This window comes from Narcine bancroftii, chromosome 8 (assembly GCF_036971445.1).
Source record: "Narcine bancroftii isolate sNarBan1 chromosome 8, sNarBan1.hap1, whole genome shotgun sequence".
NCBI lineage: Eukaryota > Metazoa > Chordata > Chondrichthyes > Torpediniformes > Narcinidae > Narcine > Narcine bancroftii.
Window position 1 is genome coordinate 99,724,003 of NC_091476.1, and position 262,286 is coordinate 99,986,288.

General features: G+C 41.1%; 3 protein-coding genes across 16 annotated transcripts; 2 read left to right on the forward strand and 1 right to left on the reverse strand.

Annotated features, from left to right (window-relative positions):
• Positions 1 to 21,148: 21,148 nt before the first annotated feature.
• On the forward strand, positions 21,149 to 71,932 carry LOC138741060 (neurogenic locus notch homolog protein 4-like). Its single transcript, XM_069894546.1, has 26 exons — positions 21,149 to 21,216; positions 25,962 to 26,124; positions 27,001 to 27,104; positions 30,317 to 30,496; positions 30,706 to 30,813; positions 31,941 to 32,076; positions 34,326 to 34,459; positions 36,199 to 36,408; positions 36,841 to 37,038; positions 39,190 to 39,291; positions 40,562 to 40,717; positions 45,889 to 46,071; positions 46,608 to 46,769; positions 47,763 to 47,969; positions 48,773 to 48,952; positions 55,420 to 55,569; positions 57,948 to 58,070; positions 60,200 to 60,277; positions 61,648 to 61,839; positions 62,678 to 62,899; positions 64,670 to 64,819; positions 65,335 to 65,438; positions 66,315 to 66,532; positions 66,964 to 67,184; positions 70,532 to 70,678; positions 71,296 to 71,932. The coding sequence occupies exons 1-26, from the start codon at positions 21,198 to 21,200 to the stop codon at positions 71,466 to 71,468; spliced, it is 4,020 nt and encodes a 1,339-aa protein (XP_069750647.1). The 5' UTR covers positions 21,149 to 21,197; the 3' UTR covers positions 71,469 to 71,932.
• A 37,363-nt stretch (positions 71,933 to 109,295) lies between these two features.
• LOC138741062 (uncharacterized) lies at positions 109,296 to 203,528 on the forward strand. Of its 10 annotated transcripts, none has more exons than XR_011343304.1 (31): positions 109,296 to 109,560; positions 114,277 to 114,445; positions 116,418 to 116,526; positions 121,095 to 121,243; positions 131,580 to 131,705; positions 131,969 to 132,148; positions 133,625 to 133,849; positions 137,643 to 137,769; positions 142,862 to 143,061; positions 145,547 to 145,759; positions 148,718 to 148,863; positions 149,966 to 150,093; positions 153,156 to 153,303; positions 162,150 to 162,282; positions 164,216 to 164,389; positions 166,099 to 166,225; positions 167,883 to 168,091; positions 168,603 to 168,765; positions 170,593 to 170,672; positions 175,953 to 176,113; positions 178,125 to 178,242; positions 179,947 to 180,116; positions 181,139 to 181,214; positions 181,835 to 181,951; positions 184,873 to 185,208; positions 186,256 to 186,392; positions 190,730 to 190,848; positions 193,901 to 194,037; positions 197,382 to 197,462; positions 199,301 to 199,341; positions 202,007 to 202,053. XR_011343304.1 is itself a non-coding variant. In XM_069894547.1 (31 exons), the coding sequence occupies exons 3-31, from the start codon at positions 116,468 to 116,470 to the stop codon at positions 203,139 to 203,141; spliced, it is 4,341 nt and encodes a 1,446-aa protein (XP_069750648.1). In that variant the 5' UTR covers positions 109,296 to 109,560; positions 114,277 to 114,445; positions 116,418 to 116,467; the 3' UTR covers positions 203,142 to 203,528. The 10 variants fall into 10 exon arrangements, 9 of the variants coding, with proteins under 9 accessions (XP_069750648.1, XP_069750653.1, XP_069750649.1 ...); XM_069894547.1 differs by lacking the exon at positions 197,382 to 197,462 and adding an exon at positions 202,938 to 203,528 and having other exon boundaries at positions 202,007 to 202,144; XM_069894552.1 differs by lacking the exon at positions 197,382 to 197,462 and adding an exon at positions 202,938 to 203,528 and having other exon boundaries at positions 179,950 to 180,116; positions 202,007 to 202,144.
• LOC138741063 (potassium-transporting ATPase alpha chain 2-like) lies at positions 202,328 to 228,708 on the reverse strand. 5 transcript variants are annotated; one of them, XM_069894559.1, is made up of 6 exons: positions 228,641 to 228,708; positions 223,069 to 223,253; positions 219,532 to 219,636; positions 218,949 to 219,004; positions 212,914 to 213,013; positions 202,328 to 203,958 (listed from the first exon to the last, which is right to left on the reverse strand). In XM_069894559.1, the coding sequence occupies exons 1-3, from the start codon at positions 228,705 to 228,707 to the stop codon at positions 219,616 to 219,618; spliced, it is 273 nt and encodes a 90-aa protein (XP_069750660.1). In that variant the 5' UTR covers position 228,708; the 3' UTR covers positions 202,328 to 203,958; positions 212,914 to 213,013; positions 218,949 to 219,004; positions 219,532 to 219,615. The 5 variants fall into 5 exon arrangements, 4 of the variants coding, with proteins under 4 accessions (XP_069750660.1, XP_069750659.1, XP_069750661.1 ...); XM_069894558.1 differs by lacking the exon at positions 202,328 to 203,958 and having other exon boundaries at positions 208,221 to 213,013; XM_069894560.1 differs by lacking the exons at positions 202,328 to 203,958; positions 218,949 to 219,004 and having other exon boundaries at positions 208,221 to 213,013.
• Positions 228,709 to 262,286: the final 33,578 nt, after the last annotated feature.

The following is a 262,286-nucleotide window of genomic DNA, read 5'->3' on the forward strand; positions in this document are numbered from 1 at the left end:
AGAAAATAAAGTGTTGTTCCTCCAATCTGCAGGTGGTCTCAGCCTCGCAGTGCCATGAGACCAAGGACAGACATGTCAGCAAGGGAATAGGATAGGGGATTGAAATGGAGAGCCACATTATTGTGGCGAATAGAGCTGAGGTGCCCAGTCTCTCAGAAGTTGAGGAGATGATAATGAGAGCTCTGGATGGAGTAAAGGGAATTTCTGCAATGGGGTGAAGTAATGGGGCCATTCAATGGAGAGTTGAGCTCATTGATCTGTGCGATGTTTTGTGAACTCTGCGTGATGTACAGTCTGGCCAACTCTGACATGCCAGAAATGTGATGAATAGCAGGAATAAAGGACCAGGCTGTTTAATGACTAACACACTATTCCAGACATGCTAATTGTTCCACCTATTACCCTGCCTATCTTCTCGACTAACTTATTTTCCCTATTTCTCAGTTTGATGAAAAGTCTTCAACCTGAATCATTAACTGTTATCAATAACTTGCATGTACCTGTATATCTTGTCCTTTTACTCATTGATTCTTCAAGATTCCCCCAACCTGCTGCTTTTTCTTGGATGGAAAATAGAGTATCATATCAATTATTTCCTGTCTTCTGAGAAGTTCAGTGGCTGGCCTATTTGTGGTGTCACAGAAAAAGCTAACTACTGGCTCATCGGTGATAAAACTTTACCAAAGTCTCTATGGGATTATCTACAGTCTGTTTGCCACTTTGCATGTTTACCTGTTTTCCACATGACCCAATATGGGCTGTTAGGTTCACTTTATGTACCTTTCTAGGTCCAAAATAAGTTTCACAAATATTTTTCAATTCCTCACAAGCTTTCAATTCAGCCAAAAAACAAAGCACAATTAAAATAAGGTTGACAAATTAATATATATGTCTCCCATTAACAATTCTGGGAATATGAACAAAATATTGTGGGCCTCTAACAAATGGCGAAGAAGAATGACTGTTCCGTCATGCCGAGTAGATTCTTTCGAAAGGAAAAGTGATGTGCATTGCTAAAACTATCTCAAGGGTCAGGTGAGGGTTAAGGAAATTTAGCCCTACTTTAAATTTTAAGGTATCAATTAATCAGTTGAACAGTCCCACATTTGATGTCTCCTTGCTTTGCTTTTGTCACTTCAAGGAGGACAAGTCAGCAAATATTGTGAAGACCATTTCATTTACATTATGTAGATATAAGCCTTCATCTTCATTGGGTACATTTTCTGAAGTCACTTCTCCATAACTACCCTGGGAGCATCATCTAGTGTTTTCAGGACAAGTCCACATTCTCAGAGCACCATATTAAATGCCAGTCTTAACAGTATCACCTGCCTGCCACTTGAAATTGAAATATGTCAACAGGAATTATTGGTACTACACAAATTGTAACAAGAATCATTCTTTGGGGGTATCTAGGTAACCCAGATGTGTCTCACTGTCGTTTGTGCACTCCTGGATTTTACTGCCCTGGATTTGGAAATATTCATGCCACCAAGGAGTGTCAAGCTGGTTATTACTGTCCAAGGGGCCAATCAGAACGAGCTTCAGCAGGTAAGAAATGCCAACTATGAAGGACTGATATTTTGTGCTCAACTTGCCTGTCTTGAGGTACAAATGAATGGACCAGCCCATTTGTTGTGAAAACAATCAATAGCACCATTGATTTGGTCAAACAGGAACATTTGGTCCATGTTATCTTGCAAATGGAAAGTAATTTACACTCTCCCCAATTGTACAAAGTGTGTTTCATTGAAGATACCTCTGTGGTCATAAAGAGTTAAATCAATAACTTTCCTTCCTCTTCTGACCTGCATCTACACTCTCATCTCATTCCTTACCTCTTTCCTTTTCTATTTCTACTTTTGATTTCTTTCAGTCTGCCCTAATTTTAAATGTAGACAGATCTCTCTCTCTCTCTCTCTCTCTCTCTCTCTCTCTCTCTCTCTCTCTCTCTCTCTCTCTCTCTCTCTCTCTCTCTCTCTCTCTCTCTCTCTCTCTCTCTCTCTCTCTCTCTCTCTCCTTTACTTCCTTTATCTTCCTTTAGATGAGAGTTGAAAGGAGATTTGAGATCTGGTCAGATCTTTTCCACAAGAATAAATTTGTTGATCTGGTCAAGCAGATGATAACCGTTACTTAACACAACCTTCACCTCTCTCTCTCCTATTTTTCACAGGGTTCATTTGTCCAGTTGATCACCATTGTCCTTCTGGCAGTTCAGACCCCAAGCCATGTCCTCCTGGACAGTATCAAGATGAAATGGGACAAATGCATTGCAAGGCATGCCCGTTTGGAAAGTAAGTTTCCACAAAATTAAAATATCTGCTTAAACATTACCTTGTTTCTGTGTTGGGAGAATTGATCTCTTTTCATACTGAAGGGTTTTCAGAAGAATATTAAATGATTATAAAAGTTTTAATCAGAAAATCCCAACCATTGGGCCAAGGGACCACAAACAGGTGGTTACTCAAGAAATGGAGAGCGTTTAGATCAATTGTGATTTTCATTATCAAGAAGATACAGGAAGAGGCAATAGAATGATTGAGAATTCTCATCCGATGTTTATTTTGAACGAAAATGCATCAATCTAGAATATTAACAACAGAATTTAAGCTCGGCTGCTTGAGTGGGAAGATTGAACAGATGAACAGCTGAGGCAGCCATGGAGTATAGAGCTTTGACAAGACAAAAACTTCAATAAAGAATTATGTGACTAAAGTGGATAAAGGCAATAGTAGTGTTTGCTAGGAGATAGATGGTCTTTAGGCTCAAGTTTAAAGGTTGAAAGTTAAATCTGGGGTCAAAAAAGACCATTGAAATAAGTTTGATAAAAGAGCTGTAAAAGTTGATGGAAGTGGGATAAAGCTGTAGAGTTTGTGGAAACATTATGACTAAACTTATGGATTAAGGAGTTGAAGACAGTTCAGGACCAAAGATTCTTTGGCTTAATTAAGCTATTTTGTTTGATGCTGTTCAATTTGTTCTGTTTCTGATATAGTGGGTGCGGTAAATCGAGGGGAACAGGTTGATGTTGTATATTTTGATTTCCAGAAGGTATTTGATAAGGTTCCACACGAGACTTATCAATAAGATGCAGATGAACGGAGTCAGGGGAAGTATATTGGCCTGGATTGAGGATTGGCTAACTGAGAGTAAGCAGAGAATCGGGATAAATGGGTGTTTTTCTGATTGGCAGAGGGTGCTGCAGGGGTTGGTGCTGGGCCCGCAGCTGTTCACCATTTACAATAATGATTTGGGAGAAGGGACAGAGTGTAATGTAGCCAAGTTTGCGGATGATACTAAAATGAGTGGAAAAGCAAATTGTACAGAGGATGTGAAGAGACTGCAGAAGGATATAGTTAAGTTAGGTGAGTGGGCAAAGATCTGGGACATGGAGTACAATATTGTTAAATGGGAGGTCATCCACTTTGGTAGGAAAAATGGAAGAGCAGATTATTATTTAAATGGTGAAAAACTGCAGCATTCTGTAGTGCAGAAGGGCTTGTCCATGAATTGTTAAAAAGCAGGTACAATAGGTTATTAAGAAGACAAATGGAATGTTGACCTTCATCTGTGGAATTCTCTGCCCAGGGAAGCAGCCGAGGCTACTTCAATAAACATATTTAAGGTTTAGTTAGATAGAATTTTACATAAAAATGGAATTAAGGGATATGGGGGGAAAAGGCAGGTCAGTGGAGTTGAGTCAATGATCAAATCAGCAATTATGTTATTGAATGGCAGAGCAGGCTCGATTGGTTGGATGGCCTACTCCTGTTCCTATCTCTTTTGTTCGTTGAAATTTATATTCCAATAATTTCTCAGCCAAGTAGAAAAGGAGTGAAAATACAGCTCATTTTATTTTGATTTAGACATTGTGGTACACTGTATCTGCCTGGACAACACACTGGAAATGAAACCAGCACCGTCCAGCCTGTAGAATGTCGAGCTGGGCATTATTGCATCCAAGGAATCCAGTACCCATGTCCTCAGGGTACTTACAGTAAGCAGACTGGTCAGGTCAGTCCTGAGCAATGTGAGGCATGCCCAGGAGGAAAATATTGTGCAACAAAAGGTAAAATAATTTAATTTCCCCATTTACTCTTCAGTTGGGAATGAAGTCGATAACAATGCTATCCACAATTTTCTTTTTTATATAAAGGCTAGATTAATTATAATTTGATTCCTTCTTGGTGAGACCTTGTATTTTCCAAATCTTTTGGCAAATGTAATTTTTACACGGCTCTGCTTATCTCAAATGACCAAGGTCACTGAGATCTCCCTTTTCTCTATTGACGGCATTTTCTGGGAGACTTGCTTAAATAGGGCACAGAAAATTGTTAAGAATCCTTTCTAGACAACAAGCTGTAGCTTTGAACCACTACCATAAAGAAGGAGGTAAAAGAGCATCAAAATCAGGATTACCAGGCTGGAGAAATAGCTTCCTATAAGCTATGAGATTGATTAAGTGTTCTGCAACAGAGTAAATCATCCCAAGATATTTATTTGTGTTAAATTTAAATGATATCTTTATGTATATATGTGATTATTGTGTGTGCTCTATTTCCCAGAGAAACACTCTTTCATCGGGTTGTGTATGTACAGCCAGATGATAATAGACTCGATCTTGAATTGTTTTCCAGGTCTAAGCAGTTACTCTGGTCTCTGTGACCCAGGTTGTGTTTGCTTGCTGCGGTCCACCTCTCCCTGTCCCTCAGATAACATCACTGGTTACTTGTGTCCACTTGGGCACTACTGCCCCTCAGGATCTGACTATGGAAGAAGGTGCCCAGCTGGAACATTTGGCCCTCAGCGTGGTCTATCATCTGTAACAGAATGCACGCTGTGTACACCAGGATTCTACTGTGCCATGGGAGGTATATGTAAATAAAGCACTATTTTTCTTTAACATGGAAGTCTCACCAACATATGATAGCAAATAATTCAATTTGATTCACATTAAAATGTCCATTTATTGCTTGAAATTATATAATATTCAAAATGTTCTAGCATCAGTGACTAGAATTGGTTTGATCATTTGAGCAAATGGATGAGCGCAGAGTGGAAATAATCACCAAATGAATGGAAACTTATGCTTTGTTGCTGGGCATCAGAAAAAAATAAGCGGGGAGAATATTAAATCCTTCAAGGATGCCAGAAAGAGGTGTGGCCAACAGGAAAGGAAGCAATTGGTGCTATCTCTTTGACTGCAGACGGATAAATAATAATGCAGCCAGGCATTTATATTCAGTTGTACAGCCATAGGGAAGCATTAGAGCAGGCTGTTGGATCAACTGGGTCAAAGATTGAGAAAGACAGAGGGATAGATTTACTTTTGTGACAATCACATAGGGTGTGAGTGACTTTGACACTGGCTACTTCAGAACTGTGACAAATGCAGGAGTTTGAGTGGAGAGATGGCCATGGATTTGGGAGGTGATGGCCTGTTCAGCGTGTTAATGAAGCAGGCATTTCTCAGGGCAGTCCATTTTTAGAAGAGAAATACGAGAACAGATATGAAGGAGAAGGGAACAGTTCCTAAGAAGAGAGGACTATTAAAAATATTACCAAATATGATACCAGTATGTTTTCATTTGATTCAGCTCATGTATTTGTCTATTAATGATCCTGACAGTCACAAGGATTTTCATTTTTTTTCAATCTGCTACCATCATTGTTTTGTTTCCCCAGATACCAGAGAATATTATTTGTAAACTATCTTGATATTCAAGTTGTATGTATCATCTGAAACCATTTTCTGGTTTCACCATGAAGTTATTTTACCTCTACAATGTAAATTTAAATATCAATTACTCTGTGATAGTAAATATTAGAAGTTGATTTTTGGAAACAAATGTTTGATTTGATTTTTCATACTAGATAGACCAGCTTAAATACATCCATCATGCAGTCATGTATAGTTATTATTTTCTCCAATAACTCTGCTTTTGGTGCTCTGATGTTGCAACCCTCTCCTCAGACCCATGTTTCCTCCAAATGGTGCCTATCGGCTGGACAGAATCATGGCATTTAACAAATAGTATATTGCAGTTATTTTTGCACCCTCAAGCAATTGACTCCTTCTCCTTTTGCCTTTTTCCCCCCCCAGGACTTGCTTCTCCATCAGGGCTTTGTTTCCCTGGACATTACTGTGTGCTTGCTGCCAGGATGGGAAATCCTTTTAGGGATCAAACAGGGGATAGATGTCCATCAGGTTACTTCTGTCCTTCTGGGAGTGACAGCCCTAAACCTTGTCCCCCAGGAACTTACCAACCTTTGCCGGGTATGGCTTCCAGAAATGACTGCCTGCCTTGTCCAGGAGGAAAATACTGTGAAGGTCAGGGGCTGAGTAATGTTTCTGGTAAGGATTGGTTTTGTTACTTCAAGAGTATATTAAATATGTCTGTCCATCTACCCATTGCATTCTGTGATAATCTAATATGTACTCGTCAGTAACTTGTTTGATTGAATGCTATTAATTCAGTTAAGTGTGAAAGTATTCAAAATTTAACTTTGAATTGATGTGGTAGCAAATCATGCAAAATATCAATTACAGTCCCTTCCATAATGTACATTTTAATTTCCTTTATTTTCCCCTGTGCTCCACAGTTTTAAAAAGTGCACTTTCCAGGTTTATTCATTTATTTGAGTGCATTTTGGTTTGACCATTTAGAAATACAGCACTTTTTATACATACTCCCCCTCATTTCAGGGCACCATAATGTTTAGGACATTTGGCTTCACAAGTGTTTGTGATTATTCAGGTATGTTTAATTGCTTCATTAATGCTAGTATAAGAGAGCCAGGCTTGCTGATGAGCTCAGTAATTCCTTGGTAGGCCAAAGGAAGGCCTCCACTGCTGGTGACAGAAGAATTCTCATCATAATGAAGAAAAATCCCCAAATGCCTGTCTGACAGATCAGAAATGCACTTCAGGAGGAAGGTGTAGATATGTCAATAAACTACTGACTGCAGAAGACTTCATGAACAGAAGTACAGAGGCTACATTACAAGATGCAAACCCTTGATTAGCCACAGAAAAAGGATGGCCAGATTACAGTTTGCCAAGAAGTATTTAAAAGAGCCTGCAGAATTCTGAAAAAAGGTCTTGTGGACAGATGAGAACAAGATTAAACTGTATCAGAGTGATGGCAAGAGCAAAGTGTGTGGAAGCGAAAAGGAACTGCTCAATATCTAAAACATACCACCTAATCTGTGAAACATGGTGGTGGGGATGTTATGGCCTGAGCATGTATGGCTTCCACAGGGACTGCCGCACTTATCTTCATCTTCATTGTTCTGCTGATGGCAGAACCAAAATGAATTCTGAAGTGTATAGAAGCATCTTATCTGCTCGAGTTTGAGCAAATGTCATCAGATTCATTGGACAGTACTTCATCATACAGCAAGACAGTGATCTCAAACATACTGCTAATGCAGCAAAGGAGCGTTTCAGAGCTTAAAAACTGGAAATTTCTGGAATAGCCAAATTGGTCACTCGATCTGGATCGAATTGAGCAGACCTTCCATATGATGAACAGAAATCTTAAGGGGACAAGTCCCCAAAACAAGCAGAACTTGAAGGTGGCTGTAGTAGAGAGACCTATGGCAGAGCATCACCAGAAAAGATGCTCAGCACCTGGTGACGTCTATGAATCACAGACTTCAAGCAGTCATTGCACAGCAAGGGATAGGCAACAAAGCACTAAACCTACCATTGCCATGTCCCAAATATTGTGGTGTCCTGAAATGAGGGAACTATGTATAAAAAGTGCTGTAATTTTTACATGGTCAAACCAAAATGTATACAAATAACTTTGAATAAAATCTGGAATGTGCCCTTTCATCACATATAAATTGTTTGATTACAAATTTAAAATTATGAAGCACAGGGGCAAATAAAGGAAGAAAATGTCTTTGTCCCAAACATCATGGAGGACAGTAAATATATAAAAGGCAACAAGAGCCAGACCTGGGTAATTGGAGTGTTCCATAAGTTAACTGCTCGAGTAAACCCCTGCATTTAGAAAATCTCGCAATTCCCAGATTCATCAAACCTGTTAACATCACACAATTTATCTGGTTGAATTGATGAAGAGGTCACCAGTTAAATGTTCATCCCAATAAACACAAGAACACAATAATTTGATGCATTAGATCTGGAGTCACTTCCCAGGAAGAGGAAATCTTGTTTTTCTGTGGTCAATTTAATGTGATTGAAGAGAGTGTAGAAATGGAATTTACAATTACAGACGGGAATGTACAGTATTAAGATTTATGAAAATAATTTCTGCTCTGTCAATATTGTTAGCCATTATTTTTCCTACCTGTGAATTAAAATGATCGGGTAAACCAAATTTTAGGATGACGATTCAATCTTTGGTACATCTTGTATATTCGCTGACGATAAGAATTGGCACATGATTGAATTCAGTCTTGCAAAGAACATAACAGAAATACAGAAAATGGGAGCAAGAGGAGGCTGTAATTAAAAACCCTGTTTTAAAGAATCTTTTCTTTATCCTCCACTATCTGTGATGTGCCACCTATATTTCTGTATGTGCAGCTAATCATTCAAAAGGACTAACCAGAATGCATTCTGTTTAAACACAGAATGTAACTTTCCAGAAGGATTTAATAAACAGGGAGGAAATTAAACAGTCAGGTTTTTTTTTTTAAGTTGATCCTTGCTTTGTCACTTTTAATAAAGGAGCATTAAATTGTAGTTCCATGGGAAATGAGGTCAAGTTTATCATAAATTAAAAGCAAGTTCTCCCTTTTTCTTTCAGGAGACTGTTCTGCTAGATTTTACTGCATTTCCGGTTCAAAGAGTGCCTTCCCTCAGGATGGCACCACAGGAGCTCCTTGTCCACTGGCGCACTACTGCCCACCATCCTCCAGCCAACCACTGGCATGTACGAATGGCAAGTAATTCTTTTTCACATGCATTCGGAGCAAAGGGCAGCGCGGTTAGAACAACGTTATTATGGCACCAGCAGACCCAGGTTCAAATCCGGCTGTTGTGTTCAGAATCGGTTTGATGGGTTCAAAGAGAATCAAGGCTAGATATGTGTTGTTAACAAACAGTGGGTTTTATTTCTTTGGCTTGGCTTCGCGGACGAAGATTTATGGAGGGGGTAAATTATTTACACATGTGGGAACTCTCAAAATGCACTCTCAAAATGCACACACTCACATAGACTAACCTGGAATAATACACAAATGAATACACGTTGGGTGCAAATAAATCACTACTAAACATTCTCAACTCCCATTTGGGAATATAAGGGTTAGAAACCCAATACCCATCCATCCATAGGCACAGCACACGAATGAACAGTAAATTAATTTCAACTAACAAGTATATCAAATGAACCTGGTTTCCAGCATCTACTACGGCTCGGGAATCCGGGACGGGCCCATTGGAGTCGGCTGTCTGTGACCGGCAGCCTGGACTTCAGTGCTGGTCTTGAGACAGCAGCAAAAAGAGACCAAACTGGCTCCATGCATGGCTTTTCAATACAGGGCCTATTCACATGATGTGCTCGAACCAATCGTACATCAGCCTCACCTGTGGACAGATCTAACAATTGATTTACACCCAGAGGACTAATCTGCAAGAACCAATCACACACATCAGTCTCAAGGTGGACATATCTAACCCTTGATTCACAGGTGAGGCCACTTCCAAACTCAGACTCACTGGAGAGATCACAGTCTCTCCACAAACCACACTACACCGGCGCTGTCTGTAAGGAATCTGTAGGTTCTACCCGTGTCGATGTGGGTTTCCTCCTGGTGATCCAGTTTCCTCCCACCCTTCAGAAACATATGGGACTTGTAGGTTAATTGGTGTATTTGGGTGGCACGGACACATGGGCCAGAAAGGCCTGTTACCAGGTTGTATGTTTAAATTAAAAATAAAATTAAAGTAATTCTGTCTTGGTGATTATTGAGGTTGCTCAGGGAGTTCTGATTTAATTCAGTGTCATAATTCTGCAAGTTTGATTTGATCCAATGAAATAAAATTAGATTTTTATCCGTGCTGAGTTTAAATAAAATCACATAAATTTGAACCAAGATTTGAAATGTTTTATAAATAGTAGAACAGATTTTTCTAAAGCTGCTGAAGAGTGAGACCTATGGGCCTCAAATTATGGAAGGTAGCATTGGGAAGTTGAATTATATATTGCACTGACCTATAACCTCCAGCACTGGAGCTTGATACCATCTGAGAACTCTTCCCCTTCAACTGTTTAAACCCTAACTTTCTAATTCCTTGATAACGTCAATTTCTCAAGCCTACTAATAATGTCATGTGATTTTTTTACTGAGACAGAACATTTGATAATTGTTTTTTAAAAAAAAAACATCCAAGCCTCCGTGGAAAGAGGATGATATTTGATTTTTTTCTCTCTAGGATATAACACGCAGCCAATTTAACAGTGGAGTTAAACAAAGTAAAAGTTTGCGGACACCGTACTTGTAGTTCAATGCACAGAAGTGTTGGAGGAACTCAGCTGATCACGCAAGGTTTCCTTAGTAGCAGGCAAGCACCTGCCCTTTCCCCACCAGCCTGTTTTTTGCTTATATTGGTGAAGGGCTCAGGACAAAATATCTTTGCAACATAAGGAATGCTGCGAGACCAGCTGAGTTTTTGCATGTGTTGAACTATTTAAGCAGTGGCCTAATTTGCACATTTTGCCCCACAGCTACATTCAAGTTTTTTTTAGGGAACCTGGGCAGCTTGCCAAATCTGCACATCTAAATGAGGGATTAATGTTGAGTGAGTAAGGATGTCTGAGAACTTTTTTTTTAAAAACGATGAGCAACAACCACTCCATTCACGATTCTTCAGATTCTGCAACTGCCAACTGCAGATTAGTTTAAGAATAAAACTTTGTATTTGTTGTATCTGATGCTGGAGTGTGACTTGGATCAGCACTGGTTTCCCCCAGCCTTCCCATTCACCTTTTCCTCCCCCTCTCTGTTCTCCACTTTAGTCTGTCCCTTAGGACCTAAATAAAGGATGTTGTTGAGGCAGCAGAAATACTTGTGTTGATACCTGGCTGCAGAGGTGAGAATGATACCATAGGCTTGCACTGATTTCAGCGGATAAATCCAGAGAACCAAGTTTTGTTGATATCCCCACCCTGTTGGTGTGAGCAGTCGGTGCACAGATAATGGGACCTACACAAATTTCTAGGACCAGTAGATCTCACTGACTGATTTGCAGAAATCTATTTGATAAAGCATCATTTCCTGTATCTCACAGATCCTGACTCAATGTTGCTGCTTTATGGCTTAAATATTATTTGAGGAGAATGCTGAGCATTTAAATCCTCCATGCTTTGAATGATTCTAGAGCAAGCAAAAATTATTTGTAGTATCTTTTTAAAGAAAATAGGTAAATCAAGGTTTTCATTCTGCTCAAAAACTTTATCTTCACAATATTACAGATAAATTGCCTCAAATTTTTGAAACTCTGAATACCCTATTTATTTAATTTTTCCAGAAATAACCATAAAGCAGGGATTAAAGGGGATCATTATTTACTTTCCATAGGAACATACATGCTCTACACACAAGCCGAGGCCTGTGATGTATGCCCTTCAGGCCACTACTGTACCCATGGTAAGAGGATTCAAAAATGCCCTGATGGATATTACTGTCCAGCTCAAACTAGTTTCAACTGGAAGAAGTGTCCAAAAGGTAATTGTAATAAATATACCGATTGTGATAGTGAATTGTAATTCATTCATTACTTCAGAAAAGTTCTCTATAAACCATTCACCTTCCACTGGTTTCACTGGCAAGGGGGTTGATTAAGAAGAAAGGGGAGGATCATAGTTTTTGATGCCATGGCAAGAAATACCAGCTGTGTTTTCCATAGAACTAGTTAGGTTCATCTGTTTGCCCATATACAACCTGGCTATTTAAAAAAATAGTCCTTCCCTTTATTTTCTCAATGGAGTTTCAGAACCTTAACAGAGGAGCCAAGGAGAACTTGGCCTTAACCAATCAGAATTGGAAACTGCCAGGTGGCAATATTGGCAGAGAAAGAGCTAATTTCTAGACAAGTGGGGGGTGTTGCACTTTGGGAGGTGAAGTGTCCGGGTAAAGTGTACAGTTAATGGTAGGACGTTGATGGACTGAATGGTGAAAATGTGAGGTCAAACACATTACTGTAACTCAAAGTGAGAAATGAAGGAGAATGCTGGAAAGGTAACCTCGACGAGAGATAAAACTGAGTTGGCGCTGCACTTTGTTGACAATTTTTGCATTCCATGTTGTATCCTTAGGTCTGTCAAACACCCAATCAGAAGCTAAGATGCTGTTCCTTAAACCTGCTTTGGTTTTCATTGGAATGCCATCAGGGGCTAAAAGGGAAAGGTCCAAGAGGGTTATAGAAGTTCAAGATCCCCCTACCCTGATGCTGCCTGTCACCTTATCTGCATTTAATTTCTCCAGTGTAGACAAGGCCACACCGTGAGCACTGAATTCAGTACATTAAGTTATAAGATGTACAAGTGAGCTGTTGCCTGGATGTGAGATGGGAAGACATTAAAGAGCAGACATTTAATTGCCCACAGCTACGTGAGAAGGAGACTGAGTGTTCTTAATAATGGACTATGGAGGATATGGTCACCAGGAATCTGGAATGGGACCGGGGGGGGGGGGAATTTTGAAAGTGGTGGAAATGATGAACATTGATCCACTGAATGTGAGGGGTGGCTGGGGAGCCCTATTCTTGCTGTGGTTGGGAGGAGAGTGTGGGGGGGGGGGGGGTGAGAACAGGATAAAATAGAAAATGCTGGGAATGTTCAACAGCTTAGCCTGCATCTGTGGGAAGAGAAACTGAGCTAAAATGTCACCAGATGTGGGAAGGGGAGAAGATAAGCTGTGAAGCTACAGGGACGGTGAGAGAGGGGAATGTTGTGAAAGATTAATACTGGGCCAAACAGGGGAATAAGCTATGAACAATGATCAAGCCATTGAGTGACTGACTGGGAAGAGATTTTTTAAAAAGTGAGAAAATAGACAAAAAAATGCAAGCTCTGTGAAATGCTAGTCAGGAAAGATGTCCCCAGCAAGCCAGGCTGGATGGATACATGAAACACAAAAGTCTGCATATGCTGTGACTGGGGGTCAAAGCACAGGGATGCTGGAGGATGTTTTGAATCTGAGCCCTTCCTGGATATGTACTCAACCTCCAGAAGCAGACATAGCTTGGGCCCATGTAAGTGCCCACAACTACAATGCTCACCTTCAGAACATGAGTAAAGTTGAGGGAAGAGTTGTTCACTGTAAGAATGAATTCACTCAGGTGAATGTGTGTGCAAGTGGAACCACAGCACAGTTAGTGTAGTGGTCAGAGCAACTCTATGACAGCACCAGCGACCCACGTTCAGTTAGTGTAGCGGTCAGAGACACTCTATGACAGCGCCAGCGTGACCCACGTTTAAATCTGGAACTGCCTGTAAGGAATTTATATGTCTATGTGGGTTTCTTCCACGTGCTCTAGTTTCCTCCCACCCTTCAAAACATACGGGATGTTTTGGTTAATTGGTATATTGGGACAGCACCTGCTTGTGGGAAGGCCTATTAATGTGGTGTAAGTCTAAATTTAAAATGTAAAATGTGAAGGGTTCTCAGACCCAACTGATGTGGGATAGAGATGTAAAGGGATTGCAAGTTAATGGTACATATTTGATCTTTGACCTTGGAGAACAATATGTGACACCATGAGAAATGAGACCTGTCGAGAGGAAGTGAACAATTCATCACCGTGGTCTATTTACCCAATACATGTTCCCAGCAAATCATCCCGGTGGCACTCACCCTTTAAATCTTTGTTCTTTCATTTGCAACTTTCCATTTCACTTAATTGATCGATTATTGGGTGACAGTATGATTTGTTTCTTAGGATTCTATTGTCCTGAAGGTTCTTCTCATCCAATTCCCTGTGGTCTCGGACTTTACTGTGAGCAGTCTGGTCTGTCAACTCCCTCTGGGCCATGCGTTGCTGGGTTTCTGTGTAATGGCAGTGCAACAGTTCCCAACTCGAAGCCTTGCCCTGTTGGACATTACTGCCCAGAAGGAGCAAGCTATGCCAGACCATGCCCTCCTGGGACCCATTTGGGTAAGAATATTAGCTACATTGACTTTTAATCCCAGCTTTTTTTTTAACAGTACTTGTTCTAAAAGTTGTGATTTTAAATTTTCTCTTTATGAAGGCACAAATGGTTAAGATAGGATACCTGCTCCATCAAACTGATCTCGTACATCCATTATGATTCCTTCTCCCTAGATTGACATTTTACCCATCCATCCACCAACTCTCCACTCCTGTAAAAGATTGAAAACAAGAGGGAACCAAAAACTCCCAACCACTTTGGAGATGAAAAAAAGTCCTTTGGCAAACTCCACATTTTAATTGCTGCTTTTAGAATAATTCTGACCTTTATTCTGGTAGCATATATTAGACTACAGTTATGTCAGTGGTTTCACATCGCTGTGATAAGTAAATGAGGTAAACTAGAAAATCTGCAGGCACTGCAGTGTAGAGGAGCAGGTAACAGTGCAGGAGAAACCCAGGAGGTCGCACAACATCCACACAAAGTCAAAGGCAGTCTGAGTCCTGAAGAAATGAATGGATATACTGCCTGAACTCAGTTTTCTAGACTATTCTTTGCTTGTAGTACAAAGATCAAATATTATAATCACATGGAACAAACTGATTTAATTGCAATTTTGTACTTTTCATGTTAGTACTTTTGTTGTAATAATTTAGACATTCTTTTCAAAATATTTGGGAAATTCAGGTGCACTTCCCGCTGCTGCCAGCAGATGGCAAGCGTGCTCCATCTCTTCATTTCACATCTGCCTGAGGAAGCAGGTTATGCTTTTAAAACATTCCTTATTTTCTACAGTTCACTAATTCCAAGAAGGGTTGGTGCGAGAACACAGCCTTGCTTCACGCCATTGTTAATGGAGAAGGGTTCAGAGAGCTCATTGCTGTATCTGACCCGACCTTGTTGGTTTTCGTGCAGTTGGATAATCATGTTGAGGAACTTTGGGGGACATCCGATGCGCTCTAGTATTTGCCAAAGCCCTTTCCTGCTCACGGTGTCGAAGGCTTTGGTGAGGTCAACAAAGGTGATGTAGAGTCCTTTGTTTTGTTCTCTGCACTTTTCTTGGAGCTGTCTGAGGGCAAAGACCATGTCAGTGGTTCCTCTGTTAGCGCGAAAGCCGCACTGTGATTCTGGGAGAATATTCTCAGCGACACTAGGTATTATTCTATTTAGTAGAATCCTAGCGAAGATTTTGCCTGCAATGGAGAGCAACGTGATTCCCCTGTAGTTTGAGCAGTCTGATTTCTCGCCTTTGTTTTTGTACAGGGTGATGATGGTGGCATCACGAAGATCCTGAGGCAGTTTACCTTGGTCCCAACAAAGCTTGAAAAACTCATGCAGTTTGGCATGCAGAGTTTTGCCGCCAGCCTTCCAGACTTCTGGGGGGATTCCATCCATACCTGCTGCTTTGCCACTTTTCAGTTGTTCGATTGCCTTATATGTCTCATCCAGGGTGGGAACCTCATCCAGCTCTAGCCTTAGGGGCTGTTGAGGGAGCTGGAGCAGGGCGGAATCTTGGACTGAGCGGTTGGTACTGAAAAGAGATTGGAAGTGTTCTGACCATAGGTTGAGGATGGAGATCTTGTCGCTGAGGAGGACTTTGCCATCTGAGCTGCGCAGCGGGCTTTGGACTTGGGGTGAGGGGCCGTACACAGCCTTTAGAGCCTCGTAGAAACCCCTGAAAGACCCCAACAATGAAGACGCTGTTTACATCCGGTACCGCACGGATGGCAGTCTCTTCAATCTGAGGCGCCTGCAAGCTCACACCAAGACACAAGAGAAACTTGTCCGTGAACTACTCTTTGCAGATGATGCCGCTTTAGTTGCCCATTCAGAGCCAGCTCTTCAGCGCTTGACGTCCTGCTTTGCGGAAACTGCCAAAATGTTTGGCCTGGAAGTCAGCCTGAAGAAAACTGAGGTCCTCCATCAGCCAGCTCCCCACCATGACTACCAGCCCCCCCACATCTCCATCGGGCACACAAAACTCAAAACGGTCAACCAGTTTACCTATCTCGGCTGCACCATTTCATCAGATGCAAGGATCGACAATGAGATAGACAACAGACTCGCCAAGGCAAATAGCGCCTTTGGAAGACTACACAAAAGAGTCTGGAAAAACAACCAACTGAAAAACCTCACAAAGATAAGCGTATACAGAGCCGTTGTCATACCCACACTCCTGTTCGGCTCCGAATCATGGGTCCTCTACCGGCACCACCTACGGCTCCTAGAACGCTTCCACCAGCGTTGTCTCCGCTCCATCCTCAACATCCATTGGAGCGCTCACACCCCTAACGTCGAGGTACTCGAGATGGCAGAGGTCGACAGCATCGAGTCCACGCTGCTGAAGATCCAGCTGCGCTGGATGGGTCACGTCTCCAGAATGGAGGACCATCGCCTTCCCAAGATCGTATTATATGGCGAGCTCTCCACTGGCCACCGTGACAGAGGTGCACCAAAGAAAAGGTACAAGGACTGCCTAAAGAAATCTCTTGGTGCCTGCCACATTGACCACCGCCAGTGGGCTGATAACGCCTCAAACCGTGCATCTTGGCGCCTCACAGTTTGGCGGGCAGCAGCCTCCTTTGAAGAAGACCGCAGAGCCCACCTCACTGACAAAAGGCAAAGGAGGAAAAACCCAACACCCAACCCCAACCAACCAATTTTCCCTTGCAACCGCTGCAATCGTGTCTGCCTGTCCCGCATCGGACTGGTCAGCCACAAACGAGCCTGCAGCTGACGTGGACTTTTTACCCCCTCCATAAATCTTCGTCCGCGAAGCCAAGCCAAAGAATTCCAAGAAGAATGATCTGGTTTGGTTTTTCCATTGCTAAGCAAATTCAGCAGAGATCAGAGCAAAAATTCAGGCTGCACAAATAACAATCAGAATCAATTGTCAGGAACATGTCACAAAACTCTAAATAACATTTCAAAAATAAATAAATAATGCAAGAAAAATAGGAGAAAATGAGGCAGTGTCTCTGGTGCATTGTCCATTCAGCAATCTGATGGCAGTGGGGAAGAAGCTGTCCTTGTGCCTCTATGTGCTCGTCTTCAGGTTTCGGTACCTTTTCCCTGATGGTAGCAGAGTGAAGAGGGCATGGCCTGGGTGGAGGGGGTCCTTCAGGATAAAGGCTGCGTCTTGAGACACCACCTCTTGTAGATGTCCTTGAGTGGAGTGGAGTGGAGCCCGTGATGTCGCAGGCCAAGTTAACCCTCTGGAGTTTTTTTTTAATCCCACCCTGTGAATTGGCACTCCCATGCCAGACAGCGATGCAACCAGACAGAATGCTTTCCACAGTACAGCTGTAGAAATTTTCAAGAGACTTTTTAAAATATAATAATCTTTTTGTGTACAGATTGGAGCTGGAGTAAGAGATGCACAAAATCACTACAGAAAAGCTTCTAGTCTTTTGTGAATCTGAAACTTCATTACAGTAGGAATAATATTGAAAAGGAAACATTGCACCAAGTTACAAAAATAGTCCTAGCATCAGTGGGACCAAAAACTATAACAAGACATCCTCGTCCATCAGTCGCCCCCTTAGCACCTACCCCTGTGACCACAGGAAGTGCTGCACTTGCACCCACTCCTCTTCCTCCCTCACCACGATTTGGGGCCCCAAACAGTTCTTCCAAAACTTGTGAATCTGCAGGGGGTGGGGGGGTGTCATCTACTGTATCTGCTGCTCCCATTGTGGACTCCTCCACATTGTAAGGACTGGATGCAGATTGAGCACCTTAGCTCTGTCCGCTGCAACAGCGTGGATCTTGTGCACTGCCAAGCTGAAACTGATTCAAGATTATTTTACATTTAGTCTGCTGTAAGGCAGGCATAGATTCACCATCAGCAGAAATAGCCCACTTCCCCGGCAAGTTGGAGAAAGAACACCTCCTATTCTGCCTGGGCACCCTCCAACCAGATGGCATTAACTGTCTTCTCTTGTTTCTGTTTAGCAATCAGCCCCTCCCAGTCTCTCCCCTTCCCCTACCTCTATGTCTCTCTCCTTTCCCCCACGTTCACAGAGCCACCCTCTTCCACCCCCCCAATCATGTCTCACCTTTCCTCTCCTGTCCAATTATGACCTTTTATCTGATGGCCTGGGCACCTCCTCCTGCCCTTTCTTTCCTCCACCCTGAGCCCTTTTATTCAGATGACTGCCTGCTTTCTCCTCATATCTTGACAAATGGCTGAGGCCTGAAATGTTGCTTAAGTATCTTTGCATCCTATGAACACGGCAAGACCCGCTGAGGCTCTCCAGCACTTTTGTGCTTTTACTATAATCACAGCGTCTGCGGACTTTGGTGCTTCACTGAAAATAAAATTTATGTTCCCTGCACAATGTTTTTGATATAAAGATACAAAGTCTTCATGAACTAAATTTTGATCTTTACCTTCAGGGTGTTTTGTGTTTTCAACTCGTGTTTTCTTTGTCATTCCACACAAGCTGTTCCAGGAGGAGGAACTTTAACTGACTGCAATCCTTGCCCACATGGTCACTACTGTGCAAGTTTTGGCTTGTCAACTCCTTCAGGCTTGTGCAGTGAGGGATATTACTGCCCAGGAGGGCAGAGTGTACAACGACCTTTGGAATACACCTGCACTCCAGGTCATTTCTGCCCCAAGGTCAGTGGAATATAGATATATTTTTCTAAACATGGAAAAAACGCAGTATCAAGTAATTTCGTGGAAGATCGTCATGATGTTTAATTGTATATTATATTTAGTATTCTGGATCTTTTCCCAGCAGGGAGGCAGGGTTAGTGTAACAGTCAGTACAACACTGTTTCAGAGTTCCTGCCCTGTCTGTAAGAAGTTTGTATGTTCTCCCCTTGTTACCATGCTGTATATCAATTTTTAAAAATTGTCCTGAGGATCTATGAATTGCAGTGTGGTGACACAACCACCAGCCTACAGCAGGGGGTGATCTCCGTAACTGCAGGAAGACCACCTAAGGGCTGACTCCACCTGGCCAGCTGTCAATCAGCTGACCTGAATATAGACCTCCTGAGCCAGTCACACGGGAGCCACCGAAGCATGAACTGGTGTTCAGACTTTTACCTGAATAAAGCCTGTTGTACAATCTTTTGAATTTTGTGCTTGCCTTCAGTGCCCCACACGCAGCATTCGTGTTTTTAAGCCTGAGAGATTGTTTAGCTTTAATAATAGCTTAGTGTGTCATTTCAAGCCTGTTTCATCTGATAAGCTTTAACACTTTTCATTTGTAAAATAATTTAAGTCAGTATAAGTTCACATCAAATGTTTAATTCCATTTTAAGTCCACCTTCAAAACCAGTTGCAGGATTCCCTGTGAAACGGAGACAGCAAGATCAGCATTTAACGGACTATGAACAGATACTAGAAACATGCTGTCGGCTTCACAGAATAATGATGCAAACAAATTCCAGTACAATTAGTCTGGTATTCAACAGTGAGCTCTTCAAAACAGTCTTTGATGTTATCCTGGAAGAAGATCAGAACTGACACTAGCTTTTCAATTTCAGCAGGCTGCCAAGAAATGTTAGCGCATTACAAGAGGTCAAATTAAGAGTAGAACCATTTGCAATTTTTCTTCCACCTGTTGGACCCTCCTTCTGTACATTTGAATGAAAGATTCATTGCTTGGAATTTTGAATTGAATCTCAAATCCGATTTTTAAAAACACAGGTGTAGCACTGTTTGTGTGTCTCCTTTGAGTAGTTAGATTGGCTAAACTATACTTCACTAAAGTGATCTCCCACGTAAAGTTTTGATATATCAAATATTCTTTACACATTTCTCATTATTTTTCACAATGAAAGGCTGAATGGTGTTGAGAGTTCACACAAAAGTGCTGGAGAAACTTGGCAAGTCACGCCATGCTCTTTATGTAGCAAAGATAAAGATACATACCAAAATTTCAGGTCTGAGCCCGTCATCAAGGTGTGAGCAAAATGTAGGCGCGTGCTTGAATAAAATGGTGTGTGGGTGGGCAGGGGGAGGAGCACAGGCCCATGGGCAAGAGGTCACAGGTGGAGATAGGTGGGGGCGCACAAGAGAAAAAAGCTGAGGTGATGAGGGAGGAGAGGGGTCCGTGAATGGAGAGGAAAGGAGACAGGGATGGGGAAGAGAGGGAGAGTGGGGAGTGGCCTTGGTTTGGCAGTGCACAAGGCAACAGACAGATGCATTGGGATGGGAGTGGTACGGAGAGTATTTGATTGAAATTTGATTCAGGAGCAAATTTCCAATGTCCAAGTATCTCACTTTTGTGTTTTACTGATTTAATTTGTTCTCCAATATCAAAGAGTTTTCAGTTCAAGTTTTAAAGTAGAATCTGTCGAGATTCATTGGAATTAGAGTAAGAAAAAAAAGTAAATAATTGCACTGGATATCTGTAAACAGATTAAAGTTCCAGTAAGATAACAGAGTTCAGGAAGGTGACGGATATTGTCTGAACAAGTTAAAAATATCACCGCATGTTTTCCAGTTGTCATCTCTCTCGCAATTTCCATAGGGCAGTGCCAATCAAACCAGCTGCCCGGTAGGTCATTTCCAGTCTGAATGGGCATCAGAAGAGTGTGATACTTGTCCATCAGGATTCTACTGTCAAACCCAAGGTAACATAAGAACAAATTTATGCTGATAGAGGTAATGGCATCAAATAATGTTGAGAAAGAAATGTTTAGCTGGCCAGTTCAAACATGCCATTCAACAGTAAAACCTCTGGTGTCTGGAACCTATGGGGATTGGTGGAATCCGGATGTGAATTTTCTGGTTGCTTGAGATTGTGGGTTGCGTGATTGGAAAATTAACGGCAAGATGCGCCAATTTTAAACTATTTATTTTCTGCAATTTTTTGTTGCTTGAATTCTGCATAACAATGTTTGACTGTGCTTATTTTGAGTTTCATTCTCATTATTTATCCGTGCCTTTCTCTCCAAGGAGCTCTTCTACCTGTCATCTGCCCTTTGGGCTCATATTGTCCGCCAGGCACTGAATCTGGCCGTCAGTTCCTCTGTCCTCCTGGTACCTACGGAAATCAAACGGGGTTACGCAGCACATCAGACTGCTTGCCCTGCGATCCTGGAATGTACTGCCAGAGTTCAGGTATGCTACAGACACTTTATTCCAACCTCAGCTTCACAATTTCTAAATTCGCAAATTTTACAATTGAAATAAAAATAGTAGTGTTGTAGTGGGCTGAGCAACCAAGCAGTTAGATGGGCTGAATCACCGCCCCAATTGGCCAACTCAAGATGGTGCGGGACCCCTTCGCTCCCGAGGAGAAGCCAGTGGTTGATGCCACGTGTTGTCCAGGGGAACTCTTCACTTCCGGGTAGTGCATTGCCAGCCAGAGAGAGACGCCTCAATGCATTGACATCACTTCCGGAAGCCGGCGCACACATCACTGGAAGTGGATGTTCCCTTACATGCAGCACAAGGAAGTCAAATATTAAAGTCATCTACTAGTTCACCCTCGCACCTTGTGGATGTCTCTTGTTTCCATAGCACGGCCTTTAGCATATGCTACAAGTGGTGACCCCGACGGTTCAAACGTTTTTGGAACCCACCTTGAATGCGACAGAATGTAGGATGCTGCTACCACTACAGTCACAATGACTGCAACCAACGTGGTGGGCGTGCATTTGCCGCCCATCTGGGCAAACCAGCCCAGGTATTGGCTGCAACTGGCCAAGTCCTCGTTCCACATCAGAGGCATTGTCTCAGAGGACACCAAGTTCTGGCACGTTGTTAGCGCCCTGGATGCTGCCATCGCAGCCAAAGTAAGCTCTTTTGTGGAAAATCCTCCCATGGAACATAAGTAAGAGCAATTGCGGCATTTCCTCCTCAATTCCCTGGAACTCAGCTGGCACGAGCACTCCGTTCACATCCTAAATATGCAAGGCCTTGGCGACAGAAATCCCTCCAAGCTCATGCACGAAATGGTGACCCTAGCGAATAGACACAGACAGTTTCCTTTTCAAGGCCCTGTTCATCTCCAAGCTGCTGGTACACGTCTCCTCAGCAGTTTCCGACATGGATTCCAGCGCCCCACACCTGGTAGACAAGGAAGCAGACAGACTTTTCCACACTCCACAGCAGAGCTCCATCCATGTGTAGCCCATCTACACCATTGGTGCCACTGTCTCTGCAACCCCACCGGGCCCCCGCAGCAGTGGCCGCGGCCCAACAGCAACACGTCGGGCGCCCAGAGAAACAAAACAAATACTGTTTCTATCACCACAGATAGGGATGAAACGCTTGGCAGTGTATCCCCCACCCATGCTCCTACCCCACCGCCAAACCAAACACAGTGACAGGAAATGGGCAGCCGGTAGTGGCCTCAGCAGTTGGTATTCATAAGGCCTACTCAACTTCAGGGTCCAGCGGACAAAGAGGGACTTCCTAGTTGACATGGATGCAAAGATAAGCCTCATCACACTGACATATTTCGAGACCAAACACAACCCCAAGGGCCTCCCATTGCAAACAGCCAATGGCTCTTCCATGTCGAGCACCGAACCTGTCTGGTCATAATCCATGCAGCAGATGGTTTTCCAGTGGAAGTGCACAATCACGGCCATGAGACAGGCCTTATTCGGAGTGAACTTCCTCCGGGCACATGAACTTTTGGTGGATGTGACAAGATGCTGGTTGGTGAATTCTACTACTTTCGGTCATTCCTCCTCACCCTGTGGCAGCGCCCATTTCTGCTGTTAGGAATCCACGCTTTGAACCAAGATGAGTATGCCCATCTACTGGCCAAGTACCCAGCCCTACTTGTGCCCAATTTCCATAACACCAAGCCAACACATGATGTGGAGTACCACACTGAGGCCATCAGGCCTCCAGTGCATGCACAGGCCCAGCGCCTCCCACAAGACAAACTCCAGCAAGCCAAAACTCTGTACACCACCATGAGGAGGAGCTGGTGATCGTCCACCATTCAAACAGCCCCTGGGCTTCTCCCTCTCCACATGGTACAGAAGAGCTCCAGCGGTTGGCACCCATGTGACGACTACAGGCCGCTGAAGGAAGCAATGGTCCCAGAAAAGTAACCTATCCCACACGTCCAGGACTTTGCCTCGAGGCTCTAAGGCGGCCGGATCATTTCCAAGGTGGACCTCGTCAAGGGGTACCACCTGATCCATGTGAACCCCAGCGACATCCCAAAGCAGCCATCGTCAAACTCTTGGGCCTTTCTGAGTTCCTTGGATGCCCATTGGACTGAAGTACGCAACCCAGATGTTCCAGTGACTGATGGACATGGTTGACAGGGACCTCGACTTCATCTTTGTCTACCAAAACGACATCCTCATCACCAGCTCCAACGCCAGTACATTCAGGATGCACCTGACCCCCTTTTTCAATATGCTGCGGCAGTTCAGACTTACGGTGAACCCATCCAAGAGCCAGTTCGGCTTAGAGACAATCAACTTCCTGGGACACCACATCACCACACCACTGCCCGACAAGATAGGGGCTATCTTGAACTTTCCCAAGCCAAGCACGACCAAAGGCCTGCAGGAATTCCTGGGGATGGCAAACTTGTAACATTGCCCCTTCCAGGGAGCAGCCACCCTCATGCACCCACTGTTCAACCTCATCATGCTCAATGACTACAGACACCACAGAAGTATTCCAGACCACGAAAGCGGCACTGGTGTGGGCCACATACCTGGCACATCCAGAAGCAAACTCCCCCCAACCCAGCCCTAACAACAGACCCGTCAGACAGAGCAGTGGGTTCAGTGATGGAGTAATAGGGTCGACGAGCAGTGGCGCCCCCTGGCCTTCTTCAGCAAACATCTCCAGATGCCAGAGCTCAAATACAGCGCATTCGACCACAAGTTGTTGGACCTGTACCTGGCAATATGACACTTCTGGTATATGTTAGAAGGAAGGGTTTTCACCGCTTACACAGACCACAAACCATTCACCTATGCACTCAGCAAGGTCTCAGACCCATGGTTAGTGAGGCAGCTGCATCACCTCTCCTACATCTCGGAGAATACAACAGACATCTTCCATGTCGCAGGCATGTCCAATGTGATGGCTGATGCCTTATCCATACCCATTATTGCCGAAACCTCAGGGGTGCTCGACATCACTCAGCTGGCCAAGGACCAGGCAGAGGACGCAGATGTCCAAGCCTATCGGACTACGATCACCAGCGATTTCTTCCCCCTCACCAGGAGGCCCATATCTACTATGTGACTTATCCACAGGGTTCCCCAGACCCATCCAACCTGCGATCTGTCGATGGCGAGTTTTCGACCAGATCTACAGTTTCTCCCACCCCTCCATAATCCACGGTCCACCTGTTGTCTGACAAGTTTGTATGGCACAGCTTCCACTGAGACGTGACCCTGTGGGCAAAAATCTGTTTGCAGTGCCAACGCACCAAGATGCACAGACACATCAAGGCCCCACTCCAGACTTTCGAACTGGCACAGCGCCGATTTGAGCACATAAACATCGTCGGCCCATTTCCCATGAGCCAAAGTATGCGTATCTGTTCACAACAATTGGCCGTTTTACCCGTTGGCCTGAAACCATACCCCTACACACATGCGACACAGAGACGTGTGCTTTTATCCACCTGTGTCCCGTGTTTCGTAGCCCCAATCCACATTGCCTCAGACTGAGGGGCACAATTCACTTCCTCGCTCTGGGCTAACCTAACCAAGTTCTGCGGCAGCCAGTTCCACCACACCATGGCCTACCACCCTCAGGGAAATGGCCTGGTCAAACATTTCCACCGCCACCTGAAGGCAGTCCTAAAAGCTCAACTACAAGGCCCAAATTGGGTTGATGAGCTCCCGTTGGTGCTCAGGCATCTGCAAAGGAAGACCTACCAGCCTTGTCCACCAAGATGATGCATGGTTTCCCACTTACTATCCGTGATGATATTCACTTCATCCCTCCCCAGCCCACTGCCGAGCGCTTTAGATGTCTTCCAGAGGTTGAGGGTGCAAGCAGGTAAACCACCCAGCCACATCCCTGCGGACCTACAGTCCACCGATTATGTCTTCATGCGGAGAGGACAACAAGAAACACCCCTACAATGCCTCTGCGAAGGCCCATTCAAGGTGCTGCAAAGAGATGGTGTCATGTTTATACTGGACATTGGTGGCAACAGGACGGATTCACAATTGACTGCCTCAAGGCAGCGCACCTGGACTCAGACCTGCTGGCTCCGGACTCCCAGGTCAGGCATGGAGGCCAACCACCCAGAAACTGCACGGTAACCTCCTCAGTGGGTGGCGGCGATTCTGGGGGAGGTGGTGCAGTGGGCCGAGTGACCGCGCAGTTAGATGGGCTGAATTGCTGCCCCAGTTGGCCGACTCAAGATGGCGCAGGTCCCCCTTCACTCCCAAGGAGAAGCCCACGGTTGATGCCACATGTTACCCAGGGGAATTCCCCACTTTCAGGTAGAGCACCACTGGCCAAAGAGTGACTCTATGACATGTTGAGACACTTCTGGAAGCCGGTGCACACGTCACCAGAAGTGGGCATCCGCTTAAGCACAGCTTGAGGAATTCAAATAATAAAGTCAGTTACTGGTTTACCCTTGCACTGTGTAGACGTCTTTTTATTCCATAATGCTGCCGTAGCAGATGCTACAATCTCAAAAATTAGTTGCAACCAGCAGACAGATCCCACTCTGATTCATGTCTCATAGGAAATTTTAGGGCCAGATTTTAACATAATTTTGCAAGAATTTGTGCCCTGAGTTCTAAATTTAAGCCACTTTCAGGTCTACTATTTATCAAAATCATATTAATGGTTTGATTTTTTTCCCCTGAAAAAATTGAACTGTATTAATAAATGTTGTTTTATTTTTCCAGGCAACGTGGAGCCAACAGGACCATGCAGTGCGGGTTACTGGTGCGCCCTGGCCGCTGCAGTACCAACCCCGACTGATGGGATTACAGGAGATCAGTGTTTGCCAGGATCATTCTGTACCAGTGGTAGTATCATGGGGCAGCCTTGCCCAAAGGGGACCTTCAGGTATATTTGACAAGATTTCAGATTTCAGATCTAATTTCAGATTTATTGTCAGAGTACATATATCACATCACATACAACCCTGAGATTCCTTTTTCCTGCAGGCAAGGCAGAATTTACCACTATTTGGTAGTGCAAAAATAAACTGTACACAGCATAAAACATGTAAATAAACAAAGAACTGTAACCGAATTGTGCAATAGAGAGAGAACAGCAAGAAAGATGGAACCCTTCTTGAAACACCGATCTGAGTGATCTTTGTTACTGAAGTGTACAAAGTCTTGTGTAATTATCGACTCAGTATCTAGGTGCCCTGAGGTGTTCCTCATGTCTTCAGTCTTAATGCTGAGGGCTGGTTCTCCACACACAGACTCATTCAAAACCAGATGGAAGCCTTTTGCACACAATTTAGCCCCAGGTTTCAAAGGTTACCCAATGGAGATGTCACTTTTAGCAAACTGCCAGAAGCATCTTTATCCCATATCAGTTTTTCTTCTAAAACTTTGGTGGTGGGGGCAGTGATGGAATGAATCAAACATGATCAAAGGTTTTTGAAAAAGATCACCAGCCTCATCATCATTCATATGGAAATGTTTCCATCATTGTTTGCTGGCTCTTCACTTTATATTGATCTCTTCTAGTTATTCTTTCATGCCCACCATTTGAATTAAGCATTCAAGGTATTGGACATCAGTTTTGCAAACTGCTCAGTTGGAATTGCACAATTCCAAAGCATCAGCGAAGAGGAGGATTGATATTGACTTCGTGGTTTCAAATTACTCATTAATAAATTTATCTCCAGTTTTTTTTTGAGTAATATTAACTCACAGTGGAGTTCCGGTCTGCCTTTTATAACATCTGGTCTTGTTGGCTTTACAGTGGGAAGGTAGGACTGACTGAAGCTGCACACTGCCAAGCCTGTGTCCCTGGCCACTATTGCGATGAGATGGGGATTACTGCCGTTTCAGGGCCTTGCTGGGCAGGTAATGTATCATGTAACATCTCTGTGATCACGTTTAACTGGCGTTCCATGACAGCCAATGACCCACCACTGAGTTAACTGGAAGTAAGCTGTCGATCTTCTGAATCTCCATGCCTACTTTTTCAACAATCTCACTTCAGAGATGACTCTCTCTTACATTCCAGCACTCCTTTCCACTTGGACACTTCTTCCAGCCTTCAACTTTCTCTTGACCTTTTCATTTTAAATTGGCAACTGCGCCTGGGTGCTGGATGGGGGAGGGGAGACGGTGATGTATGAGTTGTTTTTTTCTGGAATCGCATTCTGGCGTCAGGCATTTTAGCGCTGAAATGACTTTTGTAGCCCTTTGGACAGTTTGGCGCTGGCCCGGTATTTCAGCATTTCAGAAACATTTTGGGATTTATTGTTATACTTGCGTTCTTGTTTAACACTGGCCCGGCTCCCCACAGTATTGCAGCACTGCCTGAACCCTAGCGTTTCAGAAACAACGTCCCCCTCAGGAAGCTGCTCCCCTGGCAAATATTTTGGATTTATTGTTATACTTAATAAATAATCATACAATTAATCACTTAGGTTCATGTGATTTATCACGTAAAAATCACTGTTTAAGTGCTAATAGAGTGATATATGAAATTGATGGGCTTATTCCTGTTTTGAGTCATCTGACGGTAACTTTTGTATATTGGATCAATGGTTGGCATTTTAAGTAAAAGAGGCAAAGAGAAATTCACTCATAATGGTTATCTTTATATTTTTGACAAGTGCAGTAAAGCAGATGATTCGATTTTGTTTTGGCGGTGTGAGAATAAGCATACTTGCAAAGGACAAATCCATAGGACAAATGGTGAAATGATCTGTGATATCAATTAGCACAACCATGATTCTTCTGCTGTATCAGTCGAAAAAGCAAAAGTTAACACCAACGTGAAGCACCATGCTCTCAAAACTTTAGAAGCTGCTTTTTTTTTGCTTTTTTTTTAATTTTTCACACTATGAACCATATTGACCAAAATACACATAAACCTTTCCCTCTTGAATATGCACAGTGTCATTTTCTCCCCTTTTCCCCCCCTCCCTTCCCTCCCTCCTTCCCACCCCCCCTCCCCACCCACTCAACGTTCAACATATATGATACATTAAACCCATTAAGTAATGTCATCACACAATGAAAATAAACAAGAAAATTGTGTCATCTACTTTTACACACTGGGTCAGTTCATTTCGTCTTCTTCTCCTTCTGTCATTTTAGGGGGTGGAGGTCTGCGGTAGGACTTCTCTGTTGTGTTCCATGTACAGTTCCCAAATTTGTTCAAATACTGTGACGTTATTTCTTAAATTATATGTTATTTTTTCCAATGGAATACATTTATTCATTTCTATGTACCATTGCTGTATTCTCAGGCTTTCTTCTAATTTCTAGGTTGACATAATACATTTTTTGTTACAGCTCAGGCTATCATAATAAATCTGTTTTGTGCTTCCATGATTCTTGATCAATGTTTGGCAGATGTGCCGCAGGCAGTCCAAGGATCCACTCCGTGTCCTGATCCTTGAAAAGGACCATAAGAAGTAAACGCAATGAAATGTGTCAGGCACCTCCCAATCCAACAAACTTGCTTGACCTAGAAATTCCAGATTGTTTTAAGATCTACAAAACTTGCAACGGAAGTGAACCATTTCTACTCGAAGATAGTGATCCGTCTGAAAGCAGCATTTTGATTTTTTTGTAGAAAAAATGTGGTGTAAGAAATCCTTGCAGATTTTGATGTCTAGTATTCTGATGGAACTTTTAATCTGGCCCCACCAAGTATATGTAATATCGGTCAAAAGCCATGGTGGAGTTTACCCTATGATTTATGCACTGCTTCCTAACAAAGGATAAGGATAACATATATTGGGTTGTTTGAACTCATTAGTGGCTATCTTGCCAACATTGCCCCAAAAAACATAGTGTGTGACTTTGAATAAGCTGTCACATTAGTAGTGAAAGATGTTTTTCCAGGGGTGGAATTAAAAGGCTGCTTCTATCATTTGAGTCATAATTTTCATTATGGAACAAGTCAGTACTATATTGCTGGGGGAGCGGTTTCCTGGGTGGGGGGGGGGGAAGAGTTTCTGCAACGCTGGAGTTTCAGGCAGTGCGGGGCGATGGATTCAGCCAGAAAATGGTGAGTGGGTGTGATAGTACAGACCTATCACCAATGTATATAGTTACAGTATCTAGAGTATGTAATGACTGTGCTTACAGCGATTGGCTGAGAGCTTAGCTACACCTACTGTCTGGGCCTTAAAGGGTTGTGTCCCTAGTCAGGTCAGATCATTCCGGACTGGTCGGCCACCTGTGAAGAGCTCCTGTCTTTTACTAATAAAAGCCTTGGTTTGGATCAACAAGTCTTTGGTTATTTCGACAAGCTCTACAGTGGGGCAGTGGGCCAAAATGTCCAGTGCTAAAATGTCCAGTGCTAAAATGTCCAGCACCAAACTGAGATGGCCAAAATGTCCAGTGCCAAACTGAGATAGCCAAAATTTCCTAGACCCGTATTTTTTCCCACAGGGAGTGGGGGGGGGGGGTGGAGGTGCATGGAATGTACTGCTGGGAACGATGGTGGAGGCAGGTACGATAAGATATTTTACAAACTATTAGATGGGTATACAGAACTGAGATAAAATGGAGTGTCATGCAGTAAGGAAATTCTCGGCAACAATTAGAGTAGGTTATTAAGTCAGTGCAACACTGTGGGCCAAATGACCTGTACATGCTGTAGATTTCTTTGTTCTATTTACTCCAAGGTTTGTGTCTTCCAAGTCTATCCATTTCAGTTTGGTCAACAGTATGCCTCAGGGATAATACAATGGAATGGAACAGTAGCTGACTTAATTATGTAAAGAATTTTGAAAGCCTTTAGCCAGTCAATCACATTATTTTTATATTTCCATTGGCTTTTGTTTGTCATATGGAGAACTGAAGCAGACTTAAAGGAAAGACTCATTCTAAGTGGTAAAACCAAGTGTAGATGTAATCAAAGGATATTCCAACTATCCATGGATTCCATTTCCATGTACAGTACTGACTCCGGGAAATGCCTCATACTTCCTCTGCCAACTCTATATTTGGAAGTTAAACCAGATTAGAGTTCTATGTGAAACCAGAATGTTATTCATTATTCTATTATTGGCATCACTTTTCAATCACTTTGTCTTGATTTATTTTAGGATTTTTCTGCCTTGAAGGCTCCACATTCCCAGCTCCTGTTGCTGCAACATTTGGTGACATCTGTCCTACTGGACACTACTGTCCCAAAGCTGCTGTCCTCCCCATCCCATGCCCACCTGGAACATTCCAACCAACAGCCAGAAGCACAAGTGTGGAAAATTGCACATTGTGTCCTTCAGGTTAGTGTGTGATCAGTGCTACCCTTTGTCACTGACATTTGAATGAATTTGTCAGCGTGGATCCTTATTTGTTTACTCTGCACTAGATCGATGAGTAATGTCCATTTTTCCTGAAAAGGAAGTAATCCTGCCCCTGAAGAAGCCTGATATGGTGAAACCCCTGCCCACGTTTACCCTCTTGACCTGAGCCTGATTTTGCTTTTCTAAAGGTTTCTATTGTTTGGAACCGGGAAAAGACAGTGCTGGAGATTTTTGTGAGCCAGGATTTTATTGCAAGGAGGGAGCAAAGACAGCAAAACCTCGTGACGGCATTACAGGTACCAAAGTTAATTATCAACAACTTTTCTTTTAAAGTACAACTCCAATTATCCATAATGGTCAGGACATGATAAATGTTTTTTTCAGAGAACTGGTCATTTTTTTTATAAACAGCCCAATAGCAACAGCAAATCACTTGTAACAATGTTTAAACAACAAACAACAAAGGAAGGCTTTTTAAGCATTGAGATAATGTTCAATTCTCATTTTTTTAAAAGCTGGCCCCCGCCGATCACCGACACCACCCCACCGAGGCCCCACTGCTGCCAGGACCCCAATGAATCCACTCATGCCCCCAAGAGGCTAAGGTCTGCGCTGCCACTGGGAGTCTGAGGTCCCTGCTCCTGTCAGGAGCTCAAGGTCCCTGATCAGTTCTGATTCAAAAAAATTTCAGATAAATGAGGATTTCTGATTTGTTTCAGAAATTTGGTTCTCCCAACAAATCATTGAGCAGTGAGAACATTAAGTTGTTTTGAAAAGTCAACCAATAAATACATTTTAATTAAGAAGATTTACAGCTCTAATTCATTCTCTGGAATATATGCCAACATACAGTAAAACCCCTGTTATCCAGAATCCAGGCAACCGACAGCCTCATACAACAGTAAAAATAATCTCAGAAAATAGGTAAAGAAGTATGGGTTTAAAATTGGTGCACCTTCACCAATCACACAACACGTGAGCTCAAACAACCAGAAAATTAATTTATCCGCCATCTAATAATCCCCATATGTGCCGGATAGCAGTATTGTCTACACCTGCAATGGTATGGCTAAAGACTATTACGTATCCTGTTGAAAGTAAGAATGTATTGAGTTGGCTGCAAGCTGTGCTGATTAACTAATGAGCAGAAAAATCCTGAAATTATTTGGCTTTAATTTTTTTTGGGACTGGAACTTGCTGGTAGCATTGAGATGCCCTTTCTCACCTAAGCATAATCCCAACTTACATCGAGCAGACACGTCTCAGGAATTTCCTCAATGGAGTTATATGCGAGTATGATTGACTACACAATATACAGTAAGATTAAATAATGGTGGTGGTTAACAAAAGATGGTGAAATTATTTAATGCTGGATCATAATTGTATTCTATCTCTTGACCATAATTGTATTCCATGAATTCAGGTGACATTTGTCCTGTTGGCCATTATTGCCCACTGGGTTCTGCTGCCCCCATACCATGTGAAAATGGGAAATTCATGAACCATACAGGAGCAGAGGAATGTTTCACCTGCCCAGAAAGCTACCACTGTGCACACAGGTAGGGTGCAATGTGCATTGCACTTGATGGAGATCTGTGAGCTGCTCTTATAGGCATGATACTCTTTTAGAAAAGCACCAGATGCTTCAGAACATGACTTATTATGCAGACATGTGATAACTACTGTCTTTGCTTAGAACAGCTGTTCGACACAGTTTGCACATGTCTGATTCGCAGGAAGTAAAGGGGGTACAGGCAGTACTTCACCTTATTGGACAACTCTGTCAAATCACGAGTTACGCAACTGTCAGTCTTGATTACACAATGAAATTGAATCGTAAATGAAGGAAGGAAAGCAGAACACAAATGAAAACATAAACATTTCAAAAAGTAAATCTAAAATGATGTTGGGAACCTAAGATTATTTTGCAAAGGATTGCCTGCTGTACAACTTTATCATCTGATTGTGCAAATGCAACCTGATGAAACAGTGTTCTCTGGTCCTCCATGTAAATCACGATGACACAGTAGCCAGACAAAACACACTTACAGACAAACAATACATACACAGAACAAATGTATAGAAATAAAAATAAATAAATAAATATTGTGTAGTACATAGTAGAGTTAGTGTGAGCAGTTCCTTTGGTCTTTCAGCCTTGTGATGTTGGCTCTGATAATTCGGTATCTCTTTCCCGAAGGATGAAGCAGAAAGATGCTGTGTGTGGGGTGGTAGGAGTCCTCAATGATTTTGTGTACCCTTTTCAGACAATGTTCCTGGTTAACCACATTAATTGGGGGGTGGGGGTGGGGGGAGGAAGACTCCAGTAATCCACTCTGCCACTCTTACGGTCCTGTGAATTGACCTCCAATTCACTGTTCTACAGCAGGGTTTCCCAACCAGGGATGCGAGATAACATTTCAGGTTTTTTTATAAATCCATACTCCTTCAATTTGGATAATATGTCAGATGATGAAGACTGAAGGAAGATCTTATTGAACTGCACACAAATCTTGTTCTTGAAATGCAGCTTGAAAGCAAAACTTTGGAACAATATTGGTGTTCGGCAATGAACATGTTTCCAAGACTTTGTGAAAAAGCACTAACTGTGCTCATCCCATTTGCAATGACATACTTATGCGAGTCTGGATTTAGTGCCGTTTTGTCAATCAAGACAAAATCTAGAAATCGCTTGGGTGCACAGGAAGACACGTGGATTGCTCTCAGCAACAAAGTGCCAGGTTTTGAAAAACTCTTAAGCAATATACAGGAACAAAAGAGTCATTAAATTTAAATTGGCTTATGAACATTTGAACATTAGTTCTTTAATTTTTTTTAAGAAATTTCATACATGGATGAAAATTTAATTTTTATGTAGGGATTATGCAACTTTTAAGTTGTAATATTTTTTCTTTTCCATATGTTTTATTTTTGTTTATATATTATTAAAAATTGATTATACAAATTTGTTTTGGTCACCTTCACCTTTATTCTTAAATAAATTATTACTTTAAGGGATGCAAGAACATGTTAAAAATTTTTAGCGGTGAGGGGCATAAAAAAGGTTGGGAATCACTATTCTACAGCAACCATGCCACACTGATAGAGCTCCTATAAAAGGTTGACATTATGGTGACTGGTAGCCTTGGCCACTTCAGTCTTCTCAAGAAATGTAAACAATTTCACTTCAGAATAAGGTTTATCACATTTATTAAGAATTCAGGACAAAACAGATTGAAATAATTTAATATCTTACAGGATGCATTTTTAACTATAATTTAAATGGAGATACTTGTTAAACATTACAAATGGGTATATCATTAACTGAGCAAGCATCAACTGTAAAATAAAATCTCCAAGTATCTTTTGCAATACATTTAGAGTTTTGAAATCATTTTCAGCTGCATCTCAGGATAAAACCCCCACATAGTGCCACATTGTATTTCAAATTCTAATAAAATGATACAATTCTTGCATGTATCATATTAACTGACAATATTTCCATCTTTACATTCCCACATTCTCACAGAATTGCAAAAGTGCTTGGAAGACCTAATTTTGCCTTTCAGGTATTTTGAAGCTTCTGTGGGCTAATTTATTTCTATTGCTCATGTAAAATTAAACTTTGTGGGGGTTGAAATTATGAAACAAATGAAACAGAGAATTGTATATTTTTTCCCTTGGTCAAATTATAAAAATTATTATTTTTAATTGCATGGCTTTGCTAAAGGTCTAATTTCATCAATATTTCTTTTAAGATCTCAATTAAGTATTTTCACCATTCCCTTGTTCTTCTCCTTCACCACAGAGACCAAGCTGAACCATGCCCCCAAGGTTTTTACTGTCCAAAGGGTAATGGTATATCTCCACAACCTTGTCCTAGTGGGACATTTGGGGCCTCTTGGGGACTGGAGAAGAGATCTGACTGTACTCCATGCCTTGGTGAGAGTTTAAATCTTTTATTTTGCACGTTTTGCTTCTGTTTTCTTCAAGCATCTTCCCTATTTGCGACTGATACTTTTAAGACTTTCACAAACTATGACTGAGCTGACCTGAATCACCAGAGACCTCAGGACATATCAATGCAATCTCTAATCTGCAGCTCACTCTGATCCAGCATGGTCTCAGCCTACAATAGAAGCCTTTAGAAGCAGAAAGGAACACTCACCAAATAACATAAAGCTTCTTCAGATGTCATAGTGGACACTTTCTTTGGCACCATCTTTAAAAGGACATCTCATGCTGATGCATCTTTCATGGGCTATCTGATGAAATTTGGATGCCATCAATTGGACCACTTCTGAAGTTGGGAGATAAATATGTTACTCAGCATTCTTGCAAAGAATAAAGTGTGTGCAACCCATATTTTGATGTAATGTCTGCAATAATTGTTGACACACATGTCTTGTCTGCAATAATTGTTGGCATACATGTCCACAAGTCCTTTTATGCTTAAGCAGGTCTTCCCAAGACTTATGAAGCTTGTTCCATTTACAGGGGACAAGAATTATTTGCTCTGTTGTTAGTCCAACACATATTTACTATTTCTTGAAAATCAAAATAAGGCAAATGGTGAAAATCTGGAATAAAAACTGAAGCAGCTGGAAACGTGTAGCAGGTTCGGCAGCAGGTGAAGAAAGAGAAACAAAGTTAACATTGCTGATCGACCAGTTTTCTCCTCTACTTTCTTATATTGTGGATTCTTAATCTCATTTTGTCCAGGGGCAGACTCAGTCAAAGTATTTGACAACCTTGTGTACTATTAGTGTATAAATACTTAAACTTCCAAGATCAAAATTTATAAATCTAGGGGAAAAAATTGTTTTTTATTTACATCAGGATAGAAGCCTTTTCTGGAAATTCGAACCCATTCTGCCTGCAACCCCATTTGTTTTGGAGGGTGGGAGGAGTCCAGAGAACCCAAAGAAATCCCACGCAGGTCATTGGGAGAATGCACAAATCCCTGACAGACAGCACCAGATTTGAAACCAGGGTGCTGGCACTCTAATAGTGTCATAGTGTAATAGTGTAATTTTCTTTCTTTGGCTTGGCTTCGCGGACGAAGATTTATGGAGGGGTATGTCCATGTCTGCTGCAGGCTCGTTGGTGACTGACAAGTCCGATGCGGGACAGGCAGGCACGGTTGCAGCGGTTGCAAGGGAAAATTGGTTGGTTGGGTGTTGGGTGTTGGGTTTTTCCTCCTTTGTCTTTTGTCAGTGAGGTGGGCTCTGAGGTCTTCTTCAAAGGAGGTTGCTGCCCGCCGAACTGTGAGGCGCCAAGATGCACGGTTGGAGACGAGATCAGCCCACTGGCGGTGGTCAATGGGGCAGGCATCAAGAGATTTCTTTAAGCAGTTCTTGTACCTCTTCTTTGGTGCACCTCTGTCTCGGTGGCCAGTGGAGAGCTTGCCACAGTACACAATCTTGGGAAGGCGATGGTCCTCCATTCTGGAGACGTGACCCACCCAGCACAATTGGGTCTTCAGCAGCATGGATTCGATGCTTGCGGACTCTACCAGCTCGAGTACTTCGATGTTGGTGATGAAGTCATTCCAATGAATGTTGAGGATGGAGCATAATAGAGTCATGCTAACTGTGCCACCCAGATGAATTATAAGAATTAAACTTTGCCATTTCTAAACCAGATGTTGAAAAATCTCAAAAATCTTTTCTCATCCTCAGGTGGTTCCTATTGCAGAAGCCCAGGCCTTACACAAGTTGAAGGCCCCTGCGATCCTGGATTTTATTGTGAATCTGGAGTTGATTCTCCACGCCCTTCCAAGCACTTCAATCACACAGGCCGTGGTGGTGAATGCAGTGCAGGTGCCTACTGTCCCAGCCACTCCATGCATCCCAATCCATGCCCACCTGGAACCTACAACTCTGAAACAGGTATGGAGCCTGCTAGATAAATATGTTGGTGGCACACTAGCTTTGTCTGCGTTCATCCTAAAAATTGGCTTTGTGCCTCTTGAACATAGAATAATGTGGTTCCTTGCATATAATGAATAGAGAAATAATTCTGCTGGAGTACCTGATCAGATTAAGTAGCATTAAAAGGAGAAAAAGAATGGTCAATGTTTTAAGCTGAAACTCTGCATCAATTACAGCTGGAGACATCGACCAATCTTTTTCTCCCACTGATGCTGTTTGGCCCACTGAGTTCCTTCAGCAGATGGCGCCAATGGGCTAAGGACTTGTTTCCATGCTCTCCAACAACGAAAAAAAAGTTTTATGTCCTTAAACGTGTAGCGTTAAATAAAGAATGAAGATAGGCATTTCCTTCAGTGTATTCTTCTACCTAACTGTACTGAAAATTTTCAGGTCAAAGTGTCTGCCATATCTGCTTAGCTGGGCACTTCTGTTTGGGTGGTCTTTCCAACCTCTTTCCACTACAATGTCCATCAGGGCACTACTGTCCGGAACAGACCCGTTTTGCAATGGAATATCCATGTCCCCCTGGGACCTACAGTAGTTTGCCTGGCCAAAAGAGCTCTGCTGGATGTTTGCCTTGCCATCCAGGTAAGAAAAGACTAATGTTGTAAAATATTCGCTGTGACACATTATCATCTGCTTTCCTAAACTTCCTGAATATACTGTCATCGTGTTTTTAAAAACTTCAACTAATTTAAAACCACCAACCATGTGTTTTGATGTTGAATAAATTTACTTGCTAATGTTAGAAATAGAAGTACCTTTAAAGAAATTGCTCGAGACAAAAATTGAGAACAAAGAACATTTATTATACAACAATGCAAAGTTGGGTGCTTCCCCTTACCCTGGGAATACACACATACACTGGGGCTCACCCAACTTTTATACAGTTTATCTCAGTATAGGAATAACCCCCCCCCCCCTACATTCTTCTGCCTCCTGCTGGAGAGGTTTGGCATTAGGCAATCCCGCCTACTTGCTGTTTCTGTGCACTTGGTGGACCAGGGGGTATCCTGTCGGTGTCCCTTCATGTTATTGTCCTTATTCACACCTTCCTGATTCTCGGAGCTACAGTCTCTTGATATGCAGTGTTCGCTAATCCTGTCTAGGGTTAACTAATTTAATATGTATAACTTTGTAAATCTATGTAAGGTTAACTAATTAGATATGTAGAACTTGGTACTTCTGTCTAGGGCTAGGAGACCCTTATCTCATCCAGACTACCTCAACTTCCTACACTCTATTGTTCCTTACTGCTCCTTATCTTATTCATATGGTGGGCTCATTGATCTTGTCACAAAGACTAGAAGATTCTTATCTTAAATGTGCTGACTCTGCTTTCCTGCATCCTAATTCCCAAGCTCATCCTGTTTGTACTGGTTACATTAATTTACTAATGTATGAATTTTAGTTTCCTTCATGTTCATAATTTTAGATCAGTTTTCTCATCTCTCACACTAATTTGAGAGAGAGCATATTCTAGCAGTGAAAGTAATGGAGCCTCACAATTGTCCATGCAATTGGGACTTGTGTCTGGAGTCTATTCACTGCCCTATATCTCACCCGTGAGCTGGTTGTCGGCGCTTGGATCCCATTGAAACCCGCAAGATGCTGGCACCAGCAGGCAGGCTATTAATGACACTAGGAAGCATTGATAACCCTTCAATGTAGTGATACTGAAATGTAACCTTCATTATTAGTAATATAGTTTCAAAGATGCATAGGTTTCCTCCAGGTGCTCCGGTTTCCTCCTACCCTTCATGTTTAAATGGTCAAAATTGGCTTCTACTATGCTGTTAAATTTTTTTTTAAATCACTTAAGTTCCCTGGAAAGTTTGAATTTGTCCAGTGATTTTACTCTGTCATGATGTCATTCATTTTATATTGCAAATATTTGAAGCGTTCCATAGATTGTGTGCAATTCTTGCAGAATTTAGTGAGGAAGAAAACCAACAGAAATTTGGGTAAAAAAGGATGTAGTTATGGATACTCATCACCAAAACTGACCAGATAATTATACAAGTGTATATTATGTTGGAAAACTAATACCAAAGTCATTATGTTTTTACCACTAAGCAGAATTCATAGCATTTTATGAGTACATTTATTATGAAGGTTCTTACTTATGGTATTGGGGTAAAATGTGAAATTAATATTACCACGAAGCCTGTGACACTCTTCCAATTTTCTTGTATTTCACATAAGGCATATCTGTATTGGAAAAGTAACTTGGAAATATAAAATTAATACTTTAAATATCAATGCCACTGTAAATATATGTATTTTGGAATATTTCTCCATATAATGCTGTATGTGACCAAAGAATATTCATTTCTGTATAGTGTATACAGTATGATTGTTCTGTGTACTGGCTTGAACAATCAAGAACTATTACATCAAACAAGATGATTGTTTTCCTGGCATAGCCCAGATGTTGAAGCTGTTTTTAGTACTGAGTGCATTCTTCAGGTTTCTGCAGACATTTTTTCCACACACACAGGGGTGTGGAGCAGTTGCTGACAGGCTGGGCCATCTGCAGAATGGAAACTGTCCCACAGTTCTATCCTGTTAACTCATTTGGTCATGGCAATAACACGAAACCTGAAGAATGTCACCATTTTATCTCAAACATCTCCTGAAGCATTAGCGATATTTCCTCACTGAAGCACTCTCTCTCGTCACAAAATAACGTGTTGATGAACATCTTGAGTTTTCTTTTCTCAAAAAAAAACTTTTTAGGTCAGTTTTGTGAAGGAAGTGGTCTGAGCAAGCCGAGTGGGAACTGCTCTAAAGGCTGGTTTTGTACGGGAGGTTCAACCACAAGCAAACCCCTGTGTCCAGGCAAGTTGCTGCCAAAATAAAATTTAGTATGAACAATGCACCATTGTGAAGCTTGCTGATATTTAACTGTTTGTTTGATAATGGAGGATTGCTTTATTGAGGGAGTGAAAGGAGAGATTTGGATGTCAACAACTTGTTAAATCAAATTTCTATAAATATATAAAAGACACAAATCATTGATTATCGAGGTTTTGAGTTTACCTTAAAGAATGTCCATGACGATAGATTCTGATTCTGAAAACCATATTCATATCTCACACCCACCCTAGTGCTTTGTAGTCATTGATTAAGTATTCACTTTCCACAAGATAGTTAATCTGACCCTTTTTAATCAAACTATTTCCCTGTAAAACTTCTGTCTTGTTCCAGTCATCAATCATGCACCAATCAGCAACCATGATTATTAAGTAAACGTGCAAACTTACGTGTTAGGAGCAGGAATAGCCTTATTATTCATCAAGGTTCTTTCAAGATCTATCTTGAACTGCTTTTCCTTGCATTTTCGTTAGAACCCGAATGCACTGGGTCAAAGAATCTGGGCCCAGGAAGTGAAGGATACCGTATTAACTTCATCTGCTTCACTGTCCGACTATCAAAAAAGAAAAGAAAAATTTGTGTATTATGAACTGTTTTTTTGTAAACTTGAAACATCCTGAGAAATGTTATGATTAATGAAACAATGTTTGAAATTAATAAGAAATGGGGCAGAAAATTTATGCAGAGCAAGGATCTAAATTAAAATGTTCAGATCATCTGGTTCAGTTGTAGTATGAAGAATAATCAGCAAGTTGTGAGAGCTTCTCTGCTTTGCCTTCGTTTATAGCCTCTAAACAGAAGAGGGATTTCTATTACATTAGCCATCTTCCTCAGTTCAATATTAAACTGCAAAGATGAAGTCTGGTTAGGTTTTTGATTTGGGGTTTAAACCTGTTCTCCTCTATCACTGAGCCTTAGCCAACAATTTATCAAGAAACGATCATCTCCAGCTAACAGACTTAACTCCATAACTGGGATTCCTTCATCACTGAATGAACAAACTGAACCTCCCAACAGTGAGCGAGCACCACAACACAAGGTTTTTAGCAACATAAGGAAAAGTTGAGCTGTCTCTTCTCAGGGAAACAAATATGAGTTTGTCAAAACCAACTATGTTCTCGGACAAATGTATAAAATAAAACAGACAGTGGTGCATTTCCACTGGGACCGATCTCAAATGTATCTCTGAGGTTATAATCTACATTTTGTTCTGAAATTGGATTTTTTTTTTCAGGTGAATTCTCAAACAGTTCTGAATGTTCCAACCCAGAGATCGTTTCTCCAGGAAATCGTTGTTCTCCAGGATCGTTCTGCCCAGAGGGGTCATCTCTCCCATTGATATGTACAGCAGGGTACTACTGCGGTCAATACGAGCTTGCTGAACCAACAGGTTTGATTTCCCTGCCATCTACTCAGAGCTGTCACTAAGTTCAGAACATTTAATTTCAGGCATCAGCCACATGCAGCAGGAAACCTACATTTTCCATCATGGAATGCACAACATCAAGGACTAATACCATTGAATAAACTTTTTTTATGCATTGTTCATTAACACATTAGGGGATGAACTTTACACTTCCCCAGGTCAGGTCAGTAAGTTGCAGTATAAAACTATTCACAGGTGGGTCAGAGACAATATCTGCAGATCACCATAGAGAACATCTCTCTGAATAAATTTTTGCCTAAATCATGAAGGAAACAGATGACTAAATTTATTAGGCATTTCTGTGGCACAGTGTGCATAATGGTTAGTGCAGAGATAATATAAAGCCGATGACTCGGATTTATATCCAGTGTTGTCTATAAGGAGCTTGGTCTTTCTCCTTTTTCCTCTCACCTTCCAAAAATGTGCAGGGTTGGTAGGTTAATTGGGTTTAATTGGGCAATGTGGATTTCATTAGCCAGAAGGGCCTTCTACAGTGTTGTATCATTAAAAAGTGTTAAAGCAACAGCAGGATTATCAACAAATTTTAGATAACGTGCCCAATAACTGTGTGGTGGTATACCACCAGCCTACTGCAGGGGGCAACCTCTGTACCTGCAGGAGTGTAAGGGGACAGGACAACACCTGGCCGGCTGCCAATCAGTGGGCCTGAATGGATCAAGCCCCACCCAGTGTCAATCACCCTCCGGGATATAAGCCTGCGCCGGCCTCCCGAGGCCTCACACTGAGTTGCTGCAGCCACAGCCAGCCTGGCTCTGTGGAGGTTTTTGTGGATTAAAGCCTGTTGTTCAGTCTTTACCTTGTGTGTGTCTGATTCTGTCTAACAGCGCACCACAAGCTGTCAAACTATCTATCTTGGACTGAAATTGATTAGCAATACATTTGGAAAATAAATTGCAGTCAGTTTTCTGACATCCATTTTGTGATTGGCAGTCAAGTCCATGGGTTACCTCCACCCTTGATGCTTTCATGTGTAACAGACATTGGGAGCAAAACAAGAAAGTCTGCAGACACTGTGATACATAAACATGCTGGAGAAACTCAGTAGGTCATGCAGAATTCCTTCTGTAGCAAAGATATACTGCCCAAAGTTTCAAGTCTGAACCCTTCATGAAGGTATGAGCAAAAACCTGCTAACATTTATTTTAATGAATTGTGTTATAGGATTAATGGAATAACACCCAGAAGCCCAGAAAATCTGCACCCATATCAGCAGAGTTGCAAGTTTACTGAATTAATGGTTTCACTGAGCCCAGTTTGTTCCATTACGTACTCAATTTACCAATATCATAAACCTGTCTTTATCTTCTGTTAGATTTTCAAGATCTCTCAAAACTCTTCCTGGCCCAGAATAAGATCACCATCATTCTATCCATTCTCCCAAATGACATTGTAATTTCTTGTGAATTGTTGCAAAATTCAGTCCCTCAAAATTGCAACATTTTACATGCAATGTGCACATGTAAATTAAACATTTTACTTGACATGTCTGTCTATGATCTTGTACATTGCCAAACCTGAGACTACCCACAAATTAGAAAATAACACCTCCTATACGTCTCGGCACCTTCCACCAGGTGGCATTGACATCTTCTCTGGTTTCTGTTAGTACACCCCACCCCACCCCCTTCCCCATTGCTGTCTCTCTCTTCCCTGTCCTATGGCTCCCTCCCCCTCCCCCTCTCCCCATTGCTGTCTCTCTCTCTCTCTCCTCCCCATCCCTATGGCTCCTTTCCTCTAGCTTTCCCTCTCTCCTTCCCTCTCTTCCCCTCCACCCCATGCATTTTGCATAGGCTAAGTAGCAGATCCAGGCATCTGATCACTATTTATAGTATGTATATTGGGACACGGACAGGCAAAGGTGAAACACAAGTATTCATCAACTGCTATAAGTAGATATGGGTTGCGTGAAGCTGTGGGCAAGGGTCCCTTGAAATCAATACTAAGCCGTTCCATAGGTTTTGTTGCTTTGATAAGAGTCCCTCCTGGTGGGCAGTAGAACTGATGCTTTAGTTCAGCACAGACTCTGCATGAAGCACAAGTCTCGACATCTTCTGTAGAAAAGGGGAGATTCTTTGTTCCAATAAATTGCAGCAGCCCAATTATTTCTGGATGACAAAGTTTGTTGTGAATGTCAGCGAGTATGAAGATAGTGAAGGCTGAACAAGTGTGCGCCTGACTCAATGCATCAGGGCCACATTCTCTTTCCCAGGACAGTACTTTATTGTGTAACTAAATGCTGCAAGTTTCAGCCGCCATTCTTGAATCTTTGCATTCTTTATCTTTGTACACTTTTTACTGTCAAACATAAAGACCACTGATCTCTGATCAGTAACCAAACTAAAGTGGTGCCATGTCAGGTAGTGGCTCCATTTGCACACTACCTCACTGATGGCTGTCACTTCTTTCACTACAATGCGGTAGTGCAAATCACTTCCTTGTAGTGTCTTTGACATGAATGCAACAGGTCATCCTCCTTGGTTAAGGATAATAGAAATAGCCACATCTGATGCATCACACTCTACTCAAAAGGTAAGTTTTCATTCACTGAGTGCAGGGTGGCTTCCTCTAACTCTGTCTTTAGTAAGTTAAAGGTGTTCAGGGCCTTTTCCTCCATTGGAAATTTCTCTGTATTTACCATCATTTGAATCTTGTTAAAAACCCATGAATCCATTTGGCTTTAATGAGCAAACATCCTGAGGGCCCTTTCTAAGGATCTCAAATTTTCAGGTGGAGGAGGCTCTTGTCGTGGGTGAAGTCTCTCAGGATCTTCCTTAATGATCCCGTTCCCCACACAGTTTCCAAGGACATTTATGGAATTCACAGACTCCAAAGTCTTTGAATCATTAAGTGTTTGGTGCCTCTGACTGATGGTCTTTAGAAATTTCTTTACATTTTGATCATGACCCTCTTGTGTATGTCCAGCAATAGTGTTATTATCAAAGTAAGGGAAGGCACCTTGCATATTTTCTTCTCTAACTAACTTGTCCATAGCTCTCTGGAAGGTGGCTACCCCATTTGTGACTCCAAACGGAATCCTACAAATTTGGTATAAACGTCCATTGACTTCAAAAGCCGTATACTTCTTATCTGACTCCTTCAGTGACACTTGGTGGTTGGCACTTTTCATGTCAAAGGTAGAGAACACATTATATTTTGCAAGTTAGTTCTCCATTTCATCAATTCTTGGCAAAGGATAAACATCCATTTCCATGTATTGATCAATTGTGAATAATCCATACACATTCACTTCTTGTGTCGGTGGGTAGGATCCTTCACCCCTACCACTTGGGCTCACCATGGTGATATGCACGCCTCAATAATACCTTCTGAAAGTAATTAGCAAATTTCCGCTGCAATGAAGACTTGATCATCTTTGCTAAAGCATTTTGATTTGGTAGCAATTGGGTGATAAATTTGGAAAAAGTGTTGACTCTTCTATTTTTGCTGTTGTCAGTGCGCAGTAATAATGAGCACCATTCACAGATGGCTCAGACAAGGATCCTCCATATTCAAATTTCACACTCAAATGCTGGCCCTGGAAATCCTGGCCAAGATTTAAGTCAGAACATAGGTCCTTCAATACACCAAGTCATGTGGCAGCGTATGACTGGCTATTAAAACTAAAAGTTAGGTCAACAACAACATTTCCTTGGGAACTAGTGTGATTAAAGTTTTCTAAGCCATGGTAATGTCTTTACTGGATGGGTGAATCTTTAATTTTAGTTCCCACATGACTTTCTCACTAATATAACTATCAGTGCTTCATGAATCCTACAGAGCACTTAACCTTTTACCATTCACAGTCACAAAGGTTGTGGCTTGAGCGAGTCCTTGTGGCACATTACTTTGTGTAGCCAGTACCTGAAAATTGACCACTGTTGCCACTGAGCTTGGTGAGGACTCGGATTTGCACACATGGGGTTAATGTCCCTTCTTGGCACATTTATAACAAGTAGCCTCATGTGCTGGACAGTTAATCCCTGAATGGTAAGAGAAACCACAGAAGAAACATTTCCGTTTTGTATTATAAGTGGCAGCCACAGCTGGTTTCTCAAGAGCAACTGCAAGGTTATCGGGCAGCCCTGCTAAAGAATCCCTCTCATGTACCTGCGGTACCTGTGATGGTTCAGGGTTCATTACTGCAGCTGTATGGGCCGCTGCGGTAGCGTATGCATCTTTATTGCCTTGACCTATGTCTAACACAGAAGGTTGGTTATAAGCAGTCTGTAAGTCCAGTGTTTTGTTTTCTAAGATGCTGGTGTATTGCAGGTGAGGCAATACCAATGATTAACGCATAACACATTGCCTCATTTCCATGCTGCTCCATACGATGATCTCAAAAATTACAGTTTCTCTTCATCCAATGATTCTCCTGGCTTCTGCAGTAAATATCTGGCAAAAACCTCATTGGGAGTCTTCACGTATAAACTGTTCAACTTAGAGATAGCTGAGTCAAAATTTTCACATCCTTCCATATATTTGAAAACATTGCAACTCACACAGCCTAACAGTGTTCTGTACTTGTTTGGAATCTTGTCCCCATAGTTATTGATGTAGTTCATGAAAATCATACTCCTTGACAGCTGTCAGTGAGATGGAGTCAATGTCTAAGTACTTGGGCCTCCATGACATCTTCTTGTTTGACAATTAAGTTTGAGTAATAGAATGAAAAAACTTGGTGGCTGCTTTCCAAACTTAACTTAATTGTACATTTGCAGTTACAGTTAGAATTTAAAATAAAGACGCGTTCTAAATTCCTAAAGAGCAACGGCGGCAGCCAGGACCAACTAAATATGAAATGCAAGCTCATTAACAATTAAGAATAACTTTGTAATATAACACTAGGTATAAATACTCTGCGCTTCATTTACTGGAATTACAAACTTGTTCATAAACAACATGGTTAAAACATTCATTTCACACGAAATATATCTGCCTTATGTGTGAGCTTAAATTGTACAAGTTAATCAGTGCTTCAGTTTAACAAGCTCAATGTACTATTGTACCCAATTAACAAATGGTTCCCAGAATTACTGCAATACAGTCAAGTGATAATGTTAAGTACATTCTGATCCAAAACATTGATATTGACTATGTTCTCCATCATATTCTAGGTCTCTGTGATGCAGGGTATTACTGCCCGATTGGCAGTACTGAACAAGCACCTGACCAATTTAAATGTATTGCTGGACATTACTGTCCTGAGGGCTCTGCTTTCCCCAGACCATGTCCTGAAGGGACATACTCCAGAACTGCAATGAACAAGGCTTTAGACAACTGCTTGCCATGCACACAAGGTAAAGCAATGGTCTTCACTCAAGATACTGCATGGTATTATCTGAAGTCCTCTTCAAAATAGTTCATGCACTTGTAAAAGGTGTTCCTATTTGACAACATATTGGTAATTATTGTTGGTACTGGTAAAAAGTACAGTAAAACCCCAGCATCCGGCACCTATGGAGATTGGTAGATTTCGGATAAGTGTATTTTCTGGGGGGGTTGAGATTTTGTCTTGCGTGATTGGTGAACTAACCACTAGGGAGCACCAATTTTAAACTTCCATATTTTTAATCTATTTATTTTCCATGATATTTTTGCCAGTTGCTTGAATTCTGGATAATGGGGAGTTAACTGTATCTGCTTAACTTACAAATCAATTCAAAGTAAATTTTTGAAGATGTCTAATCATGTTTGAAAATCAAAATAAAAATGCATATGTTGGAAGACTGAATGTAAAACATGTTCTGCAAGACTCAGCAAGTGTGGAGAGAGAGAGAGAGAGAGAGAGACTCTGGTCAGTGACCCTTCATCAGAACTGGTTTTATTTCCTTAGGGTTCTTCTGCGAAGGGACTGGGCTACTTCACCCAACTGGTGTCTGCTTATCTGGTTACTACTGCCCAGGAGGACAGAACTCTTCAACCCCAGCAGGCTTTTTGTGTCCTGCTGGGTCGAGGTGTCCAGCAGGAAGTTCCAGTCCTCACCCTTGTCCAAGAGGTAATATCATTAAAAGCATGTCAGTATAAACAATTTAAACTGATTTATTTCTTCTCATTTTTGCATTTTCTTTTTGTAGTTATCGACGACACCCTTTCTTGCCTTCCTCTAGTGCTTAATGTTAGCAAGGTCTTCAATCCGAGCTTGAAGGAAGTCGTGTTTCCTCTTTGTTAATTCAGGAGGTCTAGTGTGTCTTGTCTAGATGTGATCAGTCTCATCCTGATTAATTGAAGAAGTCAGTCTTTCTCCTCTGTCAACAAGAAAGATTTTCCTGGTTCTGCATCCATTTGCCTTGAGATCACATGGGTAGAAGGAGACAGAACAGTTAAATAAAGAAGAATGCATATCTGTATTTAGTTGCAATCATCAGTCATTAATGAAAGGAACATCAACCTGATTCCTGCCCAATTATTTTCTCTTGACTGAGACCAATGCGTTTGGGATCAGACCATTTAGCCCCTGGAGCATTTTCTGCCATACCATTCTGATTTTTCAATGTTTGGATTGATCTGATTGGCCTAAAAAAGGGTTCTGGAAAGACATGCCTTATGTGGTCGTTACTTACCATGAGAAGCATTCTTGTATCTGCAAACCTCACCAATTTAGGTTGAAAGTATTAAACTTGAACCCTATGTTACCAATTCACTTCATCTAGGTTATGCAGTTGATGTGGCAGCAGTTGATGTGGCAACAGTATCCTGAGATGATATTGGCTAGGAAATTCAAGGGCTTTGCCCCATTGACAGACAGTGCAGGGACATATGTGCGGGTCCAATCAGTTTTTTTTGTGTGATGATTGAGGTGTTTGTGGCGCACTTGAATATCAGATGTTTTTGGAAGGTACAGTCCATGATGACTTTATCACCTTCATTCCCTCTGTGGGAATGAGCTCTCAGCAATGACAGGCTGGATGTTTGTAGAGAACACACAGTGAAGGCTCCTACCATTTTATTTTCTCTCCAGCAATATTACAATGTCCTTTGTGATCAACAGGGTTCTATCAAGCTCGAGCAGGCCAGCCTGACTGTAAGCCTTGCCCCACTGGAGCCTACTGTGATTCTAGTGAACTGGAGAACCGAGGTGTAGAAATTCCTCAGCACTGCCCACCCGGACATTTCTGCCCAGCCAGGACAGAGTTTGCAACCCAGCACAAATGTCCCCGTGGGACTTTTAGCAACAAAGAAGGTCAAACATCAGCAGGTAAATGCTTAATCCCTCAGAGGAAATAACTGGGTTTATTCACAGGCAGGTAACTTCAGTCTTTCAGAATTTATTGTCATGAACATGTCACGGAGTTCATTGTTTTGAGACAGCGTCATAGTGTAAAATTGCCATAAAACTGCATTTAAAAATAAATAAATTAGTGCAAGTGTCTGTGGTTCATTGTCCATTCAGAAATCTGATGGCAGAAGGGCCTTGTTCCACTAGGTGTTCATCTTGTGCCTCCTGATTCTCCTTTCTGATTCTAGCAGTGAGAAGAGGGAATGGCCTGGGGGGTATCCTTGTAGAAAGAAGCTGCTTTCTTAAGACACCACCTCTTGTTGATGTCCTCGAAGGAAAGAAGTCTGATGCTTGTGATGGCACTGGCCAAGTTTACAAGTCTAGTTTTTTTCTTGTCCTGTGCATTAGCACCTTCATACCAGACAGTGATGCAACCAGTCAAAATGCTCTCTGTGGTGCACCTAGAGAAATTTACAAGAGTCTTTGGGGACATATCAAATCTCGTCAATCTCCTCACTATGTATGACCACTGGAGATGGAGGCCCAGAATTGGTGACACCCAGAAACTTGCTCTTAACCCTTTCACTGCTGACTCCTTAATGAGGATAGGTTCATGTTCTCTGATTTCCCCTTCCTTCCAGTTCATGCATTATCATATTTTCAACAATAAAAATAACAACTAATAACAATAAATTGCTGTGTCTAAACTAAATTAATCTTTATCTCTTTCTATTTTTTACTTCCTCATTCTTCTAATTCACTGTTCCATTTTTTCATTTTAGATCAATGTGAAACTTGCCCACCTGGCCAGTTCTGCAGCCAAGAAGGTCTGGTTAAACCCACAGGTTCCTGTTGGAAGGGCTTCTATTGCTTTGGAGGAGCAACATCTCCCAATCCAATCGATGGCATCACGGGTGACATTTGCCCAGTGGGCAGGTATTGTGAGGCAGGCTCCAGCACAGGTAAGAAACTTTCCTGTTTAAGATTTTTGTGGAAAATGCGATTGGCTATGTATTGGAAATAAACTTGTTTTTATTTGTTTTGGGGATGTTGGTATCACTGACATAACCAGAATTCAGAGCCCATCCTTAAAGCCAGTGAGATATCTTCTGAGACTTTTTCAGACCTTGTGGAGAAAGTAGTGTTACATGAGACCTAAGATTTAAATAAAAGTTTAAAGTTCAAATTTATTGCCAGAGTACATACATGACATCACATACCACCCTGAGATTCTTTATCCTGCAGGCCAGGTAGAATTTCTACATGTCAGTAACTGTAAGCTGTACTCAACAAAAAGAAACAAACAGCCCCATTTTAATACATACCAATAAAATTTGGCATGAGACTTGTGAGAGTATTGGGAAAAAGTGGAAATAAAACCAAAACCACCAAATTCATGGGCAAATGAACTATTGCCCATGAATTTGAATAATCGAATTCTAAATATTTGGTATGAAAAAGGAATTAGACATATTGAAGACTGCCATGAAGAAGGATTACTTATATGCTTTGAACAATTAAAACAGAAATATGATTTCTTAATGGAACCTTCCACTTCTTTCTTCAGTTAAGTTCTTTTCTGCAAGAGAGGTGGGGTCCCACATTTGTCCCACCCTCAAGCAATGAAGTGGAGGGAATGTTTCAACTGGGAAATATGTCTAAATTTATAACTAGGATGTATTCTATTCTCCAAAGTGAAAGCACTAAGCGTGGCCTATAAAGATCAAAGGAGAGGTGGGAGTCAGATCTAGATGTTATAATACCAGAGGAATGTTGGTCTGATTAGTATCTGGGTAGTATGACATCAACAATAAATGTGAGATATGGAGTGGTTCAATATAATTTATTACATCAACTATATATCACGCCACAAAAAATACACAAATCAAAATCTAAAATGTGCTTTAGGTGTGACATCGAAATTGGAACCTACCTACATTCTACATGGTTGTGTGTGAAGGTAAGATCGTTCTGGCATGATATCACTGAAACATTAACAGGAGTGACCTTCACATATAACCCAGAGCTACACCTTCTGGGTTACTTTATGGAGATGAGCAATAAACTGACTAAATTTCAATTTTTTTTTGTTAAAGTAGCCCTGGCTGTGGCCAAGAAGTCTATAGCAATCACTTAGAAGTCCGACTCTCCCCTACTTATTGCTTGATGAGTAGCTGTATACCCATGAACAAAAAATAAATATGATACATTCATTAAGATATGGCAACCATACATGGATTATATAGGGGTTCAATTATAAATTTAGCTCTTCAATGTAAAGATGTAATATTCCAGAAAGAGGAGAGAAAATGAGAGCTCTGATGATGTGTGGTTATATTTTTGTGTTTGTGGGAGAGGGAGGAGGGATGGAAAAAGGAGGGAGTGGGATTTTTTGGTTTGTTTTGTAAAAATTTAATACATTTTATATGTATAAAAGTTTAAAGATCATATGAATATATTTATGGAAAATGGAAAAATAAAATATTTTAAAATAAAAAAACTATATTCAAGAGAAAAGATAACTATAAAAGAGAGAAATGAAGGCAAACTGACTGTGCCATACAGAAAAAAAAAATCACTAATAAATAATGTGCAAAGTTAAATGAGACTGAGTTTGCTGTTTCGGAATGTGATGGGGTGGAAGGATAATGACTGTTCCTGAACCTGGTGGTGCGAGTCATGTGGCACCTATACCTTTCCTGATGGCAGCAGCAAGAACAAAGCGTATCCTGGGTGGTGTGATCCTTCATGATTACTGCTGCTATCCGATAGCACTGTTCCATGTAGATTTTCTCAATGATTTCTTGTAAATTTTCTCAATGGTGGGGAGAGTTTTTCCTGCAATGTTCTGGGCTGTGTCCACGACCTTTTGCAGGGCGTTCCTCTCAAAGGAATTGTTTTCCCCATACCTGACCATGAATGCAGCTGGTTAGCACACTTTCCACTACACATATATTCAAATTTGCCAAGGTTTCTGATGGCATATCTGCAAACTCCTTAGCAAGTAGAGCCACTGATAAATTTTCTTCATAATGACATTAGTGTGTTGCATCCAGCAGCGATGAAAGAACAGTGATATATTTCAAAGTCAGGTTGTGTGAGATTTGTTGGGGAATTTTCTCATGATGTGCCAATTGTTCTTGTTTTTGATTTAATTCCAGATGTGGGATAAATGCATTATGAACACTTTCCAAAACATGTTCATAGAGTATTTATTTCAATCTTGAAATCAAAAATCAAGAGCAATGGATGTGCCATTGAAATATGTCTGTCAGGATGGATTGGTATACCAGTCTCATCTTCTCCATAACCTATTTTAAAACTAATGGAGTTATGGTCACTGGCCCCAAAGTGTATCCCCTCTGTCACTTCAATCACCTACCCAATCTCATTCCCAAATAAATCATCCAGTGTTGTGGACTCTCTAGTTGGCCTCTCTGCATTATTTGAGGAAGATTTCATGGACATACTTAACAAATTCCTCCCCATCCAACCCTTTGTTCTATGATTGTCCCAGTCAATATTAGGAAAGTTAAAATCTCGCAGTAACACCACACTATTATTCTTTAAAATATCTACAATTTCCTGACCCATCTGCTCCTCCACTTTCCATTGATTATCTTGGAGCCTATAACACAGCCCCAAACAAAATGATCATTCCCTTCTAACGTTAAGTTGTGGAGGTTTATAATTTGGTGGAGTCTTTCTCTTAGGGCGAGATAGGTGAAAGACAAGAAATTTAAAGGAGATCTGAGAAATAGAGATTGGTCCACACACAGGGCAGTGGTTATATTGCCAGAGGAAGTGGTAGAGGCAGATACAATTTCATCATTAAAAAAAACACTTGGACAGGGATAGGAAAGAAGTAGAGGGATAGGGGCCTAATGAGGGCAAATGAGTGTGGCCTGGATATGCATTAGGGTCAGAATTCGACTGTCAACTCAGACTCTGTAACCTATTTTTGAAATTATGTTTGCTTCAAGTTATGGGTGAATTTTTATTGCCTTCTTAGGGAAGAGTGTAGGAAATTGATACTTTGCTGCATGTTTCCTTCTTGTGAATCTTTGAGGAAGAATGTCGTATTCCTACCCAAAATCACATTGATACAATGAAAGAAAGAACAAAAACATTTTCTTGACGTAAGTCAGTCCTTCCCCAAATAAAGAATTGAAATAAATATATCAACCTTTATTACTTTTGCTTGGATTAAATACATCACTGAGGCTTTCCTTTGGCAACACACCTGATTCCTCATGTTATCTTCTTGGTGCTCCATTCCTCAATCTATTTATTCCTGGGATATGGGTGTTGCTAGTCTAACATTTATTGCCAAGCACCCTTGAATTTTCTGGAACATTTCAGAAAATAAATAAGAATTAAGCAGTTAAATCTTGAATACAGTAAAAATCCCCATTATTTGGCACCTATGGGGATTGCAGATTTTCTGGTTGACTGAGACTTACTCTTCCAATGCCTAAGACATCTGCAATAAGAATACACTGCTTCAAAGACAAAAGACTGCAAACTGTAAAGTAATTTGAAAAAAAGTCAGTATGTACTCTTTAATTATGTAAAGGTCACTTTAATCAGCTAATTCCCTTAACTTGAAAAATTTAAATACAAGCCCTGTCACTGTAACAGCATTAAACTAGCCACTACACTAACCGTGCCTCTGCATTATAACCTCCCGCCTTTCCCTAATTTACAGGTAAAGCCTTATCAACATACTTAATAGTATACTTTTCTTCTAAAAATATTTTTATTGATTTTAATAAAAAACATACAAAAAAATGCAATTCAATAAAATGATATGGATAGTGTTAGGTCTGCTTTGTTCATGAATGAGTGAGACAAACACCAGACTGAGTCGAAATCAGGGTTCTTTGTTCTTTATTACCGGATTGTAACACTTGCGACTAACAATGTTAGTCGGAGAATGCATTCTGCCGTTATCAGCAAAATGGTGATTTTTTATACCCTTGGATACATGCTTAGAACATCATCATATCATTACTTGTCCAATGACTAAAACTGTTGCTATCCTTTCCCTGCTAGCTTCCTGCCTCTCAATCCATCAATGTCTCTCTTATCTTGTAAGTACAAGGATGCATTCACATCTTGTTACAGCCCTGTACAGGGTAACTCCTTACACATTCCCATCTCATGATGTTTTACCTTACAATAGTTACACAAACTTAATAAAACATTCACTGAATCAAAAGCATACATAAATTGTAAATCTTGTCCATAATTCATATTCCAAATGGCATTTTTTTTTAAAGTAACAAAAAATAGGAAAATAATTGGAAGGAAAACTCAAAACCCCATCTAACAGCATTGCAGATGCTAGATATGATTAATATTAAAAGAAAAATGAAGATAAAAATATGTTATATATATATATATATATATATATATATATATATAAAGGACATGGAAAAGATATGAGTCAGACAATTTAATTACATTGAAGTGAAATTATAAAGTAAGAAAATGGCTCATAAATGACCCCCATAATGTCTGAAATCTTTTATCTGAATTATTTACTGAATAACAAATCTTTTCTGTCCTAGTAAATCTTCTCTGCATTCTCTTTATCTTATTGATATCCTTCCTGTCATTAGGCAATCAGAACTAAACATAATACTCACTCCTCTACTCCTCCATCTGTTCTGGCACTCTAGTTCCCCTTCCCCTGCAGATTGAGTTTAAACCCATCAGATGGAGCAGCATTAGCAAATCTACCCACAAAAATATTTGTCCCCCCTCCAGTTTAGATGCAAACCATCCCATCAGATCATGTTCCACCTTCCCTGGAAGAGATCCCAATGATCCAGACACCTGAAGCCCTCCCTCCAACACCATGTCTTTAGCCACATGTTAAGCTGCATTATCCTCCTATTTCTAACCTCACCAGCACAGGGCACGGGTAGCCATCATGATATCACTACCCTGGAGGTCCTTTCCTTCAACATAGTTTTTAACTCCCTGAACTCTCCTTTCAGGACCTCCTCACCCTTCCTATCCACATCATTGGTCCTGATATGGACCACAAAATCTGGCTGCTCACTCTCCCATCTGAGAATCACATGAAATCAATCTGAGTTATCTCAGAACTTGGCACCAGGGAAGCAACATACCATACGGGATATTAGAGCTCTTCCACAGAACTTAATCTGTCCCCCTAAATATGGAATCTAGATAAGACTCTAGATAAAACTCTAGTGGGCTAAGGAGTTAAGGATTATGCGGTTAAGGCTGGAAAGGGGTACTGATGGTAGTGATCAGCCATGATCTGTAAAATGGCGGTGCTGGCTCGACGGGCCGAAAGGCCTACTCCAGCTCCTATTGTCTATTGTCTATTGACTACAGCTCACCCCTTTTCCTCCCTTCCCTTCTTAGCCACAGGTCCAGACTCCATGCCAGAGACCTAATCACTATAGCTTGTGCCTGGTAGGTCATCCCCATCAACATCATCAAAAATGGTATACTTGTTATTCAGGGGAATGCCCACAGGGATTCCCTGCACTGCCTCCCTGTTCCCGTTCCCTCTCCTGTCACCCATTTATCCTCCTCCTGCCTCATAGGTATAGTAATGTCCCTGTAACATGTCAATCACGCCCTCTGCCTCCCAAATGATCTGGAGTTCATCCAACACCAGCTTCAATTCTTAAACTTGGGTTTTCAGGGGCTCCAGATGGATGCACCTCACAGAAGAAGTCATCAGGAATACTGCTGGCTTCCCTGACAACCCATATCCTGCAAGAGGAGCATTCCCCTGCCTTGGCTGCCATATCTTCTCTCTCTCTCTTTCACTCACTCACTCACTCTCTCTCTCTATTTCTCTCTATCTATTGCCACTGCTTCTTTTGGATTGCTACCACTCTATTCCCTAATATGCTGGTATTTGGCTGCTGGGGGAGGCGAAAAATCAAAGAAAAAACCTGTGGCCAATTTCAGGAAAAACTGAAATTTGATATATATTACCAGATAGACATTCTAATTTGTATTCCAATTGCTAAAAGATCAAAAAATGAGATTTCCTTCGGCGTTCCTCCAACCGGATATCACCGGGACTTGCCATGTTCTTGTCAAGCTCCTCACTGCTGCTCCTACCGGGCCTCACCTCCCTGAATCTGGCTTCTCACTGCTACTCCCAAGTGGTTCTGCAGAAGGAATGGGAGTATTGGTCAGAAAGCATAATGATTGACCCTTTGAAATTCCATTTGGTAAAATAAGTTACCAGAAAATTATAAGAACTACCATCAGGTATTAGCAGCAGATGTTGACGCAACTATTAATTTGCTGAACTGTGTTCCTGCCAGCAGAACTTACAGATTTTTACCATTAATAAAACTGTTAAGAACAAATTTTTGATCTGAGTTGGCAAAATAATTGACAATTTTAAATTTATTTTTTTGTAAATTAGGTGTTGATTGCCCACTTGGCTATTACAGCAATAAAACTGGGTTGACCTCTCCAAGTGATTGCACAGTTTGTGACCCTGGGCTATATTGTAATCAGCCTGGCAATTCATCCCCTCAAGGTCCATGTGCAGCAGGACACTACTGTAAACTGGGTAAGAGCAGTTTTTACATTTTGTTTTCTTGCAAAGTGAATAAATTTTGCAAGACCACATATAGTACTGACTCCAGGTTAGACAAGAACAATGTTTACCAAGTAATTTGGCAAGCACCACTTGGAACATTTAATATTAAAGCACAAAGTGTGGATTGGAGTTCTGTGTTGGCCAGATCAGTTAGAAATCAACCTTTTCTGTAGAATACTTCAACTTAGTAATTTTCCAAAATGGATTGGATAGCAGAACCAATATCTATCACTGTTACAGATATGACAGATTTATAGATATGTTTTGGGAAGGTTTTTTAGTGTAGGTCACATACAAATACTTCAAACAGATCTCATTTAAAATACTGGAGCTCTGCTCAAGCTGGACAGGTGGCACCAAGAGCCTTTGCAAAAGCTTTGGAGAGTGCCCAGGAGACTTCACTAATGGATTGCTGTTTTGAAAAGCAACAGATGAAAGAACTCGGAGGAGTAGGTTCAGAGTCGCAGGCTGTCTGGGAGAGCTGTATACTGTTCTAAGAGGGTTATGTGGTTTTGCAAGTAAAGAGGGAGGCTTTTCTCTGAGTGATCAGCAACAGCTTGAACTGGAACAGGACAAGCTGACAAGCTTGTGGAAAAGCCCCATTTGGAAGATGGGTTGTGAGTGCTTACTTCAGCCTGGTCAAAGCCCTTGTGGTTCATACAAGAGGAGAGGACTGGCTGCCAAATGTTTCTCTTGAAATAAGAGAATCTGTGGTGACCTGAAAGAAAGAGTTTATCTGGAAAACCCTGATGGGGTAGGTTTCTTCGGTAAGACACTGAAGTGGCTAATTAAAAGGAATCAGTTGTGGGTGTCCAGCGAACAACAAATCTCTCTCTGAAAAATGACAAGAACCTTTCTTTCAAGCACCAAAACCTGATGAACTTCAAAAATGTTAAATTCTGTGCACAGTATAAGAATTGCCTGCAACCAGTAAACTTGGAGGAATAAGAATCAAAGAACTTTTCTGAACTTACACACACATTACATGTGTGCTTAGCTTTCGAAGGGGGTTAAGTTAGATTAGTTAAGTTAATAGTGATAAGTTAATGTATGATGCTATTTTCATATTTAAAGATCATTAAAAGCAACTTTTGTTAAGTAACCATTTGTCTTTGTGAATATCTAATGCAGCTGGATTTTGGGGTCCTCTGGGCTCGTAACCCTTTCTTCAATACTAGATTTATTCATTTAGCTAATTTTCAATGTTGTAAAGGTTGAATATTTCATGGGGATATTGATGAAGAAGAGAATGTGGAACCAAATGATCAGTTACGATTTTAAACAGTTTGGTTTTGAGTTTAAGCGTATTTTAAATCTATTTTAACAAATATAAATTGACTGGTAACAGCAAAGCAACATTTTACCAGTGGTAGATATTAATTATTTACTCTTAAACGTGAAAGTAAATGTATATAGTTGCCAATTTATTATTAACAGCAGAAATTATTATTCCATATTAATGATCTTTCTGTCAGATGATGTAAATATTGTGCATGAAAGTAAGAAAATAATCAGTTTTTAAAAGTTTTAATTTTAAATTCAGACATACAGGCTCTTTCAGCACACGAGGCCGTATTGCCCAAATACCCCAATTAACTGACAGCCCCGGTACATTTTGAAGGGTGTGAGGAAACGAGAGCTCCCAGAGGAAAACCACACAGACACAGGGAGAATATACAAACTCCTTACTACAACATGGGATTCGAACCCCCGTCACTGGTGTTGAAATAACATTGCACGAAGCACAATGCTAACCGTTCATGTAACATTTTCCAGCACATGAAAACAAGCACAGAAATTTAATTGTGTGTAGCTATCTTGAGCAGAAATTCAAGTGCAATGGTATAGGTGTGACTGCAGTGGTTGTCACACACTCTGTGAGCTTCTGTCTGCCCTGGTGTCTATTGTCAAAGCATTGAAAACTATAAATGTTTCGGTTTAGATATTTCTTGCTTAGAATGTCTGCCCAACTATGTTAGTAAAGCCAATCGTTTCTCACTCGAATAAAGGGGGATTCTTTGATTCCAATCAATTCCAAAGGGCTTAGCAAAAGCCATCAGCCTGACATCAACAGAAAGACTATAAAATCATTATCAAAAGTACCATGTAGCACAAATGAGAAAGTACAATGCATATTGCCTACAATCTAGTGGAATATTTAGGTATATTACTTAGAGCAGAGACAAAATCATAAATTATAACATTTAATTGTTATAATTAAATTGCAGCAGTCACTTTGATTAGATGGTTCTAAGATGTACATTTAATCATGATCCAGTATGGATCAGTCAGTGAATCTAAAATATGTTGATAAATTAGGATTATAATGAATTGTTCATTGTTCACAGGTGCTCAAACACCCAATCCAACCAATGGGGTTGAAGGATTCCTCTGCCCTGCTGGTTATTATTGTACAAGTGGAACAACAAGTCCAGCTCCCTGTCCAGTTGGGACCTACAACCCTTTAAAAGGTGTAAATTCTACTTAGTGCACAAATTTATCTTGGATACCTAAAACATCAGGGAGAATTTCACCCATGTGCAATAAGGCTGGAGTTATTTGGTTTCAAGACACAATGCACGTAGCGTCAAGAAATTATTAAGCTGTAATTGGCCACCTGTGATTATATATTTTCTAGATCTACATAGAAACATCCTAAAGAGAATCACAACTGCAATATCAAGAAAATAAAACTTGTACTAATGTTTTATTTACTATAAAATATAACTTTTTAAAATGAAGTTATTATTTTTGCTGTCAGAGAAAATCAAGTTAAAAATAATGTTCAAATGAACTAACATTCTAAAGGCAAAAATTGGCAGTACCACTTCTGTTCAGCATAAGAAGCTCTAAAATAGATATCCATTGTCACATCATGGCATTTATTAGTCAAAGGCCAGACTTTGGCTGCCAGAGTTTCCCTTCTGTAACTCTTAGAAAGTATCTGGTTGTGTGAACATACAGGGGCTGAATTAATTCAGACATGCTCACCAACAACATCCAACTGTAATTTGATAGTGGACTGCTCATGGGGTCTAGTCAGATGGACCTGGCATGCATTGAGCAATTCTATCCATTCCAATAGAGGGTGAGGTGGACAGAAGTTTTTGTTTATTTGTATTTACAAGATTAAATTACAATTTATTGTGAAGTTCTTTAGTGTATTTGATGGCAAGAAAGATGTTAAGAGCAAAAGGGTAAGAGTCTGTTGATCATTTATATTATGACTTTGTACTTCATTGGAGAGAAAACAAATGTTTCATCTCATGCACAATGTTTCACTTTTCCATAATCCTGGCTTTGGTAAACTTCCAAATCAAAGTGGTACTGTGATTAAGTGAATTGGAATGAGAGCAAGAGAACAAGTACATTCTCAGAGCCTTTAAATATACCAGCTGTCTCAAAATGGGTAATTGGTTAGTCCATTGAAGTACAAATTCAGAATCAGAATATATTGTCAAGAACATCTCATAAAATCAGTTGTTTTGTGACAGCATTGCAGCTGCAAAATTTGATATAAATTACATTTTTAAACAATATAAATAAAAAGTGGTAAAGAAGAAAAAGAGAGGTAGTATCTGTGGTATGGCCCATTCAGAAATGGCAGAGGGCAATAAGCTGATTTTTTGTACCATTTGGTGTTCGTCTTCAGGCTCCTGTACCTCCTTCCTGATGGTAGCGATGAGAAGATGGTATGGCCTGGGTGGTGAGTGTCCTTGAGGATAGAGGTTGCTTTACAGAGGGAACACCTCTTGGAGGTGGCCTTAATGGAGCAAAGGTTGGTGCCCATGATGGCAGTAGCTGAGTTCACAACTCCCTGTAGTCTTCCCCAGTCCTGTACATTGCTATCTCCACACAGGGACAGTGATGCAACCAGTCAGAATCCCCTCCACTGTACCCCTGTAGAAATTTGCAAGTGTCTTTGGTGACGTTAAAAATATCCTCAAACTCCTCATGATGCATAGCCATTAGCAAGCCTCCTTCATCATTGCATCGACATGGAAGCCCCAGGTTAGTTTTTCAAAATTTGGTCCTTTATTCTTTCCGCTGCTAACCCCTCAGTAATGACTAGTTTGTGTTCTCCTGACTTCCCTCTCCTGAATTCCACAATCAGTTCCTTACTTTTGTTAACATTGTTGTCATCACACCATTCATCCAGCTGATCTATTTCACTCCTGTACACTTCATCATTGCCATCTGCGATTCTGCCGACAACCATGGTATCTTCAGAAAATTTGTAGATGGCCTTTGAATTGTGCCCAGTCACACAGTTACAGAGAGTAGAGCAATGGCCTAAGCATGCATCTTTGAGATGTGGCTGTGAATGATTGTCAGTGAAGAGGAGAAATGAAGGTCTGCTAGATCCCAGGCCCCATAAATAGTGCAAAATCAAGGAAATTCCTGGGAAGGTGGCCATTAGATTGCTCCCGGGTCTGAGCTCCAACCTTCCTGCTTTTCCAGTTAGACTACTCTCCAGGAAACTAAGCATGTGTTCAAAGAAAATGAATTACCTGACCTCATTTGTGACTGAAATGTCATTATTTTACATACCCACTCTGATCATTTCTAACATTAAGAAATTTTTTGTTTTTTTTTGCAGGAAAAGGGTCATTGACTGACTGCTTACCATGTGATCCTGGACATTACTGTTCCAATGTTGGTCAGGCCCAACCCAGTGGTTTGTATTTTGAGAGTTTTTATCTTGTTGTTTGTAAATCTGAAGTCAGATTTCTGTTTTCTCTCTGTTCTGCTTTGCTTTCCTGGTTCAACTATTGTAAGTGTTGTTACAAGCCCAAAGGACCCCAAAACCCAGCAGCAATAGATATTCACCATGACAAATAGTTACTTAAACAAAAGTTGTTTTTAATTATCTTTAAACATGAAAACAGAATCAAACTAACATCTCTACTAACTTAACTAACCCAAATTAACCCCCTTCTAATTCTAAGCACAAGTGTGTGATGTGCGTGTAAATTTAAGAAAAGTTCTTTGGTTCACAGTTCAATCTCACTTCTCATTCTTCCAAGTTCACTGGTTGCAGGCACTTCTTAAACTGTGCACAGAATTTAACATGTATAAAGTTCACCAGGCTTTGGTGCTCGAAAGGTAAATATTTACTGCTCAGGAAGGTTCTTAAAGGGTTTGGAGAGAGAGATAGATTTGTTGTTCCAGGATTTCCACAACCAAGGTACCTCCATTAGTCACCTCAATGTCTCGCTGATGAAACTTGCCCCATCAGGATTCTCCAGGTGATAATCTTTTTCTTTCAGGCTATCACAGATTTCCTTTCTGTTTCCCTTATTCCAAGGAAAACATCAGACAAATAACACTTCCAGCCATCCGCCACTCTGGATCTTTCTGTTTCCAACCAGCTCTTCCTGGCTCGCACTGTTCAGCTACTTTCAGTGTCACACACACTAGCTGAGAGAGCTTGTTTCACCTCCCTCTCTCTCTCCAACTGAGACTGCAAGAAAGCCCATGTGACTTTCTCACTTGCCACAAAACCCCCACCTTCTTCAGCAAACCACAGGAGTTATCCTTCTTGGTCAAGCTATTGTCTTTAGGTAAACAAAACCCAGGAGTGACCTTTCTGTGAGCACTAAAGATACTTGCAAACAGCCAGAGTGCCTCCATTCCAAGGCAATAGTCTATTCATTTTATGACATTATTTCAATTAGCACCTACTTGTGAAATGTGCATAGCATTCTCCATAGTTTCTGTAAGTTCACTGAATATGAACTCTGCAGTATTTCAAATAAGATCTGTTTTAAAATGTGTGTACATATGTAACCTACTCTAATTTTACTAAATTCTCCCAATATTTATCTACTCCATCACAGTATATTTTTAATGTCTAATAACTTTTTGTTAAAATGTCACACCCATTTTAACATTACACTGATGGTTGTTAAGATTATTGCTTTCTGTATTCCTGCAGAGATGCCCTAGTTTATTGTGGAAATGTTACATTTCTGTACCAACAGACAAATGATGATCCTTGATTTAATCCTTGATGTCTTGTTTCAATATTTCTTCTGCTTGTCGTAGGAGGGTGTTACGCAGGATTTTACTGCAATGCTGCATCCACGCAGCCTGACCGACATGTTTGTCCGGCTGGATTTTACTGCCCAAATAGCACAGTGACTCCTCACCCTTGTCCATCTGGTACCTACAGCAATGACACTGGAAACAAAAAGGAATCAAACTGCCAGCCTTGTCTCAGTGGACAGTTCTGTGATGGTAAAGAGGTCCAAACACTTGCATTCATTGAACTGGAAATGCATTGACAAACTCACATGGAGGTGTTAAAAGACTATTAAACTTAAAAATACAAATCTTTCTTAAAAAATCTAAACTTAAACATTTGCAATATTGGATGTCTGACACAAATTCCAGGGTAAATATGCTCCAAGCAATTCTAAAGGAAAAATCTGCATGGAAATTACTTCTGAACAATATTTAAATGTCTGCTTCTTCAGTAAAGGCTTATTTCCTGCTCCTTAGTGAGTTAAATTGTCGAGTGAATGTAATAAGAGCCCTTCACTGTGTGGGTAAGGAGCAGTTCATGTCCTCCCTTTGAATCACCCACCTGTCACAGGGTCACACCAGTCCTGCACTCAGCACTTAAGCTCAAATTGGTAGATCCCATTGAAAAGCAACCAAAATCAAGAATACAATGAAGGTTGTGTGAATCGTTCTGGGTCATTGCACAACATGGAACACAAATGCACCCTAACACCAAGTAAAGTAAAATACATAGACAATTATTTTTAAAATTTAAACATGCAGCATGGTTACAAGCCTTTCCAGCTCACAAGCCTGTGCTGGCCAAATACCACAATTAATCTACAATATTTCTATGTTTTTGATTGGTGGGTAGAAACTGGAGCACCTGCAGGATACCTAAGCAGGCATGGGGAGAACATTCAAACTCCTTACAGACAGCACTAGATTCTAACCTGTCTCGCTGGCACTCTAACAGCGCTGCACTATGGTAACCATGCCGTCATATTAGAATTCAAACAAAATATGTTGTTTAAATAGTATTTTTATTTTAAAAATTGTTTTTGTTTTTAAGGGTCAGGCAATGAAGCTCCTGATGGTCCTTGTTTGGCTGGATTTTATTGCCCCCCTGGTCAAAGCTCAGCTAGTCCCATATCATATGTCTGCCCGGTTGGCTACTTTTGTCCCAAAGGAACATCCATACCAGTGAAATGTAAGGGAGGAACCTATCAAGCACAGGAAGGCCAAGACCTCTGCGAACCATGTCCAGCTGGTTTCTTTTGTCCATTTGCTAACGGTAAGAAAGTCAATATACTATCCTGACTGACATCTAATATCTCTACCCCTCTCTGCAACTGGATCCTTGATTTTCACATTGAAAGACCACAGTCAATACAAATTGGAAGCAACAACATTTAATTGATCATCAACACAGGCGCACCCCAAGGATGTGTGCTTAGCCCACTGCTCTACTCATTATACACCCACGACTGTGTAGCCAGGCACATTTCCAATGCAATCTACAAGCTTGCCGATGACACCACAGTTGTCGGCAGAATCACAAATGGCAATGAGAAAGTGCACAGGAAGGAGGTAGATCAGCTCGTTGAATGGTGTAATGACAGCAATCTTGTGCTCAATGTCAGCAAAACCAAGGGGATTATTGTGGACTTCAGGAGGAAGCCAGGGGAACATGGCCCAGTCCTCATCGAGGACTCAGTAGTGGACAGAGTCAAAAATTTCAAATCCCTGGGTGTCAATATCTCCAAGGATCTGTTTTGGAGCCTCCACATTGATGCAATTACAAAGAAGGCTCACCAGCGGCTGTACTTTGTAAAGTGTCTGGCAGTGCGGTATGTCACCGAAGACTCTCATAAATTTTACAAGTGTACTGTGGAGAGCATTCTGGCTAGTTGCATCACTGGAGGCACCATTCTCAGGATAAGAATAATCTCCAGATGGTTGTTAACTCGGTCTGCAACATCACAGGCACCAGACTTCACTCCATCAAGGACATCTACATGAGGCAGTGTCTTAAAAAGCAACCTCTATTGTCAAAGTCCCCCACGACCCATGCCATGCCTTCTTCACTCTGCTGCCATCAGGGACAAGGTTGTGGAGCCTAAAGGCGACCACTCAGCAGCACAAGGACAGCTTCTTCCCCACTGCCATCAGATTTGTGAATAATGAATGAACCAAAGACACTGCCTTACTTTTCACGCACTTTTATTGTTATTATTTTATTTTATTTTTTATCGTAATGTCATAAGATGATTATAATATGAATGTTTGCACTGTGACGCTGCTTCAAAACACCATATTTCATGACTTGTTCATGACAATAAATTCTGATTCTGATTGATAATGGCTAATGCTAGCTTCTAATGCATGTCATTAGGGAAGCTCACAATATTTCTTTCTTGGAATTATGCCCATTTACATCCATTAGTGTGATTCCCATAACCTGCCGAAATCTATCTCTGCTCCAAGTTCTGGCATCTGCTGAAGGTTATGTATATTCCTGTTACCTATTGATGAAGTAAAGTTCGCAAATTATATGCTTGTTAAAACAAAACTTATTTAAGGGGGGGGGAATAATGCTGCAAAGTCTTCTCGTAATCATTAATTGTTAAATTTAGACATATAGCACCCAATTGACCTACAACCCCACCTGTTTTGAAGGGTGGTAGGAAACCCGTGCACTTGGAGGAAACCCGCACAGGCACGGGCAAAACATACCAACATCTTACAGACAGCATGGGATTCAAACCCTGGCTCTGTAATAGTGTTACGCTAACTGCGCTTCCTACTAATCACCGTTAATGTGGTTCAGAAATCACTGTTATCCAAATTACATCACAAATAAGAATGATGAAAATGTAGACTTCTGTGATGGCAATAGGAACCTATTTTTTAAATCTGAGTTTGTCAATGGCTTGTGTAAGTGTAAGAATGAATTTATTTTTAAAAATGTGAATATTATGTGTGGCAAAAACAATAACCATAGCAGAGTACCAGATCATTTGGGTTTAATGTCACATTGTTCCCATTTACCTTCTCACTTCAGATTCTGGTGAAAGGTTCCCTGAACTGTGCCCCAAAGGCTTCTTCTGTCCTATTGGCACCACTTTGGGCACAGAACATCCCTGCGCTGAGGGTACATATGGTCCTTGGCCTGGTGCAGTGAGTGCATTGGGCTGCGTCCCCTGCTTAGCAGGTTAGTAACAACAATTCATGTGTAGCACTAAAGAAGGATGAAATAATGTACACCTCCTTTGACGAAAGCAGCTGTACTTTGATGCAACAATATAATTATATTTACTCTGTCCAGTTGGATTGAAAGGAGTTCAAAGTTTAAGTGACTACCTGTTTTGCCTTATTTCTGATGAAGGGCCCATGCCCAAAACATGGGTTCACTTTAATTCCTATGACGAGTAGCTCCAGCACTTCTGCCAATTTGATTTAAATGGACATTGGTTTTAAGAGCATAATGTCAGCTTTCATTACCTTTTCACTCCATCAGGTTAATTTTACTAATTTCAGAAGCTTCTTTTGTTGGTTTCAGTGCAGCCTTCAAGTTGCGGTTTAAATTGCCAATATGAAGTTGAGCTTAATGTCTGTTGGAAATAAACCCCAAAACTCTGTAGACACGGTTGTGGAAGTAAAAGTAATGTCTGTTTTTTTTTTGCTGCTGAGTGACTTGCTTAAAACTCTTGTGCATCTCCCTGACAGGTATGCATTGTGCTTCCAATGGCCTCTCCAGTCCCACTGGACCTTGCCATGCTGGGTACTACTGTACAGCGAGTGCCATCAACCCAACTCCAATCAAGCATTTGGTATAATCAGAAAGAAACATTCTTAATTAAAATTATGTGAAACAAAATATATTAATCAAATATTTATACTCACTGGGTGAATTAATATTACACTGGTAATGCTCATGGAAATATTGAAATGGAAAAAAAAGCAACAGGTGAAATAGGCTATTCAGCCCCTCCAGCCTACTCTATCATTCAATACAAGTGTATCTAATCATCCATCTCAATGACATATTTTGTATTCTTCCTATATATTTGCAGTCATTTTCTACATAAAAATATCCAGTAATTTGGCATCTAAAGGCCTCTGTGGTGGTGGATTCCATAGGTTCTACCTTCTGGAGGGTATAATCTCCAGCCTAAATATCCCATCTTGTAAACTGAAAGTGTGACCCCGTTCAAGATGCTCAGCCAGAGACAACATCCAGTCTGCCTAGCCCAGTGAAAATTTTGCAACTTTCAATTAGATTCCTCTCTTTCTAAATGCCAGTAAATAGAATCTCTCCTCATGCAAGAGTCCAGCTATCCTGTGAATTACTGGGCTCTCTCTGTGACAAATGTATCTTTCCTTAGTTAAGGAGACTAGAACGAGACACAATATCCAGGTGGATCTCACTAAGGTCCAGTATACTTGTAGCAAGATATCTTGCACCGATATTCTAATCCCTTTGCTATGAAGGACAACATGCTCTTTTCCCCTTTAATTGCTTGCTGCAACTACATGTCCACTTTCAATGACTGGTGTACATTTCAGGAGACCTTTAATGAGTACAGAATGTTTCTGTATAACGTTTTATTCTGATGTTGTCTTGTGACAGGTTGATCCATGGAGGCAGATTTATGTGATATGATCTGCTGCACTAAATTATTTACATTTTTTAATGTTTATTAAAGGTTGATTCTGATAATGGCAGTTTTAGCGGCAATGATGTCTGCCCCATGGGTCATTACTGTCCAGAGGGTAGCAAATATCCACTGCCTTGCCCATTGGGATCATACTCTCCGACTGCAGGGCTGAGGAGTGAAGAACAGTGTCAGCGCTGTCCTATTGGGCACTTTTGCGATCAATTGGGACTGACAGACTTGAGCAAAGCTCAACTCTGTGACCCGGGGTAAGAGGTCATCTAATTTTGTCCCACATTTAATTTGTAAACTTTCATTCTTTGGTGTCACACTTTGTGTGTGTGTGTGTGTGTGTGTGTGTGTGTGTGTGTGTGTGTGTGTGTGTGTGTGTGTGTGTGTGTGTGTGTGTGTGTGTGTGTGTGTGTGTGTGTGTGTGTGTGTGTGTGTGTGTGTTTAAAACCCTTCTAAATATCAAGTCTGACATATTATTTGAGATTTTGATTTTAGCTTGGTTTTATTTTCTATCATTCTAGCTCCAACTAATACACTTTTCTCTGAATTATTCTCTGATCTCATTTTTTATTTTTTTTTTAGCCACACATATTCTGATGATAGACAGCTTCTTGGCTTATAGATGCTTGTTTATAACCTAAAGCTGAATATGTACAGTTCAAGAGATGCATTCGATTTTTTTCCACAGGTACATTTGCTATGCTGGCAGTACGGTACCTTGTCCTTCAGATGGCATTCAGGGTTACATGTGTCCCAGTGGTGTCTGCTGTCCTCCTGGTACAATTAGTGAGATACCCTGTAACCCAGGTACATACAATCCATTGCCTGGAGCTGGAAATTGCTTGCCCTGTCCTGCTGGAACCATTTGCATCAACAGTAGCACAGTTGAACCTGTCATCTGCCCCAGAGGTAAGTTTTTTTGTTTATTCATCACTTAATTGACAAATTCATTCTGACGGTTACATGAACGTCTGGAATATCTAGAGCAATGCACACAATGCATTTTGGCATAAGTGATTTTAAAATATATCCGCACTTGGGCTGGGATCTGTTTCATTCCCATTAGTGTTAAACTCAAAATATTATTAAGAGCATATACATAAATGTCAGGGAATGAAACTTCCTTTGGATTGAATTAGAGTACCCTCCATAATATTTGGGTCAAAGACACTTTTTTTCCTTTATTTGCACCTGTCTTACATTTTGTAATAAAACAATTCATGTGATTAAAGTGCATATTCCAGATTTTATTCAAGGTTATTTGTATATATTTTGTTTGACCATGTAGAAATTACAGCACGTTTTATACATAGTCCCCTCATTTCAAGGCACCATAATATTTGGGACATTTAGCTTCACAGGTGCTTGTGATTAGTCCGGTGACCTTGTATATAAAGCAGTCCAGAGCTACAGTCTAGCCTTCCAGGTTCGTCTTGCAGAGAGACAAGACCTCTTAGTGTACATATTAGTTTATTAAAGCTGTCTTATACCCGCACTGCTGGTGTGATTATTGTCAGTACAAGGGGCATCACCCGAACCTTAAGATTAACAAAATCAACTGTTTGGAACATCATTAAAAAGAAGGAGCGTACTGGTGAGCTCAGTAATCGCAAAGGGATTCCAAGGAAGATCTCCACTGCTGATGACGGAAGAATTCTCATCATAATGAAGAGAAATCCTCAAATGTATGTCCGACAGATCAGAAACACTTTTCAGGAGCCTGTTGTGGATGTACTGTCCACAGAAGATTCATCAAAATAAATACAGAGGCTATGTGGCAAAATGCAAACCACTATTTAGACACGGAAAGGATGGACAGATTCAAGAAGTATTTAAAAGAACCTGCAGAATTCTGTAAAAATGGTCTTGTGGACAGATCTTTGGCTTGGCTTCGCGGACGAAGATTTATGGAGGGGGTAAAATGTCCACGTCAGCTGCAGGCTCGTTTGTGGCTGACAAGTCCGATGCGGGACAGGCAGACACGGTTAACTACCTGGATGCATCCCCGATCCAAACACTGGCACCTCCTGGTCTACGTCCTGGTGCGAGAAAGAGACAAACGAGATGTGCTCCATACCAGGATCATGCCCAGCTCGGAATGCCACACTGACCACCGGCTGGTTCGCTGCATGCTCAACCTGCACTTCAAGCCAAAGTGGACAGATGAGACCACGATTAACCTGTGGAGACTTAAAGGAGATCTTCTATGGACAGAAGTCATTGGCATAGCCACATCTACTCCTGAAGTGTGTTTCTGATCTGTCCGACATCCATTTGTGGATTTTATTCATTATGATGAGAATTCTTCTGTTATCAGCAGTAGAGGTCTTCAAATCAAGTTACCTTTATTTATCGTTCATACATACTCGCACAGTAAAGATGAAATAGCATTTTTCCAGGACCGCGGAGCATATTTACATAAATATAGGTTAGAATAGAGGCTAAAACAATGAAATATTAAAATATTAAGAAGTAAACAGAAAAAATTTCTACGGTACACTATCTACATATGTTCTGAGAATTCAGGAGCTTGATGGCTCGGGGGAAAAAAAAACTGTTGCCCTTTCTGGGCGTAACAATCTGAGTGCTACGGTACTTCCTAGCTGATGGCAGAAGGGAGAACAGAGGGGTGTGTGGAGTCCTATTGACTTTCGGTTGCATCGTGTGGTGTAAATGTCCTTCGCGGTAGGAAGAGAGCCCTCAATTATCTTTTCCGTTGACTTCACTATCCTCAGCAGGGTCTTGCAGACCGAGGAGGTACAGCTTCCAAACCAGGCAGTGATACAGTTGCACAGGATGCTCTCGATATATCCTTGGAATACCAGTCCCTTTTCAATTAATGAGCTCACCAGTACGCTATTTCTTCTTAATGATATTCCAGGCTGTTGATTTTGGTAATCCTAAGATTCGGACGATGTCTCTTACCGTTTTACTTTTGCTTTTCAGCCTGATAATGGATTATTTGATTTTCATTGGGACATCTCTGGTTCTTCTGTTGAAAAATGGCAACTACAGACTCCAAAGGTGATCAAAAGCTTAGAAGCAGGCCTAGATCTCTCTTATACCTGCACCAATTAAGCAATTAAACATACCTGAATACTCACAAACACCTGTGAAACCAACTGTCCCAAACATTATTGTGCCCTGAAATGGAGGAACTATATATAAAAAGTGTTGAAATTTCTATATTGTCAAGCCAAAATGTGTACAAATAAACTTGAATGTGCACTTTAATTACATGTGAATTGTTTGATTACAAATGTAAAACTGTGGAGCACAGGGGAAAATAAAGGAAAAAAAGTGACTTTGTCCAAGACATTATGGAGGGCACTGTATGTAAAAGCATGATCAAAGTAAACGACTTCCCGTGTTCAAGGATGAGATAGGGAACTTTCTTCACTATAGAATTAATACGAGTGAGAACAATCATTTGGGATAAAATTCAACTTCAAAAGCACAGAGCAATTGGTAGCCAATTATCTTCCCAACATGCACACTGGTTGATATTCCTTTACCTCCTGAAGTTGAACCGAACAACCATTGAGAGCACTAATATCAGAATGCTCAAATACCCTTCTCCAGAACATCAACTTCCACATTAATGGGAATCAAGTAATTGTCAGAAATTGTCAGGAGATTTGAACAGCAAAAAGTAGAAGTTAATCAGCATTATTTGTACTCTGGCTCCCAACAGCCAAGGAGGCTGCTTCAAAAGTGCAGAACCTATGAACCAATTACTTTCACAATTTGGTGCTAATTTCATCCTATTTGCCTGAGAAAAAAAATATCGTATAACTAATCTAACAAAGTTATTCCACAGATTTGCATTTGCACCCTTCACGTTTAGAGTAACAGGAGCAGCACTTAAATGCGTAGAAGGTTTGATAGTCCATTGTGTGGCCTGTGAAATAGTTTCGAGGTGTAAGTTTTGTTCACTGAGAATTTATTTTCTTAATAAGATCTGATGGATCAGTCAGTTGCCTTTCTCATTCTCTCTCCTCCAAAGTTGAAGAAGCCATTATCATAGCGGTTAGCGCAATGCCTTTACAGCACCGGCAATTAGTGCCAGGGTTCGAATCTTGCGCTGTCAGTAAGAAGTTTGTATGTTCTCCCTGTTTCTGTGTGTAACCTAAATGTTGGTTAGGTAAATTTATCTTTGCTGTATGAAGTTCGCTGTTTGACCTGCTGAGTTTCTCCAGCACTGGGTTTTTACCTGTACATTATTACAGGTTTTGTCTGACCACTTACTCTTCCAGGCTACTATAGTTTCTCACAATCAAGTCTTCCATTGCCATGCCCAGAAGGGACATATAACGCATTGGAAGGAGCCTCTTTCTCTGATGCGTGTGTAAGCTGTTCAGCTGGCTTCTTCTGCCAAGGTGTGGCAAATTCTGAGCCTGATGGTGAGTGCCGATTCCTAATATAAAAATGTATTTAACATATTTCAAGTCAAAAGACAATACAAGGCAAACAAAAATGCTATTTTGGTAAAAACAAGAGGTAGGTCATTACTTAAGTATGTAAGTGGATTTGTATTGACCTTGTGAGCACCTCATCAACTTGGTCCACCTCTTTGATTTGCTAGTTATGGAAGATTCGGAATTAGTCTGGCTCCTGTTACCAAAATCTCATTGGTTTTTACAAGCTCTTTAATTCTTTCAAAGGCTATCAGTTTGAATAAGTTCTTGCAGCTGAGGGGTGGCACAAAGGTGCAGCTAGTGTCACTATCTCTCAGTTCCAGTTTACTGCCTCAATCCCGACATGTCTGAGTGGAGTTTTTATTTCCTTCCACATGCATGGAAGTTAGTGGGTTAATTGACTACTATAAATTCCCCCTGGCGGGAAAGTGCATGGTAGAATCTAGAAGGAGTTGATTGGAATGTGGCAATAATAAAATAGGATTGGTGAAGGATGTGTGTAAACAGTGCTTAAAGGTCACCATGGAGTCGATGAGTCGAAGGGTCCTTTTCTGGGCTGGATGATTCTATGACTTGAAAAGCAGTATCACTTTCTGTTCTAGGTCCATGCATGGGAGGATATTACTGCCAGGGAGGAGCTAAAGGTCCAGTACCACAGAGTAACCCAGCATTTCCCATAAATGGTCCCTGTGCTGTGGGTTATTATTGTCCTACTGGCACCAAATCACCAGTTCTGTGCCCAGTGGGAACTTTTAAGAATAAAACTGGTGAGTGAAGAGAATTAATATATTGTACAGGGTTTTTTGATCCAACAATTATTTAGCATTTTAAGAATAAATACTGTATCAGAGAAATTTGAAATGATCATATGAAGTCCATATTGACATGGAAGGAATAATTCCACGACTCTACTCTTGGATGTAAATCGCAGGGTATCAGTTGCATGTCAGAAATTGTCAGGAGATTTGAACAGCAAAAAGTAGAAGTTAATCAGCATTATTTGTACTCTGGCTCCCAACAGCCAAGGAGGCTGCTTCAAAAGTGCAGAACCTATGAACCAATTACTTTCACAATTTGGTGCTAATTTCATCCTATTTGCCTGAGAAAAAAAATATCGTATAACTAATCTAACAAAGTTATTCCACAGATTTGCATTTGCACCCTTCACGTTTAGAGTAACAGGAGCAGCACTTAAAAGTATAAAAGGGGCTAATATAAATCTGTATTAGATGTGTAACTATAGAAACAGCATGATACATGATATCAGTTTATCACTTTAAGGATTTACCGTATACAGGTACACGATCCTTTATCCAGAGATCTAAAATCAGGAAAGCTCCAAAATCTGGCAAGTGGGGACCAAAGGTAGGGGGAGGCGGCCGAGGGACCGGTGGTCGGGGGAGACTGCCGGGCAGTCGGGGAAGGCGGCCGGGGGAGACTGCCGGGCGGCCGGGGGAGACTGCTGGGTGGCCGCGGGATTGGCAGTCAGGGGAGACTGCTGTGCAGCCGAGGGACCGGCGATCGGGAGAGGCAGCCGAGGGACCGATGGCTGAGGGAGACTGCCGGACAGTTGAGGGAGATGGCCGGAGGAGACTGCCAGGCGGCCGAGGGACCGGAGGTCGGGAGAGACGTCCGGGCGGCCAAGAGAGACCTCCGGGTGGCCAAGGGATTGCGGTCGGGGGAGACAACCAGATGGCGAGGGACTGCAGTTGGGGGAGGCAGCCAGGCAGCTGTGTGGCCCCGGTTGGGGGAGGCGGCTGAGAGACCATGGTTGGGGGGATGGCCGGGTGACTGGAAGGGGGTTGGGGTAGATAGGGCAGCACAATTTTAGTGGGCTTTCCGAAATCCAGAAAAATCCGAAATTCGGAACTGCACTGTCCCCCAAAGGTTCCGGATAAAGGATCATGTACCTGTACATCTTTATCACTATCTTTCTCTTCTCATCGAACACCACCAATATTCCCCCATGTCACTTTTACTCTGTAGAATGACTAAAGCTGAAATCTTTAAGGTTTGGAATCTGTATAGAATTCAGCTTGTCAGCAGAAGACTATATTAAATTATAGATCAATGAAAAACACCTCTGTGAGTTCATTTAACCCGTAACTATGTATTGGCCGCAAATAATTCACTGCAATCACGTAATAGTCTGAAAACACCTGGGATTATCTGCTCTCGGACTGGAGGGGAGACCACCTAGGAAAACAAGGGGCTGTAGGTTTCTATGAGGTATGCTGGACAAAAGTGGCGACACCCTGTAGGCAAAAGTTAAAGAATTTCATGTATATTATATTCTAAATTTAGTAATACATGATAATAATGGAACTTTTATCTTTACCTTCATCAGGAAAGCAAGTGGGTACCCGCCACCTTTCCAAAAAAACATGAGATACCAATTTTGTCATTTTAAGTAAGATAGTTGCAAAATTACTGCTGATTACAGTACAGAATCACCAACATATCCCCCTGATGGACCCACTTACTGTTGATTACAGTACAGAATCACCAACATGTCCCCCTGTTGGACCCACTTACTGTTGATTACAGTACAGAATCACCAACATGTCCCCCTGATGGACCCACTTACTGTTGATTACAGTACAGAATCACCAACATGTCCCCCTGTTGGACCCACTTACTGTTGATTACAGTACAGAATCACCAACATGTCCCCCTGATGGACCCACTTACTGCTGAATACAGTACAGAATCTCCAACATGTCCCCCTGATGGACCCACTTACTGTTGATTACAGTACAGAATCACCAACATGTCCCCCTGATGGACCCACTTACTGTTGATTACAGTACAGAATCACCAACATGCCCTCCTGATGGACCCACTTACTGTTGATTACAGTACAGAATCACCAACATGTCCCCCTGTTGGAACCACTTACTGTTGATTACAGTACAGAATCACCAACATGTCCCCCTGATGGACCCACTTACTGATGATTACAGTACAGAATCACCAACATGTCCCCCTGATGGACCCACTTACTGATGATTACAGTACAGAATCACCAACATGTCCCCCTGATGGACCCACTTACTGATGATTACAGTACAGAATCACCAACATGTCCCCCTGATGGACCCACTTACTGATGATTACAGTACAGAATCACCAACATGTCCCCCTGATGGACCCACTTACTGATGATTACAGTACAGAATCACCAACATGTCCCCCTGATGGACCCACTTACTGTTGATTACAGTACAGAATCACCAACATGTCCCCCTGATGGACCCACTTACTGCTGATTACAGTACAGAATCACCAACATGTCCCCCTGATGGACCCACTTACTGATGATTACAGTACAGAATCACCAACATGTCCCCCTGATGGACGCACTTACTGATGATGACAGTACAGAATCACCAACATGTCCCCCTGATGGACCCACTTACTGATGATTACAGTACAGAATCACCAACATGTCCCCCTGATGGACGCACTTACTGATGATGACAGTACAGAATCACCAACATGTCCCCCTGATGGACCCACTTACTGCTGATTACAGTACAGAATCACCAACATGTCCCCCTGATGGACGCACTTACTGATGATGACAGTACAGAATCACCAACATGTCCCCCTGATGGACCCACTTACTGCTGATGACAGTACAGAATCACCAACATGTCCCCCTGATGGACCCACTTACTGTTGATTACAGTACAGAATCACCAACATGTCCCCCCTGATGGACCCACTTACTGTTGATTACAGTACAGAATCACCAACATGTCCCCCCTGATGGACCCACTTACTGTTGATTACAGTACAGAATCACCAACATGTCCCCCTGATGGACCCACTTACTGTTGATTACAGTACAGAATCACCAACATGTCCCCCTGATGGACCCACTTACTGTTGATTACAGTACAGAATCACCAACATGTCCCCCCTGATGGACCCACTTACTGTTGATTACAGTACAGAATCACCAACATGTCCCCCTGATGGACCCACTTACTGTTGATTACAGTACAGAATCACCAACATGTCCCCCTGATGGACCCACTTACTGTTGATTACAGTACAGAATCACCAACATGTCCCCCTGATGGACCCACTTACTGCTGAATACAGTACAGAATCACCAACATGTCCCCCTCATGGACCCACTTACTGATGATTACAGTACAGAATCACCAACATGTCCCCCTGATGGACCCACTTACTGCTGATTACAGTACAGAATCACCAACATGCCCCCCTGATGGACCCACTTACTGTTGATTACAGTACAGAATCACCAACATGTCCCCCTGATGGACCCACTTACTGCTGAATACAGTACGGAATCACCAACATGTCCCCCTCATGGACCCACTTACTGATGATTACAGTACAGAATCACCAACATGTCCCCATGATGGACCCACTTACTGCTGATTACAGTACAGAATCACCAACATGCCCCCCTGATGGACCCACTTACTGTTGATTACAGTACAGAATCACCAACATGCCCCCCTGATGGACCCACTTACTGTTGATTACAGTACAGAATCACCAACATGCCCCCCTGATGGACCCACTTACTGTTGATTACAGTACAGAATCACCAACATGCCCCCCTGATGGACCCACTTACTGTTGATTACAGTACAGAATCACCAACATGCCCCCCTGATGGACCCACTTACTGCTGATTACAGTACAGAATCACCAACATGTCCCCCTGATGGACCCACTTACTGTTGATTACAGTACAGAATCACCAACATGCCCCCCTGATGGACCCACTTACTGTTGATTACAGTACAGAATCACCAACATGCCCCCCTGATGGACCCACTTACTGCTGATTACAGTACAGAATCACCAACATGCCACCCTGATGGACCCACTTACTGTTGATTACAGTACAGAATCACCAACATGCCCCCCTGATGGACCCACTTACTGCTGATTACAGTACAGAATCACCAACATGTCCCCCTGATGGACCCACTTACTGTTGATTACAGTACAGAATCACCAACATGTCCCCCTGATGGACCCACTTACTGTTGATTACAGTACAGAATCACCAACATGCCCCCCTGATGGACCCACTTACTGTTGATTACAGTACAGAATCACCAACATGCCCTCCTGATGGACCCACTTACTGTTGATTACAGTACAGAATCACCAACATGCCCCCTGATGGACCCACTTACTGTTGATTACAGTACAGAATCACCAACATGCCCCCCTGATGGACACACTTTCTGCTGATTACAGTACAGAATCACCAACATGCCCCCCTGATGGACCCACTTACTGTTGATTACAGTACAGAATCACCAACATGTCCCCCTGATGGACCCACTTACTGTTGATTACAGTACAGAATCACCAACATGCCCTCCTGATGTACCCACTTTCTGCTGATTACAGTACAGAATCACCAACATGCCCCCCTGATGGACCCACTTACTGTTGATTACAGTACAGAATCACCAACATGCCCCCCTGATGGACCCACTTACTGTTGATTACAGTACAGAATCACCAACATGCCCCCCTGATGGACCCACTTACTGTTGATTACAGTACAGAATCACCAACATGCCCCCTGATGGACCCACTTACTGCTGATTACAGTACAGAATCACCAACATGCCCCCCTGATGGACCCACTTACTGTTGATTACAGTACAGAATCACCAACATGCCCCCCTGATGGACCCACTTACTGCTGATTACAGTACAGAATCACCAACATGCCCCCCTGATGGACCCACTTACTGTTGATTACAGTACAGAATCACCAACATGCCCCCCTGATGGACCCACTTACTGTTGATTACAGTACAGAATCACCAACATGCCCCCCTGATGGACCCACTTACTGCTGATTACAGTACAGAATCACCAACATGCCCCCCTGATGGACCCACTTACTGTTGATTACAGTACAGAATCACCAACATGTCCCCCTGATGGACCCACTTACTGTTGATTACAGTACAGAATCACCATGTCCCCCTGATGGACCCACTTACTGATGATTACAGTACAGAATCACCAACATGCCCCCCTGATGGACCCACTTACTGTTGATTACAGTACAGAATCACCAACATGCCCCCCTGATGGACCCACTTACTGCTGATTACAGTACAGAATCACCAACATGCCACCCTGATGGACCCACTTACTGTTGATTACAGTACAGAATCACCAACATGCCCCCCTGATGGACCCACTTACTGCTGATTACAGTACAGAATCACCAACATGTCCCCCTGATGGACCCACTTACTGTTGATTACAGTACAGAATCACCAACATGTCCCCCTGATGGACCCACTTACTGTTGATTACAGTACAGAATCACCAACATGCCCCCCTGATGGACCCACTTACTGTTGATTACAGTACAGAATCACCAACATGCCCTCCTGATGGACCCACTTACTGTTGATTACAGTACAGAATCACCAACATGCCCCCTGATGGACCCACTTACTGTTGATTACAGTACAGAATCACCAACATGCCCCCCTGATGGACCCACTTTCTGCTGATTACAGTACAGAATCACCAACATGCCCCCCTGATGGACCCACTTACTGTTGATTACAGTACAGAATCACCAACATGTCCCCCTGATGGACCCACTTACTGTTGATTACAGTACTGAATCACCAACATGCCCTCCTGATGTACCCACTTTCTGCTGATTACAGTACAGAATCACCAACATGCCCCCCTGATGGACCCACTTACTGTTGATTACAGTACAGAATCACCAACATGCCCCCCTGATGGACCCACTTACTGTTGATTACAGTACAGAATCACCAACATGCCCCCCTGATGGACCCACTTACTGTTGATTACAGTACAGAATCACCAACATGCCGCCTGATGGACCCACTTACTGCTGATTACAGTACAGAAACACCAACATGCCCCCCTGATGGACCCACTTACTGTTGATTACAGTACAGAATCACCAACATGCCCCCCTGATGGACCCACTTACTGCTGATTACAGTACAGAATCACCAACATGCCCCCCTGATGGACCCACTTACTGTTGATTACAGTACAGAATCACCAACATGCCCCCCTGATGGACCCACTTACTGTTGATTACAGTACAGAATCACCAACATGCCCCCCTGATGGACCCACTTACTGCTGATTACAGTACAGAATCACCAACATGCCCCCCTGATGGACCCACTTACTGTTGATTACAGTACAGAATCACCAACATGTCCCCCTGATAGACCCACTTACTGATGATTACAGTACAGAATCACCATGTCCCCCTGATGGACCCACTTACTGATGATTACAGTACAGAATCACCAACATGCCCCCCTGATGGACCCACTTACTGTTGATTACAGTACAGAATCACCAACATGCCCCCCTGATGGACCCACTTACTGTTGATTACAGTACAGAATCACCAACATGCCCCCCTGATGGACCCACTTACTGTTGATTACAGTACAGAATCACCAACATGCCCCCCTGATGGACCCACTTACTGTTGATTACAGTACAGAATCACCAACATGTCCCCCTGATGGACCCACTTACTGTTGATTACAGTACAGAATCACCAACATGTCCCCCCTGATGGACCCACTTACTGCTGATTACAGTACAGAATCACCAACATGCCCCCCTGATGGACCCACTTACTGATGATTACAGTACAGAATCACCATCATTCCCCCCTGATGGACCCACTTACTGTTGATTACAGTACAGAATCACCAACATGCCCCCCTGATGGACCCACTTACTGTGGATTACAGTACAGAATCACCAACATACCCTCCTGATGTACCCACTTTCTGCTGATTACAGTACAGAATCACCAACATGTCCCCCTGATGGACCCACTTACTGTTGATTACAGTACAGAATCACCAACATGTCCCCCTGATGGACCCACTTACTGATGATTACAGTACAGAATCACCAACATGCCCCCTGATGGACCCACTTACTGCTGAATACAGTACAGAATCACCAACATGCCCCCCTGTTGGACCCACTTACTGTTGATTACAGTACAGAATCACCAACATGTCCCCCTGATGGACCCACTTACTGCTGATTACAGTACAGAATCACCAACATGTCCCCCTGATGGACCCACTTACTGTTGATTACAGTACAGAATCACCAACATGCCCCCCTGATGGACCCACTTACTGTTTATTACAGTACAGAATCACCAACATGTCCCCCTGATGGACCCACTTACTGTTGATTACAGTACAGAATCACCAACATTCCCCCCTGATGGACCCACTTACTGTTGATTACAGTACAGAATCACCAACATGCCCCCCTGATGGACCCACTTACTGTTGATTACAGTACAGAATCACCAACATTCCCCCCTGATGGACCCACTTCCTGTTGATTACAGTACAGAATCACCAACATGCCCCCCTGATGGACCCACTTACTGTTGATTACAATACAGAATCACCAACATGCCCCCCTGATGGACCCACTTACTGTTGTTTACAGTACAGAATCACCAACATGCCCCCCTGATGGACCCACTTACTGTTGATTACAGTACAGAATCACCAACATGTCCCCCTGATGGACCCACTTACTGTTGATTACAGTACAGAATCACCAACATGCCCTCCTGATGTACCCACTTTCTGCTGATTACAGTACAGAATCACCAACATGCCCCCTGATGGACCCACTTACTGTTGATTACAGTACAGAATCACCAACATGTCCCCCTGATGGACCCACTTACTGTTGATTACAGTACAGAATCACCAACATGTCCCCCTGATGGACCCACTTACTGCTGATTACAGTACAGAATCACCAACATGCCCCCCTGATGGACCCACTTACTGATGATTACAGTACAGAATCACCATCATTCCCCCCTGATGGACCCACTTACTGTTGATTACAGTACAGAATCACCAACATGCCCCCCTGATGGACCCACTTACTGTTGATTACAGTACAGAATCACCAACATACCCTCCTGATGTACCCACTTTCTGCTGATTACAGTACAGAATCACCAACATGTCCCCCTGATGGACCCACTTACTGTTGATTACAGTACAGAATCACCAACATGTCCCCCTGATGGACCCACTTACTGATGATTACAGTACAGAATCACCAACATGCCCCCTGATGGACCCACTTACTGCTGAATACAGTACAGAATCACCAACATGCCCCCCTGTTGGACCCACTTACTGTTGATTACAGTACAGAATCACCAACATGTCCCCCTGATGGACCCACTTACCGCTGATTACAGTACAGAATCACCAACATGTCCCCCTGATGGACCCACTTACTGTTGATTACAGTACAGAATCACCAACATGCCCCCCTGATGGACCCACTTACTGTTGATTACAGTACAGAATCACCAACATGTCCCCCTGATGGACCCACTTACTGTTGATTACAGTACAGAATCACCAACATTCCCCCCTGATGGACCCACTTACTGTTGATTACAGTACAGAATCACCAACATGCCCCCCTGATGGACCCACTTACTGTTGATTACAGTACAGAATCACCAACATTCCCCCCTGATGGACCCACTTACTGTTGATTACAGTACAGAATCACCAACATGCCCCCCTGATGGACCCACTTACTGTTGATTACAATACAGAATCACCAACATGCCCCCCTGATGGACCCACTTACTGTTGATTACAGTACAGAATCACCAACATGCCCCCCTGATGGACCCACTTACTGTTGATTACAGTACAGAATCACCAACATGCCCCCCTGATGGACCCACTTACAGTTGATTACAGTACAGAATCACCAACATGTCCCCCTGATGGACCCACTTACTGCTGATTACAGTACAGAATCACCAACATGCCCCCCTGATGGACCCACTTACTGTTGATTACAGTACAGAATCACCAACATGCCCCCCTGATGGACCCACTTACTGCTGATTACAGTACAGAATCACCAACATGTCCCCCTGATGGACCCACTTACTGTTGATTACAGTACAGAATCACCAACATGTCCCCCTGATGGACCCACTTACTGTTGATTACAGTACAGAATCACCAACATGCCCCCCTGATGGACCCACTTACTGTTGATTACAGTACAGAATCACCAACATGCCCTCCTGATGGACCCACTTACTGTTGATTACAGTACAGAATCACCAACATGCCCCCTGATGGACCAACTTACTGTTGATTACAGTACAGAATCACCAACATGCCCCCCTGATGGACCCACTTTCTGCTGATTACAGTACAGAATCACCAACATGCCCCCCTGATGGACCCACTTACTGTTGATTACAGTACAGAATCACCAACATGTCCCCCTGATGGACCCACTTACTGTTGATTACAGTACAGAATCACCAACATGCCCTCCTGATGTACCCACTTTCTGCTGATTACAGTACAGAATCACCAACATGCCCCCCTGATGGACCCACTTACTGTTGATTACAGTACAGAATCACCAACATGCCCCCCTGATGGACCCACTTACTGTTGATTACAGTACAGAATCACCAACATGCCCCCCTGATGGACCCACTTACTGTTGATTACAGTACAGAATCACCAACATGCCCCCTGATGGACCCACTTACTGCTGATTACAGTACAGAATCACCAACATGCCCCCCTGATGGACCCACTTACTGTTGATTACAGTACAGAATCACCAACATGCCCCCCTGATGGACCCACTTACTGCTGATTACAGTACAGAATCACCAACATGCCCCCCTGATGGACCCACTTACTGTTGATTACAGTACAGAATCACCAACATGCCCCCCTGATGGACCCACTTACTGTTGATTACAGTACAGAATCACCAACATGCCCCCCTGATTGACCCACTTACTGCTGATTACAGGACAGAATCACCAACATGCCCCCCTGATGGACCCACTTACTGTTGATTACAGTACAGAATCACCAACATGTCCCCCTGATGGACCCACTTACTGTTGATTACAGTACAGAATCACCATGTCCCCCTGATGGACCCACTTACTGATGATTACAGTACAGAATCACCAACATGCCCCCCTGATGGACCCACTTACTGTTGATTACAGTACAGAATCACCAACATGCCCCCCTGATGGACCCACTTACTGTTGATTACAGTACAGAATCACCAACATGCCCCCCTGATGGACCCACTTACTGTTGATTACAGTACAGAATCACCAACATGCCCCCCTAATGGACCCACTTACTGTTGATTACAGTACAGAATCACCAACATGTCCCCCTGATGGACCCACTTACTGATGATTACAGTACAGAATCACCAACATGCCCCCCTGATGGACCCACTTACTGTTGATTACAGTACAGAATCACCAACATGCCCCCCTGATGGACCCACTTACTGTTGATTACAGTACAGAATCACCAACATGCCCCCCTGATGGACCCACTTACTGTTGATTACAGTACAGAATCACCAACATGCCCCCCTGATGGACCCACTTACTGCTGATTACAGTACAGAATCACCAACATGTCCCCCTGATGGACCCACTTACTGATGATTACAGTACAGAATCACCAACATGTCCCCCTGATGGACCCACTTACTGCTGAATACAGTACAGAATCACCAACATGTCCCCCTGATGGACCCACTTACTGATGATTACAGTACAGAATCACCATGTCCCCCTGATGGACCCACTTACTGTTGATTACAGTACAGAATCACCAACATGTCCCCCCTGATGGACCCACTTACTGCTGATTACAGTACAGAATCACCAACATGTCCCCCTGATGGACCCACTTACTGATGATTACAGTACAGAATCACCAACATGTCCCCCTGATGGACCCACTTACTGCTGAATACAGTACAGAATCACCAACATGCCCCCTGATGGACCCACGTACTGCTGATTACAGTACAGAATCACCAACATGCCCCCCTGATGGACCCACTTACTGTTGATTACAGTACAAAATCACCAACATGTCCCCCTGATGGACCCACTTACTGATGATTACAGTACAGAATCACCAACATTCCCCCCTGATGGACCCACTTACTGTTGATTACAGTACAGAATCACCAACATGCCCCCCTGATGGACCCACTTACTGTTGATTACAGTACAGAATCACCAACATGCCCCCCTGATGGACCCACTTACTGTTGATTACAGTACAGAATCACCAACATGCCCCCCTGATGGACCCACTTACTGTTGATTACAGTACAGAATCACCAACATGCCCTCCTGATGTACCCACTTTCTGCTGATTACAGTACAGAATCACCAACATGTCCCCCTGATGGACCCACTTACTGTTGATTACAGTACAGAATCACCAACATGCCCCCCTGATGGACCCACTTACTGTTGATTACAGTACAGAATCACCAACATGCCCCCCTGATGGACCCACTTACTGCTGAATACAGTACAGAATCACCAACATGCCCCCCTGATGGACCCACTTACTGTTGATTACAGTACAGAATCACCAACATGCCCCCCTGATGGACCCACTTACTGCTGAATACAGTACAGAATCACCAACATATCCCCCCTGATGGACCCACTTACTGTTGATTACAGTACAGAATCACCAACATGCCCCCCTGATGGACCCACTTACTGTTGATTACAGTACAGAATCACCAACATGCCCCCCTGATGGACCCACTTACTGCTGAATACAGTAGAGAATCACCAACATGTCCCCCCTGATGGACCCACTTACTGTTGATTACAGTACAGAATCACCAACATGCCCCCCTGATGGACCCACTTACTGCTGAATACAGTACAGAATCACCAACATGCCCCCCTGATGGACCCACTTACTGTTGATTACAGTACAGAATCACCAACATGCCCCCCTGATGGACCCACTTACTGTTGATTACAGTACAGAATCACCAACATGTCCCCCCTGATGGACCCACTTACTGCTGATTACAGTACAGAATCACCAACATGCCCCCCTGATGGACCCACTTACTGATGATTACAGTACAGAATCACCATCATTCCCCCCTGATGGACCCACTTACTGTTGATTACAGTACAGAATCACCAACATGCCCCCCTGATGGACCCACTTACTGTTGATTACAGTACAGAATCACCAACATACCCTCCTGATGTACCCACTTTCTGCTGATTACAGTACAGAATCACCAACATGTCCCCCTGATGGACCCACTTACTGTTGATTACAGTACAGAATCACCAACATGTCCCCCTGATGGACCCACTTACTGATGATTACAGTACAGAATCACCAACATGCCCCCTGATGGACCCACTTACTGCTGAATACAGTACAGAATCACCAACTTGCCCCCCTGTTGGACCCACTTACTGTTGATTACAGTACAGAATCACCAACATGTCCCCCTGATGGACCCACTTACTGCTGATTACAGTACAGAATCACCAACATGTCCCCCTGATGGACCCACTTACTGTTGATTACAGTACAGAATCACCAACATGCCCCCCTGATGGACCCACTTACTGTTGATTACAGTACAGAATCACCAACATGTCCCCCTGATGGACCCACTTACTGTTGATTACAGTACAGAATCACCAACATTCCCCCCTGATGGACCCACTTACTGTTGATTACAGTACAGAATCACCAACATGCCCCCCTGATGGACCCACTTACTGTTGATTACAGTACAGAATCACCAACATTCCCCCCTGATGGACCCACTTCCTGTTTATTACAGTACAGAATCACCAACATGCCCCCCTGATGGACCCACTTACTGTTGATTACAATACAGAATCACCAACATGCCCCCCTGATGGACCCACTTACTGTTGTTTACAGTACAGAATCACCAACATGCCCCCCTGATGGACCCACTTACTGTTGATTACAGTACAGAATCACCAACATGTCCCCCTGATGTACCCACTTACTGTTGATTACAGTACAGAATCACCAACATGCCCTCCTGATGTACCCACTTTCTGCTGATTACAGTACAGAATCACCAACATGCCCCCTGATGGACCCACTTACTGTTGATTACAGTACAGAATCACCAACATGTCCCCCTGATGGACCCACTTACTGTTGATTACAGTACAGAATCACCAACATGTCCCCCTGATGGACCCACTTACTGTTGATTACAGTACAGAATCACCAACATGTCCCCCTGATGGACCCACTTACTGATGATTACAGTACAGAATCACCAACATGCCCCCTGATGGACCCACTTACTGCTGAATACAGTACAGAATCACCAACATGCCCCCCTGTTGGACCCACTTACTGTTGATTACAGTACAGAATCACCAACATGTCCCCCTGATGGACCCACTTACTGCTGATTACAGTACAGAATCACCAACATGTCCCCCTGATGGACCCACTTACTGTTGATTACAGTACAGAATCACCAACATGCCCCCCTGATGGACCCACTTACTGTTGATTACAGTACAGAATCACCAACATGTCCCCCTGATGGACCCACTTACTGTTGATTACAGTACAGAATCACCAACATTCCCCCCTGATGGACCCACTTACTGTTGATTACAGTACAGAATCACCAACATGCCCCCCTGATGGACCCACTTACTGTTGATTACAGTACAGAATCACCAACATTCCCCCCTGATGGACCCACTTCCTGTTGATTACAGTACAGAATCACCAACATGCCCCCCTGATGGACCCACTTACTGTTGATTACAATACAGAATCACCAACATGCCCCCCTGATGGACCCACTTACTGTTGTTTACAGTACAGAATCACCAACATGCCCCCCTGATGGACCCACTTACTGTTGATTACAGTGCAGAATCACCAACATGTCCCCCTGATGGACCCACTTACTGTTGATTACAGTACAGAATCACCAACATGCCCTCCTGATGTACCCACTTTCTGCTGATTACAGTACAGAATCACCAACATGCCCCCTGATGGACCCACTTACTGTTGATTACAGTACAGAATCACCAACAAGTCCCCCTGATGGACCCACTTACTGTTTATTACAGTACAGAATCACCAACATGTCCCCCTGATGGACCCACTTACTGCTGATTACAGTACAGAATCACCAACATGTCCCCCTGATGGACCCACTTACTGTTGATTACAGTACAGAATCACCAACATTCCCCCCTGATGGACCCACTTACTGTTGATTACAGTACAGAATCACCAACATGTCCCCCTGATGGACCCACTTACTGCTGATTACAGTACAGAATCACCAACATGCCCCCCTGATGGACCCACTTACTGTTGATTACAGTACAGAATCACCAACATGTCCCCCTGATGGACCCACTTACTGCTGAATACAGTACAGAATCACCAACATGCCCCCCTGATGGACCCACTTACTGTTGATTACAGTACAGAATCACCAACATGTCCCCCTGATGGACCCACTTACTGCTGATTACAGTACAGAATCACCAACATGCCCCCCTGATGGACCCACTTACTGTTGATTACAGTACAGAATCACCAACATGTCCCCCTGATGGACCCACTTACTGCTGATTACAGTACAGAATCACCAACATGCCCCCCTGATGGACCCACTTACTGTTGATTACAGTACAGAATCACCAACATGTCCCTCTGATGGACCCACTTACTGTTGATTACAGTACAGAATCACCAACATGTCCCCCTGATGGACCCACTTACTGCTGATTACAGTACAGAATCACCAACATGTCCCCCTGATGGACCCACTTACTGCTGATTACAGTACAGAATCACCAACATGTCCCCCTGATGGACCCACTTACTGTTGATTACAGTACAGAATCACCAACATGTCCCCCTGATGGACCCACTTACTGCTGATTACAGTACAGAATCACCAACATGTCCCCCTGATGGACCCACTTACTGTTGATTACAGTACAGAATCACCAACATGTCCCCCTGATGGACCCACTTACTGTTGATTACAGTACAGAATCACCAACATGCCCCCCTGATGGACCCACTTACTGTTGATTACAGTACAGAATCACCAACATGCCCTCCTGATGGACCCACTTACTGTTGATTACAGTACAGAATCACCAACATGCCCCCTGATGGACCCACTTACTGTTGATTACAGTACAGAATCACCAACATGCCCCCCTGATGGACACACTTTCTGCTGATTACAGTACAGAATCACCAACATGCCCCCCTGATGGACCCACTTACTGTTGATTACAGTACAGAATCACCAACATGTCCCCCTGATGGACCCACTTACTGTTGATTACAGTACAGAATCACCAACATGCCCTCCTGATGTACCCACTTTCTGCTGATTACAGTACAGAATCACCAACATGCCCCCCTGATGGACCCACTTACTGTTGATTACAGTACAGAATCACCAACATGCCCCCCTGATGGACCCACTTACTGTTGATTACAGTACAGAATCACCAACATGCCCCCCTGATGGACCCACTTACTGTTGATTACAGTACAGAATCACCAACATGCCCCCTGATGGACCCACTTACTGCTGATTACAGTACAGAATCACCAACATGCCCCCCTGATGGACCCACTTACTGTTGATTACAGTACAGAATCACCAACATGCCCCCCTGATGGACCCACTTACTGCTGATTACAGTACAGAATCACCAACATGCCCCCCTGATGGACCCACTTACTGTTGATTACAGTACAGAATCACCAACATGCCCCCCTGATGGACCCACTTACTGTTGATTACAGTACAGAATCACCAACATGCCCCCCTGATGGACCCACTTACTGCTGATTACAGTACAGAATCACCAACATGCCCCCCTGATGGACCCACTTACTGTTGATTACAGTACAGAATCACCAACATGTCCCCCTGATGGACCCACTTACTGTTGATTACAGTACAGAATCACCATGTCCCCCTGATGGACCCACTTACTGATGATTACAGTACAGAATCACCAACATGCCCCCCTGATGGACCCACTTACTGTTGATTACAGTACAGAATCACCAACATGCCCCCCTGATGGACCCACTTACTGCTGATTACAGTACAGAATCACCAACATGCCACCCTGATGGACCCACTTACTGTTGATTACAGTACAGAATCACCAACATGCCCCCCTGATGGACCCACTTACTGCTGATTACAGTACAGAATCACCAACATGTCCCCCTGATGGACCCACTTACTGTTGATTACAGTACAGAATCACCAACATGTCCCCCTGATGGACCCACTTACTGTTGATTACAGTACAGAATCACCAACATGCCCCCCTGATGGACCCACTTACTGTTGATTACAGTACAGAATCACCAACATGCCCTCCTGATGGACCCACTTACTGTTGATTACAGTACAGAATCACCAACATGCCCCCTGATGGACCCACTTACTGTTGATTACAGTACAGAATCACCAACATGCCCCCCTGATGGACCCACTTTCTGCTGATTACAGTACAGAATCACCAACATGCCCCCCTGATGGACCCACTTACTGTTGATTACAGTACAGAATCACCAACATGTCCCCCTGATGGACCCACTTACTGTTGATTACAGTACTGAATCACCAACATGCCCTCCTGATGTACCCACTTTCTGCTGATTACAGTACAGAATCACCAACATGCCCCCCTGATGGACCCACTTACTGTTGATTACAGTACAGAATCACCAACATGCCCCCCTGATGGACCCACTTACTGTTGATTACAGTACAGAATCACCAACATGCCCCCCTGATGGACCCACTTACTGTTGATTACAGTACAGAATCACCAACATGCCGCCTGATGGACCCACTTACTGCTGATTACAGTACAGAAACACCAACATGCCCCCCTGATGGACCCACTTACTGTTGATTACAGTACAGAATCACCAACATGCCCCCCTGATGGACCCACTTACTGCTGATTACAGTACAGAATCACCAACATGCCCCCCTGATGGACCCACTTACTGTTGATTACAGTACAGAATCACCAACATGCCCCCCTGATGGACCCACTTACTGTTGATTACAGTACAGAATCACCAACATGCCCCCCTGATGGACCCACTTACTGCTGATTACAGTACAGAATCACCAACATGCCCCCCTGATGGACCCACTTACTGTTGATTACAGTACAGAATCACCAACATGTCCCCCTGATAGACCCACTTACTGATGATTACAGTACAGAATCACCATGTCCCCCTGATGGACCCACTTACTGATGATTACAGTACAGAATCACCAACATGCCCCCCTGATGGACCCACTTACTGTTGATTACAGTACAGAATCACCAACATGCCCCCCTGATGGACCCACTTACTGTTGATTACAGTACAGAATCACCAACATGCCCCCCTGATGGACCCACTTACTGTTGATTACAGTACAGAATCACCAACATGCCCCCCTGATGGACCCACTTACTGTTGATTACAGTACAGAATCACCAACATGTCCCCCTGATGGACCCACTTACTGTTGATTACAGTACAGAATCACCAACATGTCCCCCCTGATGGACCCACTTACTGCTGATTACAGTACAGAATCACCAACATGCCCCCCTGATGGACCCACTTACTGATGATTACAGTACAGAATCACCATCATTCCCCCCTGATGGACCCACTTACTGTTGATTACAGTACAGAATCACCAACATGCCCCCCTGATGGACCCACTTACTGTGGATTACAGTACAGAATCACCAACATACCCTCCTGATGTACCCACTTTCTGCTGATTACAGTACAGAATCACCAACATGTCCCCCTGATGGACCCACTTACTGTTGATTACAGTACAGAATCACCAACATGTCCCCCTGATGGACCCACTTACTGATGATTACAGTACAGAATCACCAACATGCCCCCTGATGGACCCACTTACTGCTGAATACAGTACAGAATCACCAACATGCCCCCCTGTTGGACCCACTTACTGTTGATTACAGTACAGAATCACCAACATGTCCCCCTGATGGACCCACTTACTGCTGATTACAGTACAGAATCACCAACATGTCCCCCTGATGGACCCACTTACTGTTGATTACAGTACAGAATCACCAACATGCCCCCCTGATGGACCCACTTACTGTTTATTACAGTACAGAATCACCAACATGTCCCCCTGATGGACCCACTTACTGTTGATTACAGTACAGAATCACCAACATTCCCCCCTGATGGACCCACTTACTGTTGATTACAGTACAGAATCACCAACATGCCCCCCTGATGGACCCACTTACTGTTGATTACAGTACAGAATCACCAACATTCCCCCCTGATGGACCCACTTCCTGTTGATTACAGTACAGAATCACCAACATGCCCCCCTGATGGACCCACTTACTGTTGATTACAATACAGAATCACCAACATGCCCCCCTGATGGACCCACTTACTGTTGTTTACAGTACAGAATCACCAACATGCCCCCCTGATGGACCCACTTACTGTTGATTACAGTACAGAATCACCAACATGTCCCCCTGATGGACCCACTTACTGTTGATTACAGTACAGAATCACCAACATGCCCTCCTGATGTACCCACTTTCTGCTGATTACAGTACAGAATCACCAACATGCCCCCTGATGGACCCACTTACTGTTGATTACAGTACAGAATCACCAACATGTCCCCCTGATGGACCCACTTACTGTTGATTACAGTACAGAATCACCAACATGTCCCCCTGATGGACCCACTTACTGCTGATTACAGTACAGAATCACCAACATGCCCCCCTGATGGACCCACTTACTGATGATTACAGTACAGAATCACCATCATTCCCCCCTGATGGACCCACTTACTGTTGATTACAGTACAGAATCACCAACATGCCCCCCTGATGGACCCACTTACTGTTGATTACAGTACAGAATCACCAACATACCCTCCTGATGTACCCACTTTCTGCTGATTACAGTACAGAATCACCAACATGTCCCCCTGATGGACCCACTTACTGTTGATTACAGTACAGAATCACCAACATGTCCCCCTGATGGACCCACTTACTGATGATTACAGTACAGAATCACCAACATGCCCCCTGATGGACCCACTTACTGCTGAATACAGTACAGAATCACCAACATGCCCCCCTGTTGGACCCACTTACTGTTGATTACAGTACAGAATCACCAACATGTCCCCCTGATGGACCCACTTACTGCTGATTACAGTACAGAATCACCAACATGTCCCCCTGATGGACCCACTTACTGTTGATTACAGTACAGAATCACCAACATGCCCCCCTGATGGACCCACTTACTGTTGATTACAGTACAGAATCACCAACATGTCCCCCTGATGGACCCACTTACTGTTGATTACAGTACAGAATCACCAACATTCCCCCCTGATGGACCCACTTACTGTTGATTACAGTACAGAATCACCAACATGCCCCCCTGATGGACCCACTTACTGTTGATTACAGTACAGAATCACCAACATTCCCCCCTGATGGACCCACTTACTGTTGATTACAGTACAGAATCACCAACATGCCCCCCTGATGGACCCACTTACTGTTGATTACAATACAGAATCACCAACATGCCCCCCTGATGGACCCACTTACTGTTGATTACAGTACAGAATCACCAACATGCCCCCCTGATGGACCCACTTACTGTTGATTACAGTACAGAATCACCAACATGCCCCCCTGATGGACCCACTTACTGTTGATTACAGTACAGAATCACCAACATGTCCCCCTGATGGACCCACTTACTGCTGATTACAGTACAGAATCACCAACATGCCCCCCTGATGGACCCACTTACTGTTGATTACAGTACAGAATCACCAACATGCCCCCCTGATGGACCCACTTACTGCTGATTACAGTACAGAATCACCAACATGTCCCCCTGATGGACCCACTTACTGTTGATTACAGTACAGAATCACCAACATGTCCCCCTGATGGACCCACTTACTGTTGATTACAGTACAGAATCACCAACATGCCCCCCTGATGGACCCACTTACTGTTGATTACAGTACAGAATCACCAACATGCCCTCCTGATGGACCCACTTACTGTTGATTACAGTACAGAATCACCAACATGCCCCCTGATGGACCAACTTACTGTTGATTACAGTACAGAATCACCAACATGCCCCCCTGATGGACCCACTTTCTGCTGATTACAGTACAGAATCACCAACATGCCCCCCTGATGGACCCACTTACTGTTGATTACAGTACAGAATCACCAACATGTCCCCCTGATGGACCCACTTACTGTTGATTACAGTACAGAATCACCAACATGCCCTCCTGATGTACCCACTTTCTGCTGATTACAGTACAGAATCACCAACATGCCCCCCTGATGGACCCACTTACTGTTGATTACAGTACAGAATCACCAACATGCCCCCCTGATGGACCCACTTACTGTTGATTACAGTACAGAATCACCAACATGCCCCCCTGATGGACCCACTTACTGTTGATTACAGTACAGAATCACCAACATGCCCCCTGATGGACCCACTTACTGCTGATTACAGTACAGAATCACCAACATGCCCCCCTGATGGACCCACTTACTGTTGATTACAGTACAGAATCACCAACATGCCCCCCTGATGGACCCACTTACTGCTGATTACAGTACAGAATCACCAACATGCCCCCCTGATGGACCCACTTACTGTTGATTACAGTACAGAATCACCAACATGCCCCCCTGATGGACCCACTTACTGTTGATTACAGTACAGAATCACCAACATGCCCCCCTGATTGACCCACTTACTGCTGATTACAGGACAGAATCACCAACATGCCCCCCTGATGGACCCACTTACTGTTGATTACAGTACAGAATCACCAACATGTCCCCCTGATGGACCCACTTACTGTTGATTACAGTACAGAATCACCATGTCCCCCTGATGGACCCACTTACTGATGATTACAGTACAGAATCACCAACATGCCCCCCTGATGGACCCACTTACTGTTGATTACAGTACAGAATCACCAACATGCCCCCCTGATGGACCCACTTACTGTTGATTACAGTACAGAATCACCAACATGCCCCCCTGATGGACCCACTTACTGTTGATTACAGTACAGAATCACCAACATGCCCCCCTAATGGACCCACTTACTGTTGATTACAGTACAGAATCACCAACATGTCCCCCTGATGGACCCACTTACTGATGATTACAGTACAGAATCACCAACATGCCCCCCTGATGGACCCACTTACTGTTGATTACAGTACAGAATCACCAACATGCCCCCCTGATGGACCCACTTACTGTTGATTACAGTACAGAATCACCAACATGCCCCCCTGATGGACCCACTTACTGTTGATTACAGTACAGAATCACCAACATGCCCCCCTGATGGACCCACTTACTGCTGATTACAGTACAGAATCACCAACATGTCCCCCTGATGGACCCACTTACTGATGATTACAGTACAGAATCACCAACATGTCCCCCTGATGGACCCACTTACTGCTGAATACAGTACAGAATCACCAACATGTCCCCCTGATGGACCCACTTACTGATGATTACAGTACAGAATCACCATGTCCCCCTGATGGACCCACTTACTGTTGATTACAGTACAGAATCACCAACATGTCCCCCCTGATGGACCCACTTACTGCTGATTACAGTACAGAATCACCAACATGTCCCCCTGATGGACCCACTTACTGATGATTACAGTACAGAATCACCAACATGTCCCCCTGATGGACCCACTTACTGCTGAATACAGTACAGAATCACCAACATGCCCCCTGATGGACCCACGTACTGCTGATTACAGTACAGAATCACCAACATGCCCCCCTGATGGACCCACTTACTGTTGATTACAGTACAAAATCACCAACATGTCCCCCTGATGGACCCACTTACTGATGATTACAGTACAGAATCACCAACATTCCCCCCTGATGGACCCACTTACTGTTGATTACAGTACAGAATCACCAACATGCCCCCCTGATGGACCCACTTACTGTTGATTACAGTACAGAATCACCAACATGCCCCCCTGATGGACCCACTTACTGTTGATTACAGTACAGAATCACCAACATGCCCCCCTGATGGACCCACTTACTGTTGATTACAGTACAGAATCACCAACATGCCCTCCTGATGTACCCACTTTCTGCTGATTACAGTACAGAATCACCAACATGTCCCCCTGATGGACCCACTTACTGTTGATTACAGTACAGAATCACCAACATGCCCCCCTGATGGACCCACTTACTGTTGATTACAGTACAGAATCACCAACATGCCCCCCTGATGGACCCACTTACTGCTGAATACAGTACAGAATCACCAACATGCCCCCCTGATGGACCCACTTACTGTTGATTACAGTACAGAATCACCAACATGCCCCGCTGATGGACCCACTTACTGCTGAATACAGTACAGAATCACCAACATATCCCCCCTGATGGACCCACTTACTGTTGATTACAGTACAGAATCACCAACATGCCCCCCTGATGGACCCACTTACTGTTGATTACAGTACAGAATCACCAACATGCCCCCCTGATGGACCCACTTACTGCTGAATACAGTAGAGAATCACCAACATGTCCCCCCTGATGGACCCACTTACTGTTGATTACAGTACAGAATCACCAACATGCCCCCCTGATGGACCCACTTACTGCTGAATACAGTACAGAATCACCAACATGCCCCCCTGATGGACCCACTTACTGTTGATTACAGTACAGAATCACCAACATGCCCCCCTGATGGACCCACTTACTGTTGATTACAGTACAGAATCACCAACATGTCCCCCCTGATGGACCCACTTACTGCTGATTACAGTACAGAATCACCAACATGCCCCCCTGATGGACCCACTTACTGATGATTACAGTACAGAATCACCATCATTCCCCCCTGATGGACCCACTTACTGTTGATTACAGTACAGAATCACCAACATGCCCCCCTGATGGACCCACTTACTGTTGATTACAGTACAGAATCACCAACATACCCTCCTGATGTACCCACTTTCTGCTGATTACAGTACAGAATCACCAACATGTCCCCCTGATGGACCCACTTACTGTTGATTACAGTACAGAATCACCAACATGTCCCCCTGATGGACCCACTTACTGATGATTACAGTACAGAATCACCAACATGCCCCCTGATGGACCCACTTACTGCTGAATACAGTACAGAATCACCAACTTGCCCCCCTGTTGGACCCACTTACTGTTGATTACAGTACAGAATCACCAACATGTCCCCCTGATGGACCCACTTACTGCTGATTACAGTACAGAATCACCAACATGTCCCCCTGATGGACCCACTTACTGTTGATTACAGTACAGAATCACCAACATGCCCCCCTGATGGACCCACTTACTGTTGATTACAGTACAGAATCACCAACATGTCCCCCTGATGGACCCACTTACTGTTGATTACAGTACAGAATCACCAACATTCCCCCCTGATGGACCCACTTACTGTTGATTACAGTACAGAATCACCAACATGCCCCCCTGATGGACCCACTTACTGTTGATTACAGTACAGAATCACCAACATTCCCCCCTGATGGACCCACTTCCTGTTGATTACAGTACAGAATCACCAACATGCCCCCCTGATGGACCCACTTACTGTTGATTACAATACAGAATCACCAACATGCCCCCCTGATGGACCCACTTACTGTTGTTTACAGTACAGAATCACCAACATGCCCCCCTGATGGACCCACTTACTGTTGATTACAGTACAGAATCACCAACATGTCCCCCTGATGTACCCACTTACTGTTGATTACAGTACAGAATCACCAACATGCCCTCCTGATGTACCCACTTTCTGCTGATTACAGTACAGAATCACCAACATGCCCCCTGATGGACCCACTTACTGTTGATTACAGTACAGAATCACCAACATGTCCCCCTGATGGACCCACTTACTGTTGATTACAGTACAGAATCACCAACATGTCCCCCTGATGGACCCACTTACTGTTGATTACAGTACAGAATCACCAACATGTCCCCCTGATGGACCCACTTACTGATGATTACAGTACAGAATCACCAACATGCCCCCTGATGGACCCACTTACTGCTGAATACAGTACAGAATCACCAACATGCCCCCCTGTTGGACCCACTTACTGTTGATTACAGTACAGAATCACCAACATGTCCCCCTGATGGACCCACTTACTGCTGATTACAGTACAGAATCACCAACATGTCCCCCTGATGGACCCACTTACTGTTGATTACAGTACAGAATCACCAACATGCCCCCCTGATGGACCCACTTACTGTTGATTACAGTACAGAATCACCAACATGTCCCCCTGATGGACCCACTTACTGTTGATTACAGTACAGAATCACCAACATTCCCCCCTGATGGACCCACTTACTGTTGATTACAGTACAGAATCACCAACATGCCCCCCTGATGGACCCACTTACTGTTGATTACAGTACAGAATCACCAACATTCCCCCCTGATGGACCCACTTCCTGTTGATTACAGTACAGAATCACCAACATGCCCCCCTGATGGACCCACTTACTGTTGATTACAATACAGAATCACCAACATGCCCCCCTGATGGACCCACTTACTGTTGTTTACAGTACAGAATCACCAACATGCCCCCCTGATGGACCCACTTACTGTTGATTACAGTGCAGAATCACCAACATGTCCCCCTGATGGACCCACTTACTGTTGATTACAGTACAGAATCACCAACATGCCCTCCTGATGTACCCACTTTCTGCTGATTACAGTACAGAATCACCAACATGCCCCCTGATGGACCCACTTACTGTTGATTACAGTACAGAATCACCAACAAGTCCCCCTGATGGACCCACTTACTGTTTATTACAGTACAGAATCACCAACATGTCCCCCTGATGGACCCACTTACTGCTGATTACAGTACAGAATCACCAACATGTCCCCCTGATGGACCCACTTACTGTTGATTACAGTACAGAATCACCAACATTCCCCCCTGATGGACCCACTTACTGTTGATTACAGTACAGAATCACCAACATGTCCCCCTGATGGACCCACTTACTGCTGATTACAGTACAGAATCACCAACATGCCCCCCTGATGGACCCACTTACTGTTGATTACAGTACAGAATCACCAACATGTCCCCCTGATGGACCCACTTACTGCTGAATACAGTACAGAATCACCAACATGCCCCCCTGATGGACCCACTTACTGTTGATTACAGTACAGAATCACCAACATGTCCCCCTGATGGACCCACTTACTGCTGATTACAGTACAGAATCACCAACATGCCCCCCTGATGGACCCACTTACTGTTGATTACAGTACAGAATCACCAACATGTCCCCCTGATGGACCCACTTACTGCTGATTACAGTACAGAATCACCAACATGCCCCCCTGATGGACCCACTTACTGTTGATTACAGTACAGAATCACCAACATGTCCCTCTGATGGACCCACTTACTGTTGATTACAGTACAGAATCACCAACATGTCCCCCTGATGGACCCACTTACTGCTGATTACAGTACAGAATCACCAACATGTCCCCCTGATGGACCCACTTACTGCTGATTACAGTACAGAATCACCAACATGTCCCCCTGATGGACCCACTTACTGTTGATTACAGTACAGAATCACCAACATGTCCCCCTGATGGACCCACTTACTGCTGATTACAGTACAGAATCACCAACATGTCCCCCTGATGGACCCACTTACTGTTGATTACAGTACAGAATCACCAACATGTCCCCCTGATGGACCCACTTACTGTTGATTACAGTACAGAATCACCAACATGCCCTCCTGATGGACCCACTTTCTGCTGATTACAGTACAGAATCACCAACATGCCCCCTGATGGACCCACTTACTGTTGATTACAGTACAGAATCACCAACATGTCCCCCTGATGGACCCACTTACTGTTGATTACAGTACAGAATCACCAACATGTCCCCCTGATGGACCCACTTACTGTTGATTACAGTACAGAATCACCAACATGTCCCCCTGATGGACCCACTTACTGATGATTACAGTACAGAATCACCAACATGCCCCCTGATGGACCCACTTACTGCTGAATACAGTACAGAATCACCAACATGCCCCCCTGTTGGACCCACTTACTGTTGATTACAGTACAGAATCACCAACATGTCCCCCTGATGGACCCACTTACTGCTGATTACAGTACAGAATCACCAACATGTCCCCCTGATGGACCCACTTACTGTTGATTACAGTACAGAATCACCAACATGCCCCCCTGATGGACCCACTTACTGTTGATTACAGTACAGATTCACCAACATGTCCCCCTGATGGACCCACTTACTGTTGATTACAGTACAGAATCACCAACATTCCCCCCTGATGGACCCACTTACTGTTGATTACAGTACAGAATCACCAACATGCCCCCCTGATGGACCCACTTACTGTTGATTACAGTACAGAATCACCAACATTCCCCCCTGATGGACCCACTTCCTGTTGATTACAGTACAGAATCACCAACATGCCCCCCTGATGGACCCACTTACTGTTGATTACAATACAGAATCACCAACATGCCCCCCTGATGGACCCACTTACTGTTGTTTACAGTACAGAATCACCAACATGCCCCCCTGATGGACCCACTTACTGTTGATTACAGTACAGAATCACCAACATGTCCCCCTGATGGACCCACTTACTGTTGATTACAGTACAGAATCACCAACATGCCCTCCTGATGTACCCACTTTCTGCTGATTACAGTACAGAATCACCAACATGCCCCCTGATGGACCCACTTACTGTTGATTACAGTACAGAATCACCAACATGTCCCCCTGATGGACCCACTTACTGTTTATTACAGTACAGAATCACCAACATGTCCCCCTGATGGACCCACTTACTGCTGATTACAGTACAGAATCACCAACATGTCCCCCTGATGGACCCACTTACTGTTGATTACAGTACAGAATCACCAACATTCCCCCCTGATGGACCCACTTACTGTTGATTACAGTACAGAATCACCAACATGTCCCCCTGATGGACCCACTTACTGCTGATTACAGTACAGAATCACCAACATGCCCCCCTGATGGACCCACTTACTGTTGATTACAGTACAGAATCACCAACATGTCCCCCTGATGGACCCACTTACTGCTGAATACAGTACAGAATCACCAACATGCCCCCCTGATGGACCCACTTACTGTTGATTACAGTACAGAATCACCAACATGTCCCCCTGATGGACCCACTTACTGCTGATTACAGTACAGAATCACCAACATGCCCCCCTGATGGACCCACTTACTGTTGATTACAGTACAGAATCACCAACATGTCCCCCTGATGGACCCACTTACTGCTGATTACAGTACAGAATCACCAACATGCCCCCCTGATGGACCCACTTACTGTTGATTACAGTACAGAATCACCAACATGTCCCTCTGATGGACCCACTTACTGTTGATTACAGTACAGAATCACCAACATGTCCCCCTGATGGACCCACTTACTGCTGATTACAGTACAGAATCACCAACATGTCCCCCTGATGGACCCACTTACTGCTGATTACAGTACAGAATCACCAACATGTCCCCCTGATGGACCCACTTACTGTTGATTACAGTACAGAATCACCAACATGTCCCCCTGATGGACCCACTTACTGCTGATTACAGTACAGAATCACCAACATGTCCCCCTGATGGACCCACTTACTGTTGATTACAGTACAGAATCACCAAAATGTCCCCCTGATGGACCCACTTACTGTTGATTACAGTACAGAATCACCAACATGTCCGCCTGATGGACCCACTTACTGTTGATTACAGTACAGAATCACCAACATGTCCCCCTGATGGACCCACTTTCTGCTGATTACAGTACAGAATCACCAACATGTCCCCCTGATGGACCCACTTACTGTTGATTACAGTACAGAATCACCAACATGTCCGCCTGATGGACCCACTTACTGCTGATTACAGTACAGAATCACCAACATGTCCCCCTGATGGACCCACTTACTGTTGATTACAGTACAGAATCACCAACATGTCCCCCTGATGGACCCACTTACTGTTGATTACAGTACAGAATCACCAACATGTCCCCCTGATGGACCCACTTACTGCTGATTACAGTACAGAATCACCAACATGTCCCCCTGATGGACCCACTTACTGTTTATTACAGTACAGAATCACCAACATGCCCCCTGATGGACCCACTTACTGTTGATTACAGTACAGAATCACCAACATGCCCCCCTGATGGACCCACTTACTGTTGATTACAGTACAGAATCACCAACATGCCCCCCTGATGGACCCACTTACTGCTGATTACAGTACAGAATCACCAACATGTCCCCCTGATGGACCCACTTACTGTTGATTACAGTACAGAATCACCAACATGCCCTCCTGATGTACCCACTTTCTGCTGATTACAGTACAGAATCACCAACATGCCCCCTGATGGACCCACTTACTCTTGATTACAGTACAGAATCACCAACATGTCCCCCTGATGGACCCACTTACTGTTGATTACAGTACAGAATCACCAACATGCCCTCCTGATGTACCCACTTTCTGTTGATTACAGTACAGAATCACCAACATGTCCCCCTGATGGACCCACTTACTGTTGATTACAGTACAGAATCACCAACATGTCCCCCTGATGGACCCACTTACTGTTGATTACAGTACAGAATCACCAACATGTCCCCCTGATGGACCCACTTACTGCTGAATACAGTACAGAATCACCAACATGCCCCCTGATGGACCCACGTACTGCTGATTACAGTACAGAATCACCAACATGCCCCCCTGATGGACCCACTTACTGTTGATTACAGTACAAAATCACCAACATGTCCCCCTGATGGACCCACTTACTGATGATTACAGTACAGAATCACCAACATTCCCCCCTGATGGACCCACTTACTGTTGATTACAGTACAGAATCACCAACATGCCCCCCTGATGGACCCACTTACTGTTGATTACAGTACAGAATCACCAACATGCCCCCCTGATGGACCCACTTACTGTTGATTACAGTACAGAATCACCAACATGCCCCCCTGATGGACCCACTTACTGTTGATTACAGTACAGAATCACCAACATGCCCTCCTGATGTACCCACTTTCTGCTGATTACAGTACAGAATCACCAACATGTCCCCCTGATGGACCCACTTACTGTTGATTACAGTACAGAATCACCAACATGCCCCCCTGATGGACCCACTTACTGTTGATTACAGTACAGAATCACCAACATGCCCCCCTGATGGACCCACTTACTGCTGAATACAGTACAGAATCACCAACATGCCCCCCTGATGGACCCACTTACTGTTGATTACAGTACAGAATCACCAACATGCCCCCCTGATGGACCCACTTACTGCTGAATACAGTACAGAATCACCAACATATCCCCCCTGATGGACCCACTTACTGTTGATTACAGTACAGAATCACCAACATGCCCCCCTGATGGACCCACTTACTGTTGATTACAGTACAGAATCACCAACATGCCCCCCTGATGGACCCACTTACTGCTGAATACAGTAGAGAATCACCAACATGTCCCCCCTGATGGACCCACTTACTGTTGATTACAGTACAGAATCACCAACATGCCCCCCTGATGGACCCACTTACTGCTGAATACAGTACAGAATCACCAACATGCCCCCCTGATGGACCCACTTACTGTTGATTACAGTACAGAATCACCAACATGCCCCCCTGATGGACCCACTTACTGTTGATTACAGTACAGAATCACCAACATGTCCCCCCTGATGGACCCACTTACTGCTGATTACAGTACAGAATCACCAACATGCCCCCCTGATGGACCCACTTACTGATGATTACAGTACAGAATCACCATCATTCCCCCCTGATGGACCCACTTACTGTTGATTACAGTACAGAATCACCAACATGCCCCCCTGATGGACCCACTTACTGTTGATTACAGTACAGAATCACCAACATACCCTCCTGATGTACCCACTTTCTGCTGATTACAGTACAGAATCACCAACATGTCCCCCTGATGGACCCACTTACTGTTGATTACAGTACAGAATCACCAACATGTCCCCCTGATGGACCCACTTACTGATGATTACAGTACAGAATCACCAACATGCCCCCTGATGGACCCACTTACTGCTGAATACAGTACAGAATCACCAACTTGCCCCCCTGTTGGACCCACTTACTGTTGATTACAGTACAGAATCACCAACATGTCCCCCTGATGGACCCACTTACTGCTGATTACAGTACAGAATCACCAACATGTCCCCCTGATGGACCCACTTACTGTTGATTACAGTACAGAATCACCAACATGCCCCCCTGATGGACCCACTTACTGTTGATTACAGTACAGAATCACCAACATGTCCCCCTGATGGACCCACTTACTGTTGATTACAGTACAGAATCACCAACATTCCCCCCTGATGGACCCACTTACTGTTGATTACAGTACAGAATCACCAACATGCCCCCCTGATGGACCCACTTACTGTTGATTACAGTACAGAATCACCAACATTCCCCCCTGATGGACCCACTTCCTGTTGATTACAGTACAGAATCACCAACATGCCCCCCTGATGGACCCACTTACTGTTGATTACAATACAGAATCACCAACATGCCCCCCTGATGGACCCACTTACTGTTGTTTACAGTACAGAATCACCAACATGCCCCCCTGATGGACCCACTTACTGTTGATTACAGTACAGAATCACCAACATGTCCCCCTGATGTACCCACTTACTGTTGATTACAGTACAGAATCACCAACATGCCCTCCTGATGTACCCACTTTCTGCTGATTACAGTACAGAATCACCAACATGCCCCCTGATGGACCCACTTACTGTTGATTACAGTACAGAATCACCAACATGTCCCCCTGATGGACCCACTTACTGTTGATTACAGTACAGAATCACCAACATGTCCCCCTGATGGACCCACTTACTGTTGATTACAGTACAGAATCACCAACATGTCCCCCTGATGGACCCACTTACTGATGATTACAGTACAGAATCACCAACATGCCCCCTGATGGACCCACTTACTGCTGAATACAGTACAGAATCACCAACATGCCCCCCTGTTGGACCCACTTACTGTTGATTACAGTACAGAATCACCAACATGTCCCCCTGATGGACCCACTTACTGCTGATTACAGTACAGAATCACCAACATGTCCCCCTGATGGACCCACTTACTGTTGATTACAGTACAGAATCACCAACATGCCCCCCTGATGGACCCACTTACTGTTGATTACAGTACAGAATCACCAACATGTCCCCCTGATGGACCCACTTACTGTTGATTACAGTACAGAATCACCAACATTCCCCCCTGATGGACCCACTTACTGTTGATTACAGTACAGAATCACCAACATGCCCCCCTGATGGACCCACTTACTGTTGATTACAGTACAGAATCACCAACATTCCCCCCTGATGGACCCACTTCCTGTTGATTACAGTACAGAATCACCAACATGCCCCCCTGATGGACCCACTCACTGTTGATTACAATACAGAATCACCAACATGCCCCCCTGATGGACCCACTTACTGTTGTTTACAGTACAGAATCACCAACATGCCCCCCTGATGGACCCACTTACTGTTGATTACAGTGCAGAATCACCAACATGTCCCCCTGATGGACCCACTTACTGTTGATTACAGTACAGAATCACCAACATGCCCTCCTGATGTACCCACTTTCTGCTGATTACAGTACAGAATCACCAACATGCCCCCTGATGGACCCACTTACTGTTGATTACAGTACAGAATCACCAACATGTCCCCCTGATGGACCCACTTACTGTTTATTACAGTACAGAATCACCAACATGTCCCCCTGATGGACCCACTTACTGCTGATTACAGTACAGAATCACCAACATGTCCCCCTGATGGACCCACTTACTGTTGATTACAGTACAGAATCACCAACATTCCCCCCTGATGGACCCACTTACTGTTGATTACAGTACAGAATCACCAACATGTCCCCCTGATGGACCCACTTACTGCTGATTACAGTACAGAATCACCAACATGCCCCCCTGATGGACCCACTTACTGTTGATTACAGTACAGAATCACCAACATGTCCCCCTGATGGACCCACTTACTGCTGAATACAGTACAGAATCACCAACATGCCCCCCTGATGGACCCACTTACTGTTGATTACAGTACAGAATCACCAACATGTCCCCCTGATGGACCCACTTACTGCTGATTACAGTACAGAATCACCAACATGCCCCCCTGATGGACCCACTTACTGTTGATTACAGTACAGAATCACCAACATGTCCCCCTGATGGACCCACTTACTGCTGATTACAGTACAGAATCACCAACATGCCCCCCTGATGGACCCACTTACTGTTGATTACAGTACAGAATCACCAACATGTCCCTCTGATGGACCCACTTACTGTTGATTACAGTACAGAATCACCAACATGTCCCCCTGATGGACCCACTTACTGCTGATTACAGTACAGAATCACCAACATGTCCCCCTGATGGACCCACTTACTGCTGATTACAGTACAGAATCACCAACATGTCCCCCTGATGGACCCACTTACTGTTGATTACAGTACAGAATCACCAACATGTCCCCCTGATGGACCCACTTACTGCTGATTACAGTACAGAATCACCAACATGTCCCCCTGATGGACCCACTTACTGTTGATTACAGTACAGAATCACCAACATGTCCCCCTGATGTACCCACTTACTGTTGATTACAGTACAGAATCACCAACATGCCCTCCTGATGTACCCACTTTCTGCTGATTACAGTACAGAATCACCAACATGCCCCCTGATGGACCCACTTACTGTTGATTACAGTACAGAATCACCAACATGTCCCCCTGATGGACCCACTTACTGTTGATTACAGTACAGAATCACCAACATGTCCCCCTGATGGACCCACTTACTGTTGATTACAGTACAGAATCACCAACATGTCCCCCTGATGGACCCACTTACTGATGATTACAGTACAGAATCACCAACATGCCCCCTGATGGACCCACTTACTGCTGAATACAGTACAGAATCACCAACATGCCCCCCTGTTGGACCCACTTACTGTTGATTACAGTACAGAATCACCAACATGTCCCCCTGATGGACCCACTTACTGCTGATTACAGTACAGAATCACCAACATGTCCCCCTGATGGACCCACTTACTGTTGATTACAGTACAGAATCACCAACATGCCCCCCTGATGGACCCACTTACTGTTGATTACAGTACAGAATCACCAACATGTCCCCCTGATGGACCCACTTACTGTTGATTACAGTACAGAATCACCAACATTCCCCCCTGATGGACCCACTTACTGTTGATTACAGTACAGAATCACCAACATGCCCCCCTGATGGACCCACTTACTGTTGATTACAGTACAGAATCACCAACATTCCCCCCTGATGGACCCACTTCCTGTTGATTACAGTACAGAATCACCAACATGCCCCCCTGATGGACCCACTTACTGTTGATTACAATACAGAATCACCAACATGCCCCCCTGATGGACCCACTTACTGTTGTTTACAGTACAGAATCACCAACATGCCCCCCTGATGGACCCACTTACTGTTGATTACAGTACAGAATCACCAACATGTCCCCCTGATGGACCCACTTACTGTTGATTACAGTACAGAATCACCAACATGCCCTCCTGATGTACCCACTTTCTGCTGATTACAGTACAGAATCACCAACATGCCCCCTGATGGACCCACTTACTGTTGATTACAGTACAGAATCACCAACATGTCCCCCTGATGGACCCACTTACTGTTTATTACAGTACAGAATCACCAACATGTCCCCCTGATGGACCCACTTACTGCTGATTACAGTACAGAATCACCAACATGTCCCCCTGATGGACCCACTTACTGTTGATTACAGTACAGAATCACCAACATTCCCCCCTGATGGACCCACTTACTGTTGATTACAGTACAGAATCACCAACATGTCCCCCTGATGGACCCACTTACTGCTGATTACAGTACAGAATCACCAACATGCCCCCCTGATGGACCCACTTACTGTTGATTACAGTACAGAATCACCAACATGTCCCCCTGATGGACCCACTTACTGCTGAATACAGTACAGAATCACCAACATGCCCCCCTGATGGACCCACTTACTGTTGATTACAGTACAGAATCACCAACATGTCCCCCTGATGGACCCACTTACTGCTGATTACAGTTCAGAATCACCAACATGCCCCCCTGATGGACCCACTTACTGTTGATTACAGTACAGAATCACCAACATGTCCCCCTGATGGACCCACTTACTGCTGATTACAGTACAGAATCACCAACATGCCCCCCTGATGGACCCACTTACTGTTGATTACAGTACAGAATCACCAACATGTCCCTCTGATGGACCCACTTACTGTTGATTACAGTACAGAATCACCAACATGTCCCCCTGATGGACCCACTTACTGCTGATTACAGTACAGAATCACCAACATGTCCCCCTGATGGACCCACTTACTGCTGATTACAGTACAGAATCACCAACATGTCCCCCTGATGGACCCACTTACTGTTGATTACAGTACAGAATCACCAACATGTCCCCCTGATGGACCCACTTACTGCTGATTACAGTACAGAATCACCAACATGTCCCCCTGATGGACCCACTTACTGTTGATTACAGTACAGAATCACCAAAATGTCCCCCTGATGGACCCACTTACTGTTGATTACAGTACAGAATCACCAACATGTCCGCCTGATGGACCCACTTACTGTTGATTACAGTACAGAATCACCAACATGTCCCCCTGATGGACCCACTTTCTGCTGATTACAGTACAGAATCACCAACATGTCCCCCTGATGGACCTACTTACTGTTGATTACAGTACAGAATCACCAACATGTCCGCCTGATGGACCCACTTACTGCTGATTACAGTACAGAATCACCAACATGTCCCCCTGATGGACCCACTTACTGTTGATTACAGTACAGAATCACCAACATGTCCCCCTGATGGACCCACTTACTGTTGATTACAGTACAGAATCACCAACATGTCCCCCTGATGGACCCACTTACTGCTGATTACAGTACAGAATCACCAACATGTCCCCCTGATGGACCCACTTACTGTTGATTACAGTACAGAATCACCAACATGCCCCCTGATGGACCCACTTACTGTTGATTACAGTACAGAATCACCAACATGCCCCCCTGATGGACCCACTTACTGTTGATTACAGTACAGAATCACCAACATGCCCCCCTGATGGACCCACTTACTGCTGATTACAGTACAGAATCACCAACATGTCCCCCTGATGGACCCACTTACTGTTGATTACAGTACAGAATCACCAACATGCCCTCCTGATGTACCCACTTTCTGCTGATTACAGTACAGAATCACCAACATGCCCCCTGATGGACCCACTTACTCTTGATTACAGTACAGAATCACCAACATGTCCCCCTGATGGACCCACTTACTGTTGATTACAGTACAGAATCACCAACATGCCCTCCTGATGTACCCACTTTCTGTTGATTACAGTACAGAATCACCAACATGTCCCCCTGATGGACCCACTTACTGTTGATTACAGTACAGAATCACCAACATGTCCCCCTGATGGACCCACTTACTGTTGATTACAGTACAGAATCACCAACATGTCCCCCTGATGGACCCACTTACTGCTGATTACAGTACAGAATCACCAACATGTCCTCCTGATGGACCCACTTACTGTTGATTACAGTACAGAATCACCAACATGCCCCCTGATGGACCCACTTACTGTTGATTACAGTACAGAATCACCAACATGTCCCCCTGATGTACCCACTTACTGCTGATTACAGTACAGAATCACCAACATGTCCCCCTGATGGACCCACTTACTGCTGATTACAGTACAGAATCACCAACATGCCCCCTGATGGACCCACTTACTGTTGATTACAGTACAGAATCACCAACATGCCCCCTGATGGACCCACTTACTGCTGATTACAATATAGAATCACCAACATTCCCCCCTGATGGACCCAATTCCTGATGATTACAATACAGAATCACCAACATGTCCCCCTGATGGACCCAATTCCTCATGATTACAGTACAGAATCACCAACATGCCCTCCTATTGTACCCAATATGATAAAGATTGAAACTTTTAGAATTCTTTTCACGGTTAGAAAGTGCCTCAAACCCAATATAAGAGAACAGATTTTAATTTGCAATCAATTGAAATTGTTTATCAACCTAATGTTAGTGGAATCAGTCAAAATGTTAAAGGACTGGAATTTTGAAATGGCAACATAGGCAAAGCATGTTCAGCCAGGTGTTTGGAAGTTTCCTCCATCCATGATTTTAGCATCAAGCCAGTGATACACATCAACCAATGGATTGTATAAAATAATTATGATTGACATAATATGCACTAATTGAAGAGAGGGCTTTAAATATGTGAAAGTAAATTTTGTAACTTGTTGAATCTATAAATAACAACTAATTTTAATTTCTTCAATTTTCTTGCTCCTTTAACACGGGTACATGGATTGCAAATAGCCATTCTTTATCTGAATTAGCTTTATCTATTAATTTAAGGAATAGGACAAAAAAGGGTAGTTTCTCTATTCTGGTTTCATGGTGCTGCTGTTGCTCAAATTAACATGATTGTGTGTTGTAAATAGGAGGAGCTTCACTAGAATCCTGTACAACATGCTATGCCGGCTATTATTGTGCAGAGGAAGGGCTGAGCCATCCCAGTGGGCTATGCTCTCCTGGATTTTACTGCCCTGCCAATCACAGCTCAGTCACTCCATATGATTTCTCCTGCCCACAGGTATATTTTGGTTTTTGAAGGTAAAGAGTTTTGTTACCTCATAATCTGTCATCTCCGCAACATTACAACCTGTGGTTTAACCTTCCAAATAATATATATATGTTAAAGCTGCTTCTGAGGAAGTTTCCCTTTCCTGCAATGGTAGGAAAAGTCAAACATACAATATGATGTCATGATCGTTTGAGGTGTACAGTTTGTACCATTTATATTTTGTAAAAATCCTAAATGCAAATATTTGTAACGATTCTTTCCAAGAAAGACTCAGCCACCAGATTGAAAGTCATTAATGAGTGTTTTTATTCAGTGTGCGCCCTTTTAAGGGCAGCCTGAGCTCAGTCACCTCGTGCATTGTGACATCATAATTGTTGCCCCAGGCACACGCTGGGCAGGAGACTTGAGGCAGGGAGAATACCCTGACAGCACCATCTTCCCATGGCTGCCCCGCCACGTGGCATTACACACTGGGCCGATTCGCCATGAGAGAATGCGCCGCCACAACATTTTAGCTTTCAAATGTTATAACATTCATTATTGAAGTGAGCTTAATATGCATCATTTTAGGATGTGTTCATGACTGAAATTATGATTGTGAACTTTGCTGGTGATGTATAGGTTGGAAAAGTTTTGAAGCGGGCAAAGAGGTTACAAAGGTGAGGCTCCATCAATAACTCCAAAAGACTGGAAGTTGTGTAAAACTGATAGGCTTTTATTCACAATACATTGGAGCCACGTCCATGCTAGTTGACAGTCCTGAACTGGGGAGGGGCCTGTGGAACAGTCATCTTTATTCAGAAGTCTGTGGGGGGAGCCACAGGTAGAGTCAGCCAATGGCCATTCCCAGAGATTTAAAAATGCAAAAGGAATGTAAATTAATTGACTGAACAAAGATTTGGCAATTTGGATAATCTGGGAAAATGTGAAATGATTCTGGCAAGAAAAGTAAAGAAAGGAACTATCTAAATATCAAAATATTTAAGTAATCTCTGAGATACAGAGGGATCTGTGTCCACTTGTTTGCAACAAAGCTCATTTAAAGGTACAGAAAGTAATTAAGAAAGTTAGCAGAACATTATCATTCATTGTTATGGGAATTGAATGCAAATATAATGTCATGCTTCAGCGTACAGAAAAGTTCAATGGAGAAACTATATCTGGATTTTTGCTTTCTATTTAAGGAAGGATATTAATAAATTGAAAGTAATACAGAGGTGGTTTATAATGTCAATACCTGGAATGGACAAGTTATTTTATTAGTAAAAACACACCAAAATGCTGGAGGAACTCAGCCGGTCTTTCAGCGTCCATAGGAGACAAAGATATTATTGCTGACATTTCGGACCTGAGCCCTTCTTCAAGAAATAAGCAATATGAGCAAAAAACAGGAGATTTGAGAATCCAGACAATGCTGGCTGGGGGAGGAATCCAGACCAACAAAAGGTATTGATTGGATATAATAAGTGGAGCAGTGAAAATTGATTGTTTGTGAGAAAGGAGACAGGAGAGAGATAGAGGTGTGGGAAGGTGACAGCGAAAGAAGTGAGGGGGTTGGGGGGTTAAAAAAAAGCCAGAGAAGTCGATATTAATGCCATCTGGTTGGAGGGTGCCCAGGTGAAAGATGAGGTGTTACTCCTCCAATTTGTGAGTAGTCTCAGCCTGGCAGTGCATGAGACAGTGGACAGACAGATCAGCAAGGAAATGGAATGGGGAAATGAAATAAGTGACCACTGGGAGATCCACACTATTGAGACAGACAGAGCCGAGGTGCTTAAGAAAGTGATCTCCCAGGATGCACTCAGACTCTCCAATTTAGAGGAGACCACAACGGATGTGATAAGTCACCCCTGCAGATTCACAAGTGAAATGTTGCTCCACTTGGAAGGACTGTTTGGGACCCTGAATGGTGGTGAGGGGGTAGGTGTGAGTGCAAGTAGAGCATCTCATGCAGTCATACGGGTAGCCCAAGGGGATGATTGGTGGGGAGGGAAGAGTGGACAAGGGAGTCACAGAGGGTGTGGTCCCTACGGAAGGCAGAAAGGGGAGGAGATGGGAATATGTGTCTAGTGGTGGGATCACACAGAAGATGGCATAAATGGTGCAGAAGAATGCATGAATATGGAAGCTGGTGGGTGGTAGGTGAAGATGAGGAATCCTGTTTTGTTCTACATGGAGAGTGGAGAGGGCCAGGTAATGGAGGATATGTGGGTGAGGGCTGAGGTGATGGTAGTAGAGTGAAAGCTACATTATTTGAAGAAGGACATCTCTGATGATCTAGCATTTAAGTCCTCGACCTGGGTGCAGATACAATGATGACGGCGGAATTGAGAAAATGAAATTGAATCCTTGCAGGGAGTGAAGAGGTGTTGTCAAGGTAGGTGTCAGAAGATGTCAGTCCAGAGTTTGTCTCAAAGATAGAGACCAGAGAGATTGAAGAAACGGAAAGTATTGCTAGAGATAGACCAAGTGAATTTGAGGATGGGTTGGAAGTTGGCAGCAAAGTGGATAAAGTCTACATGAGACAGCACCAAAGTAGTCATCGATGTTGAAGAGGAAGAGTTGAGGGACTCACCTGTGTAGGCCTGTAGCATGGATTGCTCCACATATCCAAAAAAAGGCAGACAAAGCTGGGGCTCATGTGGGTACCCATTCCTACCTCTTTGACCTGGAGAAAGTGGGATGAGTCAAAGGAGAAATTATTGAGGGTGAGGACAACTTGTCCCAGCCAAGGGAGGGTGGTGATGGAGAGGAACTGGTTGGGTCTATTGTCCAGAAAGAATCAAAAGGCTTTGAGGCCTTTATTATGGGGAATGGAGATGTATAGGGATTGGATGTCTATGGTAAACATGAGGTGATTGAGTTCAGGGAACTGGAAGTGTTTGAAGTAATGGAGGACATGTGAAGTATCCTGGATATAGGTGGGGAGGAGCTAGACCAGAGGGGACAAAACAGAGTCAAGGTAAGCGCGGACCAATTTGGTGGGGCAGGAGCACATGGACATGATGGGACAATTTGGAAGTTTGGGAAACAAACAAGATCAGAGGCCATACCAGGAGGTGACTGGAAATGATGAGTTTAGAGATGGTGCGTGATTCAAGGGTTTGATGAGTTTTGGTGGGGTCCTGTTGGAGGGGGTAAATAAGAGGAGGTGTCTGAAAGATGTCATTTGGCTTTGGGCAGATAGAGGTCCATGCACAAGACCACAACAGCTCTACCCTTGTCTGTGGGTTTGATGGTGAGGTTAGGATTGGTGCAGAGTGGAGGGCCAGGTGTACTGAGGGAATGAAATTGGAATGAGTAAGGGGAGTAGTGAAGTTGATGTGGTTGATGTCACATTGGCAGTTGGAAATATAAAGATCCAGAGCAGGCAAAATATCGGACCAAGGTGTCCAGGAGGAGGGAAAAGGTTTAAAGCGAGAGAAAGGATCTGTAGTGAGGGGGTTGAGAATCTACTTGTGGAAGTAGACTTGGAGGTGGAACCAACAGAAAAAGACTTCAGCACTAAAGGGTATGCAGAACACATTGACGTGTGGTGAAGGGGGAAAAAGTTGAGGCCTCTTCTGAGCACAGAGCATTCAGTCTCTGAGAGGGGAAGGTTGAATGGGATGGTGATAACCAGGAAGGGATTAGGGGAAGGTTCAATGGGGTTGAGGGTGTCAGGGAGGGGAGGACGATGGGGTGGATCAGGATGTAGAGGGTAGGAAGGATCCAAGGGAGGGAGAGGAGGATTAGTAGATTAGAGGTCAGAGAATGGCGGGAGAGAGCGCCATGCATTCCTGGAGCCAGGGAGTTCACCACAGAGGATTAGTCCTGTCGGTCACGGGGGCCAAGGTGGAAACCTGCATCCATAGCTCAGCCCTGTAGGTCTGGGATTTAGGCTGAAAGTTCATGGTGGAGCTCAATGCTGCAAGTCGCTGAGGCTGAGATGGATTCCCATGGCTGAAGCCCGGTCCTGTGGGCTGGTGGGTTTAAGGTTATTCATATTGGAGGCTCGGTTCTGTCGGTCACTAAGGCAGAGACATGCATCAAGAGCTCGGTTCTGTAAACCACGATGGCCAAAGTGGAGACCCACCTGGGACATCACAAGATAGGAATCTCCAGGATCACGAGCTTCTGATCCTTGATAGATACTGATGTATGTAGAATCAGTGGTTTAATATATTGATCCAGCAGAGGATGAACTGTAGGAGAGTGAGGTACAGAGCTGTGGTGACAAGAGAGCAAAGGTATTCTGGTACCTGCACATCGTGTTGAGGGTATTCCGAGGCTACGGCAGGAGAAGTGAAGAGAGCAGACAGTCAATAGACAATAGACAATAGACAATAGGAGCTGGAGTAGGCCCTTCAGCCCGTCGAGCCATTTTACAGATCATGGCTGATTACTACCATCAGTACCCCTTTCCAGCCTTATCCCCATAACCCTTAACTCCTTTGCCCACTAGAGACTTATCTAACTGTCAATGCAGACAGGCTTAGGCCTGAAAACTCATCAATATATCTTTGTCTCCTATGGATGCTGAAAGACTGGCTGAGTTCCTCAGTATTTACTGCAATCACTGTGTCTGCAGACTTTTGTGTTTCACTTAAATCATTTTATTAGGAAGACTGGATCAGCTAAGCTTTCACCTACTGGAGCTTGGAAGAATGGGAAGTGATTTGATTGAAACACAAAAAATCCTGAGATGGGATGAATGTGAAGGAAATCGTTCCTTCTGTGTGAGAATCTAGAGCTGGGGGCTGAGTTTTTAAATCAGCAAACACCTATTTAAGACATTTGTTTCTCTGAAGGTTGAGAGTCTTTGGCCCTCCCTCTCTCACAGGACAGTAGAAGATTATTTGAATATTTTTTAGCCAGATCTCAATAGATTCTTGACAAAAAGATTGAAAAAAAAATCATGTTGGTGAATGGAAATGTAGAGTTGAGAGTAATATTAGATCAACCATGAAATTATAAGGTAGCAAACTGATTTGAAGGAACAAATAACCTTTTGCTTACTGATTGTATGTTATCACAGCCAGGATTCAGCAATATTCAGTCATTTTTTGGTAGTAATTATCTTTCCTAAAAACAGTTACATTGTTCAAACAATTAATATCCTAACTTTGTGGCTTCCTTTTCTCTCACTATTCACTTGTCAATTAAAGAGAATGTTCAGTTTGTAGAATGATCACAATTGCCAAAAGAAAATGTGCTCAGCACATGGAGGCTTGATCATCTCTTCCCATCATGCATTGGTGTCAGGATTATCAGGCAGAAACACAAGAGTTCTGTAAAAACAGTAGTTGATCAGCTCTTGTAGACAAATTCTCCAAATTATTTCAACATCTGACACACAGTAAAGTACAATTTTTTTTCTTCTACTTTTTGTCCAGGGACACTTTTGCCCCAAGGGTTCAGGAGCTCCCATCCCATGTCCAGTGGGAAAATATCAACCGAATGCGCATTCCGATGTGTGCATCTCATGTCAGCCAGGTTTTTACTGTGACAAAGTTGCAGCAATAGAGCGCAAACCTTGCCCACCTCATTTTTACTGCCCAGAAGGTGAGTGGTTTCAAGTCTTTTTCATTGCTTTTCTGCTTTGCATTTTGCTGTGGTTTATTTCTCATATCACGTACCATCTTTCAAGAGCTGTTGGTTTCTTCTTGCACTGATCCCTGCTTTCAATGAATTTGAGCATTGTATCCTATTTGAAGAATTGGCATTTTTCAGCTGAGGATGCAAGGTTTGGTAATGTCAAGGTCATTGGAACAGCAGTTCATCAGCTTAGGTTTGGGAGTTCATGTTTCCATATTTTCTTAGAGAATCTATTCATCCCATCAATTCCATGCCAGTTTAAAGAGCTGTCCAATTCACTCACTAACTTCTTGACAATATATCTTCTGCACATTCTCTTCAACTTCCTCCATATTCTAGCAATCACCTACACACTCAGGACAATTTGGATGGCAAGCTAATCAACCAACCAACCACTGAAACGTGAGAGTCAAGTGGGACACCTCAGTTATCACAGGGACAACATGCAAACTCCACACTGATAGCTTTGGAGATCAGGATTAAATCCTGGTTACTGAAACTAGAAAGCACCAGCTCTTCTCTGCATCTCCGCCCTTCTTCTCCATTGAACAATGTGCAGACTCCGTATTCTGAAGCAGGATATTGGAGCATATTATATTTGACCCAATCCATGCCTCATGAAGAATGTTTGCAGCCACACTCTGCTATCAGTGCCAAGTACATCTGCCAAGCAGCATGGAGTGGCATCTGATCCCTGTCATTTTGCATAATTATAATACATAATGTGTGAGCACAGTGGTCCAAAAAGTGGTGTCACGAACACTGCAGCTAACTATTGATTTTGCCTTGAGTGACCAATTAGCCATTAGAGGCTCTCAACCTTTTCTTTCCACTCACATACCACCTTAAGAAATCCCTTACTAACCACAGAGCACCTCTAGCAACCTATGCCATAGGTGCTCTGGGATTTGTAAGGGATTGATTAAGATGGGATATGAGTGGAAAGAAAAAAGTTGAAAACCATTGCATTGACATATTACAACCTATTATAGAAAATCTACAGAACATGGGATGCCTCAGTGATCTTTCTGGTGACATAAAGGCTGTGTAATGGTGGCAGTTTTGTCTGAATGTAATTGAAGATTCGAGTCCCATTCCAGAATGAGTGTTTACTGAACTGTCGAGTTGGATGACAAGAGAGCTTCATTATCAAAAGTGCTGACTGCAGCTGTTGTACTCTAACTCCATTTGATCTCTGAAATAAACATAAAAGATCACAATGTGCTCTTGCTAGAAAAATGGTGACTTCTTCTAGAATCCCAGTCAAAGTTTATTCTTCAGTCAAGATGAGATAAAAAGCAAATGAACTAGTCATTAATCTCACTGTTAATAGGATTTGTAAAACTTAACTGTAAATTCCTCAGAGGGAGTGGGGGAAATCAGTGACTATATTATTAGACTGAAAGCTGAGTATGATTGAGATTGACTCATCTCGAAAGCTAAGCAGGCTCAGGCCTGGTCAGTACTTGGAGGGAAGACCACCTGGGAACACCAGGTGTTGTAGGTTTCTGTGAGGGGTGCAAGACAAAGTGGTGACTCTCTGTCGGCCTTACAGTAGACAAAAGTTAAAGAATGTATGTTACATTCTAAATGTAGTATTATGTGACAATAATGTTGGAGCAATGCAAGAAACCATATTAGTGTTTCCTCACATGAAGAGTCTTTGACCTAAAACAGTAACTGTTTCTTTCTTCACATGTTCATCTGATGTGTTTTTAGTGTTGTCAGTTTTTATTTCATATTTCCAGCATCTGCAGTTTGTTAATTTTCAATCATTATTCTTTTCACTATTCAAGATGCACATAAATTGCTTAGAAAGAATTGTTGCTAGTCACCTCATTTGGGGATGTAATGGGACAAGTAATTCTACCCCATTGTTGTTCTACTTATTGCTCACTTTGTCGTTTATAACAACCTTGTTTGTAACAACCTTTGTTAGGTACCCAGACTCCAATTCCTTGTCGGCTTGGAACATTCACCCCAGTGGAAATGTCAGGTTTGAAGGAAGAAAAGCAATGTCTACCTTGTCCCCCTGGGAAGTACTGCAGGTCAGCTCATTGTTACAGTGGGGTCACAACTTTGCTCCAGTTCTATTCTCATCTGCGTTGAAAAATAATTTAAAATGTATTTTCATTAATAAGTCGTTCAGATCCTTCAGTATGTGGGCAAGGTTGGCATAACAATTGTCAGTGAATGTTTATTTACTTTTTTTCCATTGTGAGCTCCGTATATCCATTCACGGGCCTTGGAGGTAATAGAGAAAGTACATATTGCCAGTCTACTGTTGTTAAAATGATGAAGTCACACAAAGGACACAAATTTTGGTTCCTAGATTCATAGAACAGCTTTGTTGTAACATGGTGCTGAATGTTTGGGCATGGCGCACTGATGTGTTGCTGGCTGTCATAGTGACAGCAGGCAGCTTAAAAGATCTGACCTTAGCATAGTCAAGAACACTCTCCTAGTTACAGGCGATGGTTGTTACTTAATGAATGGATGGTGCTGTGTCCACCCCCCCGCCCCCCCCCCCCCCCCCCACCACCCAGGATGTCAGAGGATCCTTGGCATGTTGATACAATGCTCAATGAAAGCATGTCCTCTTTACCATGGAGACCCTTTCCATCCAGGTTCTCTTGCTTGGGGGACCTCTGGAGGAATAAGTTTAGTCTGTTAGTATCAGTGTCTTAGGTATCAAGAGCAGGAAAATTCTCATGACTGAGCCAGCGATCTAAAGAAATGGCGAAAGAAATTTACTCTTTTTTAATATTTAATTTAAATATTTTTTAGACCTTACATGTAGTCAAATACAAAATAAAAAAATACAAATACATAGGTGTTGTGAGTGACGAAACAGGTTTGGTAGGTCTTAATGGCAAGACTCTGGACACATATTTTTGATGGGGGAGGATTTTTTTTATGGAAGGAAAGTGTGGGAAATAGTAACAGCTGCAATACACACACACATCAAGAAAAATATTACTATGATGCCCCACCATCCCTTGATTCAGTGCAGACATGGCTCTATTCTACAAGGAACACTATTTAAAGTCTCCCAACCCTTTTAACAGTGCACATCTTACGAACAGTTTCTCCATTGTCCTTCCACATTTCTAGGCCTGGAGTGAAGCAGAGTTGTCCAAAGCTGAGAAAGAGGGAGAATAAAGAACACATGGCACCTTTATATGCTGGAGGGTCCAGCCCATGCTATTAATCCAATTACAATAGCCAATGGCCCAAAGCCAAGTGCAGGTAGGCTAGAGAGTCCAGTCAAGGTCATTTACATGGACCCAGTGGCAAGGTGGCATAGATGGGACAGAACCAAACTTTGGTTGGCAGCTGATGTGTTCTTCGACTAGGTGGGGGGTGTGCTGTCACGTGACATCCACAACCCTTCCCAATACAATAAGTAGACAAATTTATGTTGCATAATGGTTGTAATCCAAACCCTCCAACCCCCCACCCACCCAAGAGACCCTGGAAAAAGTGTGTGAGAAGAGTAAAAGAAAAAAGAAAGAAAGAGAGTGGAAAAATAAGAAAGATATCTGGAAAACACCATTCACTCCATGGATTTCAATTCATTATTTAACTAGTATTCTTCTTTGGAGAAGGTTAACATGGACTCAAGGACTGGAAGAAATTCAACTAAAGTTTTACACCTGAGATCTGTAAATATGGTCTCCATATTTACAGAAATATGTCATACTTATATCTTAGGTTGTAAGTAATTTTCTCAAGGGAAACACTGCATTCTGGCGTGCCTTACCTAGATGGAAGTCAGACTTCCAAGTAACTGTAGTACACTTCCTAGCCAGTACCAGTGCCACTGCAATTTTAACATATTCAACTTGATATTTAAATAATTTCAGTTTTGGTCTTATCCCCATTATATTTCCCAGTAAAAACAATTCTGGATTTTGTGCAAATGGAATTCCAATAATCTGTTCTAAAAAAAATTCCTAAATCCACCCAAAAAAAAGGTTTCACTTTGGAGCATGACCAAGTTTAGAGTAAGAAAGTTCCTTTCTCCTCGCCTCCTCCAAAAATTTATCTGATAAGTCTGACTATGACTTATTTAATTTCTGTGATGTGAGATATTACTGATGCAAAAAGTTTGTATTAATCTATACCTTATATTTATTGCATTTGTCAGACATTCTTTACATAAATCAAACCAGTTTTGCTCATCAATACTTACATTAAAATCTGATTCCCATCTCTGTCTAGACATGAACCCCCTATTTGGAAGCTCCCATTTGAAGTAAGAAATACATTACCAATGTGAATTTTTTTGTGTTTCCCTTTTGAATCAGAGTTTTCACATCACTACACTTTAATAAAAACATTGTTGGCCCCAAGTTTTCCCTTATGTATACTCTTAATTGAAAATAGCAGATGATTGTGTTGTTAAGGATTCCATATTTATTTTTTTATTGTTCAAATGACATAAATTGTCCCTGCTCATAGCAATTCTGAATATATCTGATCCTTTTATGAGATCAAGTCTCTAAAATGTTATTCCCCATTGTAAAAGGGATAAGCCTGTTTTGAATCTGAGGTGTTTTAGGAGATAGATCCCCTTTTGTTCCAATCATAATTTATCTTCTACCAAATATTAATTATATGCTTTAACAAGGGGTGTTCTTTCTCTCCAGATATTAACTTTGCTTCCCATTTATATATACAATTTTCTGCTATTCGCTCTCCTACCTTTTCTAGTTCTATTTTTAACCATGCAGGTTTGTCCCCTTTCTCAAAAGGAAGTAAGAAATCTCATCTGGGCCGCTCGGTAATAATTTTTAAAATTGACTGTCTTGAATGTGGAGTTTTCCAACCTCTCCAGTGCTACAATGAACAGCAATCTTAAGATGTGACAAAGGACAGCAGCATCAGCCTGGAATGATCCTGAGGTTAACCTGATGCTGGCCAAGACCCTAACTTTAATGAGAAAAGCAGTCAGAGAATGTGTGAGGCTGTTTTGTGGTTATCGGAGCCCATTAAACTATGAAGTATGAGAGAAATCAGGGTTAATACCACCTGGTTATTCGGTAATCTTAGCAGATCTTGTATTTTTCGAGCAGTGTGGTTGAGCATCATAAGCCCCTTGAAAAATGAGGCAGTAAATTTCCCAACAGGTGACAATATACCTAGAAATGTATACAATGATCTACTCCAGATTAATCCAATTTTTAGCCACATAACAATGTTTATGGGAGTTGTGTGAATAAAAGTATAGTCCTGAGGCTTGATACAGATTTTTCTATTGGAGCACACAACTCATGATGAAAGGCGACTGGCAAAGGGTCAGGTAGAGTTGCATATCATATATCATTTCTATGAGGACAAAATAGAATTCAGTTCAATCACCATTTAGTCAATGATTTATAGCATTGGTTTTCAAACTGCACCCCCCCCCCCACCCCACCAACTCACATTCCACCTTAAGTAATCCCTATGCCATCAGTGCTCTGTGATTAATAAGGGAATGCAACTGTTCTAGACCCAATTGTTACTGAAATATTTTCCTTGGGAAAAATTGTCATTGGCCCATTTCCTTTGAAATTATTAAGACCTGCACATAACAAGTCAATTAGGTACGATTTAAATAGTGGTTTTCAAACCTTTACTTTCCACTCACATACCACCGTAAGTAATCCGTTAATTATCACAGAGCACCTATGGCATCGGGATTGCTTAAGTAGAATGTGAGTTTAGGGGCCAAAACTACTGATTTTTGAACTACTGAAAACTCTAAAACTACTGATTTAGAGGAAGTCTTCATTGGGACAAAATGAATGTTTTGTTGAGAATATCTTTTTTTTCAGATATTAGCTGTCTTATTGCATATTTCTAGAATTTTCTGTTCATCGGGCTTCAATATTGTTTTCATCTCCAACTTTATCATGGAACTGTCCTTTGGAACTATAATCTCTGCATTGTCAAATGCTTTAACAATCTGTGCTGCAATTTTAGTGTAATCTCATCGCACATATCTGCAATTGTTCACAAGACTAGTGAATATATTGAAATACAATTGTAATGGATGATTTTCATTCGACAAAGGATTAACTTAATAATCCACAAGTCACATCACAAGATCACCATAATAATTCAATTCATCAATCCAGAGGATAACCAGAAATTAGGATCTCATTACATTCGTTTTATTTATTAGTATTTTACATAAATTCCTCCATGTTAATTAATATTTTAAACAGAATATAAAGCCAAAAGTGAGATTTAAGAAAAATATTCATTCTACTTTAACTTGCTCTTCTAATGTGTTGTCTTTTATTATGGAGTCTTGCCGTCCTCTGTGTAATCCAACTGCATTTGTCTTCATTGCCTTGTTTGGAAGGTCACATTGAACAATAATCTTCAATAAACAAAGCACTTCTTCATGATTATAAATTCAAAAGTGAAAATATTAGAACTACTCAGCAGATCGGACGACACCTGCGGGAAGAGAAACCAAGTTAACCTGAGATACTTTGTGGGGGTGTTGGGAAGTTATTATTTGGGCAAAAGGTTATGGCACAGCATTTATCTTCTGATCCTACACATAAGTCATCACAATCTCCAAAATATAATATAATTGGAAGCTTGTGACTTTTTACAGCGATGGAAGAATTCAAGGAAATTGTGCTGCTGGTTACTTCTGTCTTGCTGGCAGTTTTAATTTTACCCCTTATGGAATTCTCCCTGATGCCACAGCTGACATTAATCCATGTAAATGGGGCCAATTGTGTGCTGGACTATGTCCTCCAGGTATGAAATCAAGCAAATTTTCAATTTATTAATGTTTTGATGTTATCTGTGTTTCTGTGACATAATTAAAGCTTTCGTTCTTTGTCTATATTTCTTTATGCTCTTCATTAGGACTCATTCTGTTGTAAGATTGAGCCATGTTTCACAAATTCTCTCTTGTTTTTTTCCGCCATGGAAAGCCCTTGGAAACTATTGTGTAGTAAATGCAATGAGAATTGTTGATGCAGCCAAATGGGGAAGGTGGTAAAAATATTTAATGTCATTTGGTTCATTCCCAGGCTCCAGAAAGTGCCTTGTTCAGTTTTCGAGGAACTGGGGAATAGGATCCCTCTGTGAGGTGCCTTCCTTCTATATCATAAGGAATTGTGATAATTTGCATATATTGCTTAAGGAAAAGACATTGTAGCGGTAGCTACGAGGGGAAACAAGAACAGAACTACACGCTGGAGTCAGTTTTGTTACGAACAGTTTATTTGAAAAAGCCCATTCTGCGACCATCAATTCCCACCTCTGCATTAGCAGTGATGCGACGACAGAGCTGAGTGCGTGTGTGTGGCCCCTCTGCCCAAGAGGGAAGCAAATCCCGGCAGTGCCATCTTAACGTGGCTGCTCCACTGCCACTGAGCATGACAAACACTGAGCCAATTCACCTGCGTCGTGATTTGCGCCACCACACAACCCCACCCCCACCCAGAATCAGCTCTCGTGTCGCGTTGCCCTTGAGAGCTGTTGGGTTGTGCCTTGAGGAGGTCACCCCTGGCGTTTGGGCTCTGCTGGTATGATCTGCTAGATGAGGTCCAGATGTGCCAGGTTCAGCCTGTCTGCTGTGAACAGTTCCTCCCTACCCCCAATGTCCAGTGTGAACGTTTTGCCAGAGTTGCACAGGACCTCGTATGGGCCTTCATAAGGTCGTTGGAAGCGAGTGGAATGCGGCCCACATCAGACAAGTATAAAGTCTCCGGTTGATGTCTTTGGGTGTGAGGGTGGGGGGGTGTACAAACGAGGCTAACCTGTCTCATAGGTCCTGTAACAATGCTTTCCCGTCAGTGCCTGAATCTCAGGACGATGGGAAAAATTCACCTGCCAGGATTAGTGGGGTGTTGTAAACCAATTCAGCTGAGGATGCCTGTAAATCCTCTTTAGGTGCCATCCTGATGCCCAGTAGGACCCAGAGGAGCTCATCCACCCAATTGGATCCATTTAAATGGGCCATGAGGGCTGACTTCATTTGGCGATGGAAACGCTCTATGAGTCCATTGGACTGGGGATGATAGGCAGTAGTGTGGTGCAGCTTAATGCCCTGGAGCGTTGTGAGCTGTGTCCACAGTGCCAATGTAAACTGTGCCTCTCTGGTGGTAGTTATGTGGCTGGTACCCCAAACCTCGCGATCCAATGCATGAGCAGTGCCCTGCTGCAGGAATTAGTTGAGGTATCCTTTAAAGGAATGGCCTCCAGCCATCTCGTAGTGCAGTCTATTACTGTGAAGAGGTACCGGGCATCTCGGGAGATGGGCAGTGGGCCCACAATGTCGATATGTATTGTTCAAACTGTCTCTTTGGAGGGTTTAACTATTGGACCAGAGTCTTGACATGATGGTGGACTTTGGATGCCTGACATTGGGTGCATTTGCGCACCATCTACGTGACTTGTTTCCTCAGGCCGTGCCACATGAACCTCTCCACTACCATATGGGTTGTGGTTTTTATAGACGGGTGTGTGAGGTCATGAATGGCCTTGAAACTTGGTGCCTCCATTGCTGAGGCTCTACCAGGTGCGGTGTACCAGTGGAAAAACATCGCACAGAAGTGTGTAGGGGCTGTCCAGCAGACTGAGGTCTTCAGAGTGGAGGCCAGTGATGGGTGTGCAGAACACCTGCATCTCCTTGTCCTCTTTCTGAGCCTGCACCAGCTGGGAGTAGTCCAGTCCGGGGAATAAGGACTAGATGGCAGGTCAGGAGAGTGTGTTGGCTATGACGTTGTCCTTGCTGGAGAGGTGCCGGATGGCTGTGGTGAACTCAGATACATGGGATAGGTGGCACTGTGGTCCTTGGCCACAGCGAAGGTATGGTTAAGGGGCTTGTGGTCCATAAACACCATGAACGGGCTATGCTCCAGGAAATATCAAAAGTATCTGATAGCCAGGTAGAGTGCCAGGAGCTCCCTGTCAAACGCACTATATTTAAGTTCGGGAGGGCTCAAGTGGTGGCTGAAAAAGATTAGCGGCCTCCACTGACCTTCAAAGGATTACTCAAGGATACCCCCGATGGCTGTTGCCAAAGAGTCTACACTGAGTGCTGTGGGTACGTCTGATCTGGGATGAACCAGCAAGGTGACATTGGCCAGGGCATTCTTCATCGCAGTGAAAGCTGCAACGGCCTCCTCTATCCATGCTAGGGTCTTGCTTTTGGCTGATATTATGGAAAACATTGGTCTCATGATGCGAGCCACCCCCAGGATTTTTTTTTTTAATTTTTTTATATGAACCATATTAACCAAAATACACACAAACAGTTCCCTCTTGAATATAAACAGTCATTTTCTCCCCTTTTTCCCCCTCCCTACCCACTAAACGTTCAACATATACAATACAATAAATCCATTAAACAATGTCATCACACAATGCAAGAAAATAGTGTCATCTACTTTTACACACTGGGTCAATTCATTTCATCTTCTCACTCTATCATTTTAGGGGGTGGAGGTCCATGGTAGGCCCTCTCTGTTGTGTTCCATGTACGGTTACCAAATTTGTTTGAATACTGTGACGTTATTTTTTAAATTATATGTTATTTTTTCCAATGGAATACATTTATTCATTTCTAAGTACCATTGCTCTCTTCTGATTTCCAGGTAGACATTATACATTTTTTTTGCTACAGCTAAGGCTATCATAATAAATCTTTTTTGTGTTTCATCCAAATTGAGGCTTAGTTCTTTACTTCTTATATTATCTAGAAGAAAGATCTCTGGATTTTTTGGTATGTTGCATTTTGTGATTTTATTTAATACCTGATTTAGATCTTCCCAAAACTTTTCCACTTTCTCACATGCCCAAATTGAATGTACTGTTTTTCCCGTTTCCTTCTTACAGCGAAAACATCTATCTGATACTGTTGGGTCCCATTTATTTAACTTTTGGGGCATGATATATAGCCTGTGTAACCAATTATATTGTATCATGCATAACCTCGTGTTTATTGTATTTCTCATAGTTCCGGAGCATAGCTTTTCCCATTTTTCATTTTTTATGTTTATGTTTAGATCTTGTTCCCACTTTTGTTTGGGTTTACAGCTTATTTCATCATTCTCTTTCTCTTGCAGCTTGATGTGCATGTTTATTATAAATCTTTTAATTATCATTGTGTCTGTAATCACATATTCAAAGCTGCTTCCTTTTGGTAACCTCAGCCTGCTTCCCAATTTGTCCTTCAAATAGGTTTTCAGTTGGTGGTATGCAAACATTGTACTGTGAGTTATACCATATTTGTACTTAATTTGTTCAAAAGATAATAAATTATTTCCCAAAAAACAATTTTCTATTCTTTTGATCCCTTTTCTCTCCCATTCCCTAAAGGAAAGGTTATCTATTGTGAAAGGGATTAGTTGATTTTGCGTCAATAATAATTTTGGTAGTTGGTAATTTGTTTTTTTTCCTTTCTACGTGCATCTTCTTCCAAATGTTGAGCAGATGGTGCAGTACTGGTGAACTTCTATGTTGCACCAGTTTTTCATCCCACTTATAAAGTATATGTTCTGGTACCTTCTCCCCTATTTTATCCAGCTCTAACCTGGTCCAATCTGGTTTATGCCTTGTTTGATAAAAATCTGATAGATATCTTAATTGTGCTGCTCTATAATAATTCTTAACGTTTGGTAGCTGTAAGCCCCCATGTTTGTACCATTCTGTTAATTTATCTAGCTCTATCCTCGGTTTCCCCCCTTTCCATAAGAATTTCCTTATTATTTTTCTTTAGCTCATTGAAGAATTTCTCTGTTAAGGGAATTGGTAACGATTGAAATAGGTATTGTATCATTGGGAAGATATTCATTTTAATGCAATTTACCCTTCCTATCAGTGTTAGTGGTAAATCTTTCCAATGTTCTCAGTCATCTTGTAATTTCTTCATTAATGGCTGATAATTTAATTTGTATAGATTGCCTAGATTATTATCTAGTTGAATACTTAGGTATTGGATTGCTTGTGTTTGCCATTTAAATGGTGATTCTTTCTTAAACTTTGTGAAATCTGCATTATTCATTGGCATTACTTCACTTTTATTTGCGTTGATCTTGTACCCTGATACTTCTCCATATTCCTTCAATTTCTTATGTAATTCTTTTATTGATAATTCTGGTTCTGTTAAGTATACTATGATGTCATCTTCAAATAGACTGATTTTATATTCCTTCTCTTTTATTTTTATCCTTTTAATTTTATTTTCTGTTCTTATCAGTTCTGCCAAGGGTTCTATAGCTAAAGTGAACAGTGAAGGAGATAGTGGACATCCCTGCCGAGTTGACCTGCTTAATTTAAATTGGTTCGCTATATATCCATTTAGTGTCACCTTCGCCATTGGTCCCCTATATAATGCTTTAATCCAATTAATATATTTCTCTGGTAGGTTGAACCTCTGTAGTACTTTGAATAAATAATTCCAATCTACCCTGTCAAAGGCTTTCTCTGCAACTAAAGCAACCGCCACTGTTAGCATCTTATTTCCTTGTACTGCATGGATTAAGTTAATGAACTTACAGATATTGTCCGTTGCTCATCTTTTCTTAATAAATCCAGTTTGATTTAGTTTTACTATTTTTGGTACACAGTCAGCCAATCTGTTTGCTAATAGCTTTGCTATTATCTTATAATCTGAGTTAAGTAGAGATATCGGTCTATACGATGCTGGTGTTAGTGGATCTTTCCCCGTCTTTGGTATTACTGTAATTATTGCTGTTTTACATGAATCTGGCATGTTTTGTGTTTCTTCAGTCTGGCTCATTACTTCCAGGAGAGGAGGAATTAATAAGTCTTTAACTGTTTTATAGAATTCTATTGGGAGTCCGTCCTCTCCAGGTGTTTTATTGTTCGGTAGCTTTTTTTAATATATCCTGTATTTCCTCTATTTCAAATGGTCTTATCAATTTGTTTTGCTCCTCTTCTTGCAATTTTGGTAGTTCAATTTTAGCTAGAAACTCATCTATTTTGTCTTCTTTCCCTTCATTCTCAGTTCGGTATAATTGCTCGTAGAATTCCTTGAAGATTTCATTGATCTCTGTTGGGTTATATGTAATTTGTTTGTCCTTTTTCCTTGATGCCAATACTGTTCTTTTAGCTTGTTCTGTTTTAAGCTGCCAAGCTAATATTTTTGTGCATTTTTTTCTCCTAGCTCATAATACTTCTGCTTTGTCTTCATTATGTTCTTCTCCACCTTATACATTTGAATGTTTTGTATTTTATTTTTTTTGTCTGCCAATTCTCTTCTTTTTGTTGTATCTTCCCTTGTTGCTAGTTCTTTTTCTGTACTTACTATTTCCTTTTCCAGTTGTTCTATTTCCAGATTGTAGTCCTTCTTCATCTTAGTTACATAACTTATTATCTGCCCTCTAATGAAAGCTTTCATTGCATCCCATAATATAAATTTATCTTTCACTGATTCTGTATTTATTTCAAAGTACATTTTAATTTGGCGCTCAATTAATTCTTTAAAATCCTGTCTTTTAAGTAGCATGGAATTTAATCTCCATCTATACGTTTTTGGTGAGATATCCTCCAGCTCTATTGCTATTAACAGGGGTGAGTGATTCGATAACAATCTAGCTTTATATTCCTTTTTCCTAACTCTCCCTTGGATATGGACTGACAACAAGAACAGGTCAATCCTTGAGTATGTTTTATGTTTACTCGAATAATATGAGTATTCCTTCTCCTTTGGGTGTTGTCTCCTCCATATATCCATAAGTTGCTTTTCCTGCATTGATTTAACCATAAATGTGGCTACTTTGTTCTTTCTGCTAGTCTTTTGTTCAGTTTTATCCATCTTTGAATCCAAATTAAGGTTAAAGTCCCCTCCTATCAATATATTCCCCTGCATATCTACAATCTGCAAAACAAATCTTGCATAAACTTTTGATCCTTTTCATTAGGTGCATATATATTGAGCAAATTCCAAAATTCTGAATATATCTGACACTTTATCATTACATACCTCCCTGCTGGATCTATTATTTCCTCCTGTATTTTGATTGGTACATTTTCATTGATTAATATAGCTACACCTCTGGCTTTTGAGTTATATGATGCTGCCATTACATGTCCTACCCAGTCTCTCCTTAATTTATTGTGTCCCACTTCAGTTAGATTCATTACCTGCACGAATGCTCTATCAATTTTTTCTTTTTTCAATAAATTTAATAGCCTCTTCCTTTTGATTTGGTTATGTATTCTGTTAATATTTATAGTCATATAATTCAACATGGCCATTTCATACTTTGTTTACATCTCATTTCCGCTTCCTCACCACCACCTTTCCCCTTTTCCCCATTTCCATTTCTCAGTTTTCTTTTTTTGAGTGCACTGTATTTCAACCATTCCCACATCCTTAACCCCAAGTGTCCCACCCCCCTCTCTGATTCACCCCTTGTCCCTTGCTGGGCAACCACAGCTCCCCTCTCCATTCGGACTGCGAACCCGTTTGCAAATGTCAGCTGATTTCACAGTGATTGCTATTCTCTCCCACCCAACTTTTATCTTCTCATTACAACAAATTTCTTCTCTTTTTTCTCTCATTTCTTCTCTTTTTTCTTTTCATGTTTTATTTAATTATTATTAATTTTTTTAACCTCTCCTCTTTTCCCCCCTTCTCCCTTACTTCACTTTAATTCCCTCCTTTAGTACTTATCTATACATTATTTTTTACTTTTTTATATGTTGTTTGCCATCATTCCTTGTTCTTGTTACATCTCTTGTTACATCTCTCTTTCTGTCTTGCAGGCGTTCTGCAAATTCTCGTGCTTTCTCTGGATCTGAGAACAGTCTGTTTTGCTGCCCCGGGATAACTATTTTAAGCTCCGCTGGATATCTTAACATAAATTTATAGCCTTTCTTCCATAGGATCGATTTTGCTGCGTTAAACTCCTTCCTCTTTTTCAGGAGCTCAAAACTTATGTCTGGGTAGAAAAAAATATTTTGACCTTTGTATTACAATGGTTTTTTGTATTCTCCTACCATCCACTACTCCATCATGTGACTCCTAGCCACCCCCAGGATGAATCGGTTGTTGAAGTTAACCATTCCTGTGAATTCCTGGAGGCCTTTCAGGGTGTCAGGGAAGGTGAACTGGCTATGACCTTCTCTGCTGATACTGCTGCCCCATTCGCGGTGATTGTGTGACCCAAGAACTGCATGGAGTCTTTCCCAAATTGGCACTTCGCCACATTGACCATGAGTCCAAACTCTGACAGGTGACCAAAAAGTCTGTGGAGATGCTCCCCATGATCCTTGCTTGAGATGAGGATGTCAAAGTCTCTGCTCACTGCACCCACGAAGCGCTGAAAGGTTTTCACCACGTTCTTGAGACCAAAAGGCATGTGGAGGAATTGTAAAAGTCTGAAGGGGGTGATAATACCCATCTTTCCAATGTCGTCCGAGAGGACTGGAGTTTGGTGATAGCCACATACCAAATTGACTTTGGAGAACACCTTCGCACTGTGAAGTCCTGTATGTGTGGGACCAGGTAGCGGTCAGGAGTCGTTAAGGTGGTGGTAATCCCCACAAGGCCACCAATCACCTGAAGACTTGGGGACCATGTGTAGTGGGGACGCCCACGGACTGTCAGACCTGCGAACTATGCCCAACTCTTGGATCCAGGAAAATTCCTCTTTGGCCAACTGGAGTTTGTCTGGGGGAAGTCTCCTGGCTTTGGCGTGGAGCAGGGGGGGTCCTTGGGTCGGTATGTGGTGAGGCACCCCGTGCTGTGGCATGGTGGAAGTGAATTGCAGCCTGAGGATAGCCGGGAATTCATCCAAGATGCAGCTATATTCATCCTTAGTGGCGCTCACCTTGGCCACACCTGAGTAGGAGGTGATGGTAGCTTCTAGTTGGACACTTTGGAAAGACCAGGCTTGCACTAGTCACTTGGCTTCATATCCACCAGCAGGCTGTGCGCCCAAAGGAAATTAGCACCGAGGAGCGATATGCTCACCGCAGCTAGTGTGAAATTCCACTGGAACTTCTCATTGCCGAGCTGTATTTGCACATTGCATGTGCCAAAGGTTTTGATGGTGATGTTGTTTACCTCCCGGAGCGTGGGGTCTCATGGTCATGTTCATGTCTCCAGATGGCCTGACCGTTTTCCAGAAACGAGCAGGGTTGCCTGCATTTATGTGCCTGTGCCCCCCAGCATTGGTAATAAAAGCACCAGGTACTGTTCAGTGCCTTTGCCAGCTTGCTGAGGCACAGTTGTGCTTGGTTGGAGTTGGGGTGCGGCACGGACTCGTGTTCACAGCGGACTCGTTTTCATATTTCATGTTCCACAGGACATCTGCTCTGGCCATGACCAGAGAAATCCTCATCCGCTAACAACAGCTGTATGTCATCTGGCATCTGCTCCAGGAAAGCCTGCTCAAACATGAGGCACAGCTTGTGGCCCTCTGCCAGCACGAGTATTTCATTCATGAGGGCGGATGGTGCTCTGTCTCCTAGGCTGTCTAAGTGCATGAGCCTGGCGGCATGCTGGCACCTGGGCAGGTCAAAAGTATTTAAGAGGAGCTTCTTGAGAACTGGGTATTTGCCTTCCTGGGGGGGAGGGGGGCGTCGTGTATCAGGTTGTCCACTCTGGCTGCAGTCTCTTGGTCGAGGGTGCTGACGACATGGCAGAACATCGTAGAGTCGGAAGTGATCTGCTGGAGGTGGAATTGTGCTTCCACTTCCCCAAACCAAGTGTGTGGGAAAAGCATCCAGAAAGGCGGTAGTTTCATAGCCACTACATTAACTGCTGCAGTGTCCATGATATAGAGTCCAGAATCATCTGGGCTCGTTGGGGACACCAACTGTAGTGGTAGTTATGAGGGGGAAATTAGAACAGAGACTACACGCTGGAGTCAGTTTCATTCTCAACGGTTTATTCGAAAATGCCCGCACTACGGCTTATAAGGCAGCCGTCAAATCCTGCCTCTGATGCAATGAGACAGCCGAGTGCGGATGCGCGGCCCCTCTGCCCATGAGGGAAACAAAACCCGGCAGCGCCATCTTGACCTTGCTGCTCCGCTCCCGCGGCCATGACAAGCACGGAGCCGGTTCACCTGCATCACGATATGCGCCACCACAACATCCTACTTTGCTGGGCCTGTTGAAAAAATTAATTGGAGATTGAGAGAGAGTTTGGCCTCCTGTTGTCCGAATAGATAATCTAGACAAAAATAATAGAATTCCTAGAAGTGGGCATGGAGGCGGGGTTTGGACTGTGTTAGCTGGAAGGTAGTATTGCTGGAGATAGAGCTTGACGGAAGACAAAAATGAATCAATCCCAGCACCATAAAGAATTTGCTTGCTCTCAAAAAGGATTCTGTAATTAATTAAATCAGCATGAGATTTTTAAGACAACTGTATCTTGATATCTTCACTGCCATCTGTGTTATTAAGCAGCTTGGTCTCTATCTGGACAGAACAATTAAATCATTATCATTTACCATCAAACTATCAAAGCACTATTTTTCTTTTCTTTTCTTTTCTTTGGCTTGGCTTCGCGGACGAAGATTTATGGAGGGGGTAAAAAGTCCACGTCAGCTGCAGGCTCGTTTGTGGCTGACCAGTCCGATGCGGGACAGGCAGACACGATTGCAGCGGTTGCAAGGGAAAATTGGTTGGTTGGGGTTGGGTGTTGGGTTTTTCCTCCTTTGCCTTTTGTCAGTGAGGTGGGCTCTGCGGTCTTCTTCAAAGGAGGCTGCTGCCCGCCAAACTGTGAGGCGCCAAGATGCACGGTTTGAGGCGTTATGGAGTTACATATAATAACATCAGTAATCTTTATCAGTTGGTGTTATCAATGTTCAGGAAATACTGCACTTAAATGAATAGAGCTAAGACTTAAAAATTCTAATACTGTAATCCAGATGAAAACTGAAAATGATCGATTCTGTTTTTAAAATAGCATCATCCTCTAACTTCATTAAATAGTTGCAGAAACTTCAAAGGCCATGCATAGTTTCTTTTTTTCATTTCTGCTAATGTTACAGAAAATATGTGGGAGAAATGCTCTGAATATGAAAAATATACTGTGACATTCGTTAGGAAGTGCAAATTGTTTCCATTCCTTTTCCAACAATCCTCTGAAATCTTCCTTCAGGTTTCTATTGTCCTGAGGGAACAGAAGTAGCCCATCCCTGCCCACTGAATACCATCAGATCACTGGCTGGTGGCAGACAGCAAGAGGACTGCCAGCCATGTCCACCTGGATACTGGTGCAAAGAAGGTATCAGATAAATTTAATGTCAAAATACATTTTTTGGGTTCTCCTGAACTTATTGCAAGGTTGAAACTGTGTGAGTCATTGCTTTTTTTAAAAAGTTGCAGTAAAAATACTTTACCTCCTATTCTTTGCGGACTGAGTTTGAAATTAAAAAAGCATCTTTAAATGTTGCAACATTTAAAGTAACATTAATTGCTTGTGATTTGACAATTAACGCTTCGAGTCTATTCCATGGTATGCCACAGAAAATGTTTGCCTGTGCTCAGGTGATCCTGTTCTCTATCACTGTCCTGCTGGATATTTCTGTGACGGAGTTATCCAGGCCCAACATAGGTTTCCTGGAGGACCTCAGAGGTGTCCGGTCCACACATATTCCAATGTCAGTGGAGCAACCAGTCAGGCAGTCTGCCAGAACTGCCCTCCAGGATACTTTTGCAATGAAACAGGTATTTTTGATTTATACCCTAAAGCAATATGTTTACATTAAAAAGGCCTAGAAATCTAGTTGGTGAAGCTTGCCTTCTTAAAAGAAAGATTTTTCTCATCAATGATATTTAAAATTATCTTTAGTGCTTTCCTGTTCTTTAGATTCAAATAAAAGCTAACCAATTGTACCTTTTACATTTGCAAGGAAAAGTACAGACTTTAAGGTCTTAAGTGTATAAATGTTGACACCTAAATCTGCATTCAATATTCCTTGCACTTTTGACCTTATTCTTCAACTGCCCTCCGTAGTGAAAACTAGACACACCTGTGAATTAGGAGTCAGGACAACAAAGTCGATTTTGGAAGACAGAGAGCAAGTCCTATGAACATATAATTTATTTATATTACAAGCTTTTTAGTAATTCAGAACCTGCATCAGAACTTTCACTTAGCAGTAATTCAAAGTTCTTCATGTGGGCATAATGGTTGTTTATATTTATCAACATTATCAATTTTCCTTTACACTATTGAGTATTTAAGTAATGTCCATAGAGAACAGTAAAACTCAAACAATGCAGCTTGCTTGGGATATTGGTGGTGCAGATGTGTAGATGGTCAGACATGTTGGATGTTATTTGTATTAATAGGCCAATACATTTTAACACTTTTTTTTTCAGATGGAACACAGTGTTAGGATTTATAGTTAACTTAAAGAAAGGGAGTATGTGACCCAGAGCCTGGTACGAAATAAGGGTGCTGGGGCCACAGAGAATGAGGAGGTAGCATGAGGCCCTGGTCACTGGCAGACATCACGTCGTGAGCTAGATGCTGAACCTTCTGGATTTCTAATGATCATATAGTAGATTACACTGAACAACAATTTTTTTTCAAAATATTTGCTTTCTGAAAAAAAATGGGGACTATGATAGACAATTTCAAAATGATTACAAAGATAATTTCATATTTTCTGTACCTCGTAGCAAGAAACAGTAAATGAACTTTTTATTGAATTGAGCCTGTTTAATTGCATAATGATGTTTTGCTGCCGATTTTTGTTTGTACTCAGCATCTGATGCCCCTCGTGTCAATGTCCAACATTAGTCGGCCAGCATTGATGGATTCCAGTTGCCCTTGCACCGCTTTTCTATGGTCGCAATGTCCTGGTGAAACCTTTCACCATGTTCATCACTGACTGCACCAAGATCAGCAGGGAAGAAGTCCAAGTGCCAATGCAGAAAATTAATTTTCAATGACACATTGCACTTAATGGTTTTGTGCACTTGAAGGAGACATAAAATATGATAGCAAATCACAAAAATAGGTTATATCTAGAAAACAATATGTGACAGGAAAATGTTAAGGTGATTTTTGTGATCTTCAGCCCAAAATCCATAAAATACACCCAAAAGTGAAGCAAAATCTTCATTATTAAATTTTTGCTGTATAAACTGTTACAAATTGATGATGTACTACACTAATTAACATGATATTACCAGGACTAACCAGCTACGAAAATCACAAGTGCCCTCTGGGTTATTGGTGTTCTGGAAAAGGTGCCTACGTGCCCTGTCCAGGTGGAACAGTGGGGAACAAGACTGGTGCAGCCTTTTACAAGGACTGTCAACCATGCCCACCAGGTTACTACTGCCCTGACCCAAGACAAACTGGACAACCATCAATCAATGGAATCCCTTGTCGAGCCGGATATGAATGCCCAGAAGGTAAGATTAGAGTAAAAGTTGTAAATGCAAACTATGATGTCCTTGATATCAGTTGTTCAAGGGCCACTGGTTTGTCGGGTGCTACCTCATTGAGTATGAATTTATGCAATTATTTGCTCTTTAGATGTAGCCATTGATTGTTGGGACTCAAAGTACCAGTTCTGAAATGTAATATATGTTTGGTGTGACTCTGCAATTTCTGGTCCAGAATGTTATCTAAAGAACTTAAGACATAGCACAGAGATTGAGAATAAGTGGTTCTCCACCCCCATCCCCACCCCCCAATCCATGATTTTGCTTTCCGCAGTTTCAGTTACCCGCGGTCAACCGCGATCTGAAAATAAACAATTCATAAGTTTTAACTTGCGCACCATTCTGAGTAGCATGATGAAATCTCACGCTGTCCTGCCTGGGACATGAATCATCCTTTTGTCCAGCATTTCCACGCTGCATACGCTACTTGCCCATTACTTACTTAGTAACCATCTCAGTTTTCAGATTGACTCATAGTATTGCAGTGCTTGTGTTCAAGTAACTTTTATTTAATATTATTATAATTGTTCTATCTTATTATTAGTTATTGTTGTTAATTTCTTATTGTGCCTTATTTATATATTAAACTTTATCATAGGTATGTACATATAGGAAAAAACATAGTATAAATAGGGTTCGGTACTATCTGCAGTTTCAGGCATCCGCAGGGGGTCTTCAAATATATCCCTATGGATAAGGAGGGAATACTGTAAATGACAAATCGCAAAATGCTGCACACCCAGAGATATACAAAAAGAAGCTTGTGATATTAGGCTCCTGACTTCATCCTGAAATCCACAATCATCTCCTTGGTTTTGCTGACATTGAGCGCAAGGTTGTTGTTATTACACCATTCATCAAGCTGATCTAACGCTTCCTCATTGCCGTTTGTGATCTGCCAATCTGTGGTGTCATCGATAAACTTGTAGATGGTTGTACTGTGAATGTCCAGTTCAATGAAGTTGTGAGAATATTACAAATCCATTATAACCTAGTATTTTTTGTAAATTACATATTTGGAACTGAAGAATTGGTCAAACCATGGTAATTATACCATTTTTCTAAACTATGCGTGACGAGAGGCCTTGCCATCAGGAAGGTATAATCCGGCTAGACCCATTAATTCATATCTGTTGTAGAATGATTATACTCCAATTCCATGAGTTAATCAATACGTGCAGTCGTGCTGATCTCTTTATCAGGTCTGGGTCAAGTGGTCACAATGGGCTCCCTTGGTGGAAAAACACCATCTCTTGGACAGCTCATCCATTCAACTCAATTGCGTCCATTCAAAACCATTGTGTAACAAACCAGACGGATGTTGAGTTGGAAAGATGGACAAACCAGAGCCATTAAAAGATATTGGCAGTCCACAACAATTCCAGTAAGGAAACATGTGTGTCAAGTAAGCATGGAGAGACACCCGAACAACATTGAGATAAATGAGAACAACATAAATGTATTTTAAATGGAATTTATGTCACAGGTTGTAATCAAAAGCCAAATGGCAACAATTTCAAGGCCAGCAAATCTCATTATTTCTTGGCAGCATTTTAAAAAGAATGATTTCTGCATTCCCAATGGGGTCGAATGGAATGTATTGTCCAGGTTATTACATGTGCAGGATGTGCAATCAGAGAATGCTGCAGTATTGCTCTCTGGGTTTAAGCATCTATGGTTCTGATAAAATGCTAAACTGTAGGTTTGTCTATAATGCTCTCATACAGAAATAAAAGACCTCATGATGTTATTTGTAAATAAAATGATTTTTTATTTCAGTGTCCGAGCTGAAACGTGTTAGTAGTTAATTCACTGTTTTGCAGGAACTTTGGAAATTTTCTATCATTTCCTAAGGTTGCAAACATATCTGCATGACAAATTGCTTTTAAATGTTTTTGATCTTGGCTTGGCTTTGCGGACGAAGATTAATGGAGGGGTAAGGCCCACGTCAGCTAAAGACTCGTTTGTGGCTGACAAGTCCGATGCGGGACAGGCAGACACAGTTGCAGCGGTTGCAAGGGAAAATTGGTTGGTTGGGGTTGGGTGTTGGGTTTTTCCTCCTTTGTCTTTTGTCAGTGAGGTGGGCTCTGCGGTCTTCTTCAAAGAATGTTGCTGCCCGTCGAACTGTGAGGCGCCAAGATGCACGGTTTGAGGCGATATCAGCCCACTGGAGGTGGTCAATGGGGCAGGCACCAAGAGATTTCTTTAGGCAGTCCTTGTACCTCTTCTTTGGTGCACCTCTGTCTCGGTGGCCAGTGGAGAGCTCGCCATATAACACGATCTTGGGAAGGCGATGGTCCTCCATTCTGGAGACGTGACCTACCCAGCGCAGTTGGATCTTCAGCAGCGTGGATTCGATGCTGTCGGCCTCTGCCATCTCGAGTACTTCGATGTTGGTGATGAAGTCGCTCCAATGAATGTTGAGGATGGAGCAGAGACAACGCTGGTGGAAGTGTTCTAGGAGCCGTAGGTGATACCGGTAGAGGACCCATGATCCGGAGCCGAACAGGAGTGTGGGTATGACAACGGCTCTGTATACGCTAATCTTTGTGAGGTTTTTCAGTTGGTTGTTTTTCCAGACTCTTTTGTGTAGTCTTCCAAAGGTGCTATTTGCCTAGGCGAGTCTGTTGTCTATCTCGTTGTCGATCCTTGCATCCGATGAAATGGTGCAGCCGAGATAGGTAAACTGGTTGAGTTTTGTGTGCCCGATGGAGATGTGGGGGGGCTGGTAGTCATGGTGGGGAGCTGGCTGATGGAGGACCTCAGTTTCTTCAGGCTGACTTCCAGGCCAAACATTTTGGCAGTTTCCGCAAAACAGGACGTCAAGCGCTGAAGAGCTGGCTCTGAATGGGCAACTAAAGCGGCATTGTCTGCAAAGAGTAGTTCACAGACAAGTTGCTCTTGTGTCTTGGTCTGAGCTTGCAGGCGCCTCAGATTGAAAAGACTGCCATCCGTGCGGTACCAGATGTAAACAGCATCTTCATTGTTGAGGTCTTTCATGGCTTGTTTCAGCATCATGCTGAAGAAGATTGAAGAGAGGGTTGGTGCGAGAATGCAGCCTTGTTTCACGCCATTGTTAATGGAGAAGGGTTCAGAGAGCTCATTGCTGTATTTGACCCGACCTTGTTGGTTTTCGTGCAGTTGGATAACCATTTTGAGGAACTTTGGGGGGCATCCGAGGCGCTCTAGTATTTGCCAAAGCCCTTTCCTACTCTCGGTGTCGAAGGCTTTGGTGAGGTCAACAAAGGTGATGTAGAGTCCTTTGTTTTGTTCTCTGCTCTTTTCTTGGAGCTGTCTGAGGGCAAAGACCATGTCAGTAGTTTTTCTGTTTGCACGAAAGCCACACTGTGATTCTGGGAGAACATTTTCGGCGACACTAGGTATTATTCTATTTAGGAGAATCCTAGCGAAGATTTGCCTGCAATGGAGAGCAGTGTGATTCCCCTGTACAGAAGGATTGCATTTCTACGAAACTGTCTGTATTGTGTTGAAATGCTATCCACAGATGTGTCAAGAAACATGAGTTGAAAAGTATTTTTGATCGATTTACATTTTTCATATAACTTTATATGAGAGTGAATTTTATTTTTATCTCAAATTTTTTGGTCCTGATTTATGAGTTCTGTTAGGGAGAATTTCCATAATCCAAATGGCAGTAACGTCGGATTGTCTGTGCTCATGCTTTTTATTTACAGTTTAACTTTTATCATTTTAGCAAAACTTCAGAACATTAAGTAACTGTTATGGTTTCTTGTTGCAGGTTCAGTTAGTGAGGTTTTGTGCAGGCCAGGTTCGTACTGCAATGCCATGACAGGGCTTCCATCCGTGTGCCCTGGTGGTTATTTCTGCCCTCTTGGATCCCACTCGTACTATACTCCAGAGCAATTGTACGTATCAATCGGTGGTTAATTTTGCAATGACATCATTCCAATTTGCTTGTCATACTGTAATTGGAGATGAAGGTATTCACCATTACACAACTTGTGCCTTAATCCTCAGGCAACAGGGACACATTTGTGATTTGTCAGGATTTACTCTCTGACTCCTTTCAATCCAATCTTTACTAAACAAAAGTAATGTCTTTCTGTCTGTCTTGACATTAAAATGCATTGGTGCGGTATCTGCTTTGTACAGTATATTTCACCAAAACCTGTTTGGTTTCACCCTTTCAATCTGAACCTTTTTTAACTGTATAATTATTAATTAATGCCAAACAATATTCACAAGACTGAAAATTAATTTTGCAACTTAATTTGTGCATGAAATAGTCAAGCAGCCCAGCTGTGAGTTGCGAGTTTCTAAACATGCCATTTTCTTTTACTTTTCACTGTTCATTCTTGTCTCTTCTCCTTCTCAAGTTATTCTTTCTTTTCTGCATTTTCATTTTTAAATCTTTATAGTTCACAGTTCCTTCCAAGACCTTGTATTGTGAAGTTTATAACCCCTAAACATGATTGGTTTTGGATGTCTGTGATGGCTTTCTGTGACTTTTCCACAAGGGCACCTAGGAACCTCTGACCATCAACCTTTCCCAATGTGTCACTTTTTAAAAGTCCTTTTTGTGTTCTGAAGTGGATGAATTCATATTTTTCATCACCTATTTTTATATCCTCCACACTTTTCATAACCCTACCTTGTTTGTATCAAGAGCAAGTTTGGGAATATGATACTTGACCCTCAGCCTCATCAGTGATATACATTGTAAATACTTAGGTCCAGGAATCTACGTGGCTGCTGCCTGTCAGGCTGAGAAAGACCTCATTACTCCCACACTTACTTTCAATTGGATTAGCAGTTCTTAGTCCATGCTTGTATATTATTTCCAATCCCACTGCCTCCAACCTCGTTGGTTTACCAGCTGTATGGAACTTCATCACAGGCATTCTGCAAATCTAATGGCATTGCAACCACCAATTCACTCTAATCTACTCCAGTGCTAACATCTTCAAAAAACTCCCATAGATCAGTCAAATGTAATTTCCCATTCGTAAATGTATCCTTACACCACTCTATCCCATTATTTTTAACAAGTGAGCTGTTGTTATTACTCCACATCGTAGATTCCAACAGTTGCCCTTCAACTGCCAGGCAAACAGCCAGCAGTGTCCTGTTTTCTATCTTTTTTAAGTTGTGAGGTCACATTTGCAACCTTCTAATCTGTGGGAGCTGTTTGAAAATTAATAATATTTTAACATGTAATGACTAATGACTTCAGCATCGCTATGTCCATTTCTTTAGTAAAGGATGAAAAAAGATCTCGACCCTACAGGTCAAAGTGCAGAATGTGAGTTGATTTAGGTTGGTCCAAGAAGCAGCAACAGGTAGAAACATTGTCAGAAGTCATTTATTGATCATCATAATGCAATTTCATTATTGTGCAAAACATAAAAGAGGATATTAGCGATGCAAAAACCTTCACAGAGATTATAAAATGAAGGGTGAATTTATGAACTGTCTACAAGATGGATTTCCAGGTCAATAAGTTGAGATATCAAATAAGGTAAAGGCTCTTTTAGATCTTGAATTGTGCAATGAGAAAAGCTGATTAATAGTCTTGTTGTCTGAGTGTCTTTGGAAAGTGATGTAATTTTACATATAGTTTGTGATTTGACAGAAAGTTATGAGGGGTGGGAAGATCGTTGATGATTGGGGAAATACATAAAGTGAGATGCAAGATGGCACAAAAATGTAGCTTAACTTATCATGTCCATCTACAATAAAACCCCTGATATCCAGAATTCAAACAACCAGCAGCCTCAAGCAACTGGCAAAATAATCGAGGAAAATAAATTTTAAAAATCAAAATAAATAAGAATAGGATAATGGGTAAAAACGTACATTAAAAATTGTAAAGGTAAATGTTCTCTGAAGTAACACAAATCTTTGGTGAAATTGGAAACAAATATTCAGTCAGCCGAGTGCCTTGGTCGTTCTTTGCTCGTAGCAGCTGTTTGCTGCTTCACCTAACTTTATTCAATGGTGCCATACAGGAGGCTACTTGCAATTGGGGTGACTCTCTTAAAAGTGTCTTCTTTTCCCTGTTTAGTAAGAGTTGCCCCGGTCTGAGGCTTTATCTGTAAACTTGGTGGGGGGGGGATGTAATTATTTATATTGTTATTGTTTGCCTTCAGGCAGCTCCATTGGGGGGGGGGGGGGTACCTGCAGATGTAGTGACAGTTAAGTGTTTTCAAATGATGTGACAGAAAATAAAGTTAAATTCTTTAAGGTTTACAGTGTCTTCCAGAATGTTTCTGACAACTACACTTTTTTTTTCATTTATTTGCCTCTGTGCTCCACAGTTTTAAATTTGTAATCAAATAATTCACATGAGATGGAAGTGCATATTCCAGATTTCATTCAAGGGTACAGGTAGTCCTCGACTTCTGACCTATGCGAGTTATGTCCACCTGCACATATAACCAAACGTTTTAAAAAATCTTTATATTAAAACTATTGTACAAGTACATATTTTGCATTAAAAGTACCATATACAGTGGTCCCAGCTCCCTGTGACAGCCCGAAGTCCCCACTCCCCGTTCCTCATGGCTGCCTGAGGTCCCCATTCCCCGTGGGAGCCAGTGGTCCATGTTCCCCGACTTATGACCAAACCTGAGTTACAACCAATCCTTTGGTGCCCATTACCATTGTAAGTCAGGGACTACCTGTATTTTTATACATTTTGGTTTGACGTAGAAATTACAGCATTTTTTAGACATAGTTCCCTATTTTAGGGCACCATAATATTTGGGACATTATTTTCACAGGTGTTTATGTCCTCAAGTATGTTTAATTGCTTCATTAGTACACGCATAAAGGAGATCTTGCTTCTAAGCTTTTGATTGCCTTTGGAATATTGAGATATTGAGTTCAGACAAAGAGGGATCAAAAGAAAAGGTTGATTGGATTTGTCAGTCTCAATGAGCAAAAATACATTGGATAATAAAATATGTAAAAACGGGCTTGCTGGAGAGATCAAAAGAGAATGCAAGAGCTTGGGCCCAACATCTTGAATGCACCAGCCTATTGTTGGACTCTACAAGAACTCGCTAGAAATTCTCAGTCAGACATCTAGAGCTTGAATCAACATCAATGCACAATCAATTGGAAACCACTAAAGACTGGCTATCTGAGTTCAGGTAATTTCTGTAACCTCAAAGTAACTGGCTTTTGTAATAACAAAGTCAATTACTTTAAAAGCAATATTCTTTGGGGAATTTGTGATCAAAGGCTATTTGAAAAAATAAAATAGGTTGTGCATGTTGTATTTTTGCAGTTTAAAATCATTTGTTCTGCTTAAAAAAAGGATAAATTATTTTAAAATACTAAAATACAACTGGAAAAATGAACTATCCAGAGCTGACACAGAAATTTAGGAAAACAGCAAATAAAAAAAGGTTCTTTGAGATGCAGAAAAAAAAGTGAATGTGAGGATTGGAATCATTTTAGAACGTGACATAGAAGGACCAAGAAACTGATAAAGGGAAGATAGAATGCAAAATTAAACTGGTAAAAAACTAAACTGTCCAAGAGCAAATGTGGATCTCCAGCAGGCAATCCAGTAAATATAAAACAAAGAATAAGAAACAGGCAGAAAATAAAAATAATCTGTGTCAGCCTTTGCCAAGAAATATTACAGAGATGAAGGGAATTAATTTTAGTTGCAGCATATTAACAGAAAGGTTGATGAGAGCAAAGCCTGATAAATTCCAAGCACCTAATGACATCCACCCCTGAATTTGTCAAGGCCCCGTTAATCATCAGCAATTTTGACAAAATCATGAGTGATTGTATATTTCATGATTTTTTTTAATTGTAATGTTCACTCCAATACAACAGATTAGCTTCCAATAGAGTATGTGAATTCTGATTTCTACAATTACATGCACTCGAAATGAATTGAAAAGAAGACTTAACTTGCATCATGCTTGTAATAGCTAAACACATGACTAATTATGAACTCTTTAAAGGACAGAGGGTAACTGCAGACAAAGCTTTAGCTTTTCGTATCTTTCTAGAAATTATAATGCTGGGCATGTGAGATTATTGAGCTAATATGTCAGATACTAAACTAGCTGACCCCCCCCTCCCCCCACCCACCTCTGTTTGAGTTCCACTCACTAAATATGAATGGTTAAAAAGGTGCCTTTGCACAATTTGAGATGCTTGTATTCTGTGACAAAATCCCACAGGTAGTCACTCACAACAATGAATAGCTAATTGTTTCCTACCAAGCATGGTGCTGTGGTTTGAAGTGGCAGTTACACAATGAGACTGGTGCTTCCAACCTTGTTTAACTTTTGATTGCATTTGGCAGCACAATCGGTGTTATGGTTCGTCAAGATTGCACAAGTACAACCCAACGACTCCAGTCCTCGGTGCAAAAAAAATAGCAGACACACAACCAGACATAATGCACATGCAAACAAACAATGCATATGCAGGACAAGTATTCATCTATACAAATAAATAAATAACTATTGTTTCATGGATATGAGAGTCTTGGATGGTTAATGGGAGCAGATCCTTTGGTTGTTCAGCATTCTCACTTCCTGTGGGAAGAAGCTGTCCTCGGCCTAGTGGTGCTGTCTCTGAGGCTCCTGTGTCTCTTCCCCACACAAATCACAGAGCTATTACAGTGTCAATGACATGGATTCAAATCTGGTCCTGTCTGTAAGTAGTTCTTACTTTCTCCCCATGCCTGCGTCAGTTTCCTCCGGGTCTTCCAGTTTCCAATCACATACACAAGATGCACTACTCATTCATCAGTTAGTAGGTTAATTGGTCACTTAGGTGTATTTGGGCAGCATGGGGCTCACAGGACAGAAGGGCCTGTTACTGTGGAGTATCGCTACACTAAAAAGAGGCAATTAATAGTAGTCTTAGGTGCAGCAGAATACTCAGAGGATTTATCTGTGACAGGCCAAACAATGTACTTTAAAATGTCAACTTTGTCATATGATGATGGTTTTCTTGTTGCAGGTGTTTGTTCCCCTATTTCTGTCCTGCTAATAGTTCTTCTATGCTGCCTTGTCCTGGAGGGTACTTGCCAATCAATGTGACGGGGTTGAGGGATCATCTGGTGAAAGCCTGTCTGATCTGTGAGGCCGGAACCTATCGGGGAGACTCTGCGACTGAACTTCACTGCAAACCGTGTCCTGCAGGTTTTCATTGTCCAAAGGGTACGTCAGACCAGGGACATTGTCATTAATTCATTCAATATATATGGGATTCCATTAAAGAGGATTATTTTTCAGCACAAAAAATCTTATTTCTGTCCCTTAACAAAAATGAAATCCAATCTGGGTTGTTGCTCTTCACAAATCAAGGCAGCAATGGTCAGACATTAGCTATCTTGTCTTGTGAACAACCACCTATGGATACATACAATGGGCACAAAGCAAAAAAAAATCAGCCTCAGATTGGAGAGGAAAAACCTATAATGTCTGAATTATTTAGTAGTGACAGGCAAATGTATGGAATTATGAGATTGTGGAATTCACTTCCTGGTGTAGCATTTGAGATAGACAAACAGAGAAGGTTTGAGAATCCAGATACCTCTGCAGATGAGGTTAGTGGTGGTTGCTTGGATGACAGGGTGAGTAGTTTGACTCTTTCTCCTGCACATCATTTGTGTGGCTCATGATACATAGCCTAAGTTCCCAAATTCTCCTTCTCTGCTTTCAGTTCCCCTGGGATGGAGGTTCTCAGAAGTCAATAGGATGTTACTTCCCTTCACGAAGGCTTTGAACACATCCTTGAATATTTTTTTTCCCTGTAATAGAACTTAGATCAATGTATCTGTTTTGGAGGCCTGTTTAAACCTTATGGCATGTTTCTTTGTGGCACTCTGGGTGGTTTTATGTTCCCAAATAAACTCCTGTTGTTTGGAAGTATCTGAGTTCCAACCAAAATACACCAACAGCACATAAAATTAAATTCAATGCATGAATTTAAAAAAAAAAGATGTATTCTCTTTGCTTGCAGAAAAAATGCAAGATGAGTATTGGCCTAAACTCATCTTGTACTGGAAATTTCTACGCGTGAATTGATGTCAGAATCTAGCTCACCTAAGTTCTTTCTCAACATGCATCTGAGTTGAAGGATGGAGAACAGACCATCCTAAGATAAGGCAAGGGGAGTAGGGGAGGATGGTGAGTGCAGCATGCAGATCAGATTTCAGATTTATTGTCAGATTAAATGCACGGAATCGCATACAACCTTGCAATACTTTTTTTTCCTGTGGGCGAGGCAGAATTGCCACTTGTTGATAGTGCAATAAACTGTACTCAATGTACACATGAAAACAAATAAGAAAATGTAAACAAACTGCAATGCAGAGAGAATTTTAAAAATCAGTAAGGTAAATAAGTAAGAGTCCTTAAGCAAGTCTCTGAGTTTGTCGTTGAGGAGTCTGATGGTGGAGGGGTAGAAGCTGTTCCTGAACCTGGTGGTGCGAGTCTTGTGGCACCAAGACCTCTTTCTTGCTGGTAGCAGAGAGAACAGAACACGTGCTGAGTGGTGTGGATCCTTGATAATTGCTGCTGCTCTCCAACGGCAGCATACCCTATAGATGTTCTCAATGGTGGGAGGCCCTATAGATGTTCTCAATGGCAGGAAGGTTTTAACTGTGATATCCTGGGCTGTGTCCACTACCTTTTGCAGGCTTTATGCTCAAGGTATTGGTGGCCCTGTAATAGACTGTGTTGCAGTTGGTCAGCACACTTTCCATCGCACATCTGTAGAAATTTCCCAGGTTTTCAATGTCATACCAAACCTCCCCAAACTCCTGAGGAAGTAGAGGCACTAATTTGCTTTCTTCAAGATATGATCCAGGAAAGATCCTCCAAGATAGTGAATTCAAAGACCTTAAATTTGCTCACCCTCTCCACCTCAGCTCCCTCAATGATCACTGGATTGTATACCTCCAGTTTTCCCTGCCTGAGGTTAATAATCATTTCCTTGCTTTTGGTGACATTGAGTGTGAGGTTGTTGTTGGTGCACCATTCAGCCAAGTTTCTAATTCTTCTTCCCGCTTGCTCACTCATTGCCCCTTTTTATGCAATCCACTACTGTGTTATCGTCAAAATATTTGTAGATGGTGTTATACCAAGCCATACAATCACTGGCGTACAGTGGGTTAAGAACACAGCCTGATGGAGGTTGTGGAGAACAGGTTATTTCCAATCCTCACTGATTTTGGTGTAAAGGTGAGGAAAATCAGGATCCAATTACACAGTGAGGTGTTGATTCCCAGGTCTTGGGGTTTGCTGATCAGTTTTGAGGGGATGTGTTGAATGCTGAACTTAGTCATTAAAGAGCATCCTGATATATGCATAAACTTGCTGTCCATGTGTTCCAGGGCTTTGTGTAGAGCCAGTGAGACCTGCTGCTATGGTAGGCAAATTGGAAAGATCCTTGTCGCTGTTCAGACAGGAGCTGATGTGTTTTAAAACCAGCCTTTCAAACAGATCAAGTATCATCCTGTCCATTGTATTCTGTTTCTTGGGCTTGCAATGGATCAATTTCCAAATGAAGTTGATGAAATTAAAGTGATATAAAAATCATTATTAAGTCATATCCAAATGGATGCATTATAAACAAAATCAATTCAACTGCATTGCTCTAACTTTCTTTTTTTTTTCCATTTCATTTAATTTCTCCCAGGTTCTATGAGCTACTTGTCGCATCCCTGTCCAGTGGGCTACTATTGTTCTGAGCTGACCGTGTTGCCAGTACCTTGCCCCCCAGGAACATATGGAAACACCAGCCATGCTAAGCATCACCAGGAATGCTATCCATGTCCTGAAAGCACATTCAATCATCTGTATGCACAAAGAGCTTGTTTCCCATGTGGAAGTACTTCATATTCAGAACTCGGTGAGCAATGTATCAGACTAATGAAATTAAAGAGGTCCAATATTATGAAGGCAAATGCAATGCTGCTTTAAAGATTTGATCCAAAGAACAATTTAAAGATCAATTTTTCTGAGATTTGATTCTGGCAATCCCTGGCTTCCTGTGTGCAAAGAGTAAAACACTTAAGTCTGCAGCTGCTGTGATTGTAGTAAAAACAGCAACATTTTGGGCTCAGGCCTGATAATCGGTAATATATCTTTACCTCCTCTGGACGCTGCAAGACCGGCTGAGTTCATCCAGAATCTCTGTTTATCCTGTGTGCAAAATTAAGAAACTGAGCTGAAGATCCTGAATCACCGTATGGAGAACCCTGATCGTCTTCAGATTTTTCTTAAAAAATGGAGCTTGCCACATAGCCTAACGTTTCAGGAGCCCTTGGATCTTGGTGTCCAGAAAATACAGGGCTGTGAATGGCAGGTCAGCAAAAGTCTTAGATTGATGTTATTATTTTGTATACAAGATACGCAAAAATCTTGATACGTCAAGGCAAGCACAGAGTTGCTGTGTAATCCAGAAAGAGAACCAAAAAGGGTCCATTCTAAGACATTGAATCGCTATGGATCTCGCCTACAATGTAGCCACCTCTGGCACTCCTGTAAGCTTTGTAGCTACTTGGCCTATTGTATGGTGATGAACCTGAGCTAATGGGCCCAAATGCAAACAGCATCCCCCAGCCCTCTGGATCCCTGGAAGCCTTGTGGGAGATTTTTCAAAAAGCTTCTTAACCAATGATCAAGTTCTTAGCCTACGATCAAATTGTTGTCTTTCTTTGTATCTCAGTTAAAAGATTATTGATTAGGTCCTAATGGCTGAGGAAGGATATGAAGCTAACAAGCATGCATTAAATCTTGTTGTCCTAACTCATCTTCCAGCACCAGGCTCCACCAATGGATCTGTCCATTGGGTGGCCACGAGCCAAGCGTCTGGTCCACAATGCAATGTTTTATGATAGTAGGTTTGAATAGGAGCCATGCATTTGACTGCACCTTTACAGCATCATGGAAGGGAGTTCTAGGGTTGACTAAAAAAAATACTTTCTTTACTCGGAAGCTTTTTAAAATAAGTTTACTTTCACCTCCTTACTTTCCATGAACAGAATATTCAATGACACTTCTTGAGGAGGGAAGCAGAGGTGAAGTGACGGGTACCTCAGCAGTTCTCAGTATTGTCATTTTATAAGCATAACTGTAAATAACTACATAAGGAAAAAAAAGGTCCATTTTGCCAAAACATTTCACAGCCTTCCCAGAGTTATCGTCCTTGTAATTTGGCAACTAGTTTCTACTCAAGCCCTTACAATTAAGGTGTTAAGGGCTAGATAACCTAAATTTAATCATGTTGACGGAAAGATGTGCTGAGACTTCACATTTCTTCGACGCGACACATTGGACATTCAACATTCATCTGCATATAACAAGCTTCACTTCACCCTCTTGAAATATCAGTGCCCTGATATTTTTGCTCAAATCTCAGAAATGGGACTTGATTTCATTTCACAGCCGTGCATCAAGAATATTCTGTTCACATCTTTTAAATAAGCTGGTTTCCATGTTTCACCTATCAACATCTGGAGTATCTGACGAAGGTTAGAACATTGTTCATGATGTGAGTTGCTGCTGTATTTTGAACATTTAAAATTAGACCATGTTACGGAGACCAGAGGACCCCAAAAACTAGCAGCAATAGATATGCACCACAACACAGGGTTACTTAAACAAAAGTAGTTTTTAATTATATTTGAACAAGAACACAGAATTGAACTTTAACTTATTATTTAACCTACCTAACTACTTAATCCCCCCTCTAATACTAAGTGCAGGTGTGTGTAATTTATATTTAAGATTAGAAAAGTTCTTTGGATCACAATCCAACCTCACTGGTTGCAGGCATTTCTTGTACTGTGCACAGAAGTTAGCATTAACAAAGTTCACCAGTCTTTGGTGCTTAACAGGCAAATGGTTACCACTCAGGAGCCTTATTGTTGGTTTTCAGAGAGCGATTCCTTTCCCAGGACATCCAGTCTTGCTGAGGAAACTTGCCCCCTTCAGGGTTCTCCAGATGATCCTCTTTCTTTCAGGTCATCTTTCATACTGCCAGTGTTCTCCTTCAAAGGCAGTCTTTCAAAAGTTTGCCAGCTTGTCCCTCTGGAACTGATTTCTGTGTCCCTCCTCTCTGTTTCACACCCTCCCTCTCTGAGAGCATATCTCTTCTCTGCTGCCTGCAAAGATCACATATTCCCAGGCAAGCTGAATGTCGATACTTTGTTGCCTCTTGCAAAAAGCACTCTGCAAAAGTCCTGCAAATATTCTATGTTTTAAAATGTTTATGTGCAACCTGCTCTAACAATTCCTCCCAAACCTCCTCTAAATACTCTGTCACAACCATGTGACTTTGTTTGTTCATGTGCACTCCAACCTGCATCAGGGACCTGCTGGTGTTCAAGGTAGCTCACCCTTTAACTTCTCATGGTGAATTGAGTTGGGCAATAAATGATGGTCTTGCCATTTGTTAATCAGATCCCAAAAAATGAAATAAATAAAAAAATAGTTAATCAGTGATATTTGGATCTGGGCTGAAACAGAGTTGGATTTCTAGGAGATCTTTTCCTCTCAAAAGAATCCTGGTCTGTTTAATTCAAGACTAAATTTAAACTTCTGATTCACATTTATCTGACCCATTTAAATCAACACAGAACTAAAATAAACACACACAAACTCTAGAATTGCAAGATAAACAGAGGCTTACTTTTGTCATTGATTTATTTAAGGGATAATAACAATGATTTTGAGAATGTGCAGTGAAAATGCTGACGATAGCAACATTGAGGAGGAGAAAGATGCATTTAAAAGTGCTGTGAAAGGTATTTAGAATGTTAACAATGTTAATAAGTCACTGGTTAACCATCCTTATGCCCTTTAGGCTCCACAACATGCAAGTGCTTTGGCTTGAATCGAGCTTTCCAGGAGTCAGATGGATCATGTATTTGTAAGGCTGGCTACGTTTACTACAATGAAGCAGATCAGAAAAGCTCAAATAGCAATAGTGGCATGGATTGTTACCCTGAGGTAAGAGCAGGCTCTTAAGGATGGCATCAACGGGACCAAACTATTAAATTCTGATCATTTTCAATGGATAAAATATTGTGCAGGATGCTTGCATTCTGGGTCCATTCATAGAAGAATGTTATTCAGGTCACCATGTAATAGGCAACTCAAAACAGCTATTTATAGTTATTTTATAGATGCTGAATTAACCAGCTGAGTTTCTCCAACATTTTGTTGTTTTTACAGCTATTTAATTAGCCTCATTGTCCTGATTATTTCTAGTAGTCCTGCAAATTACTCCTTTTCAATTACTTACCCAACAATTTTTTTTTAAGTTCCCTGTTTTTTTTTCTAACCCATTCCAGGTGTGTACCAGATTCTAATGTTGAACAAGTAGAATTTGCTCCATAATGGTTTATCACCATTTACGTTTGGTAAGATTGTCTGCAGCACCAAAACCTAGTTCATAAGTTACAGTTAATCTAATGCTCACATATCGAAAGATCTCTCAGTGGGGTATCCAGTTTTATAAATACTTAAACCAAACAAAAGATGAAAGAGTGCAGTGATAAAATAGTAATATCACAGCTTCAAGAATATTAAGCTTTTACAAAACAGTGACAAAAAAGTCTCAAATAAAAATACACAGAACAATGTTCTCCTCTATCGCACTCTCCCATTCATCCTGATTTACCAGTCAGCTTTTAACCTTTGGTCAATCATTCAAATTTCTTTGCTAATTTTCCTAAAAAACATTATTTTCTTTAGTTGTTTCTTCAATGAACCTTTTCTTCAAAAACAAGTTGCTCCCAGGTGAAAACGAGCTCCAAGAATGTTTTCCGATTCAGACACTTGTTTTTAATATTGTTTGTTGTGTAGTTCTTTGAAAAGGAACATGGTCAAAATCAGAGACGCATGAATCCATAAACCAATTGCTTAGAAAAGTAAACCAGATGTGACATCGTTTTGTTTTGTACTGGTTGAAAGTTATTTATTCCCAGATTTGTAATTTCTCTGTCTGTGTACCATGCATTCTTAAGTCTATTGAAATGAGAGACTTGACAGTTCTACATGTTGTTTATTTTTCAGTTTTTGACTTGAGCTACACACCATCTCTCCCTAGGTGGATGATCGTTGCAGAACTAACGAGGCACGACTGGCATCATCAAGAAGATGTGTTCTCCCTGAGCACTATAACTGCACTCCAGTGTGTGGGGAAGCTGGGGGGAAACTGGATGTGGAACTAGGAATGTAAGTCCCATAGAGCAGACCTGACAGGCTGATTAGCCTACATCTGCTCTTATATCTTGCGATAGGTACTTACAGCACCTCAGGAGGAAGATGCTTCCAAATAATGTGCATTTGGCAACTTTTTAATTATTTTTGACCATTTAATCTATTATCTTCAACTTCAACTTTCCAATCATCTGTGAAAATTCACCTTGCCCTCTCTGTTCTTACTTTAAAGCTTGAAATAATGTCACAGTTCAACACCACCTTCCAGTTAGGCACATCACAACTTTTTCAAAGTCAACTTTCAAATTAACAATTTTGGTTTTGATTTACAGGTAGCTTTGGTTTGACAGTACACTTATATGTTCATGGCCTCATACTGTCAAACCAAGATCTCCCTTAAATTGGAGAAACAACAACTAAAATTCCAACCAGATGGCATTCACATCAATGTCTTTATTTTCTGCTACCCCACTCTCCATTATCCCTCTCTTCCCTATCTCTCTATCTTTCCTCCAGCTCTTCACACCCTCCCCCCAGTCTCTTCATTCACAGAGTCAATTCCCCTTCCACTCTTGGCTGGTGTGCCCTCCCTCCTTTTTCTACCTATTACCTCCTGTCTGTGGGACTGTGTTGGTCCCCATGACCCCTCCCCCACCCCACCATTTTGTTCTGGCGCCTGCCTAGATTTTGCTCATACTTTGATGTGGGGCTAAAGCCCAAGACGTTTGTATGTATCTTTAACTTTGCTATATAAAGTATGCTGTTTTGACCTGCTAAATTTCTCCCGCATTGTGCTTTTACTTCACTCATAGTGTCTTCTGACTTTCATGTTTAACTCTTAATTTTGGTCTCAAATTTACCACATCTGCAGATTGGCCTTTGTCCTTTCAAACAGTACTTCTGCTTCTCGTGTCTGCACCTCCTCAAGATCAATCTCGTATCCCTTTGTTGGTCACCCACTTTCACCTTGCATTAACATTCTTTTTGTTATTCAATCTCTCTGCCTTCTGCCCTACATCAGACTTCCCTTTCATTATCTACTCCACTTCTCCATTCACCTGTGCCTTTTCCCACAAATACTAACTGACCTGAATATTTCCAGGGGACTTTGCAAGAACTTGAGTTGTCCATTAATCAGACATACGTTCCTGCTAAATATACTCTCCATCTCATTCCCATGTGAATTGTATAAAGTGAATGGTATTTATTTCAAGATTCTACATTTGGCTTTTTGTTCTAAGTATCATGTAATATCAATTTTAAATTCTGCTGAACTTTTTTGCCTTTTTTGCTTAACTTCAAAGGTCAAATAAACAGCTATTTGCTTTATTCATAATTATTCTTTGTGATCAGCTGAAAACACATTCCTAAGGGACTGATTTTCTGCTTGAAAGAATGTTGTCAAATTGACTATGGCTTCGGCGAATGCCTATAACAATGTCTATGAGTTGAATATACTTCCATCTATTATTAAGAAAGAAGCACTGCTTCACGACTCTTACTGTTCAATGAGATCTTGACTTTTAACTTCAAAGACATGCATTTGCCCAAAGTTCCTTAGTATAAAAATCAAACAGTATCATGTTTGGAGATAACAACTGACAGTTCATCACTCCTTTTTGGTGAATTCATCAGCCCCCGGTTAAGTGAGGGTAATCCCATAAAAACAATGTTTGGAACCCAACTGCAGTGCAATGAACTGGATGGATCACTATAGCAGTGAGTGAAAGCTGCTTAGGTGACTTAGATTCTTTATTGAGTATAAGAGCTACTTAGACCTACGAGGTCTGCAAATTAAGTTGGCTGATGCTTTGCCACGATCCAAGTTCTTGAATCTATCGAAATAAGAGTTGATGGAAAAGCAGAGCTGATATTAAAGCAATACACATAGTAAATACAATTGAAATACATCAGTCATTGAAAGTGGGCATGCAGGTGCAGCAGGCGGTGAGGAAGGCGAATGCTATGTTGGCATTCGTAGCAAGAAGAATTGAGTACAGGAGTACAGAGATCCTGCTACAGCTGTATGGGGCCTTGGTGAGACCACATCTGGAGTACTGTGTGCAGTTTTGGTCTCCTTATCTGAGGAAGGACATCCTCTCCATGGAGGGGGGTGCAGAGAAGATTCACTCGGCTGATACCAGGGATGGAAGGACTTGCATATGAAGAAAGGTTGGATAGCCTAGTCTATTCTCTGGAATTTAGAAGATTGAGGGGGATCTTATAGAAACATAAAATAGTTAAGGGTTTAGACAGACTAGACACAGGAAGGTTGTTCCCAATGCTGGGGAAAACCAGAACCAGGGGTCACAGTTTAAGAATAAGGGGGAAGTTTTTTAGGACAGAGATGAGGAAAAATTTCTTCTCTCAGAGGGTGGTGGATCTGTGAAATTCCTTGCCACAGGAAATAGTTGAGGCTGGTTCCTTGTCAATATTTAAGAGTCAGTTAGATTTGGCCCTTGTGGCTAAGGGGATCAAGGGGTATGGGGAGAAGCAGGAACCGGATACTGATCAGCCATGATCATATTGATTGGCAGTGTAGGCTTGAAGGGCCAAATTGCCTACTCCTGCACCTACTTCCTATGTTTGTAATTGATTCTGGCTGTGTTGGAAAGGGGAAAATCAGTTTTGGGAGTTAATCCTTTAACTCCTTTCTCAAAGTTATGCATGTGAACAGGGCTGGAGTTGTGAGGAGGAACACTTTGGATATAAAACAGGAGGATAGTTAACTTTCATTTAAGATTGTATCCATTAAGTTCCTGCAAATATTTAGAAGAAAGGAGGGGGAAAAATAAACAAGGCAAGACTCACTGACAAAAGGCAAAGGAGGAAAAACCCAACACCCAACCCCAACCAACCAATTTTCCCCTGCAGCCGCTGCAACCGTGTCTGCCTGTCCCGCATCGGACTTGTCAGCCACAAACGAGCCTGCAGCTGACGTGGACTTTTACCCCCTCCATGAATCTTCGTCCGCGAAGCCAAGCCAAAGAAGATTCTTTCATATACTGAGTATTTTATTGCCCAAGTATAAGTCATGGATTTATATTACAGTGCACACATTTTCTCTTGAATTCTAGATGCCATTGTAATAAATACATCTCTGCTGAGGAGCTTTGTGATAGAGTTTGTGTGGCTGGTATTCTGAATATCTCTGCAAGTACCCGAACTACTGGAGAGTTTGTTTTAACCATTCAGAATGCAATGGCCAAGAAGCAGAAAGAGTGGGTAAGACCATAAAATTAAAATCTTATAATTTCCTCTTGTATCAATTCTTCCTTGCTATTGGGCTATTCTGATCAAAAGATTCCATTATTACAAAGCACATGCAGTCAAACTAATGTCTTTTGTGTCATCATCTTGTTATAGAATTATTCCCGAGAAACAGTTAGGAGCCTGGAAGGCATTAGTAATTATCAAATTCTTAGGTGATTAGCTGGATGTTGTGGTCCATGTAGGGTCCAATGATGTAGATAGGAAGGGTGAGGAGGTCCTGCAAGGAGAGTTCAGGGAGTTGGGTGCTCGCTTGAAGAACAGGACCCCCAGGGTAGTGATCTCAGGATTGCTTCCCGTGCCACGTGCTGGAGAGGTTAGAAATCGGATAAGGCAGCTTAACACATGGCTGAGGACTTGGTGTAGTAGGGAGGGCTTCAGGTTTGTAAATCACCGGGCTCTGATCCAGGGAAGATTGGATCTTTACCGACAGGATGGATTAGATCTGAACTGGAAGGGGATTAATATCCTTCAAGGAAGGTTTGTTAGTCTTGTCCCGACGGGTTTAAACTAGATTTGCGTGGGAGGGGAACCAAAATGTTAGAGCAATTAGTGAGAAGGAGGACGATAAAGGTTATGTGAGGACTGTATGTACAGACAGAAATTAAGGTTTGCATATGATAGCAATTTTTTCAAGTGTATTTATTTTAATGCAAGGAGCATTTTTGGAAAGGATGACAAATTTATGGCATGGATTGAGATGTGGGATTATGACATTATTGCTATTAGTGAGACTTGGTTGCAGGAGCGGCAGGTCTGGCAGCTTAAATTTCCAGGTTTCCATTGCTTCAGATGTGATAGAGGGGGGAGAGGAATGGCATTGGTTGTCAGGGAAAATATCACAGCTGTGTGATGTTAGGGCAGCCAGGAAGATTTGTCTATAGAGGCCATGTGGGTGGAATTGAGAAACTGAAAAGGTATGACCACACTGATCGGGTTGAAATTATAGACTGCCCAATAGTCAGAGAAAATTGGAGGAGCAAATCTGTAGAGCGATAGCAAACCAATGTAAGAAGCAAAAAGTTGTGATAGTAAGAGATTTTAACTTTCCAAATCTTGACTGGGACTCCCATACTGTGAAAGTGTTAGATAGCTTGGAGTTTGTCAAATGTTATCAAGAAAGTTTTCTTAATTAATATATAGAGGTACTAACGAGAGAGGATGAAGTACTTGATCTCCTATTAGGGGACAAGACAGGTCAAGTGACAGATGTATATGTAGGCGAACATTTTAGCTCCAGTGATCATAATGTCATTAGCTTCAATTTAGTTAGGGAAAAGGATAGGTCTGGTCCTCATGATGGGATTCTAAATTGGAGGAAGGCAAATTTTGTGGAAATGAGAAAGGATCTAGGAAAAGTGAATTGGGATATGTTAGGATTAAAGGCAAAGTTAACAGGCATAGGGAACCCTGGTTTTCAAGGGATATTGGCGATCTCGTTAAGAAGAGGGAGGTATGTAGCATGTATAGGCAACAAGGAGCTAATGAGTTACTTGAAAAGTACAGAAAATGCAAGAAAATACTCAAGAAGGAAATCAGCAAAGCATAAAGAAGTCATGAGGTTGCTTTGACTGATAATGTGAACATAAACCCAAAAGGTTTCTACAAGTATGTTAAGAGTAAAAGACAAAATTAGTCCCCTAGAGGATCAGAGTGGTTAACTACGTGTGGAGCCTCATGTAATGAGGGAGACTTTAAAGAGTTTTTTTTTTGCATCAGTATTTACTCAGGAAACTGGCATAGTGTATAAGGAAGGAAGGGAAACAAACAAGGGATATGGAACAGATGGAGATTAAAGAGGAGAGATACTTGCTACCTTACAGCGAATAAAGTTAGATAAATCCAGATATGATATTCCTTCAGACCTTGAGGGAGACTAGTGTAGAAATTGCAGGGGCCCTAGCAGATATATTCAAAATGTCCTTAGTCATGGGTAAGGTGCCAGAGGATTGAAGGTCAGCTCATGTTGTTTAAAAGAGGCTCCAAAAATAAAGCAGGTAAATTATCGAGCAGTGAGCCTGACATCAGTAGTAGGTAAATTATTAGAAGGAGTTCAGAGGGTTAGAAGATATAGCTATTTGGAGATCCATGGGCTGATTAAGAACGGTCAGCGTGGCTTTGTGCATGGTACATCGTGTTCAACAAATCTTGTACAGTCTTTCAAGGATGTTACCAAACAGATAGATGAAGGAAAAGCTGTGGATGTTGTCTGTATGGACTTTGGTAAGGAATTTGACAAGGTCCCACATGGGAGGTTAGTTCAGAAGGTTAACACACTAGGTATCCATGAGAGGTTGTAAACTGGATTCAAAATTGGGTGTATGGGAAAAAACAGAATAATGATGGATTATTGCTTCTCAGACTAAAGGCCTGTGACTAGTGATGTTCCTCAGGGATCTGTGTTGGGACCATTGTTGCTTGCTGTTTATTTCAATGATCTGGATGATAATGTGGTAAATTGGATCAGCAAGTTTGCTGATGACACAAAGATAGGAGGTGCTGTGGACAGGGAAGAAGATATTCAAAGTTTGCTGAGGGATCTGGACCAACAGGGAGAATAGGCCAAAAAATGGCAGATGGAGTTTAATACAGACAAGTGTGAGGTGTTGCATTTTGGAAGGGCAAACCAAGGTTGGGCATTCACAGTAAATGATAGGGCACTAGTGAGGGTGAAGGAACAAAGAGATCTGGTGATACAGATAATAATGCAACCTTTATCTTTACATTGTTCCCTGAAGGTGGTGTCACAGGGGGACAGGATTGTAAAGAAATCTTCTGGCATCTTAGACTTTATAAATCAAATTATTGAGTATAGGAGTTGGAGTGTTATGTTGAAGTTTTTTAAGACATTGCTGAGGCCAAATTTGGAATATTGTGTGCAGTTCTGGTCATCCATCTACATGCAGGATTTCAATAAGATTGAAAGAGTGCGAAGGAGGTTTACTCAGATGTTGCCACATCTTCAAGAATTGAATTACAAGGAGGAGTCACGTGATGGAGTAGTGGCCGGTCGGGAAAACCAGCCCTCTCCAGGAAAATAGGATAAAAGTTAGAAAAAGCAAAGCATAACAAAAATAAAATATAAGAAATATAAGATAAAGATACAGAGAAGAGAAAGAAGATGGCTTCCAAGAAGGAGAAAGTAAGAACAATTGGAAAAAAAAGTACAAAAGTCACTGGAGAAGAAAGAAGAAGGCCTTACCTGCAAGAAGGAACAGGGCACCGTGGTGGCGAGGAGCGCCCAACCCTCGAGGTCAGTGCCTGCCCTGTGGAGTCGCGACTCACCAGCCGGTGGACTATAAAAATGGCTCTCAGAGCCAAACAAAAGTGCGCAATCAAAGGAGAAAGAGAACACCGGCGGGAGGGGGGGCTCAACAGAGGAGCAGTCCGCCACAGAGCGAAAAGCTGAGGGACGCCCGACACCAGGGCAATCAGCTGGAGGACAAGGAAGACAGCAGAAGAAGGAGCGATGAATCAGATGTGGGAGATAGACGGAGGGATGACTGACAAGAAGATCAACATCAGGAAGTACAACATGAGCAGCCCAGGAGGGGAGGACCAGCAACAAGAGGCCTGACAAAGGGATACCAGCAGCTCATCAGGGAAAACAGAAGAGACACAGACACAAATAAGAAAAGAAAAAGATACAAACACAGGTACAGATACAGAAGAAGAGGAAGAAGAAGACCAAGATCTTCACAGAGAAATAGAAGGTAAAACTGAAAGACAAAGAGAAATAAAAGGTAAAACTGATGAACAGAATATAGATAAAGATTTTTTTCTGAAGAACAAATGAGATCACTAAAAGAATGGTTATCATTAGAAATGAATGCAATTAAAAGGAAAATGAAAAGAACAGAAGATAAAATGCAAAGGTTAGAAATGGTAATGACAGAAATAGGGAAAAGGGTAGAGAATGTGGAAGAGTGGGAAACAGGAGGGGAGTTATGGTTCCCTGGCAAGAGATATGGGGCAACTCAGAGAGGGGGAGAACTTTTGGGGTTAAGGTATTAGTGGATGTGGGAACTGCGGGTGTACTTTATGTCTTAAATGTGTTGTCATACATTAAGTGTAATAAGAGAAAACTAAGAGATGAAAATAGGGAAAAGGGGGATGGAGGTGGTGAAGAGGTGGAAAAGAGGTGTATGCAAGATATGACTATAAACATTAATGGATTACATAACCAAATTAAAAGGAAGAGGCTACTAAATTTATTGAAGAAGGATAAAATAGATATAGCATTTTTGCAGGAAATGCAGCTAACTGAAGCAGAACATAACAAACTAAAGAGAGACTGGGTAGGACATGTAACGGCAGATCCTATAATTCAAAAGCTAGAGGTGTAACCATACTAGTTAACAAAAATGTACCAATCAAAATAGAGGAGGAAATAATAGATCCGGCAGGGAGGTATGCAATGATAAAGTGACAGATATACTCAGAATTTTGGAATTTGCTCAATATATATGCGCCTAATGAGGAGGATCAAAAGTTTATGCAGGATATTTTTTTGAAGATTGCAGACACACAAGGAAATATATTGATAGGAGGAGATTTTAACCTTAATTTGGATCCAATGTTGGATAAAACTGGACAAAAGACAAGTAAAAAGAATAAAGTAGCCAAATTCATGGTTAAATCAATGCAGGAAATGAAACTTATGGATATATGGAGGAGGCAACACCCAAGAGAGAATAAATTTTCATATTATTCGAGTAGGCACAAAACTTACTCAAGGATTTATATGTTTTTGTTGTCAGCCCATATTCAAGGGAGAGTTAGGAAAATTGAGTATAAAGCTAGACTACTATCAGATCATTCACCCCTATTATTAGCAATAGAACTGGAGGACATCCCACCAAGAACATATAGATGGAGGTTAAACTCCATGCTACTTATAAGACAGGAATTTAGGGAGTTTATTGAATGCCAAATTAAAACATATTTTGAAATAAATACAGGATCAGTGAAAGACAAATTTATATTATGGGACGCAATGAAGGCCTTCATTAGAGGGCAGATAATAAGTGATGTGACTAAGATGAAAAAGGATTACAATTGGAAAATAGAGCATTTGGAAAGGGAGATAATAAGTACAGAAAAGGAATTAGTAAAAAGGGATGATATAACGAAAAGAAGAAAATTGGTGGACAAAAAAAATTAAATACAATACATTACAAATGTACAAGGTGGAGAAGAACAAAATGAAAACAAAGCAAAAGTATTATGAACTGGGATAAAATACACATAAAATATTAGCCTGGCAACTTAAAACAGAACAAGCGAAAAGAACGATACTGGCATCAAGGAAAAAGGACAAACAAATTACATATAACCCAAAAGAAAATTTTAAGAAATTTTATGAACAATTGTATCAAACTGAGAATGAGGGGAAAGATGATAAAATAGAGGAATTTTTAGCTAAAATTGAACTGCTGAAATTGCAAGAAGAGGAACAAAACAAACTAATAAAACCATTTGAAATAGAGAAAGTACAGGATATACTAAAATAGATGCCAAACAATAAAACACCAGGAGAGGATGGATTTCCAATAGAATTTTATAAAACATTTAAAGAATTATTAATTCCTCCTCTCCTGGAAGTAATGAACCAGATAGAAGAACACAAAGCTTGCCAAATTCATGTAAGACAGCAATAATTACAGTAATACCAAAGATGGGGAAGGATCCATTAACACCAGCATCATATAGACCAATATCTCTACTTAACTCAAACTATAAGATAATAGCAAAATTATTAGCAAACAGATTGGCCGATTGTGTACCTGAAATAGTAAAACAGGATCCAACTGGGTTTATTAAGAAAAGACGAACAGCGGATAATGTCTGTAAATTTATTAATCTAATCCTCGCAGTTCAAGGAATTAAGAAACCAATAGTGGCTGTTGCTCTAGATGCAGAAAAAGCCTTTGACAGAGTAGAGTGGAACTACTTATTTAAAGTATTACAGAAGTTCAATCTACCAGAAAAATATATTGGATAAAAGCATTGTATAATGGACCCTTGGTGAAAGTAGAGGTAAATGGCTATGTATTGAGTCACTTTAAATTAAGTAGGTCAACTAGACAGGGATGTCCACTATCCCCCTCATTGTTCGCCTTAGCAATAGAACCTTTGGCAGAACTGATAAGAATAGAAAATAAAATAAAATGGATAAAAATAAAGGAGAAAGAGTACAAAATCAGCTTATTTACAGATGACATCATAGTATACCTACAGAACCAGAGGTATCAGTAAATGAATTACTTAAGAAATTGAAGGAATGTGGAGAAATATCAGGGTACAAGATCAATGCAAATAAAAGTGAAGTGATGCCAATGAGTAACGCAGACTATACAGAATTTTAAAAAGAATCACAAGCAATCCAATACCTAGGTATTAGGTTAGATAATAACTTAAGCCACTTGTACAAACTAAATTATCAGCCACTAATAAAGAAATTGCAGGAAGACTTAGAACATGGAAAGAATTACCGCTAACGTTGATAGGGAGGGTAAACTGCATTAAAATGAATGTGTTCCCAAGGATTCAATACTTATTTCAAATGTTACCAATTTCTTTAACAGAAAAATTATTTAATGCACTAAAGAGAATAATAAGGAAATTCTTCTGGAAAGGGAGGAAACCAAGGGTAGCGATAGATAAATTAGCAAAGAGGTACAACCAAGTGGTTTGCAGTTACCAAATTTTAGAAATTATTATAGAGCTGCACAATTAAGGTATTTATCAGATTTTTACCAGACAAGGGAAAAACCAGACTGGACTAAGATAGAACTAGATAAAAAAGGGGAGAAGGTACTGGAACATATACTTTATAAGTGGGATGAAAAGCTGGTGTAATGTAAAAACTCACCAGTACTGCATCATTTACTTAAAACATGGAAGAAGATCCATTTAGAAAGGAAAAAAAATGATCAAATACCAAAATTATTATTGACGCAAAATCCGCTAATCTTTTATACAATAGACAACCTTTCCTTTAGAGAATGGGAGAGAAAAGGAATCAAAAGAATAGAAAATTGATTTTTGGGAAATTATTCATTAACATTTGAACAGTTGAAGTACAAATATGGAATAACTCATGGTACAATATTTGCATATCATCAATTGAAAGCTTATTTAAAGGATAAATTGGGAAACAGCTTAAGATTACCTGAAGGAAGCAACTTAAAATATGTGATTACAGACACAATGATAATTAAAAGATTTATAACCAACATGTACATTAAGCTGCAAGATGGGGAAAATGAAATAAACTATAAACCTAATCAGAAGTGGGAAAAGGATCTAAACATAAAGATAAAAAATGAAGTATGGGAAAAATTATGGTCTAGAACTATGAAGAATACAATAAACATAAGGTTAAGAATGATACAATATAATTGGTTACACAGGGTATATATCACTCCTCAAAAATAAAACAAAATGGGATTCAACATTATTGGATAGATGTTTTAGCTGTAAGAAGGAAATGGGATCAACATTACATGCAACTTTGGCATGTTCAAAAGTGAATACATTTTGGAAAGAACTAAATAAAATTACAAAAAATAACATACCAAAAAAAACCAGACATATTTATTTTAAGTAACATAAGAAGTAGAGAATTTGGCCTCAAATTTGGTAAAGTCCAAAAAAAATTCATTATGATAGCCTTAGCGATAGCAAAAAAATGTATAATGTCAACTTGGAAAATGGAAGAGAGCATGAGTATACATGGAAATGAATAAATGTATTCCATTGGAAAAAGTAACAATGTTTGAACAAATTTGTGAACCATACTTCGATCAAGAGAACTTGCCTACAACTTCCATCCCCTAAAATGAGAATGAAAATGATTAGAAGACAAAAACGACTAGATTCAGTGTGTAATAAATAGATGACACATTTTTCTTGTTTATTTTCCTTTGTGTGAAGATATTGTTTTATGGTTTTATTATATTGTATATGTTGAATATTTATGAGTTTTGGAGGGGGGTGGGTTTAGGGGAGGGAGGGAAAGGGGGTAAAAAAAAGGGAGAAAAGACCACTGTGTAAATTTAATGAGAAAGGTTTGTACATATTTTGGTTGATATGGTTCATAGTGTGAAAAATAAAAAATTATTTTAAAAAAAGTTGAGTTACAGGGAAAGATTAAACAGGTTAGGACTTCATTCCTTGGGGCAAAGAAGAATGATGGGAGTATTGATGGAGGTTTAAAAGATTATGAAAGGTATAGACAGAGTGGATGTGAGTAAGCTTTTTCCACAGATTAGGGGATATAAAGATGAGAGGTCATAATTTTAAGCGGAAAGGAGAAAGGTTCAGGGGGAACCTTAGGAGAAAGTTCTTCACTCAGAGAGTGGAGGGAATGTGGAATAAGCTGCCATCTGATGTGGTGAATGCAAGCTTGATCTTAAGTTTTAAGAATAAATTGGATAGAGATATGGATGGGAGAGGTCTTAGAGGTCTTAGAGGATTATGGAATGGGAGCAGGTCAATGTGACTAGTGGCACAGACTAGAAGGGCTGAATGGCCTGTTTTCGATTATTCTATGGTTATATTTGACAAGAGATTTGATTTTTCTTTCCAATATAGGTTTCGTGATTTTTGAGCCTGATTAGGAAGAGAATGTCATTGAGCAATCAACTGAATTAATATGATAATTCAATTCATTGATACACTCCCAGTTAACTCAGGAAAAGCATAACATTCTGAAATAAAAAGAAAGATTAAGCTAAAATATTTAACCATTCCAGTGGTTATTTGCTCAGATGAATTGGTGTGATTCACATCCTTAGGTTGTTGCAGAAGTGCTTGGTCCAGATCAACACATTTCAAACAGTCCAAGAGTCCATTTCATTCACTTTGAGCCTGCTGGAATCTTTGGTTGGATTTTGTCTGGAAAGAATGCAGTTGACAGGTTCTTAACAGGTCAGTAACTGAAGCATAACAATGCTGATTTGCTGACAGGAATGTGACAGGGACACACAGACAACAAACACATAAGCTCGTGAGCCAGTAGGCCCTGTTACTGTCCAGTATGTCTAAATTTAAATTAGATTTTAAAAAACTAAACTACTGTGGCTTGCACATGGATTGCCAATTAATTATTTCAAATGAGCTATTCCTGTTTGAGTATAATGTGTCCGAAAAAAGTTTTTAAATAACACTGCTGGCAAAACAAATCAGTTTTCTGTATTTGGAAAGTCATTTGACACTTGTTTTGAAGAATAGTTTTGTACTTGTTTTAAACTATATTTAGCAACCCAGAGTGGGATATTGTTAGAATGAAAATGTCAGTTAAATATACATCTATAAAATGTACTTCCTGTTGTTATGATGTTTATGTCAATATTATTGATTGATATCTTCTTGCAAGCATTCTCATGATTTTGTGTAGTTTCTCCAATTAATGCTGCATTTTCAGGCCGTAGCCACTAGGTGAAGATATTTGTCCATTGTATCTTGTTCGCTATTTCCTCGTGAATTTAAAATATCTTCACAATTACTTGGGTGTTAAGTAAAGGAAATATGTTTCAAACAAATAGAAGAGACCTTTGTGATAGTGGAGTAGCTGCTTTTTTCAGAATTTGTAAAGGATAAAAATTCTTCAGCTATTGCAGTAACCGATTTGATCAATATCCTGAGCATTGGACTGAGGAAAATAGCCATTGTAGAGAAAGCTTTTGTTACTCATTACTCATCACCTCATTCCCAGTTACATGCCACTCATGGGAAATTATCCTGTTACAAGGTAATTTTAATTATGTTTTATTCCAAAATGAATGATGACCTTCCATTTATCTAGTTTGATAAATGAACTAATGGGATGCATTATTAAAATATAATCAGATAGCAAAAGATGAGTTTAATCTGCTTGATAATCATTTGCTTTATTGTAATTTCCCAGTCAGAAAAGCTTAATATATTGAATGCAGATTGGTATTCAACTTACTTAAATACATGGTCCAATTGTGTTTAAATTAAAATTCTTTTGGTTTGTTCTGTAATTAGAAAGGTTTAAACGGACATCCCAAGTTTGTTGAGGAGCTCCATAGATAACACAGGACAACAATTTTTTTCAAAAGCTTTGCTTCCTAAAAAAAAATTGAGAATTATGATAGACATCTTCAAGCTGAAGGCAGAGATAATTTCAGATTTGTTGTTTCGCGTAGAAAATTGGAGAAACATTAAATTCACTTTTATTGAATTTAGCATGTGTAATCACATAATGATGCTGACACATTGCATTAGTTCAACTAAATTAAAAATGTTTTCCCACTGATTTTCATTTGTACACATCATCTGATGCCTCTCATGTCAGTGTCCAACAAAGGTCGGCCAGCATTGATGGATTCCAGTTGGCCTGATAATGCTTTTTCATGGTTGCAATGTCGCCATGTTCATCACTGACTGCACCGAGATCAGCAGGGAAGAAGTTCAAGTGTGAAAGCAGAAAATGAATTTTCAATTACACGTTGTACTTCATGGTTTAGTATACATTAAGTAGACTTAAAATGGGACAGAAAATCACAAAAATAAGCTATATCTAAATAATAGTACATGATCAGAAATTTTTAAGGAGATATTTATGATCACCAGCCCAAATGCCATAAAATACACGCAAAAGTGCTCAAGAAGTAAAATCTTCATTGTTCAGTGTTATGAGGCCCTGCTGAATTCCATGTCAAGTTGTTGGAGGCAAACTGCACCAAGCATCTTTCAATTTGTTGTGCATAAAAGACCTGGTTTTAAACTAAATTTGATAAAGGCAAGGTGGAAAACAATTATTCCATGTGTAACTTTCAAACCAGTGAGATTACAATCTGTTCTTAAACATTGATTTCCATTTTGATCTGTGCAGAGACAGAGCGCCCTGAGATGTTTGAAAATCTACAATATCGGCCAAAAGCACCAAGACACTTACAAAGGACCACTTCAACAGTGTTTCATGGAGGAATTCACAAAATCCCAAACCCCATCATCTGCCTAAAACCAAATGACTTGATCCTCTTCAAGCTCAGCATCCACCAGAGCAGTGAGTGTCTACCTTCTGTGACACGCAAGTCATTTCTGAAGGAACCTGTTGGTGTAGCCTTGTCTCAACTCTGAATACCCCATAATCACATTACAATTATCACATTACCTCTGCATCCTCTCAGCCCAGGTTCTCTCTCAAAATTGGGCTCTTCAAGAATGTCAACATATGGGAATATTTCTGTGGTCCATCCTGGAATCTTTGTATATTTTTTCTTGGTGTTAAATAATACACCCATTCATTTTAAACATGGCAGAATTAAGTAAATGACCTATACATATCCCAGAATTCTTTAATGCTCTGCTACCAAGATTTTCACATTTGATATCATGCTACTTGTTCTCCCTTCTCAATTTCTTTTCTCCCTGCACTATGTGGAGACTACACTAGTGAGCAGAAGACGTGAACTCTTTAAAATTTCATAGGATGATTGATTTACACTGTCGGGTTAATTTTTTACTCTCATTGGGCTTTGTCACAGTAACATTTCTGGCTTTGCACGGTATCGAAATTGCACAGTGCTACAACAGTAGGTGATGAATGATTCCAGCATCCCAGGTTCAATCCTGATATCTGGTGCTTTATGTGTGGAGTTTACATGTTCCCCATTTAATGGGCTCTGATGTTTTGCCCCTTAGTCTAGGAGAGTGAAAAAATATGTGGAGAGAAAGGAGCCGAGAGTGGCATGGATAAAATGGGCCAAATGATATTTGTCTATGTTGTAAGAAAATATGAGAACATTATAAAATATGGCATCCACAGAAAAAGATTCAAGGATGTGCTCGAAAAAATTCCGGGACGCTATGGATGCCTGGCTGTTTTTGGTCCATGTCAGTACAAAGAGGAGAAACTCTTCTGTGGCAAGGGCCATAATTCCCATTTTGGCCTCCATCCATAAAGCTAAAGTTAGCGCAAGTCATCCTCAATGTGAGGGGATGTCTATGAGGATAATGGTCATGTTACTTCAAAATTTACTGCTGAGAAAAGCAAAAATGTCAATGTTAAAAAAAACTGGTACAATTTATCAATTATTTTATCCATAACCAATGAATTATGGACAGTTTTATGTGCTAACTGGCATATTTGATATGCACGTCTTACAGTTCCATTAGCAACTTTCACATCCTTTCTAGGAGTTCAACAGACATGATGTAATTCACATCTTTATATTGTAACATCAGTTAAAATTATGCATATACCCAGAGTTGAGGAAGATAGAAATGAATTGAGTTTGGAAAGAGACCATTTAGTCCATCTACAGCAGCTGCCTACTGGATCAGTCCAAAGAGTGTCACACCAGTAGACGTAATATTCTTCTTTACCTATCCATTCAAGGCCTGTTTGGAAGCTACAGTGAATGTGCTTCCAATGTGCTTCTAAGTAGGGAATTCCAGATGATGACTGCTCTTTTACTTGTTCTAAAATTAATCTTCAGATGTGGACAATACAATTGTTAGCTAATATTGACAATTAAGTTTTACAAAAACGGCATCCTGCTAAGGACATCTTCGGTGCTTTATAAACCCTTCTGTATTAAACTTTGAAATTGATTAATGTCTAGCAGTTTTAAGCTTTTAGTTTGCTGATGCATTAACCTATAGTTTCTATAAACACCTGACTTTCTTTCTCTAGTTTGTTTCCAAATAACCCTAATAGTGGGTCTTTGATTCAAGACAATAAGAAGTTTTATTTTAAATTCTCTTTGACAGATCGTAGCTTGAGTCACTATCCTGTTTACCAGAAAGACCACCTGTTCAACACAGTTTCAGAGTGGGATTTTGGATCCTTCAGGAAGTTGGATCATTTAATTCTGGAAACTAATTTCAACATTACCAGGTGACCACATTTCATATTTGTGACAAATACATGTTTATCTTTGCTTAGTATTTGCATCATAATACTTTTATTTACTTACATTCTGGCTATTCTTAAATTCTTGAAAAGCAATTCAATTATCGACCTGAATCCACAGCTGGACTTATCCTAATGTGATAATTAGATTCCACGATGAATGGATGTTCAAACACCACTTCTCACTCATGTGTACATTTGTATTCTTGTACGTCACCCACTATCATTCACACCACTCTCATCCTTGGCCTCTCTCTTTTTCATTGTGTCTCACATCCAAGTCCCCTCTTACTCACTTGCTATATCTCCCACTCCTCTTCAAATATATCTTGCTTGGTCATCCATTTTATTATTTTATATGATACAACCAAGATGGCATCCACTTGACTGAGGAACCAATCATATTGCAGCAATGTCATTGACATCAAAGCAGGAATAAAAGTAATAGCTTTAATAACCCTTCATAGAACATTGATTAAAGTTTGTAACGTATATGTATTAAGATCAAAGCTAGATAACATTAAGTTATTTTTCTTTTAAAATCCTTCGTGTTTTTAAATATTTATTGGAATTATAAATCACTTCAATTTCTCTTTAATAGTGTCAGGGAATTAGCTAAGCAGTGCACCATTAATGGACCTCACACAACTAAATATAGCTCTTTGTTATTTGATCCAATTTGGAGAATGCCCAAGTGTGACACATGGAATATTGTGTACAGATCTGAGCTCCATACCTATGGATAGACATACTTACAGCAGTAAAGCCAGATTTGATTCCTCAAATGGGTTATCTATGAATGGTTATATCTGGCACCATTAGCGCGGTGGATCGCTCTGACAGCACTAACAAACTGTGCTGTCGGTAAACTTTTTATTATCACCTGGTAGGTGTGGGTTTTCCCTGGGTACTCCAGTTTCCTCCCACCCTCCAAAATGTATAGGGTTGCAGGTTAATACGGGTGTAATTGGGTGGCATGGGTTCAAATGGCTGAAATCAGCTTCTACTGTGTTGGAAGTAAAATGTTCAAATTTAATTATTTTTATATATAAATCAAGTCTGTTTAAGCCTATGCTCTTCAGAGAGATGTAATTGGAAATTCTTATGGGTTAGATGCAGGAATGGTGCTTCCTTAAGCTGCTATGCTGGAAATCTCATAGTCTCAATGCAAGTAGTTGATAATTTAAGACCAAGATAACAGAAAATTTCTTCACTGAAAGGAGAGAGAAGTTTTGGAATTCTCTAATGTAAAAGGCTAAACAGCCTCATTTATGGAGTATATTAAATATGAAGCTAAATGTTAAAATTTTGATGGAATCTAAGAACAGGTGGTCAAGCCTCAGAATTGGCACTGACGTTAAATGGCAGGCAAGGCCTACTCCTTCTGTTCACATCAGACTATTTCATGTTGATTCAACTGATTTTCGTTGACTGGGAAAGATTGCAAACAAAGCAGTGTGCAGAAAAGGAGGTGGTCACTGAGAGTCTGCATTAATTTATCTCCAGATATGGATAAATCCCAGCTTCCTTCAGTTTCTCAGAGTAATAATATTGAATACCTATCGTTGTACCATTTTTGATTGCAAAATCTGGGGATTTATTCCAAATATTATGAGTGTAACACCGATTTTTGTTGAGCCAGATTTGCACATGTTTTCATGGAACCTGGGAAGTATGTCTTTTGTGACAATGCACAAGCTGATTGGACCCTAATTGTAAGTGTCAGCAAGTTTAGTGCGGAGTGCGACCCTGCTTTATCTGTCCAGCCATCTTCTCCCTTCCAACTGTTAAGACATGGAATTCTGAAACAGCAAAACCTCAACCTGACACCTGATTGGGTCCTCATTATAGGTAAATAAAAAATATTTGTTCCAATTTTGACTGCAATGTGAATTTTTTGGTTAGAAACTGGGCAGAGTCAAACTTCAGATGGTGTTTTCAATTGGCATTTGAAAAGAAAAAAAACTTTCATTATTACATATGAAAACTATGTTTTACAAAACCAAGAAATATTTAATTGGCATGTTTACAACATACAGACTTTTATAGATACTATACATGGTGCTACATTTAGCACTCACTATTCTGTGGTACAATAATGCAGTACACTTTTTATTATTAACTTTAATCAATTCTTTGAAAAATATCCATGTTTATTGCAGTTATTGTCTCTTAATGTAATTGATTTGGTGGATCATTTATGACTGAAACAGGAATGTTAATTTCCTCAGCATCCAGGCAGCAACCATAGAGGGAGATGGACAATTGATATTTCAAGTGAATGCTGCCTGACCCCTCGAGTTTGCTCCAGATTACATTATCTGCAGATCTTGTGATCTCCTCTTCTTCTTGTTTGGTTCAGGAACCCTTAGTCTCCTTGGCATGGTGACTGCACTGTTCACAGTGGCTGCTCTGATGCTGAAGCCTATTCAGTCCTCAGTAAACCCCATGCGGAAGTGGAAACCCAAATGGCGCAGTTTGGGAGAACCTTATGTCCCACCTGAATGCATCATACTGAGAGACAGGTAAGCAAGAGGGAGCTAATCAGAAATAATAAATAGCACCACATAGTTAGATAGTAACGTGAAATATTAAAAAAATATCTTACCCTTGTTTTTGAAAAGTGATATTGTGGTTTCCTTTAATATTTAAAGAGATACATATTTATCAAGGATACTCTTTATGGCCACTAAAATATTCAGTTGTCGGTGCCAAAAGTGAAGTCATGACATTTTCCAGTTTGTGAATGTTGTTGCTAAGAATGGCACAGTTGTGCAACGTGTCAGTCGCCCCATGAACTTTAACCCTTATTGGTGTCATGGGAAATTCCTTCTGTTTCACTACCAAACATGGTTAACTGATGAAAGTATTGACGGTGCCTTTCCCCCAGTTCACCTACCCATCACTTCAAGAGCTTGGAAAGGAATCACGATGCGAAGAACACTGGGGAATTATATGAAGTGAAATGTGCGCATCTTACATATTGTATGTTTTGTCATAGAATGCTATTGTGGCACAGCCCATAAAAAGATAAGAATGTAAACAATAGGACAGGAGTACATCATCTGGCCCGTCGACTCCTCTCAACTGTTCACTAAGGTTGTGCCTGATCTGGCCATGGACTCAGGCCCACTTACCAGCCTGTTTTCCATGACCCTTAATTCCCCTACTATTCTAATATCTATCTGTGCCTTAAATAAATTGAATGAGGAAGTCTCTACTGCTTCTCTGCACAGAGAATTCCACAGGTTCACTGATTTCTGGGAGTTGAAGTTCCTCCATCTCTGTCTTAAATCTACTCCCCTGAATCTTTAGGGTATGCCCTCTTCTTATAGCCTCACCTGCCAGTGAAAACAACCGTCTTGCTTCTATCTTAATTATTTATTTCCATAAATGTATGTATCTATAACACTCCCCCTTCATCCTTCATTAAATATAGTCCCAGGCTAACCCCCTCATGCCCTTTATCCACTAAGTCCATGCCAACCATCACCTACCCATTCTACACTCTTCATATATTGGCCAATTAACTTGACTAATCAATTAACCAAGGGATCTGGAAGAAAACCAGAGAACTCGAAGGAAACTCAGGAGCAAAACATGAAAGTCTGCAGACGCCATGATTGAAGTAAAAACACTTGGAGAAATCAGCCAGTCAGACAGTGTACTTTTATGTATCAAAGATAATGATACATAACCAAGTGTTTAGGGCTTGAGCCCTTCATCAAGGTATGAACAAAATGTGAGCAGGTGCCCAAACAAAATGGTGGGGGGAGGGGCAGGGTGAGGAGCACAGTCCCACTGGCAGGAGATAATAGGTGGATAAGGGAGGGAGGGCCCACCAAAAAGCAAGGGGAAGGGGCATGGGTCTGTGAATAGAGAGGGAAGTGGGTGGAGAGCTGGAGGAAAGAAATTAGAGGGATGGGGAAGAGGGGGAGAACAGGGAGTGGTCTAGCAGAAACTGGAGAACTTGATGTTGGATGAAGTGTGTGCCTCCATCTAGCTGGAGAGTGTCCTGAAGGAAAATTAGATGTTGCTCCTCCAATTTACAGGTGATCTGGGTTTGACAGTGCATGAGGCCATGGACAGTCATGTCAGCACAGGAGTAGGGTGCAAAATTGTAAACGGTTGGCCACTGGGAGATCCCTGTCACCGATGCAGACAGAGCGAAGGTGCTCAGCAAAGCAATCTCCCAGCCTGCGATGAGTAAATTAATGCAGTCATCAGAATTCCACACAGACACCTTTGCAGGTCAGGGTCCAACTCTGGTGGCTGAAGCTGTGAGACTCTGGATTTTCCTGTAGCTTGTTTTAGGTCAGGGCAGTCACTAAAGATGTAATATTTCTCCTTAGCTTGGATTTTTATGAAGCTCTTGGACCTCGAGGTGCGGGAGAAGGAGCAGAAACAGAAGAGGAGTTAGCCCACATAGTAGGTAATAAGAAAACATCTCTCTCTCCTCCTCCGAAAAGGTTGTCTTGTGCAATATACACTTTACCACATATTTTATTTAGTAGCTGATTTATTTAACAGTACGGAGGTGTTTTATTTCTAAGAAAATAAAATCCTTTTAATAGCAGAACTTTGGTTCAGCACATGGTTCAAGTCTTGGACTCATCAGCTCGGCTAATGTTACTGAGTGTATGTTGCTTGCCAGAGAACCAGCTATTGAATGAGAACATTAACTAAAGACCAATTAGTGGTCATCTCTATGCTTGCCAGCTCTGATGCTGGGTATCCTCTTATCTTTCATCCTCCATAAACCTGTACTCATTGAAAATTTGCTCTCCTTTTATAAACTCAAATCAAATGCTGGTTTCCCATGAACCTTATGCTTCCATTAACTGACTGGACAAGGTTAAATTCAAAACCTATGGATTCTTCCTGCATCCCTCACCCTACACATCTTTGTACAATAGAGAACATCCCTGGTTGGCTGTATTAAACCATGGTATGGTAACTCAGATTGGAGGTCTGTCTGGAGAGTGATTAAAACTTCTGAGAAGATCACTGGGGTCTCCCTTCCCTCTATTGATGATATCTACAGGGAGTAGTGATTAAAGAGGCCTCAGATATTCATTGAAGACCATTACCATCCAGCCACAGTATATTTCAGACTCTATTTTCAAGAAAGAGGTACAGGAGCATAAAAGCTGGGACTGTCAGGCTGGGAAGCAGCTTTTTTCTGTGGGTATTGAGACTGTTGAAAACCATAATTATCTTTATATGTATATTTATTTCAGATCGCTATGAATTTATGTCATTTCCTTGTGTTATACTGTGTGTCTGTGTGTGCACAATGGTCCAGAGATACGCTGTTTCATCATTTGTATGTGTATATGTTATTACGAGCTCCTGTTTCATTTAGTGTGAGTATCACTTTAAGGACTACTACAGGCTGCAACCATTCACAGCTTTAGAGAGACTGGGTGGCATCAGCTAGTACATACTGTACCAAATTCACTACTTTGGAGAGGAGAATGGACATTGGGTGCTTTTTTCAGGGACACAGATGGTGAGAGAGTCCTGTGTGTGGAACACTGAACGAACAGCACTTTGTGACCAGTGGCCATCTCATCGAAGTATTGTGGAAGTCACACATTTCACTTCCCCCTATGCAAAGAATAGGGGAGTTATGACACCCATTAGACGTGGACATACCCCTCCATAAATCTTCGTCCGCGAAGCCAAGCCAAAGAAGAAGAAAGAAGATATGAAACGATATTTTTCTGAAAGAAATTCAATAAGGATTTGTGAGTTTTCGGCCATCTGGTCACTTAGCACTCAGTCATTTCCTTCAGTTAAAAGTCTTCAATTTGAAAATGGATTTGTAAGGCTAAGCTTTTAATGGCTTTCCAGGTTTGGGGGTGTGCTCTCTCTCTCTCTCTCTCTCTCTCGCTCTCTCTCTCTCTCTCTCTCTCTCTCTCTCTCTCCCCCCCCCCCCCCCCCCCCTCTCTCTCTCTCTCTCTCTCTCTCTCTCTCTCTCTCTCTCTCTCTCTCTCTCTCTCTTTCTCTCTCTCTCTCTCTCTCTCTCCCTCTCTCTCTCTCACACACATACACACTTGCACATTGTTGCTTTTGATTTTGCTAATGTTTTTTATTAGTAGTAGTTACTAATAAATGTAGTGTTTTAAAAAAAAAACCCTACCTTGGTGAATTTCCATTGCGATGTAGCACTATACAACCTGATGACAATAAACTTGAACTTGCTAGCTCCTGCAGCCCAGAGCCATCAGACTTTAGAGTTCTTTGGTCCAGACATCTGGTGTATCCCTGTTATAATCACTTTGGTTGCTGTAATTCCAGGTATGAGGGTGCAAAATTCAGAGGATGCTCCCATAAACCAGTCTCATAATCTTGACAATGATTGGCCCTCAACTGATATCACTGTCATTACCTCTCCAGAAATCGGGTTTCCCACTGCATCAGAGGATGCTCAAAGTGTGCTGAATTAAGACTAACAGCCAAGTGGATTCAGCAAACCCTGATGAAATGATGACATATGTAAGGATGCTTCACACCCACAACTGTACTGCAATGAAACCTGGGCAATTCCTTACAAGATTTGATTCAAACCAGAGCAGGTGGAAATACCTTTTTTTGCAACAATTAGAAGAGAGACATCAGCCTTTAAAGGTGTGTTTTTCATGGAAAACTTACATCGGCAACAGACATTGGATGCCATATAGGAGAGGGAGGTTACAGAGGGAATGATAACCAAGTCTATTGAGAGGAATGCTCAAGTCTAGGAGGCCTATGCAGAGGACCTGTGTGCTATGAACTTGGAAAATCCTGCAAAGCCACCATTTCATCTGTCTGGCAGATAGTGATTACATGATCTCCCTGAAGAGAGTGAATCAGTGTAAAAATAATCAAGCCCAGAAGAAATGTCATGAGCTGTACACCAACTAAGATAGTGCACACATACATACATACACAGTCTCAAAGAAACCACAGTAAAACCCTGTTAACCCGAATTCAAGCCACCGGCAGCCTGGAGGAGTCATGTGATGGAGTAATGGCAGGTAGAAGAATACCAAAAAAGAAGGAAAAACGTAAAGAAAGAACAAAGCCCCAGACACACAAATCACAACAAATAAACAATAAAGGTGTGGAGAAAATGGTGCCTAAGAAAGAAAAGCCAAAAACAACAGGAAGAAAAGAAGAAATAAAGATGCCAAAAGAGAAAGGTGAAGACCTTACCTGTACGAAAAAGCAGGGACCCGCCATGGAAAGAGGATCCCACTTGCCGAGGTCAGTGGAGACCCCACAGGGACGCGACCCATTGAACGCAGGACTGCAAAGATGGCTCACAGAGCCAAACAGAGGTGCGCAACCGCGCATGATAAAGACAACACCGACGAGAGGGGGGACCAGCTGTGGAGTAAAACTCCACAGCACGAACAGCTGAGAGAGACCCGACAGCAGGGCTCCAAGCTGGAAGATAAAGAAAATAATGGGAATGGGAGGGATGAGAATGAAAAAAGGAAATGAGAGACACAACAGATAATCAACCCAGAAGAAGAGGACCAACACCAAGACACCATGGAAAAAAAAATACCCAACAAACTGAGACAAGCAGCTCAACAAGAAAGTTAGAAGAGAAACATATACAAGGAAGAGAAGTAGAAGACACAAACCCAAGAGCAGACACAGAAGAAGAAGAAGACCAAGCTCTGCACAGAGAAATAGGAGGTAAAATGAATGGACAGTACATAGATTTAAAAAAAATTCAAGAACATATGAAAGCATTAAGAGAATGGCTGATACTAGAATTTAGTGAAATGAAAAGAAAAATGAAAAGTACAGAAGAGAATGTAAGTAGAATAGAGCTGGTCATAACAGATGTAGGGAAAAGATTAGAAAATGTGGAAGAACGTGTAATGGCCATAGAAATGGAAGTGAATAACTTAAAAAAAAAATTGGAAGAAAGTGATAAAAAAATTTAAGAAACACAGGAGTTGTTAGCTCAGAAGATGGATATAATGGAAAACTATAGTAGGAGAAACAATATAAAGATAGTGGGCCTTAAGGAAGATGAAGAAGGCAAAGATAGGAAAGAATTTATAAAAGAATGGATCCCAAAGGTCCTGGGAATGCCAGAAATGCAGGAAGGAATGGAAATAGAAAGAGCACACAGAACATTAGTCCCGAAACCACAGTCACAACAAAAACAAAGATCCGTTTTAGTAAAATTTCTGAGATACACGACAAGAGAAAATATATTGAAGGCAATGAAAAAAATTAGAGAAGACAAAAAAAACCACTGGAATACAAAGGTTAAAAGTTTTTTTTCTATCCAGACATAAGTTTTGAGCTCCTGAAGAAGAAGAAGGAGTTTAACGCACCAAAGTCAATCCTATGAAGAAAGGCTATAAATTTATGTTAAGATATCCAGTGGTGCTTAAAATAGTTATCCCGAGGCAGCAAAACAGACTGTTCTCGGATCCGGAGAAAGCACGAGAATTTGCAGAATGCCTGCAAGACAGAAAGAGAGATGTAACAAGAGATGTAATATGACAAACTATATATAAAGAAAAAAAATGTATAAGTAAGAACTAATGGAGGGAAAGAAAAGGAAGTAAGAGGGGAAAAAAAAGAGGGTGAGCTTTGTTATATGTGAAGATAAAAATCTTTTCTGGAGGGGGTTGGGTGGGAGAGAATAACAGTCACTGCGAAATCAGCTGATGCTTGCGAGTGGGTTCGCAATCCAAATGGAGAGGGGTGTTGTGGTTGCCCGGCAAGGGACAAGGTACAACTCAGAGAGGGATGGGGGTTCATTTGGAGTTAAGGGAATTTTAGATGTGGGAATGGTGGAAATATTTTATGTTTTAGAAGTGTTGTCATACAGTGCATTCAAAAAAAGAAAACAGAAATGGAAATGGAGAAAAGGGGAAAGGTGGTGGTGAGGAAGCGGAAATGAGATGTAAACAAAGAATGAAATGGCCATGTTGAACTATATGACTATAAATATTAACAGAATACATTACCAAATCAAAAGGAAGAGGCTATTAAATTTACTGACAAAATTAAAAAATGATATAAGCCACCGGCAGTCTCAAGCAACCAGCAAAGAAACTGCAAAAAATAATTAGGTTAAAACTGGTGCGCCTCATCGTTAGTTCACCAATCACACAAAATGCAATCTCAAGCAACCGAAAAATTCACTTATCCGGCATCTACCAATGTGCCAGATACCAGGGGTTTTACTGTTTTATTTTCCATTTTGATACTGCATTATACTTCACTATTGACATTCCACCCCGAAATTTCACATTCATGGTGAAAAGGCTCTCCAAAGGCACTAAAGTGAAAAGCTTGCTCTTTCTTCTTCGTCTCTTCCAATTAGGTGAAGTCGAGAAGAAATGGGAGGGAGGGAGGGCTGTTGCATGCACAGCTTCTTGGCTCATCAAAAGGAGAGCCAGGTGGGCAGGAGGAGCTACAGGGTTCCCAAATAATCTCCGAAGCAATTACAAGCTGCAACCTGACAGGTAGCTCACTAACAACATCTCAGTGTGATCATTATACAGTTCTTGTTTCAATCATCACAAGCGACCATCATTACCAATTGCGCTGCTGTGTCACCAGTAAAATATTTTGGCTGCAATTACAAGTGCGGCCATTTTCTATGGTTTTGCAGTGTGTTGTATAGTTAATTTTTAAAAATTAAATACGAGAAGAAATGAAGTGTGTTATGGATTTTATCATTTAACAGCGAAAAGACAACAGGCATCTGAACTGGAGGATTTTAGTGTCTGCACCTTGTTTGATAAACTGGAGGACCAGAATCTTCACTTTGCTTCTCAGCTGAGTAAACAGAAGAATGACTTGCAGGGATTTTATCGACATATCAGCCATCAGATGCAGGAACTAAAGGTGCGAAGTCCAGTCCAAAACAGGATCAATTTTTAAAATGGGATGAAGTATCATGAATGAAATCCTTCACAGTAATGATACAATTATTAAAAGTCTGAAGTAGTTCATTTATTAGAGTAGATTATAGTTGAAATATTGTATGTGATGCGGAAACTGATTGATGGAATAGAGGAGCAGAAATAGGCATGTGGCTCCTCGAGGAGTCACGTGCCCATTCCTGCTCCTATATTCCAGTCACTAGGTTGTGATTGATTTACCACAATTCCCCATAATCTTTGATTTTTCCCAAAATCTACATTTTATCCGTCCTCATCTTGATTGTTGTACTAAGGAATTTGAGCATCAGAGAATTTCATGATTTACCAGCCCCTTAGGTGACTTGCTGACCTGTCTAAACTCCTTGTCCTGAGCCTGTCAGAACTAGTTCAAGATTCATGGACAAAGGGAAATGTCTCACCACCCACCCAATGAAGCTTTTTTAGAATTTCATTTGTTTCAATAAGTTACCTTCCATCATAACAATGGAGTTCCTTACACCTCTAATATGAGATAAGCCCTATGATTTTTTTTAAATTATTCAGCCCCTGTTATCCTATTTAATTATGCTATTTCTTGCCATTCCTACTCCCATTGTTCAGTGTGATGCGAGGAACAAGTTCAGGGGGTCCGAGAAGCAATGAGTCTGGATAAGAATTGATTATTATGGGCAGTACGATTGGCATAGAAGTCAGTTCAATGCCTTTACAGCGCCAACGATCAGGACCAGACCGGGGTTTGAATCCCATGCTGCCTGTTAGGAGTTTGTATGTTCTCCTCGTGTCTGGGTGGGTTTTCTCCGGGGTCTCCAGTTTCCTCCCTCTGTTCAAAAGGTAGTTTAATGGGGTGTAAATTGGCCAGCATAGACTTATGGGCTTATGTTACTGTGCTGTATGTCTAATTTTTTTTTAATAACAAAAGACCTTTACCCACAAGGGAAAGTCGCCACAGGGATCACATGCACATGTGGCAAAACAGCCACATCGAATGCAACTAAACTGATGATCACTACAAAACGCATTAAATATATTATAGAAGAAAGATGCACAAAGAGTACCCACCACCCCTAGTCCCAGTGCAGGTACAACACTAATTAATTAGAAAAGAAGAAATACATTACATCAATGTTTTGATGCTATGCACCACAATAATGCCCCCATCCATTACTGGCACACACCTAGTGATTGATTCTTCAGCATCATCTCTGGCTCATAACCTGGAGTAGAGATTGGGTTCTTTCAACAGCAAAAAGAGGCCCAGCTGCTCCACGTGTTGGGCTTTAAATCCCCTACCAGCCAGTAATGCCAGCCCAGGTATGCACAAACTAGGGCAAGTGAATAAAGGAGGAAGTGGGAATATATGTGTTCTTTTAAAGGGGCCAATGGCAAGGTAAGTCCTCAGCATGGGTGGTCTTGAACTTGATTGACAGATGTGGTGGTTTCCGACCAGGTTCCCACCATAGGGGTCAAATGATCCTCCACACTACACCCACCAGACTTTGGTAATTTCCTGGTTCCAATCATTTCAGTTTCACCTTGGACAACTAATCTCTCCATATCTCTATCCCACACCAAAATAACCTGATGTGCTTTGCCCCTCCCTTGAACACTCCCCTCTATTGCCCCATTCTTAACATTTTCACTTTCTCTGAATCATAGATGTAGCGAGACAAACCATTTTTCCTCATGGATGCTGTTTGACCAGCTGCATTCCTCCCGTACTTATTTGCTTGCTCAATTTATGACTTGTCTGATTTGTAGTTCAAGAACCTTTGATTCCACATCCTATGAGACACTTATCCAAAATATATGCCATAGCTTCAATTGGCGCTAAACAGTTATAGAATATGGATCACATATACAAGTTTCAACCACTGCTATGTGAAGATAAACTTTCTGATGTCACTCAGGAATCATTGTTAATTCTATCCATTTTGAGAGCCGATATTCTGAAAGTGTCTCTTGTTTTACTTTAGGAAATGTTAGAATGTTTAAACCCCTATGAATGGCAAAACACGCAAGAAAAATGGATCGCAGTTGACAAGTTGGAAACCACAATCACTGCTAATTTTGAAGCTCAGGATATAATGAAAGGTAACAAAGTTGATGGTGGAACCAGAAACAACCGGCTCAGAAGCTCAATAATGCAAAGAAGATAACACAGATCTGTTCCTCACATTCCTAATTCAGGTCCTGTGGAAAATAAACTGGACCAAGTTTTCCTGGAAGTTCAAGTGAGGGTAGAACATGCACTATAAATTGTGGAGCCCTTGGGAGTCTGAATGTATAGATGGACCTTGGGTAGAGATTGATTGAAGAGATGCATGGGACGGTGAAGGCATGTGAGATGCTATCCTCCATTAGCTGTGGCATAAATTTTAAGAGCAGGTCATCAGGTTACAAGTTTATAAAACATTGGCTCTGCTGCTTTTAGAGTACTGAGTGCAGATCTGCTTGCTGTACTAACAGAAGCATGGAATTTCACTGGAGAGGGTGCAAAGATGCCTAGATTGGAGCATTTCTGTTACAAAGAGATATTAGATAGGATGCACTTGTTTTCACTAGCGCAGATGATAGTATTCACAATTACGAAGGGGGTGGATAGGGAGATAAGATGAATCTTTTCCCTTTGGTTCAGGGCACAGGTAAACGGTAAGATGTAGGAGGTTTAGAAGTAGTGAGTCTCTCATACAGTGAGTATCTAGGACAGGGGTGGTCAACCTCTTACATTTCATGTGTCAAAATAAAGGGCGACAAGGAGGTCTCACAAGATGGCTTCCATGTTGTATTTGGCTTCACCCTTTAATAAGTTGAGAGCCAAAAGAGGAGGAGGAGGAAGGGTGGATGGAGCAGAGAAGAAAGAGGTGTATGTTGGGGGGGAGGGGGGTGGTGGTGCTGGTGAGGGGGGGTATCAGCCCCGGCCAGGGTGGGAGGGGGAAAGAGACTCCGTCTACGCTAATTGTGCTTCCTTCCACACTTATCGTGCCCCCCTCTACACTAATCCTGCTTCCTTCAATGTGCCACTTCTAATCATAAAATGCACCACACCAATCTTGAATTTGAAAAAGGTTGCCTGAGGAAGTGGAGGAAGCAGGCATACTGACAATATTTAAGAATATCTAGACAACCATTTGAATCACTGTGGTGATATGTTTCCTCCATTGTATATAGTTATGATTGACTACTGTATATATGGAGCTGGCCCGCCCACTGATGATTCATACCCTATGACTCCTCCCCCGTGGTCCTGGGTCATAAAGGTCAAGCCACCTCTCCCTTCCTGCCATTTCTATACCTGGATCTGGGCCACCAATGTTCTTCTGTACATTAAAGCCTATCGTTCCCTCTGCCTTGTCTTTGTGGTTACTGGTAGTGCACTACAATCACCAAAGCAAAGAAGACTGCAGACCAAATGAGAGCAAATAGGACTCGTACCAATTAAAATGGTCAACATGGGTGTGGTGGGGTTGAAGAGCCTGCTTCTGTGCATTACAACTCTATGACCTTATGGTCATTGAGAAGCCTGGAGCTCAACAAACACCACAGTAAACTCGTTTCTCTGTATTATTTTAAAATAATTTTGAGGGATTCCGTTTTCATTTTTCTCGGTGGAATTTCCATTATATTTTATATTGAGTTTCCTCCGACTCAATTTGAATACCTGAGCAAATTATCTTTAAAAGAGACAACAAAAAATATGATGAGGTTTTGAATGGGATGGAATTCACAGTACCAACTTTGCAATGCAATATTGTTACTGCCCAAAGTAATATTTAACTCACCATATTTTCTTGACAGAAGATGTTTCAAGACAGCAACTTGAGGAGTTATTTTTTAATCTACAAACCCTGGTTTGCAAAATTAACTCTGGACATATTACTATCTCCAAAGAAATGATTGAAAAGGCACAGGAACTGTATGGAACAGATGGTTTGGCTGTACCCACCCAAGACCAAATAGAACCAGAGGTAATAAACAAGAAGAAGAGTTACCTTTTAGCATGTACTAGTCTCCCTGCTCCTTCCATCTTCCTCTCCACCTCCCCCAACCATTTTATTCAGACGCCTGCCTTCTTTGTGCTCATCCCCTAAAGAAGGGCCGAGCCCAAAACATTCGTTACCCTTAATTTCTCATAGATGCTGCGTGACCTGCTGAGTTTCTCCAGCACTTTAATGTATTGAACTACAATCACAGCAACTGCAAATTTTCCTGTTTAATAGTAGGGATTGCATTTTTCAAGAAGAACAGGGAAGTTATCCTTAGTGGCCTGGCAACATTTAATCCTCAATCAACATCACTGGAAGTGATTTATCTTGTTTGTTCAAATATAACTATAATATATTTAATACTTTAACAGGGGAGTGGCTGTGTAATGCAATGGGCCGAACCACCACCTCTGCAGCTGGGTGAACAGCCGCGCAGCACCGTGGGCCCGATCACTGTTCACACAGCTGGCCGAAAGGCCGCACAGCATCACGGACCTAATCACTACTTAGGCGGCTGGCTGAACGGCCAAGCAAAGCAACGGGCCTGATCGCCACTGGTGCGGCTAGCCAAATCACAATGCAAAAGAAAGTGCGTACTTACCTATAAGATGGCGCAGGGCTCCTGTCGACTTTACTTCAAGCCACGTGCTATTTGGATGCATTGTATGCATGTGATGATGTCACTTCCGGTGCTGGGTGTCTGGGCCAGAAGTGATATAAAAGAGGAGGCAAATGTGAATAAACATTCTTTGCTGACAAACCACTGTATCTAGTGATTTGATTTAGTAGATCTACTGGAGTAGCGCTACAATATATTATATAAATATAAAAATATAAATAAATATTTTTTTAAATATCTCCTATTTGTGGGGCCTGCTGTATTTCATTAATTAAAGCAGTGTATACAAGTAAAGCATTTTGTGATGTATTGAAATATTTACCGTTCCTCCTTTTATCTCAGCTAAAGGCAAATTAAATTTGTATTTTATGGTTCTTTTCTGCAGCAAATGAACCATGTAGAAGAGTTCGCCTTTGACAGTGCAAGTAAATCAAGCATTGATCAGAAACAAGGAACAGAAGGTGAGCCTGTAATCCTACACACTTTCTAACACCAGTGACTAACTAACACCACCTTAAAAATATTCAAAGTCTCTACCACCATTCTTAGAGGAAAAATGCTCCAATGGTTCACTTTTTGAGAGCAAAACTTTTGCCTTGTACTTTTACTGGCTGATCCTTTATTTTTAAACAATGATCTTAGTTCTAAAGTCTCCTATGAGAGGCAACATTCTTGCAAAATCCTTGCATCCAGGCTTCTCACGATCGTCTATATTTCAATTGTCGTCCCTCAATCTTCTAAAATACAAGCCATATCTGTCCAACCTTTCTTCATAAAATAGCCATTTACTGATCTGATAAATCTTATCTCAACTCTTCCAATTCAAAATTACTTTATGAAATGACCTTAGCTAAGCAACTTAAGGGCAAAACATCTTCCTTGCTCATTTTAGTTGACACCAGTTTGCAATTTTCTGCTCTGAAGATTTGAACACAGTATTGGATAATATTAATTTCACACCATATTATCTGCAGGGGTGTCACTTATCAATTAGAGTGTGATGAAAATAGTACTCTGCAAAATGTGTGAAACATTCAAAATGATGCCTGTCATTATATGTAAAAGTGTTCTGTTTGTGCAGAATCAACCCCTCCTTACAATGAGGAACTAACTGCAATCCTACTTTCTTCTCCTCTTCTGAAAAGACTGGAAGAGGTTAAACGAACATTAATAAAGCACAAGCATGACTTCAAAGCAGGTAGGAGCTGAAAAAACACAAATTAAATGGTGTGATTTGTGCCTATGCTATGAAAATGAGAATTACCCTAGAATTAATGCCAGGTGTTATGTACATTCACTTAAAGTTAGCTTAGTTTATTGTACAATTACTGATCAATGCCAACTAATCTCATCTCATCCCGACTAATATGTTTACCTTTATTGTGATATTTGTGTAATTTGCATCTTGTTCAAACCTCCTGATGGCTGGTCCCTATATACACAGTAATGTTGACACAAGAGAATGAGTCTTTCTTAACAAAACCCTGTTTTTGTGTGACGTTGGGCAATGTCATTCTTTGACATTAGTAAGGCCTTCGATAAGGTACCACATGGAAGGTTAGTTAGGAAGGTGCAGTCTTTAGGTATAAATTTTAAGATAGTCAAATGGATTGAACATTGGCTGAAAGGGAGAGGCCAGAGAGTGGTAGTGGATAATTGTCTGTCAGGTTGGAGGCCAGTGACCAGTGGTGTGCCTCAAGGATCTGTATTGGGCCCATTGTTGTTCGTTATATACATTAATGATCTAGATGATGGGGTGGTGAATTGGATTAGTAAATATGCAGACGATAGGTGGAATAGTGGATAATGAAGGTTTTCAAGGATTGCAGAGGGATTTGGGCTGCTTAGAAAAGTGGGCTGAAAAATGGCAGATGGAATTTAATGCTGATAAGTGTGAGGTGCTTCATTTTGGTAAGAAGAATCAGAACAGGACATACGTGGTAAATGGGAGAGCATTGAGGAATACAGAAGAGCAGAAAGATTTAGGAGTAACGGTACATCGTTCCCTGAAGGTAGAAACTCACGTGAATAGGGTGGTGAAGAAGGCTTTTAGTATGTTGGCCTTTATCAATCATTGCATGGAATATAGGAGTTGGGAGGTGATGTTGAGATTGTACAAGATGTTGGTGCGGCCTAATTTGGAGTTCTGTGTGCAGTTCTGGTCGCCTAATTATAGGAAGGATATAAACAGAGTGGAGAGAGTGCAGAGAAGGTTTACCAGAATGTTGCCTGGGTTTAAGCATCTGGAGTATGGGGAGAGATTGGACAGATTGGGTCTTTATTCTTTGGAGCGTAGAAGGTTGAGAGGGGATTTGATAGAAGTATTTAAGATTATGAAAGGGATAGACAGAATGGATGTGGATAGACTATTTCCGTTAAGAGGAGGAAAGATTAAAACAAGAGGACATGAGTTAAGAATTAAGGGGCAGAGGTTTAGAGGTAACATGAGGGGGAACTTCTTTACTCAGAGAGTGGTAGCCGTGTGGAATGATCTTCCGGGAGAAATAGTGGCGGCGGAGTCAATTGTATTATTTAAGAAAAGGTTGGACAGGTATATGGATGAGAAGAAGATGGAGGGTTATGGGCATTGTGCAGGGAGGTGGGACTAGAAAGGGGTGTTTGGTTCGGTGCGGACTAGAAGGGCCTAATGGCCTGTTTCCGTGCTGTAATTGTTATGTTATGTTATGTCACAGGTAAAGGATGGAGGGATCTGCCTAAAGGTGGGTGATACTATTTCCCTCTCTAATGAAAAGTTTTACCCACTCATTATTTTAGGTGGCATTGACAGTAGAAAATTGGAAGGGTCCTTAGTGCATTAGTATTTCTGCACAATTCTGATGATATAATCCAGCAACCATCTTCCCACAGAACTGGCCTCAGTTTCTGATGGATGATATAGTTACAAAGCTCCTTACTTACAGACTGAGTAAGTCCATTCACTCTCTGTCCCACTGATTTCCTCTTAATGCCCTTGAGGCAAAGTGATTGGATGTCTTCCACATTCTATAATATTAAAACCTACTGTTCAATTTTAAATAGATACAGAGGATTCAAATTGGGGATGGAGGAGTCCAGGATTTGAGGTACAGGGGACCTAGCTGTTCATAATGCCTTGGGTTTATTGCCACAATATGCACTAGAGAACCCCAAATGGATCACAAATATAAGTGAATTGGATGGGATGAAATCAGTTGGCTTTGCTCATTAATTAAATATCGATTTAAAGGGAACTTGCCTGGTACCAACAGTCCTCCTTCTCAAAAGATCCTGATAACATTTGGTCACCATGGTAAAATACTGGGATTTGACGGAGGGGGGAAGTTATTGCTTTCTTTATAAGTGAACTATTTGTGTGAGCCAAGTTATTGAATGTGTATTAGATGGGAGGAGGTCTATAGGGGAGACAGGAAGTTCGCAGAGAATAAAAATACCTTTCCAATAACTCATCTCTTTACATTAATTGACAATATTTATGGGAAGGCCTTGGATGAATCAGAAGATTCACAACCTGCTGAGGGTGAGAATGAGGGTCTTTAAAGCTGGGGATCTAGATCTCTAGATAAGAAGTCCAGGTATGACCTGCAGAAGCCCATCTCTGAAGCAAAGTGGCAAATCTGGAGGAAGCGAGAGACAGAGACATGCCAGCTATGGCAGGGAGTGCAGGCCATTACAGCCTACAAAGCGAGGGCGAACACCACAGATGGTTGTAATGCTTCAGTACCGATGAGCTGAACAGTGCTCCAAATGATAGAGTCAGTGCTCTACAACACCAGAAACCTGGGTACAGTCCCTGTGTGGGGTTTCCATGTTTTCCTATGATCGTGTGAGTTTGCATGTGGTCTGGTTTCCCCTCACATTTCAGACTTGTGGGTTGGTAGGTGAATTGTAAGTTGCCCCTACCATGTGTAGGGAAGTGATAGAATCTGGGGAGAGATGATGTGAATGTGGGGAGAAAGACTTTGAGTACATGATACAAATGGAATTGTGATCTTGATTAGAATAAATAGATAGTTGATGGTCAGTACAGACTTGTTGGGCAGACAGTCCTGTGTCCGTGCTGTATTTCTCCATGACTTTAAAATATCTTCATTTATTTAATTAATATGTTTCTCTTCATAGAAACCTGTGATAATCTACCAGATCCCATTCCACTGAGTGATAGGAGTCTCATCCCAGCTGATCTGGGTCACCTGAGCCCGCACCACTTTGTGATCTACAGATTTGGCTGTTTTATCGTGAACCTACTCTGCAGTAGCTGTGACCATACACCAGTAACCCTTCTCATGGCTGACAGTGTTCCCAATGAACATGGCACACACTGCCATAATAGGTCATATACCAATGGCTTTTACTATGATGTTAACAGCAGGATACTATACATCAGAACAACCTGGCTGAACAATGTAGGAGGATTTATTGTTCTCATTCTCCACATAATGGCACATATTAAAACTGGTAAGTTAACTACCTGCTGCATTGATCAGAATTTTGTTTTGCCTATCTCAATATCAGATTTAGACATCAAGAGCTTGAGGGAGATCTCTAACTGATTGTAAAAGTTCTAAACTATCATTTCAAACTAACTACTGCATTACACAAGTTCAGTCATTAAATGTGCCCCTCAAAATGAATGATGGACCTCATGTTAGGGTACATATCATCTAATTCTTAAATAGACTACAATTCTAAAAATGCTTTCTCCTATGAGGCTTCACATACCTGCCACACCCCTTATTTAGGCTTTAAGAATATCAATGGACGAACAGTTTGAGTGTTCCTCAAAAATTTGACAGTTATATTTTTTTCCTCAAAGTATAATTATGCATCGGACAAATTCCCACATCATTGACTTTTTTGCCTTTAATTTTAAGCAACCAGAAAACTGGTTTATGCAGCATCTGCCCATCCCTTTCAGTGCCAGATACCAGGGGCTTTACTGTACCTTCATCTTCACATAAAGTTGCAGAAGTTCTGCTTCAGATTGGATTAAATACTAAAGCCAACCCACTTGAGAAGAAGAATGAAGATTTTGATTTTCGGAGAGGTGAAGGTCAAGCTGTGAGAGCTACAATTGCAGAGAGAGATTATCTATAACATCCCGATTTTGGCCAGCGTGTTCAGATTTCAGCAATACAAGGATAAACACCAAAGAATAAATAAAGTGGAAGTGGTTTATGGATGGAGAGATTTGAAATCTGATCTTGTTTAATTGCATTTAGCAGATTTTCTTTTTGCAAAAATACACAACTTTTTTTTAATCCTCCTTCTGGTGTGGACCATGAAAACAGGGCCTTGAACTGATCCTATATGGAATGAAACCAATAGGATCTCACCACATGATCTATCTCTAATGCTTTCCTCATGATATTAACATAGTTAGCAATTTTGCTAACTCATCTGACAAATGGATATGACACATATTCCAATGTGGTTGATAACTCTATTGGTTTGAACGAGCAATTGTACATTTCTGTGCAATTTGCATTCTAATTTTCTTTTCAGGAATCCAGATAAATGATGATCACCCTGTCTTCACTGAGGAGTTTCACCGTGCACTTGCCACCTTGGGCACCACCCTGTTCCTCATGTTCTGTGATACAACCTCTCTCCTGGCAGGAAAACATCACACTGAAATATTGGTAACCATTTGAATATTTTAGTTTGTGGTATGAATCCTTTAATCAGATTAGTGCAAGTTATTAAAAATCAATATTCTCGTGGTTGCTGTCTAAAGGATGGCATAGTTGTAGGAAGTAATGAAAAAAAACAGTGAGGTCATGGAACCTCTACAGATTAAAGAGGAGGAAGTATTTGCTGAATTAATGTGAATAGGGGTGGATAATTCCCCAGGCCCTGACAAGATATTCCATCGAAACTTGAGGGAGACTAGTGTAGAAATCGCAGGGGCTCTGACAGAAATGTTTACTTTGTCCTTAGCCATAGGTGTGGTGCTGGAGGTCTGGAGGGTAGCTCGCATTGTTCCATTGTTTAAAAACAAACTCCAAAAGTAACCCTGGAAATTATTGGAAGGTGTTCTAAGAGATTGGATACACAATTATTTGGATAACCAGGGATTGATTAGGGATAATCAATATGCCTTTAAGTGGTAGATATTTTTTTAAGGAGGTTACCAGGAAAGTTGACAAAGGGAAGGCTGTGGACATTGTCTTCATGGCCTTTGACAAGGTCCCTCATGGGAGGTTGGTCAGGAAGGTTCAAACACTAGGCATTCATGGTGAAGTAGTGAACTGGATTTGACAATAGCTGGATGGGAGAAGCCAGAGAATAGTGGTGGATGATTGTTTCTCAGATTGAAGGCCTGTGACTAGTGATATACCACAGGGATCGGTACTGGGACCATTGTTGTCTGTCATCTATATCAATGATTTTGATGATCATGTGGTAAATTGGATGAGTAAATTTGCAAATGACTCTAAGTTTGGAGGTGTTGTGGACAGTGAAGAAAGTTTTCAAAGTTTGGATAGGGATCGGGACCAGCTGGTAAAGTGGGCAGAAAAATGGCAGATGGAATTTAATGAAGACAAGTGTGAGTTGTTGCAATTTGGAAGGACAAACCAACAAAGGACATACACAGTAAATGGTAGGGCACTGAGGAGTGGTAGAACAGATTGATCTGGGAATACAGGTACATAATTCCCTGAAAGTGGTGTCATATGTGGATAGGGTTGTAAAGAAACCTTTTGGCATATTGGCCTTTGTAAATCAAAGTATTGAGTACAGGATGTTATATTAAAGTTGAATAAGACATTAGTGAGGCTGATATCAATAAGATAGAATGCAGAGAAGATTTACTAGGATGTTGCCCATATTTCAGGGACTGAGTTACAGGGGAAGGTTAAACAGTTTAGGAGTGTAACCTGGAGTGTAGAAGAATGAGGGGAGATTTTATACAGGTATTTAAAATTATGAGGGGGATGAACAGTAAATGTAGATAGGCTTTTTCCATTGAGGGTGGGTGAGATTCAAACAAGAGGACATGGGTTAAGGGTTAAAGGAGAAAAGTTTAGGGGGGAACTTCTTCACTCAGAGTGGTGGGAGTGTGGAAGGAGCTTCTAGCTGAAGTGATAGATGCGAGTTTGATTTTTAACATTTAAGGGAAACTTGGACAAGTATATGGATGGGAGAGGTATGGAGGGCAATAGACTGAGTATAGGTCAGTGGGACTAGGCAAGAAAAAGTGGTTCGGCACAGATTAGAGGGAGAAAAGTGGTCTGTTTCTGTGCAGTAATTGTTCGATGGTTTAAATTTCCATCTTGCATCCAAATCCAATCTATGAATTCTTCTATTACACCTAGGGTTTTGTGCAAATGAATTAGATTGCAGACATACTATATATGAGAGCACAGTTTGCACTAAATAAAACTTGTTATAACTGTCATGTAATTTCAATGCTTCTGATTGTTTGTGACACATCCAAAATTGTTACAATTTTTTTTAAAAGATGAAAGTCACCAAAAAAACTGAAAAAAACACTTTGAATAGTTAAGAAAATACAGCAAACACTAATAATGGAAATAAACCTTTATCTTCCTCACAGCCATAAAATCTCCATTCACCAGGGATCACTTGACAACATGTTGCGCAGTATTTTATGTATCCATGCATCATTATAGACCACTATGCAAACTATCAGTTTGCACTAAATAAAACTTGTTATAACTGTCATGTAATTTCAATGCTTCTGATTGTTTGTGACACATCCAAAATTATTACAATTTTTTTTAAAAGATGAAAGTCACCAAAAAAACTGAAAAAAACACTTTGAATAGTTAAGAAAATACAGCAAACACTAATAATGGAAATAAACCTTTATCTTCCTCACAGCCATAAAATCTCCATTCACCAGGGATCACTTGACAACATGTTGCGCAGTATTTTATGTATCCATGCATCATTATAGACCACTATGCATTACAGCCTGATGAAGGATCCTCTTTTTTTAAGTTTCAAACTCCTGAGAATAAATGTTGGGATCATTTTTCATATTTATTCTCTGCTGCTGGGCTGCATGTTTGGTATGAATAGATTGTGCCAGCAGAAGTTTGTGAAGAAAAGTGCAAACACAAACTCCTTTATGGTTCATCCATCTGCTAATGTCAACTAGTTTAAACACCCAAAGAATTGGTCATTCACTCTCTTTTGTTAACAGCAACAAATCAGCCCTTCTAGTTGACATTTGTCATCTGCTCTATTGAATTCAGTTTAAATAATCCTTGCATTTGGGAATAGTCTGTGGTCTTTTAGTGTTGTGGTATTTTCAGCAAGGTTGTGTAAAAAAAACATAGAGCACAAGCCCTCTTTGTGGTTTCTTTAGAAGTAGTGCAGTTACGGAAACACAAGGGTAATCACCTAGGATAGTCTTTTGCATCACAGCAGATTACTATACACTTCTGTGTTCATCCAGTGTTAATAGCAGTTCAATGTAGTTTGCTTTCCATGCTTTGTAACAGCACAAGGGAGTATGTTTTTTTTTACTGGACTTCAATTGAGCAGTTGGGAGAAAGAAATGAAATAATTAACATTTAAGAATTTAAGTGCTGTTCTCACACTTCGCCAATTGAATTATTTTTACAGACCAAAATAAACATCCTGATACTCATCTCTGGTTTTCAGCCATCTCAATTTCTAAATCTCAAATTTAAACTGCAACATTTAAAGCAGCAGAGTTAGTTCAGTGGTTAGCACAACGCTATTAAAGCACCAGCAAGTCAGGTTGGAATCCAGCACTGTCTGTCAGGAGCTTCTACAGCCTATCAGTGTTTGCTTGGGTTTTCTCTGGGTGCTCTAGTTTCTTCTCCCACATTCCAAAGACATACGGGGTTGGTAGGTTAATTGATCATGTGGGTGTTTTTGGGTGGCGCAAGCTCATCAGCCAGAAAGTCCTGTTGCCATATCTTTTAAATTGCTGGCGCTGTGACAGCGTTGTAATAATCAATATGCAAACCATGCCATTTAGTATCTCTAAGTTAAAGTTTGCCTAAATATATTATGTTCCTCTTTTTAAGATAAATCCATCCTTTTTCAAGATTCTTTAATAAGTTGATGTCAGTTGTATTAATGATCTGTCTTGAATTAAGCATTCATTCCAGAAATTAATATTCAATTTAAACACATGGCTCTTGTCCATTCTTTATTTACCCCAGAGGAATATTAAGTATCTGTCATAGATTATAAAATGTAGCTAACTTCAGATTGTGGTCCTTGCAGTTTATATATATATTAATGCAATTTTTGAGTGATTTTATTTAGTGTTCTCTCTCCCTTTGTATGTACTGTGCTTGGTCCGTATCAATATCCATGCCATTTTCATTCCCAAAACATTCTCTTAGACATCATCGCACATTATCTTGTAAAGAATTTGTATTACTTGTTCCAATATTAAAACCTGTTGATAATTATGTTCAGTTGCTTCACATTAGTTTTCTTGTTTCTAATCCAGTGAGGTAGCAGTGGAAGGTCTCAGTGTGGTTCAAACCTGGATTTGGGTTTACTTTCTCCATAGATGTTGCCTGGGATCTGCTTAATATTTCTGGATTTTTCTGTTGTTTTTTAAAGTTCAGTTTTGGCTGGGCATTATGGGACAAAGTGGGCTCATTTTCCCAGAAGCACTCCAGAACAGTATTACTTAGGGAATGGCATAATTTAGTACGAGACTAAAGGTGGAAATCACATCCGACACTCAGGCAAGTCGTACACCATGAAATGCATGGTTAAATTTCCACAGTGATACCAAATAATCCATAAATATCATTTCTGTGCTTTATGCAGGGCCAAAGCACATTTTCATCGCTTAGTGATGAAAAAAATCAACACTTTCAAATCGAATTTTTAAGTCACAGTTTGGCTGTTAACCATGAACACCAGTTTGGAATTGCTCAAGTGTGATTTGAGAGCACCCTTGGTTGTAAACTGTGCAGACAACATTGAGAACTGCAATGATTTTTCTATTTTACAGGATGCTGAAAACTGGAAAAAAATTGAACCTCTTCTTTCCACTCAATCAATCTTTGAGGATCTTATTCGTATCAAAGTACCCCCTGAAACAGAATTTATGGAGGAAATTCTAAATGAAAGGTATGTCTCTTCCAACCAGATGCTCTTTTTACGAGCCCAGAGGACCTCAAAACCCAGCAGCAATAGATAGTCATCAAGACAAATTATTTCTTAAACAAAAGTTGCTTTTAATTATCTTTAAACATGAAAACAGAATCACACATTAACTTATCACTTTTGACTAAGAACCCCCTTCTAATTCTAAGTGCATGTGTGTAAGTTCAGAAAGGTTCTTTGATTCACAGTCCAATCTCATTTCTCACTCCTCCACGTTTACTGGTTGCAGGCAATTCTTAAACTATGCACAGAATTTAGCATTTATAACGTTCACCAGGCTTTTGTGCTTGAAAGGTAAGTGGTTACTGCTCAGGAAAGTTCTTGTCAGTTTTCAGAGAGAGATTTGTTGTTCCAGGATATCCATGTAAATCCATGATTTACCCACAACTGATTCCTTTTTAATCAGCTACTCTAGTGTCTTGCTGATTAAACTTGTCCCCGTCAGTTCTCCAGATGATAATCTCTTTTTTTCCGGTCAGCACAGAGAGCCTTTTTGGTTCTCTTATTTCAAGTGAAACATTAGACAGCCAGTCCTCTCTTCTTGCATGAAACACAAAGGCTTTTACCAGGCTGAACTAAGCACTCACAACCTGTCTTCCAAATGGGGTTTTCCACAATCTTGCCAGCTTGTCCTGTTCCAGTCCCAGCTACTGCTGCTGCTGACTGTAAAACTGCATAACTGATCTCTCTCTCTCTCTCTCTCTCTCTCTCTCTCTCTCTCTCTCTCTCTCTCTCTTTCAGAGAAAAACCTGTTTGACTCTCTCTACTTGCAAAACCACATGATCCTACTAGAACAGCAAGTTCCGCTCCAGATAATCTGTGGCTCCAACAAGATCTTTCATCTGTTGCCTTTTTGTAAACATCAATCCATTAGTGCAGTTTCTTGGGCACTCTCCAAAGCTTCTGCAAAGGTTCTGGGGCTGATATGTCTAGCATTAACAGTACTCCAGTATTTTAAATAAGATCTATTTTAAAGTGTTTGTATGTGACCTACACTAATATACCTGCCCCAATTTATCTCCCTAAAACATATCTATATACTCTGTCACACTCTTAATTATCTATGTCTTGACTAATAACATTGGCAAATATCTTGCCACTCATCTAATGTAAACAGAGCTAAATGACTACAGTATTCAAGAATTGTTAAGAAGAAATAACAGCTGGGGTAGACCAAAGAGATCATCAAGCCTGCACCATCATTCAATAAGATTTTTGCTGGTCTTAGCAATCATCTAATTTCCTAACCATTTGCCATGAACACATCATATCTAAAAAATTAATTAATTTCTTCCTCGGATATGCTCGGTAGCTAAGAGTCCATGGCTTCCTGAGGTCAGGAATTCCAAAGATGTACAAATAACTCTCTGTATAAACTTTTCCACCTTTCAACATTAAATGACCAAACCCAAGTCCTGATAGTTCAAGAAGAGCTCTGGCCCAAAATGTGGACTGCCTTGTGCTTTCTATGGATGCATACAGCGACCCAGGTTTGAATCCAGCACTGTGTGTAAGGAGTTTGTACGTTCTCCAGCTGACTGCGTGAGGTTCCTCCGGTGCTCTGATTTCCTCCTATTCAAAACGTACAGGGATTGTAGGTCAATTGGGTGTAATTGGGCAGCACGGGCTTGTGGGACGAAAGGGCCTGTTACCGTGCTGTGTGTCTAAATTATAAAATTATAGCTGTTGATTTCCTCTGGCTCTTTTGTGAACAGCACTAGATACCAGCATCTGCAAGTTTCTTGTGCAACAGAAACTCTCTAACCTTGCACTCTGTCATTCCCTCACATGTGCCCTAAAACTATTATATTCTTCTCTAAAATTACTGTAGTATAGGCTTGGCTTCCTAAATTGTTTGCCACAGGATATGGACGAGGTCCTTTGGTTCATAGATTTCCACCAGATGGAATGCCGCTACAACATGAGCTAAATTATGTTATAGTTTTTCATTTAAAAGATAACACCACCAACAGGAAACTGCTTTTTTTTTTGTTTTCTATTGATTATATCCACTGAAAGAAGAGACCAAACATAAAATTGAAGAACATAATGAAAATTAGAAAATATGAGCTGAATGAATGTTTCCTAATTTTATGCCGCTGAAGCAACTTCTCTCCTTGGTGTGTTTTCTGTCACTTAGATTCAGCACAGAGTTGAATGTTCATTTCAGAGACATTATGAATCAAAATGTTTTCAGGTTTGAAAATACTAAAATTAAGCAAAATAATTATATCCACAGATTTTAAGTAATCCCTATGCAATTGGTGCTCTGTGTTTAGTAAGGTGGTATGTTGGTGGGAAGAAAATGTTTGAAAACCAGTTTTAATCATACCTAATTGACTCATTATGTGCACGGTTTCATAACTCCAAAGGAAATGGGAAAATGGCAATTTTTCTCAAGCAAAATATTCCAGTCACAATTGGGTCTAGAGCAGTGATTCTCAACTTTCTCTTCCCACTCACATCCCACTTTAGCAATCTCTTACTAAACACAGAGCACCGATTGCATAGGGATTACTTAAAGTGGTATGTGAGTGGAAAACGACTGAGTCCTAATCTTTTTTTATAATGAACTAAATAAATGAATTAGACTTCTCTGCAATTCATTGAAGTATGTTAAGTTTTATTAAATGGAATTGTTCATTGAAGATACTGGAGTCACCTATTTTAGAAACTTGTTTTACCACAATCATAAAACTTTACCTATTTATTCCAAAATCCAATACCTGTCCTTGCTGTTATGTGCAAACTATTAATCAAGCGTCTCCATTTTTCTTCCTCTTTATTATGCTATTCAAAATTTGTTTTAAGTAACTATTCACTGAAGGTTTTTTCCTGTAACACTCTGTAATGCAGTTTGGATGTTTTACGAGGCTATAGACATTGTGGGTGTTTAGATTCCAACATAAAAATTGTAGTCAAGCAAGTATGTAATTTTAAATTCTATAATTTGTAAAGTCCTCTGTGACATAAAGCAACATTTTCTTCACATTTCATACTGCTTTCTGATTTCCAGACTTAAGGGGTGCACAATCTTTAAACTGTATAATGTGCTAAAAGAACTTCTGAGATCTACAGAAATGAACAAAGGATGCTCAGTCCAGAGAGCAAGAAGGATGTCTGATCTGAGTTCTACCCTCAGTACTGGAAAAGGTAACCCTTGAGAATCGTGTTTTAGAACAGAGAACAGTACAAAAGCAAGCCCCTTGAGTCCATGGTGTCTACATTGAACATAACGCTAACATAAAGCTAATTCTTCCCACACATGATCCATTCTGTATATTTCATTTTTTCAATCGTGCAGAGATTTGGATAATGGTATCTCAATCAAATGTGAATTAATGTGGAATTTCATAAATCCCTTCTTTATTTTAACAAATGCCATATATTTCAGCATTACAAGTCATGAAACCCAAAATAATTTCTCAAAAAATGGGAATCGATTTACACACTGGATATACTTTTCAGACCTTAAATTCAGCTCAAAATCCAATCTGCGCTGATCTGGTGTATAAGTCGACCATTGAAAAACTGATTCGGTGTATAAGTTGATCCTTGAAAAACCAAAAAAGCCGAACTGAGATAGATTTTCATTGAGATTTCTATTGAAAACAACAACACAATTAGAACCCTTCAAAATCACTCACGCCATCATCGTCTGAAGCAAAGATGGCAGGCAGCACATCCATACTCTCACTGTTTACACAGTCATCATATGGGTCCCAGTCTGGATCTGATGAGACGGTTTCAGCTTCGTCGTCAGTGTCACACAATAAATCATCTTCCGTGCCATCAAGTGGTCAAGAGATACTTCATCTTTTAAATGATTTTATCACAATCTCTGCTTTCACTTTGTCCTATGACTTGAGGACGAAGTTACACAGCACATCAAGTGATGCAGTATGCATTTCCCCACCTTTTGTAAATGACTTTTCTACACTCAAGATCCATGTATTCCATTCCTCGTGAACATGGTCTTTGAATGGATTGTTCAAGTAGATATCAAGTGATTGAAATATAGACGTCAAACCACCCCGGATAACTGCCATGTAACTATTATGTAGTGCTCATCTACTTTTGGTCTTCTCATTTAAGTGGTTATGAAACATATCCCAGACCAGCAAACTCCATTCTTTGCATAAACTACCAAGTTTTAAAAAGGCTCTAAAATAAACCAGATAATTATAGGCCTGTGAGTCTGAGGTCAATGATAGATAAATTAATTGAGAATATTCTTAGAGATGGAATATATAATTATTTGGATAGACAGGAACTGATTAGGAGTAGTCAACATGGTTTTGTGCATGGTAGATGATGCTTAACAAATCTTATAGAATTTTTTGAGGAGGTTACTAAGAAGGTTGACGATGGCAGGCTGTGGATGTTGTCTATATGTACTTTAGTAAGGACTTTGACAAGGTTTTGCATAAGAGGTTCAGTTAGGAAGGTTCAATCATTAGATATTAATGTTGAAGTAGTGAAATGGATTCAACAATGTTTGGATGAGAGATGCCAGAGAGTAGTGGTAGAAAATTGTTTGTCAAATTGGAGGTCGGTGACTAGTGGAGTGCCTCAGGGATCGATACAGGGTCCACTGTGGTTTGTCATATATATATATATTAACGATCTGGATGATGATAGGATGGTAAATTGCATTAGTAATTATGCAGATGCTACTAAGATTAGTGGTGTTGTGGACAGTGATGAAGTTTTTCAAAGCTTGCAGTGGGATATAGGCCAATTAGAAGAGAGGGCAGAAAGATTGCAGATGGAGTTTAATACTGAGAAGTGTGAGGTGCTACATTTTGGTGGGAATAATTAGCAAATGTCATTCACATTAAATGGTAGAAAATTGAAGAGTGCAGTAAAATAAAGGGATTTAGGAATTCTGATACATAATTCCCTGGAGTTATATGTAGACAGGGTGGTGAAGAAAGCATCTGGTATGTTGGCCTTCACAAATCAGAGTATTGAGTCCAGGATTTTGGGATGTCATGTTGAAGTTGTATAAAGCATTGGTAAGGCCAAATTTGGAATATTGTGTGCCGTTTTGGTTGCCAAATTATAGGAAGGATATCAACAAAATAGAGAGAGTGTAGAGAAGATTTACAAGGATGTTGCCTTTGTTGTATGACTCAGAAAAAATTCCAGCTTGGGTAAATATAGAACTTAGTACAATAGGGGAAACAAAGCCTCAAGATTTTATTTATAAATGGAATAGGAGAATGTAAATAGCAAATAAGGAAACTTTTACTGGTGTCGTGGAATAAAGTTGATAAGGAAATAAGAGGATTTGCTCGGATATCCAGAGAATCATTGCTATTTCAAAATAGGTTTATTCCTTTTTCTATGGGGAATCAATATCTAAAGATTTGGCAACAGCATGGTATTAATAAGATTGAGGATTGTTTTGAGGGAGGTGAATTTATTATGTTTAATAAAATGAAGGAAAAATGTAATATATCTGAAAATACTAGATTATGTTATTATCAACCTCATAATCTTTTAGGAGTAACGTCAAGATATGAAATTGTTATCAGAAACAGAGGTAGAAGCATTGTTATGTAATGGGAATATAAAGAAATGTATTTCAGTAAACATACAAAGTAATGTAAAAGAAAGCTAAGAAATTAGGAATTCATAAATCAAGGTGGATGGGAGAAAGTGGACTGATCGATGCAAAGAAGTTATGAAAAGTACAATAAATGTGAAATACAGACTAGTTCAATACAATTTTATACACCAGTTATATCAGACACCTCAGAAGATAAATAAATTGAATCAGATTTACTCAGATGTATGTTTTAGAAATGATCAAGAAATTGGTACTTTTCTGCATTCTACTTGGTCATGTCCTAAATTTTGACCTTTTTGGTTGTAAATAGGTTATTTTTTAGAACAAATAATTGGGATTAAATTCCCGCAGGATCCATTCTTATTTCTATTAGGAGATGTTAAAGGAATTAAATTTAAATTAAAACTGAATATTTATCAAGTTAATTTGTGCAAATTGCATTAGCTATAGCTAGAAAGTGCATAGTCATATCTTGGAAATTAGGTATAAATTTGGGAATGAAAAGATGGCATGCTAAGATTTGGAGCTGCATATCACTTGAGAAAATAACATAATTTACAAGATAAATATTAGATATTTTTGAAAATATGGAGCCCATATTTACAAAAAGTGGGTTTAAATGTTTAAGTGAATTTTTGATATTTTATTTCTTCTAAGGTCTCTCATATATATATATATATATATATATATATATACAATATTATGAAATATTATGGTAATAAAACTCCTGTTTAAGAGCTCTGGTCCCTTTATTTCTTACTTTCAGTAGGGGTTAGTATAGGATGTAGGGGGGTGGGTGGAGGTCTGGGAAGATCTATTTTTCTAACTTTCTTTCTCTCTATTTATACACTTTTCTCTTTTATATACTTGTAAAATGAATTTATTATGGCTTTAAAAGAAAATAATGTTGCCTTTGTTTCAGGGTTTTAATTACAGAGAAAAGTTAAACAGGCTAGGACTTTATTCGCTGGAGCGTAGAAGATTGAGGAGTGATTTGATAGAGGTATTTAAAATTATGAGGAGCCCAGATAGAGTGGGCTTTTTCCATTGGGGGGGGGGGGAAGATTCAAACAAGAGGACATGGATTGAGATTGAAGGGGGGAAAAGTATAGGGGAGACATGAGGGGGAATTTCTTCACTCAGAGGGTAGTGGGAGTGTGGAATGATCCTCCTCCTAAAGTGGTAGACGTGGGCTTGATTTTAATATTTAACGAAAAGTTGGATAGGTATATGTACAAGAGAGGTATGGAGGGTTATGGGCTGGGTGGAGGTCAGTGGGACTAGGTGGGAGAAGGTGTTTGGCATGGACTAGAAGGGCCAAACTGGCCTGTTTTGTGCTGTAATTGTTATATGGTTGTTCTAACTGGACTGAAGGGGCTGAGGGGTGATGTAATGGGGGTTTTAAATATTATGAGACTTAGTAGGATCGATAGCCACAGACTTCTTACCAGGATAGAGGAGCCTAAAAGTAGAGGGCATAGGTTTAAGGTGAGAAGGGAAAGATTTAATGGGGATGTGGGGCCAGGGCAGGGGAAAGTTTTCCACACAGAGGGTGGTGGTGGGCAGAGAGGTGACCGAGGCTAGCATGACTGCCACAATAAAAAAACGTTTGAACAATGAACCATGGATTGGAAACGCTTAGATGGATTACACAGGACCACAAATATTTTCAAAATGTTTGCTTCCTGAAAATTGAGGGTTATGATAGACAACATAAAGCTGAACACAAATATAATTTCAGATGTGCTGCATCATGTGCGAAGTTGGAGAAACTTTTATTGAATGTAGCATATTTAACTGCATAATGATGCGGACGTATTCTGTTGGTTCAAATGACCTGAAAAAGTTTTGCCAATGATTTTCATTTGTACTCAGCATCTGATGCCGCTTGTGTCCATGTCCAACAACAGTCATCTGGATTAATGGGCTCCATCAATGTCATAATGTCCTGATTAATCCTTTCACCATGTTTGATGATGACTGCACCAAAAGCAGAAAGGCAGAAGTCCTAGTGGGCGTGTAGAAAATTAATTTTCAATGTCATGTTGGACTTTGTGGGTTTGTATGCTTGAAGCATTTTGCCAATCAGCTAAATGTAGTTTGGTGTTCTGCAATTGTCAAGAAAATTTTCAACATTCCAAGCATGCCCAGGTCTAAGCCATCATTTTCATAGCACTTGGACTGAGTGCATGCTCAGTCATGCTTGGCTGAACAAAACTTCTTGCTTTTTTGGGCAATGTACTCGAGCCTGCAGCTGACGTGGACATTACCCCTCCATAAATCTTCGTCCGCGAAGCCAAGCCAAAGAAGAAGAATACTAGTGGACCTAAAATATGACCGGAAATCACAAAAATTTGTTATATCTAAAAAAAAATGCAATGTGACAGGAAGAATTTAAGGTGATTTTTGTGATCAGCTGCCCAAAATCCATAAACTGCACCAAAAGTGTTCAGGAAGAAATTTTGTCATTCTGGGTGCAAGCAGGCGAATGGGATTTAGATGGGTATCTTGGTCAGCATGGATGAGTTGGACCAAAAGGCCATTTCTTGTGCTTTATAACCATGAATCTAGTTTTTTTTCCCTTTCGTCTGCTTATTATCACACAAGTTGGAACCTCCAATGTCATCCCCTCACCCCAGAAACAGACAAAACATATGAAATGTTCAACCTCAGTACTTTTTCAATGCATACAAAGAGAGCAGTTGGTCAATTCCTAAAGTGGCACCAATCTACTGTGCGTGTGCCACCTATAATTCAATTGGTATTGATATCCTGTGAAAATATGCCCATGCTATTTGCTAACCTCTTTCATTAATCTCATAACATTGATTTTTTTTTCAGTGGAATCCAACGATAAAGATATTCTGGAATCTAACACACAGGTATTGTTGCAATGGAGATGATAAACAATTGACCATCGAGGTTACCTTGTTTTAAATATATTTAATAATAGTTTGTTTAATAATAGTATTCTTTTAATTAAGTTCTGAATCAGAATGTGATTTATTATCATGAACGTGTCTTGAAATTTGTTTTTTGGTGACAGTATTATACATTACAGGTCCAAAAATCACCATTCGTTACATTTCTGTAAATAAACTAAAGTAAAATAAATAAATAATGCAAAAGATTTTTTTTTAAAGTGATGTAGTGTCTATTGTCCATTCAGAAATCTGATGGCAGAGGGGAAAAAGCTGTTTGTGTAATGTTGGGAAGACAGCAACTCTTAAAGATATCCTTAATGGAGTGAAGACTAATGCCTTTGATGCTGCTGGCTGATTTTTCAATCCTCTGTAGCTTGTTCATACCCTATGCATTGGCACCTCCATATCAATCAATGATGCAACTAGTCAGAATGCTCTCCACGTAGAAATTTGCAAGAGTCCTTGATAACATACCAGATCTCCTCAAACTCCTAATGAATTATATCAATCAATGATGCAACTAGTCAGAATGCTCTCCACGTAGAAATTTGCAAGTCTTTGATAACATACCAGATCTCCTCAAACTCCTAATGAATTATATCAATCAATAATGCAACTAGTCAGAATGCTCTCCACGTAGAAATTTGCAAGAGTCTTTGATAACATACTAGATCTCCTCAAACTCCTAATGAATTATATCAATCAATGATGCAACTAGTCAGAATGCTCTCCACTAGAAATTTGCAAGAGTCTTTGATAACATACCAGATCTCCTCAAACTCCAAATGAATTATATCAATCAATGATGCAACTAGTCAGAATGCTCTCCACGTAGAAATTTGCAAGAGTCTTTGATAACATACCAGATCTCCTCAAACTCCTAATGAATTATATCAATCAATGATGCAACTAGTCAGAATGCTCTCCACTAGAAATTTGCAAGAGTCTTTGATAACATACCAGATCTCCTCAAACTCCTAATGAATTATATCAATCAATGATGCAACTAGTCAGAATGCTCTCCACGTAGAAATTTGCAAGAGTCTTTGATAACATACCAGATCTCCTCAAACTCCTAATGAATTATAGTCATTGGCAAGCTTTCTTCAAGATTTCAATGACATGATGGGCCATGGACAGATCTTCCAAGATGTTGACACACAGGAAATTGAAGTTCTTTACCCTCTCCACAGCTGACGCCTCGATGAGGACTGGTTTGTGTTCTCTGCTTTCCCCCTCCTGTATTCCCCAATCAGTTCCTTAGTTTTACTAATGTTGAGTGCAAGAATGTTGTTGTGACATCACTCAACTAGTTGATCTATCTCACTCGTCTACGCTTCTCCATTGCTGCCTAAATCGACCAACGACCGTGGTGTCATCAGCATATTTGTAGGTGGCATTTGAATTGTGCCTAACCACACAATCATGGGTGTAGAGAGAATATTGCGATAAGCACGTGTCCTTGAGGTGCACCTGTTTGTTTCGATTGTCAGATTAACGTGACTGATTTTCCAATGAGGAAGTCAAGAATCCATTTGCAGAGACAGGTGCAGAGGCCCAGGTTTTGAAGCTTCCTGACTAGTACTGAGGGGGTGATGGTGTTGAAAACTGAGTTGTAATCAATGAAAAGAAGCCTGATGTATGATTTGCTGTTTATGAGAACAGCATTTCTTCAAACCTGCCATTTTATGCTGAAATAATTAACTATCTCCAAAATTACTTGTGTAACAAACTAGCAATGAATGCCAAAGCTGGATTGAACTTTTATGGAGATGTGTGAGCTTTGCTATCAGTTAAAGATAGAGTTGGCTTCCAGTGGTATAGTATTTTATCATCATGAATCATATTACCAGTAATAGTGATTTTGAAATATTTTGGTAGTATATTTACTATTACTGATGTGAGTATTTATATTAAGGATTCCCAAGCTCCAAAAAAAAGAAAAAGCATTTCATTTGAAATTAATACTTATTCCAAGCCTAAAATAACATTGGCAAAATGGAATGAAACAGCACTTTCCTTCTCCTGTTCAATGGCCTCTCATTTTCAGTCAGGATCATCAATTGTATTGGCAAAGAATTTTACCAATTAGCTTGGTTCTTTTTCATAAGTGTTTGACTTCGTTCTAAGATGACTGTGTAGAAGTATAAGGTTTCCCCAGAGTGATTCCAATTTCCTGCTGGCACTTTGCCCAAGGGAGAGGAAACTAAACTAAATATGATCTTGACCCAATGAGCCTTCCTGGAAAGCTGCCACCTTGGCATGGTGCCAGACAGCTGTTGGAACCATCATCCTTGAGATGTGGAAATCAATTTGAAAGGAATACAGTCATGATAAATCATTACCCAGTTGTCTTGAACCATAACAGGAAATCCAAAGTTCTTATATAACGTGCAATACACTGCACTCCCAAAATATACAGTAAGAAGGCAAAATTGGAAATGACTCAAGAGATCAAGATCAATGTTATCATTGTTAAATTGTAACTTTACTTGGATACATATTTGTTTGCTTTGTATTCCCTTCAGTTCCTTGTTCTGCAAAGTATGATTTTGAACAATACATGTGGCAAGTTGATTAATGAGTCAAAGAAATTGATCAGACATCCACATTTTTGTTATAGATCAGCATTCTAAAATTGGAGATTGAAGTGGATAAAATGAATGAAGAATTTTCTCATTGCACAACCAAGATTGCAGAGTACAACCAACAGATTGAATACTTAGAGCAGGAGCTAAGGATCCAGGATAACCCTATACAGGTAGCGGCATAGACAGACACAGCGTTTTCCTTGTATTTACTTTTGTGGAAAATATTGTGTTAATTTCTTGCACTCTTAATGGAGCACTAGTTAAAGGTGACCCAGTATCCATAATTGAATAAGACACTAGAAACGTGAGTAAAATATGCAGATAATTATTTTATTTTGATTGATTATGTGCAGTTTCATTTCTGAATGTCTAGTCACTGTAACTAAGTTCCAAGTCACAATTATCAATGACATGCAATAAATTAATGCTTTTACAAACATCATGCTCATATTTTGTTGGCATCTATTTTCAACTTTTTTGCTCTGATAAATCTCTTCTCTTTCAATGAAAGTCATTGTAAAAAAAAAAGAGGCACCTTTGTTGTTAATGGCTATATTTCAGATGCATTGATAAGTGGATTATTAGACCAAAAAATGGATGTCAAGCCAAAGGAAATATTGGTGGTGGGGGTGTGACACATTGAAGTTTTGAGGGGAGTGGGGGATGAAGGAGTATTTCTGGAGTTGGAGCAGTGAGAATGGGCTCTATTCCCACTAAACTAATTGTGGGACATAAGAAAGAAATTAGGTTTTTCATAAGATGCCTGTACCACCATTTTACAGTCTCATTGGCCTGCCTGACTTGTATTGTCAAGTTATGATGATCAACGTTTACCCCAAACTGTCTAGAACCTTTGTTAATTCTTGACACGTGGATTGCACAGAATTTCTATGAAGAATACGATGAAAGTTCTCTAAAATGTGTGTTAATGTTTTAATTTTTTACAAATCTTTGATACTTCAGGAGCATGTTGACAGATCTGAGTGGGCACCGGAACATTTCAACACCTTGTTGAGAAAGCTCTCTCAAGCCCGAGACAAAGTGACAATTCTGCATCTGCAAAGACATTGCGCAATGAACAGGCTGTCAGAACTGGAAACTAAATTAGCAGATCTTTACACAACACTGGAAACCAATCCATCTATCACCTCAGCCAAGGAAGATTAGTGTGTTAGCCATGTCGTGTGGGGCGTATAGAGTCATAGCTATGATTTTGTATCCAAATTTCCATCCATTTATGGCCTGTGAAACTCTTGTTCCTTCATCCTTCCCATCTAAACCAAGTCATCCTCGTGATGGCAACCTGCCTCTGTTAATTAGAGACATTAGAGGCAGAGAAATGTTTCAGTGAGAATGCTAAATGCCCAAATTTACCTCATATAATGAAACAATATTTCTTTCTTTATTTGTATAGATAAAATACGTCCTGCATATGTATTGTTTGTCTGTACGAGTGTTATGACTGGTTGCAAATCCACGTGTTTTGCACTGAGGACCAGGGTTCATAGGGTTCTACTTGTACAATCAGCTAATAATAAACTTGACTGTCCAAAATTCAAGAAACCAGTAGCCTCGAGCAAATGTAAAAAAAATCAAAGAAATTTTAAAAATTTTAATAAAAAAGAATAAAATATCAGGTAAAAATACATAAGTTTAAAGTTGTAAAAGTAAATGTTCACTAAAGTAATACATAACTCTTTGGTGAGGATGGGAGCAAATATTCAGCCAATGGAGCATATTGGTCATGCTTTTCTCATAGCAGCTGCTTAAATAAAGTGTGTGAAACAGCAATGGTGTCACCCTGAATGAAAAGAGCTAATTGATGCCAATCACCATTGAGGTGTCTCTCTTAAAGTGTCTCCTTATTGCTGCTTAGTAAGGGTTTCCCCAGTCAGAGGTTTTATCTGTAAACTTTGGGGATGAGTGTTAATTACCTGTAATGTTATTATTCATCTTTCGGGCAACTCCATGGAAAGGGAGGAATCTGTAAATGCAGTGAACATTAAATGTTTTCAAAGACAGTGAATGAAAACAAAGTCAAATGCTTTAAGGTTTATATATTTATGCAAGTGACATTTGTTCAGTGTAGGTACAGTCTAGTAGTTTTGTTTTTTAAACTGTTTATTTTTAATGCACATGTTTTAGTTAGACATTGTAAGGACCATTGAATACCACAGCACCGAAAATAGTCCATTCATCCTCTAGTCTGTGCCAACCACTACTCCACTAGTCCCACTGACCTGCTCCCATTCCATAACCCTACAGACCTCTTCCATCCATGTGTCTATCCAATTTATTCTTAAAATGCAAGATCAAGCTTGCATTCACCATCAGATAGCAGCTCATTCCACACTCATACCACTCTCTGCAAGAAGAACTTTCCCCTAATGTTCCCCCTAAACCTTTCCCCTTTCAGCTTAAAACTATGATCTCTCATCTTTATCTCGCATCCATTCTGTCTATACCTCTCATAATTTTGTAAACCTCTATCAAATCTCTCCTCTTATTTTGAATTTTTTTAAAATATTTTAAAATATTTTTTAAAAATATTTTACAGACTCATGCATTTCAACTCATGCATTTCAAACACAGGAGAGCATTCATCCCCTTTTGCAGAGTGTAGTCTTCCATGTTCCCCCCCGCCACCCGCCCTTCAATCTTCCTCGCTCCAAGTAATAAAGTCCTAACCTGTTTAATCTTTCCCTTTAACTCAACTCCTGAAGACCCAGCAATATCTTAGTAAATTTTCTGTGCACTCTTTCAATCTTACTGATATTCTTCCTGTAGTTTAGTGACCAGAACTACACACAATATTCCAAATTTGGCCTCACTTATGTCTTAAACAACTTCAACATAACATCCCAACTTCTATACTCAATACTTTGATTTACAAAGGCTCAAATGGCAAAAATCTTCTGTACAACCCTGTCCACATGTGACACCACCTTCAGGGAGTTATGTATCTGTAATCCGAGATCCCTTTGTTCCTCCGCACTCCTCAGTGCCCTGCCATTTACTGTATATGTCCTACCTTGGTTTATCCTTACAAAATGCATCACCTCACACTTGTCTGCATTACACTCCATCTTCCATTTTTTGGCCCATTCTTCCAGTTGGTCCAGATCCCTCTGCAAGCTTTGAAAATCATCCTCACTGTCCACATCATCTCCCAGCTTTCAGTCATCAGCAAAGTTGCTGATACAATTTACCACATTATTATTCAGATCACTGATATAGACAACAAACTACAATGGTCCCAACACAAATCCCTGAGGCACACCACGAGTCAAAGCCCTCCAGTCTGAGAAGCAACCATCCACTACCGCTCTCTGTTTTCTCCCACAAAGCCAATTTTGAATTTACTTTACGACCTCTCCATGGAATCCTAGCGTCTTAGCTAGGATTAACCTCCCACATGAGACCTCGTCAAAGTCTTTACTAAAGTCAATGTAGAAAACCTCCACAACCTTTCCTTCATCGACCTTCTTGCTGAGAATAAAAAGTATCAAGCAACCAGAAAATACACTTATCCTCCATCTGCCAATCCCCATAGTTTCTGGATACCGAGGTTTTATTGTATTTTGCACTGTTTGAAAGGATTCATTAATTTATCTTATTTCTGACTGTCATACTTGCTACAAGTGGTTTGTTAATAAGAACCCCCAAAATTGAGAGAGAGAGAATCCTGCTAGTGGAGTATGATTGGGTCAAGATCATTTTGTTTATGATGTATATTAATTCCATAGTCCTAGTGATACCAGAAAGTGGCAGATACTTCAAAAGCAGGTCAACAAATTCCTGGGTAAAGATCACCTCTGGTGTTCTAGAAAGATATATTTGTGTGCCCACATTTGTTAGCTATTAGTACACAAGATCTGTGTGAAATCCTTTATTCCCTATTGCTCATGTTACGCTTTAATATCTTGCTAAATGGGTTCCAACAATATAGCACTTCCGCAGCACTTAACCAATTTGTCAGTTTAAGTAATGGGCTGAAGTGCTGGACTGAGATTTTAAGGGTAATCTGCTGAATTAGTGGCTGAGAAGCAAGACGGGCATGTTGAAAAATGCAAGGGAAAGCATTTGTGTATAGCATCATTATATGCAATAAATTCAAGTTCTGTGTGATCCAAAGAACCAAATGGAGTGTTTTTTTTTCATTTGTTAAAGGCTTTCAACATAAAACATGATATTATTGATGAGGACTATATTAACAAAATAAGTCTACAATTACCTATTTTTTTACTCTGTATTGATTTCAACCAACGTACAACAACTATCTGAATCACTGCTTATCAGTAAGTAATAGAACACCATATTTAACCTTGCATTCATTGAGTGCATTTTTGCCCATGATGAATTATTCATTTAATTTATTTCTGTGGAAAACATTGCAACATGCTCCACTTTATACTTTTGCTTGTGATTTCATGAACAGGTCATTTATCATCAGCTGCCCTTACTGGCGAATTTACAAAATCTTGTCAGAATTTTTCTTCAGTAATTATAAGGTATCATGTTTATTACGGTGTTATGTGCATCAAATCCACGATGCTGAAGATCAAACTGCACTGGGTAGGTCACATCTCCAGAATGGAGGACCATCGCCTTCCCAAGATCGTGTTCTATGGCGAGCTCTCCACTGGCCACCGAGATAGAGGTGCACCAAAGAAGAGGTACAAGGACTGCCTAAAGAAAGCTCTTGGTGCCTGCCACATTGACCACCGCCAGTGGGCTGATATCGCCTCAAACCATGCATCTTGGTGCCTCACAGTTCGGCGGGCAGCAACCTCCTTTGAAGAAGACCGCAGAGCCCACCTCACTGTCAAAAGACAAAGGAGGAAAAACCCAACACCCAACGCCAACCCACCAATTTTCCCTTGCAACCGCTGCAACCGTGTCTGCCTGTCCCGCATCGGACTTGTCAGCCACAAACGAGCCTGCAGCTGACGTGGACATTACCCCTCCATAAATCTTCATCCGCAAAGCCAAGCCAAAGAAAAGATGTGGAGATAAGTAAAAGAATTGTTCTAACAATCAAAATAATGGTCTCATTTTCTAACTCTGTCTTTAGTTTTAAACATACAAAACTGTAGATATGCCAGTGTGTGGTAATAGTTATTAATGGTAACAGATAATGACATCCAACTATATTCTGAATGCAGATTGAACAAGAAGCAGGAAAGGAATATTTACAATAATGTGGACATAATATAATTACTGTGACATTTATTCACATCAGTAGAAGTAAAATGATAATATTAACTATCTAAATCTTAGTTTGGATGTTATATTTCTGTCATTTTGATTTGCTTTATTAAATTATCTTCTTTGACTTGGCTTCGCGGACGAAGATTTATGGAGGGGGTAAATGTCCACGTCAGCTGCAAGCTCGTTTGTGGCTGACAAGTCCGATGCGGGACAGGCAGACACGGTTGCAGCGGTTGCAGGGGAAAATTGGTTGGTTGGGGTTGGGTGTTGGGTTTTTCCTCCTTTGCCTTTTGTCAGTGAGGTGTGCTCTGCGGTCTTCTTCAAAGGAGGTTGCTGCCCGCCAAACTGTGAGGCGCCAAGATGCACGGTTTGAGGCGATATCAGCCCACTGGTGGTGGTCAATGTGGCAGGCACCAAGAGATTTCTTTAGGCAGTCCTTGTACCTTTTCTTTGGAGCACCTCTGTCATGGTGGCCAGTGGAGAGCTCGCCATATAACACGATCTTGGGAAGGCGATGGTCCTCCATTCTGGAGACGTGACCCACCCAGTGCAGCTGGATCTTCAGCAGCGTGGACTTGATGCTGTCGACCTCTGCCATCTCGAGTACTTCGACGTTAGGGATGAAAGCGCTCCAATGAATGTTGAGGATGGAGCGGAGACAACGCTGGTGGAAGCGTTCTAGGAGCCGTAGGTGATGCCGGTAGAGGACCCATGATTCGGAGCCGAACAGGAGTGTGGGTATGACAACGGCTCTGTATACGCTTATCTTTGTGAGGTTTTTCAGTTGGTTGTTTTTCCAGACTCTTTTGTGTAGTCTTCCAAAAGCGCTATTTGCCTTGGTGAGTCTGTTGTCTATCTCGTTGTCGATCCTTGCATCTGATGAAATGGTGCAGCCGAGATAGGTAAACTGGTTGACCGTTTTGAGTTTTGTGTGCCCGATGGATAAATGACATTTATTGGTTACTATGTTACTGTTTGAAAGTAAAAACAATTAACTACGTGCAAAGCTAAAAAGGAAGTTTCAATTTAGAGCTTTCATTTATTTTAATTAGTTTACGTTTATTTGTCAAAAAATACCCAGTATAGTGAGAAGGATTCTTCTGCAAACTGGCTAACAGGTTACCTTTAACATTCATTCAGTCATGTAAAGAGCACATTTTGCAGAGTATAAGATTACAATGAAAAGGAAAATTAATTAGTACAAAGCAAGGATGTCTTAATCTCACTGTTACAGGGTTAATTTAAGTGATTGATGGCTGCAGATAAGAAACTCATTTTGCTCATTAGACCTTCCCAATGGGAAGGCAGAAAATCTCTGAGCATTACTACAGAAGGAGCACTGGCTGAATCAATGCCATTTTTCCAAATGCCTGCATTTCTCTATGGATATGTTGGGCTACTTAATCTAGACTCTGTCTACCATTGGCCTGCTAGATCTTCTTGCTAATTCAGCTGACAAAGCCAATCCTTTGCTGTGATGCTGGAAGAGAGGAAACTTCCAGCCTTTGTGTCTGGATTGATTTTGTTGGTTCCACACAGGTGTCTTTGACATGCTTGGAAAGTCACGTGATAGGAGAACTGGCTGAATGAGATCCTGGGAAGGAATCAAGTGTCTGCCTCAGTCTGGAGCTCCGAGATAGATGAAGAATGGAGGTTGAGTGTTGTAGGATGGCAATGTGGAGATTGATGAGGGGTTCAGATGAGTCAATTTTTTATGCAAAGTGCACTGGGAATCTGGAAGTGTCAGTTCCGATATGCTGCAGCCAGTGCAACAGCGGGAGAATTGAATATTCCAAAAAAAGGGTGATAATCTTTGCTGAGGTAATTATAAAAAGGGATTTTGAACCACGGTGGGTAAAGGAACATAAATCAACCAGGATGGGGTTTGAATAGTAGAATGGCCTTTTTCATTTCCTTCATTGTCCTTTCTTTTTTCATGAAATATTTTGAGAGTGAACTGAAGTCATCATAGATCAGTATGAAAAAGGGCTACTGAGCATGAAAGACTGCAGGCGCTGTGATTGTAGAGAAAGCAGAAATGCTGGAGGTACTCAGCCAGTCTCACAATGTCCAGAAGAGGTAAAGATATATTACTGAAATTTCAGGCCTGAGCTCTTCTTCAAGGTACCTGTGCTCCTCCCCCTGCTCTTACTTTCCTTCTCCTCAGCCATTTAATTCAGACGCCTGCCTGCTTTTCACTCATATGTTGAAGAAGGACTGAGGCCCAAAATGTCAATTCTAGATTTCAGATTTATTGCATACAAGCCTAAGGTTCCTTTTTCCTGTGGGCATGGCAGAATTACCACTAAATGGTAGTGCAAAAAATAAAACGTACACAGTGTAAAGCAGGTAAACAAAGAACTGTAAATAGATAACGAACTGCAATACAGAGAAGAAGAAAGAAAATCAATAAAGTGCACACGTAAGAGTCCATAAATGACTCTCTGATTGAATTTGTCATTGAGGAGTCTGATGGTGAAGGGGTAGCAGCTATTTCTGAACCTGGTGGGAGGAGTATTGTGGCAACTATTCCTCTTTCCAATTGGCAGCAGCGAGAATAGAACATATGCTGCTGCTCTCCGACGGCAGCATTCCCTGTTGTTGCACTCAATATGGTGAGGGTTTTTCCTGAGAGTTCCTGGGTGGTGTCTACTACCTTTTAGAGAGTTTTATGCTTAGAGATATTGGTATTTCCATACCAGCTTGTGATGCAGCCGGTCAGCACATTTTCCAAGGTTTTTGTTGTCATAACAAACCTCCGCAAACTCCTGAGGAAATAGCAATGCTGAAGTGTTTTCTTTACAATACCATTGGCATGTTGGGTCCAGGAAAGATCCTTTGAGATAGTGACTCCCAATAACTTATAATTGCTCACCCTCTACACATCTGATCCCCTAATAATCACTGGATCATACACCTCTGGCTTTCTGTTCCTAAAGACAACAATCTGCTGCTTAAATTTGGTGACACTGAGTACAAAGTTGTTGTTGCACAATTCAGCCAAGTTTTCAATCTCCATCCTGTGTGCCAACTCTCACCTTCCTTTATACAACCCACTACTGTGGTATCGTCTGCAAATTCGTAGATGGTGTTATTGTACCAATCCACACAGTGTAGGTGTAAAGTGAATAGAACAGGGAGCAAAGAATATAGCCCTGTGGTGCTCCAGTACTGATGGAGATTATGGAGGTGATGTTCTTACCAATTTTCACTGATTGTGGTGTGGAGGTGAGGAAATCTAGGATCCAATTACACAGTGGGGTGTTAACTCCCAAGGCTTAGAGTTTGCTAATCAGTTTTGAGGGAAAGATGGTGTTAAATGCCAAACTGTAGTCGATAAAGAGCATCCTGATGTATGCATCTTTGCTGTCCAGGTGTTCCATGGCTTGATACTACGATAAGAAATGAACCTTGGAACCTGGGCATTAAGACTGGGTGTAAACAAATCTATCTCAGGCATGCCAAAAGTGCCTGCTAGTACTTTAAAATATTTATTACCCAGAGTCCACTCAGTGCTATCATTGAATTTTCTGGACATCAGGTCAGCCTATGTGTTTATCCAACCTGGCAGATAGGCGGCAGTAACCCAGGTGTTTATTTGAATCCACCAGTGCCAAGACTTAACAGCTAACTTTTTTCAGGAAGGAGATTCGAGACCTCCCATATTATTGAGGTAAGCCACTGCTGAAGTGAAATCCAACCTCAGCAATACACAAATGTCGGCTTCCCTCGCGAAGAAAGACTTTAGTGCTAATAAGCCCACCAGCATTTCCAAATAATTGATGCCTGATTTAGAGGCCTCCCTGAGCTCTCTGTCCATCCATCTGTCTCTGGCAGAGACCTTTAGATTCGTGGCTCCCCAACCTTCACCACTAGCGACTGACCTGATCTCCAGGTCCACCTTTCTAAGCTCGATCCTCTCGTAAGCCAGCGAGATATAGTCGATCCATCATGCCAGGTTGGATATGGCCTCATTTGTTAGCCTCATGGGCCTGTCAAAAGTCCCCTAGCTGCCTTAAGAGCTGATATTTTGTCCCTTTCCAGGAACCCATAATTTAGCAGACCACCACTTTCCCAATCAACCTGGCCACCTTTCTTATGGAGGGACGAGACTCTTACATGAGCCCTCTGCAGGCTGTCCTAATCTCTGCCAATTTATCCTCAGGCAGGGTAACTTTCATGGCTTCTGTATCAATAATGAAGCCAAGGAATTTTAACCTCTTAGTAGGCACCAGCACTGATTTCTCAGGATGTATAAGAAATCTCACTTGGTTTAATAATCTCGAGATGGCTGCTACTGCCCTTTTTGTTTCCTTGAACAATTTGCCCGTGATAAGAGTATCGTCTAGTTAACCCATTACCATGTGCCCCTCTTTCCTGAGCCTTGCAAACACTGGCTTCAGTAACTTGGTAAATGCCCTGAGCACCGAGCTCAGCCCATTCGGCAAAGCCTTATACTGCCATAGCTCTCCCTTCCAGGTAAATTTCAAAAATTTCCTGTACTGTGGGCAGATCATGACTGAATAGTGTACGTCTTGCAAATCTATCATAGTGTGCCGCCACTTCTTTTGGGTCACGTGAAGATGTTTGATACAAACTCATGTTTTTCATGGCTACAACGTTCAATAACATTTTTTTTTTAATGCCATGATCTCGGCATGAACAGCCTCCGTCAGTTGCCATCTGCGTATATAGGCCCTTCCTTCTTATCGGAAGGGTTTTCTGTGGATCAAATTCGATTATATACCCCTTCACTGTCTGCCAAATAGAAGCATCAGTGGTAATATTACACCATCTATCATAGAATAGTGTTGCTTAACCACCAACTGTTAAAGCCTTGTAATTATCAAGTGCACTCAACTGTTTTTGTGTAGCGATCACTTCCTCGACCATCCTTGTCTGGGCGCTGGTGCATTCTGGGCCCACCTCCATGAAGCACTTTGACTGGAAAAATTCTGCCACTGTTGTCTCCACAGAGGGTGTTTCCCAAAAAAAGACCTGCTGGCTGTTGCCGCTTGGAGCGGGAAACCACTTCAGGTTACCTGCTTAAATTCCCCCACATACCTGCAATTGGGGGGGTAACATAACAGGTTCTCTTGCCTGGCCATGTCAGCCGCTGCCCTCTGCTGCTCATTCAAATCTTTCACCTGTTTGCTGAGATCATCACAAAATAGAAATTTCATTACAGGGTTAGATGGTCTGAACAAATGAGTGAATTTTACATTTAGGTCAGGCTTAATCAGCTCCTTCCTGAAGGAACTAAGTTCATAGTTTTCATGGTCTCTGATAAATCGTGTGAGAGAATTTGTGCGAATGCAGTGATACCTTTAACCAGTGACCACTGTAGTCTTTGCAATTTCATGTCTTTTGCACTTGTGGGAACCATCCGATTGTCCCATATCGCAGGGATTACCTTGGGCACCTCCAACAGAGGGCAGTTAACAGGGCAGGGGTACTTCTGGATGGATTCTTCTAGTACCATCTCCTGAAAAGCATTCAATATCATACAAGTTATTGACCCCCAATATCATCCTCTAGTGGCTGGCCAATACCCCTCTGTACTGCAAACTTTGTTGCAATAGTCGGTATATGGCTCTCATCCTGACTGGCCTGAGCAGTGTAAGGGGATTTGGGTGACTCGGCCTCCATTACTGGCCCTTCATCATCTTCATTAATGTATAATCATTGATGTCCTCCCCTACTCTGATAGTGTAGGAAACTTACTCACCATGGCCGTCACCACTTCCTCCAATTTGTCCAGATGACACAATTTCATCGCTGGTCAAAGGCTCTGCTCTCTAGCAGGCCTTACTCTCATTTTTTTCAAACTTTATTTAAAAGATAACAAAAACATAACATACAGTATAGAGATAATCAAAGAAAAATTTGCATTAACACCCATCCCACACTCCCACACCCCTTAAGGGGAGCAAAAAAAATAGATTATATTTATAAAAAGAAAATATTATAAATGTTAATAACATTTCAAAGTATATCTAAATGCATATATTTCAAATACGGAGACCACTTACTAACAAAAGAAGAATAATTATCATGTAAATTATAAGCATTTTTTTTCCATGACGATACATACCTTCAATTTATTACGCCAACGTGCTAATATTAACCTCAGTATCATCTTTCCAAGTACTAGCAACACATTTGATAACACTACTGATAACACCAAATGTACAAAAGCAATTTGAATTTTATCCAATCCCGTTCCCCTTAATGAATACAAAATTCCCAACAAGAAAGTCGTTGGATCTAACGGTAATATAAAATTATATAATTTCTCCAAAACTACTTTAATTCCTTGCCAAAATTATTGAACTTTAACACAATTCCAAACAGCATGTAGAAAAGTTCCAATACATGAGCCACATCTAAAACAAGAATCCGAATTACTAAACCCATATTTTTTTAAAACTTTTCCGGGGTCAAATATAATTGATGTAAAAAATTATAATTAACCATTCCATATCTTACATTGCCCCGAGACATATTCGCCCAATCATCTTTGGGAAAAATAAATACTAAATCACTTTTCCATTTAAGTTTAGATTTCTCCCAATCTGACTTATCCATACTATCTTGCAACAAATTATACATAACTGAAACATAACCCTTTTTCTCTATAGAGGAAATCAAAGATACAAATCTCAACAAAGTAGGTAAAATCATCACTCTACCATAATTATCTTCTATCAAAGCTCTAAGTTGATAATACACAAACAAAGAATTTACAGGTATATCAAATCTTTCTCTCAATTGATTAAAAGAAAGAAATTGCCCCTCCACAAAACAATCTTGTATTGTCTTTATACCTTTAGAATTCCAAATTTTTAAAGATTATTAAACATTGAAAAAGGAATAAGCTGATTACTATACAAATGGAGTTAAAATTGATAATTTATCTTTCGACCCTAACTCCCTATTTTTTAAATCCAAATCTTTAACAAATGTTTCAATATCGGCATATCATATTGCTGTAACAAAATCTAATTCCAACAAAATATAAATTCATGTATCTCAACCCTAGATATACATGCCATCTCCATTTTAGCCCAGCTAGGAGGTTGATCTAAATCCATCAATCTTCAACTGGGCCACTTCATCATAGTTTTGAAAATGTGGTAATTGTAATCCACCTAATGCATACTTCCATGTAAATCTATGCAATGCCACTCGAGCTAATTTACATTTCCATAAAAACTCTTGTACTGCTTTATTCAAATCTTTTTAAAACCCCTTAGAGAGTAAACAAGGTATTGACTGAAATAAATATATTTGAGGAAAGATATTTATTTTAATACAATTAACCTGACCAATCAAACTTAATGAAAGATCTTTCCAGTTAATCAAATCTGCTTTAATCCATCTTAATATAGGTACATAATTTAATTGATATAATGATTGATAATTAGTGTCCATAAACACACCTAAATATTTAATTTTACTTGTCCACCTTAATTCTGTAATAGTTTTAAATTCAGAATAATCTGAATAATCTCCAACAGGTATAATTTAACTTTTATCCCAATTAACTTTATATCCCGATAGTTCTCCAAATTTCACAAACACTCTTGCAATTTTTTCAATGACCGTTCCGTCAAGTATACCAACACATCATCCGCAAATAAATTAATTTTATATTCTTCATTCTTAACCCTCATCCCTCTATTTTCTTCATTTTGTCTAATAGCCTGAGCTAACAGTTCAATAACCAACGCAAATAAGGCTGGTGACAATGGGCAGCCCTGTCAAGTTGAACGAGTCAATTTAAATGGTGAAGAAATCTGTCCATTTGTCACCACCCTAGCAATCGGGTTCGTATATAAAGCCTTAACCCATTAACCCAACCAATAAAAAAAGGGCCAAATTTAAATTTCTCTAACACTTTGAAGAAAAAATCCCACTCAACCCTAGCAAAAGCTTATTCTGCATCTAATGCAACCACCATAGGATGGTTAGGTTGCTTTTGATATGCGTTGACCAAAGTAATTAATCAAAATATATTATCTGATGCATTTCTATCCTTAATAAAACCTGTTTGATCAATATGTACCAATTTGGGTAAATATTTACCAAGTCTATTAGCTAATACTTTTGCTATAATTTTATAATCTACATTTAATAAAGAAATAAGTCTATATGAAGACACTTTTAATGGATCTCTATTTTTTTGGAATTACAGTTATTAAAGCACTTGAGGTTTGTGAGTAACTTTTGAATTCTTCTTAACAACTTTAATAGTCCGAGATGTCTGTTCAGCTTTCAATTGCCAAACAAATACCTTATGAGCTCTTTCCCCAACTCAAATAACATTGTTTAGATTGATAATTAAGCACTCAAACTGATAAGTTTGTAAAGTATTACAATGTAATTTCAACCTCGCTAATGCAACTTTTTTTATCTTCCGTTACATCTTTCTGAAAATCTTTCTCTAACTCAGCAATCTTATTTTCTAACTCTAAACTTTCTGCCATATATTGTTTCTTAACTTTCGTAGAATAACTAATAATTTGCCCCCTCAAAAAGTGTCCCATATTACAAAATGACTATCCACAGAATTAACATTCTCGGTCAAAAATAAAGAAACATGCTCCTTAACAAAAGTGACAAACTCTGGTTTTTTCAATAACATTGCATTAAACTTCTTGGTGCCTGCCACAATGACCACCGCCAGTGGGCTGATATCGCCTCCAACTGGGGATCTTGGCGCCTCACAGTTCGGCGGGCTGCAACGTCCTTTGAAAAAGACCACAGAGCCCACCTCACTGACAAAAGACAAAGGAGGAAAAACCCAACACCCAACCCCACCAACCAATTTTCCCTTGCAACCGCTGCAACCGTGCCTGCCTGTCCCGCATCGGACTTGTCAGTCACCAACGAGCCTGCAGCAGACGTGGACATACCCCTCCATAAATCTTCGTCCACGAAGCCAAGCCAAAGAAAGAAAGAGCATTAAACCTCCATCTAAACAACGGATGTACTACCTCCGAACTTTCACAAGAAAAAAAGTAACAATGAATGATCTGATATAACTCTACTTTTATATTCAGCTCTTAATACTCTACCTTGTAAATGAGCTGATACCAAAAATAAATCAATTCTAGAAAATGAATCATGTCGTGAAGAATAAAGAGAAAAATCTTTCTCTGTAGGATTAACTTATCTCCAAATATTCACCAAATTTAAATCTTTCATTAACACTTTAATTTGTATTGCTATCTTTGATTTCCTTATACTTTTTGGATTTCAATCCAATAAAGGGTCCAAAACACAGTTAAAATCATGTTGGCAAACCAATGTACATTGTGAAGAATAATACTTAATCACCAGCCTTTCAAAACACTTCATCACTGTTGATGTAAGTGCTACTGTACAGTATATCTTTATCTCCTGCGGACACTGGAAAGCCTGCTATGTTCCTCCAGCATTTCTGTATTTTCATGCACAAGGGCCAGGTGTTTCACGATTGATTTTTGAGGGCATTCCCAAATATTAATCTTTGAATCTTGTGTTCATGTGGATGTCAATGCAAGCTGTACAGAAATCATTAACTATCTTTCCCAGGTATGAGAAATGTGAGTTAATCAAATCACTGAAGAACTATAACTGAGTATGACAAAGAGATAGGTAGTAAATAATTTGAAGAATAGTTTTTTCCATGAAGTCACTGGAGAAGGTGATGGAAGCAAGTACTTAAAAATGCTTAAAAGGCATTTTGGCAGATCCTTGGATAGGAAAGGCATGGAGGGTTACTGACCCAATGCAGGCAAAGGAGGTTGGCAAAGATGAGCCTCACAGTCATCATGGCTGAGGTGGAGTGAACAGGCGTGTTTATATTAGTGCGTCTTAGTGTACTTTTACAGCGCAAATAAAGGAAATTTCTTTTGTCTTTTGTGAACATGACAATAAATAGAATCTTGAATAATAATTTTAAGAAATGCAAGTTTTGCTCGTAATAGTCACACCCCATAAATTGTTTCTTTAGAAAGCTCCAAAATGAAAAGGAGAGGAAGAAATAATGTAACTTTTTAATAATCAAATAAAGTTGATTATTATTGGAGAAATTGGGCTGGACCATGCTCAATTATAGCATCCCAAAGGGGGCTGCTGGACATCAGCCCTTCAAGTCGGACATTCATAAGCCAAGACCAATGCCAGAGGATTGGACTGAGCAAGTCCGGATGCATTTCAGCTCCAGTCCACCACCACAGAAAAGTTAAACATGAACAATAACTTCATTCATTGGATTCCACTTGCAATAATGTGGAATTTTAATGATTTTAAATTAATATAAATATTAATCATTGTTAATATTTAATCTGCTCTAACAATTTGTACCTTTATGTTTTTCAGTTACTCCAGCTATTTGAATAGGCTTTAAATATCATTGATGTTGGAATATTTTTGATAGCCAGTGAGCTATCAGGGCTTTCTGGGAGGGAGCAAGGTTTCAGCACATGAAGCCAACTTGGATCCAACTCCACTTTTCAAGGTACTTGTCAGTTGTGGGTGTCCATGCATTTAGGCCTTCACCTTGGGAAGAAGACCAGGTAGGAACCACAGGCAATGATTCCACGCAGCAGGTCAAGTCAAGGGCAGTTTGGTTCATTGAATTCTCTCGCTCTGCATCACAATTCTCTTTTGGCAACGGGTAGGAACCATTAGAATTATTGTGCATTATTTTTGAATCCATATTCATGTGCATTACAAATAATGAATGTGCTTTCTTCAAAGGATAATGTAAAACACATTCTCTTGGATGACATCAAATAGAACTGTCACCGTGAGAGTGAAGGTAAGAGATATTATTCACTTTATAATGTGTTCCATGATGGAGGCAGGAATTGTTTCAATTTATAATGAAAGTGGAACTTAGATAATCAAGTGTGGAACTGTGTTCTTCGACCATCAATATGATTCCAATATTGGTATAAATTCACCTTCAGCGAACCCTCAGCTATTCACCTTAAAACCTTATGCACAACTCTCTATTCACAAGGACACTGGTCATATCAGAATAGCTGCTCTTTCTCCTGTACTGATATCAGTGCCTCATAAATTTCTCCCACTCTAATCTTTGAGCCATACATTTAGTCCTTGTCAAGTTGCATGTGGCTTAGGTAATGATCCAGGGATTATCATCTTCATTAATTTGGACACCACCTGCTCATACTGCTTCAATAAATTATTTCCCTCAGGCCAATCAACGATGTTGGTTCTCTCATGCACTACACAAATTGGACCTACTCCTCCCCAAGTTCCTCTCTGACCCTATAAAGACATCCTTTAACCCTGACACTAGTCAGGCAGCGCAGCACTTGCTCTTGTGCAGAACAGTAGACAACCCCATTTGCCGTCCCCGGTCCTTGTTACTATCATTTCACCTCTAACGAGAAGAAATAGCAGTGCTGTCGCTGGTGCAAACCCATGGAGTGGAGACACAGTGCTTCTCCGTAGGGTTCTCCAACCCAGTACAACTATCACACAGGCTTTAAATGGCTGATGGTTTAGACTGAAGTCTGTGTGACTCAAGAGGCTCTGGGAGCGCTGAAGGCCAATCCACAGTCACTCAGTGACTCATAAGGGACTCTCTCTTGCTTCTCTGTCAGGGGTGCTGACCAATATTTGCTGAAGGCAAATCTTTGTTTTCCTTATGGAAGACTAAATGCAATTTTGTGTAATATTACATGACAATAAAAGAATCTTGAATCTTGACTTGTTCCATGCTATTATATTCAGTTTTCTCACCCTTCTTGCAGTCTATGGACAAGGGTGCTCCACTGCTATTTTCTGGAAGTTCACACCTGCATCAATGATAGACAGAGTCTTAACTAATTCTGACATTGTCCCTTGGAACAATGTTTCCAGGGTATACAGTAATTGCTGGCCTTCACCATTTCCTGAATTGTAATTTTTTAAAAATAACTCCACATCTCCACTATGATGCTTTGTCCCAGTGTTGGCTTATTTTTGCCAAGAAATCTCCCCTCCACAGCTGTCCACTCATCAGCCATACCGGCCCCTCCAACATAGAGGAAGCAACCTGATTTTCCATTGTAGCAAACTGCAGGTTTTGATCCTGCTTTGGGCCAAAACTAAAATCTCTTCTCTCAATGTCTTTACGCTTTCCTCACAACCATACAGCTCCTGAGCCAATGGAAATGTCGTGAACTTACTGTGAGGGTGACCGTTAGAACTTCAGGTACATTAGCTACAATGATGCCAGTGAGAAAGATGATGGAATCCAGTATGTTTTAGCGTAGACATACTGAAATGATGAAGAACACCACTCCCATGGTCACAGCCAATCCACAGACAAAGTGTTCAATACCTTAAATGATTGGGGTCTTCTCAATTTGTTGTCCTGATGCAAGAGATGCAATTCCACCAATAATGGTATGACCTCCTGTGCTGATCACCATCCCTGTAGCAGTGCCTTTAAGAAGTAAAAGAAAAAAAATTACTCATCTTCTACTCTATAGGGTCTTTTCCCTGGCTTCAACCTATCAGCGGGATGGTGTTCTCCCACTCAGCTGTGCCATTGGAGCCTGCAACCTTGTGATCTTGACTGCTAAGCATGGGTATCATTGTCTTGGCCATGGACCTCTATGTGTTTACTGATGTTAAAAAAAACCTCTACTGCCAGCTCTGTTTTGCAGGCCAATTGAATCTGTACAGGCCATCAGCTCAACAAACAGGGAGTAGGTCCCCACAAGGAGTACTAGAAGACACATCTCTGCTCCCCACTCCTCCCTGGTCCACACCAGCAAAAACGCTGCCATTGACCCAGCGACAGCAGTGCTGTCATTTTTATTTTTATAAAGCTTTGTTTTTAAGAAAAACCCAATATGTTTTATAAATGAGTGACCAAATAGACTCCTCATAGTCTCTATGAAGCAGAAACATAGCTGAACATTTATAATTTATTTGTAAAAGTAAATTGTAAGTGTTCAATCATTCACATAATGCAAGTTGAAAGATGAAAAAGATCATCTGCTGTCACCATGGCTATGGTTGCGCATCTTTTTCCTCTTCCAAACTTTGATTCTTTTGAAGTGAATAGAAATTAATTTTGGAAGCAACAAACTACTGCCACTGCTAAATCAAGAATAAATTTATTTTCCTAATGTTTTCTAACATTCTACACTCTCAAAGCAAAAAATATTGACATGATCTGACACAGCCCTCTTCAATCACAGCCATTCCTTATTCACAATATAAATTTACACCTAAAAAATCTTCCAGCTATTCTTCCCATAGGATGATGATGGTTCCTTTCAATCAGTTTGAGGGGTTTGATATGAGGATACCCCACTCCTCAGAAAGGAACAGACAGTCCATGATGGATTTCACAGATCGAGATGGCAATTCCCAACTCCAGATTATAACTTCTTTACAACCCTCCCCATCCCGATTGTAGCATTCCTAATCCCCAAATCGCCCCCACCAATAATTCCTCCCTCCCTAGCAATGTTCCCAACCCTCCTTCCCAATGCGGTTACTGATGCCTCCTTCTCTTGATGCCAGCTAGCTTGCCTCCAAATTGACAAAGGGACTTCGATAGAAAGGGTTGTTTCTCTCCCTGCAGATGTGCCTTGATGTGCTGAGCATTTCCTTATCCTATGGCTCAATGTGTTAACTATTTTGGAGCACATTCAATTCTCCACAATCCAATCTATGGCCCTACAGAATTAAGAATGATGAAGGTTCTCATTCATCAATGCGCTCCACCTGTGATTGTGCAGCAGTTTAGTTGAGTGATGGGAAACAAATTGGCTAACTTTTCAATGTTGAAGTTTGACTGAAAAGATTTATTCAATGTAACATTAGATGGATAACATCTCTCCCCTCACAGTACAAACTTAATCAATCATTTGGTCCCTCAAGGATGTGGCATTCATAACCAGAAAATTAATACTTACAGCTACTATAAAAATTATTTAATTTTAAAAATTACAATTTTAAAATAAATATTTTCAAAAAAAAGAAAACACATAGATACACTGTACAATAGAACACAAAAAATAATTAGATATGTCAAAGTTAACAATGCAACACAATAACATTTATAATTCATTTTAAAACTTTTAATGACCTACAACTCACCTCAGAAGCATTTCTCTTCTTTGAAATTAATTGGGCTGCCGAACCTATGCTGGGTCGAACCTGATACGGGTTCAGTGCCCTGATGACTCCAGTCTAATTACTGGCGGCTTGAAGGAGTCAGCATCAGAATGACAGCCACAGAGAATCCCCAGGAAGATCTGAACTTCACTGTTTGCACGTGTCAATTTAGTTCTACTTGCCATGTTAATTGATAAAAATACAGCGCAGCTGAATGTGTAAATTAAAAAAATCTTCAGAAGAACCTGTAAAAGCACATTGATGTAAGGTTTTGGTGATAGCCATTACTTTGCATGCATTGATCCCTGTGCCTGAATGGTGACATCTCTTCTTGAGGGATGTCATGCTTCAGTTAGTGACACTCACCTCTGAACCAGAAAATTTCATTCCCAGCATAGGCTGACACTTGCAGTTAGTACTGAAGAGAACGGTGCACAATCAAAGAGGAGTTAACTTGCATCTGTTCTCCCAGGAACACAAAGGGTACCATGACATTATTTCAAAGAAGGGCACTTGTGTTATCCTTAGTGTCTCAGTTAATATTTATCTGTCTATCAACATCATAAAAAATAAATTATCTTATCATTATCATGTTTCTGGTTGAATTGTAGTTTGTGCTGCATTGAGCTGTCTGGTTTCCTCATGACTTGTCTTTTCTGTGTAGCACTTTTGAGCCAGTATGAGATTGCAAAAGACACTATATTGAGTCTTAATGTCTTGATTCATTGACGAATAAAATATAATCAGTAAGAGGTACATGAAGCAAAAGTGGTGACTGGGCTTTTGTGAAAGCAATAATGAACTCCAGGTGAACATTGAAGAACTTTAATAAAATAGGAACAATTTATTCACTGCCTGCATCACTGGTTCCATCACTGCCTGGTACGGAGGCACCAACTCTCAGGACAAGAATAAACTCCAGAGGGTTGTTAATTTGGCCTGCGACATCACAACTGTTAGAATTTACTCCATGAGGTGGTATCTTAAAAAAAAAAGCAGTCTCTATCCTCAAAGACCCCCACCACCCAGGCCATGTCCTCTTCACTCTGCTACCATCGGGAAAAAGGTACAGGAGCCTAAAGTCGAGCATTCAACGGCACAAGGACAGCTTCTTCCCACTGCCAGCAGATCCCTGAATAATCAATGAACCAAAGACCCTGCCTTACTTTTCTGGTGCTATTATTTTTCGTTTTTTATAGAAATGTTGTAAGGTGGTTATAATGTAAATGTTTGCACCATGATGCTGTCACAAAACACCGTATTTTCTGACGTACATGACAATAAATTCTGATTCTGTTCTCCACACTGTTTTGTGAACAGAATTCTCCAAGTTTGGAAGCCTTCTATTTTAAAAAGAAAAGGTGGGAGCAAACAAGAATGGTGTAATGGATGCACCAGCATCCATATTCAGGAAAAATCACCTATAGATGCAGATGACACCAGGAAGGAGATTGCTGCAATGGGAAAGTGCACCAGTTGACTGTTTCTTTGCAAAATATGAAGCCTCACAGTTACTGAGTATTTTAGTTTCAAGTGACCTAAAAACATCATTCAGGGTTACCTACTGGCTATCAACCCTTTACCAATGTAGCAGGTGGCAAGACAAGAACATGCACGTTGTGATTTTAGTTTTGGACAGACCTTTCCAAATATAAGGACATCAACTCTGGAATCAGAATACTGTACAAAGTCTCAAAGTAATTGGCTCCCAGTTTTACATGGAGGACATATCATTTTTACTTACATGGTCTTTGGCTGTGGTGTTGCCTTCTGCTAACCAAAAAGCAAACGCAATCCAGTGCAAAAGGGAGCATCCATCAATTATTTGCTTCAAGAATTTGACAATCCCGTCAGTGTGTTTTGGAGGTGTGAGGACATTGGGACCATCCCAAGCCTGGAGCTGAACTGCCCTTTTGCTGGTCAGATCCTCTGCAAATGATGCAAGTCAAAACAATCTTCACTAACAAAAAATAATGAACAAGATCAGAAATAGCATCAAATGGTAAACTTTGCCGCTGTTCCAACATTTTTGTTCTGCTAGAAATTTCTTCTAATGAACGCCATTGAGATGATCGATCCATAAAGCTCTGTTCCAAAGCCCATCCTAATACTGGCATTTGCATGAATAAAGACTAAAAGTCTGATACAGCATAAACTATAATTCAGTTCGCAATTTTCAAAAAAATATTCTGTATAGTGTGAAAAGGGTAATATTATGGCTAGAAAGATGAACTGTAATGAATCTATGCATTCTATATATATATATATATATATATATATATATACGAGCCACACACCCTGATTAAACAATTCTGTATCAAACAGTCCCATCTCAAAAGGATGCCCAATGACCAGGTTCTAGCACTACGCTGAAGTCCCAACTCAGCTTTTAACAGCCGTACAATAGTAAGTATTCAATGACATTACAAAAAAAGCACTGAGTTTTTCTTCTCACTCAGGGATAATTTAAACCATTGTTTATTCATCTTTCTTCCAGCAAAATATCTTTTAAATTTAAATTTCAAATTTACACAATTGGCTGATGATGGCGCTTGGATAAAACTGACGGTGAGTTTAGCCTGAGGAATGCAAAACAGACCTTGGTGCTACAATAAACCACAAAAATGGCAAGCTGAGAAAGGCAAATCAGTTGGGGTTTCCATTCCAGGTAACAAGCAAGAAAGACCCACTGGAAGCACCCAATTTATGCCAAATCAGACTGGACAATGATGCTTCCAATAGTCATATCAATTTCACTCAGAATTCACACATCATTCACTGATCAGGTAGGCAAACCTGTTTAATTATTGACAGCTATTGTTTGGTTGGAATCCAACTACTTATTCTGCAGAACATAATGTTCTAGAACTTAGATTTCAAAATTTCTTTTACACATGAGAAAGAAATTCAATAGTCTGCCAAGTTAAAGTTGCACAATTCAAAGTTTCATTATTTTGATATACAAATCCCAATATTTGTATTGCTTATTTCAATTTATTGAAAAATCTATTTTTTATTTATTAACCTTTGAATTATCAAGAGTGAACCAATAAAAAAAGCAGATTCTTAGCATGAGTTTTAAAGTGTTTGACTCACTTTAAAAAGTTGGTTTCATATTTTTTTTAACCATTTCTTTAACAGGAAGTTTGTGATTGTTTAAAAGGAGGAGAATGTAAAATTGGAGAAATTTAAGCAGGTTTAATTATATTCTTCTGCAATTTTTTTGAATATATGTTTCAGTTACAGTACTTCATTCCCATTGTATTTTCATTCAGAGACTCTAATCTTTACTGAACAATATTTATATACATGTATATTTGTCCTGCATATGTATTGTTTACCTTTATGTGCACTAAGGCTGGTTGTGCACCTGCATGTTTTACACCGAGAACACGGTTTCGTCGAGTTGTACTTGTGCAATTGGATAATAATAAACTTGAACTCAATAGGAACAAGTGAAACTCCAATAATCTGGAATCTAGCTCTGGCTCACTCCATTAGTTCTGCGGGGGGGCCAGCATCCGAGCACGCTGTGTGACCAGCATCCGAGCAGAGCGTTTGGCCAAAACCAGGGGGCGACGACTCGAGTGCACATTGTGGGCTGGCTGTACAGCTGGAGCACCCATGGTCAGAAACACAAGTAGGTTTGCAGCCAGAACACTTGTTTTTCCCCCCCCCGCCTTTTCCTCCCACCTTGTTAACTAGAACATTTTCATTGCTGTGCCACATAAAAATATAAAATATTAATTGAAATATCATCCAAAAGTCTGTTAGCTATCACTACAAGTCCTCGAGAGTGCTGAGTTATTAAAGTTTTACTATGTTTCCAAATCCACTTTTAATCATGAATCATGAAAACTTTATCAATTTTCTTAGAATATTCCAAAGTTTAACACCATCCATTTCAGGAAAAAAAAAGCAAATAGCAAACTACTAAGATGCATTTTTATTTGCAGATCAGTCCATGATCAATGATCCCATTCCCTCCCTTTCTATTTGACAATAGACAATAGACAATAGGAGCTGGAGTAGGCCATTTGGCCCGTCGGGCCAGCACCGCCATTTTAGATCATGGCTGATCATAAAGCAACATTTCACAATCCAAAACAGCGATAATTGCAGCTGTTATCATTAGCTTCAAATGAAAATACCCACATGGAGCAATTCTGGATTGTTTCCTGCTTGTCCGAGTAGATTTAGATTTATTTATTGTCAGACTACATGCATTACATACAACCCTGAGATTCTTTTTCCTGTGGGCCAGGCAGAATTACCACTTATTGGTAGTGCAAAAAAAAATTGTACACGTAAACAAATGACTGTGCAAAAAAGATTTTTTTTTAAATCAATGAAGTGTGGCAGTGTGAGCAGTGGAAGAAACACAACCATCACATTGAGGGTCATTAACCACAGTTTTCATTCAAATTCAGCACGCCCCTATAAGGGCAGCATGAGCTCAGTCACCTGGTGCCTTGTGACATCATAATCGCTGCCCAGGGCACGTGCTGGAAGGGATGCTGGAGTCAGAGAGAAACCTCTGATGACACCATTTCCCCATGGTCGCCCCGCCATGTGGCAATACAAGCGGGGCCGGTTTGCCGTGAGGATGTGCGCCGGCACAAAAGCAAGAGTCTTTAAATGAGTCTTTCATTGAGTTGGTCATTAAGGAGTCTGATGGTGGAGGGGTAGCAACTCTTCCTGAATCTGGTGGTGCAAGTCTTGTTGCACCTCTACCTCTTTCCTGATGGTAGTCATGAGAACAGAGCGTGTGCCGATTGTGTGAATCCTTGATAATTACTTATGCTCGATAGTGGAGAGGGTTTTGCCTGTGATGTCCTGGGCTGCGGCCACCACCTTTTGAAGGGCTTTACACTCAGAGGTATTGGTGTCCCCATACCAGATTGTGATGCAGCCAGGCAGCATACTTTCCACCACACATCTGTAGAAATGTGCCATGGTTTCTGATGCCATACCCAACCTCTTCAGGATGTCCAGTGATGTTTTCACTAAACTCCAGGGAGGCAACTTTGTTCTTGGCATGCATTAGACAATGAAAACGTTATAAATTTTTAACAGCATCTTGGATAATTGGCTAAGTAATTAAAGTGGAATTGGGTGGCAAATAAAACAATTGTATGGTTTCATTTCTTGGACACTGAGCTGAGTTGAGCAAATATCCACATGCAATAAGATTTTGTGTTTCTGAAACCTTGTGTGGAATCGAGCTACACTTCCATGAAGTAAAAAATCATTCATGCCATCTCAGCCTTTTGGTTTACTATGTAACTGACAGGCAAAGGGGTGATTTTGTGAAATTATCTTGACGTTTTGAAACTGTTGATGAAAAACAAGCTGGTTTTTTTTCAGTTCCAGGTATGTATGCAGCAATAAAAAGTGATAGCTCATTTTATTTGGTAGCTTACCGCCAACTGCAGCTTAGTCTTTGCAGGATATATTTTAGTTGGTGTGCACATGCAGAAGATGCCAATTTTGTCTCCATGGAAGATATTCATGGGATTACATTCATGAATGAGCTCTTGAATAAACTTATGCCAGATGGGTGGATTTAAGGTGTCTTCAGATAAACCTTCCATAGTTTGTGGATAAGATTATATTTCCATTTAAACTATCACTGCAGAGACTAAAATTGTTAACATTTATTTTCTTTGTGAAGCATTCAGCTTTCCCCATTAAATCTTCATCTGTTAAAGTTATGCTTGGGTAATCTTAATTTAAATTTATATGAAGGAGAGAGCACCATTCCGAGATCTTCTGTGTGTTGATTAATTTTGGTTCCAGAAGCTCATTCTCGACCATCATGTTCATCTTTAGTTTTGTTTAGCATTCTTCATCAGCCACTCAAGTGTGTTATGCTTGCCATCAAACTCCGCATGACCTTCTTTCATTCTGGGCTTTCAACACCTAGCACTTAGTTTCCAGTCCTTGAAAGTTCTTTTATGTTTTAGCTAGACATGATTTTCATCTACACGTTAAAGATCAAATCCAAAGCTCACCATTAATCTGATGGAAACTGAAGTTGACATGAATATATTCCATATAACCATAATCACCGTTTACAGCACGGAAACAGGCCATGTTGGCCCTTCAAGTCCGTACCGGTTCACTTGAACAACTCCACTCTAGCTCCTCTGCAAATTCCTGAGGAGCATCTGGTCCTGCTCTCAATTTCTGTCTCTTTATGATCCCAATCCACTTTTTCTAGATCCTTTCTCATTTCCACAAAATTAGTCCTTCTCCAACTTAGAATCTCAACTCGAGGACTAAACCTATCCTTCCCCATAATTATCTTGAAACTAATGACATTATGTTCACTGAACCCAAAATGTTCTCCTACATCCTTCAGCCACCTGACCTGTCTCATTCCCTAGAAGGAGATCAAGTATTACATCCTCTCTCGTTGATATCTCTATACACTGATTTAGAAAATTTTCCTGAACAAATTTGACAAACTCCAAGCCATCCAACCCTTTTACAGTATGGGAATCCCAGCCATTAGCCCCTTTTTAAATTGCAGTACCTGGGTACCCCTCCTGGGACCTGGGTGTGATTACTGAGGCAAAGGTGCATGGGGATCGAACAATTAAATCATCAACCCAGCGATTTATTCTTCACTCCCAAGCCTTTTGTTCAATGTGTTTATATCTACCAACAGCAATAGCCAAAACGTTATTTCCAATTAACCAGGGAACATGCCCGAGAGGTCAAAATATACAGGATATTAAATAGAAGTCATTGGATGGAAATAATGTTAGTTCAAACACTCATCCAGCACTTCTTAAATGTGGTCAGCGACCCAGTTTCAACCATCTTTCAGCAAGTGCATTCCAAGTACAGCAAACCCCTGCTATCCGGCACCTCTGGGGATTAATAGGTGCCGGTTGTGAATTTTCCGGTTGCTTGAGGCTGTATGTTGCATGAATGAAAAACTAATGGTGAGGCAATTTTAAACTTACGCATTTTTTACCCATATATTTTCTGCAACATTTTTTGCCAGTTGCTCAAGGTTGCTTAAATTCCAGATAACACAGATTTTACTGTACTGTACTTACCACTCTCCAAGTATAAAAGGTTCCCCTCATACCTCTTCTAAATTGCTTTTTCACTGAAAGTATGTGTCCCTTTCCTAAACCGCACCAATTCTCCATCACCAGCTTTGGCTGTTGAATGTTGATAATACATTATTCCCTGCAGGTGAATTACTCCTGGATAAATTCCACAGGCCACATGTCAAGTGTTTGTGACCTACATTGAATCTTTGTCTAAGGCCATGTACCAAAATAGGTCCACGGTAATACCTTCCATTTTTGGAACTGTCGCCTTCAGAGGAGCCAACCCATCATAGCTTTCATTTTCATCCCCCATCAGCTATGGTCAATTATAAAGTCCAAATTAATGTCACATTCAATGTGGTTGCTCAGCAACCCATTGTTTGCCTGTTTCCATGATGTGGCAAAATTACCACGAGTGCATTGATTAACAGCTCAAAGGGACATGGGCAGCTCAGTTTCAATATTTCTTCTCATTTTCTACATTGAATGTTGCTGTAATACTTCATTTAATTACCATGTAGATGAAGAGCTATTCCTGATATGGAACTAGGGGATTAGAGAATAGCAGAATAATGGTGAATTCTTAATTTCCTTCATTTGAAGAGGTGGCAATGAAGCCTCTTGATTTCTATACTGTATTTGTAAAGTATATTTAATTTCTTAAAGTAGTTTAGATTTTAATGCAAGGTCATGGACCTGAAACATCAGCTCTATTGTTCTTTCCACCGAGATTAACCCACTGAGTATTAAAAGGCTTTTCTATTATTAGTTCAAATCTGGGGCAAAATTTAAAACTTATTAAAATTTGTTAGATTTCAAATGATTAAATTTTAATTGATCTGAGATTTGGTGTTTCATTAAGTGGAAGAAAATGTTTTCAATTCAAGTTGCTTTCTCTGCCTTTAAATTACATTGTTTCTGAGCAGGACTGACAACCAGCATGGATCATTTACCCTTCTCCTGAGTTGCATATTGCCTTTGGTTTAAAAAAAAATCACTTCTGGAACTGCCCTCCTTAACCAAGAATTGCCATGAGCATGTCCTCTAGATCTTATTTCGGACAATTAATATAACAGTTTCTTCAGAAATTTAAATGAGAGGTTTGATATCATCAATTGGAGCCCATCCTTCAAAAAAGAATACAGTCCTACAAAGTTCCCCAATCTAATCTAATAAAGAGATACAACTAGTTTAAATGGACTATTTAAACTGAAATCAGATACGCATCTCAAACTAATGATTGGCAGGTTGAACACTAATTGCTGCTAAATATGTAATCAAGACTAGGCTATATAAAGAAATAATAATAAACAGTTAATTAAAATTGAACTTTATAACCACCATGTTTTCAAATAGTCCACATACCATAGACAAAGAAAAGGCAAAGGGTCTTTGTGACTGAGTCCCACTTCCAAGCACGCACCACTAGCCCAAAGCCACTTACCTGAGTAATTTAAATTCCTTTTTCTGCAATAGAGCACGACTACAAAATATAGGAGCAGAAGTAGGCCAGGAGGTCTGCTCTTCCAATCCATCATGAGCTGATCCATTCTCCTGCTAAGCCCCTCTCCCCTACCTTCTCCTCATAACCTTTGATACCTTGACTATTCAGATAACTATTGATCTCTCCTTGAAATACACCCAATGACTTGGCTTCCACGACCACCCATGGCATCAAATTCCAGATGTCCACCTCTTCTAGATGACACTTTCCAAGTTCTAATATTTCCCAATTTCAAAACATCATCTTCAAGGAAATGTGAGCGACGATATTCCAAATTACTACCTTATTAATCCAATAAACCAAACTTTAAGTAGCTTTAAGTAGTTTTCATTAATTGATAAAACAGATAAGCATTTTGTGTAACTTTGTACTGAAATTTTCATAATGAGGAATAAACAAAGGAGACTGTATAATGATATAATGATATTCAACTTTAAACAGATACAAGACAAGATGAATTCAATGTAAAGCATCTTGAGCTTACATCCCCTTCATAATTCTTCAAAGAAGGAGATGCAAGCTCTCGGTCCGCTTAGACGTTCCGACATATGACATCATAGTCACTATGGTAACATTACAAAAAAATAATTTTTCTTAAATTCATAAACACAAAATTTAACTATGGGTCAAACACATAAGTTTTTAACCTTTACACCACTCTCTGGCTGAAGAAAATCCTCCGCCATCTCTATTTTAAATGGGTGCTCTTCAAACCTGAAGTTGAGCCCTCTTGTCTTAGACTCCCCTACCATGGGAAACAACTTTGCCAATTCTGTTCTGTCCAGGCCTTTCAACATTCAAAATGATTCTATGTGATCCCCTTCATTCCAAGGAGTACAGTTCAAGGACCATCAAATGTTCCTCACATGCTAACCAATGCCACTCTCACATCCTTTCTTAAATAAGGAGCCTAAAACTGTACCTCACACTCCAAGTGAGGCCTCACAAGTGCCTTTTAAAGCCTCAGCATCCCTGCTCTCATATCCTATTCCTCTAAATAGAAATGCCAACGTTGCATTTGCCTTCGTCATCTCCATCTCAATCTGCAAGTTTACATTCGGGCTATCCTGCAAGAGAACTCACAGATCCCTTTGCATCTGGGTAATTTAATTTTCACTCCATTTAAATAAAAAGTCTGCTCGTTTATTTTTTCTACCAAAGTGCATGACTGCACACTTTCAACAATCTATTTCATTTGCCACTTCTCTGTCCATTCTCCTAATCCAAGTCCCTCTGCAGCCTCCATGTTTCCTTTGCACTACCTGTTCCTCCACCTACCTTCATTAGCAAACCTGGCCACAAAGCCATTCATTCCATAATGCCAATCATTAATATACAACATAAAAAGCAACCCCATCATCGACCCCTGTGAAACACCACTAGCAACTGGGAGCCAATCAAAATATGATCTTTCTATTCTAACTCTCTGCTTCCTGCCAATTAACCAATGCTCTACCAACACTAGTATGTTTATTGTTATACCATAGGCTCTTATATTGTTAAGTAGCTTCATGTGCACCTTGTCAAATGCCTGTTTGGCACTTCAAAGAATTCCAATAGGTTTGCCTAGCAAGGTTTTCTCTTAAAGCAGTGGTTCTCAACTTTTTTCTTTCCCTATGCCATAGGTGATCTGAGATTAGTAAGGTATTATTTAAAGTGGTATGTGGGTGGAAAGAAAAAAGTTTTAAAACCACTGTTTTAATCATACCTAATTATGTCATGTGCAGGGTTTCATAACTCCAAGCAAAATACTTCAGTAACAATTGGGTCTAGAGTAGTGACTTTTCCCACTTCTAAAGCAATCCCTTACTAATCACGGAGTACTGATGGCATATCGATTACTTAAAGTGGTATGTGAGTGGAAAGAAAAAGGTTGAGAACCACTGCCTAAAAGGAACCAATCCTGTCATGTGTTTCCAAGTACTCCATAACCTCCTCCTTTAGAGAACCGAAGGTGCATTCCATCTGGTCCAGGAGACTTAACCACCCTATGTCATTTCAGCTTCCCAAGCACCTTCTCTCTGTATAATAATAGTGCTTCCATTTCACATTTTTCATGAAGACATCCATAATCCAAATGAATAAACATCAACATGTTTAATTTAAAATCATTTCTGTTTCTACCAATTTTTCATGGGTACTGAGAGGTAAATCCCTACAGGCACTTCAGAAACTGAAATGCATGCATGTCTAAGCTATCAGCCAATGGAATCATTGATTTGTTTTAAGAATCCACATTCAAAGGTGTTGCACCACAATTTATCCATTTCGGCTTTCACTCATTTTTCATTTTCATTACACTTATCTCTTTTACAATAAGCCATCACGTTACAATCACAACTCAGGTTACTGTCCTGTTGATGACCACAGTTGTGTTTAAATATTATCTTTAACCAAAGAAAATGGATTTAACCTACTGTACTGAAATAGTAAATTATTGTAGATATCACTTGCTCACTTCTGTCCATTGACCAATGATAAATTATTCAGTGACTAAAAACAAAAGTACAACAGAACTCATCAAAATGATGCAAACACCTTACCTTCATATCCTCTACATGCTTTGTAGACTAAATAGATGCTGGACAGATAGCAACTATGGGAAGAGGAACGGTAATTGGATGAAGGGTCCACAACCCAAGACGCTAATAATTTCTTGTTCCGTAGATGCCACTTGGCCTGCTAAGTGTTTCTCGCGTTCTTGGATTTTATTTCAGATTCAAGCATCTGTGGGTCTTTTTTTTTAAATCCTCACACATTTTCCAGAATGACAGCCAGACTCCTGATCCATATGGGTATAGAGAGAATAAATGTAAGCAGGCTTTTTCCACTGAGGTTAAGAGATATAAAAACTAGAGGACATGGGTTAAGGGTAAAGGGATCGTTAAGGGGAACTTCTTCAAACAGAGAATGGTGGGAGTGTGGATTGAGCTGCAAGCTGAATTGGCAAATGCAAGCTCAATTTTAACATTTAAGTAAAATTTGGGCCAATACGTGGATGGGAAGGGATATGATCGGGAGCAGGTCAGTGGGACTAGGGAGAATAACAGTTCAGCACAGACTAGCAGGGGCTCTTTCTGGGCTGAGGTATTCTATGGTTCTAACTACAGTTACCAACAGCAAAATAATGTCATGGAAACAAATATCAACACAAAATAATCCTGCCACACAAGGTGGCTGAAGCAAATTAAATGGCTACTTCCAAAGCAACCATGTCCAAACTACTAGGAAAGTTCAAGAGAGTCGGATTAATTGGACATCTCTGACTGAGCAGCCACTCATGCTTCTCTAATTCTAGAACTAAAGGGATGAGGGAGCAAAGGCTAAACCCAGATGTATTCTGCCAGGTTGCAAGAATTGAAATATAAAATTAACCTGGTAATTTCACAAATAAAATATTTCACAATCTTGGCTGAAAGGCAATTCACTTTCCAGCGGGCAAGTGAAACAAAATTTGTTTAGTTTTTCCCTGGGGTGATCGATGTACCATTTGAAACTGGTAGGAGTATGATTTTGAGGAGGAGGCGACCAAGCCATTGGACACTGTAGAATATTAACCAGTCACAAGGTGTTTTCTTTTTACTTACGCATCAGATTGAAGATTTTCAGTCCTGGAAAGGTGGGCATCTTTCCGTAGATGTACCATGCATGCACAAGCAGGGAGGGTTTCCAGTTGGTCTATAGAGTGTCCAGAGCTTCCCTCTTCACCTTTGTTATGTGCAGACTCACCCCTGTTTACCTGTCCTGTGGGCCAGGATAAATCATCTCGTGGCTCCATGTACTACGCAGCATGGTGTTCTCTAAAAACTTGTAAGGCATCTTGCAGATGACAGCTTTTCCCGAGAATGAAAACTTCCATCGACAAAATGACCTGTTGGCAATTGTATTTTTCTAACACAGGAGCGACCTGCAGTGCCCCTTGTTGCTTACAACTTCTGTGGATTTGCATTACATTATTTTCATTGGCCCTCTTGGGATCAGTCACAGGTGGTCTCTGAACCTGATGTTCATGAACTCCATTCCTCTGGATTGTCTGTTGTTTCAGTTATGAAATATTCCGTTTATCTCTCTTGCAAGGTGCATGTCCAATAGCTATAACCCAGAAGAAAGCAAGGAGAACAAAAGGCAACCAGACACCTGTTTGTGCAAATTGTGTACTAATGATAACAATGTTCATTCAATTTAAATACAACTCTGATACGTGGACTGAGAATTCCACAGCTAAATTAAGAAAACAACGATTAGACCATTTGTGATCATGGTTGATCTGTGATCTAACTACACAAGCAATTTCCCCATTTTACTTGATGAAAAATTTTAATTGCACAAATATCAACTGTAAAACAGAATTCCAGTTTTCTAACATCACCTCTGATAGGGCCCACTCTATGACAACAACCTTGCGCTCAACGTCAGCAAAACCAAGGAGACGCTTGTGGAATTCAGGAGGAAGTCAGGGAAAATGACCCAGTCCTCATCAAGGGTTCAGTAGTGGAGAGGATCAAGTACTTCAAATTCCTGGGGGTCAACATCTCCGAGGATCTGTCCTGGAGCCTGCATGTTGATGCAATAACAAGGAAGGCTCACCAGCGGCTATACTTAGTGAGGTTTCTGAGATGGTTCAGTATGTCACCGAAGACTCACGTAAACTTCTACAGATGTACTATGGAGAACATTCTGGCTGGTTGCATCACTCCTTGGTATGGAGGCACCAACTCTCAGGACAAGAATAAACAAATTCCAGAGGGTTATCAACTTGGTCTGTGACATTGCAAGCACTAGACCTCTCCAATGAGGACATCTACATGAGTCTTACAAAAACAGCCTCTATCATCAAAGACCCACACCACCCAGGCCATGCCCTCTTCACTCTGCTTCCTTTGGGGGGGGTTGGGGGGAGAGAAAGGTACAAGAGCCTAAAGACAAGCACTCAGCTGCACAAGGACAGCTTCTTCTCCGCTCCCATCAGATTCCTGAATAATTAATGAACTAAAGACACTGCCTTATTTTTCATGCACCATTATTGTTTAGTATTTTATTTTATTTTTAATAGTAATATTGTAAGATGGTTATAATATGCATGTTTGCTCTATGATGCTTTTGCAAAACACCGAATTTCATGACTTGTTCATGATAATAAATTCTAATTCAGTATGATTGTTCGACTGTCTCCCTTGGTCCAGTGATCCCAAAACTAGCAAAAACAAATTCCTGTCCATGCTATTAATTCCCATTATTTTGAAAACTGCTCAACTTATCCCTTAATCCTGTAAATTCTGGTGAATACAATGCTGGCTGATATAATATATCACAATAATTTAACATTTCTTTAAAAATTAGAGTACACAATATTTTATTTTTTAAGATAATGATAAGGCGATGATTGACTTTATCCTGAGTAGGTCATACGAGCTAATATTTTTCGGTCACATCAAGCTAATTGCAAAGTTAACCAAGACTGAGTGCTTGTGCACAAAATCCATGAAGAGAGCCTGGCCTTTACTTATAGAACCAATGATTTCAAAGTTAACAGACAAGAAAATAGAAGGAGAAGACCTTCAAACCTGCCTTCCCCTTCAATATGACAGTGGCTGATCTATCCTGGACACGATCAACGTTAAAGTGGAAAACCTCCCTGCTTGTGCACGCATGGAACATCTACGGAAAGATGTCCACCTTTCCAGGACTGAAATTCTTCATCAATCTGATGCGTAAGTAAAAGGAAAACACGTTGTGACGGGTTAATATTCTACAGTGTCTGATGGCTTGGTCGCCTCCTCCACAAAATTATACTCCTACCAGTTTCAAATGGTGCATCGATCACCCCAGGGAAAAACTAAACAAATTTTAACCTACGTTAAATCTACTGAATGAGCTAGCCTTCAGGGTAGAGAATTCCAGAAATTCACTACTCTCTGAGATGAAAAAAATGTCTATGCACATCCCTTTCCACCCTAACCAATATAAAATGGAGTTCAAGGCTAGAAACTGCATTAGCTGCTCAGAATTCATTCCCAGGATCAAGAATGCCATTAGGAACATTATGAGGGGTTATTTTAGCATTATGTATGGAGAGGTGTGTTACTGTCAGTGCTCCTGCACTGGAAATTTGCATGGCAAAACCTTCCCCACCATCGAGAACGCCTACGGGGAATGTTGCCATCGGAGAGCAGCAGCAGTCATCAAGGATTGACATCATCCAGCATACGTTCTGTTCTCACAGCTACCATCAAAAAAGAGGTATAGGAGCTACAAGACTCGCACCACCAGGTTCAGGAACAGCTGGTCCCCCTCCACCATCAGTCTCCTTAACAACAAACTCAATCAGGGACTCATTTAGGGGCTCTTACTTGTGCATTTTATTGATTTATTTTCTCTTTTTTGCACATTCAGATTGTTTACAGTTCTTTATTTGTTGATATGTATACGTTAGGTACAGCTTTTTATTGCACTGCCATTAAGTGATAATTCTGCCTCGCCCGCAGGGAAAAGAATCTCAGGGTTGTATGTGATGTCATGCTTGTAGACTGACAGTAAGTCTGAAATATTTACCCTCTGCTGGTGCTCTTGCGTCAAAGATTGTTCACAGCCCGGTGTGGCCATTCACCACTGAAGTGTGGAACTCAGGTCTGCACTCTGATTGACCCAGTAAATGTGGACCCTTAAGGTCCTTGAATCCTATTGTGTTTGATATGGTTCTCATGTTCCTTCTCTACAATGAGCTACAGGCAAGCCATTGAACAAAAACAACTGCAGGACAGGAATTGGCACTGGGCTCCCTGCACAGCAACACACGGCAGCAAGGAGACCATTAACCAGCTACGAACATCAAGCCCATGCAGGTTATTTCTAAAGTAGGGCGTTGACCTGGTGAACCAAGAACTGTATCAGTAGGATAACATTAACCAGGACAACCATCTCAAAATAATTGAGGACGCATCACTCTAGTTTGTTGCTCTACTCATTATTTAAAGACTTGGTGTTTGCAATTGCTCACCACACTTTTCCCCAGCATTTTAATTAACCAAATACATGGGTCACCGTGATTGTTTTGAAACTCCTTTGTTTTTTTTAAACCATTTAATACTGCAATTTCTGCATGCCATCTTTTTCAATTTGCAATTGGTTCAGTCGTTTCCCTCTCCAAATAATCCTATCTGATCAAATCTCATGCTAGAGCTTTTGTTTAAATTAAGAATGCAAAAAAAGTGATCAACCTATCTCAATCATCCAAACACTACATAAAGCAAGATCTTTGGAAATGATATTGTTTGATGAAGACATCTCATGATTCTTCCTCATCATTGGGCCACCTATGGCATTAATTATGGCATTAATATTGTGTCCTTATATTTATGGTCCCTCCAAGAAAATGCACTGAGAAGAACAGTAAATGAACAGCACGCTCTGCCTACAAAATATAAGAACTCAAAAATAGTGTCCTTAAATATTACCACAGAATTTATCAACTGTTGGTTTCAAAATACAGCTGTGCTAAAAATGGAGTCCCTGCATAGTCTGTAATATAATATGTGGAACTCATTTATCTAGAATCTGTCATTGCTATTTCGGGATACCTCCTGCTGCTGTTGACAACCAAAAGACTACAATGGACGTCATTTAAGTTATATTCACATTTCTGCAGTTAATGCAGAAAAAGTGCAAGAAACCAAAACCTGTTGAAAATAGTCCTCTTGATATGTTTAACCATTATTTGTTATTTATTTTACATCAGAATTTTAGCATCCTCATCAGGGGTGCAGTGCTAATTTTTGTTTTAGGTGCTGGAGCTCACCAAAAACAGTAACAAGGAGATGCTGGAACCGTCCCATGAGGTGTATGGAGAGGCCCCCTGAAGTGCCAGAGCAGCACTCCGGTGAGCTCCAGCAGCACTGCGTCTCTGATCCATCATTTTCTTTTTCATAGTTAAAAGTCACATATCAATTGTTCATATTTAAATATAACCATAGAACAATTTACAGTACGGAAAGAGGCCATATCAGCCCTGCTAGTCAGCACCAATTTATGTGAAACTCCACTAGTTCCACCTACCTACTGCCATGCCCATAACCCTCCAACCCCCTCACATCCATGTACTCACCTAACCTCCTCTTAAATGACAGCACTGGCCCTGCCACAACTATTTCTTCTGGTAGATCATTCCACTCAGCCACCACTCTCTGAGTGAAGAAACATCCTCTTATATTACTCCTAAAGTTTTGCCCCCTCGACCCTTAACTTATGACCCCTTGTACCAATCTCCCCTACCCTTAGGGGAAAGAGCCTATTCATATAATGATGATCATCAGATTCTGTACATTGAAAATTAGCATCTATTTAATATGTTTAACTGAAACAATTATTTGTAATACTTTCTATTTATTAACTATATAAAATGGAAATAGAACAAAAGAGCAAACATTTGTGATAATTATTAAGGCATGAACAATGGACTAAGATATCCAATGAGTATCCGTACTGCTCTTTGAAACATTGCCATGTGATCTTACTACATCTATCAAAGAGAACAGATATGGCCTAAACATTTCTACTGGAAAATGGTACCTCAGCAATGCAGTGAAGCATCAGCTTGGATTTAATGTCTTTACAGTGCGTTTTGATTCCGCAAACTACAGGATCAAAATCAAAAGTGCTCCAACTCCAAGTCTAGTAACAATAAGCAAATAAAGATTATTAGATGTACAAGATGAAATTCTGTGGGAAATATCAGACCTGCCTTATGAAGTTACAAATAAAATCTTGATGATCTTCTACGATAATCTCAGCCTTCAGGTGAAAGCAATCAACCTGCTTCAATTTCCCACCACAAAATAAGGCCAATCATTATTATCTATGTATTCTGTGCTAAATGATAACCAGCCACTGATTTAAGAACATCAATTAAATGATCACCTCCGAGAATCTTGAGCTGCTTCCGTCCCAAATATAACAATGAAAAACTCTCATTAGAAAAGGCTATATTAATACATAATCATAGCTCATCCACTGATAGAGGACTCTTGCATTATGGGCCGTTTGTATTTTTATGTAACCTCACATCTCAGAGGATAATCAATGCTAAGGGCAACAAATTATTAAGCTATATTTTAGAAATTTTGCACCAATTGGTAAAGGAATAAAGAAATTATCAACAACTATTATTAGTTATTAGTTTTCACCATCAGTTAACCTTGAGTCAACTGGGAAATCTAGGTAAAACATGCTAAATCTCTATTTAATTATTAGAAATGTAAAATTACATTGATAGAAAGTTAGTGTAATGACTGCTTATAGATCCTTTAATTAAAATGCATTACATTTTAACTATTCCTGTATGAACATGACAACCTCCACATTTTACATTTATGGAACAATTTGAATTATTCCCCCATTCCCCCTGTTAGAAAGACCCAGAATTATTTAATCTAGAACTTAGAACAAGGATTTTCTCCTCCTTTAAAGGAGATTGCCAATATTGCCTGTTCACTCTTACAGATAAATACAGAATAAGTCTTATTAATACTTTGGTTGGGAGGGTTCTCTTTTTTTTTCTTTCTTTTTTCTTTTATCGTCCATGTTTAGTTTATTGTTATACATGTTACTTATTATCTGTATTTTGAATAAGTTTTTTTTAATTAATACTTTGGTTCTCCAGGATTATTTGAAATATGTTGACTGGATCAGAACATGTCCAACAAATGATTTGTATTTAAAAAGTTCATGCAGTCTGTTTTAGGTGCCGTTGAACCTTCTCCATTGTTTTCTGCGTTTTATATTTAAGTTTTTGCATCTTTTTCTCTCCAACGTAAGAGCTACGTTAATTCGCACTGCCGCAAGTTGATCGTTCATACTTACTGAGTAATAGTTTGGCCTCGGTGTTATTGGTTTCATCCAAACCATGATGGGAATGTGCACTGGGAGTCCAGAATTTTTCCTTGGATCTAATGTAAAAATGTAATATTGTCATCACACGCCTTCATTGGTAGCTCCCAGAGAACTTGATAATTAACTCATTTGAAAATCTGAAACAAGTAAATTTTAGATAAGTATAGATGGGGGAAAACAGCAATGAATTTAAATCATGTTTCCTGTTTGTGCATTCTTCACAAAACAAACTTAACATTTAAATCTTACAATGGACATGTATATTTGCATGAAATTTAAGGGGTAATGGTGATAAGGCACAGTTTCTGCCATCATTTTAATTTTTTTTAAATTTAGACATACAGCACGGTAATAGGCCATTTTGGCCCAGGAGTCTGTGCTACCCAATTTACATCCAATTAACTTATACCCCTGGTACGCTTCGAATGGTGGGCTGAAACAGGAGCCCACAGGGGAAAACCCACACAGACACACAGAGAACATACCAATTCCTTACAGACAGCATGGGATTCAAACCCCGGTCCCAAACACTGACACAGTAACAGCATTGCACTAATTGCTACACTAACCATGCCACCAATGCAAAACCGGTGAAAGATTTGACATTTTTGCCAATGAATTTGAATGGCCAGCTGGAGCTCACACTTGCTCAGCAACACTGGGCTCGCTCACCAGATTGAAAACGCCATTAAAATGTTGCCTAAAATAATCTTACACCAGATGCAAGGGTCTTCAGCTATTGGTAAGGGAGCTCGGGTATCAAAAAAACACTTTGTACACACTTTTAAAACATTAAATAATACCAAACATTTTTAAATAGCCCTAAAAGTATATTAAATACTTTCAGGAGGTTTATCACGTCTCCAGAATGGAGGACCATCGCCTTCCCAGGATCGTGTTATATGGCGAGCTCTCCACTGGCCACCGTGACAGAGGTGCACCAAAGAAAAGGTACAAGGACTGCCTAAAGAAATCTCTTGGTGCCTGCCACATTGACCACCGCCAGTGGGCTGATAACGCCTCAAACCGTGCATCTTGGCGCCTCACAGTTTGGCGGGCAGCAACCTCCTTTGAAGAAGACCGCAGAGCCCACCTCACTGACAAAAGGCAAAGGAGGAAAAACCCAACACCCAACCCCAACCAACCAATTTTCCCTTGCAACCGCTGCAATCGTGTCTGCCTGTCCCACATCGGACTTGTCAGCCACAAACGAGCCTGCAGCTGACGTGGACTTTTTACCCCCTCCATAAATCTTCGTCCGCGAAGCCAAGCCAAAGAAGAACTCCTATAATTTTTCCAAAGATTTTATTTTTTTGTGCCTTCATTGCATTTAGTTGCATTTAATGCTTTGAGTTTGAATTTTTTTTATGCTTTGAATGTCTCTGAAATGTGCTTTTTGGCTAACTCTTGGATGTAATTGGGATTTTTATTCTCAATAATGGTTCTTTTATGTAGCTCAACCCATCCTTCCATTGTTGGGATCACAAATGCAAATCTTTTTCCCCCCCCCTTTCATATTCCCATTGCAAGCATCACAAAAAGGATGGAAGGGGGAATCTTACTAAGATCCTGCAAATACCATAAACTGCAAAATCTGGGCCATAAAGGTAGTGTACAAAGTGATTATTTTACCAATGGATGAATCTTTACACATTTAGTTTATTTCTGGAAGTTAATTTACGATGATCTAATGTCAGTTGACACAGAAAGCTCATGGAAAATAGAATTGCCTGGTTTATAACTGTACTGCATTTAAATCCAACCGCCAGAAGGAAAAGATGTTTGTTGTATCATCTGGTTCTCTGGTGTGTGTAACTGACAAAGAATGTAATGCTTATCAGTAGCACCCTTTATCTGATACAAAGTATGTGCATTTTGAAATCTGTGATGTCAACTCTCAGCTCCCCAATCTCTAAAAACTAGTGTTCATAAACAGTCGGAGAATTACTTTTGTTATTTGGCATCTGGTGAAAGAAGAAAAAAAATTGCCCATCAATTATTCTGCTGTTTTTTTGTTTAAATCTCCAATAGCTCCTTTGTGTGAATGAAAGTCTCTGCATGACCCAGCACCTAGCCAGTAAAGACATTGCAAGCAGAGGCAGAACTGCCAGTAGTACTGAATAATACCCAGGATTCAGCAAGTGAAGGTACCAGTTTGCCATGGTATCAGTGTTGTTAAGAGTCGATGTTGCACTGCATTAGATTCTTTTGTTCAGTTAAGCGTGAAAATCTTGCAAGACAAATGTGGCACTTGTAAATTATATGTATTTTATTTCGTTACATCTTCTAGGCATATCTAAACCATTCCCATTTGATCAAAAACATTTTAAAGCTGTTCTCACAATAGAAATAATGCAACATCTAATTCACTCAATTAAATGGCATTCCCATGCATGGGAGCTCTTTCAAATCAAATCCAACTAATTTTGTCCATAACATTCAGAAATACTGTAAAATCTTTCATCAAAATTTGCTGCACAAATGGCTCCATCACTTAGAAATACAGGATGAAGGTTCATAATTTAGAAAAAAGTGCAAAGACTTTTTAAATAAAATTATTTTTTTACAAAGAATGAGCATAATTTAATGATCAAAAGCAATGGCTGATCTCAGGACCTGATTTGACATTTTCTGACCTTGATCTCAGAAATGCTGTTTCCATGGAAATAAACATTTTGGATTTCTCACGTGACCACATTATCTCAATAGGCACTTCACTGCAACGTTGAGGGAGGGAAGTCATTTTATGGGAAGTGTCATTTTATAAAAAAGGATCTGTGCTTAGTCAGACAAAAAGCAGATACCACTCCACCTAATTTTCTTCTCGAGGGATCTCGTTCAGCCTAAATTGACTGATGTAGATAAAATAATAATGATTCACCCCAGAAGTAATTAATTGAATACAAAAGTATTTCAGAAAACTTGGATCCCACAGATTTATTCACAATTCTGTCATGTCAAAGTTTAAAGTTAAGATTTATTGTCAGAGTACATACATGACAACACATACAATCCTGAGATTCTTTTTTCCTGCGGGTGAGGCAGAATTATTACTGATTAGTAGGGCAAAGAATTGCACTAAAAAAGATATGCATACATGTAAACAAAGAAATGTAAACAGCCTGACTCTGAAATAAAGAGAGACAAAAATCAATAAAGTGAAAATTAAAAGTCATTAAATGAGTCTCTGATTAAGTTTGTGGTGAGGAGTCTGACAGATGAGGGGTATCAGCTGTTCCTGAACCTGGTGGCGTGAGTCTTGTGTCATCTATACCTCTTTCCTGATGGTAGCATATAGTGGGAGGTGTGGATCCTTGATGATTGCTGCTGCTCTTTGATGGCAGCTTTCCCTGTAGATATTTTCGATGGTGGGGAGAGTTTTGACTGTTATGTCCTGGCCCTGGCTGTGTCCGCTAACTTTTGTGGGGCTTTCAGATCAGGAGTATTGGTGTCCCCACACCAGATCACAATGCAGCTGGTCAACACACTTTCCACCACACATCTGTAGAAATTTGCAAGGGTTTCCAATGTCAAACCAAACCTTTGCAAACATGGTTGACATAGCGGTTAGTGCAACACCATTATAACACCAGCAATCAGGTCTGGGGTTCAAATCCTGCACTGTCTGTAAGGAAACTTACCGTGGGTGTAATTGGGTGTAAATTGGGCGGCTTGGACTTGTGGGCTGAAATGGCCTTTTACTGAGCTGTATGTACATTTAAACTCCTGAGGAAGTCAAAGTGCTGACGTGCTTTCTTCACCATAATATTAGTGTGTTGAATCCAGGAAAGATCCTCCAAGATAATGACTCCCAAGAACTTAAATTTGCTCACCTTCTCCCTTTTCAAAGGAATGTTTGGCATGCTGAAAAAAAACAAAATCTCAGCAAAAGTGTGTGCTTTTTTTATTTTATAGGGTTCTATTTTTCTGGTGGAAAATTAACCAAGAGTAGGGATGGCAAAATTCATTTTTTTCTTTTTCACAACTGATTGGCACAACTGATGCTTATTGTGGTAGATTTCCCTTCCTTGCCCACGTTTGCAGATCTGTGTGGGTTGATGGAGCACGTTGCTTCCCTGCTGGCATGTTGCCAGAGAGACAATAACTGTTAATGCACTAACTTCACTCCCCTTTGTGAGGCACGCGATTGTTTAAAATAAAAACCAGTTTGTAGTTGACTCTTCTCTGATATGCTGTGCTCCTTGAGCACTGCAGTTAATCCCACTAAACTGGTGACTCCGATGTCTGCTCAACGTCTTGTGAGCCCCAATTGTGAAACATAGTGAGAAAGCCTGCAGAATGGATGCCACTACTATGCTGCCCGTGGTGGCTGTGAAACTGCCCATCTTCTGACCTCACAGACCACGTCCATGGTTCCAGCAGGCTGAGGATCAGTTCCACATTAGGAACAGAACAAATGAAGCCACAAAATTCTGGCATGTAGTCGCCTCATTGAATGAAGGTTCTGCTGCCAATGTAGATGGTTTTATCAACAGCCCACCCGAGGAGGATCAATACAGTGTTTTTAAGGCACACCTCCTTGCGACTTTTGGGAGGTCTGACCTGGAAAAAGACACACGCTAACTCCCCCTCAACGATTTGGGGGACAGAAGGCCATCAGAACTGATGAATGAAATGCTTGCGTTAGTAAACAGCCATTTCAACTGCTTAATGGTTAAGGCAGCCTTCTTAGAACGGCTCCCTCGTTACATCACCCTGCTGCTCTCTTCTGCTGACTTCTCCAAGCCAAGAGAAGTGGCAAGGGAGGCAGACAGACTTCACAGGGTACCACAGCCTGTGGTGATCCTGGTGACCTTGTATATAAAGCAGTCCAGAGCTACAGTCTAGCCTTCTGGATTGGTCTTGCAGAGAGACAAGACCTCTTAGTGTACATATTAGTTTATTAAAGCTGTCTTATACTCGCACTGCTGGTGTGGTTATTGTCAGTACAATTTAATAAACTAATATGATAGCGACTAGGATGGAAGCTGCTTCTGCTCCAACCCGCATTCACGACCACCTGGAGACTCTTCCTGAGAAATGGAATCTGGGGATGACCAGCATGCACGTGCATCCGAGGACAGAGACGGCGAGGGACCACTGTACTGGAATCATGGTGGAATGCGGGCAAGACCACAGAAGTACGATGGGGCAGGTAAGAAATGGCCAAGAGCCCTGCCTGCCCATGGGTTTGCCGGTACAGGCACTGCCAACCCTAAACCCCAGTCCGATCAGAAAGGGGCCACTACAAGCACGAGTGGAAGGATCTCCACAAGTCATGCTCACAATCGCCACGTATGTGCAGAATTCCCAACCACTCCAGAGCCAGGGAAAGCAGACCCTGCTACTGTCACTCCCCCAGCAGCAGTTTCCCCAGTACCACGGAGACCTGACACTACCACTGGGATGCCCCTAAGCCCACAACAAATGTCCCAAAGTCAGAGACAGCCAACAGTCCCAAGCACCCAAGTTACTCCTCCAGCAGACACAAGCACCACAGAGGCTCTACCAGCAGCTCCCAGTACCCCAGGGTCTGCCCTTGCTACACCTAAGGGAACAGAGACTGCGGCTTAGCCATGTGCTGTGACCAGACAGGCTTGAGCTCGACCCCAGAAATCCCAGAGCCGGGACGCCCTTTGGCCGCTGGCAGAGATGCTTTCTGAATTACGTGGAGGGTGCTGAGGCATCAGATAAAGAGCTATTAATGCTGCTGTTAGCACAACTGGGAGACCACCCTTACTCCCTTATAAAGGATTCCAGGTCCTACAAAGAGGCAATGAGCATTTTACAGAGGCATTACAGTGAGGGGCATAGTGAACTCCATTCCCGGTACAGGCTCATGACCAGGACACAACAAGTAGGGGAGTCTGCCAGAGACTTTATACTCTCTCTGAAAGACCTGGCGAGCGGCTGCAACTTTAAAGCAGTATCAGCTCAGGAGTATGCGGAGGACCTTATTAGGGACAGAATTGTTGCGGGCATACGGTCCACTGAGACGAAACATCGATTGCTGGAGAAAGGAATGGTGGGGCTAGATGAGGCAGAGACTATTACAGAAGCTTTAGAAAGCATCAGGAAAGAATTGGAGGAGTACTCACAGGACCCTGGGGCTGGGACAAACATCACACTGCTGGACTCTCTAGCCCCACGAAAAGAAAAGTATGCTGCCTCACAGGAATTCACAGCAGCAGCAGCACCTTGAGGGTCCCAAGTGCTTTTTCTGTAGACAAATAAAGCACCCCAGAACCCTCTGCCCTCCCAGAGAAAATGTCTGTTCCAACTGTGGAAAACGTGGGCATTATGCAAAAGTCTGCAGAAGCCCCAAGGCCCATCCTCATGCTAATGAGAGGCAGGAAAGCTCTTCTTTCTCCACAAACAAAAAGAAGAATGCATGTGCAGCTGGCCATCTTGGAAAAATGTTACAGAGCAGAGAACACAATCTTCAGGAGATGAATATGATGCTGAGTTCTATCGGATGGAAGGACACGAAGGAGATGTCAGACTTGCTTTCCTACGCATGAATCAGGCGAGTCCACACAATTTATCTTATGCCACTGTGAGCATCAAAATTAATGATGTGAGGGTAAATTGCTTAATAGATAGTGGAAGCACTGAAAGTTTTATTGACCAGGGATTAGTCAACTGCCTTGCCCTCCCCACACGCCCGAGTGAGCACCAGATCCTGTTAGCAGTCAGCAGCCTTGCGGCTGAGGTATTACTCAGAAATACCTCTAGAAATCCAGAGCACAAAACATGAAAGGTTCAAATTACTAATACTCCCTCACATCTGTGCCCTGGTACTATTGGGGTTAGATTTTCAGAGCCAGTTAGAAAACATTACAATAGTGCACAACGGGCCTCACCCCCCACTACGCCTTACGAAGAAACAACACTGCAGCCTGTCTGTCCTGAACATAGAACCCCCTCCGCTGTTCACACACCTGACCCCAGAATGCACACCAATAGCCACAAATAGCAGGAGGTGCAGCCCGAGGGACAGAGCCTTCATTAAGACAGGTCCGCAGGCTGCTACAGGAGGGCATCATAGAGCAGAGCACCAGCCCCTGGAGAGCCCAGGTGGTTGTTGTAAAGTCAGGAGAAAAATTGCGCATGGTAGTGGATTACAGCCAGACAATCAACAAATTTATACAACTAGATGCCTACCCCCTGCCACGCAAAGCAGACATGGTCAACAACATTGCGCAGTATAAGGTGTTCTCCACCATAGACCTGAAGGCAGCATACCACCAACTGCCCATTAGAAACAGCGATCGCATTTACACGGCATTTGAGGCAGACGGCAGGCTATATCAATTTCTGCAACTCTCCTTCGCTGACACCAATGGAGTGTCTCGGTTTCAGAGAGAAATGGACCTAATAGTAGATGAATTCCAACTGAAAGCGGTGTTCCCCTACTTAGACAATGTGACGTTCCGTGGCAACACTCAGGAGGATCATGACACAAATTTAAAACGCTTCTTCCAGGCAGCTGAGGAAAGGAACCTAACATACAACAGGGACAAATGCGTCTTTAGCACCAGGAAGTTGCCAATCCTGGGCTACATAGTGCAGAACAGGGAAATCAGCCCAGACCCAGCCCGTATGCATCCTCTCCTAGACCTCCCAGTGCCACACAAGCTGAAAGGACTAAAAAGGTGTTTGGGACTGTTCGCTTACTATGCCCAATGGGTCCCCAACTACGCCGACAGGGCCCGCCCACTTATAAAAGCCTCAGTTTTCCCACTGTGCCCAGCAGCCACCAGAGCATTCAGGGACATTAGGGACCATATCGCTAAAGCTACCATACGGTCCATAGATGAGTCGATCCTATTTCAAGTAGAAATGGATGCCTCTGGCAGCCACCCTAAACCATAGATAGATGACCGGTGGCCTTTTTCTCGCGAACCCTACAGGGGTCAGAGGTAAGACACTCAGCAGTAGAGAAGGAGGCCCTAGCCATTGTGGAAGCAGTAAAGCACTGGCGACATTATCTGGCGTGCAAGTACTTCACCCTCATGATGGACCAACGGTCTGTGGCTTTTATGTTCGATAACCAGAACAGGGGGAGAATTAAGAATGACAAAATCCTGCGCTGGCAGATAGAATTGTCTACATTTAACTACGACATTCTATACTGCCCCAGGAGACTCAACGAGCCCCTGGATGCGCTGTCCAGAGGCACTTGTGCCATCCTTAACCACATGTCCCAGTTGCAGATCTTGCACAATGACCTGGGCCATCCAGGGGTCACTAGACTGTTTCACTTCATTAAAACCCAAAACCTCCCATTTTCGGTAGAGGAAGTGAGGTCAGTGAACAAAAGCTGCCTCATCTGTGTGGAATGCAAACCGCAATTTTACCGGCCAGACAGTCACCCTGATAAAAGCTAACAAACCTTTTGAGAACCTCAGCCTCGATTTTAAAGGCCCGTTCCTGCCCAATAATAGAAATGTCTATTGTCTCAACATAATAGAAGAATATTCCCGTTTCCCCTTCGCAATCCCGTGTTCTGATGTATCAGCAGCCACTGTTATAAAATGCCTCCAACCCAACTTCAACATATTTGGGTACCCGATCTAATACACACAGACAGGGGGGCTGCATTCATGAGTGCAGAAGTACAGCAGTACCTGCATGAGAAAGGGATTGCTACCAGCCGCACTACAAGTTACAATCCCAGGGGAATGGACAAGTCAAAAGGGAAAATGCCACTATCTGGAAAACATGCCTCTTGATCTTAAAAGCAAAAGACCTGCCTGTTACTAGATGGCAAGAAGTGTTGCCAGAGGCCGTACACTCTATATGTTCTTTGTTGTGTACTGCCACTAACATGACCCCACATTACCGTATCCTTTCTTTCACAAGGAAAGCCACGACGGGCACAATGCTGCCTAAGTGGATGATGACACCAGGACCTGTTCTCCTCCGGAAGCACTGCAGACCCCACAAAGCGGACCCGCTGGTGGATCAAGTGGAGTTGAGGCATGCGAACCCTCAGTACACCTTCATCACATTCCCAGATGAAAAGGAAGAGTCGATGGCCACCAGGGATCTCGCGCCGGCCGAATGTGTGAACAACGCGGAGGAAACACAGATGTCTACAGATCAACAAGGAGCGCAGCAGTAATCACTAGAACAGTCATCCTTCGAGTCACCCCAGAGGACTATACCGCCCACCCCGAAAATCAGGGCCCTGGGTATGCCCACCCCACAAAATATCACTACCCTAGACTTGATAGCAGGATCTAATCCCATACAAGAGGATCCCCAGCCCATGGCCACATGGCCATCTAGTACTTCCCACTCCCACATCTCCACCAAGAAAGGCCGAAAGGCAGTCCGCACTCCCCACCCCTATACCACTACCGAGGAGGTCCAGAAGGCAATGGAAGCCCCGAAAAATTTTGGACTTATGAACTTACAAACAAGGGAAGGAGGACGGGGTGGGGGGGGGTGTGTGGGGGGGAATAACATTTTTTTTAAGGGGGGGTGAATGAGGTGATATGTAATTACACCACTAGGTCACCAGGGGTCATCCCGGTGACCTTGTATATAGAGCAGTCCAGAGTTACAGTCTAGCCTTCCGAGTTCATTTTGCAGAGAGACAAGACCTCTTAGTGTACATATTAGTTTATTAAAGCTGTCTTATACTCGCACTGCTGGTGTGGTTATTGTCAGTACACAGCCTCCCGTGGCAAAGTTTCAACAGGTCACTTTGGACAGTCAAGTCAATGCAGCCGACAGTTCTATGGCATTCCACAAGCTACTGAGGAAGAAAAAGCCATTGGAGAACAGTGAGTGGTGGTTCTACCACAGAAAGTGGGGCAGGAATGCATGCTGCTGTGTGCCACCGTGCAGTTACATGGTTGACTCCCAGGGAAACAACAATGTCAACGGCCACTGATGGCCTTGATTGTTATTGACCAGACCAGACTGTTATATGCTGTTGATTAGTGCACGGGGTGCAAACTGCTAGTCAATGTTTCATCTTGTATTCGTATGTGCGAGTTCTTAAGACAACACATGGATGAAGGAAAAGGTTCATTACTTTAAAGTTGTTGTAAACAGCACATGAGGCTGAAAATTTCCATTAAAGATACTGTGTGCCAGCTCCCTGCTGGCAGCCAAGTCTAATCAAACAGTAAGGCATTGCTAGTTGCATTGCAACCACGACCTCTATCATTATATCTCCCTTTCTTAAAACAAAAGTTGCTTACTTCTAACGAACATGTTTTCTTTATATAACTCTGCAATTTTAACTTTAACACCAAGAAATTACATTTTCAACATTGTTAATTTTGTTCACATTTACATACATTAAAACTTGAAGAGCGATTAAGATTAACACTTCATTCTATAACAGGAGTCTTTAAATTTGCTCAATGATTCTCTTAGGAGGATTCACGTGTCTTGACAAAATCCTAATTGATTGTCCTTGAATCTCAGTTATTGCCTCAGACGATGTCTTCTCAGATGTGCATTCAGGTTCTTCAACAGTCTCCCTCTTTCCATCTACTGTTGCTGGTACCATTTGAAAGTCTCAACGATTTCTTCGCAGAAAAGCACCATCATCTGTCTGACTGGTGTATGACCTTGGTTTGACTTTACTAAGGACATTCCCTTCTGAATCCATAAGTTTATTTTGTCTTTTAGCCTTACTTGGTTCTGATGGTTTTTTGTTCCTCTGTCAAAGTCATACTTTTGCTTTTCTTTCTGTTTTTCTTTGAACTTCCTCACTTTCTCCCCCTCTTTTGTTTTTACGAGAATCTCCTGAATGGGTAGGTTTGATCTTAGCCTACGTCCCATAAGGAGTTGCGCTGGTGACATACCACACTCGAGCGGAGTTGTGTGGTATACTAGCATGCTCTGGTAGAAGTCTATTCCACTGTATTTTACCTTGTTAATCAGTCTTTTCACTGTCTGTACCAATTTTTCCACTAGACCATTGGACTGTGGAAAATGCGAACTTGATGTAGTGTGTACAAAGTCCCACTCTTTGGCAAACTGTCGGAACTTTAAATTGCAAAACTGGGGTCCATTATCTGTGAAGACCTCGCTTGCCATGCCATATCTGGAGAATATGGCTTTCATACCTATTATTACAGCATCTGCAGTGATGTTCAGTCTACATACTTCTGGATACAGGGAGTAATAGTCTGTGACTACAAGATAGTCTTTCCCTTGACATTCAAATAGGTCAGCGCCTACCTTCTGGTAAGGTCTTATGGTTCTGGGTGTGACTTTAGTGATTCTGCAGGATTGCTTGCTTGATATTTCCAGCATATTGTACAGTTTAACACTTCATTTGTTATATCATTGTTGATTCTTGGCCACCTCTCATGCTCTTAGTTTACACTTTTTTATTCTGAGATTTACACCTTTGATCCTTTTTAGCATCTCTTTTCTCAGACTCTTTGGGATAAAGATTTTACTTCCTTTGTAGATGATATCTTCAACCACTGATAGTTCCGCCCTGCAGTTCCAGTACTCTGAAATGTCAGGTGAGCAGTCCTGCTTCATGTTTGGCCATCCATCCAAGATAATTTTTCTCAGTTGTCTCAGTGTTTTATCTTTGTCTCTGACTTTATGAACTCTATTTTTGTATCTGATATGTGCAGTGCACTTGTGATCGTGAAGACATTCACATCTTCATCCATTTTGGTGTTTTCAAGCTCTCTTGTGTCAACAGCTCTAGACAATGTGTCTGCTATGTACATTAGCTTACCCGGAGTGTACACCACATTCAGTGTATAGCATTAGAGCCTAATCATCATTCTTTGTATTCTAAATGGGCATTCATTTAAAGGCTTTGGAGCAATGCAATCAAGGGTTTATGGTCAGTCTCTACACTGATTGCTTGTCCTGACACAAATTGACATCACAGGCTTATATGATGCTGAGCAGCTCCTTTTCAATTTGAGCATATCGTGTCTCTGCGTCTGTCATTGAGCGTGATGCATATGCAATGGGTTGCCAGTCATCATATTTTTGCAGAACTGAACAGAGCCCACTATGTGATGCATCTGATGATATCTTGATGGGTCTCGCTGGGTCGTAAAACCTCAGAACTGGTTCCTCTGTGAGCAGTTTCTTTAATTTGCTCCATGACCTTTCATGCTCATGAATCCATTCTCATTCACTGTTCTTTTCTGTTAGTCTTCTCAATGGAGCCATCTTTTCTGAGAGGTTGGATATGAATTTACCCATATAGTTGACCATTCCATTAAACCTTTGTACGTCCTTTTTGCATTGTGATCTTGGCATGTTCCCAATGACCGACATCTTTCTGGGATCTGGTCTGATGTCCTCACTGCCAATAATATCTCCTACAAATGTTAGCTCTGTTACCCTGAGCTGACATTTCTCTCTGTTCAGTTTCAGGTTTATTTTCCTTGTTGCTTCCAACACTTTCCTTAGTCTCTCATCATGCTCCACTCTCGTGGTTCCCCATAGTATGATGTCATCCATTGAGGTATCAACTCCATCCAGATGCTCCTAGACCATATGGGTAGCTTTGAGATACACTTCAGGAGCTGAGGCAATTCCAAATGGTAACCTTAGGAATCAGGCCATATAGACTATTGAACGTGAACAGTCTTGAACTTGCTTCATCCAATTTCAACTTCCAAAATCCTGATGATGCTTTTAACTTGCTGAAAAACTTTGCATTTGCAAAATGTGACATGATTTCTTGATGCGTCAGAAGCTTAAAGTGTTCTTTCTTTATTGCTCTATTTAGATCTCTTGGATCCACGTAAATTCCAAGCATTCCATTCTTTTTGTCCACAGCGACAAGTGAACTCACCCATTCTGTTGGTTCATCTATCTTCTGAATCATGTTCAGGCATTCCATTCTGTCCAACTCTGCTTTCAGATGCTTTTGAAGTGCAAGTGGAACTTTTCTTCATGGATGTATTATCAGTGGCACACGTTTATCCACTCTGATCGTGTGTTCACCTGGAAGGCAGCCTAGACCCTGAAATAGGTAATTGTACTCTATCATGACTACATAGACTGTCTTCCCTTCACTTTCCACAATGAGGACTCTTTTTACTAGGTTCAGTTTCTGACAGGCTGTTAAACCTAGTATGGCCTGTACATCCTTTGGTAGCACATTGAATGACAGCTTATGCTCTTTGTCCTTGTGTTTCACTTTGACCATGCATTCTCCTTGCACTGGTATATCAGTACCTGAATATCCTGTCACCTTCACTTTTGTTCCATACATCTTTGGTCTTCGTCTATCTAATCTTCTTAAAATCAGTCTCTGATATTACATTAATTTGTGCTCCAGTATCCAATTTAATTGAAATGTATATGTCATTCATTTTTAATCGCAACATCCAGTCTTTATTTTCTTTCTTGTTTTCAGTCACAACATCTACATAGAATTCCTCTATCTCCCTTTTATCTACTGCATGAACCTTGCTTTGTTGCACTTGGTTCCTATAGCAAAGGGTATAATGGTTGCTTTTGTTGCACATACTGCATGTTTTATTATATGCTGGACACTTTTTTTTGGTAGGTGTGTACCGCATCGACAACATGGCTTTCAATCGTCCCTTTCATTTTTGTTTGCTGGCCACACCTCTTTACACTTTGCCGCACTTTTCGTTAAACAGTTTATGCCTGTTCTTGCTCACTGCATCCACGTTCTAGCTAGTTTCACTGAACAGCTCTTTTGCCTGTGATTTTGCAGTTTCTGTAGCTCTACAGTGCACTATGGCTTTTTCCAAGTCTAGATTTTGCTCTCTTAGCAGTCTTTCCCTTAGATGATTATCTGGAATACCACACATAAATCTGTTTTTTATCAGCAAGTCGGTCAGTCCACCAAATTCACACATTTTGCTTCTGTTTCTCAATTCAGTCACATACTCATCAATACTTCCTTCTGTTTTCTGTACACATGAAAAATCTGAACCTCTCAAATGTCATGTTAGGTATACAGTATGCCTCAAACTGTTCTATTATTTTTTCCAGTTTCATTTTGTCTTCACCAGCAAATGTAAAGTTATTGTACACCTCCAGGGCTTCATCACCCATGACATTGAGAAAACTGATGCTTTCACTTTATCATTTTTCTCGTCAGCTCTGACTGCCACTAAAATACAATCCAAAATGCTGTTTAAATCTGTTCCAATTTTCAGCCATATTGCCTGTCAGCTGAAGTTTCGCTGGTGGATGTAATCCTTCCATGTTTCACTGTGATAGCTTCTCTTCATTGATCAGTTGCTAACTATAGATTTTACCTTTAAAATATTTCCTTCTAATTTCCTTCATCTCACTTTTGACACCATGTTTCATCTTCTATTCATATGTGTGAGTTCTTAGGACAATGCATAGAGGAAGGAAAAGGTTCTTTACTTTAAAGTTGTTGTAAACAGCGCATGAGGCACGCCATGAGGCTGAAAATCTCCATTACAGATCTGCATATTGTATGTCAGCCAAGTCTAATCAAACAGTAAGGCATCGCTAGTTGCATTGCAACCATGATCTCTATCATTACAGTCGACACTGGAGCTCAGCTCAGTATCTTCCCGCCATCCCCTTATGAGCAGGAATCTTGAGTGCCTCAAGCCTAACCCAATGGCACTATGATTAGCAGTTATGATACCAAGTCAACACAACTGGTATTAGGTGACACACCTTACCACTGGACTTTCACTCTAGCGACTGTAGGACAGCCCATTTTGGGAGTGAACTTCCTGAGGGCACATGACTTGTTGGTAGACATGAAAGGGTGCTGTTTGGTCCATGCCACCACATTCCACACCTGCCCACTTTCTTCAGGTCATTGGCTGGCAGCACTGCTACGTGTGCAAACACTGATGATTTTGCAAACTTATTAGCAGAATTTCCTGAACTACTTACACCAGATTTCCATTTAGTCTCTCCACGTCATGGAGTTCAGAACGACATAACCACCACCGGCCCTTCCCTACATTCCAAGGCACACAGACTTCCCCCTGACCGGCTACTACAGGCCAAAAAAGAATTCAAATCTATGGAGGAACTAGGCATCATCCAAAGGTCCAATGGTCCTTGGGCATCGCCACTCCATATGGTGACCAAAGCATCCAGCAGCCTAAGACCTTGTGGAGATTACCAATGCCTCAATGGTGTAACTGTGTCAGATAGGTATCCAATAGCACACATTCAAGATTTCACCACCAACCTCCATGGAAACGTATCTTCTCAAAGGTAGACTTAGTAAAAGGTCATCACCAAATCCCTGTCCACCTGGAGGACATCCCTAAAACAGCCATTATTACTTAATTTGGTCTGTTTGAGTTTCTGAGGATGCCTTTCGGTCTCAGACGTCCCAACATTTAATGGACACAGTCACGAGATGTTTGCCTTTTCATCTACATTGATGATGTCTTAGTGGCCAGCAAGTCAACACAAGAGCACAGACAACACCTGCGACAATGGTTCCAGAGGCTTCGTGATTTCGGCCTTCCTATCAAGTGTGCATTTGGCAAACACATAATTGACATTTTGGAGCACAGGATTTCAAACGCAGATGCAACACCACTTCTAGACAAAGTATCAACCTTCCCAAAGTCCACTACAGTTAAAGGACTACAAGAATTCCTTGAAATGGATAACTTTTATAATGGGTTCATTCCAGCAGTTGCCAGGATCATGAAGCCCTTGTACCACATTCTCACCAGCAAACCGAAAAAACTGCTCTGGACTACAAAGGCCACAGAAACATTTGACAAAGTAAAAGAGGTGCTCCTCCCCCTTTCTGCGCGCCCCGCTTGCGCTCATATCAGATGCATCGGAAATTGCCATGGAGGCAATCCTAGAACAGAAAATTAGCAGTCACTGGCAACCCATGGTGTTTTTTAGCTACCACCTACGCCTGCCCGAATTAAAGTACAGCGTTTTCGACAGGGAGTTGTTAGCACTTTATCTGGCCATCAAACATTTCAGATATTTTTGAGGGCAGGCATTTTTCTGCATTTATTGAATATAGCCTCTAACCTTTGCCCTTGCCGAGATTACAGATCCATGGTCAATAGAGGCATCTAGCCTATATTTTCTGAATTTATCTCTGATGTGCACCATTTATCCGGTAAAGACAATGTTGTAGCTGATGCTTTGTCCACAACAGACATCACTGTGATCTCAGAAGGGCTGGATCTCCGATCTCTTGCAATAGCCCAACAAGAGGACCAGGAGGTACAAGCTTTCCGTACAGCTATTTTGGACCTGCTCTTAGCCAACGTTCCATTTGGCCCCGACCAGGTGAACATACTTTGTGATACTTCAACCAGCCACCAACGACCAATCATCTTGGCAGAGAAAACTTTTTGACCACATTGAAGGCCTGTCCCATCCATCTGTCCACACAACCGTCAAGCTTATGTCCTCAAAATATATCTGACATGGCTTAAGTAAGCAGGTCACTCACTGAGCATGAATATGCCTCTCCTGCCAGGCAGCTAGAGTCCAACGGCATACCAGAGCATCGCTTCAACAATTTCCACATACGACTCAAAGGTTTCAGCAGGTACACATAGACATTGTGGGCCCGCTGCCCATGTCCAGAGGTCAACGGAATATACTAACAATGGTTGACCATTTTACCCGCTGGCCAGAAGCTACACCAATGATGGACATCATGGCTAAAACGTGTGCTTGGACCTTTCTCTCAACCTGGGTTGCTCAATTCAGAGTACCAGTTCATCTAACCTGACAGGGGAACTCAGTTTACTTCAACCTTGTGGGCAAACCTGGCAAGACTTTGCACTACGCAATTACACCATACTACAGCGAACCATCTGCAGGCCAATGAGCTAGTAGAACATTTCTACTAGCATCTGAAACAAGCCTTTCTGGCAAGACTTAACAGGCCTCAATGGGCAGATGAGTTACCATGGGTGCTGCTGGGTATTAGCACAGCACCTAAGGATGGCCTGGAGACCTCTTGAGCAGAATTACTTTACAGCATTCCACTCCTAGTACCGGCAGACTTCACTCCTTCTCCAGCCAAAGATAGATCCTCGGTCACAGAGGAATTACAAGAACTAAGAAACAAGATGGGTTCCCTGGCTACAGTTCCAGCAATTCATCATGGGTCACTCACTACACACGTTTCTGCTGTTCTCAACTCTACTTCTTACGTCTTTGTTCAACGTCCATCCCACGCTACACTCCAGCAGCAACCTTATGAGAGGCCATATAAAGAGTTGCAGCACAATGAATCTATGGTGCTATTGGACATTGGTGGTTGACACAGGAGATTGAAGTCTGCACACATGGACATTGCTGAGCCTGTGCATGTCCCACCTCCCAAGTGCCGGGGACACCCTTTTAAAATACCCAAAGTTGTGACATTGCAGCCGTGCAACAATTCTGGGTGGGGGGGGGGGGGGGCAAATTGATGTGGCGGACCAAGCAACCACAAAGCTGGACAACAGAGTCACCACAGAATGGAGCAGGCTTCCCTTCTTTGCCCAGTAGAATCCCCCATTCACAAACCTGCATGGGTTGACAGAGTGCGTTGCTTCCCCGCTGGCATGTTGCCAGAGAGACAATGACTTTGCAGTGCGCTGACATCACTCTCTTTTGTGAGATACCCGATTGTTTAAAATAAAAACCAGTTGGTAGCTGACTCTTCTCTGGTAGCTGTGTTTCTTGAGCTCTTCAGTTAGTCCCACTAAAGTTATATATTGAGATTCATTTTAGTTTTTATTGATCTGAACTTTTGAAATCTGACAAAATTGGGAAGATTGGAGGGAGATAATTTATCAATGATGTCATAGCATTAAAACATTACTGCTAGGTAATCAATCGTACAAATCTTGTTAAACAGGAAAGTCTGCAGTCACTGGGATTGCAATACACAAAAGAGCTAGAGTTTCTCACTTCTTTGTATTGCAGTGAGCAATCATATAAATCTTACGTTTTAAACTTTTGTATTAATTTGATAATTGTATTCACAAGAAAGAAAATTTCAAAAAATGCAAATAGCAACTCAGGCAGCACGGTAACAGACCCATCCATCCCATGAGTCACCCAAATGTGACCAATTAATTTACAAATCTGTACATCTTTGGATTGTGGGAGGAAACCTGAGCATCCAGGTGAAACTCATGCCAACACAAGGAGAACAGGCAAACTTAAATAATTCTTTATGGACAATGGCAGATTCATATCAAGGCACTGTAATAGCTATGTCAAAAGTTTGCCCTCTTGTCAATTTATTTGTGAATTTTGACCATTAACATGAGTGAGAGGTGTAATCACATTTATTAATATTTATTGAGAAAGGTCATATATTGCCATGCCTAACAAAAGTTTTAGTGTCCAGACAACAGCTTCTAAATTAAGCCTGACACATAGGGGGTGAGGATTGAATTAGTTTGCCTCTATCAGCTGATATGAACTCACAGTGACAGAGCTTTTGTTCAGCATCAATTCAGGGACATGACATAACTCTGGCTGTTATTTTTAGGCTGCTTTTACAGCAGTTTTCCTTCGCACCTCCACTTCACAAACAGTAAATTCAGACTGCATTTGAATTTTAGCTTCCTGAAGAGCATAGTCCCATTCCACATTATTTAAAAATCTATTCATTCATTCCGATCGGATTTGCAATTCAAGCTCAGCACCAATATAAAGTAGCCTAGGCTGCACATCAAAGGTTAACTTTGTAAAGAGTGAATCCACAAAATAATCATTAAATGATCTGCTTTGTGCAGTGATATTTTCAGTAAAATGTGGTTTTGATGCAAAGAATGGTTTAAATTCTAACGCTTGGCTTTATTTACAACATGTGATATCTGAGAAGTATGTTGCATCAAACGTGAATGTTTAGTGAGCTTTGATTTTCAAAAAATCTAGAAATGACTAAGAAAAGGAAATTGTGTATCAGCTGTGACATGTCTTAGACTTTTAATGATAGTCTAAGTCTGATAAATCACTGTCAAATCCAATGGTTTGCAGCTCAGACACCTCGGTGATCTTTCCTGTGCTCTCTTCAAGCTCACTGGAGCCCCATTTTTCACACGTCCTTAAATTTCCCAGACTCTCAAACCCTGCCAAAACCAGCTGAGTTCCAGTTTCCAATGCCGCCTTGAAATTTACTGAGCACTTTTGCCTGCGCCCCATTTACTCACTACACCTGTGTTTTGTGTCCTTATTTTACATTCACTAGGTCCCCGTTTCCCTCAATACCTTAAAACTTCCTATGGCTTTATTACAAGCAGCCACCAAAAAAAATTGGACAAGTTATTAAGCAGACGAGTTGTACTTAGAAAATAAAATATTAACAAAATGTATAATTATCAGCTGAAGAAAATGAAATAAACAAGAAGTTTGGAAGTCCCTACCAATGGAAAACCACTTTTTGAGCAAGGTGTGGATAATAACAGTCAGTGTTAAGTTCAGAACTCTGTTGTTCTCCAGACTACTAAATCAAGATTTGAAACTCCCATTCCAGTAATAGGTTACAGCAGCTGTTGTCTTCCTTCCTACTGAACATGAATCTGGGTCCCTCAGCTCTGCCACAATGTCACAAATGAGAGGGAGTGCAACTAGGTGTGACATACGCGATAAAGCACTCAACGACTAGCAATAAACAAGGGAACAGATGCAAGGGAGCCTTGCGCTCCCCAATCAGTCATATGATGGAGGGACTGGGTCAGAGAGCAATAGTAATTAAGAGCAGAATTTATGTATCATGTTATTAGTACAGAGCTTTATGTTGCTTTGACTATTTGTTCCTGACAAAAGAGGTTATAAATGCTGACACAATGGAGTATCTATTTTGATATCTATCATATTAATTTCTAACAGAATTAATCTGAGGTGTGGTAACCAGTGATGCCCCAGTTTTATTCCCAATGTGTGATGATCCTGCTGCCTTGACCATCCATGGAATACTGGAATGGAGTTTGTTATTGGTGAGTGGTGACAAGTCAAACAAAAAAAAATCACTCTTCCAATCTACTCAGAAGGAACATTGGAAGAGTTTTCCATGATCAAGCAGCACCAATAAAATGGCCACATCATAAGAGCCCTCATGTGATGAGTGGCAAACTCCCAATGGGAAAAGATAAGTAGGCTGCTTAGTCCAAACTAATTACTTTTCAGAAAGCCCTAAATTAACAAACTCTTATTGAACCAAGCATGAAATCTTCAGTAATTCCTTGACTGTTGAAAAAGCAAGGAGGAAGATTTTAGGTTCAACTTAATATGTGTCCCCTTCAGACCTGGTAAAAACTATGCTGAATATTGTGAAGTCATTTGCTTTTGGTTTAGATAAGTCATCTTCCCTAAGTACTCGAGATGGCAGAGGTCGACAGCATCGAGTCCACGCTGCTGAAGATCCAGCTGCGCTGGATGGGTCACGTCTCCAGAATGGAGGACCATCGCCTTCCCAAGATCGTGTTATATGGCGAGCTCTCCACTGGCCACCGTGACAGAGGTGCACCAAAGAAAAGGTACAAGGACTGCCTAAAGAAATCTCTTGGTGCCTGCCACATTGACCACCGCCAGTGGGCTGATAACGCCTCAAACCGTGCATCTTGGCGCCTCACAGTTTGGCGGGCAGCAACCTCCTTTGAAGAAGACCGCAGAGCCCACCTCACTGACAAAAGGCAAAGGAGGAAAAACCCAACACCCAACCCCAACCAACCAATTTTCCCCTGCAACCGCTGCAATCGTGTCTGCCTGTCCCGCATCGGACTTGTCAGCCACAAACGAGCCTGCAGCTGACGTGGACTTTTTACCCCCTCCATAAATCTTCGTCCGCGAAGCCAAGCCAAAGAAAGAAGATAAGTCATCTGGCAACTAGAAGGAAAGGAAAAACCCCTGTTGAAGGGCTCAAGTCTAAATTGGTTGTGTATTTTTATCTTTGCTATATGATGTACACTGTTTGACCTGATGAGTTTCTCCAGCATTGTGTTTTTACTATTAGCTAGAAGGAAGGAAGTTGGATATGTTTTGTATTACACGCACCTAGCAGAAAGTTAACTTTTAAGTCGTTATTTAGGACCAAGGTTAATTATAAAACTGAGACCTCAATCAGCTCATGTCGATGTTACCCTTTTTTTAAAAACAAAGGTCATTTTCATTTTCATTGTTCTTTGGGTAGCTTGACTGGTCTGCACCCAGAGCCCCTTTGAAATTGTGGATGCATTAATGAACATTTTCTACACTCTGTTCCTTTAGATTGGAAGGTAGCTAAGATGTCTCTACATTTTAAGAAAGGACGAAGAGAGAAAACAAAGAAATTATAAATCAGTTAGCCTGACATCAGTCATGGGGAAAGTGCTGAAGTCAATTATTAAAGATGTCATTGCTATGCATTTGGAGAGGAATGACAGGATTAGTCCAAGTCAGCATGGATTTATGAAAGGGAAATCACGCTGACAAATCTGCTAGAATTTGAATATGTAACAAATAGAGTAGACAATGGTAAACCTGTTTATGTGGTCTGTTTGGACTTTCAAAAGAGTTTTGATAAGATCCTGCAGGAAAGGTTAACGTGCAAAATGAAAACAAAAACATGATAATGGGAGGTAATGTATAGATATGGATAGAAAACTGGTTGCCTGGCAAGAAGTAAATTTTGATCCTTTTCAGATTGGCAAGAGCAGTCACTAACGGGATATCACAAGGTTTAGTGCTGATTTTCAATGTATATTGATGATTGTGACAAAGGAATTGAATGTAATGTCTCAAAATTTACAGATGACACTAATCAGGGTGGCAGTGTGAGAAGTGAGGAAGATTCCAAGAAGCTGCAAAGACTTGCAAATGCATGGCAGATGCAGTATAATCTGGGCAAATGTGAGGGTATCCACTTTAATGGCAATATGGCAGATTATGTGAAAGGTGACAAAATTGGAAAGGGGAGCTGCAACAAGATGGTATCACATTCCTTCAATCATCAATGGTTGGGATGCAGATACAGCAAGTGGTGAAGAAAGAAAATGTTGGCCTTCATTGTGAAGTTTTGAAATATAGAAGCAGGAAGATCTTTGTGCAGTACAGTGGAGGGCTTGGGTGATGGCACCTCTTGAATATTGTGTACAATTTTTATCTCCTAATCCAAGGTAGAATATTCTTGCCATTGAAGGAGTGCAGTAGTTCACCAAACTGATTCCTGTAATGGCAGGACTGACGCATGAAGAAAGACAGGATAGACCAACCGTATCCATTGCAACCACAGATAAGGTAACACCTGTCCTCTCACCTCCTCTATTCCCAACATCCAGGGACCCAAACAGTCTTTGCAAATGAAGTAGCATTTCACTTGCACTATTTCTGTATTCAAGCTATTACCCTCCGCAATTTCCATCACCTACTACATGGTCCTACCTCGTCTTCCCCACTCCTCCCCTCTCTACTTTCTGCAGGAATCAGTCCCTCTATGACTCCCTTGTCCACTCATCCCTTACTATCAATCGCCCCATTAGAACCTACCCATGAACACAAGAAATACAACATGCACCCACACCTCCTCCCTCACCACCATTCTGGTCC

Bases quoted from the DNA above. Each gene is read 5' to 3' on its own strand.
- LOC138741062 (XM_069894547.1), top strand. From the start codon at position 116,468: ATGTCAGGTTTGAAGGAAGAAAAGCAATGTCTACCTTGTCCCCCTGGG. The intron at 145,760-148,717 runs GTGAGCAATGTA...TATGCCCTTTAG, and splicing joins TACTTCATATTCAGAACTCG to GCTCCACAACATGCAAGTGC. The intron at 166,226-167,882 runs GTGACCACATTT...TTGTTGAGCCAG, and splicing joins ACTAATTTCAACATTACCAG to ATTTGCACATGTTTTCATGG.
- LOC138741063 (XM_069894559.1), bottom strand. From the start codon at position 228,707: ATGGGGGATGAAAATGAAAGCTATGATGGGTTGGCTCCTCTGAAGGCG. The intron at 223,254-228,640 runs GTATTACCGTGG...CATCATTTGCAG, and splicing joins GACAGTTCCAAAAATGGAAG to AGGATCTGACCAGCAAAAGG. The intron at 219,637-223,068 runs GTAAGTAAAAAT...TACTTCTTAAAG, and splicing joins ACACCACAGCCAAAGACCAT to GCACTGCTACAGGGATGGTG.
- LOC138741060 (XM_069894546.1), top strand. The intron at 34,460-36,198 runs GTGAGAGTTTAA...TCTCATCCTCAG, and splicing joins TGACTGTACTCCATGCCTTG to GTGGTTCCTATTGCAGAAGC. The intron at 47,970-48,772 runs GTAAATGCTTAA...TTTTCATTTTAG, and splicing joins AGAAGGTCAAACATCAGCAG to ATCAATGTGAAACTTGCCCA.